At 47.2% G+C, this 287,047-nt stretch overlaps 2 protein-coding genes across 6 annotated transcripts; both read left to right on the forward strand.

Annotated features, from left to right (window-relative positions):
• The first annotated feature begins 2,054 nt into the window (after positions 1-2,054).
• On the forward strand, positions 2,055-215,456 carry SLC4A11 (solute carrier family 4 member 11). Of its 5 annotated transcripts, none has more exons than XM_059721424.1 (21): positions 2,055-2,188; positions 2,502-2,654; positions 91,154-91,204; positions 112,600-112,752; positions 126,805-126,851; positions 135,193-135,424; positions 137,371-137,452; positions 155,907-156,030; positions 160,389-160,595; positions 168,637-168,721; positions 176,816-176,941; positions 177,519-177,632; positions 178,972-179,104; positions 179,640-179,713; positions 186,436-186,688; positions 187,606-187,712; positions 188,819-188,987; positions 193,022-193,207; positions 199,397-199,592; positions 203,978-204,147; positions 207,268-215,456. In XM_059721424.1, the coding sequence occupies exons 2-21, from the start codon at positions 2,597-2,599 to the stop codon at positions 207,329-207,331; spliced, it is 2,631 nt and encodes an 876-aa protein (XP_059577407.1). In that variant the 5' UTR covers positions 2,055-2,188; positions 2,502-2,596; the 3' UTR covers positions 207,332-215,456. The 5 variants fall into 5 exon arrangements, with proteins under 5 accessions (XP_059577407.1, XP_006276137.2, XP_059577410.1 ...); XM_006276075.4 differs by having other exon boundaries at positions 193,034-193,207; XM_059721427.1 differs by lacking the exon at positions 91,154-91,204.
• A 45,676-nt stretch (positions 215,457-261,132) lies between these two features.
• LOC102577073 (5-hydroxytryptamine receptor 7) lies at positions 261,133-279,062 on the forward strand. The gene is made up of 3 exons (XM_059721429.1): positions 261,133-261,517; positions 263,330-263,901; positions 275,570-279,062. Exons 2-3 carry the CDS (start codon positions 263,393-263,395, stop codon positions 276,339-276,341), a joined length of 1,281 nt encoding a protein of 426 aa, XP_059577412.1. The 5' UTR covers positions 261,133-261,517; positions 263,330-263,392; the 3' UTR covers positions 276,342-279,062.
• The last annotated feature ends 7,985 nt before the right edge of the window (positions 279,063-287,047 follow it).

Raw genomic sequence — 287,047 nt, forward strand, 5'->3', positions numbered from 1 at the left:
TCCTGTGTTTCAGTAATTATGAGTTACTTGAAAAGTGAATGTGCTAGAGGATTTCCCCTCCAGATTCCTGATCAGTGCAGTGCACGTGGCTTGAATCAGGTCCGAATTGTGTCCTGCACGCTGCACCTTTAAAGGCAGAGGAATTTCTCTTTGCAGCAGGCAGCTCTCCTACGACGTGCATATAAGTACCCGCTGCAGAAGAGATGTAAGCACATCAGTGCCTCAAGCATTTGGGCAGTTTTTGTATTCATCTCTACGACTCAGTTCCTGAGCTGTAAAATGGGAACCCTAATTCCCCATCCGCTCATGGGGATGTTATGAAGACCTGCAAAACTCTCCATAGTTCACCCGCCCCATGCTAAACAGCCCTGCCAAAATGCTCAGGAAATGAAGAGAATTTTATTGTCGCAGCAGGGCCAAACTGATTTGCATTAAATCAGCCTGTGACCCTGAACTGATTGAGCAGATTCAAAAGGCCTACGGCAAAAATGAGCCTTGCACTGAAAGAGGCAGGGATCCAATGACAGGAACGTATCCGATCGCGTATTCAAGACTAAATCATAATGCAGTCGTAAATTAAGTTGCATAAAAATGGAGCTCCTGCAACATGCGTTCCTGCCTGATTTTGCAACTTTAACAGCCGTTTCATACAGCTCTTGGGTGCAATATATTAAACAGAGCAAGGGATAAATGATGGTCTCATGTCAAACAGGAATCAGAGAAACCTAAAAAGTCAGATAAGCAGCTTAGCATAGTGCTTTGCCACTTAGGAGGGGGAAGCTGCTTCGCAGTCATAGCTGGGGAGCAGTGGTGTGGGTATGACAGGCAGTCCAAGTCTGGGTTATGCTTCACAAAAGCATTCCCCGGGTCAAAAAGGTACCGCTTGCATTGCCCACTGAGATCTAAATGTGCCCCCTTGCGTTGCCCACTAGGATCTAAATACACCCCCTGAATTACCCACTAAGATCTAAATGTACCCGCTTTGCCTTGCCCACTGAGATCTTAGTGTAATGCAAAGGGGGTACATAGAGATCTAAGCATACCCCTCGAATTGCCCACTAGGAAATGCACCCCCTGAATTGCCCACTAAGACCTAAATGTACCCCCTTTGCATTGCCCACTAGGATCTCACCCCCTGAATTACCCACTAAGATCTAAATGTACCCGCTTTGCATTACCCACTAAGATCTAAATGCACCCCCTGAATTGCCCACTAAGATCTGAATGCACCCCTCTGCATTACCCATTAGGATCTAAATGCACCCCATGAATTGCCCACCAAGATCTAAATGTACCCCCTTTGCATTGCCCACTAGGATCTAAATACACCTCCTTTGCATTACCCACCAAGATCTAAATGCACCCCTTGAATTGCCCACTAAGATCCAAATACACCGCCTGAATTACCCACTAAGATTGAAATGTACCCCTTTGCATTGCCCATTAGGATCTAAATGCACCCCATGAATTGCCCACCAAGATCTAAATGCACCCCATGAATTGCTCACCAAGATCTAAATGCACCCCCTAAATTACCCACCAAGATCTAAATGTATCCCCTTTGCATTGCCCACTAAGATCTAAATACACCTCCTTTGCATTACCCACTAGGATCTAAATGCACCCCGTGAATTGCCCACCAAGATCTAAATGCACCCCCTAAATTACCCACCAAGATCTAAATGCACCCCTTGAATTGCCCACCAAGATCTAAATGCACCCCTTTGCATTGCCCACTAGGAATCTAAATGCACCCCTAACTTGCCCACAACAGAGGCATTTCTCAAGGCAGCCTTGGGAAACCTCCCAAACACAAACCTCAGGCTCTATTTAGGAGTTTTAATCACTTTCCACATTCCTGACCCTAGTCTAATCTCTACTTGCCTCCTCTGTGATTACCAGTGATTACCTCTGAAGGGAAACATCTGAGGGGGAAGCTCTTCCCTGACTCAGCAATGAGTCTCCTCTTCCTGCAGACAGTGGGCGCAGGTGGGCCAGGCTGTCTCATTGCAGCATCCTAATCAGGTGCAACAGGCCCACCTGAGCCTGGCTTTTCTCCCAGCTCATTGCAGCCCAGAACCAGGTCTTCAGCCATTAGCGGCCGGCTTGTTTTTCAAACTCCTGGAAGATTCCAGGGGGGAACAGTTAAACCCTCGCCGGCTGCAGCGCGTGTGCTTGGTGGTGCAAGGTGCCTTTGCCATTTCCCCCTGCTTAATTTCTTAGTTTTGCTTAGCCTGGAAGAGGTTTTGTAGCCCCAAGCCAGTGCATGCAGGCCTCAAGGAGCTGGGGCCCAAAACACATGCATGCTGCTGAGCTGTGAGCTGTAGAGGTGTGCATGCAGGACCCCCAAGAGGAGCAAAGTACCTTGGGGCAATGTCAGCAGCACCTTAAATATTGGGTGGGTGGGGTAGGTGGTTTCCTTCCCCGCCCCATCAGTTGGTGCTTCTGCCTATGCACCTTCTCTCCCAGTAGAGGTCTTGATCCTCCCTGGCACATTGCAGGCGTGTTTATGGGGAAAACCTCCCTTGCACCAGTCGAAGGGGTAGAGAAGAGAGAGAGAGAAAACCCAGTTCTAGTCCTCCTGCGCCTCTAAAAGATGAAAGCCGAGCCAAACGCAACAGAAGATAAGGGGAACGTCCCCTCCGCCGGAAAAGGTAAGGTTTGGATTCTGTGGATTATTGTTTCACTGTTTGCTGCAGCGTTTTAAAGCCCTTTCTTCTCCTGGACAGAGGTAGCAAATATTGCAATGCCACAAACAGGTCTGTTCTGCGCGCAGATCGGACTGCGGGATGGCTTTCAGGAATGGGATAGAAACAAAACTGAATAGAGGATGCTAGGCCCCAAGTTGCTTTACGCTCTGTTGAAATAGCGGGCTTAATTCCTGTTGCTACGTCCTAGTCAGGAAAGCAGTGTGCGGAGACAGGTGAGTGAAGAAATGACTATGGGTGTTGGGAGACAGAAGGAAAAACCGGGGGGTTGACAGTGCATTTGCAGATCTCTGCAAAGGGAGAAAGGGGAGCATCCTGTTTGCTTTCTCCAGGATGCAGCACTAGCAATACTTGAGAAAAGTCTGGGGTCTTAAACTGATAAGGCTCTGCTGTCTCGGTATAATCCATAACTAACCCAGGGAATTCCTGCTGCAAGAGATGTTAGGAAAAGCATTCAGGAGATGTATAACAGGATCCTGAGTACTCAGTAATGAGATGATAGCATGCCTAACCAGGCCGTTTTTCCCCTTGTAAATGGAGATGTGCATTGCTCTCATTCCTTAGGGTGGAAGCCAACTCCTAGGCGGTGGGTGCTGGGGAGAATCAGCCTCTCTTAATAAGCTGTTCTGTAACTATCTGCTACTGTACTTTTATTTGAAGTCTCTAGCAGTAGCTAGAGAGAGGGTTATAGGTGAATGGCTAATCTGATCTGCTAAGGAAAGTCCTTAAATAAGTCTCTACAAAAGAGAAGAGTGTATGGAGGGCTCTCATAAGGAGCGCAGAAGGGGACTGGTAGCCAGTCTTTCCACTGGCTCTCATTAATCCAGGCTTCAGCTGGAAAACTTGATGAGAGAAATTGCCACTTTTGGGGTTAGGAAGGAGTTTTACCCCATGGTCCGATTTGGCGGTGAGGGGGTTTTTTTTTTTGCTGGTCTCTGTAGTGCATGGTGCGGCCCTCTTCCTTGGATCTCATGACCTTTGCAGCAGCTGCCGTTATCCCTCTACTTTACCCCTAGCAGGTTTGGGTGCTGTGCCTTGTGGTTGAACGATGACGGGGTTGGTTGCCTAGTTTTAGTCATTGAGACAAGGTTTTGCTTGGGGTGGTTTGGATGGGAATGATCCTGCCTCTGGCACCAGGTTGCAGGAGATGACCTCTGGAAGTCCCTTCCAGCCCTCTGTGACCGAGTCCAAGAACAGCAGAGGCTACGAGCTGGCTTTGTGTCCGGTGTCTTCCCTTTCTCCTTGTCCGAGGTTGCCCAATATAATGTTGGCCTAACTATTGCCAGAGGGAACAGGATGGCGTGGCAGAAGTTTGCATGATGGGAAATGGGTCACAACGTGCTGGACCACTCATCGTGACCCTCAGAACGATGCCTGGTCAGACTATCAAATGTTGGGCTGCTTGTCTGAACTTGAATCCACTTTTCTAGCGGTCTCTTGTCCCCGTTGGGCGCATGAAGGCAGGGCCTCTTGCTAAGGGAGACTGTCGTCTTTCTCCATCTTTTGTCTTTGCCTCTTGCTGGCTCCAAGCCTGTGCGGAGCAAGCGGCAGCTGAGAGGAAGCCCTGCTGGTGCCCATCTCTGCCAATGCCCTTGTGGCAATGGAAGTGGAGGGGTGGGAGTGATGTGCACAAGGCTGAAGTCTGCCACAAGTAGGAAGATTGAGGGTGGAAATCCCTATCGCACAACAGGGAACAGCACCTGACAGTTTGGCTCGGTGGCTTTGAAAAGAATAGCAGAAAATACTGCAGTGTGCAAAAGTTAGGCACTGGTTGCCTCCTTCCTAGCCCCTGATGCCGTCCGACATCCTATGAGCAAATTAGTCTTGCTGATGCTTTGAGGTGCAGCTTCTCATGAAGGGATTTGGAGGAGTAGCTCTTTTTGAATGACTTGGGTTTGGGCTTTTTGAATGACGCACAGCTTAGGGGAATGGCTTTTAACGAAGAGATGGCTCCTGCTAGTGAGTCATGTGGATCTGCTCCTGCTGGTCCCCTTGTGTTTGCGCGTAGGAGAGATCAAATGCCTGGTGGCATAAAATCAGGATGACTTGCGTGTGTGTCTGCCACGCAAAAAAATAGCAGGTCTTGAATCAAGTGGCATTTCAGACATGGTGTCAGGTATGACAGCATCATTTCTGCTGCAGAACACTTCTTATTTCCAGCAAGATAATAGCCTCATTTCATTTGTTTCTGTCCCGTTGGGACCTGATTCAATGTCTGAGCACAAAGGAAAGTCTCTAGCTTGCTTCAGTGAGCTTTGGATTTGTTTCCTCCTGTCAAAGTACTCCCTTTACTATGGAGCCAATGTCCTTGGTATGTGGTATGTATTGCTGGAGATGGTTGGGGGTTTTATTTTTGTCTGAAGAACTTTGACGGGGGGGAAAAAGCAGTTTCTGTAAAAAATCTAAATTTCCCACAGGGTCTTTTGGACTTTGATGAAACTTTTCAATATTCTGCTGTGCTTGGGGGGAGAGGAATCGCTTTGTTTCTTGCAAGATTTTATCCCAAACTGAAATATCTTGGTTTTTGCAAAATAGTTGGTGCTGAGCTGATACAACACAACTGCCTTTTCGCCTGCGGTAACATGTGTTGCAGCTTGGATATGGGCATCTGCCCTCTCTTCTTCTTGGGCCAGCCATTTGGGCTAATTTGCATCTTCCATTGTACACTGCATCTTTTTCCCCCATTACTCAAGTGATAATGTGCATTATATGATATGTAGTGCAGTTGTTGAGACCATCACACGTGAAGAATGAGAGCTCGGACTCCAAGTACCTGCTCCATAAAGCAACTTGCCAGCGCAGGGAATGGGTTGTCTAATGCACAGGAGATGGGGGATTTTCTAATGAAACGCTTGCTGCAAAATGCAGATTTGCCGAAACAAAAACTTTCCACAAGAAGGACTAATTTAAACAAATTCCTGTTTCATAAATTATTGCCCTTTTTATTTCTATAATTTCAAGACAAAATGTTCTGGAATTCTTTAAACAGACCAAAAGGTCTATGTTACTTGAACGAACATTTTTTGTTGAGACATCCAAGTTTAATTGCATTTAAAAAAATCAATGTTAAAGCATTTGAGTCTTAAATAAGATTTTTGGGGGGGGGGGGGGGAGATTTAGGCATTAGTTAATCTTCACCCAAGTGAGGATGGAAAGGCTTCTTGATTATTATGATAGTAATAGTGTCTCATTTGTAATAATCAAGAAGCCTTTCCATCTTCAATTGGGTGGAGATTAAATAATGTAAAATCCCACCAAAAAACCCCAAGCATTTGGGTCTTACGTAAGATTTTGAGTTTTGGTGGGATTTTACATTATATATTCATAATAATCATTTGGGTGAGGATTAAATAATGTAAAATCCCACCAAAACTCAAAATCTTATATAAGACCCAAATGCTTAGGGTTTTTTGGTGGGATTTTACATTATTTAATCTCCACCCAATTGAGGATGGAAAGGCTTCTTGATTATTGCAAATATATAACAATAAATAAGATTTTAGGTTTTGGTGGGACTTTACATTAAGACCCAAATGCTTTAAGTGTGTGTGTGTGTGTGTGTGTGTGTGTGTGTGTGTGTGTGTGTGTGTGTGTGTGTGTGCGCGCGCGCGCGTGAGTGCGCGTGGCTGCGCATGCGAGTACACACAGACACTTATGGGCTGCGACTCCAGTTTTGTACCCAGCTGTGATTTTTAATGTCGGGCTGACTACAAACGAAACATTTCAGATCTGTTCAAAACAAAATGAAACACTTGATTTGATATTTTCAGTGTTTCCGATACTCGATGCTAGGGCATAATAAAGCAACAGTTGATGCAATCACTTTTAATTTAAAACAAAAAACCTCCAGTAGCGTCTTATACCTGCCCCTGAGTTTCCCTGCTGCTTTCTTTCCCATTTTCCTACTTTTGAACAGCCTTTTTTTTTTTTTTTCTTCTTTCCTTGTCTGAATGAAAATAGCTCTGGTTCTACCCAAGTCTGCCAAATGCAGAAATAAACAAACCAAAAATATTACTTCAAGTGACTATTATCTTGTAACAGTAGATGATTATTTTGGGCAAAAAATGTGGGATTTTTGGTTGATCTCTTAAGCTGCAAATTTGTTTTTTATTTTCTTCCTGAGTTTTGTATAGTAATAGTGTTTTGGGGGGGGGTTTTGTTGGGGGGTAGGGGGTATAAAGGGATAAATGGTGCAAGATTTAAAATATTCTCTGCTGGAAGTACACACGTGGCACGCCCATAGCACTATTATGGTAACATCTCTGCACCTTTCATCCTTGAAATCAGTGATTGAATGGAAATGCATTTCCCCTGTCGGATTGCTGCCTCTGGGGATTTAGCAGCTAGAGTCTTCTGCCGGGGGCTGCTTCTTACCATGACATCAAAAACCCCTACGGCTACAGAGCCTGGCCGAAGAGAGATGCTGTAGGCTGCTCTCCAAAGCCAGCCAAACCCTCAAATCCTGTTAATTTATTAGAACCAGAAAATAACACTGTCCACTCCAGAGGGTTTTTTTTCTCTCTCCAAGCAGAGTGCAGTGCCAAAAGTAAGTAAGGAAAAATGAACTGCATTTGAGATTTCTTCCAGTTGCATTGAGATATGACATTAGTCACAGAGGAAGGATTTCTAAATCGGATTGCACTTGACAACAGATGGGGTTGGGGGGGGGGTGTTGTTTTCTTTATGCTGCAAGAACTTGCAAATCATGGTAGAAATAGGTAAGTGCAGGAGATGGAAGGGGGAGTGTTGATCCCAACTCTTGCTACGCTGCTTCGTTTTCTTGCAGCAGGTAACCCAGCACCTGAAGTATTGTAAGCCATTTCCAGCTGGAAGGGGTCTTCGGTAGCAATTTCAGTGCAATAGGTTAAGGATGGCTTGTCACTTGTTGCATGGAGGCAAATGATTGATATTCAGTAATGCTCCCATTTGCCCATACTTCAGTCTCTAGACTGGCCAGCTCTGAGAGGTTCAAAGCTGTGCACTGGAAAAGGGACAGGACACTTTGTTCACGCCGGAGAGCGGTGGATGGTGAGGCAGCATTGAGACACTTATGGCCCTTGGGAGTAGAAGGAGCTGCGTTTCAAGGCATTGAGTTACTTTTTTGCAGAGACCTCTTGGCCAAATAGCTCCCAGACCAAGGAGCAATGCTCTCAAGTTGCAGTATGGGAAGTTTAGGTTGGATATTGGGGGAAAAAACTTTCTTTGGAGGGTGGTGAAGCACTGGAAGGGGCTGCCTAGAGGTGGAATCTCCATCCTTGGAGGTCTTGAAGACCTGGCTACACAAAGCCTTGGCTGGGATGAAGTAGTTGGGGTTGGTCCTGCTTGGAGCAGGGGTTTGGACTAGATGTGACCTCCTGAGGTCTCTTCAACACACATTTTCAATGATTGCAATACCCTGGAGGTCTGGGATGATGTAGGTGGGGCTGGTCCTGCTTGGAGCAGGGGGTTGGATTAGATGTGACCTCTTGGGGTCTCTTCCGGCCCTTGTTTCCTATGATTTTTATATCCATGGCCTCACTCATCACAAGTGTTGTATAGAGGAGATGGGACAGTTCATGACTTGATTTTTGCATGCAGCCAATCCTCAAGTGTATGCCTGTAGTTAGTGTGGCTCACATTGACTCCCACTAAGTTAGACTCATGGTCTAACTTAAGCCTTCACACACAAGCTGGTGTGTGAGGAGCAGAGCGCTCTGCACTTGTCTGTACTGTGCCTTTGGCTAGGAGACAAAAACACTCCAACTTGTGATGTTTGCTAAACAAGCTTTTTTCTCCTCTTGTTCAGAGAATATATAGGTATACCATCTGCAGGCCCTGGGCTTGGCTGAGAAATGGAGGAGGCAGAGCATGCTGAAACTCAACCCTTTGAAGGGTTTGGGAGAAGCAGAGTATAGCAGTAGGGGTGCGTATCTAATGGTGGCCTACCTGTAGGGCCTGGTTGCATTTTGCAGTTACTTCTTACTGACCAAGTTGCACCGGCACTCAAGACTATCTCTTTCCTTCCACCTCCCCCTTCATCTGTGTTGGGGTCAGGTGACTGGCCTCTTCCAGACCTACACCTGGGCACCATGATGCCTTTTGGCACCTTAAAATGGAGAACTGCGTTGATATGACACAACCTACTGGTTATGTCATGCTGGCTCTACTTTCAGCTTCCTCAAGTCATTGGAAGAGTCTCGAGTCACACGTACATAAGGCCCTTGCTCCTGGGTATCCACAGGCAGTCCTGGGCGCTGGGCTTCAGATGTCCTTTCTGACTACATGAGCCCTGGGTGGATTGGGACATTGTTACTCGAGGCATCCTGCTCCAGCAGTTGAACTCTGGGGTGCTTACTACTTTTTACATGAAATGGTCCAGTTGAAGGGGTCCATTTCCTTTGGCATGCTTGCTCTCACCCTGCCATGAAGCATTTCTGATCTGGTGACCTTCTGGGAATGTGAGAAGCTCGTCTGGGTGGACTCACAAAGCAGTTGAGGATAGTCATGTGGGTCAAGGTGAGAGTGTATTATATTGATGATCATTTGTGGGTGGGGGTGGGAAAGAAGACAACTACTTTTGAGCAACTTGATGGTACTTTAGGTCTGAGCATAAAACTTTACCCAAGCTCCTTTCTTGGTGGTGGAGTGGTGGTTTGTACTGGGCAGAAATTCAAAGGCGTTTCTTGCCATGTCTTCCACTAATCCCTGGCTGGGGTTTGAGTAATGCTTGTTTGTCTCTTGACGGTTGTGCAGCTCTCTGGAAGCCTTTTTTGGAAGACTTTTTGTGCATTTGGGACTCGCACACATGGATTCCAGAACCCAAAATTTACATCCTTTCTTTCCATACAGAGCCGTGATTAAGGCCAATATTTCCAGATGTTGCATGTTTCTCCGTCTCCTTAAGTACAAAGCTCACACTTTAATGAATAAAACCAAAATGTAGAAATCTGCACTGGATTATTTTTAAAAAATGGCATACTGAATGCTGACATGGGTGTGTTAAGACTTTGTGGCAATAGCCCATTGGACCAAGGCCTGTATTCATAGTATGTGGTGGTTATGAGAACAGGGGCTGAGACAGATCTTGAATCAGGGATGTATGTACCCCAATACGAGTCTTCCCCCTGTGCCCATATATGTTCATAAGGCTTGTTATAGGGTCCAGGATGTATTTATACTGAGGAGGTGTGAGATCTGTGCCCAGAGATCTTCTTGTGGAAGTAGCAGGGGAGATGATCAGTCTTCTTGCTAATGGTGTTTGTATGAGAACTTCTGGGTCACTAGCTTGTGTTTTAAAGAATAGGTTGCATTTGCCAGTTCCTTTTAAATAAGACGACAGGATCTGTTATGTGGCATTTGGTCAGCAAGATCAGGAGGAGACCGATGCTCATCAGTGCAGTCACAGTAACATGTTGAACCACATTATCCATACCTCTTCTGCTGTCTGCGTGGGATTCCTCTGAGTTCAGGAGTGGGCGGAAGGAACGGGGGAAAGAAATTGCTATGAAGAAGTGGTACAAGTGCCTCCCTGCCATCCTATCAAAATCCCAGAGCCACCCATGAGTACAGTTGTAGTTTACTCTCTCTTTCCTGTCTCCAGAACGGGAAGGGAGACATGACCAGGATGTGCGAGGCCCCCAAACTTTTCCTACAGGCCCTGGCCAGGCTCGACAGTCCACCGTCCCGGGGCATCCTGAGACTTCATGTTTTGTCCCTAGAACTGGGGTCTTCAGCAAGTCCCTTCTAAACACAGAGTGGTACTGATTGCACTTAAATTCACTTAAATTGGTGTAGGCTTCTTGTGTGTGGACTGTCTTAGCCAAAATTTAGCTGAAGCCGCTAAAGTTACCCGCTTGAACTAAACATATATAACTATTGAACTGGTTAAATTAAACAGGTGTGGCTCTTAACAAGCTGTGTTTTAAAACTCTGTCAATCTGGTTAGTACCTTTGCTTGCATGTCTTAAAGTGAAAAAGGGAGGATAATGCTCTTTTACCTTCATTTTATAAAGCGCTTCATAAAATCAGTGGCTGGGGCGGGATATCCACGTTCATCCAGGCTGTAGGATTTGGTGTCCCTAAACCAACCCACACAGACCCCTTATGCAGCCTCGAAAGAGGCTTCTGTAACTGCCTCGTAAAGGTAGTTCTCCAAGGGAGGATTGCTGTATCTTTCCAAATGCCCACCTTGGTTTTTAAAAGGCAGAATGAAGGTCTGTCTTTGAAAAAACTGGTAAATGGGAGTCAATAACCGAGTAGCATCTGCTGCCACGAGAGCCTGTGGTGGGGAACGTCTCCAGCCAGCGGTCAGGGAGCCCCAGGTGGAAGGTACTGTACCAAACTTCCCACCTCCCCCTGCCAGAGGCGCTAAGTAGCATTACCACGTTTTATTGCTTATAATATGCATCCCACTTCCTAATGGCTGAAATTTTTTTGTGCGTTGTAAGCAAGTAAATAAGGTGTTACAATAGGTTCTTGCTACGTAAGATGTAACATTGACTCTCTGATGAATGGAAGTTATAATTCCTCACATGGCTATCTTCATTGGATCTGATAGCCAGTTGGTTTGTGGGGGTCCCCCCCGCAGCACCCTTGACTTCTTCTGGCTTTACATTATAGCATCAAATGTTTCGAGTTCAATCGGAGTCTATACTGGTAGACAAGGTTCCTTGGGTGAATTTGATATCTTTTATTAGACCAACCCAAATAGTTGGAGAATAGTTATTAAGCAAGCTTTCAGGTTCAAAAACCCTTCGTCAGGCTAAGGAAGTTAAGGATGCCAGCTCTTGGTTTTCATTCTTTTTGCCTATGGAAAAATAGTAGAGCAATTCTGCTGCAAACAACTCGGACCGCAGCAGGGCAGGACATTTTTAACCGTGCAGACTCCACTCTTGAAATCTCTGGGTTTATCTGGTAAATCATGTACAGGCATTGGCACGCCTACCGGTGCGAACGTTGTGCACCCCATGGCACCCTCGGAAAGATCCCACAGCACCGTAGTTAAGAATCGCTGCTCCATGTGAATCTAGCTTTCTAGTTTTAAGCTCGGGTCCAGGCTGAATTGTTGGGAGCTTCTGCTGCTTTCCTGGTGGCGTAAACACTTTATGGAGTCAATATAAAGTCAATAAACACTTCCTGTTTTAAAGTCTGCTGTGCTGCCTAATGAAAGACTCGTATAAATAAGCAATGTGCTGGGTGAAATGAGATCTGAAGCCTTCCGTAAGTCTCCCGCCTAGCAGGGGACCCAGACAATTCATTAAAAATAAAAACACTCCGACTTTTAAGACTAAACGAACTCCTGTTTCATTTTAATGATATTGTTATAGATTATTCAGTAATGCATCATATTTAAATTGCATCTCGAATTGGATTTGAAGGTTCACTGACTTTGTTGAAATCAAGAGGATGGTGGGGGGTAGAAGAGGATGAAGGCAAGTGGATTACAACGCCTCATGTCCTCATCCTGCAAACTATACCATTATTCTCTTGCTGCTTTTCAGTTCAACAAATAGTACGTGAATAATTGCTCTGTAAACTGGTAACACTTGAAATGGGGGAGGAGATGTGTGCGTCTTCTCCCCTAGCTTAGTGTTTGGGTTGCTGTCATTCATATCAATTCACATTGATCGTGCATGGAATAGTAATGCGGGTGAATGCAATGCACATAGATTATTGCAGTGGCGTTCAACCTCGTGGCCGTGTGGGTCAGATAAGTGGCACGAGGCCCATCTGCATGTCGGGCTTGAGTCCTGGCAGCCTGGCACTGTCCCCACCTAGCCCTGTATGCTGGGATCGGGTACCAGATGCAGCGTGCAGGGCCTGGAGATTTGACAACAGCAGAGCAGTGCCACCACTCCCCCGCTGCCAAATTTCCAGCCTGGTGGGCCTGGTAATGGCACCGTGGACTAGGGGTTGAGCTCCCCTGATCTACTGCGATGTCAGAAATGAAGAAGCTGGCAAGTTTTGGGGGGGGGTTTTGGAGTTGGATGCTCTGGAGGACAATCCTAAAGGCTACTTGTGAGGACCTAGAATTTCTGTTTGCTGAAACGCCCTTAACCAGCAGCTCTTGTCGGTGACAGATGCCCACAATGGTCATTCTTGGCCAGTAATGTCCGTGGGCCGAAGTCCAGTGCAAATCTAAGATGGTCTAACTCCTGTCATGTCCCTCTTCACGTGCATCCGTTTGCCGGCACGAGCAAGCCTGCCTTGCACTGCTTCTGAGGCTGATTGCTCAACTGCCTCTTCCTCTTCCATTTGAGCAGTGACTGATTGATTGGCCTGCTTCTCAACGGCTTGTTAATTTTACTTTTAGCTTAAGTAAGGCTGACGTTCAATAGACCTCAGCATTTCATGTGTGAGCTTTGGACGAGTGTTTTGTCCCTTGCGTAGTTACAGCTGGAAAGCCATAGTAATTAGGATGACTTGCCTACAGGTTTGTTTTTTTTTTTGGCTCTGCTTCAAGTGGTAAAGTTTGGCTTTAAGTCAGGAGCGGCACACACTTGGGCTCCCTGGGCTGGATGCAGACTGTGGGCTGGGGAGGCCAGATCCAAATGCACCTCTGTTAGCAGGGCAAACGGCAATAGCGTTAATCCCTGCAGATGCCCGAGTCACTGTTTCAGCTTGGAGAGCCTTGAGGGTTAAGGCCAGCAGCTCTCACTCCACTACTGTCCAAAAGAGCCCTTAATGGACTCAACTCCTAGACCCTCCAGGAGCCCCGCGACATGACTTCATGAATGGGATCTGGTCTTTGGGTCATAGGTTTGACACCCCTGACCTCCACAATCGGAAGGATCAAAGGGAAGAGAAGGGCAGGTGAGAAAAATGATAGTTATCACTAAAGCTGTTGAGATGCTGCTTCTGTTCTACAAGCTAAGAAGCATCCAAGGCAGAGAGGACCAGGCCAGGAAGTTCAAAAGAGTTGTGGTTGGTCAGGATTTTTTAGGCTTGTATAACTGCTGAGGGATCTACTTCCTTCCCCCCCCATCAGAAAGATGGGATTACCTATCTTCACAAAATCCAGATACTGGCATTGGTGCAGGGCAGAAGGAAAAACAGGACAGGCCTGATGGTTGCCCCGCTGCTTCTCCTACCATCCTCTCATCCGAGCATATTCACAACAAGCGACTTCAAGCTTCGAAACTCAAACTTCTAACCAGCTTAACGTAATGGCTACAGACCCGCACGTGGGATTTCATGGCTTCCTTCTGTACTTCACTTAATTGCCCAACTGTGGTGCCATAGTACATAGAAGCCCCGGGGCATGGAGCGTATTGTGTGAGGTACTGTACAAACAGCAAAATGATGATGTCTGAGCCAAGGAGCTTACACCTGAAGTGTATGATGGGGAGAGCATTTGAGGAGATGGGTAAGGCAGTGTGGTCACTTAGTAACTTGCCCCAAACTTTAATTCTGCAATGATTTTTTTTCATAATAAGAGGCAGACACGCAACCAGCCCTCCTGAACTAGCTGTGTGCAGTGGGCACTATTGCAGTGCCCAGCCATTTGGTGCAAGGTGTGGCAGAAAGCCACCTCTGTTTCTCCTCAAACTCTGCTCTGTGACAATTTGGTTAGGATGGGCCCAGCAGAGGGTACACACCTTACTCTATCTCTTTAGGTAACCTGAGCTGGATATGTTCCTGAGAGAGGGGGGAAACCTGCTCCCTCTGCCCACGTGACTGGCATCACATACCTGGGTGAGGGGCTTGCTCCCTGGGGAGCTAGGAATTGCCAGTCTGCCCAGCAACTAGTGATGCATTTCAAATTGGTTGGCTGACAGCCAGCAGGAGCTGGCCTCCACTGGACCAGGTAAATGGGGTCATAAGGGCTATATAATTTAAGGACTGCCCAGGAGGTGGGGGCAGCAGCCATGAGACAGACTCAGAGAGAGAGAAGAGCTGAACCATCTGAAACTTGCTCTTTCTCTCAAAACTCACGATCAAGGAACTGCCTTCCTCCCGAGGAACCTCCACCTGCCTCTGGATGACACTTGTGGGTAAGCTACCTGAGATCCAACTAGATATATAGCTTGCAGTAACTCGGATGCACGATCAAAGGCTACCCAGCCATGGGAGTTTGCTCTATGGGATTTCTCTGATACTACTCAACTCTGTACCCTATTCCAGCCCTCCTACTTGTAACCAATAAAGTTCTCCTTTGTACCTAGTTTGGGTGACTTATTAGGAGTAGGTCTAGATTATGCCTTGGGGTCCCCTTGGTTCGGCTGACTAAAGGAGACCGCTACTTGTGCTTCCGACTGAGGGAAGCATCCCAAGTTCTTGAAGCGAATAAAGTACCCTCGAGGGCTACTAGGCCTGTGTTTCCCAGGGGGCGCAGAGCCAGAATCAAGCCCAGCCCTGGGTGGTGGCAGTTTTACCCCCAGGCTAGCGGGCGTGCTCCAGGAAGGGGGTCGACCAGACATGAGGCACCCCCAGGGAGGCACTCGCAGCCCGGAAGGTGGTCGGGCACAGTGAGGTGGGTGGCTCAACGCAGGAGCACCCCCATCTGGCCCGTCACAAAGGGTACTTGATTTGTATGGAGCCTCTACTGCAGGATGAACATGAGAAGGGGAGCAGTCGCACAGCAAACCTATGTTAGACTTGTTCAAGGATTAACTTCACCTGGGGCTTGAGTGATTTCCTACCCGGCAGGGCTGTGCATCGCATCGCAGGCCCCTTCCAATATTTTTGGACTTTGTTAAAGTCCATGTACTTCGTAGCAAACATGTTGTGTGCCTGCCCTTTAATAACTTCCAGCGCTGCAATTACCACCTCTGCTCCAAAATCAATCTGGACTTGGTTTCTCATCAGTAATACAGCAACTGGAACTTGACTGGCAACTTTGCCTAGAACAAAAAAACAAATCCAAGTTGTGTAGCTGCATTGATTCCCATGGAATAATGGCAACATCTTATTTTTTTTGCTAATAGAAATATTGAGAGCCAAAACTGTGGCTCGGTGTGGCTTGGGCACGGGAGGATAAACAAAGCTGCTGGCTTGTCAAAAGGGAGGAGCAGTGGCTGAAACTACAGGCTTGGCCTTGGTGGCCCTGTAGAGACTTGAGGAGATGAGGGAGACGCGTGGTTTTGAGGGAGAGTAGATCCAAAATGCAAGGAGTAAGTACAAATTATAAAATAAGAGGCATTTTAAAAACCCTTGGAAGAAGTAGTGATGATCTGAAACTCCAGAAAGCCTTCTCTCCCTCCTGATCTTCTAAGTAAAATAAGGGATTACATTGCAATTTTAAAATAGTGTGAAACTGCCAGCACAGAACAGCTGTCCTCTTTCACTTGCAGGGAAGGCAACTTTTTCACCCTAGCTCACAGGCCTGGGTTTTAAAGTACCAAACTTTTATTTCTATTTTGTAGCCCAAAAGGCACTGGGTGAGAAACAAGGACACAATGAGAACCTATAGGGAGGAGATCCTGGGCTGGAGGGGGGAGGCAGGGATACAGCTGCACCCCCTTTGAGTCCTGCACCACCCAAACTTTAAAACCATCTGTCTGGAAGTGAAGGGGCATTTCTATTCCAACAGGGCTGAGAGTGAGCCATGAAATCAGTGCACCATCATCTCCCTGATTCCTACTAATCTCTCTCCACTCTACAGGTGTTAATGACCCTTTATCCTTTGTGATGGTTTTGATGGTCAAATCTGGAACGGGCTCCCAAGGGAGGTGGTGCTCTCCCCTACCCTGGGGGTCTTCAAGAGGAGGTTAGATAGGCATCTAGCTGGGGTCATCTCACCCCAGCGCTCTTTCCTGGCCAGGGCAGGGGTCGAACTCTGACCCATTGAGGTCCCTTCTGACCCCAACATCTATGAATCTATGACGGTTAGGTTTACCATACCATATCCTTTGACTTTTTTTCCTTTGCTTAGTTTGTAGTTTTCTTAAACTTGATGTATATAATCTAGCAAATTAGTGCCCACTCCAAAAGTTATACTTGTAGTTTTCTTTGACCTTAAACTGAATGATATAATGCTAGCCAGCTTAGCCTATTAGTAAAGCTTCTACTTTTCTTTAACTGGAGGTAAAATGTGTTGTGTTATATGAAATGCCACACCACCTGCTCTCCTGTCTTCAAAAGCCTAGATCCACCCATGAGAACCTGTAAGGGTACATTGGTGCTCAGACAGCTGGTCCAATAAAGATGCCACCCACAAATTTTTGCCCCTCTCACTTTTCCTGGACTATCACAGCTATGAGATCATCCCCGAGCTACCACTGTGATGCTGTATAAATGTTCTTGCAGGAGATGCAGCAGAAATTGCATGGATTAGCTTGCTATGCCCTTTGAGAAGAGCTTAAATCGAGGAGTAGGAGCTCTGAATCTTCCAGGAACAGCAGTTGCACCTAGGGACTCCCTCTGCCTTCCCAAATGGCTCCGAGGGCAGTGAGCTTGCATAAGACAAACATCCAGGTGTCCTAAAACTTCATTAAATGTACCAGCTGCCAAGTGAGAGTCTCTTTTCTGCAGAGGAGTCTTCCTGGGGATGGCTGGATGGGCAGAAAAGCCTCTAATGAAGGTGATCAGTAATAGCTCTGTTCTTCTCTCAGGCGTGCGATGCTCACAGCCTGTTGCACCGCTATTACTTTATAACTGTCCCTGAAACGTGCTAACCTTTATGAGGATGTAAGCTTTCTTCCTGTGCTCTTTAAAACTCATTAGTAGCCTTGGGAGAAACAGCCATCACCTAGGATCACGTGTGGGACTTCGTGACAAATATGCAGGCATGTTTTTTTTGGCTGGGTTGACTTTGCTTACTTCACTTTTCTCATTGCCCGGCTTTCCATAGAAAAAGACTTGGTTTGGACTCTTTAAAAAAAAAATTGAAAAAAATTGGTGTCCCTCTTTCACGTGGGAGTAGAGTTGTCTATTCCAGCAACTTTTTTTTAAGATGTGAAAAGTTTCCCCCCCAACCCTTTAAAACCTTGATTGATCTGATGCTTAAGTGTTTCTTATTTCCCACTTGGCCTCTGAGCCTTCGGAGCTCAGCCAGATACTTTCAGCCGTTTTCTCTGCAACGTTGAGGGCTTGGCCTCGGATAAATCGCAGCTCCTTTTTTATTCGCGTAACGTGACTCCAGAATCCGAGGCTTTAGGTATCTGCCAAACCTGATGAAACCTGTGGGAGTCCCACTTGCTGAGCATGGACAAAAGGAGGACTTGCTTGGTCCTTGGCCCTTCTTGGCTGGTCATGGGTTGTAAGCTCTTCCTCCAAGTCCTGTTCCAGCGTTCGCTGCCTCCGTGTTGTCTGAAACCATCTCGGTCTGCCCTTCTAGGGGTAATCGTGATCCCTGTTACTCTAAAAGGAAGTTTCTGCCCCCAGCAGCCAGGTATCCCATTTCCTGATCCCTTCCTCTTCCATTGGGCCTCGAGCCTCAGACTTTTAGGTAGCTCACCTTCTGCCCCATGTTCCTATGGTTTATCTCTTCACCTTATCTTGCTTATCACCCAGCTTATCTTGCTGGGATCCTATGACCCCAGCTGACTTCCTGCCCTTTGGGCAGGGGGTTGGACTCGGTGATCTTCCGAGGTCCCTTCCAGCCCTAATGTCTATGAAATCTATGAAACCTGCTTATCCAGACATTTATCTTTTCCTGTTAGAGTTGACAGCGCTTCCTCTGTCCTTAGATGACTTTTGCTGGGTTACGGTGTTTGGGTCCATGTCTACGTTTCCCTCGCGTGCCTGCTAACTGCAGCAATATAAAAAAATCCAAGGGCCTGTACTTCCAGTCCAGCCTGAAGTATCTTTTGCTGTGACGTAGGTAGAAATGGCTGCTCATCTGGCCAGAGAGACTCTTTTTTAGAAGACGGCTTGAAGCTAAACCAGGGCTGTTTCTTCCCACTGGCCTGGGAGTAATGCTTAAGGATGCTATAATCAGTAGCTTAAACCGATTTGATTGTCCTTTGGCTTTGGTTCATCACCCTACTGTGGATGCAGCTGCAATGGTACAAAGGGGTCTTGCGGCTAGAAGTGTCACCCCATCCATGAAGGGAGTCGAGGCTGGCGTAGCTCACAGTGTGCTGCTCAGTTGGTAGAGGGGAGTTTCGATGCGGCACTGTTCGGCTGATAGCCTCACCAGATTGCATTGCCAGCCTTTCATTGCCTCCTCTCGTATGAGTTTCAGTCCAAAGGATATCTGATTCAACCACTTTGCAAATTGCTGGTGGGCAGCCTGTCTTCGAGACGCGAGTCAGCCGAGACGGGAATATTCAGCAGGCTGTCTGTAAGCATCCTCTTACTGGGGCACTAATGCATAGTCTTGACTCCAAAACCAGAAGATTTAAAATCTATTAAGGACTTGGTTTTGCAGCGCTCGTGCTGATATGGGAATAGTCATCTGAAGATAACAAGATGTGGCTATTGTGAAATGCTGGCAATGTCATCAACCTGCAGCCTATAGAAGCATGGCAGGGGAATGAGAGAGATCTGGAAAGGTTTCAAAGTGGTTACTTATTTGATGCGTCTAATGCTCCTTTCCCTTGCACTTATGTATTTTTGGCAGGACAAGCAATTTCCACCAAGCTTTTCAGATGATAAAATTGCTGGGCTAAGCATTCAAATATTTAAGGGGCTAGCTATCTAGCTGAACTTGCTGGCACCTATTTGCAAGCTGTAGTGCATCTGTGAACATGTAAGATCAGCAGGGGGGTTTTTTGTTTTGAAGCTGCAATCCAGTCTTAGTTAACCTTTATTCATGTTATTTTGTAGGGAGTCTGCATTCATGTCACTTCTTCAAACTGGGCTGCCATTTAACAGATTAGAGCGCTACTCGTCATCTGGAAGCTTAATGTGCCTGTACACCTCCTTTCAGGAGGTTTGCTTTCCTCTCACTTTGCAGGGGTCGTTGAAGCATCTTCCACTCCATTTTTATACCATCCCTGTGCTGTTTTGCTGTCAGCACTGAAGGTTATGGTGACCTCTTGCCTAAAGATAAGGTTTTTTTAGATGGAAACAACATAAGTGTCCTTGGCGTGGAGGAGGGAACAAAGATATGGCAGCCAGTGGAAAACCAGACAAAACAACATGGGTTTATCTGAGGAGGATTGTGTTAAGCTAATTGAGCATCCTTCTGTGACAAGATAGCAGACTTCTTGCAATGGATGTAACTTATTTAGATTTTTTTTATAGCAAAGCTTTTGGGTTTTTTGGGGTTTTTTACAAGTATGTTCATGGAGCGAGTATTGAGAAGAGCTTTTTTGAATGGAAAAACTCTGGCATAAGTTCAAATGGCTACAATCTGGCTATGGACGAATTTGAGGTTGGAAATGAGAAGATAATTGCAAGAGGGGAACGCAATTTTGGAACGGTCAGCTGGGCTTGGCCAGTGGCTGGACGCTTATTTAAATCTTCCCTAATTTAGGCGGAAGTGCGAGGCTCCAAACGTTTAGGAGAAGTGACAAAATATGAAGATGAGCTAGTACTTCCCTTGCTGCTGTTGTATTCAAGAGACGACTTGCTGGTCTCCAAGGGAAAAGACGCGTGCGAAACAATAACAGCGGTAATTTAGCAGCAGGGGAAAGATGTGTTTTTAATTTTTTTAATGAAAACTTAATTTTTTCCGTAATACACAAGTGTTGAGGGAACGATAAAGTTTTAATATTGGCAAAATCTATATACTTAGACTTGTAAGAAAGTAGGACTGGAAGGGACCTCTGGAGATAGTCTAGTCCAGGGGCAGGCAATTATTTTGGGCGGAGGGCTGCTTACTGAGTTTTGGCAAGCCATTGAGGGCCTCATAACAGGCAGCCCATGGCAGATTAATATTAATTTTCTAAAGTTTTAAGGGCCCTATGGGCCGGACAGAATGGCTTGGCGGGCTACATCTGCCCACGGGCCGCATTTTGCCCACCCCGGTCTAGTCCAGCCCCCAGCTCAAGCAGATCCTGCATGTCCCAACCATCCCATATGAGACCTTGTTTAATTTAATCCTAAAACCATAGTTGGCAACATGCCTTGTAGTTGTGTTTTAAGGTCCAGAAGCGCCCAAAAAGCACCTTCAACGTGCCGCATGTAAAGGAGGAGATGAGGGCTGGCAGTGTCCTGCTCGTGTACAGTTTGTCAAAATGCATGCCCGAAAGTGCTTACTTTCTTCTGATTTTTTTTTTTTCATGAGACAGTGCTCACTTCTTGTGTGGTCTGTTGCGAGATTGCTATAATCACCCTTGTGCTAACTGTTGTTAGCAAACCATCTTCCCACCTTGCAAGGAATTGCCTTCGTTGGGCTCTGACTGACTCACCCCCTCCACTCCCCGCACCTCCAACTCCTCAAAGACGGTCAGTCCATAGCTGTCAAATTTCCACTGTTTGAATGATCTGCATTCGGAGTGGAGAGGGAGCTGCGGGGGCTCAGGATGGTGCGGACAGTTCTCAGTATAAAAATCCACGTGTTGACTCAATGGTATAATTCAATAGTGCAGCTGGAATATTGATGCTATCGGTCTTCTTCAAATGGTTCTTGTGGGTGTTGCCTCTTTTTGGAGGGACACTGTTTTACTGATTTGGTGTTTTTAGTCCGTCCTAGTTTGCCTACAGAGTACCTGCATGTTCAGGATGTCCACCTGTCTCGGGTAATGGATGAGCTGTATTTCATAGTCGCAGAATCATAGACCATGGGAGCTGGTGGGGACCTCGGGAGGTCACATCTAGTCCAACCCCCTGCTCCAAGTACATCATCCCAGCCAAGGGTTTGTCTAGCTGGGTCTTGCACACCTCCAGGGATGGAGACTTCACAACCTCTCTGGGTGCCCTGTTCCACTGCTCTTCTGTTCTCATTCGGGTCATCTGGAGTATCTGGCACTTGCATTTACCCACCTGGGGTGAATCTTAATTCTTCCATTCTTGGAGTCGCTTGTACCTGGGGTTGGGTACGCTTTCTCTTTCTGCTGCAGATCTTTCTGGGTTTCTAATGCCAGTTTCTTCCCTCCAGGAACCTTTGATCAGTGATGTATTGCTCGAAGCAGGCTGTTGCTTGCAATTTTTGTTTTTTCTTAATTATTATTGAACAGTTGGAACAAAGCCTCAGTAAGAGGATTTAGAAGCAGTAAATTGCCTGCACTCGTCTAGTCTTCTCTAACAACGCGGCTCCATTTGCCTTCTTTCTTGCTGTTGGAGTAAAAGAATTTCTCTACGTAGTAGTTTTCCAGAAATGGAGTGGAGATCGGGCGCTTGTTGGGCATTAGGCTGGCATGATCTCCTGTCTGGAGCTGATCTTACCTATGCTGTCATAAGGCAAACACAAAGTGCTTTGTCTCCATTATGGATTTTTTTTTTTTTTTTAGAGAGAGATAACTAAGCATCCATTTTTACAACTGCCAGAAAGCTGTTAGGAAACAGCTGGAAAAGCTTCTTCCCCTCTGTCCCGGAGATGCTAATTGTCTCAGGTGAGACCCTAACTTGGAGTAGTTCATAAATGGTACAGAAATGTCATTCTCACAATAGATCTAGGTACAGGAAGGATCATTAACCACCTCCACACTGGTCACCTCGCTTCCCCATCCGTTTTGCCTTGAGCAACTGCCTTATTAGCGTCAAAAATATTTCGGATGCCAGAATATACCATGTCAACAAGCTGCTGTCGCAAACAAAAATAAGAAACCCAGGTCCCTGGTGTTACCTTCAGTCCAAACCCAAAGTGATTTGGTCATCGCTTACTCGGCCGTCCAAGAATTAATCACTTAAATCCCTTTGACTAAAGCACAGGTCTACCTGTGCCTCAGTTTCCCAGCTGTAAAATGGGGATGAGAGCAATTCTTTTCTTCAAGGGTTTATGGGGAAGTGCATTGAAGGATCCAAGATACAAATGGTGCTATAACTGCATGGGAGGAGGCAAGTGCATTAAGTAGATCAAATTGGTGCTGATCATTCTGAGAGGGACAGGATGTCTTTGGGGGTGGGAGTGCTCTAGGCATTTGTTTTAACACTGAATATGCTAATTAAGACCATTCTTAGGAAAGAATCATAGAAAATGAGGGTTAGAAGGGACCTCAGGAGATCACATCTAGTCCAACCCCCTGCTCCAAGCAGGACCAGCCCCAGCCAAGGCTTTGTTAAGCTGGGTCTTCAAATCTTTTAAGGATGGAGATGCCACCACCTCTAGGTAACCTGTTCTAGTGTTTCACCACCCTTCTAGTGGAAGCTTTTCCTAATATCCAACCTCGACTTCCCTTGCTGCAGCTTGAGCCCATTGCTCCTTGTCCTGCCATCTGCCCCCACTGAGAACAGCCCAGCTCCATCCTCTTTGCAGCCCCCCTGCAGGGAGGTGAAGGCTGCTATCAAATCCCACCTCGGTTGTCTCTTCTCCAGTCTAAATCGGCCCAGTTCCCTCGGAGCAAATGCAAGCATTCAAAGCACTTCAACTGCTCTTTAAAAACAAAACAAAACAACTCCACCATGTTTGAGGTTGGCGTGCTAATTGACTGGGGTGCAAGCTCTGTTCATAGTGTCTCCCCGTCAGCAGTGCCTGTGAGCACTGCATGCTGGGGTAAACACTTGCGCACATTCCCAACTGAATGCAGCAGCTGTGGGGCCCTCCAGCATCCCAGCATGCAGTGCTTACAAGCACCGCCCCCCCCCAAGAGATGCTAAGCAGACCCCCTCCCCCTGACAGCTGAGATGCTAGGACAGCTGTGGAGTTGAACCCACCCACCCACATGGGACTTCAGGACCCTGCATCCCCATGCATGGGACTGTGGGTGTAGGGGTCTGAAGCGACATGGTAGGGGGGTAGATTTCCCCTTTGCACAACACATTTGAAGAGTGCCCACAGCCCCATGCATGTGGCAGCAGGCAGAAGGCGTCCAAGTGTTGCATTGGGGGGGCGGGGGGGAGCTTCTACCCCTGTGGGGCACATCAAAGCCAGCACAGCCCCATGCAGGGTACAGGCTCTGGAGTGCTGTGGGGGGAATAATACATGGGGCTGTAGCACTGGGCTGTCAAGTACTGGGAAGGAGATCTCTCCTTGGCAGGACATTAAAGCCTTTACCTCCATCCCTGTGTAGCCCCCATAATGGAGCCGTGCTCGGGGAAAACCCTAATTTTGTGCAAATCACAGCTCTTCCTCTTCCCCATGTGCATGGGTCTATGCTGGGGGGGGAGGAATTCCTTTCTCTCCTTTTGCTTCATTGAGTAGGGGTCCCTCAGGCCATGCTTCATGCCACATTGAGGATTACCTAGAGGTCAGGAGACTGAGCAAATGATGGGGCCAAGATATTTGCCACCTCCCCTCCCATGGCTTGAAAACCCCAAGCTCTGATTGCAGCAGCGGGGTTTCCTGTAGCCAGAGCTCCAGTTGTGCCCAGGGTGGCAGGGGCACAGCTCCCCCACTCTGGCTGGACCCTTCACTTCAAAAACCAGAAGAAGTATTGCTGGGGTGGAGGCAGTGTGGCCCCTGGGGTCAGCCCTGACCGGTGGCTTAGACTGTTGTCACCCATTCCCAGATAGATGGGAGGGGGGGGACCCACAAAGCATGCTGGGATGCATTCTCTGGGTTCCTCAGCTGCTGCCTGGAAAGCACACAGCCAGCTCTTTTGCTCTTGGTTTCAACCAGTTGAATCTCAAATGTCTTAAACTAAATGGATGATCTTCATCCAGTTTAATCCAATGTTTGTACACACCCTAAGGAGCAAATAGCTGCCTTAAATTTGGTGTATGCAGAGCAGGAGTGAGTAGACTGGGTGTGCTACGTGGCTGTGGCCCGGATTGATTAGCGCACGGAAGTGGTAATGACCTATACTTAGGGTGACCATACATCCCCATTTGGATTTTGGAAGCTGGTCCCAGCCCGCTGGTGAAAATTAAAATGAGCATCCTGGGTGTGGGGCAGGGAGGTGGAACAGCAGGAGCTGTGAAATAGGAAGCCCTAGGAGATGGCAAAATTGCCTTCAAATAGGCTAGCTTGATTAGTGGAGTGGCCATTGAAAAAGGGGAGATGATTGTTAACACCTATGAAGTAAAGACCAATGGGTCATTAATGGGCCATTAACTCTCTTACCTGCCTGAACATCAGGGTTCCTGGTTTTCTCTGATCTCAAAAAGCCCCCAATTTTCAGTTAACAAAACCCACCCCCCAAAAAATGTAATCCCAAATCTGCATTTTTGCCTCTGTCTTTGTCTGGATTTGGGGTTACCTTTTTATATTTATTTTATCTATTTATTTTAACTGAAAATTGGCGACTTTTTTTTAAATGGAAGAAAACCAGAATCCCTACAGAACAGTAATATCAGAGGTGCACCATGCCACCCTACACCCTACTCTCCACCTTCAGCAATGTCCTACCTTGAAGTGGGGGGGGACAGTGCCCCAGATTTCACATTGTCCTATATGGTCATCCTACCTATACCTCAACCAGCTGGTAGTAGGGGACCCTTTCCACCTCTCTGCATGTGTCTGCTACGTCAGCTCTGCCCATCTCTTCATTAGCATAAAATGCTCACTACCCAATTTACCTTGGTTTTTACCTGGGCGTTTTTCCAGCCCTCCTCATAACAGGGACGTGGAAAGTGGGGGCAGAGGCCACTGAAACCTTTCCATGTACAGAGGTGCATTTTAATGTGCAGTGCTCAGTGAATGAGAATGCATGAAGTGGTAAACAAGAGGTTTCATCCTACCGCCAACAAAAGCAACATCTTTGGTATCAGTTTTCAGCTTAGTCATAGTTGAGAGGCAGAGGGAGAGAGCGCCTTCAAACCAAGCGTTTCTTCAGCACGTAAAACATTTGGATTCCATAAGCAGTTGTCCTCCTGATCGTGCATTCGAGGACTCTGCATGCCTAGCAACCACGCGTCACGTTTTCCTGAGGTTCCTTCCTAGATATTTTAAGGTAAAGTAAATCTTTTTGTTCTCTCTCGCTTTCCTTTGTTGCCTGATGCGATGACAGCGGAGTGATGATGGACTCGGACTCATAACCGAAGAATGCCTGTTGTCTCTCAAATCTCATTACGATTGAAATTGTATTATGTAAATCTTCACGAGCGTGCTCACAATGTTCGACGCACTAAGACAAAGCTCTCTTTGGTTAAGGTTTGGATACATGGAAATAATCTAATTTGTTCTTGGCTTTGAAAATTTAAGTTTGCAACTCCCAGGCTTGTTCACATCTGTATAAAAGGCACTTGATCTGGAATATCTGAACAAAGCTGCTTTCGCCTGTTGCTGGTTTTTGTTACAAAAAAACCCTGCTGCGTGTCTTGTACCATGAGGAATATGACTAGTGCGTGTGTGTGTGTGTGAACCTCTGCCTAAACCTGGCCCTGGGGTAAAGTTAAAGCAAGCTAGCTTGCGTGGTGGTAGCATTAGTTCCTTCCCTCACCCCAGAACAAGCTATTGGTGGCTATCTACCTGCCACAGAAATCCATGGTGATGGTTCATAATAGCTCAGAAGCCACTTCACAAATCTACAGCATGTGCCCTGTCCCCTGCAGAATACAGTCTTTTATGTCTCCGACTCAAATTGTCTTGAATTTAGGGGTAGCTGCATTGCAAATCAAGAATGAATGTATTGGTCCTCACTAATTGTGTGGTGGAAGAGAGCAGGAAATGGGACGTGCTTAACTTCACCCACCATGAAGAACCAGTGTTTGTGTTGGCAGACCTTGCTGCAAGGAAGGCACACCTTTGTCTGGAATGTGGCATCCTTCTTCTGGAGTTCAATTCTTGATGTAATCCCCTAACGCTACTTGTCTCTCTAAAAATGAATAAATTGATGGCCCACTAAGGGGTCTCTTGTAATAAGTAATGTTATAGTAGCTTGGAAACTAGTTTTGTAGTCTGAGACAAGGAGGTGGCTTTCAAGGTGTCTACAAATCTGGCTGTGTAAATAGCTTCAGCTCAAAACCTTGTATCCCGAAAATGCCTGTTTTGGCCAGGTCTTGGAAAAATTGTTTTCTGTTAACACGTTGGCGGAGTTCTTCATCTACCTCCCAGGGGACTTGAAAGGGAAGCTCTATCCAGGTGCTTCAGACCAGTGACAGGAAGTGAATTGGTCACTCTCTTGTTTTAAGAAATGACTCCATCCCAACCTCACTTGGACTTGTAGGGGCAGTAAAAAATAAAAACAGATTTGACTTTGACCTGAGCACATAATAGTACATATGTTGATGGGGTTTTTTGCCCAGCTTCCTGCTGTGGTGGTGATTCTCAACACTGAGCGAAAGATCATCATGATACAAATTTGCTTGTGTGACTTTAGAATCGTAGAAAACAAGGGTTGGAAGTAAGGGTGCCCAAACAACAGAAGTTTTTTTGGGCTGATACCGATGCCTGGTTTAAAAAAACAAAACAAAAAACAAAACTTTTTTGGGGCTGATACAGCTTGTTAAATGCCGATCCAATTCCAATATGCAGCCCTGCAGCATGGAGAGCAGCATCCAGCTGGTAAATCTGTTGTGGGGAAGGGGTTGGGGGGAGAGAGGGAGGGGCAGATTGAGGCCCTCATGGGGAGGGAGGGAGTGGGGCTGGTGCTAGGCAGATGCTGCCCAGCTGGGGTGGGGCAGGGCAAAGGATAGAGCCACAACTCACCCAGGGGCCTTGGGAGGTGGATGGCTCCCACTGCTGTGTGCACCCTGGTAGGGCATGGGGGGGCATGTGCCCCTGGATCTTTGCATGGGGTGGGTGGTCTGCCACTGCGGGCTGGGGCTGGGATCTGCACTGAGCTCTTCCCAGTGGGGAGCTGGGCCGGGTTGTGCTTGAGGCATGCAGGGGCTACAGTGAGTTTTGGAGTGACTGGTGCCCTCCCCATAGCCTCTCTCCCAGCACCACCACCACTCAGCCCGGCCCAGCCGTCCTGCCAGAAAGAGCTTGGCGCAGCCCACCCTGTCCCATGCAGAGATCCAGAAACATGTGCCACCCCATGCCCTCTTGGGGTGTGTGCAACGGCAGGAGCCACTCCCTGTGCCCCCATGCCCCCTGGATGAGTTGCAGCTCTGTCCCATGCCCTGTCTTGCTGCAGCTAGGCAGTGTCTGCATCTGCACCTGCCCCAGCCTTACTCCCACTCCCCCCTCACTGCGGGGGGTCTTGATCTGCCCCTTCCCTCCCCCTTCCCCCCACAACAGACTTACCAGCTGGACCTGGCTGCGCTCCCAGCTGCCTGCGTGCTGCGCTGCAGCTGCACACATGCATGCAGCTTTTATTGGCCCCGGTATTAGCTACATCAGGTGAAAAAAGCCAATAGCCGATACTCAATTTTCCTCATATCGGTGTCAATCTGATATGGGACTGATGTATCAGTGCACCTGTAGTTGGAAGGGACCTCAAGAGGTCACCTCTAGTCCAACCCCCTGCTCAAAGCAGGATCAGCCCCAACTAGATCGTCTCAACCAAGGCTTTATCTACCCAGGCCTTAAACCTCCAATGATGGAGAGTCCACAGCCTCTCTGTGATTTGTATAACTTGTTACCTGTACTGAACATTGTCTGGAAAGGCTATACACAGTCTGTCTCTTTTCCCATCCTGTGCTCCATGGACTATGTAGCATGTTTTCTTCTGCATGAGGGGCTCACGGGGCACACCTGGAACTTGAAGAGGGGCAAGTGCATGGATATCCATTTGATATTAGGCTGTTAGTACTTGACTACTTTCAACTTCTGGTGGAGTGAGCTTAATTGTACTGTCTTCAGCAAGGATATGGGGAGGGTTTTCAGGGTGCTCGGTCTGTGGATACCTTTTATTCTAAATTAGTGCCTCTCAAAATAGTGCATCAAAATTCTTGAGGGTGCTCAGGAGTAGGATGGAGAAGGTCAAGGAAGGGGGTGTGGAAGCACGAAGGAAATAAATTCTTCTCTCTTGGGTTGTTGGAGAACTTAGTGTGGTTGTATCCTAAAACTTGGTGTTCACTACCCATGATACAGAATCACGGGGTTTACAGCTTCACAACAACGTAAGGGGTATATACAACCTGACTTTCAAACCCTACATAAAAAAAAAAATATTGGGGAGTGGGGGTTCCCCCTCCACAAATTCTTTAAGCTTCATGCATTTCAAATCTGGAGGGTTTCATGCTGTGTATAGTAACCATTGCTCAAAATCTCTATTACGTTTGAGAACACAATCCTTGGAGTCAAAATTGATCCAACTAGGATACGGCAGTTTAATGGCTTAGCAGGTGACTTGACTTCTGATCACTTTACAACTCCTTCAACTAGGTCTTCTGTGAAGTCCCTCTCCTGTAAAACTGCTACCTGGTGTGATTTATTTTTTACATACAGCGTTACCGTCTCCACAGAGAGAGCGGGTGGCCAGTTGTTCTGAACAGTGGCTTTGCACACTTTCAAGTCTCTTAAATGAAATAAGGGTACATCCTCCTCCAACCCCATTTCAAGAAGAGAACCAAGCCCTGCTCTCTGAAGCACTATTTCTAAGTGCCTGCCCTCGGCAGAGAATTTGGATGAGGGATCCAGAGTAGATATAAATGTAGAGTTAGACACCCAAGAAAGGCTGGGAGTTCAGCCCCTTATAATTAACTTGTATTATTTTTCCTAGCTAGCTGCGTCTCCCCATCCAGAATACAGTCTTTGGGATGGGTGCTCTCTCCTTCTGCAGAAATATCAGCCGTAATGAGCTGACTTAGAGTAGTATTTGAAAATAGTAAAAGGTTTCTCCTTTCAGAACTGGCAGGGCTCAATGTTGTTGGGAGCTTAATTGGTTACAAAGCGAATAACGGCACTCGAGGGAAGAGATATGAGATAAAAGAACAAAAGAATGAATTGCATAAGCCTCCGTCTGCTCCCTTCCAGTGTTAGGAGGCGCGCACACATTGACTGTACTCGCTTCTCAGTTGGAAGCTCTTGGGGAAAACCTCATTGCTTTAGGACTTGACTGTTCAGGGGTCCATGAAGTGGCAAAAACTTAAGTGCGAGTTAACTTGTTGGTTTTTTTTTTAGTATTCTTAAATTACTTGATAAAACCTCTAGAAAGGGGAGGAGAGAGCCAGAAGGGCGAACAACTTTATTCTTCCACCAGTGCCAGTTTATGATGTGCTGAGGCCCTAAGCTACGCCCAGCTTAAGAGGCCCCATACGAGAAAAAGACTCCGTTAAATGCACCAAAATGAATTTTCATGAAATTAAGATGATTTATTGTTCTTTCTGCACAAATTTATGAACTCCTATATATGGCTCCACAGTTGTTATTCATATTGAGTTCATAAATTTGTGCAGAAAGAACAATAATTCTGTCTGCGTATATATATTTCTCCTTCTCTCTCTCTCTCTCTCTCTCTCTCTCTCTTTCTCACATTTGTGTGTGTGTGTGTATATATAATATATGTGTGTGTGTGAGAGGTGTGTGTATTTTTTTGTCATATTAGAATGAAAATGTCCAATTTTTTTTCTTATTTAGAGGCCCCCCCATATTGTGAGGCCCTAAACTGCAGTTTAAACCTAAATCCGGCACCGTCTTCCACTGACAGATTGGAAAAAAAACTGATTGACAATGAGGGAAATAGGGAAAAATAAGCAAGATAACGGAATTAAAGATGCTTATGAACAGCTTCATCGACCATACCAGTGTGAGGGTATTTTGCAAAGTAGCTTAGAAGCTCCTTGGATTTCTAATGGAAGTAGTTAAAGAGGGGAACAATACCAAATTACCACCAATTTAATATGGTAAAAAGAATTAGACTGTCTTTGAAGATGTTCTAATGAAGGCCTACACTTACATAAATCTAGTTGGTATTCTTCCTGTTAGGAGAAGGGCGTTTGTAAAACAGGAGAAGCTGCCTATACATGGCTTCATGAGGCTGAAATTCTTGGGAGGAGGGGATGTACCGAAGGATGGGGCACAGAAAAGCAAAGCAAAATCACGATCTAAAAATGAATACACTCGGCCGTTATTGCTCGGTACAATAACAGCTTGTTTCTGACCCAACAACGCAACAACCGGGCTTCAACCATTCATGGAGCACATAGACAACCCTTAATAGGCCACGCGCTGGACACGGCCTGTGCTGGCACCTGATTGTACAGGTGGAACCTAAAAACCTCACCTGGCCACGACTGGAAACCCTGACCAAACCATGGAGCGCATAATAACATCCCGCCCCAGATACAAGTTTGAGGGCAACATCCTGGAGTTGCACTCGCTTTCTGGCAGGGCATTGGCTTGCTTGGGGAATTGGAAATTAAAACAGTGACAATAGCTCTTGTTCCTCAAGCCACGTGGAAGGAAGGACGGGGTAGCTTGAATGTTGGCAACCAGTGGAAAACCTTTGTTGACTTCAAAGAGACTCTCTCTCTCTTTTTTCTAACTTTAAGAGGGGGAATGCATCAATTAAAAGAACCTCATCGATTTTTCTACTAGCTCTGCATTTATCACTTGAGGGATGTGGACACTGAGCAAAACATCCTCATAGTCACTGTAATCCATCTCCTCAAAGGTAACTCTCACAACTGGCTGCATCTGGCATTGGGTATACGCTCAACGTTGAAGAAATGCAGATGACCGACGTGTCACACATACAGCCTAGGGAATGACCTGGGTGGCACGGAAGTGGAAAGGGATCTTGGAGTCCTAGTGAACTCCAAGACGAACATGAGCCAGCAGTGTGACAAAGCCATCAGAAAAGCCAATGGCACTTTATCGTGCATCAGCAGATGCATGACGAATAGGTCCAAGGAGGTGATACTTCCCCTCTATCGGGCGCTGGTCAGACCGCAGTTGGAGTACTGCGTGCAATTCTGGGCGCCACACTTCAAGAGGGATGCGGATAACCTGGAGAGGGTCCAGAGAAGGGCCACTCATATGGTCAAGGGCCTGCAGACCAAGCCCTACGAGGAGAGACTGGGGCACCTGGACCTTTTCAGCCTCCGCAAGAGAAGGTTGAGAGGCGACCTTGTGGCTGCCTATAAGTTCATCACGGGGGCACAGAAGGGAATTGGTGAGTATTTATTCACCAAGGCGCCCCCGGGGGTCACAAGAAACAATGGCCACAAGCTAGCAGAGAGCAGATTTAGACTGGACATTAGGAAGAACTTCTTCACAGTTCGAGTGGCCAAGGTCTGGAACGGGCTCCCAAGGGAGGTGGTGCTCTCCCCTACCCTGGGGGTTTTCAAGAGGAGGTTAGATGAGTATCTAGCTGGGGTCATCTAGACCCAGCACTCTTTCCTGCTTATGCAGGGGGTCGGACTCGATGATCTATTGAGGTCCCTTCCGACCCTAACGTCTATGAATCTATGTTTCCTATGCATAGTAGTGAATCTAGTGTCCGAGCAAGCTATTTGAGTGATGTGCTATCTAAGCTAGTCCTAAAAGATTCAGCACCAGGAAAAAACTGACCTGTGAGCCCCCCGCGTTTATTCATGCCATGTAAATGAGGGATCTATTTATGCTCTTTTGCATCCCTCCGTACTTGCTCTTGGCTTCATCTTGATGTCCTAAATATAGTCATCTTTTTAAATGCATGTGGAGACCAGTTGATGGCTGCAAAACCGTGCGATTTGAATCCATTTTCCTGCCTGTGCCGTGGGGTGAAATAAGTATTGATGTTCATTACAGGATTTTGTCACCTCTTCTGAAATGTTGTTTGTTTTTTTTTTTTAAATTTGGGCAGGGGTGGCAAAAGGCAAATTCTTAAGGAATTACAAAAGAAAAAGCCACCAGAATTTAACATAAGGAAAACCAATGCATCTTCCCTATGATCCCCTTTCTCAGGAAAGAGTATAATGTTCTAGCACATGAAACTTTTTTGCTCTATTGGCTAAACTTATAGCAGCGTTACAGAGGTTTGTTTTCAATTGCTTGTAAAGGGAAGCATCAGGCAACCGTAATATTGGGTTTGATTTCTTTCCTTTTTTTTTAATTAAAAAGAAATAAATTTTAGCATCAGCTGTTAATCTCTTTTGGAAGAGCATGTTCCAGCAGGGTGTTGGTGAGCAGACTTTGCTGATATCGCGACCCATTGGATTATCTCCAAGAACTCGATAAAGCCAGGGAGATCAGGCACTGTCCATCAAGACCATGAGTGCAAGTGCAGTTGGCTCTGCTGAGGAGGCATCCCGTGGTGGTTGTTTTCTTTAATAACCCAGTGTTTTTTATGGTAGACAATCACTTGCATTTGTCTTGGAGTCTATGAAAAGTATGCTCGCAACTGCAGATATTCCAGGGGTCATGGGCCACGTAACCCTCCCACCGATACACAATTAGAGGCTGAAAGGACATTGTCTGCTTAAGAACTTCCTTTGACACACCACCCTGCTGAAACAGCATGACAGCATTGGTGTTTCATTTTTCAAAGAGCTATATTCGGCCAAGATTGTAATTAGGACAATGAGCAGTGCCTATCTATAAAACAGCATGTCTCTTAAGATTTGATTTATTTTGAGGAACGGATACGATTCCAAAACATTTTTATTCCTATTTTTTTTTCTTTTGCTCGCACACCCTCCTTATTGGTTGCTGAAGAATAAACATGGTGTTGACCTCATGAAATCCTCCTAAATGGAAGGCTAAAATTGGCTGGGTGACTACTTGGTATCTGTATCAGTGTGTTGTGTTTGGGGTGGGAGGGGGGAAGCGTATTTTGCTCTTTTAGCACTTCGTTACTATCTTGGATGATTTAAAATGTACATTAGCAAGTCAAACCAAAGTGAGCTGCATATTGCAAAAAGCTCTGTCTGTCTGTCATGTGCCCCTCCTTTCCAGATGTATTTCAGTTGGGGCCATAACCATCTCTAAAGCTTTGAAAGGGATGGACACTTGACTGGAGTCCAGCTGAAGTCCCAGGTCTAGGAGTATTACCCAGGGTTATAGCAGAGTGCCTAATTGGGGATGTCGGACCTTTTTTTTTTTTTTTTTGCTTGTTTGTTTTTCTTCTCTCTTCTACCGTTTTGCCCCATTTCGTGGTTTATAGCGTGGGGGTTGCACCATCTATAGTTTCACTGGGTCGATCTTGTTCTTGCATGTCAAAGGTTCCTTCTGTTCCCATGTCTTCTCCCAAAACTTTTGACATGCCATTCTCCCTCTTGAACTACTGCACCTCCTCCTATGCTGTGTGGTAGGCCTGCGCAAGGCGGCTAGTATTCGCTTTGGATTCTACTGATTCGGGGGACAGTGATTCGATTCGGTGATTTGAAGCAGCGTCCCAAATTGATTCGGCCAAATCCAATTTGGAGACGGCTGCTGCTGAATCTCCAAATCTCCCAGCCCGGCAATGGCTGCCCCGCCAGCCCCAGCTCCTGGCATTTAAAAAAAAAAAAAAGCCCCTACTTACCGGGTGGTGTTGGGTGAGGTGGCGATACCCACTGTCCCACACTGCATGGGGGCTGTGCACGGGCCTGCTTGCCCCAGCTCCGGCCCTTTAAGGAAACCCCCCCCCATACTCACTGTTCCTGCTGGCGGGGGCAATCCCCGCTGCCCCCCTGCTGCCCCACACCATGTGGGGGGCTCTGCACGAGCCCCCTGAAGCCCCAAGGCCGCAGAAGGAGTAGTGAGACCTGGGGTTTTTCTTGGTTTGTTTTCTTAAAGGGCTGGATCTGGCCCCAGTGGAGTACCCATGGCAGGGCTGGGGGAGTGAGGAGGGGGTCAGGGGGCTCATGGCAGAGCCCCAGACATGGCATGGGGAAGTGGGGGGCAGCCAGGATCACGTCCCCTGCCCGGTAACACCAGTGAGTCAGGGCTTTTTTTTTTTTTTTTATGTACCTCAGCCTGCATCTTGCCTCTTCCTTAGACCTGAGGACAGGTACCTAATGCCTCCAAACTTGTCCTCCTCTATCTCAGCTATGCATTTGGTTCAGTAAAAGATGTTCTCCATAAAAATCCTTCTCTCCCTCACTTTTTTTTCCCCCCCATGTTTTGGGTTCCCCATTCCCCTACATGCCATTGTTGTGTGCCCCCTTTTCCCTGTCAGTCATCCCTCCCCCCACCTTTTTTTCTTAGCAAATTTTATTAATCAAGAATAGTCTGGCATAGATGAGAGAGGGGTATTGTAATGCTGGAAACTTAAGTGACACCATCAATTGTCTAGAGATCAAGCCAAGTGGAGAGGTGCTAACCAGTGTCACAGCCTCACTGGACGTTGTTTCCCTTCCCTTCTCGTAGTTTCCCCAACCAGCAAGGTTTTGCCTATCGATACCTAAAACACTCCCTGCAATCTTGGCGCCATTCGGATAAAATGTGCAGAAGGACTATGCTGAACAAATGATGTGAAGTGGAGGATAATGCCTTGCAAGCTGTACCAAATATCTGCATACCTCTAAGCCTCCTCGGTGGCTTGCTGCTCGCAAAGCACTTGAAGACCTCCTTTTGGTAGAAGATGCTTCGGAAGCGCAATGTAGAAGTGATCCGTTAAAGCTCTTGGGTGGTCAGGAAAGTGTTTTTAAATACCACTTTATTAATAGTATGGTAGCAAAGACGGGACCTTAACCAAAGGAGAAGACCCAGCTGGGGTCAGTAGTGTACAAACTTGGCATGAGGCTGTCCCGCAAGAGCTTGCAATCAAGATTGGCGTGCATAAAGGCGAATGGACTCTTTCTGTCATTGGCTCCATGACTTCTCCCGCCCATTAGGGGCTTAGTGATAGGGTTGGAAGGGACCTCCAGAGGCACTACTCCAACCCCCTGCACTAATGCAAGGTGCACTTTTCCTATACCCTTCCTGACACGCTTATCCAGCCATCTACCAGCTTGAAGCCGATACGTCCTTTCTGAACCGTTACCCCAGTAGTCACAAATCGCACGTCGTTTTGCTGTGCTAATGCTTCCAGTGAAGCTGGCTAAGCAGTTTTCAGTGGTCCAAACTGAAACCGAAGGAAACCCAACCAAAAAAAGAGAGGAAACCAGAAATTAATAACTTGTGGTTTTCTGTAATGGAGAGAGAATAAGAAATCCTCCTTTTTGGAAAGATGTGAAGCCAGGTCATCGGCGGGTACAAACCTCATTTTTTGGCGTTTCAAGGGAGCTCTGCTGAGGACTTGACTTGGCTCTGCAGCTCAGTAGGACCCCGACTGTACTGTTTTATATGTGCTACTTGCAGTTCTGTGCTGTCTTGAAGCATGGCTCTAGGGCCCCATCTTCAGAGAGGCTTTCTGCCCCAGGAGCCATTTAGGATATCTGCTTACCTTCACCTGATGAACGAACAGGGCCTGTACAAAGAAGCATTTGTATTTTTATTAACTTCTCACAGTTGGGTCAGCACAAAATTAGTTCATGGGGGGAAACATTTTGTGTGTCTGAAGCCTTGTTCGGGTGAGGAAGAATCCCCCACTCATTGGGATACTGGGTTTTGGGAGATCTGGGTTCAAATATCTACTCTGCCACCAATTTTTACCTGTGTGACCTTGGGAGGGCGTCGCAAAGAATTTTTGGTGAATAATTCTTAGGGATCAATTCATGCAAGTAGGAGTTGGACCATCTTATTTATGTTGGTATGATTTAAATATAGAGATAAAAGGAAGAAAAGCTTAAAAGCAGATGTTTGTACTGAAGGAAGCTTGTCAACTGAGAAGGCTGGTACCCCCCACTTTCCCCCACTCATCCAAATGCACATTACTGGTATTTTTTGCAAGTTGATCTTATTCGCTAGTTGAAGAGAACTCATGTCTTGGTTAGCCAAGTGTTTATATGAACGCTTCCTCTGATAAAAAAAAATCGTTAAATGATGATTATTCATGCAACTGCGCCTTAAATGTTCAGAATGGCTCAATATTGTGTTTCTTTTGGGACATAAACACTTAGCAAACATTTCAGATTAATCAACACTTTCATTTCCCCCCCCCTCCTAATGCAGCAGCAAAAAGAAATAAAAAAAGAGTGGGAAGCAATAAAGCGAGCTCTTCCACCCACGCGCACAAATCTAACTTTGCAAAATTTCAAAAATGTGCGGTTGCTACAGATGCTTTTGTTGAAAACTTCCCCCCCCCCCCCCAGTGAAAAAAGCAGTGTTAGTGCATTTTCCCCCCCCTCCACACCCCTAGCACCTAACTTCTTATGTAATTTTGCCTGGCAAAGATCTAACTAATAGCAATAAAATGATTGGATGACTTTTTTTTCTTGTATGCATGATGTTCCTTATCTCAACTCCTGTTTCCTGTAAGAGTCCCACGGGGCGCTTTTTGTGGCCATCCCTTTCTTCCTGCTTATCTATGGGAGATCTCCTTTTGCAGACATGCACTGAGCTGCCATGACTGCAAATGTCTTGCAGATCTGCCCATCATCTGTCTAAATAAAAATCTCTGCTTGTCCGTCTGAGGCTTGTTGGATGTGTTTTTAGCCGTCAGCTGAAACACAGTCTCGCTAAAAGCAGAAGAGAGCTCAATCACTGTGTGAACAAATCCTGCCGGGCATAATTTTTGATTTAAACACAGTCTGGGATGGCTTCAAACAGGGATAATCCTTGCAGTTTCTACTATTATCGCTTCACCCATGTATAGGTACCTGGAAGGGAAGGGAAGGGAAGGAAGAACACTTAGCCATTAATTAGCTTTTATGGACATAAGAAGCCAAACGCTTAACCTTTTCTTGGCTTTGGGCAGTTGATATTCCTAATGAACTGTGTGTGTGTGTGCTTCTTTCATAAGGTTTTGACTGCGTGGGTATGGTGCTGGAAACGCACAGGAGACTAGGCTGGTTCTTAGCTGATTTTTGTCTTTGACATCAGGATTAATACTTTGCATTACCTAACTTTTGCATTGCCTCGCTCTCTCCTTCCACCTTTTCAAGCTGGGATCTTGCTTCACGAGTTCATCAGGTTGCAGCGGGTCAGGTACCGAACAGCATAGCTCCAAAGAACCTAGATCCCAATCGTGCAAAGATTTGAGCCCGTGCTTAATTGATGCATATGGTGAGCGCCTGGTGACGTCAAGTGAGATCTGCTTCTAAGCCATGAAGGGGGCAGTGGGGGTCTTGGCCATTTAGGTGGCCCTCTTCCCATTGAAACAATACCATAGTATAGTATTCATTGTGGATTAATAGTATAGTATTAATTTGCTCTGGGCTGCTTTGGGATAGGGTTGAAAGGGACCTCTAGAGGCACTGGAAGTTTTTTTCATTGCAGGTGAAATTTCCTTTGGTGGTAAGTGCATTTGCGGCATTAGACTTGCTAGGGATTTTGGTGGCCCCATAGAGGGACTCTAAGACGGTGAGTCTCAGAGCGCCGCAAGATCATTTTAAGGTTGCTGCACCATATTGGCTCTGTTCTGTGTGTAATGCCTAGGTGTGAGTCGCAAAATGAGTCCAGATGTTTCAAATCGGATTCCTCCGCATCTAAAGCATTCGGACCTGTTGTGGTCCGAGTTCTTTGCAACCGAGGAATTGCTCCCTTTTTTTTTCTTTGGCTTTGGAAAAGTAATAGTGGAAGCAAAGAGCTGGTATCTTTTTCTTCCTTTTTTTTTTTTTCCGCAAAGGGTGTTTTTTTTTTTTTTTAAGAGTCTGAGGTTGGCAGCCACAGCTCTAAGACTTCTTGCATTGTTTGATTTATATCAATACCTCATTGCCATTAACTGGGCCTGGGGATATTTGCCTTTCCGTTAATAATCAAAACTGGCCATTAGGTGAAAACCGGCCAAAACAACAATGGCATGCACCTATATATGCATATGTATATATATATATATATGTGTGTGTATGTATCTTTTTCTTCTTTCTGCTTCAAAGATGAGGATGGGATTGGAAACTGAGTTGGAAAGCGTTTTTTTACGGTAGACTGGTTTTGTGTTTCGATGTGCAGAGTGGTTTGGTCTATGGTAAAGGACATCCATCCACTCGCTTGGCAATGAACTGCTCGAGTCGCAGTCGTTATAGCGTGAAACATGAATTGGAAGACGTTTTGCTAATGTTGTTGGAAAACGTTGCAATAGGAGCGTTTCTAGGTTTCATCTCCCTTTTGCAAAAGTGACAGAGGTGACTTCTCCTAGGTGAAATATGGCCTTCAGTTATCCCAGAGGGGGCAAAATATGGCCCGCCAGGCCTTTCTATCCAGACCGTGGGCCCCTAAAAAATTTAGTAAATTAATATTCTGCCCTGCGCTGCCTGTCATGCGGCCCTCGATGGCTTGCCAAAACTCAGTAAGCGGCCTGTTGCCCAAAATAATTTCCCGCCCCTGGGTTATCCAGTCTTAACCCAGTTGAAGAATCGGGGTTAAACTTGAAAAATGAGGCCTTACGAAAGATATGAAGCTGACTTAATACAAGTTGTATATTTTGATGCTTCAGGCTACCCCTGAAGTCCTGTTTTGATGCTTTTCTCCAGCTCCTGGGGAGGATTTCAAGGGGGCAGGGGGTGACTGATGGGTCCGAATCTGCTGGAAGCTGCGGTCAGGCTGGCACAACCGCTCTTGGCACGGGAGAAGATGGTTAGACAGCAAAAACCTTTGCCCACCAGTGTGCTGTACAAGCCTGTGGACGATATTATAAATCCACCCACTTTGAGGTCTATAAACCAACAGGCAAGCTTTTAAAGGTCAATTCATTGTCCTTTGACTTTTAAACATCACTTTGGCTTTTGACTGCAGTGAGTGAAGGGAATAGTTCGGACGCTGAGCTAACCGAGGCGAGCTTTTAAAGAGAAGACCATTCACTTAGAGGCTTCTTGGTTTAATTTCAAATATTATTCAGCAGCCTCTGATTTATTTATTTATTTATTTATTTATTTTTTTGTCTTGGCTTAAACGCTGCAGCATAAGAGGTGGAGGAGAAAAGTCTGCTCTGCAGAGCTGCTCCTTTCCTCCCGTCTCCTCTCCCCCTTCCCCCTCCAGCTCCGAAAAGAAAAGGCCAGCTCACAAGACGTGTTATCAGGAGGAAGCAGATGAACCGCTCTGGAAGTTGAAAATAGGACACGCAAGAAATGCATCTCTGAGAGACTTCAGATAGATCTGAGACCGTGCCATAGCATGGTCACGCTGCTGGTTTTTAACCGTAAAAACTGCATAAATCTGGCCACTTATGGGTCTCTCTACAATTAGCTGTATGGCAAAAGGAATCATATATATATATATTAATAATAATAAAAAAAATTTTTTTTTTCCTCCCCAATTTTCCTTGCAATACCAAGCAACTCGAGTGACGAGATAGGGCCCCAAGGTGCTATTAAACTTCAAATGGCGTTCTTGAGAACAGCAGCGCTCTCGAGAAACCTGTGCTAAGTGACCACTCGAGAGAAACAAGTAACCTTTACCATAAGTGAGGCTGAGAGCGCTGCTAGAAAAGCTCAGGGAGCTGGTAACTAGCACAGCGGAGCTCCAGTGCTCGCTGGTGGCTCTGGAGGATTATCTCAATTCAAAAATATCATACTGCATGTCATTTAGTTGAATTTTATCTGAATTATTTAAAGCCTTTGCGTTCTTTATTTCCCCCCCTTTTTTTTTATTCCAAAACGTTTCTGAGCCGATTGTACGGCAGTTGTGCACCCAGTGCACGCAACGGTATTTCCAAGAAGCAAAGAACCCGATTTTACAAAAAAAAAAATTGGATCCCACACTTCAATTAATCAACGTGTCCCTCAAGACTATCACTGTCATCAGGACTTTAATAACTTCCTCCCCTTGAATACACAGACCCTTTCCTGCCCCTCCGCCTTCTCGCCAGCCAGAAAACAGGTTGGCCTTGCCGTCTGCCCCGACGGCGGCTGGATCGGGGCTGCACTGCATCAAGGAAGGAATCGGGTCCAGGTTTTGTGCGACCTCTTGAATTTATTTATTTTTTTTTTTCCCCATCCTGTTGCTGCCTCGCATCTCTTCTTAGGCTTCAGCTCTTACGGCTGAAGGATGCTTTCTCTGCTCTTTCCCCTATTGCCAAATGGGGCGGGGTGGGGATGTAGGCTTGTGAAGCTCCGTCGCAGAGCTATGCACGGCTTCGGCTTGGCTTTTTTTCCTATCCTCGTGGGGTTTTTTTGTGGCAGTGTCCAGGTGAGGGGCAAAAGGGGCTTTTATGGCGATTCAAGCTTTTTTACAGCTGTCTGCATTTCTCAAGGTTTTTACTTATTTTTTTTAATACTCTCTACTCTTTGGACTGGGGACTAGACAAGGAGCGAAGAGGAAGAGCATGGGCTTGTAGGGCACAGAAGTGCAGCTGCTGCCGATGGCAGGGCGGGGGGGCACGCACTATTCAAGCGAACACTCGCGGCATGTGAGTCCTCATGTGACTTTCCTGACAGAGGAGTGTAGCTCTCATCACAGATGATTGATGATGACCAGACGCGTGCAAAATCGGATCTGTGTGTCATACTCTTATGAGAGGGGCTTGGTGGCTTTTTTTTGTTGTTGGTTTTCCTGGACAGACCAAAACCCTTTTTTTTTTTTAATTTATTATTTTGGGGGTAAGCAAGATTTCTTTCTATTTCAAATCTAAAAACTTCATTTGATCTCCCATTTACTGAAGGAAAGCTTTAAAACGGGGTCGTCTGACCCCAGCGCTCTTTCCTGCCCAGGGCAGGGGGTCAGACTCTGACTTACTGAGGTCCCTTCTGACCCCCAACATCTATGAAACGTTCCTGAGCTGAAATAATGTGTTGACATTTTTGGAGCTTTTACCTTCTCAGCGAAAATAATATGAAATCGCCACATGTTTCAGTTTGACCTGAATGTACACGTTTTCTTTTGAAAAAGGTTTAGACCAATTTGGAGAATTTTTCCCAGCTCTAGTGGTGTGTATGTGCTGTACCCACAAGAATAATAGCAAAAAATTACCCTAAGTACAAAAAATAAATGAAAGAAAAGACTTGGCTAGCACTTGCACTGGGGGCCAGCTCTCTGCAGAGTGCTGTCCTCATGCTTTTGGGGAGTTATTCATGAATTCTGGCATAACCACCCAACAAGACGTTTTGCCATTGTCCGTGTCAGAGATTACTTACTAAAATCTCATGATAAGAAATCAGACCCTAAAAAAACCTGAATACTTGGAGCTTTGAAAACTATGAAACTTTGTGCCACTTGGCAGTCTGCTTTTCAAAGAAATGGGAAGCCGTTTTCTTTGGATCAGTCCATTTTGGAAGGTACCCTTAACAGCACATTTCAGTCGGTGGCCTCCAGACTATTCTTGATCTGGGTGTAGAAGGCAGGGCAGGCTGGCACTTTATGAATGAGTTGGTCTTTACGTTTTCTTAAGTTACTTTTTGTAGGCTCTGATGAAATAAGCTTTCATAGGCTACAGCTTATCTTTCTGATCAAGTTAACCTGAAGTCGGGCGGAAGGCAGGGCAGGGTGGCACCTTTAAAGACTAACATGGACAACTAACTACCTCTCTATCCATGGGCCAAACTGTAGAGATGGTACCGGTGGCTGTGACGACTACTAGGGAAGGGAAGGAAGAGGCAGAAAGACAAAATATGCAGCTGCATAGGAGAACTAGGTCTGTAATCATAACGTCAGACTTCCAAGTTACTTTATTCTTCTGCCATTTGAATGTACATTAATATTAAAATGTCATCTTGCACTCTTGCCAACCTTTACCATGTGAGCTGCGTCTGCTCACTTGTCAGTGGCCTACAACTAAATGCTTAAGAGTAGTAGAAATATTTGTTCAGAAAAACTTACTTCTTTGAAAACATTTCCTGTCCCTTGATCCTTAGTTTTTCTGGGAGGAGAATAAATTTATTTTGGCTCCACTGTCAAGAGCTCAAAAAGCTTCTGGGCTGTGTATTTAATATTTGCATTAATTTTAAATGGAGAGGTGGAGAGCTTTTTTGCCTTTTATAGTGGATGTTAAGCATTCCCATTCAACTTACTACAAGAACATTCATTACACAAATTTGTACCCTTGGAGGACTTGGGTTGCAAAGCAGAGCGTATTGTATTGTGTACGCTTCCGCTGCTTGCTTTTGCATTGTTGTATTTAAACCAATTGCTTATGAGAGCAGAATGAAAACTATACCCCACTATGTGGGTGGGGGGGGGGGGTGTGTGAAAGGGGGGTGCTTCTTTGGGAAGGTAAGTACATAGCAAAGAAAGTTGCTCATAATAATTGCATATATGCAACTGAGGTACAATCGTTTGATTTGGAAGCAATATTTTAGAATGCTTTTCATCAGTGGCATTGTAGTATGAAAACCTGCTGGTTGCTATACCCTTTTTTTTTTTTTTTGATGGAGGCAAAAGGGAATCCCTTGTTGAAGAGATCTTCATCTTTAATGTAGTTTATAGCTTGCCTTAAGGTCTTAAACTGATCAAATATACAGCTGCCTACAGAAGTGATTTTTCTCTCTCCCTCTTCTTGAGGTGAAATCCCCAGTTCGTTATCTTGTGACCGACTCACTCTTGTTTAAGCGTCTGGGTCAGTGGTGTACAGGCCGTCTCCTGCCGTGGCTGTAATACAGCAGTTAGGGAAATATGGTTGGCACAATGAAGTGTCTTTTTAGAGAAGCTACTGTTCCCCCCCACCCTCTCTGCTGGGGAAAATGCCTTTGGAAATTGGCTCTGGTTTATGCTTCTACTCCAGCCTGAAGGCTCCTAATACTGGACAGGTAAGGTACTGGCTGCTATTGCCTTCTCCTCTCCCCAATGAAAGTTGGAGGACGCCCTCCTCGGCACAGAGGTGGTGGCTACTGTCTGCAGTCTCTCCTTTTACCCTAGTTTATTGGTACGCAAAGCATGGGGAAAGGACCAGGAGCTGCTGCCGGGTAGCAGGAGAAGCACTGGAGCCTCCTATTCTACTAGCTTGTACAACGATCATTCAGGAGATCAATCCCCTTTGCTTAAAGTCCATTATCATGTGTTAGGGACGTTGTGGACCCAAAGCTAGCACGGAGTCTAATGATTTAAGTCCATACTTGGGCCCTTAACTGAGATGCTGCACATCTGTAAGAGCAGCTTGCATATTTTTACTTGCTAAAGACCTTTGGCTCATCATACAGCTCATCTTCAGACTTTTGGTTCTGGTGCCAAAGCTAGCATAGTATTTTTGGGGGGACTTAATACAGCCTGTGAACTCTTCTCTGCTGGGGATACTGACAGTCATAAATGACTCAATTTTGGAGCGGGCTGTGGGCAGGCTGGCAGGCAATAAACTACAGCTATTGCTGGTTTCATAAGAATTCCTTGTCTTCCTCATCTGTCAAGACCAGGGGCCTAGAGCTCGTGCCCCATCAGGGCAATCCCAGTGGCCTCCTGTAATTCTTTATTAAATGGGAAGAAAAAAATGAGTTGAAAAGCAAAGGAGCGAGTCTCATGTCCACTTGCAGGTGCGCAGGCAGGTTTGACGATTTCAAATGTAGTGCTAGCAGAGGCTCTTATAAAAACGATGGTAAATGCAACGTGAGGATGTGTGGTTGGTTGGATACCAGCTGGTGTTTGATCTACTGCTTCATTACACTGTAGGTGCATCTACATGTGCAATTCAAAGCGGTAAACTCCAGTGCAGATCATGCTGGAGTTTATGGCTCCCGGGTGCCACGTTTACATGTGAGCCCAGGACCACAGGATGCTGAGCTGGGTCTGAGCAGCTCCAGCTGGCAGGGGCCTCGGGCCAGCTTGCCAGCCCAGGGCGACTCTGCCTCAGCTTAACGTGCTGCAGAGGGGCTGGCTGGGGCACAAGGGTGCTTCAGTGTAGACATAACTGGCAGGCAGCCCCTCTCTATAGTCCCCTCATGCCCCAGCCATCCCCGTCGGCCTCTATACGTGCATTGCTGCACAGTAAATAACTCCACAGTAGGATAGTACTTGTAAATACAGCATTTAGGATAGTCATTAGTACTTGTGTTTAGGATAAATGCAAGTACTATCCTACGGCAGAGCCTTTAGTTTACTGTGGCTGCATGTGGAGATGCAGAGACTCTACTGTGCAGCTAATTAGGCAGCTCTACAGTTAAATGTCTCATGTAGATGTACCCTGTGTGACTTTAAATGGTGGATCTGCCGCTCTCCTCTATACCATTAACTGGTTTCACTACTTGGCTTGAGTGCCCTTTCTACCCAGGTGTATTGCCTGACGCATGCAGTTGCACTAAACTTCTACGTTTTGCTTCTGAGTCCATGTGTCAAACCTACCAAGAGCTTGTAAAAGATCTGTGTCTCAGTCTTCCAGGTCAGAGAACCATCTGCAGATTTTTGAGGAGTTAGTATACTAACCTAACACTTTCTCTAAAGCATGTGCAGGACTTGTGGATTACAGAAATGGCCTGCGAGTGGGTTGTGAGGATGTGTGCCTGTGCTTTACCCTATGGGTTGTAACGTTAAAACGGCAAAATTCCCTTTGTTCCTGGAGTACTGGCAAGAGAGAGAGGTCAGGCATCTCCTTTGTGCTGGCTTGCACGAAGAATACCATATTTAAATCAATTTCTGCTTTCTGGAGGTTGGTTAATTCATTGCCCTTCTGAACTTGTTCAGAGCACAATCAACCTTTTGACATTCTCCAAAGCTTTCTGACAAGCCAGTTCTTTGTGTCCCTTGACTTCGATTTGCAAAGCCAGGATTCTGCTTTTCCAGAAGCATTAGCACAGCATCTTGGCTGCGTCATAAATTTGGGTTTGGGAGGTGACTTAAGTCTGGCCTAACTTATCTGGTTTAAGGAGTCAGGCTTGCATTGGAACTTGCCCAAGCCCCCTGTATGGCAGGGTGTATTGGAAGAGCATGAGGTGACCAAGTCCTGAAAGACTGAGGTCTCTTTTCTCAGTAGATCCAGTAGGTCTCCCTTGGGCATACAAAGCAAGCACAGAAATAGTGGGGGGGTATGAATGCTAGGTGACAGTACTTGCATCTAGGCTAAGCCAACCCAGGTGCTCCTTGCTGAGTGCTAGACACACTGGCCAATTCTGCAGTGAAGATGTACCTGGAGAAGTATTTCATAGACATCAGGGTGGAAGGAACCGCAGAAGATCGAATCCAGCCCCCTGCCCCAGGGGCAGGATGTCAGCTGGGTTCATAGGATCCCAGCAAGATAAGCATCCAAATGTCTCTTGAAGGCGTTCAAGGTACACGCTTGAACCACTTCCAATGGCAGGCTATTCCAGACCTTGGGGGCTCGGACAGTAAAGAAGTTCTTCCTTATGTCCAGCCTGAAACGGTCTTGTAGTAGTTTGTGACCATTCGACCTCGTATTCCCTTCGGGCGCTCTGGTGAACAAACGTTCCCCCAGATCCTGACGAGCACCCCGATTAAACTTATAGGCAACCACCAGATCATCTGAGCCTGCGCTTTTCCAGGCTGAAGAGCCCCATGGCTCTCAGCCTCTCACCATAAGGTCTGTTTTCTTGACCGCTGATCATTCGCGTGGCTCTTCTCTGGACTCTCTCAAGCTTCTCCCCATCCTTCTTGAATTGTGGAGCCCAAAACTGGACGCAGTACTCCAGCTGCAGCCTCACCAAGGCCAAGTACAAGCGGAGAATGATGTCCTGGGATTTGCTTGAGAAGCATCTATGGATGCAAGCCAGCGTTTTGCTCGCTTTACTAGCCGCAGCATCACATTGCAGGCTCATGTTCATCTTGTGGTCAGTCATGACCCCCAAGTCCCTTTTGTCCATAGTGCTAGCCAGCATAGCACTGCCAAGCCTTTAAGGATGCTGCGGGTTTTTCTTCCCAAGGTGGAGAACCTTGCATTTTTCGGTGTTAAACACTATCAGGTTCTCATCCGCCCATTTCCTGAGCCTGTCAAGGTTAGCCTGGATCGCCCTCCTGTCCTCGGGTGTGGATGCTTTACTCCAAAGTTTGGTGTCATCGGCGAACTTGGCCAGTCCGCTTCTGACTCCAGTGTCCACATCGTTAATGAAGATGTTGAATAGTGTTGGCCCAAGGACAGAGCCCTGGGGGACCCCGCTGGTCACAGGGCACCACAAGGATTGACTTCCATCAGCCAGCACCCCCTGGGTCCGACCACGGAGCCAATTCCCCAGCCAGCGGACCGTGGTGAAGCAGAGGCCACAGTTGTCCAGTTTTGCCAAGAGGTGATCATGGGATATTAGATCGAAGGCTTTTTTAAAGTCAGGATATATGACATCAATCTCCTCTCCCTTGTCCAGGTGATAGGTCACCTGGTCATAAAAGGAAACGAGATTGGTCAAGCAAGACCTACCCGCAACAAACCCATGCTGGGTATCCCTCGGGATGTTGCTGTCAGCCAGTGTGTTGAGAATGGTCTCTTTAAACTTTTCCAAGACCTTCCCCAGGATAGAGGTCAGGCTGATGGGCCTGTATGAGCTGGGCACATCCCCCGAGTGCCATCTTGGGAGGGGCACCAGGATAGCAACCCCTTCCCCCCTGGAGTATGCAGCACAGCTGCAAAGGTTGCTGTAAGAGCAACACCTGTGGCATGTAGACCATACTACAGCAGCAGCAGCTGGGGGCTGGTTTTGAGGAACATATCTATTCCTGTGCAAAAAGGGAATACTTTTATAATGGGTTTTCCTACATGGGCTTCGAGTATTAAGGACAGTGTCTTTTTTTTTTTTTAAAGTTGAAGCTTCATCTCTTTCTCCAAATGCATCCAAGGAAATCCACTGATACTCTGTGGGCTGACACATCTGAAGTCCCCTCATCTTCTTCTGTGCTTCATTAAGCAATCCCTATCCGCCTCAATGTTCTTGGTGCACCGAGACATCTTTGCCATGAATGAAAACCTCTTGGTTTCCTTTTGCCCCTTCATTTTGGGTGTTGGGGGTGGGGGGAGAGGGGCACTTACCTTTATCAGCTCTTTTGATAGGACTCTTGTAATGGGTGGTGGAAAGGACTTTTCCATCAAATTGAGAAATGTAGATGGTTGTGGTATTGAACACTGTTTTGGACGGCTAATGAGCTCATTATGTCCAATTCAAGTGTTGAAATTAAGGTCTTCAGCATGGCTCAGTCAAATGGACAGATCTCTTCATTGCGCTCTGTGCCAGACTGGTGAGAAGTGGAAGGAAATGCAGAAAGCACTAGTATCTCTGGCCTGGTGTTTGCATAACAGAAAGCCTTTCTGGAGGAGGGAGGCAGGAAACAAACTACCATGCATGTATTAATGGCTCCCATTGATCACCTTGAAATACTGAGCCATGTGCGTAGAGACGGTGTTGTGTTTCTTGCTACCAAAAATGTATTTACTGAAGCATCCCATTTAATAGCATCCCTGGAAAGAAGTTGGATAACCATAGACCTATCTAAAAAGCATTCCTGGATCAGAGCTAAGATTATGCTGTGATGAAAAAACATTTTCTTTGTTTATATGGTTTAAGCACTCTGTCTCCAAGAGCTTCAGACTTCTGGGTACTTGGGTTTACAGTTCAAGTATTTTGGACTGTCACGATCGTTTTACAAGAATGAACACATTTCAGGAAAAAATAATAATAATAATAAACCCCCTTCTAAACCAGGCACAGTTAACTCTTGACATGGTGCAAAAGTTGGAACTAAACAAAAATAATGAAACGCCTAAAGCAAAGGATCCTTCCTCCAGGGTCCTTTCATAGAATCGGAGGAAAAAAGGGCTGGAAGGAACCTCAGGAGGTCACCTAGTCCAATCTAGTTTTAGACCCAGTCTCTCCTTCTGCATCCCCCTCTCTTGGTCAGCTTCTTCCTAATCCCTACAGCTTAAACGTCTGTCGGAAGTCGTTCCCCTGCGCCTAAGCCGTGCAAGGAGAATCCTGGGAACAGCAGTACACCTGATCGAAGGTGACCCTATTTGCGTAGAGGACCCTTAAGACTGATGACTCATGAGGGCTTTCCCCTTGTTGCACCTCTGTTCACTGTAAGAACCTCTCTTGACACTTCCTGGTCCGCCCAAAAAAGGTGGAGGATTTAGCACCAAGACGAAGGGCACAGAACACTATAACGGAGGCTGAAGAATGAACATACCGATTAGTCCGTCTCCTGGTGGTGCTTTTTTCTTTCCTTTGAATTTTAAGTAAGCTTTTAAATGTTTTCAAGCTAACAACTAACTTTCCACTGGAGGCTATGGATGTGCCAGGTTTGAGTCGACTCCAAACCTGAAGTTAATCCTAACAAAAGAAGTGATCATAACAGGTATTACTCGAACGTGCTATGTACAGCTTTTGTTTCTTGAGCGCTGAGCACGGTTTTCAAACCTCTTGGAGGAAAAGGAACACCGAACAGTGTCACTGGGTTTCTCTTTAAATATTGAAGTACTTAAATATTAAAGTATTTAAATATTGAAGTGCTAAGTTTTTGGACTTGCAAGTTGGATTCGGCAGTAAAGTCCATAGGTTGCAAGAAATCTACCACCCGAGGACTCATTCAGATGCATAAAGCCGTGAACTTCAGAAGAGCGTTGTTAATGCATTTAGACATACAAGCGGTCCTCGGACTTATGGCACAATTGGTTCCTGAAAACTGTGTCTTAAGTTGAAACGTTGTAAGTTGGGGTTTTTTTTGTTTGTTTGTTGGTTTTTGAAGGGCTCGTGGTTGGACTTCTTTGAAGGAGTCTTGTCTGCTTTCTTAAAGAAAGTGTCCAAGGAAGTTTGGACAGCTGTTCTCCAGGGCGACGCAGCAAACTTGTTTGCTGCAGCAGCATCACATCAGATCAAGCGTTGTAAAGTCAAAACTGACGTCAGAAAGTTGAAACATGGTGTCAACGTATAAACGTTTTAAGTGCGAAACGTTGTAAGTCGAGGGCTGCCTGTATAGGTAGTAGAGTACGTGTGAACATCAAGGGCATAAGATCTATGATTACCTCTCCTTGGGGAAGACGTCTCGGAGTACAAAAATGGACAAAAAGCGGGTGTACATATATTCAAGAGTTTCTATCCTTAGACTAGGATTGCACACATCTTCAGATCCATGTGTGTTGCGTGTCTCGTACAGATTATTTGTGCAATAATTGAATGTGGAACCTCTTGGCATAGCATGGGGATTGAGCCATTGAATTAGGAGATAAGAGACCATTCGTTTTTCCGGTATTTTTCAACAATACGTGCTTGCTACAAGAACATTGATTTTTCTGTGGGTTTTTCCAGCTCTGTTTTGAATAACGCTTATTTGTGGGGGGGAAGCTTAATTCATGACCTAATTGACTTAATCAAGGACTTTTTTCCTGCTATTCAGACGAAATTACCTTGTTCAGTTCCACTCCATTATTTCCAGTTTCCTCTGAGAATCACCCTAAACAATTCTTTCCCTTTCCGTAACGTTGGCTATCGTCTTACGCTGACGGACCTTTTGCTGTCTTCCTCCAGAAATCTCTTCTTCCAAAGCTTTAATCTTTTGAATTGTCCGTTTTCTGGATCTTCGCCAGTTAGCCAAAATTCTTCTTGACCCCAAGGCACCCAAAATTGCAAGCACTGAGATGTTTTTGATTCTACAACATTAAGTTAAGTAATGTAATTTAAAATGGTGCTAATTAACACCAATCAAGGGGCTGAGTCCTCCTATAGCCGTGTGTGCCCATGGATGTAAGAGTCCACGTACGTGATCTTTTCAAAATAAAATACACTTAGTCCAGTTGTTTTTCTGGACACGTCCCAAAGTTTCTAAAATTAGGAAAAATAGTGTGCATGGCTTTCTTATCTGAATCGTAACCTATGCAGTCTTTTAATTGCAATCTTCCCTTTCAACTTCTTTGCTTCATGGTGGATATCTTAATACTAAACGTACATAAATCATGTGAAAGACTTTGTGCTAAGCTACTCTAAGTGTATAGATGCAATGAGGATCTTTGCTGGAATATAGCTTGGCTTCTTAACATTATTAAGCATTATTCCTGCAAAAAGGCCAGGCTCTGGCCAGAATAGGAGTCAAAACCAGCCCTGGGAAATGTGGGGATATGACCTGTGAAGCTTGACTTCTGGAGGCAATGATGCCTCGATACTGCAAGTCCAAGCTCAGAATTGGTGGTTGCCCAGAGCTGTAACGATAGGAAGTGCCAGGGAACTGATGGTGTCTAGGAGATGGCTTCAGCTCTGTGCAGGCTCAGGTTGTAAGATATATGTAGGCCCGTCATAGTTGCCCAATTCTCTGTAAGTCATCTAATTTGGATGCAAGGGGCTATCCCAGAGCAGAGTCATTCAACCTCTTCCATGCTTGCTTCTTGGCAAAACTTTCTTCAAGAGACTCTGCTAATTCCCAGGATTGTCCGGTGTGGGCAGGGTGGGAAATCTCAATGATGACTTGTTGGGTTCCAGGAGTGTTTTTGGGATCCACGCGGCTTTTTAAGCAAAAGGCTCCTCAAGAAGTCATACTTGTTGTCTTTCCCCTGAAGGAGTCCTGCAGTGACTTCACAAGGACCAAGCTTCAGGCTTTGAGATCCTGGCTCTCCTCTGTCTTTGGCTTTTCTGGCAATTTAATAGCACCCCCTCCAGCCACAGAGGTCTTTCTTTTTGGCCAGCTCCCAGGAATCGTCATGTCTTCTCCATGGGAGGGAGTACCAACGTCCCAAACAGCATGGCAAACTGCTTCAAAACAAGTGGTCTTTATTGTGCCGTTACAATTCCCCCCCGTCCTCAGACTCTGCTCGGTCCCTCCCGGTCGTATCCCTTCTCTGCTCCCTCGTTCTCCGAGCCTCAGTCTTCCTCAGGCAGTCGCCCGTGCTCTCGCAGTTGCAGAACTATAGTATAAGCTGGATCGTGGGGAATAGGTCTTGTGCTTATGAAACTTTACATCAATGCCTGCTTATCCCGAGCCCCCAAAAGCATTCCCCAGCAGAGCTGTGCGCTAGACTGTGGCCCACTTCGCCTCCTTTTGTCGCCAGGAGTAATCTGGGTTATTTTTGCTGCTGTATGTCAGGGCGAGGCCCAAATACAGGAACCTCTTGACTATAGGACCTGCTCCTCCATGTTGGACTCCCTGCTCCATTGCTAGATAGTGGTGTGAATTTTTTTTCCTGATCGGAGAACGCTACAAGACCCCCATGCCTTGTGTTGGCCGTCTAGGAAGAGTTTTATGAAGGACTTAAGGAAAGAGAAACACCTTGACTTTCTCTTTGACATGGCTCTGAAGACCCATGCTACGTCTGTGTCTTGAAACTAAACACTTGCGCATATGTGGCTGCATCTTCTGATGCACCTGATGAAGAAATGTAATGAAGATCAGCCATTAACAATAAGACAAGCCAAGGACTTACCCTCTCTCTCCTCTTCTCATTACCAGGGTGAATACGCTTGACCAAATGATTTCCCCCCCCCCCCCCCCCCCAAAAAAAAAAAGCTTTTGGGATCTGCTTGAACTTTTAGTGCTTCTAGTGTTGCTGGCTAGGGGGTCTTGCCCCTCCACTCATGCTCAGACTGGCCAGGTTTGGGGTCAGGCAGGAATTTTACCCTGTGGTCAGATTTGGTATGGACTGGGGGGAGGGGGGCTTTTGCCTTCCTCCATAGGGGGGTGCAGATCCCTCTTCCTTGGATCTCTCGGGAGTATTTTTAACGACCCTTGTAGTGGCAGGATATTGGCTGCTGTTGTCTTCCAGCTTTCCTTGTGGCAGGTCCGGGTGTTACGTCTCATGATTGTCAGGGTTGTCTGACTACTTCTTACTACTAGGTTGGACGGTGAAATTGTACGGGGCGGTTTGGGTAGGGATGATCCTGCCTCTGCCGGGGGTTGGACTAGATGACTTCTGAAGGTCTTTACCAGCACCCCGTCTTATGATTTTGGAGCAGATTGACTGACTGCTTGCATGACCTCTCTGGATTACAAGGCTCATTCTAGACTGACTCTTTTTTCCAGAAACTTGCAGGTGATCTCTTTTCTGGCTCATCCTGCATCCATCATATACCAGCCAGCACAGTAGACCAGATGTCACCATCACTCAAGTATTACTGTCCTTATCCTACACTTCTTGTACAGACAGCTGCTTACGAGGGCCAAATGGAGAACTGCAGCTGCCTGCAGAAAGGGGCAAAGTCATTGCCTTCCTGTTGCTTATTAGCAGCGCTGTTTTTGCATACTGCAAATTACTGGGAAATTAAAAAGTGGTTCTACTTTGCAAAGAAAGCTTTGAGGGGGGCACCTGCCTGGCCTGTGAGGCTTTGAATCTACTGCGGCAACAGGACACCATTTCGTGGAAAATTTAAGGTCAGAAGGGACCTGGCCCAACCGCCAGCTCAAAGCAGGACCATCTCCTACTAGATCATCCCAGCCAAGGCTTTGTCGAGCCAGGTCTTAAACACCTCCAAGGAGAGATGCCACCACCTCTCTGGGGAACCTGTTCCAGTGTTTTACTGCCCTCCTAGTGAGAAAATGCTTCCTAATAACTAACCTAAATTTCCCTTGCTGCAACTTGAGACCCTTGCTCCTTGAGACACTAAACATATCACTGCTATTATATGGGAGACGAGGATCTTTCTTAAACTTAAACTTCCTGTAAACTTCAACAAGCTTTTGAATGAAATAAATTCCTGAAGAAGGATGCACTGCTTTTGCAAGCTTCAGTTTATCCCGGTCACGCAGGTGTCCACCTTAAAGATGCATCGCCTACAAGAATCCTGGTCTCCTGCATCTTTCCTGGACCATCATGACTGCAGCATCGCTCCAGCACCACTGCTACGTGTTCAGTTGCCGTAGCGCAGGCCCCCGCTGCCAACAGCAGGTGCAAGAGGAGCAGCGCGTCCAGATGTCAAGAATTTGCTCATTTTGAGAGGTGAAAAAGCACAGCAGCTCGATCTCTGCTAACTTGCAAAGTTCATCAACCCTTCGCCAAGGGCTACTGTATGAAGTGGATAGAGATAAAAGAGCATTAAGGGTTTTGTAAATGTGACTGGCGCTATTTGCGAGTCCAGTATCCCTCTTTGATGTGATTCATCTGATTTTATGTGAAATAATGACAATTTCTTCCTCTGCCATGAACCACACGCTTTTGAAGTTTAAAGGCTGTTTTGGGGGAAACGATAAATACTGACGTGGAGCAGGAATTGCAGCTGTAAGTGTTTGCGGTAGCTTGGCATGGGCCGAACAAAAAGTACATTTTGGACTAAAACAAGCGACACCCAGAGCACAGACGGCTGAAGCTGAAAAGCGGGCCCGTTAATCATTTTCTTTTTACGATGCATTTCCACGGGCGTGACCATTTTGCATTAAGCATCTGAAGCCAAGTCCAAGCGTTTGCTGAGAAGCATTGCAAATAGCCGCGCTTCCTACGCGTCCAGCCTTGTAGCTCGACCAGCATTTGCCTGGAGAACCGGGTGAGCTCACAGAAACATCAGAAGTTCACAACCTTGTTTTTATACAAAGTTCACTTGCCCTCTTACTTAACCTTCTTCTAATGTGACTTTTTTTCTTTTTAACATCCAGTGCTCCCGGCAAGAGGAACCATACTAGTCCAGAACAGCTTTGATGCACAAATGCTACTTAATAGGTTTGGTGGTGGCAGTAGTAACAGCTCACATCAAAAGCTTTTCGGTTGCCTTTAGCTCGCACAGCAAAGCGATTGTTTTCAAGGATGGGATGTGGACTACACAATAAGCAATATTGAACTTGATGTTAATAGTTCCTTTCAGTGTTTACGGTCTAGCAGCGGTTACAGCTGCACACTATAATTTACTCTAAACAGCGTGCTCGCTGATTGATGAGTCCTGTCTGGTACTTGATCTCCGAGGACTATATAAATAAAGCAAAGCAGCCTAGTCCTGTTAGGGGCCCTAACCCTTAAGCGCTTCTAATATATAAAACCACTTCTCATTAAGGAGAACTCAGCACTTTTATTGTATCCGTTTCAATGGTATGGTGCGGCCCAGAGGGAGGATCGGCGGGTAGTCACGAAGCCTCGATAACAATGAAAGCTTAAGCATCGCTATTAAGTGTTGTAGCCCAGGAATTGGAGCAAAAACCGGCCCCGTTCTTGTTGCCTTGGCTCAAGCTAGCGATGTGCTGAAGGTAAATATTCGAGGGCAGATCTTCCCCGGAGATACCATCGCTCACGCTCGCGAAGTGAATGATTTTGACAGCTCCCGTGTGCGTAGGATCTACCCTGTAAGCAATGAAAATTGCTGTCTGTATTAATCCTCTCCCTGGCCACCATTATAGAGCGATGCTACATTTTGAGCTGCGTAGGTACATCTAAGCTGTCAGGTTGAATGTCCCCTATGGCTCTGCTTAAAGGGGCCCCCATACATTTCAGTCTGGTTGCACTTCCTACACTTGTTGCGACGTTGAACTTGTTTTCCTATAAAGGCAGGAGGCAAATTTCCTCCCCACAAGGGGAAGAGTGGCTTTGATGGCACCCAATGAGCTGCCCGCTGCGTGAAATAAATGCATACAGTTACTTGGCTGTCTAATTCTTGCTATTATTGCATGTCAGCTGGATGCATTTGGGCAAAGCCAACCTTTTTTAAGCAATACCTTGGTGCATTTTGGGTGAGGTGCTGCCTTAATGGACTGCCACAGTCCTTGTAGTTGATAGGATCTGCTGGAACAGCGGGCTCCCGTGATCTTGAAGGGTGAAAATTGGGCCCTTTTTGATATGACACAGATCTGGAGTAAAATGTTAGGTTCGAAATACAGGGGTGCAAGTTGTAGCCATGTTGGTCTGAGGTTATAGGCAGACAAGGTGCTTTGGGTAAATCTGATATCTTTTTTTAGACCAACTCAAGGTGCAATAGAAATACAGAATGCAACTTCATGTTGGCTGTTCCAGCTGCTTCTTCAGGCCTGTTTTTCTATTGTCCTAATTTTTTCCGTATATTGGAGACCCCGCTATAAAAATATGCAGTACTTCATAATAGTGCATATTTAATCCAGAAATCCAATGCATCACAGCAGTGCAACCCCCATTCTCATCCTAAATGCAGCATAGAAAAAAGAAACGTTTCAAAGAACAGACTTTTTTTTTTTCAGCCCAAGTTGAGAAAATCCCAGAGCTACTAACACAACCCAACGTGGTGTATCAGTTAGTGCACCATTGTGAGGCTTCGAAGTCATGCACCAAGCACTTTCTAAGTTAATTACTTGGCGCCTCTTTTGCATTTGCTGGGAGCAGACTGTCAGCTGCTGTTCGTCTGCCAAGCGAGATGAAAGACTCCAGCCTGAAGTGTGAAGCTTCTTCCAAACCACATTGCAGCGCATGATTCCTCTTTGTGTCGGTGCATTCAGGCTATCTGGAAGCCGGGCTGGTCAGTCTCTGCTCGAGCGGCTTCGCTTCTCTGCAAGTCCGGAGTCTGTCGGCTGCTTCCAGCATCTCGGTGCAGGGGAGATGTCTTTCCTCGTTAGGCTTTTTCTCATCGCTGTCAACGCACTCTTTCTTCTCTGTTTCGAATCGTAGGGTTTCTATGGCTCTCTGCTCTCCCTGATGTTTGTGGCAGGTAAAGTTTCTTACCTCCTTTTTAATTTGATATCTGGCAGTGGTTTGAAAATATGGGCAGCTGTTCTTAAAATGTGAATAGTGGTAATATGGGGGAGGCTTTAATTTTTTTTATTTAATTTTATTTTACTTTCTTTTTTTTTTTTTTCCTAAAGCAAAATAAAATCTTGTTATGTCTTGAGACTTCAAGGCTGCTAAGTGTTCCAGTTAGCTGGTGCTTTTACCGTTGCATGGTGCTTTTAATTGCTCTTTTGCATAAAAGATACATGACATCATTTGGATGCACTCCCGCTGTATGAACGTTGTGCTTCATGACATGTTCAGCAGCGGCAAATGTTGGATAAGGACCATGGTTTATTAATCCTAAATACGTTTTAGTGTTTTAAAATAGCTAAACAAGCTCCACGCTGAAGTCCTTATCTACAGCAAGTTGCCTCCAGCAATAGTGAAAACATTCCCATAGTTTGAGTCATAGCTAACTATAGAAGAAAAGGATGGATTGCCAACTACTGATGTAGACTATTGAGGTTTTAAATTCAGTGTTTTCACCAAAAAAATAGGCAGGTAAACTTGTCCTGGGATAAGGATTTTTGCCATCCGGATTGGCCAAAATTAACATTTTAAAATTCAACCGTGCTATGTGTGATTGCACCTCTTATACGGGGTTTTGTATGGTGCATGTTGATCTGCCTTTCTGACATGAATTGGGTCGTGTTGGGTTACTTTCGTTCCCTCCCCGATCAGCAGCATACTTTAAGGGTCTTGTTTCTGGAAGAGGAAGAGTGTGACGCAATGTTTGTTATGAATACAATAACTTTTTTTTTTTCCCATCTTGTGAGCTGTAATGTCTAGCTGGTAGATGCACAGTATTTCTCAGAAATACCCCAACCCAGTTGGTACGTTATACCTTTAATGAGCAGGAGCATCCAAGCCCTCAAATATACACTGAGGATAGACAGTGGCTCCACCGGGCTATCATGCCAGTAACCCATGTATTTAATAGACCCTCTCCTGAATGACTGCTAATAAGATAGAGCAAGTGGAGACGCTGTTTTGTCGCGTCAGGTGGAGACATTGCGTTTTGTCATTGCTTGGATCGGTGAAATACAGAAGCACCTCTAAGGAGGTGTTTTTTGGTTCAAACTACCCCAAACCCCTACGCATGCCGCAGCTAAAAGAACAGTTTGCTTTAGGTTACTAGATCACGTACGAAAACTTGGTGTTGAAGCCTGTCCTCGTGCAATGTTCTGAAGTTGCTATTTCTTCTACCTCGCCTCATTTCTTGAAACTTTTTTTTTTGGCCAACTACTGCTTTTGGGTAGAGGTAAAACTGCCCAGAAGCCAGCCATGGCCATGTATTGGAGGGTAAGAATTTGGTCACAAGCTACTGACTGCAAGAGAAAGTCCCACGGGTGTGAGTTCCTCGGGTGAATGGTATGCTAAATTATTTGCCTTCAATCCATCTGTAAAATGTTGCTTTAAAAAAAACCCGAAAACATAACAAAACCACACAGGAGCCGCTCAATGGTGTTTTTGTCTCTTGTTGCAACTGAGCTGCAATTACTAGTTCTTTTTTTCCCATGGATCCACTTATTCAGTGGTGTTAGCAGAAGCTCGGCATAAAGGGCAAGATCGGGCCCGGTGAGATTGTATGCGAGACCCGCGCAAGCAAATGAGCGTGTGCATGGACTGCCTGTGGGTTAGGACTGATTTATTCGCTATGAAACCTTGATGGCCATTGCTCCTTCCTCTTCTTATTGCTCCTTTTTGGTTGCATTAGGCACTTCCAAGTAGCTTCTAGCTGGGTACCTTTAATTTACCAGTATGTGCGCATTCAAATAAAAGTGCAGTCCTTTAAGTGCCCACATTGATTGCACTCTTGACGCATGTTCTCCTGTACACGTGATATGAAGCTGTTGGCCAGCATTTTGCAGTGGAGCCATGACCATGGTTTCTACCTGGATGGCATTGGGGATGACCTCTTTAATGGCACTGTTTCTTTTATTAGTGTTGTGGAGTTATTAGGACTCATTCCAGTGGGTCCCGAGCAATCTTTCACTGCTTTCTGAGTAATATTCCTGCGTCGGAGAGATGGTGCTGAGCAGCGGTGTGAAGTCTGATCTGTGCACTTGCCCTGTACTCCCTCCTGTAGGCTTCTGGATGGGGTGCCAGTGCTTGGTGGGGCTGTCCTGTGATCGGCAGGTGTACAGGACTCCTCGTTTCCACCTCCAGCGCACAAACTTCTGCTCGCCAAGTGTGGGATTCGTGATGATCGCTCAAACAACGAAGGCTACCGTCACGGGCGCTGTTAGAGTCCATCACGCTCTCCTTCCCAGCTATGTGGATGCTTGTTTGTAAGGGGCTGTTTCTTGGCAACTTTAGAAATGGTTGGGTCAGCTCCACCTGCCACCCTTTCTAGTGGCTGTGGAGGGAGAGAGGGGAAAGATAAGGACCTTTTGGGTGCACATGCAGCCCCAGCAGACGCTGTGTGCCACCAAGAGAGTCCCGCCCTGTGCAATGGGGCAGGCAATGGGATGTGTGTGGATCATACATGCTGTAGCATCGTGCCTCGTGAGCAGCCATGGTCTTCCCTGCGTGTTGTGTGCTGTGGTGTTACTTGGTGGGGCCGGGGTTGCATTGACTGAGATTAGCTCTTCTGTGACAAGTAGTGTTGCTTGCAGGGGCAATGGGCATAGTAGGAAGGCCTCTGTGTCCCCTTTTGCAAACTCTGGCTGAAGTCCTCTATCCTCCTCCAGCATCCATAGCATCTATCTTGGAAGTGGTACCATGCCTCTTCCCAGTGATGCAAATACAAGGCCAACTAGTGCACACCTTGGGGAGGCAGGATGGTGCTTCCCTAGATGTGCTCTGTCCTGGGCCCTACTGAGAAGTGGCTTGATGCTGGGGAGGACAACCCTGCAAAAGTGACCAGCTAAATTTGCCCGTCTATTGGAACCGGCTCCTCCGTCCCGTGACTGTGCAAGTATGTGTATGTGAAGATGGGGTAAAATTCCATATAAAACTTGCCAAACTCTCACCTTGGGCCTGGTTTTTAAAGCATCAAACTGACCTCTGCACAGTTTAAAAAAGAAAAGAAAAAATGCTTTTGTTCAAATTCAGGTCCTTGCTTTGTCCCATCCTTCTCTTTCTGCTTCTCCTCTTCACAGTGTAGTATCCTGGCTTCCTCTTCCTGGACTGGACTGCCTCACCCCTGAGGATGGCCGATAAGGCTGAGGATAGCATGCTTGCCTCTTCTCTTCATACTTGCTGTCCTATTAGGGTAAATGGCATTCTCTTTGTAGAGTTACATAAGCCTGAAGAGCAAAACATCACCTACTTTGCAACTGTTATCTGATGAAGAACTTTTTCTCATGATGATGATGATTATTATTATACTCATTAATATTATGTTCTAATTATTATACACTTTATTATTATTATTACTCTTCTCCCCCCCCCCCCCATTCACATTCTTAGGATCTGATCCAGTCCTGCCTTGTATCTTGATGTACTTGCTTGCGCCTGCGAAAGGCGTGGGCAAAAATACCTTGGAACCACATGTCACTCCCTATAGACGTTACTGTGCAGAGCTGTGAATGGTTGCAGGGCAAAAAGTGTCGGAGAACTGGACCTTGATTGCTAGGTGGTTTAACATGCATCGCTCCAAAGCTGAGCCTTGTAATTGTACCATCAAAGCAGGGCATGAGCGTGAGGACAGGAGCCTGCCTTCCAGATCTTTATTAATCTGTCACTCTGAGGTCAAGCAGGGATTGCTCTTCCATCTCAACCCCAGAAGCACCTTGCATCAGGCTCTTTGCTTATGCAACCCAGTGTTGACAGCTCCAGGAAAGGGGTTGTTTCCCAATCCTCATCCAGAGGCTGCTGCCAAAAGAGATGCCTGCTCTCTGCTGGGCAGCCCGTCTTGCTGCACCTCGCCGGCTTCATTGCACAACGCGATGCTGCTAGGGTGAAACGTCCCCATTTCGTTCCGCGTTCCTTCCAAAACAGAGCTCGAGCTGGTTTCAGGCTCATTGAAAGCACCGGGAAAATGAGGGGTTGCAGTTTTGTCAGGGTTGACGGTAGTTGCACTAGTAAGTCGGACAATGGACTTCATAGGATGGTTTGGACAGCGTTGATCCTGCCTCAGGCAGGGGGTTGGACCTATGGTGGTCTCTTCTAGCTCTACTTCTCTCTCTTTTTTTATATACTACTAGAAGAGAATAAGACGGATTGATTTTTTTAAAGAACGTGTTGTGCACTTAAGAATTGCCCCTGAAGCTCCTGGCGAGATAAATAGCGGTACTGTTTTGCTGTAGCTTTGCATCCTGGCACTTCTTGAATGCAAGTGCTTCAAAAACACCTATCTGGCCTGTGGATCTAGCCTTTTTTTTCCCTTCTGGCCTCCAAACTCTGCTCTCTGATGTGAATGGCCAGTGTTCGCCCACACAAGAATCTGGAAACTTTGCATAATGGATACCAGAGTACAAGCACTTTGCGTAGTGGATAGCAGAGAAGCAGGCGTCTGAGCTCAGTCGGTTTGAGCTCGGAGGAACCCCCATAGCAAGACAAATGTAGGGACCCAAAGAGGAATGCCTTGCATTCAGAAGCTGGTCTAACTTTTATTCCAGCTATGCAGCTATTTCACTAAACAATATCCCCCTAAAAAAAAATAAAAAAAAAATAAAAAAATCTTTGCCTCCTAAATGTAGCTGATGCCATAACAATAAATAAACCTGCCTTCCAGTGCAAGCACGCAGTGAAAACCCCATTAGATCCAGCAGATGTTTGACTCTGCACCCCAGCATCGCGCCCCTTTTAAACAGACCAATGCTAGTGGTATCAATACACTAGAAGCCTCTCATCCAAGTGTGTAGAAGGGTTGCATTACGCCTGTGACTAATAAAGGGGAAACTCTAGAGTGGGAGAAATTTGTGTGATGCTTGATTTGCTTTGCTAAAGAGGTTCTCCTGGATTTTGTTTGCTACTCAAAGAACTGTAGCCTACAGGGCTGGATACTGGATTGGGAAGGAAGGAAGGGAGGGAGAAATCCTCTCTCTCTCTCTCTCTCCTCTTGGACATGGCTAAATTAATCCTATTGGAGACTTCATAAGCTCCTGAGAGCTGGAGCGGGTTTGGGGGTTTGGCAGCGGCCCATAGTGTGCTAGACGGGGACGATTTTGAAGTCTGTTGCCTGACTTCAATTAGAAGCTGAGCACTGTTGCCAGCACGCTGGGTTTTTCAGGAACAATGCATGTTTCCTGCAAAGTGAAACATGCGGTTGAGGTGGTGGCATCTTCCTTCCTGGTTCTGACACCGGGTTTGGTTTGGTTTTGTTGCTGTTGGGTTTTGGGGGTTGTATTGGAGAGTGGGGGGGAAATGAGTAGCTTGTCCAGACTTCCCCCTGTTTTCACGCACGTGCCTTCTTGTGCGTGGCCTGGGGCAGAGTTGTTACAGGAGACGTATATGAAGTGCCACCAGTGCCACTTGTGCGTCCCACCATCTCGTTCTCCTGAACTTGAGACTTCAACAAACGTTTTCCCTGGTTTTTTTACATCCCGACTCAGTACGCGGTTCCTTCTCCTGACTCTTCCTGGGTGACCTTGGTGGTCCTCCTTGATCCTGCAATCTTTCTCTCCCCTTTCCTTCAGCTCGGCACCTGTTTCTCCACTCCCCCACTCTACCACATCTTTGATCTGGCCCTGTCCGCCTGAATTGACCGACTCTTTACTTTTTGGGGGTTCCCCCCCCCCTTGGATTTTGTTCTCCTATGACCTGATGAGTGTTGTTGTAGACTACCAAACAAATGCCACCTCTGGCTCCATTGCCACCACTTATTGAGCCTGTCGGCTGTCAATGTGGGACGTCCGAATATATTCTCCGAGCAGCTCCTCCACAACCCCTCTGCCAAAAATGTGCAATGTGACGGTATATCGGCCAGCCACGGGTTACAGCAAGGCAAGAACCTTGCTACCCGTTTGGTCCAGCAAGGATGTACTGTTTTAGTCGGAGCTGGCCATTTGGTCTTCAAACACCTTGGCTTCACATGAGCATTGGTGCTGTAACCATACAACCGTCTTCTCTGTCCATGGAGGGCTTTTTTTGTGAGTTGATGATACCGTAGTAGCATAAAACTACTATTGGCACGAGCAGTGATCAAACCTTCCCGAGGCGTTCGATGCTTTTCTATAAGTTGCCTTTCTGAGGACACCTCCCTCTGGTGCTACAGAAGCATGGGTTTGGGTGCGGGCTGCACAGTCCTTCACCCCAGGACGCTGAGCTCTCCCACTGCTTTCCTCCACCTTCCCTACCCTGCAGTAGAGCTACCTGGAAGGAGAAAAAGCGTCTCTAAAAGCAAACAGTGGATAACCAGGATATTATCTAGCACTTGAAATGCATCTTTTCCTTGTTTTTACAGTGCTTTCAGATCGGCAGTGGCACAGCATCTCTCTGCCACCCATCTCACCTGATGCCAGATCCCCGCTTGGATCCATTTCCTTAAAAAATTTTCAGTGGCTGCCTTGTTAGAAAGCCATGACTTAATTTCTCTTGGAAGGATTGGGCAGTTATTTTCCCCCATTCTCTTGCTCTTCCTGCCCTGCCGTGTTGTCTCATTTTTTTGCACTTCTTTGGCTGACTGTTTGATGCTCGCACGCCTAACCAGTCAGCTTTGTTGCTCGGACCCCATTTTTTCTTTCTCTATCTCTCTCACTCAAGTCGCCTTTCATGTGCGCGTGGCGGGCATCTCCTTGTGAGAGAGTTACTCTAGTTTTTAAATGCCGATGAGGAGCACACGTATGCCTTTTTCCCCCCTCGATCCATTTGACTCGGGTGCTATAAAAGAGTTTTTAGCTTAAGTCCAGTGGGCGGTTTAAGCTGAACAGACATGAGTTGCTGCTCCAAGGGGAGAATAGCTATCCCCCCACCCTAGCTCTTTCAAAATGGATTTAAAATAAACAGACTGTTTTCTGATGGGGAGGCCTCGTGCCTCTCTCGGTTTGTTCAAGCATTGCTTCGTCTTGCTGCAACTAAAGCCGAGGTTCCTCCTTTAGCTCCACTTTCCCTTCGGTGGCTGTCGATCACCCACGATTGCACGTGAACCGCTTCTCGCTTCCCCCCCTTGAGCCACTTGTTCTTGCTTTTGTCTCTTATTCCTTTCGCCGATCTGCTTAGCAAAGCCCCGTGAATCCTCTTCACCATGGCACAGACCTTGTCAAAGCTGGAAAGGAAATCGGAGGACAAGCGTCCAGAAGCAGGCTAGAGGGGACTTGCGGTGTGTACACACGTGCCAACTTGCTGACAGTTAAGCTGACTTTAAGGTTAAGTCGCTTTAAGTGTCAGCGTACACATGTATGTGGAGCAGAGCCAACTTAAATGCAGCATAAGATAATACACCTTCCAGGTGTATTATCTCGAGTCTCATTAGTTAAGTCGACTTGGCTCGCAAGGTGGCTGCCGCCATGTCAAGGAGCTGTACATGTGTACGCTCTGATGTGCCTTTAACTTAAGTCGGTTTAGTTAAGTGGCTTTATTTTAAGTTGACTTCAGTTAAGTGTGGATGCACCCAAGATGACAGCTGCCTAAATTGAAAGGTGGGGGGAGTCCAGAGGGCTGTAGGGTTTTGAGGGAACCAACGGGCCACCCAGGTTCATGGTCCCTTGGTCACAAAAGTATCTAAAATACTTGACTACTAAAGTCAGGTACGTACAGCCGCATTTGAGCCTTAAAGGGGGTGCGTGGTGCCTTGTGGACAGCTGCCCCAGGATGCAAAATGTCTATCTAAACTTTATGAGTAAACTGCAAGGATATATAGTTTAATCTAATGACGGATGTCTGCCTGCTTTGTCCTTTCCAAGGCGTGGTTTCTGCAAGGCTGTGCCTGCCTCGAATGAGGCCGCGCTCTTGTATTTCTGGTGGTTCTTGGTATCAGGCGGCAGGGTTTGTGTGTGCAAATTTAAATCCTGACACAGACTGCCATCCCCTTCTTTAGCAGAAGAGGTTAAACTATTAAACCCACGAATCTTGAGCCATTAAACCAGCAGTCACTAACTTATGCAACATAAGCAAAATTTCAGCAGAACCACAAATAATTGCTTTCAATGCGCTCACCAGCTCAAACCAAACATGATCTGATCAAAACCAGATCACCCAAGTCTTTCCCATGTTCCCGCTTGGATGCCGGCTTGGGGTGGGGAGTGCGTCTGGCTTTTTCTCGAGGGCTGGAAGTGGTTACACAAGCCTATATTTCTTTTTTTTGAAGAAGAAGAACAAATGGACAAGCAGACACCTCAGTTGCTTCTGCCTCAGTGTTAGATTTGCAACCTTTCTTTCTTCTTCTGGTGTCCCCTTTCCCCTGAATGCAATCAGGTCTGTATTTTGGAACAGACCTTTCTTTTCCCCCTTTGTTTTAATGACACAATGTTGAGGTTTCTGAGCCTCAAGGTAGCAGGAGCCAGGTGCTAGGCTGACGGGTTTTTTGTGTCCGTCTTAGTTCAAAGGTAAGTTTGGAGCCTGGGTTATTTCTTCCTTTTCTTCTAACTATGTTGACTCCCACCGGCAACGCTTGAGTGCACAGAGCGCCGGAAAGATACCCAGTCCAAGGACGAGATTGTGCCAAGCTCTGTCCACTGCAATTGCTGGAGCTTCGTCGGCTCTATTTAGCGAGCGTTTCTTTTCCTTTGTGCATGTGTCCAGGGCTAAGATCTGGCTGGTCCTCTCGCTTTCCCCCACGGCGTGAAAACTTTGCTGGCCTTCAAAACGTACTTAAGACAACTTAATCTCTTCCTCCACCAGGCTTTAAATTGTCAACTTTAATTTTCCTTCAGAGGATGAGTGTTAAATTTCCTTCCCACATTTTTAATTTTTTTTTTATAGAGCTGTTTTTAATACCGTGCTCAAACTGTGCAAACAGATCTGCACTTCTTTTATTCTCCGCGTTCCTGAAGTTATTCATCTAGTGTCTTTGAGGGAGAGAGAGAGGCCGGTGGCAAGGCGCAAATCAAACACTGCCCCAATTTTTGCAAACAACCAGGGATCCTGGTAATCGCCAAACGAGTTCAGTGAGAAACCGGAGCTGGGACACGACAAAGGACCTGCCGAGGCGCCTCTCGGGCCTGCTTTTTAAAGCCGAAGGGGACCCAGGTTGGGGAGAGCGGGGCTGTCGGGGCAGTTTCATACCTGCTGCTGTGGCAAGCACCGCCCAAGGAAGTGGCATGATGGAGATGAATGGGAAAGTGTGTGTCTGTTCCAGTTTCCTGCGGTCCCCTCCGCACAGGCAGTTTCCCCATTTCCCTGTTCCTTAGCAAAGAGGAAAGTGTTTAATGAAGCCTGAGCAGGGAGGGAGGGAGGGGGGGGGGCACAAGACAAACCAAACCAAACCAAACCAAACCCAGCATTTAAAAATTGCAAAAGTGCAGTTTATTTCCTAAGTATGGGGACTTTTTTTTTTTTTTCCCTTTCCTTTATTATTTATTTGTTTTTAACCATCTTTAGGTTTCCCCTGAGCCTGCTGGAGGGCGTGCAAGCTTGCAGAAAAGGATCGTTTTCTTTCCTTTCCTTGCCCCTTCCCAGTCGGTGTCACGGAGGGTGTCCTCCCCGAGCCCGCCGCTGGTTTTCCGTTTGCACGATCTTTTGTGCTGGTTTCTGGGGGGAAAGGGCTGGAGCCGCAGCGGCTGCTGCGCGCCCCGCTCTCCGCTCCCCGCTCCCCGCTCCCGCCAGGCAGCAGCAGCAGGAGGAGGAGGAGGCGGCGCCCGAGCCGGAGCCGGAGCCGGAGCCGGCCCCGGGGTGTGTCGGCGCCGCCCCGCTGGGCTGGGCCGGGCCGGGCCGGGCCGGTGCCGCCGCCGGGCGCTCGGGCCGCGCGCGTTTAAAGCGCCGCGATGGGGGCGGCCGGGTGAGAGCGGCGGCGGCGGCGGCGGCGATGGCGATGGCAGCCCGGCGCGTCTTCCACCTCCAGCCATGCGGTGAGCCCGGCCGCCCCCGCCTCGCGCTGTGCGGGCGTGTGTTGCCCCGGGGGGTTGCACGTTCAGAGCCTTCGCGTGTGCAACTCGCGCGCACTGCCTCACACGCGAGTGCTGCGCGCCTGAGAGCGGGGGTGTGTGTGTGTGTGTGTGTGTGTGTGTGTGTGTGTGTGTGTACGCGCACATGCTGCTTTCATGTGCAACATGTATAGGCACTGTGTGCACGCGCGCACGTGGAGACACTGTGCACGTGCGTGTGTGCATGCATGCAGGTGCTGTGTGTGTGTGTGTGTGCGCGTGCGTGCGTGCATGGAGGTGCCGAGTGTGTGTGTGTGTGCGCGCGTGTGTGCATGCATGGAGGCGCTGAGTGTGTGTGTGTGTGTGTGTGTGTGTGTGTGTGTGTGCATGCATGGAGGCGCTGAGTGTGCATGCATGGAGGCGCTGAGTGTGTGTGTGTGTGTGTGTGTGTGTGTGTGTGTGCATGCATGGAGGCGCTGAGTGTGCATGCATGGAGGCGCTGAGTGTGTGTGTGTGTGCATGCATGGAAGCGCTGAGTGAGAGTGTGTGTGTGTGTGTGTGTGTGTGCGCGCATGCATGGAGGCACTGAGTGTGTGCATGTGTGTGCGCGCATGCATGGAGGCACTGTGTGCATGGAGGTGCTGTGTGTGTGTGTTCGCACGCGTGTGCACGCATGGAGGAGCTGTGTGTGTGTGTGTGTGTGTGCATATGCATGCATGCGGTGGCTCTGAGTGTGTGCGTGTGCATGCACACACTTGAGCTCACTTGCTGGCAGTGAACACCCTGGGTGCGGGGCGGGGGCTCGGGGCATGTCTGTGAGCGAGCGCTGGTCGCTGGCAGGATTGTGTCTGGCTCACCTGCCCCGCTGGGATGCAGCAGCACGCCTGGCTCCTGCTGTTGGTAACACCAGGAAGGGAGCTGGAGTAAAGCAGCGCGAACTACAGTACCCCCTTCCAGCTCTTCAGACCTGGTTTGCTTGTAAAATGGGAAGGGTGGAACAGCGCTCGCACAAAACGCAAGCTATCCTGAGATACAGAGATGCATATCATCTTATATTGTGTGTACACCCCCCTCCTCACCCCACACCACGCACACGCGTTACCTTTAACGTATATTGTGTGTGTGGTGGGGTGCGTGCATGTATATGTGTAAAAATCCTTCTTGTTTTTAAACGCACTTCGAAACAAGGTTCTCAATTTGGTCCAAACTTATTTGCAATCCAGCAAGCAGCAGCGGCGGCGGCCCACTTTTTAAACGTTGTGCAAGTTTGTTTCTATGTGGTTTTTTTTTTAGAGCAGAAACAAGGGGAGGGGGGGGAAGATCCCTGTTACTTCCTTAATCAGGATGGCTTTTGTGTTGCTGCTTTTATTTTACTGTTTTTTTTACGAGGCTTAGATAACAGGGGATTTGGAGGAGTTTCCCATCTTCGGAAAGTTTTTGTTCTGGAGTAGAGGGAACTGTAGGTGGCACAGCTGCGTAGTTTACAAGGCTGTCTTGGAAGCGGTACTCGGACGTACCTGTGACTTGAGTTTTGTTTCGTTGTCGGGTTTGGGGTTTTCCCCTCCGGTTGGTGTAAGAAATTTGCTGCGTCTCTTTAAAACCTGCACGATTTTCTCTCCGAATACCAGCTTTCAAAAGAAGCAGGATTGCTCACTTGGATCTACCAGCTCCCCTGCTTGGGCGTGAAGGGTTTTATGGTGTTAATTCTGGGGCGTTTTGCTGCAGTTCGATGTTTTCCAAACAGACAGTGTTGATGCCAGAAGCGTGCATGTGAATAATCTCTATCTGATGGCATTTGGATATCTTCCAAGCTTTCATCCTCATCCTTTTTAGATTACAGGAAGAGCTGCAGCGCCTGTTGTTTGGGGTTGTTTTTTCTTTTTTTTCCAAAGGGTGTTTTTTTTTTTTTTCCTGTAAAACTAGTGCCTCGTTGGCTTAAGATTTGAACTGTTTTGTCGCTTCGCTGGAACAGTTGCTATTCCTCCATAGGGAGCTGTTGACCCTGCTGGAATAAAATATTCTGGTCTGCAGCCAAAGTCCTCTGTATAATAGGCATTTATTTTGTACTTAGACTTTCTCACCTGGGCTGTTCTCGCAGCTTGCTTTCGTAGCACGGTCTTGCGCATAACTGTGTATTGGGAAGAGTTGGGCAACGGTGGAAAAGTACGCCCTTGTACACCTGTGGCGTTGGCACGCTTGGTCGCGTACAGCACGACCTCATTTTTCTTTGTGGAGGAAGGGGGAGCCTTGGCTACATTACTGCATCTCGGCCTTAACGGTCTCCGACATCTCTGACCTTCGTGTAGCTGCTACTTTTCTTTAACGATGACGTCCTGCAGGAGTAAATCCTCCCCTGCTCCAAATTCACCTGCATTTGAGGATTGGCATTGGGGATATTTTTGGTTCTTGACTAAGGTCTAAGGCTCCACGAGTTGAACACGATTAGAAACACTAGCTTGACGTATAGATGGAAAAGTGCAGTTGGGTTTTGGTTCCCCCCCCCCCCCAGTACATTTGGAAAACTGCTGTTGCACAGAAGGGTTGTGGTGCACTAACCTGCAAAGTGCCGCGGCTTATAGCAACCGATTTTGAGGGTTATGCAACTTATTCTTTGCACGGCATCCTCTATAATAACTTTAGTTTGACGCTCAGGGTGCAAAAAAAAAAAAGCAGTGCATTTTCAGAACCGCGGCATAACGAAATGGCTTGATCAAGTGTGCAATAAATAGTCTGGTGATGTTTGTTCAGGATGGCCTACATAGCTCGCTTCCCAGTCATCTGCTTAGCCCCGAGTTCGGGCACTGAAGACGATAAGTCTGTCGCTGTGTGTTTGTGCGCGTGGATTTGAATAGCCCACAAGTCCAATAATTGCAGTGCGCGCCTCCCTTGAAGTAACTCGAGGCGCTGCTGTTCATGCATTTGGAATATAGGTGATATTTAGATATGTGATGCATAGCAAATGAAGGGGAAAAGTCACTTCCTCAATGTCCTCACGGGGTGGGGGGTAGAAAAGACCTTTAGGATGTTAGCCATCGCTCTTTTTAAGGCAGCAGGTATCTGTGCCGTCCAACAAAAGCTCCCGGCGCGTCGGCTACCGCTCTGGAGACGTCCCAGACGCACGCAACAGCAACCTGCTTAGCAAGAATCCTTTCGAGAGAAGGAATGCTTCTCGACGCCTCGCTTCCTGCTCAAGGATTTCACTCGGAGTAATTATGGTCCATTCAGTAACGCAAGCTGTTGCGATATGTTAGATGACACATCCCATGAAACCAAGTCATCCGCCCTGTAAACAAATGGGTAAAGTACCGTGAACAAGTATGTCGGGCGAGGTCATCGAAATGCGTCCGCGCATTGGAAATGAGGCTCGACTCCACGACGGGGAAGCCGAGGGGCACCGTTGGAAATGAGGACGATCGTGATGCCGATCTCTCTTTAAAGAGCTCTTAGATTTAACTCTGGAAAGCAGTTCTTTTTTCTTAATTGATTTCAATGCTGATTTCAGTCAACTTTTTTTTTTTTTTTCTTTTTCCACCCGCCAAGTTGAGGACATTTCTGGTAATCAGCAAATCCAAAATATGCTGCAGTGTTCAGCACGTTGCCTAGCTCCAAATTAACCATGGCAGGGTGGGTTTTTTATGTCATCTCCATGGTGGGGTTTGTTTTTTTTTCATATTGAAAGCGCTCAACATCTGTCTCACTTCTGGCCTCGCAAAGTCCTGGATTCCAAGAGTGCAGCTGCGTGCCTTCCTCTTTGCTCATCAGTAATAAAGGTTTTGCAGAGAGTACAGGCAGGAACACCTGTGCAGTGCTGTTGCCATCAAAACGAAGCTCGCCGATTTTATATATTTTTTCCAGCGGTGTCTGTTCTGTGAAAATTAATTGGAACCTAGTAAATAAATCCTGTACAGCACCAAAAGAAATGCTTCCTCTATTGCAGCTGATGGAGTTGGCTTTTTTTTTTTATTGGGGTGGGTTAGGAGAGCAACATCAAAAGCCGATGATCTCTAAAGTAAGACGATGGTGGTAGGGGGAGGAAGATGCCCCTGTGACAGAGGGGCATTGAGGTGTTGGCATCCTTTGCAGAGCTTGACGGTGACTTGCTGTGCATCGGGGGCGTCAAACCCGCCCTGTGCTCCAGGCTGGATATGCCATTCCCCACGGCTCTGCGCCCCGTATTTCAGCAGCAGGCTCTGGCCCCTCTACTAGCCATTGGGGGTCTGGGCCCCAGGTTTGGACACCCTTGCTGTACATAAGTTTCCCGTGCACCCTTCAGTTGTGGTGCGGCTTCGTGTAGGAGAGCTTGGCTTGGTGTAAACCGGAGAGCACCTTGCCCCCCTGTTACAACGCGGGTCTCGAGACCGGACTCTAGACTCGGCCGCTGGTAGCGAGATGGGTAAGCATTGGTGTGGGGTGTTGCTGCCTTGTGATCTGATTTCTAATTCCAGTATCCCCCGTCCTTCCTTCCCCTTCTGCCCTACCCCATTGTATGCCAGCTATCTCTGGGAAAAAGAGACCGTGTCAAGTCCCCACCCCTGCCAGCTCTCGCTCCAAGCTTCAGTTCATCCCGTTTAGACTTCCGGGAGAAACTGTGGGCGAATTGGGGGGCAGTTTCAAAGCTTTGTGGCTGTAAAGACCCCCACAACTGGCTATGATCCAGGTCATAAGGTGGGATGGGGATGGAGAACGTGTGGACGTCGCCTGTGCATTGGGCAAGTATTTTTGGAGTCCCGTGTTCAGCCCTGCAGCCGGTGCGTCCAAAACGACGTTGAACCTCCATCGGCCTCTTGAAAAGGATTGGGAAAACCCTCTCTGCCTTTTTTTGAGAGCTTCAAGGAACTTCAACTGTTGAGCTTGAACAAAGGCAAGGGTAAGGGATAACTTGTCCGCCTGTAGGTCCCCATAAAGTGACGGGACTTTTAATAGGAGGCTTTTCACTTGAGGAGACCAAGCTATACCGAGATCCAACGGCTGGACGCTGGAGCTAGACCAGTTCCGATTTAGGCATGAGGCGGAAAGGTTTTAATGCTGAACAACGGGTCCTCTCCAGAAAGCCTTTTAATCCTAAATAAGAGCTTCCAACAAGCGGTGTCCCAGTCCCAAGTCCAATACGCGTGGTGGAGGGATTAGGCCAGATGACTTCCCAGGATTTTCTTACGCAGCAGGTCAAACCTACGTGACCACAGTTGTCTGATTATAAACTTGACCTTCTGAATCTCTTTTTGGGGTTTTTTTTTGGCTCCTGCAGATGGTCACATTGCCCGCCAACTCCAGACGGGCTTGTTAATGCTCCCGAGGGGAAAGGACCTCCTAGGCATGGGCTGGGCAGGAGGGACGCGACGAAGATGCGCTGGTGATGAGATGTACGTCGATCCGTTCCTGGGCTGCGCGATGAACTATTTTGGAGATTAACCAACTGGTCCAGCAAAGCGGGACCGCGAGGAGGCAGAAGGCTCGGGGGAGGGCCTGGGGGTTATGAGGAGGTGCCGTTGTCCGAACCGGGGAGTAAATAGTGAGGAGCGCAGAGGCGAAATAGCCGTGTTGCTTGCACACAAGGAGGATGCTACTGGAGAGGCGCCATACATCAAAGCCTGGGCTAGGTGATAACTGTTCCCTCCCTGCGGGAGGGTGAGAAAGTTGTTGGAGGGTTCGAGGTCAGAGGGGATGTGAAGGCAGGGAGGTACAGGGCCACGGAGATGTGGGCTGGGGTCTTGTGGGCGTTTTCTTGAAGGGCGGTGTAGAGAGGAGGTTGGGCGTCGGAGACTCAAGTACGTGTGTCCTTACCGATCGCAGCCCGGGCACCATGCCAGGAGGAGCAGAGGGCACCTGTTCATACTGGTGTCCCAGCGGCTTCTGGGAACGCAGTGCACTCCCTTAGCCCGACCAGGATCCCGGGCCGAGTTCTGCCTCCTTTTGTTCACGTTGCGGTGGTGTCGTCTGCTACAGACTGAGGGCCGTCTACATTTTTATTTACGCGTTTTTAAACGCTCGTTGCCGACAAAGCCACCGCGCTCGTGCTATTCGCAGGCAAGATGGTAATATTGCTAACATCTCTTGAAACGTAGGAACCGGGCTTATCAGTCTGCAACAGAGCTAGAAGTCGTCGGTCTCTTCCGGTGTCGTTGCATCTATTTGCAACTGTGCCGTGGCGCTTTGAATACGGGGTAGAGAGCCAGGCTAAGATGCTGCATGTGCACGGGGCAGGTTTGGGTTTAGTATTGTTTCTTCCTCCATCCCCCTCCAAACTGGATAAGGAGGTTCCTGGATTGCGTGTCCTCCTCGCGAGCCCAGAGAGACGAGGAAATGAGCAGTTGTTTGATTTTTCTCTCTTCCTCCCCCAACCCTCCACTTCACTTCTCCTCTTCTCGGTTCCTCTTTTTAACCTCAACTCGCTCCGTTCCACCCCTGCATCCTGCGTATCTCCTCCCCGCTGTCTGAACGATTAATATAGTCTTTCTTTGACCGCATTTTGGTTACGTGGCCGTGCCTTTTCAGAGAACCTGCCCAGCGTCTGGGGTAACCGCAGGGTGGGCTGGTGCGAATTGGGGGAGCTGGGGTCGGCGGGGGGTCCTAAACCAACTGGTCTGGGGGCTTTGCAGGATCGTGGCAAAGGGAAGTTCCCCTTCGTGGTGGTGTCTCTTGCTTGCCAAACTGATTGCAATCCTAAGATATCCTCAATGCATTGGATCATAGGCTTGGAAGGGGTCTTAAAGGTGGTCTGGTCCAACCCCCACCTCCAGAAGAGGTCCCAGCACTCAAACCCAACTCTTTGGACATGCCTTGGCAGCTATCCTAGCACCGTGGCTGATCATCTGGACCCGATGATCGTCCGAGATCCCTTCCAGCCCTAATGTCTGTGAAACCACGAAATCTTCGAGCAGTGCTTGCACGGCTCCCTACAGACCCAAGCCACTGGTGGCCTTGGGGTTGTGGGGGCCCCAGGCAAGGGAGTCATTTTGGGACCCTTGGAGGCATAAGTGGAAGAAAGAACAAAGTTTTTAACAAGTTGTAGAGGGGGGAATTAGATAAATAGTTGAGTGTTAAAATGCAAATAGAGCCACTTCCTTGCAAAAACTTCACCCCTGCCCCCAAAAAATTGGTTGTGAAATTTTGGGGCCCCCTAAAGCATGGGGCCATGGACGGTTGCTTGGTTTGCCCTCCCCTAAGGCCGCTACTGCCCATGCCCACCAGTCGGTTCGCGTGGAGACCCTGGGAGATGCACATCCAGCGCCTGAAGGAAGAGGCACTGAGTTCCTGCACAGCCTTGGTGCCCCGTACCACCTTCCTCCCCGCGCATCGACCTGAGCATCCCCGCTTGCCTCCTTCCTTCGTGCTGCCTTTTAACCTGGCACACGAGAGCGCGGGGAGCGAGCTGGGAATACAGCTGGCCAGAAAACCACTTCCAGAAAAACAGATTAGAAATGACAGTTTTTGCCAACTTTTACTACTTGTCACCAAAACTTCCTCTAGTTGAAATTGGGCGGGCGGGGTTCGCGGAGGGGGCAGGATGGGACAGCTGATGGATGTGGGCAGTCCTCTGGGTTTAGTTCAGTCCAGCTTTTTTCAATATGATTTAAATACTCATTTTAAAGGCTGAAAAGTGTCTGGAGGTTTGGAGTTGGGGTTGGGGGGTGTGGGGCAGAGACTGTGGCTTTAATTAAAGACATGTAAATCAAGGTGCGGGAATTGCGGCAGAACTTGCAAAAGGGAACTTTTTTTTTCGTGCACTTGTGTGATATGAGGGAAATTTTCATTTGTCCTTTTTGAGAGTGCGCCTCGAGCGGAGACTCTGTGCAATATATTGGTGCCATGGAGGCTCCTAACCCCAGTTTTACGGGCATAAGTGTGTACTGAGTTTCGCACAGGCCTTTTGATTTCATTTTTTTTAGCCAAGCAGTCTGCTTTTTCTTCCTCCAGAGACCTGAGGAAGGGTGCTTGGCATCTCTTCTCTAACTCTTCTCCCCAACCATCACTATATAGGCAGTCCAATAAAAGCTAACACTTGCAAAAATTTTAAACTTCTTTAAATTCTAGGTTTTTAAAGGTCTGTAGGTATGTATAAATATCCCCCCCCCCCCGCCCCCCTAAACTGCTCTCAAGGCCCATTATCTCCTAGTACAGTATAGGTGTGCACGTCTCTTGTCTCCACGTAAGAGTGCTCGGAGCTGAACGAGACTGTCCCTGCCCGAGGAAGCGACCCCCGCCCCTCTAATTCGTGGGCTTTGAGAAGGTGGGCTGATCTGGGGCCCTGCCGGGGAGAATAATTGAAGAATATACATCTTGAACTTTTTTGCATGTGTTTTGCTGCTTGTGGTCTAGCGCAGAGGAAGCAAGTCTCGAGGAGGAACCGAGTTGCGGGGAGTTGGTTTCGGTACTGCTGTTGCTTAGGCGAATAGCCAGCGAAAAGCAGGGCTGGAGAGCAGATCTCTAGTTGGTTGGATGCGTCTGGTGGTGGGGTTTTGGGGTTTTTGTGTTTTTTTTTTTACATGTTTTCTTCTGTTGGAGACCTGCACATCTTATGTATTGGAGGGCTGTGTGTGTGCAGTGCACACACTCCTCCTCCTCCTCCTCCTCCTCCTCATCATCATCAGTCACATTTTGAGCAACCACCAAAACACTGTAACACTTCCTGCAACAGGCTTTTTTAGGCTTCGTGATTTGTCTTCAGTTTCTAACTGTGACGCGTTCTTTTTTTTTAATTGCCGAAGCCCAGCGGGCATCCCCTGCACTCTCTCATCCATCCTTTCACCCCCTTGGTACTCTCCCTTTTATCCGGGATTTTTGGTTTATCACTTCTACCCTTGCGCATAGAACGGTTCAGTCGCCTGGGTGCGAGGCTGGGCTCCGTACGCTACTCTCGCACGACAGAGGTTACAGGACAAGATCAAAATGTGTTTGATGTTATCAGGCAGAAAACCCACGCTTTGCAGAATGCAGCGGCTACGGCTTTAAGAGAGAGCTGCTATACCTTTTTGGCAGTAGGGTTTTTTGTTATTTTAATTTTTTTTTTCCCAACCTCTCCACATCCTTTTATTGTTTTCCCTGTACTCCTTTCTGTAAGGTACAGTATCTCTTCGGTTCAGTTCGGTGCCTGGCTGCCGGAGAGGTTTCTTAAGGAGGAACCCGGAGCTCGCTCGGCGTGGGCTCCAGCACAATGCACTCGCTCCGATGTGCAGGGTCGCTTTAATTGTTCTATTTTTTTTTTTTGTCCTTTCCTTCCTACCAGAGGCAAATAGCAAAGAAAGGCAGCAAATCTCGGTGGCTGCAGCGGCGCGAGCCCAACTTGCAGGATAGCCAGCCCCACGGTGGCATGCAAATTGCTTTTGAATGATTTTTTTTTTTTTCTCTTCCCTGGATCGCCAGCATCTTCGTTCCCGCAGTCGTTTCACTTCCGCGCCGGGGTGGGGGGCTCTGTGAGAGCAGGACGGGAGCGTGCACATCTGGGATCTCGTGGGTCGTGCTCTCACTCCACCCATTTGCTGCTCACCAATTGGAAGTGCGAGCGAAAGATGCCCTGGATGGATTCATATCGGAGACGCCGAGGAGCAGCAAGCCACTGCCTCTTGCCACCTGAATGCTAGTGGCACTGGAAAGCAAGGGATGTGGCTTGATTAGGAGCTCTTTAGGGAAGACGGCAAGCCCAGGGGACCTAAAGGTGTTTGCAGCTTTTAACAGCACCAATCTTTTTCTTTTTTTTCTTTGAGAAGTAGTGCAGGTAAGTTTTATGGTCTGCAAATATTGAAGCACTACTGTTGCTGGGTGATGCATTTGAACAGGAAATGTAGAAAAGAAGCAGTCAGCTCTTTAATTATTTAATCCACTCCAATAAGGCAATGCTTGATGTATTTCCATGGGCTTTGCTGCTCTGTAATGAAATCTAGGGCTGATTTCTGATCTACTTGCCTGTGTATTTGGGGATGTTGAATGCCTTCCCCCACCAGTATAATTAAATAAGACCTAGGGTTTACTGTGCAGAGCTGGGATTCATTTTTTTTAGAAAATGCATGGGGCGTTCTTAACCCAGAGAGGTTTTTCTAGTTAAAAAAGGGCATGCTCAAACCTTGCAACAGAGGGTCAAGCTTTACATTTTGCTGGCTCACGTGGGCGAAGCATACAGCTCCATGGAAAGGAAATGCATATATTAGATATCTCGCACAATAGAGACAAATGCAGCAAGGCAGCATCCTCACTACTGTAGCCTTGAAACCCATCCAGATGAGCCGTACTAGTTTTTTATTGGAAACGGCATCCCAGGATGTACGCTGTCAGTCTGTAATTTATTTGGTGTGCGTGTCGGACCAGTTGATTTGGAGTTGCTGATGGACGGGAAGGGAAAAAACGGCATTCCAGGCGCAGGTTTCATTATCTCCCTTTCCTCTCCCCCCCCCAGTCTTTTTTGCTGCTACTTCACAGAGGTTCGTGCTTGATCGGGCTGTAGCAATGCCGCGTAGTTTTGGGGTTTTGTGTCAAGGCTTGATTGATTTATCAGCATTTAAGATTCCCATTTCTGTTCACTTTTCTCAAGTGCAGTCCTGCTGGTTTTGTGCTTCCATAGGCTGTTTGCAGGCTTGCTGGCAAGGACTACATTCCCTTTTTCTTGACATGGCATATTCGGGGCTTTTTGTGCAGAGCCGTGCCTGATTGATACCAGGGTCAGCTTGGCAGGTGATTTTGTCGGCACTCGGCAACATTGCTCTCATTCTGATCCCTTTCGTGTTTCCATTATAAAACTTGTTTTTCAGGAGTTTATAGTCTGCTAACTTAACTTGTGTGAATTTGTAGTTGGGCGTGGGTTCATACCAGATGCCTTTTTGGCTTGCAGAATTTTTTTTTTTTTTTAGAGTCACATTTTGGTCCCACTATAGCTAGAGAAGGTTGCTTTTTCTCGGTGCCTTTCCGCCTGCTTTACAAAGTCTCTTAAGATGAAAAATGAAGGTTTTGTGCCAACATACGTGAACCTAACCTCATCCTAAAAATCCTCTCCTGGTACCCGGGGCAAGCGTGTAGTTTTGATGACTCGCATGCTTTCCCCCCAGATGAGAGCTTTAGATACCCATTTCATGTAAGCATTAACTAAATCACAGCTGTCCTCAATTCTCTTCTTACAGCATTGGAAAGCAATGGTATATCACAGTGGGAACAGGGCAAAATGATTTTTTTTTTCACAGCAGTTACCTGTAGGGGGATGTTTGGAGCTGCATTAACTATTTCTGGAGCTTTTTAGCATACCGCCACTGCCCGGTTACTTCTCAAGTGCCAAAGATCAGCCTTGGGAGAGGAGGGGTGCCTTAACCATGGTCCAGAATATTGTTGGAAGCCCTGTGGCTGAGGATCCCGAATCCACAAATCCTATTTCTTTTTTTTTTTTAATGGAGTTGCAATATTTAAGCTACTGAAACTCCTTGCAAGTGAATTCAGTTGGGCAGAGGAGGGGGCCATTAATGAGGTTTTTGCTTCTAGTGCACACCTGCACGTCTGAAGGTTGCACTGGAGAGCTTTTCCTGGTAGAAGAGGGGTGGCTGGCATGTAGCACGGGTGCGACTGAGCGGCTCGGGCAGCGTCTGCGTGGCACATGGCCACCTGGGGAGGGGGCGGGCACGTCAAGTGGCGCAGAAGGCAGAGCGCCAGATCAGGCAGGGAGCACGGGGCGGAAAGCTGAGCAGCCAATCAGGGAAGGGGATTGGAGTGGCATTTGGGGAGGGTGCAGGGCTAACATATGGCACACCTGCCAAAAACATTGCAACCCCCCCACCCTGCATTAGAAGAACATGCTTGGTTGGCTCAGTTGCCTGCTTGGCTTTCTTGCTCTAATATAGGAGTCATGCTAGAGTTCATGGTAGTTATTTAAGGGGTTTGCTGGAGTAGTTCTGGATTCCCCCCCCACCTTTTTTTTTTTTTTTCCTTCATCTGAAAAAAGAAATGCTAAATAACCCAATTAAAAAAAAAAAAAAAATTGTCTGCTTTTCAACCAAACCCCAATGTATCATAGTTCCCTGGCTCCTGTCCTCTTTCCTGATGGCATCATAAGCGCTCCTATTGTGCGTAAACCCCACGCAGTCGCGCCGGACAAAACCGCCGTGATCGGCGCAGGAAACGCGGAGGTGCCGTAGTTCCTCTGCTGCGTCTGCGTGACACCTGTACGGGAACTCGGGCCAAGAGCATGAATGAAACGGGGGAGCGTATCCTGCTATTGAAGCAGCTGCACATCTCTTGGATTTCAGAGTAGCTTCCTTTTGGGGAATTGCTTCTGGGAGGCCCCCTCGCCTGCGCATCTCTCCGGTGGGCTAGGTTTGAGTCAACTTCAGAAAGGATTGGGGTAGGGCGTAGGGGGGGATGTCGACACCACCCTCTTCTTGTTTCGTGGTGGCGAGGGTTGCGGTAGCTGCGTGCCGTTTCGACTTGCAGCGACCTTTTTATGAACAGGTTTGATTGCTGCTTTGGGTGCAATATAGGAAGCCCTAAAAAAAACAAACCACCAAACAAAATTAAATACAGTTAAGACGAACGCTTTGATACCAGACATGTCTGATCCCGGAGCTGGTGTGTGGGCGTCTGTTTGCTTGCAAGCGTGCTGTTCAGAGGATGCTGCCCGCTCCGCTCTTTCAGCGTGATGCTTTTCTTCTTCGCAGCCAGCAATTGTGAAAAATGTGAGTTCTCCCACTTGCAGCCTGGGCTCTTACATTTACCATCGGGTGATCTTGATTGATAGGATTTGAGGAAAAAGGCTCTCTTTTTTTATTTTAATTAGTGGGAGTGAAGGGTGGTAAGAAATACCGAGCATTATCTCCAGTGTAATATGTTTAGTGTCTGGTAGGCTGTAAGGATGCAGCTTTTCGTTGTATGCGTGGGCGGAGGGTTTGGGTGAGGATTATGAGCAACCGGTGTTGTGGCTGGGGCATCGCCTGCCTGATGCAGAACGAGGTTACGTTGAAAACAAGCCTGCCTCGCCCGGTCTCGGGTATGCCCTGGTACTGCACAGGTCCTTTCCGGAGATGACAAGGGAAGGGAATGGGCCTTTTAAGTTGATTTGGAGCAGAGTTTTCCAAACTCTCGGGTGTGCCCCCTCGAGAGGGACGTGACGGGTTTCTACAGGGGGCACGACTGCCCGCGAGCATTAGAGTCATGTAACTGCTGCCTGTGCACAAAAGCATCCAACAGTTGGGTTGAAGTAGGGGGGCATGAGGATGAATGAGCTTATCTTGGCACGAAACCCCAGAAGTTTGGGAAACTCTTGGACCTTTGCAGGTATAGGCAATGCAGGCCTCTCCACCACATCCTAGGAAGGCAGGCATCCCATAAGGGATCCTTCTGGGTTGGCACCCTTTGCAAAGGGGTGAGGTCCCTTGAGGAACACATTAAAAACCCACCAACGAAAGGAGTAAAGAGTGTAGATAGGACTCTGTGCGTGTGTGTGTAATGTGCACGCATGCACGGACACTTTATCAATGTAATAGTCACCTTAATCCATGCATATCATAATTTGAACTGAAAGGTATATCACGTTTCGGTGACAGACTGTTTGCTGTGTATCGGCTTTCCCGACGAGCTATCCTGAACCTTTACAGAAGAGAGCAAAGTAATTTTTAAAGCAAGAGAACAAAACGGGAGAAACAAAATCATGTATAAAAGCCGATTGAGTGTTAAAATAACGTAGAGCAAAAAAAACCTAAACCCCTCCTAAACAATATCCCTGCTCAGCTTTGCCTGCTAAACAGCTTCTCGCGCAGGAGGTGTCTGAGCTCTGGCGGACTTCAGGGGGGAAGAAATTCCAGATCTAAAGGGGAAATACAGAGAACGACCTCCTGTGTGTTTTCTCCAGCCCGGCTTGGTGCGTGGATGCTCCTCGATGACCTTAGAAATCTCCATGGGGCGTAAGGGAGAGGGTGGCCCCTTGGGTAGATAGGGGCCAGGCTGTCTAGGTCAAAACTAGCACCTCTGATTGTGCCAGCAAGCTATTGTGCAAACACTGGAGCACTATTACATGTTTCGGATGACCCAGCCCCGTCCGATGGGGATGGTTGCTGTGCTTTGCACCAGCTGCAGCTTCTGGATCATCATTGCAGGCAGCCTTGAATGAAGAACAAGTCTAGCCTTGAGGTTACGAAGGCTTGGGTGACGGTGGCTAGATCTGAACCTGAAATGTAGGGTCTCGACCATCCCGCCAGGTCTTTACCAACGGGGAGCCGCTCTATGCTCTCGTGTACTCGTTGAGTATTGCTTGGTGTAAGAGTTGAGGAGCAACTCGGCTTAATGCCTCTCCTGGGGTTGGATGGGACCTCCCGTGGTCCTCGGTGCAAGTCAGGACCGCCTAGGTTGACTCTATCCTTGCTTGCTGCTCTTCAGATAGCGGAGGATAACTCTGCATGCATATCCACAAGCATTTCTAACCCATAAGGGAGCTGAACACCGTGATGACTGATCTTATTGGACTGGAATACCCCAAAACCAAAATCTCCCATTGGCCCATGTTTGGTTGTCCTTTAACTGCCAAAGTCCCAAATGGTAAATGTTGGTTCAGTCTGCCTTGCAAAGAAATGTCCAGGCCACTCTCTTTTTAAATTTATTTTTTCATGATGTGGAAACACTTCGTAGGCTTGACCAACAGGCCATTGATTGGCATCGGCAGGTGGACTGTTTGCCAAAAGCAGCCACGTCCAGAGAGCACCGAGGAAGGAATAGATGTGATGCTGGGAGCGACTCGCAAACAAAGTAATGTAGCTTTGGTCTGGGAACTACCATGCTCTTGTCTGCTTTCGAGCAAGTTAAATTTAGTTTTCTTAAAGCCTGGACAGACTCGGTGAGTTGTGCCCAGACCCTGCCGAGCCCCCCGATTCTTGATGTCTTGCAAAATATGGCAGTCATTTGACTGCAGCCCAGCTTTAATAAGCTGTATCGGTCACGAAGCGAAGGCTGGAGCGTCTAAACCTGCAGGAGGAATTGAGCAGGTGGAATGTGTTATCTCACCTGAAAGTCATGTAGGGGCTTGGAGTGAATAAAGGCATTTCTTTTACTTCTCTAAAAGACCACCTCCATCAAATTTACTTTAACACCATATCGGGGTTCGGTTTTGACTTCGACTTCGCTGTCACCGACCCAAAAAGGTATAGTTTTGTTCTTGTTTGTTTGTTTGTTTGTTTGTTTCTTTAACCAAGGGAAAACTAACGCACGCAGACTATCCTGCTGTAAAAACATGGAATACAAACTTTCATTTCTACCCAGAACTTTTACAATCTCTTCTCCTGTGCCTGAAAACAGGGTGCTGGTGCCCAAAAGCTTGCCGTTTTAAATATTTTTTTTTTTTTTTTTTTTTTGCAAAAATCCACTTGGTCTAATAAAAGAGATCACCTCTACCACGAGTTCTGGTTCCTCTTGTGAAAAATAAGGGACTTTTATTTCAAGCTGACTGGTGGAGAGAAGAGTAAGCTTTTCTTTATAGGCGATAGCCGGATGTGTCGGATGCTCTGATGCTCCCGGCCAGTTAGTCTCGAAGGCACTACTTTGCTCTACCTTCTGCCTAAGGTAGCTGAGGCCCATTGCAGGTAGGTGACAAAGGGTTAATATGATCTCCCCACTGTGATAAATTGCAGGGTCTACACTGAAGATTTAAGTGGATTATTACCACCGTTTTCTTATCTTGGTGTAGGAGATCCCTGGGGTTTCCTTTCACGGATACAAAGGCAAGAGGACTACCTTCTTGCAGCATGTGAATAATGAATTTCTGTTCAGTCTTCTCATCCAGACATTAATCAGGCTGGTTTCTTAATTGATGAGGATGTGTAATTCGAGTTGACAAGTTTTGAAACCTCACCTTGTATCGTTTTGGGTTTCTCTGTATTTAATGCTCCTTTTTAGTTGAAAGGAAACTACGTGCATACTTCCAGGGCTCCGTCTCCGCACCTTTTAGCATTTACTTACGGTTGCTTATTGATTTCCAGACGCACGTTGGGAGGGTAAAATTAGTCCTATATGGATGCTTATGTTTTCTATCACTCGCGCCGTGTTGGATGCCTAAAAGGATCCAAATCCTTTCACCAGGGGCTGATTAACCTCAATGCACAATAAAGTCAAGGAGGTAGGCTACCTCGGCTGAGAGCTGAAACCTCAATTGGTGCAGCCATGTGGAGCGTTTTGTACCATTTGAAACCTTTCTAATATCTAAGTTTCAGCTGATTTGAGCCAGGACCTGTACAAATTTTAACTTGCATTATTGCCAGTCGCTGCCCGGCGCTGGCTGTTCCTATTCATAATGTGTTATCCATATGTAGTATTGCTATGGCCGTGCCCGGGAGGCTGCTCCAGTGGTGTCCTGTCTTGGTTAGCTGATACTTTGGGGATTTGCAGGTTGTCATCTCTAGGCAGAGAAATCGGCAGTCAGGGATTTCTTCACCTTTTCCTCTTTTTACCTGCAAGAACGTATACAAGCCCTCTTCCTCTGAACAGAGAAGGAAATCAAGGAGATGTTTTTGATCCAAGTTACCACCAGGTGTTTGTTGTTGTTTTTTTTTTTTTTTAATCCAAAATAATGTCCCAGGCTCCTTTTTTTAATTTTCTCCCATCATTGGGTCATTCTGCTGCTTTTTAGCAGTCTCCTTGGCTCCCACGTGCACCTACAAATAATCATCCCATCAACCATGTCTGGATCCTAGGGAAACCTCTAAGCTGGTGCTTAGGTTGGCATTAAAGTCTAATCCAGGGGTATCGACCTGCTTTTGGATGTGGCTCATGGAGCTATGGGGGTTTTGAGGGGTGTTCACGGAGGGGATGCTGGATGGCGGGAGGCTTCGCCCATGCCGCGTTGCAGCTGGGCAGTGGGGAGCTTTGCCCATGCCCTGCTGCTGCTGGGGGTGGGAAGAAGCTGCTTGGATCTTGGCTGCATCCGTGCAGCCCATCCCTGGCCCTAGCCCATCTTGCCTTGAGTTGGAGAGGGAGTTCCCCCCTCTCCCACCCCCGTGCTTCCCATCGTTTCAGACATTGCTGAACAAAGGGGCATGCAATTGTCCCCTCACTTGAATTGAAAGGAAAACTGTTCCCGGACAGAGATGCCCTATTTGTCCATCCACCCTCCTCCGCACGCATAGATCCCTTTAACAGCGTATTCTGCAAGGTAGCAAAAATACCATTTGCTCTTCAGAAGCAGGCAGGCATCCGAAAACTAACCCGAGATGCCCTCACAAATCAACTTTTTTTTTTCAAATGGAAAAGTTTAATCATAAGCACTTTTTCTCTAACTTTTCAGGGTGTTTATGCAGGTCACTTAAGCACCCCAATTTGCTAGTCGCTTCTGAAAATGTAAGAGGGAAGGGGTCTCTGCTTGGAGCCGTTTATCTCGATGTCTCGGACGTTTCTAAAACGAACCGTTTTTGAAGTTGCTCGTGGTGATGAGCGGGGATCCTGGTTTTCTCCGATTTAAAAAAAAAATCCCCACTTTTCGGTTATAAAAAGTAACCCCAAATCCACATTTTTCCATGATTAACATAAAACTCCACTAAATGCATATGCATATGTGAATGGTGTTTCATTTAACTCTCAGAAAAATGTGGATTTGGGGTTACTTTTTATAACCGAAAAGTAGGGATTTTTTTAAATCGGAGAAAACCAGGATCCCTGGCAATGAGGTTCCGACGTCAGCAGAAATCCAGCCAGATCTTGGAAGCGGAGAACAAGTGCATGGCGATGGAAAAAATACCCATGCAAATCCATCTGAATTGACACAGTCGTGGAAAAGCACAGCTGGAAGGGACCGCGGGAGATCTGGTCCAGCCCCCTGATCAAGGCAGGATCATTCCCATCTCAACGACTGGCGTTCGTTGCTCTGAATTGCTCATAAACTTCGAAGGACGAGCAATCACGTAAATGAAACCGCTTAGCGGTGAATGGCTCTTGGATGACCTGAAAAGGAGACGCTCCCCGCATTCATTTTAATTGGAAACCCAGTATCTCTTAACGTGGGCAGACTCTCCAGCATCGTTAAAGAGGCGCCGTCACAAAGCCCTGTAAAATCAGGCTTGCAGACGACCTGTTCCAGTTGGGTGTCGCGTGTCGCTGTAAAAAGCGGCGTGCTCGTTTTTGAACAAAACGAGGAAACGCGATACGTCACGAGCAAAATTTTTTTTCTGGCGGGGAAACTATTTACTGACCAGAAATTGTTAAGTTCAGTTTAAAGGCCTGCAGTAAACTTGCCATTGTGCTTTGTTGAACGTGCAAATGTGGGAGTTGGTTAGACGGAGCCGTGTGTTGCATCCGATACGGGGTCCCTGGTTGGAGAACGTCCGTCGTCTCGGCGAGACGCTGGCAGCAGAACATTTCTTACCAAGCTTTTGAAGTATCCAGAGAATGTGTTTTATTTGTGATTCAACAATATCACAGGGCTCAGGGGAGTTTAGCAATAAAGTTTAAATAAATAAATAAATAAATAGAAGTTAAAAATGGTTGGTTTAAGGGAACTGAGGCATGTTTCCCTGAGGGATTTAATAATAGAAGATAGCAGGATGGTTTTTTTTGTCTTCCCTTTATTTAGATGCGAAGAACAGAAATGATAAAAATGCAAGAAATCGGGAAATACAAACAGTGTTTGCCATCTCCCGGCGAGGCTTGACCGATTCATCTTTTCGTTTTTTATTTTTATTTTTTTTGAGCCTAGGAATCTTAAATGGCAATATGTTACAATTTCCTACCTGAGCAGCAGTGCCAGGAATTGAACAATAGCATTTTTATTTTTATTTTATTTTATTTTATTTTACTTTATTTTTAAACCTCTCGTGTGCCAGCCCTGAGTCCTGGAAAGGTGTCTAGCCAAATGTGGGACCTTATTGCTAATTTGGCATCTTCTAAAACGAAAGCGTGCATATTTCACATTGCCAAGTAATCCATTTTTGCTCTGGAAATGATCCGTTTTTTGCACGTGTGATTTGAATGCATGGCGAGGGGCAGGAGGTGCGGTTTGGGGAGACAAATGAAGGGCTGAATAAGCAGCTGCATAGTAATACTCAACGCTGCTTTTTCAAGTGAATGTCCCTTGTCTATAGATACACTGTAAGGAGGAAGTTAAATTGGTTGCACATGTGTTTTGCTTAAAACCCTACCCTTGGTCAACAGAGTATACCCCTGCTCTAGATGGGCACATTCAGGTATGCTTCACCCAATTTCTTGCACACGTCAAACTAGAAATGCTGTTGAACAGCTGTTCCTTGGACAGGCTCTCTGTCCACCCTTGAGATGAGCCGTGGTCGGGGAATATCCCGGGAGTGGTTTCTTCCTCATGTTTGCAGGCTCAGTGCGTGTGGGGACATGAAGCATGCTTAGAAGACCGTGCCAGGGGACATAGTTATATACCTGCCCGGAAACGCTGAAAAAATAAGGAGTCAATAAGCTGTAAAAACAACATGATTTGGATGATGAATAAAGGGGAGGCAGATTGTTTGTTTTTTGTGTGTGTGTAGTGACCAAAGAAATGCAAAGTGCTACTCATCACTCCTTGACCAATTATTGATGTGAAAAAAAGGTTTCCCATTTTATATAGTGCTGGGTCGATGCGTATTTTCTTTACACGCTGAATTAGGCCACTGGATTGAAACGCCATATCGGACACACTGAGACGTGCACAGCCTTGTCTTCAGTGCATAGTTTTATTAATATTGCTTACAAACCAGCTTCCCCCCCCCAAGGACTGCTGTGCCAAAGACACAGGCATGGTGTCTGTCTTGTCCTTTTATGTCAGGTATCCAGGTTGTAACCATATTGATCTAGAGGCAAAAGGAATCAAAACCTGTGCAAGAGGTGTGATTTATTAGACCAACTAAATATTTGCAACCAAATTATTGTATTTACCTGCAGGCCTTTGGGCATGCTCGCCCTTCATTAGGTGTAGAAGAGAGCCGAGACTGTAAAAGTTCTCCTAGGTATTTCTGCTTCTATTTCTAAGCTTGCAGTGGCCTGTTTCTGCCTAGGAGAACCTGAATACCTGCCATAATGGACAAGACACAGACCCCATGCACAGCAGTCCATGGAAAGAAAGTTGGTTTCCAAGCAATATTAATACAACTATAAACTAAAGACAAGGCTGTGCACATTCTAGTTCGATTGATCTGGAGTTTCAACTCAGTGGCCTGTTTCTACCTAGGAGGACTTACAATCTCTACTCTTTCCTATGCCTGATGAAGGGTGTGTGCGCCCGCAAGCTTGAAGATAAATACAACAATTTATTTGCAAATATCTAGTTGACCTAATAAAAGATTATCACCTCTTCCTTGAGTTGTTTTTTTATTCGTTTTGTCCATTATATAACCATAAAATATTACATAGCACCTATAAGTAGGCTACTTGCTAGACAAATGCAGTTTTATAATTTTTAGTGGGGAAAACTGTGTTGGTTAGTTAGGGGTGCGAGGGGTAGATGTGTTTTAAAAGCGAGTCTGGATAACAGAAAAGTAGAAATGGGGCCTTGAAGACCACGATGGTAGAAGATGATGGTTTCATCTGGGTACGTGCATGTTTGGGTTCTGCACTCAAGAGATATTGTGGAATCGGTGGCAAAACTCCCATTTGGGGAGGGCGTGTGCACGCACCCTAGGTGAAATACGTGGCCTTATTGGCATGTCAAGACGACGGAGTATTATTTTAGCTTTTTTGGAGGGCATCGGTGATTTTGGGTGGAGACAAATCCCAGTGGAATTGGTCAAAGGCTTCTGTTGGTCATCAGACATTTGGCATGGGTCTTGGTAAAGAGAGAGTGGTGATATGGGAGATGGATACCTCATCCATGCGCCTTGTGTGCAGGAGCTTGCGAAAAAGGTTTAGAAGATGTTTTATGGGGGGAAATGAAGCCAAGAGGAGGGAAGGAGGTTTTATTAGGGTTGTGGGAAATGCTACATCTTGTATCGCACTTCTTCTTTGCCTGAGAGGGCATTGGAAAGTGGGGAGAAGGGCAACCAAATCCAAACGCCACGGCAAATTTTACAGATAAATATTTAACTGTTCATTTTGCAATAGGATGCTTAGTTTGTTTTAATTTTGAACCTCTCCCTACCTTTCTGTCTCTTGCCGGGGATGTTCAGAGAAGACGTTACAAAAAAGGATGTATCAAGTTGTGTTTTGTTTCTCTTTCTTACCGTGATAGTTTGATCCGTGAGCAGCGTATTTGCATCTAATTTACTTGTTCAGGCAGGTGGCGAGGGCGTGTGCGCATAAAAGAAGAACTGAGCTGATTGAGAAGCATCGGAAAAAAATCCTAGGGCCAGAAGGGGACCTGAAGAAATCATATAACCAAGTTCCCTTGCTCAAAGGCAGGACCCCGTATACTTGGGCCATCCCGAAAAGATGTTTGTCCAGCCTACTCTTAAAAATCTCCTGTTTTCACAACCTTCTTTGGTAGTCTGGTCCAATCCTTAATGACACGTCCCAGTGAGCATTTCGTAACACGTAGCCTAAATCTCCGTTGCCCTAAATTACTCCCTTCCTGCCTTCAGTACTCGCTGAGAGTTGATCTTAAACATACTTGAAGACTGGAACCATGTTTCCCGTCTGTCTTCTCTCTTTCTAGACTAAACAAACCCAACTATGGCAACGGTTGTGCTGAATGGTCCTTCTGGCAGCTCTTTCAATTCCACGAATACCACGCATAGGTTTGGAGGGTGGGGGAGAAAAACCGAGACCTGTACGTTGTTTAGCATCTTGAACAAAATTGGCCAAAATAGCTAGATGCAGGGTGTGCGCATTTTGGACAGCAGAACATCAAAAAATGTGTTGATCCTTTTCAGCATGGACCGAAAAGATGGGATCCTGGGTCTGCAAACATTTTGATGCTGGTTCTTAACTTTAAGCACGTGCATAGTCCCACGGGGGTGGGGGGAGTGTATGAGGGATTGGGCCCGTTTATAGAGATTTGCACAGAGTACCTCTGGGTCCATGGCCTCCGAAGTGCATGACAAATGTTGGGATATGCGATAAGAAGTTCAGCTTGGGCGGTAGATATGGAGCAATCTCTTTGAATAGCTGCTACCCCATTGAAACCACAGGACGCCTTTACATGCAGAGAATGTAATTGCCAGGATTGGAAGTTGGCCAGGATGCATCAGGGTGAACGCCCGACTTTTTTTTCAAAACGTGCCGTCAAATCTCTAATTACAAGGTTAAGACCTCTGCTTTATGACTCATCTGATGGGAGGGGGGGGAAAACCCCAGCATTGCCAACGTAATAGTGCCCCAGGCAACAAGCCCAAGCACGGGCTCGTTAATGACTTGGAGGAAGTGGTGCCACCTAACGAGAGGTTGGTGCTGACTGAAGTACCCTGGGTTTCTTCTAATCGAGGAGAAAATCTAATTTTGGGGCCATGGCCCTGCTTTTAGTCCTTTGGGGCCACGGCCCTACTTCAGTTGCGATGGACTCGGTCAAGCTGAACTGCTGCAGAGAGGGGAGGCACTTTCAGTGAGGACTGTAGTAGACTCCAAGAATCCATTTTCCAGGGTTATATTCATGTTTGTGTGCACTTGATTTAAAATGAAAGGAAATGCATCTGTTCTGGGTGCCAGGGGAGTATAACCATGTTGTTGGAGGCTGATAATGGAAGTCTAATGAGTATAAGTGGGGAGAGCAATGCGTAGGCTAAAGAGCTCGAACAAGAGAACTCCTTGGGTTAAGAAGTCTTGTGAAAATACCATGTGGCTTGTGTGTTTTGATTTAATTTTAACGAACCGAAAAACTTACAGAGCCTAAAAATCCTTTCTTCCTTAAAAGCATCAGCTTGCAAATGGTCAGGGTCCTTCATACGCTAACTTTGAGCTCGCTGCAGATTTGAGAATCCCTTTGCTATTTTGTACTCCAGGCTTTCCTAAAGGTGTATTTTTTAGGTGACCTTTGCTGAAAAGTTGATTCTGTCCATTGCTTTACTTCAGTTGTCAGCATTGTTTTCTGGCGCTGGGCTGGAATGGCCCAGCAATGGACCAAGATGGGCCAGTTCTAGGATCTCACCGCTGCCACCATTTCTTCCTGCTAGTTGGGTGTGGCAAAAGCTTCCCACCACCTAATGCCGCTCAAGGCCACTAAGCTTTGCAGGCTGGAGCTATTCCAGCCTGTAGGACATAAGTTGCAGATCCCTTCTCTAGTTGATAGAGGTTCTCAAACTGTGGTGTGCAGACCACCCCGGTCCACCAGCTCCATTCAGGTGGTCCGCGGAAAGGTGACCTAAGGCTAAAGCTGACGAACATTACACCTGACTTCCCAGAACTTTGCTTAAAAAAGCAGGCACAACCATCACATTAGAAAGGTAAGACTGCTGATATTAAAATACAAGTTGTGTGCTTTGATTGATAGAACAAAAAAAAGTGTAAGTAGTTCACCAAGACCCTCAGCAATTTGTAAGTGGTCCGTGGGGAAAAAAAAAAAGTTTGCGAACCACTGCCTTAAATCTAGATTATCCTTTGATAGTTTATTGACCTAAAGTGCAAGCTCTCGCCTTCTACTTCCCTTCCACCCTTTCCAATGAAAGAAAATAATGCATATTTGGGCAACAGGCTCCTTGCTCCTCCAGCTTGTCGTTCCTCTCTGCATATTTTAAATGAAGCAGTCCGTCGTTTTTGTTTCGTCCCAGACTAACTTCTGACTCCTGCTTTTTAGCTTAGTATCATTAAATTAGCCACAATCCAATGCACTCACTCAAGAACAAATGCAGCCTGCATTATCAGGTGCCACTGCTGAATGCATCTGAGACTTCAATGCAGGGTGCAAGTCAAAATGAGTCTGAGCAATAAAACAGTATTAACTGCACAGTTTTTGTAGGCATAACTTTCTGCCACCTGAAATCTGGCCCCAAGGGTGGCTGCAACTGATGTCAGTGCATACGCTGAATCCAAGCAAGGAGGGTCTGCTTCTGACTGTGCTAAATAATCGCTGGTGCCTGGGTCCGTGACTAAACCAGCGCTGTTTGCATTTATCTTTCATGCTTGGAAAAATTTGCTTCTCTGCTTCTTGACTTGTTTTTTGAACAGTTGATACCAAGTGCAAACTTTGGGTTTTCTCAGCAGTGTGCCGTTGTCGTGCAAAGGGTAGTTTAGGGATAAGTGTTTTCGAAGATCTCCGTTCCATTACCTTGTCAAGAGGAGGCTTCTGCTTGGGTCCGTCCCTAGCATGGAGCGACCTTGAAATGCCAAACCCAGCAACTTGCAAAATGTTTCAGTGTAGTGGATTTAAAAACTAGATCTAATCCATGTGATGGGATTTACACACAGGCAGGTAATAGTGAGGAGCTAGATGCATCCTCCCTTAATGGATGGAAGAGGTAGTTAGCTATGTTAGTCCGAAGCCAGGCACATGGCAGGGCAAGGCAGCGCCTTGCTAGGTCATAGACTTGGTGGCTACAAAACCATATACCCTACTGAGCCAGTCAAAGTTGCTGAGGTCCTGCCTTCTGCCCAAGTTGATGGGAGGTTACCAGCAGTTTAGTATTAGAGGGAAATGTCACATGGAGTGGACTCGAAGAGCAGCCGCAGTCCTGTTTTTATGTGTTGTGCAGGAGCCCACTCCTGGTGCAATGAGCCCAGAGACCGCTGCATGTAAGCACCACCTTCTTCCATTGCGTTCTTCTTCTGTGGATCCTTGTTGGAACAAATGCGGCTACGGCTAGGTTTAGGAAGCAGACCAGGAAGGATGAGTATTTTAGGTTTATGTGGGGTGGACATTTGTTTAGGTGCAACCAAGAGAGATGATGCACTCAACCTTTAAGGTTCCCGTAGACCAGGGGTTGGCAAACCCACGGCCTACGGGCCAGATCCAGATCTGTGGGCCTGTTGGATCTGGCCAATAGACCGTGGGCTCTGGCTGTGGGTGGTCTTCCCAGGCTGCCACAGGGACAAGTGGTGGCAGCAGTCGGACCCTAGCACCCGCCTGCCCATCTGCCTCTGACCCAGGGTGGGTCGCTCTGTCCCACAGCCAGAAAAGGTTGCCTGTCCTTGCCCAAGACCCGAATGACCACGAATGCACCAAAGCATGTAGTTGTGTCGCCTTGTACACCCTGGATTCCACTGTTGCCTTTCATTTTAATAGGACCATCCCTTGGTAGACTCTTGTATTAATGTTTGCACACGTGTTCCTTCAGATTTGACAAGTTGCATTGATGCATTTTGGCTTGTAGACACTTCTAGTACTGGCATCTTGGGCTGGAATCATTAAATGAACACAGAGTATTTGAAGTGCGTGCATGTGTGAATTTGCAGGGGCTGGTGACCATATTGACCTTTAACATTTCCTGGAAAGTGCAACAAGCAGAAGGTTAAATTTGTCACTAATGAAATAAATCCTTCACGTTTGTAGTAATTTTCTTGTTCTTGTTCTCTCTCTTGCATACTGCAGTTACAATGATCTTATCGAGTAAGCAAATGCAGTCAGCATCCCTGTGATCTTCTTCCACTTGAACTTAACCTTTATTCTTTCTCCTCTTTCTAGAAAGCCCACCAGCAGCGATGTCCAGAAATGGGTACTTTTTTGAAGAGACTGGCAAGTATTTTTTTTTCCCTGTTTTTCTCATAACTCGCATATTAACACATCAGTCGCATATCAGTTCACATGTCGACTTTCAGAGGGACTTCTTGTAAGAGAGATTAATGATTGAAGTGAGGCTTTATACTTAATGATTTGAGTTTAAGCAGTGGTTTTTTTGTGGGGGAAAGGAGTGCAAATTTGCACTAGTTGGTATAACTGAAAACGTGTAGATGTGATACTCAATAGAAACTTCATGTGATATATTCGGTACATTTTTGTTTTCAACTGGGGGAGCACCAACTATGTACTATAAGCTGAACTAACTATATAGAAATTATGTATGTGATGTATATAATCAGTAGTGTGAATATTATATACCCAAACAATGTTCTAGCTCAATGCATTTACATCTTTATCTTATGTTTGCAGTAGTTATTTGCTACGTTCTGGTGGTTTTTCCCATGGGATCAAGGTTTCCCCATAGGATACCCCTTAATAGGTTTCCCCATAGGATCAGGCCTTTAATAAGATGTCAATAATAGGTCAAGTTTATTATTGACCTATAATAGTAGGTCTTGACCTATTATTGACTTCTTATTACAATGTCTTCAGAGTTTAGGCCTTGACATACCTGAGTTGAATACAAGTTTCATGTTTAAAGTAAACATTAATTTTTTTTTAATGAAAAATATATTTTAAAATCTAAAAACAAAAACAAAACCAAACCACATTTTAACCTATCTTTATCAACCCTGCAGGGGTTAATTTGGAGGATCTCTTAGAAATGAAAAGAACATTTTAATCTGTATCTCTGAAGCCATATTTGACCCTAGGCTTGTATGAGCGGGCTTTTCGTCAGCCTATTACTAGAAACAGGCCCTACAATTAAATTGTGTAGATGTCACCAATACCTCAAAGTGGAAGGGCATCAATCGCACTCGCTGTCAGCGCTCATCATCGTGGGTGGTTCTTACTCGGCTTGTTTTTCAGGTTTTTTTCAAGGCAGTGTTTGGTTTTTTTTTCCCTTGTGGAGCTTGGCCACTGTATTGTGTTAGGAGCTGGAATCGGCATGGGATTAAGTTTGTATGAGGAAAGCCCTCACCCAGAGCTCCAGGCGAATGCCTAGGTAATCGGTGTTTGGGTCGCCCTTAGGTGTAGGGTGTCGTAGAGGATTGTTCTTTGCTATCAAAGTAAGTCAGGACAGATGGAAATGAGCATTTTGAGCTCTGCAGAAAAGGACCTGGGGGGACAGTGGGCAATAAGCTGGATAGGAGCCAGCAGTGTGCCCTTGGTGCCAAGAAGGCCAACGACATCCTGGGCTGCATTGGTAGGAGCGCTGCCAGCAGATGGAGGGCAGTGATTCTTCCCTCTGCAGCACTGGGGAGGCCACATCTGGAGTCCTGTGTCCAGCTGTGGGCCCCCACTACGGAAAGGATGTGGACACGTTGGAGAGAGTCCAGTGGAGGGCAGTGAAAATGGTTTGGGGGCTGGGGGACGTGACTGGTGAGGAGAGGCTGAGGGAACCAGGCTTACTTAGCTTGCTGAAGAGAAGACCGAGGGGGATTGAATAGCAGCCTTCACCTCCCTGCAGGGGGGTGCAAAGAGGACGGAGCTGGGCTGGTCTCAGTGGGGGCAGATGACAGAAGGAGCAATGGGCCCAAGCTGCAGCAAGGAAAGTTGAGGTTGCATATATTAGGAAAAGCGCTCTCACTAGGAGGGGAGTAAAGCACTGGAACAGGCTCCCCAGAGAGGTGGTGGCATCTCCATCCTTAGAGGTTTTTAAGACCTGGCTAGACAAAGCCTTGGCTGGGATGATGTAGTCGGGGCTGATCCTGCTTTGAGCAGGGGGTTGGACTAGATGTGACCTCCTGAGATCCCTTCCAACCCCTTTTTTTTCCCCGATGATTGTGTGCCCTGGTATGGAGCAGGCCGCATCATGTTCCAGCAGATAAACTCTCATTGGCACATAACAGTTGTCATGGCCAAAGCACCAGGAACATGAGCTGGTGGTGATGAGCTCTAGCATCCATTTTGTCTACTTCGTAGAAGCACTGAAAGCAGCTTGGTGCTGGGAAAAGAGCAGTCAGCCAGGGGACGACGATGACAAACCCAGCATCGCTTGGGACGTTCCATATCAACGCATCTCGATGACTTCTTTTGTCCTGGGAAGATGCAGTATTTGGAAGAGCCCTGGGGGTTTAAGTGGTTTTACTATATCCTTAAAAATGTTGTATTTTATTCAGGCTTGGTACCTGGCATGAAACACCTGGGTGCTTGAGCCTGAAGCTAAATGTATTGCAGGCCTTGATTGCAATTGTATTAGGATCCAGCTGGTATCAAAAATCTCGGCACAGTTTGACTTCCTCTTGGGGCATTTGACTCTCTTCCTATTGAAAACATTGCCTGGCTTCTTAGGAGGTATTTGATTCTCCTGTAGTTCATCTGTCCACACAGGATGTATGGTGCCTAACTTGCCCTGATCTTCTCTTGGATGTTTTCAGAAACTGGATAGGAAATAGAGCTGTCCCTTCCCCCTCGAACCCCAGGAACCCATGGCTGGAATAGATGCGTATTGGGATTATGTTTGCCCTTGTGCAGGCCGGGCCCCGCTCCCACCGCCGCGCGCGGGTCGGGAGGGGCAATCCGCGGCCCGTCTTTCGCGCACGCGGGCTGTGGCCAGCAGCCCGGGCACACGGGGTCGGAGAGAGCCGGCGGCGAACTAGAACTAGTCACAAACGCGTAGTGGTTGATTGAAAAGATTGTTTACTTACACCCAAAGATGGTATTGGTGTAGGCTGGACAGGTTTGCAGGCACAGCTCCCGCTTAGATCCTCGCTAGAGGACCACGACAAATCGATTGCTCCCACGGAGCTGTTTAGGCTCCGCAGGTCCGGTTCGGTTCCTTGCTTCGCCGGAGTTGTTTAAGCTCCGCGGGTTGGAAGTTTACAGGAAAGGGATACGTCTGGGATTGCGATCGGCGACGGGGAGAGGCTAGAAGCGAAAGCTCCGTGGGTTCGGTTATTAAGCCTCTATTGCCTGCTTAGGGGAGGCGCGTTGGGTCCGTGAGGGTCCGCAGAGCTTAGAGATCTTCACACAGACTCCTCCAGTATTTCTCTCTCCCCCTCCGACTTGGGCGGAAACTACCCAAGCCTTTTGTACGGCTAGCAAGCCAATAGCTAGCCGCCACGTGTGCCTACATTTGGAACTGGCCAATAATGTGGCGCGAATCCAAATACAAATGGCGGGAACTCCTTTGCAGCGTGCATCACTAGTATGCAAAAGAAACGCACCCTGCAAAGAAGCTGTAATCTGGTGGGAAATCCCCCGTTGCACCGGAGTTCTCTCCCGCAGCAGAGAACTCTACCGTGCAAAGAAAGCTACAAATTAGCGGGAAATAATTTAGCGGTGCCGAAGCGCGCGCACAAACAAAAACCACAACTTTGGGTTGTGATAGCCCTAAGCAGGATTCAGAATTGCTTAAGTTTAGATGAAACGATAGTAAGACGAATGCATAACTGAATGCATTGTGCTCAACCAAGTCGTCAATGGCTCAGCCTCTAATCGGGGAGCGGTATCAAGCAGGGTTCCCCCGCAGTCTGCTGTGGGTCTGGAATGATTTCATATCATTTGTTAATGATTTGGACAACGAGACTGAGCGCTCATGTTGCAAATTTCCTGATGAGACCAAACCAGGGGGAGCTGTGACCTTTTCTGGAAGGAAGGAAGGAGTCGGAGAAGTCTTGGCAGACTGGAGAAATGGTCTGAAATCAATCCAGTATCTTTCAACCAGGGCAAGTGCAATGTCCTGAGGCTCGATCTTGGGACAGAACAATTGCATGCACAAATACAGCTTGGGGAACGACTGGCTAGGCTGCCGTGCTGCATGAAGGACCTGGGTTCAAGTGTGCCACGGGCTAAACATGAGCCAACGGTATGCTCTTGTAGCAAAAAGGCCCGTAGTATACTGGGCTGTATTCATAGCAGCATTGGTCGCAAGTCGAAGGAAGCCATCCTTCCATTTTCCTTGGTGCTGGTGAAGCCTCACCTGAAACAGTTCTCAGTTTTAGGCATCGTATCTCAAGACTGAGGTGGGCGGATTGCTTTCTCTCTCTCGGGGTCGTTCCAACAAAAACGAATAGAGGTCTGGGAAGCGGGAGTTGCATGGAGGGACTGGAAAAACTAAGGGGGGATTTGATAAGTCACAGGGTTATGAAGGCGCTGTTCTCTGGGGCTGCATAGGACACGAAAAGGAGCAAGAGTCTCCAAATGCAGTGAGGGAAACGTTGTATATTAGGAAGACCCTTTTTCATTATAAGGGTGATTAAGTATTGCAGCACGCTGCCTAGAGATCTTGTGGGATCTTCATCCTTGGAGGCCTCCAAGAGTAGGTTAAACACGCGCTTGTTTGGGACGATCCTGCCTTGAGCACGGGCTGGACTGGATGACCGTCTGCTGTCCCTTCCAGCGGGACATGCCTATGACTCTTCTAGACATAATGCTGAAGATGCCAGAGAGGTGTTACCTGCTTCTCTTCCTTTTTCTAAACTGGTGACAAAAAAATGACATTTTCTTGTGGATGGTGCTGGTGTACTCAAATGGCTTCGGGCAAAGGAAAGGGTACATAGGACTCTTGCCTTTCCTGTCTGGATTTTTATACGGTCCGAGATTTTACTAACCCACTCGTACTACCTTGAGGCTATAGAGAGTTTAATTATTAGGTTGACGCAGCCAAAGCACCAGTTGAATCGTGGGGGCTGAACCGTCCTATGGGAATATCTTCCATCACAAAAGCAGTCAAATTGGGATCAGTCATTCAGGAGGACCTTGCTATCGGGTACAGTTGGCGCTTGCAGCAAAATGCAAGCGAGAGAGGGAGCCTGGAGATCTCTGCCTGTGAGTGTCTGGCTTTCAGCAGCGAGAAGAGGCTCGAGGGCTTTTATTGAGCCGTAAGGAGAGACGGGCTGCTTTCTAATGCAGGGAGAAAATTCAAGGCAACCTCGTGCTCTTTAGTAAAGCGTTTCACTTTAACCCCTTCTGTCCCCAAGGAAAAGTGCCCCTGCCCAGGTGTCAATCCTTGCTTGCGTAGCTAGGTTCAAAGATGCTGGATAAAGGATGCATCCAGAGCACCGCGGCTCCGGTGGTAGGAGCATATGCCAAGTAAAACGCAAGTGCGAGTGTTCATTTAAGCCATTTTCTCCAACAGCCCCAAACAGACTTTTTTTCAGTGTTGTTTTCGGAGGCATGTAGCCTGCCTACTCTTTTCCCAGCTGGGAGGAGACGGCAGGCGTCTCGTTTCCCCGTGGGTCCCTGGTCACCTTGGACGAAGGGGTCCCAAGTGTCTGTTTTGCACGATGCCAGTAAACAGTCTCCTCCTGAGTCCTCGGGGGATGCTCCTTAGTGCCACAACCCCAGGGCTGCTTCTCAGCAAGACTCTTGTTTCTCATACATTTTTTTTTTCTTTTTTCTTCCCCATGGTTTTGCTTGAATTGGTGCCATTACGGGCTGTCCGGGACGATTGTAACGGGAAAGGTGGTGGGTCGCGTCTTCCTTTGTTGTTAAACCTCCTGTCCTTTTCAGAGCCCAACGGTTGGCAAATCTGACCAAGTTTAATCCCTGCTGGAGGATGAGCTGCCCTTGAGCCTTTGACTTAAGTGAAGGGATTGCTGCATGCTTCCTACCTTGAGGGTAGCCCACCAAGAGCACTTGCCTAGCTCTCTACAAGCACTAACTTATATATCGCCCCATGAAGAAAGGAAGGGCCGATAGGGAAACCGGAGGTGCCCAGGAGTTCACCAGCTCTTCTGGTACCACCAAGAAATGCAACCGCAACCAAGGGACTAGTCCTGTGCTTTGAGGAAGCCTTACAGTCATTCCTGCAGGCCACTTCCTCCCATCTGCAGGTGGGATCTTTCCACTCAGGGGGTATTAAAGCACGAGCTTTTGTAAAGCAACCATTTCACAATATCACTGTTTATTGAACTGGTTTGGTTTTTTTGGAGCTGTGCCTCAATAAGCCATGCCCCAAATTAACAAGGTGGAGGCAGCCAACATTGCCCGCTGCTGCACCAGTAGTGTTTGCACCTCCTTTTTGGTGCTTTGAGTATATTGTGACTCTTCTGGAGAGCTGTACCTGAGTGTTTCTGTGGTTATATGCAGTGTTTTGGCTCTTTCTTAGCATTTTTTGGTTCCTCCACAGTTCTCCGTTCTGAAATGAGCTGCTGATGGCTTTGTTTTGGGTATAATAGAGCTCCCCTCTTTCCCCCCCCACCTATTTTCATGTCCTGCTGAATGCCCCATGCTTTCCTTACGCCTTATAATTAGGAGAGCCCTGTCTTGTTGGCCCACCGGATCTCAAAGGCATTGATAGCCTATTGCCAAGCAAAATATTTCCGGTCTTCCCTTCTTGCTGTGTTGGTATTAGCATGTTTAGCCACTTTGTAGCCGTGTAGCAAATGCTAATTAGGTTCACCTGGTAGAAAGCTTAAGTTGTGCTTGGATCTGGTAGATCTGTATTCCTTACCAATAAAAATTTTATTTTTCTAAGAGATGTTCTTCCAAGTCGAATGTCCATACGGCTCACTCAGCATGGGCCTAAATATCTTCCACCTCTTGTTCTGCTAAGCTGGAGAGAGGTTTCTCATTGCTTTCTGTAGCCATGTACTTCTGCGGTCACTTAAAAGAACCAAACAACCCCCTGCCCAAATCTTTTTGGAGGTCCTATAATACTACAATATAATTTAATGACCATTGCTGCCTCCTTTTTTCCTTTCCTTTTGCTGGGATGTGAATATTCTCTAACCCGGCAAAAAGCAACTTTGTGGGTCGACATTTGCCCACCGACGTTCTTTTAACCAGTGAGGAAAGCGTGCCTCTGGTCCTATGAAATCAGGATCCTTTCCAGAAATGTCTAGTCAAAGAATTTTGTGCAGATCAAATCCAAACCTGAAGCTTTTAATTAAAATCTTTGATTAAACTCGGCTCGGCAGTCAACGTTCAGAATAACTCATGACCCGATGCGGTCTTCCCACGGAGTATCTCCCGGTTCCTCTCGTTGCTAAAAGGTGCGCAGAAGTAAAGAAAACATTGATTGCAAGTGGATTTGCTTTAATAAGAATCGGTCTTAATAGCAAACACTTGGATTCTGTTACCCTAATTAACTTTTTAATTGACCAGGCAACTCTGCCGCTGCTTCTTTATTTTTATTAGCAGGGATGTCGGCTTTGCTCTTCTTTTGGGGGACTTTTAATCCCTCGCAATAAAAACTAACGTGCTTAAAGAGACCCGAAACATTGCATTGTTTCTGAACCTGGCTTAACTGGTACGACAGCCCGAGTTTCACTTTCCAGAGTGACTCTCTTATTACTGGGTTTCCTCTGACTACTTCCGTGGTCTTGCTGGCGCGGTGAATTCCCCTTCTGTTGGAGGGCCCTGAGGTCCCAGCCAGGCTGGGATATTTGGACATACTTTATCTATTTGTTACTGTTGGCTTTTGAGTTTGGTATGTGCGTCATGTTTTTTTTAAAATATAGTTTTATCTGTTCAGGAATTGTTTTACCGAACAATGAAGTTAATCCAAATGCCTGTCTGAAATGCATCCCTTCACAATGGGAATTGGAGTCCCCTTGGTACAATGCCCATTTTCCAGCAGGGAATGCACCATGACTGTTTGCGATGAACCACAAGCCGATCCGCGTCTCTCCTTACTGAATATCTTATTTCTAGGGCCTGCTTACCAGGAGGGCTGCAAGTTAAAATGGGATGTTTCTGCCTTGGCAATTTGTGGTGTAGAACTGAAATTTGGCACTGAATTTCAGAGAGGCTGGAAGGGACCTCGCGCGGTCATCGGGTCCAGCCCCCTGCCCAAGGGGCAGGAAGTCAGCTGGGGTCCGATGAGCCCAGCAAGGTGAGCATCCAAGCTTTTCTTGAAGGGTATCCAGAGTAGGTGCTTACACCACATTTGGGGGGAGCCTATTCCAGACTCTGGAGTCTCAGATGGTAAAGCAGCTTTTCCTTATGTCCAGGCTAAAATGGTCTTTTGCAATAGTTCCTCGAGAACTGGCTGTAAAATAGAGTGATGGGATTTATCCGAGCGATTTGGCTTTTCTTTTCTTCTTCTTTTTTTTTTGGGGGGGGGGGGTTTGTTTGTTTTTAAAGCAGATCATTTTTTTTCATTTGTTTTATATTATGACTGATGCACCTGGAAAGTTGATAATTGCATCTGGCTGCTTTTATGACAGAAGATGAACCAAAAGAAGACAAAATTATGCTTGTCCAGTAGCAAAGAAAGATGGCAACAGTAGGCTTGCAATGGTTTTCAACCTTTTTTTTCATTTGTGGCCCTCAAAAAAAAAAATTTGTAATGAGGGTGCAGACCCCTTTGACTTGCAAATGTAGGTTTTCACCTACTCTTGATTGATCATAGCCATCTTTTGGGGACCCCTTAGACAGTTTGGATCCCCAGGGGTTCTCCACTACAGGTTGGAAACCACTGTTTATAGTCCATTTTAAAGACTGACCTGCATTTTAAAATGTAGTGGACAAGATGGAAGATGATCCTTCCTCTACCCCCACACAAGCCAAGGAGAGTTGCTGGTTTAATCAACTTGTTTGGAATATTTTGGGAGCTCAGACAGTAAATTGGCTTCTTCCTTGTGGCGCACAGAGAGGGGAAGCTTGAAATAGTTGGCATACCATTTCTATGGGGTGGGTTTTTTTACTTTCTAGGCTCCAGTGGATAGATAGCTTATCAGGTAAGTACTTTATAAATGACACCCAAAACGTTCTTTCTTCTTGCTTTGGGAAGCCTGGAAGAGGTGAAGATTGGTCAGTATTAAACTCAATGTCTAGGTTGTCGATGTCCTTTTTCAGATCGCATGGTTATACCAGCCCAGCCACTGGGATTACCAGAGCAACTCGTACCGGAGGTGTAGATGGGCAAATTCGGCTGTAATTTGGGTGCTTCAGGCTGCCTCAATGCTATATTAAATAACATCACTGTAGTATATAATGAAACAATGCTTAGAAGCCATTATTGTTGCCCCGTCTAGTTTGGACCGACATAGACTTGGTCCATCCTTGCGCCTACAGGTTGCTAATCCAGCGGGTGTTTGTCCCAAAATAGCTGATCACCTTGCTCATTACTCTCCAGTTGATCCATAGATCCACTTTCTTGGTAGTTGTCTTTCTCTCCAGCAGATCCATAGATACAGTGCTATCCTTTCATTTTTCTTCCCCATCTAACTCTGAATCCTTAATATGCATCAAGTGGAGAAAGCCCTGAGCTGGGAACACTTGAACCCAGAACAGAAGCGCTCTCTCTGTCCAACCTGGCCTTTCTGACATTTAGTAGTGCCAATTTTGTTATTTTTATTTTTTTTAAGAGCTCCCAAATGGCTAAGCATATGCTTGGGACCCCTCTAGACTATCTACACTTCAGTCGCCAGGCGTAAATGGGCATAGAAAGCTGATTTCTCTGCCATGGTCCTGGGATTGTCGGGATTGCAGTCTGCTCTTGATGGATCTCCTCACCCTGGCACTTCACTTCGTAGTCTGTTGCGAGTTTTATTTCGGGTTTAGAGCAGAACTACTCTAGACGTTTCTTAACCCACGAAGCAAAACCAAAGCATAAAATTGTAACAGAGTAAAGCATTCGTGTTGGTTCCCCCAAATTAAGACCCAGCTGTAAACACAATTGCTAGCTTTGACTGGTATCACCATCTGCCCAGTGTGTTTTTAATATTTTGAATGAAGGTACCGTGGGAGGGAATCGGCCTTGCAAAGTGGCTGTAGTCAACAGGTGTCCAAGAAAATGCAATTACGTTTTAGAAATGAGCAGACGACCACGCGTTTCATTACCCTTCGATGATGACAAAGGGTGTACGTGGTCCTGCTTTGCAGCTTGGCCGACGATAAATTTATTGTGGCAGGTTTTGCAGCCTTCGAACTGGAAATGTGTCAGAGCCATAGGTGTTCTCTTGTTAAAGCAAACCGGTGCAGCTGCGCTTCTGCATGATGCAAATGCTAGTTTGGATAACTTTGTACGTGCCCTCCAAAAGAGCAGGCCTGTTGTTCCTGGGGTTGGTACCTGCACAGATGATTTTGCCTACGATTTGCAATTCTTATATTGTACTCGTGTTTGAGTAAGTGGAGGATTGCATGGAAGCGTACATATGTTGAAGTCTCCATATTAGACTTCTAAGCTGTATTTTCAGCGTGTGCATGGTTGTGTGGGAGAGACAGACTGTGCGCGTGTCTTTTTTACAGGATGCTCTGAATGCAAAGCCGAGGGCACTTGTAACAGTCATACAAAGATTAAGGGCTTTCCCAGTCTCCAACTACTTTAATTCTACCCCACCTCCTAATTATTAACTAACCACACAGTTACTAGCTCTTTTGAGGCAATACCAAGCTTGCATTTTTGTAGCCCATACTTTTAAGTATGGAGTTTTGAGGTCAGTAGGCAGATGCCTGCCTGATTTGAATAGTCTGAGTTTCATTTTTCCCTTAAAGCATGGATTCAACCTTTTTAGGTTTTAAAAAAAAATGCAGCATACCCCCAAATTTCAAACGATTCCTCTGCACTTGGAGTAGGTGTTTTACAACTTGCAAGTAAAGCAGAAGGCAGGGTAGAGTTTCACCTTTTATAGACTAACTAATTGGAGACTGCCAACTTGCAAATAAATTGTACAGCCATAGCAAAAATATAGAAGCAAGAGGGCCGTGCGAGACTGAATCCAACCCCCGTGCTCAAGGCAGCATTATCCCCACCTGAACCATCCCAGACGATGTTGTTTCTAATTTGCACTCAGATGTTTCCAGTGATGGAGATGTCTAGGAAATCTCTTCTGCTGCTTAGCCACCCCTACAGATAGTCGAGAGATTAAGGTGATCTTCCTAAATCTCCTTGTTGCAATTTAAATCCATTGCTTTTTTTTTTTTCTCTCTTTCTGACCCATGTAGACAGAGAAAGCAATTGGTCTCCATCTTCCGTTATCCCAATCTTTTTGGTTCTCCTTTTAAAGAGACCCATCATCCCTTCTCTGTGCTCCCCAGACTAAATAATCCCAATTTTCCATGACTGTTATCATTTTCTAGGCTGCTAATCACGGGTGTGCTCTTCTTGGCTCTTCCCAGCTTGTCCACTTTATGTACCGTGCCCGAATTTGGACTCTTGCTGCAGGTGAGACTTTTTTGAAAGCACTGCAGTTAACAGTGCTCCTGTTAACGTGGCCTAGTATACAGCTAGCCTTTCTTTTACAGGCCAGTGCAATGCTCCTGTAATCAGCTTGTGATCCACTATAACCCCCACGGTCCTTTTCTGCAGCGATGCAGTCTGTGGGCACGATCTGGTGTGCAGTGCTGCCTGATGGAGCTGCTTGGGGTTGGAAATTTGGCATCAGGAGGTGGTAGCAGTGTTATATGGCCACTGCTTCTCCGCTGCCACGTTTTTGGACCTACGGGGAAACCTGTGGACCTGATTTATATGGCTCCGCAGGCCAGGAGTAGAGCACCTCTGAACTAAGACATTTCGACTCTTAACTCGATCCTTTTTTTTAAGTGCTCACTACCTCACCCAGTTGGGTGTCCACCGCAGATTTATTAAGTGCACTCTTAGTTCCATCATCCCAGTCATTAATCTGTTAAACCTGAGCTAAAATTAATTAAAAACAGAGTCCATTAAGAACCTGGCATCTATTTCAATTGCTATTTTTTTTTTTTCTTCTAAATGATGTAACTGGGAAAAAGAGGGGAATGGGTGAGATGGGTGACCTCTGAAGTCCCCAGACATCAATTTAATCTGAGACCATCAGTGCCATCTATGAGTCTATGCTATTATATGATGTGAGCAGGGAGCAGAGTTGAGGCATTTTTGGATGCATCAACTCTGCATTTTGTTAAGGCTGTATTTTTTTTTTTTTTTTTTTTTAAGCTAGCTCTGAATTTTTCCTTTTTGTTTTGCAGAACTTGCTTCAAGCAGAATTAACAACCACCCTCTGTATTTTTACCTGAGGGGTGTCTATAGAGGGGTGTCTATAAATGATAGATATAAAGAAAATTCTTTCTACCTATCAGTCTTAACATCCTCTAAGAAAACCCCTTTGGGAACAATGCATGGACTCTGTCCACAATGGGCAAAGAACTGTACATTGCAACCATTGTATGGCATACAAGGGTTAAATGCTGTCAACTTTCCTGACCGTTCCCTCTTATAGAAATTGGTGTAGCTCGTCCCTCCCGCTTTTCAAGAACATGACGGCGGTAAGCGCGGAGTAGCTGAACCTGGAACGGTTATGCTTGCATGCCCCGTAGACTAACTTGTAAGAGCTTATCTGGGTATCATTCAAGAGCTGCACCATTCAATGCCCAGTGTTAAGGCTAAGGCGACTCCTTATGGTTCTCCCAGTTCTACAGAGCAAACCCATTGGCCACGTTTTTATTATTTAATGAACTACAGCCTGCAGATAAACGGTTTGAAAGTACTTATGCTGGAGAGCAGCCATCCTCATTCCCGAAGAAAAACCAGATTTGGGGTTGCTAAATTAAAACGGCAGCAGAGGGCTTGTTAATATTTCTGCGTTGGCTCGTGGTGCCAAAACACTTGTTTGCCAAACCAGCGAAGAGGGACAGCCCTGTAATTCAAGCATGTACTGCCTGCCTTGGGAAGCAGCTTTCTTAAAGAAATGTGGGACTGCTTTCCCATGGCACTATTGCAAGGTACAGATGTGCTTGCAACCTCCAGTGTTCAAAAATCATAAAGGTATTAAAGAGAACCGTGAATTGCTAGTACTTAAGGCAGTGGAGGGTCCCTGTTTTCAACCTTTTCCCAACTCCAAGAGCTAGAATCATACCTTTTTTTTACCCTTGAAGTGATGATGCTCATGCAGTTGCATAATTTTGAGAGCTGGGGCTTTAGGAAAAAAAAAACCCAGCCAATATTATGAGACATCTAATTTGATGAGGGAGCGAATTTGGCTTTGCGCCACCAAATGCCTTCTGTTAGCAGAGTTGTTATTAATTTTTACTTGCTTGGAGTGCTTGAGGGTAAAATACAGCTGGAAAGGAAATTTAAAAAAAAAAATAATTGGTCTCGGTGTTCACAGCATTAACAGTGGCATTACCCCTTCATTCAAAAACAAAGCTGGGCTTATTTTTGTTGCTGCCTTGTGGATATGGATAGCATTAGGTCTCTCCTAGCTCCCAGTTCTTGCATTTCTCATGTTACACAAATGCAGTTAATAAGGGGGAAAGTAGGAGTCTACCTACAACCAGGTGCGGGTTTCTGAGTCTATCAATGCCAAGACATCTACTCGTGGTCTTGCACCGTATGTGGCTGTCAGCACAATGTGGCATCCGTCTAAATGAGGGCTGACCTCTGGAAATGGTTGACTTCTGGGGACCGTGCTGCCTTTGTGCTACTGACTGTATTGCCCCAGTTAGCATTCAGAATTGTGCACGTGTGGCCATGGGTAATTTGGTGCCAGTTTGATTTTTGGCTTATTTAAAATTAAGTTACCCGAGCTTTTCTTCATCATGGATTAGAAAATAGAGTGAAAACAGGCTCTCAAATCCTCTACCATCCCTTCCCATTGTTCTCTTGCTATTGGTGGATGACGCATGTATAGGCCCAACGTTTAATTGATATTTCCAGAGCGGATCAGGTTTTGCTTCTTTCCTACCCCTTTTTGCATTCGGAGAGTTTATCTTATGAAAAGCGCTTTAATCGTGCATGTGTATCAAGTTGATTAGCATACAAGACGAAGCAGCTGTTGATTGGACAGAGCTTTATTACCGGGAGAACCAAAGGTGTGGACTTTCCAAGGCACGTGGGGCCGTTGCAGCACGCGGCTGTCCGTGGCCACTCTGGTTGGCTGCTTTTTCGTACCTTTTGTAAAATGTCCCACTTGACTACAGACTTTAAATGGGGACCGTGGCTTTGTCCCACAACTGTTGCTAATGGGAGAGCTGGCGGGGTGGCTTCTTTAAGGTCACCGGCTGTATCCCAGTTAAGAAGCTGTTTCCCTTTCCTCTCTACCTTTGCCAAACTTCAGGCATTTAGGTTGAGTTTTTCTGTGGTGAGCCGCTGCCTCGGGCCAACTTTTAAAATATTTGCCAAAGCTGCTGCTGTTCAGGATAATGAGATTTAGCATTGCGCATGTGAAGCGAATTCTGGTGGTCCTTTTTTGATTGGCCCTAGCCCTGCCGTAACTTGGAGCAAGGTCTCAGCATTTGCCAGCAGGATAATCTTCGTGTCAGGGATGCTTTTTTGCTGCAAGAGCAGAATTCTTCCCAGACTTGGCTAACTTTTATAATCACTTAGAAAAACCCATTCCTTTTGCTAGCAGATAAAATACCCGACGATTCAGTCTGCACTGAGCATGTTCTGTCTTTCTCATGTTCTGCTGCCGGACGGGCCATATATCTGCCATTCGAGCACGCTCCACCCAGCGTTACAGGCCGAAATCAGACTGTCCCAGTAATGAGTTGTAACTGGGACTTGCTTAAGGGGCAGCCGTGATGCCCCCTAGTGCCCATGCAACTGGTACCCAGCTCTGCCTTTAGGGTACTGTCCCCCTCTCGCCTGCTGCGTCTTGATGTACCTATTGCATTGAAAGGGGGGCTGCCTAGGGGTCCTAGCATGAGCCGCAATCTGCCGAATAGCCAGCAAGTCCCTCCTGGACACTGCTGGTCTCAATCCTGCCCTTAAACTGCATGGGCACTCCTCACTGCCCGTGTCTCAGGGCACCTGTAAGCCTTAAGGGCTGATTACATGGCTCTGACCACCCCTTTGTACCATGCCCAGGCCTGTCGGGCTCTGTCCTTGCCTCTCTCAGGCTTTTTTTATCTCTCCCCCTACTTCTGGCTTTGTTAAATGGGTGCACCAGGTCTGGATGAGTTGGGGCTGGGTATCAAACCTCTTCAGAGGGGCTCCTGTCTCTACTGCATGACCTTCTGCTAGAGCATGGGCAGCACGGAGAAGAAAGCTCTCATTTTTAAACGTGGAGGGGACCGACTAATTAGGAGACTGGACCTCGCGGATCCCAGTCTGAACCCAGAATGATTAACTTCCCCATCCGCATTACTTACACCTAGAATAGCGGAGCGCTCCACAGACATACTTTTGTTCGGTGCTGGCTGGGGCTCTGTTTCATTTAGCGTGTACTTAAATTTTTTTTATAGTTGCTCAGCAACCCCAGCACATACCTGAGTAGGTGGCTCTTAAATACCAAGTATTATAATACGGTGATCTTTGCAATACCTGTGAAGCACTTCCCATCTTCTAAAACAGTGACAAGCAAGACGAGCATATTGATTAGCACAGGTGTAGGTCACTTGAGTTTTAGCTCATGGCAGCCTCAGGTAATGCTTGAGATTTTGCACAGACAGATCCTTGCTCAAATCGAAGGTGAAATATTAGACAGGCATTGGACTAAAATCTGTCTGTTTTTATGTTCCAACTTCAGGGAGTGGGGGGGTTGTTTTTCCTTTTTTTTTTTTTTTTTTTTTTTTTTTTTTTTTGAGCAAAATGGATTCCTACTACTGAAGCCTGATAAAATATTTAATGATATGGAAACATAAGGCAGCCAAAATATGCCAACGGCAACAGAATCTCAGTCCAAATCGCCTTAAAACAGAAATCAAAACTCCAGGATAATTGAACAGTTTCTTCTGTCATCTTCGGCCTCCTCTATATTCTTTCGGTCAGGCTAGGAGTGTCTCTCGGTCTCCCTGCGGGGATGAGTGGTTGCCAGATCTTTCTTTTTTTTTTTCCCCCCCAAAAAGCGCTCTCCTTAATTGCTGAGGCAGACTCGAGAGAGGAAGCCAAGTACCTACCTGCCTGCCAGTCGGGAAATCAAAATGCTTAGTTCAGACCACGAGCAAATGGTGAATGGGCTTCAAGGATGAAAAATGAAATGACAGTGATTTTTGTGCGTGCTAATTAAGAGATCCCCACCAGTTTGGCTCTTAGAGGCAGGAAGCTCTTGGGCTTTGTCTGTTATCGGCCCGAGGACTTGAGGAAAGTTGCTGGACGTGTGAAAGCTTGCCCAGCAGCTCCCCCAACTATTTGGTCGGCCCAATAAAAGCTATTGCAAAAAAGCCTGGACTCTGACCTCTCTTTGAGCATCCCACCAATACCGCAGGGCAGAAGTTACTTGGTGCCAAGGTGGACACCGGCCCACGAGGTAGTTGGTGTTCGTACAGTCCATCTTTTGGAAAAATGTTATAGATAATCCAGTTACGTTCAGTGCCTTTTTTTTTTTGTTTTTTGAGAAGGGAAGAATTAAGTAGCTAGAAACCTCCCCATCCTCATTTAGTTTGGGGATCGCAGTGGTGCGAGCTTTGAAATGTGGGTACCTGTTTGCCATGCCATGCTGCTTCTCCATCCCTGACTCCGATGCCCAGCTCCCCTGGCACTGCAACCACCAGCTGCTTCGCGCTCAACCCTCAGCCTGGTTGACTCTTTTTGGAAGGGAAGATCAGCAAATCCTTCCATGACCTGTTCGCTCCTGCCCAGCTCTGCTAGTTTCCCGTTCGTCTCTATTGCAGATCCTGGCCAAGGCTGGTCAGGTTTTACCAGCCCTTTGTCATCCCATCTCCTTCCAGCTGTTGACCTCCCCACCCCACTTTCTTAACCTCATTCTTTCTAATGTACCTGTTTCAAGCTTTTCCCTCCCATCTCTTAAAAGGTTGGTCCTTTTCCCAGCTGCCACCTCCTGTCTACTATCTGGTCTCATTCTTTCCTTCACTTCCGAGCCTTCAAGCCGTGTTGTGCATAATGCCTGCCGTGGAGTTCCCCTTCAAATCCATGCTAAGACCTTTCCAGGCTTCTACTATTTGCTCCACTAACACTGGTTTTGCCATCGTCCTTGGTGGCGATTTTTACTTGGCCAGATCTGAAGCTGTTGATCTTCATGGCTCTGCTTCTGTTGGTCTCGTCTGGCTCTGAGCATCAGCCCACCTCAGCTCCCCACTCCCTCGGCTGCATCTAAATGCTGAGAAACTACATCACGCGTGTCCTGGGCTGGGTGCATTGGATGTAAAGCTGTATTTGTTAGCAGCATACTTTAAACCACGTTTCTGCTCGTAGCTTTTACAGGTGTGCACATTATACAAGAGGGAAGGATTGCAGTTGCTTTACACTTGCTCTCGGGTTGATTTTGAAGAACCGAGTTCGATGTGGGCAGCTCCACCGTTTCCACTGGGACTATCGTGACTCCACAGCACCTGAGTAACTGCGGCATTGAATGCAGCTGAGAGAGCTACTAATCTTATGATTACCTGGTACAATGAATTGCTTGAAGCTCATCCACCAGTGTGGAAGCTGCAGCCTGTGTGCCAGGCTAGTCTTGATTGGCAAGGGTCGAGGAAGCCAGAGGTACCAGATTACACTGGTTACATGGTAGACACAAGTTTCTGTGACCATAACCAGAAGTGGGGAAACCAGTGGTGGTGCTGAGCCACATGCAGAATTGCTTTCAAGTAACTCCCGTGTCCTTCAAAATGTCCCAACCACCGAAAGACCCAGTGCTTGTCAGCTGGTCTGCATCAGCCCAGGTCTGCTATTGGAAGTAGAGGTCATGGGGTGAAAGTCACCCAAATTGTCCAAGTGGCACTGGCTACAACTCAGGCTTTTGTCCTTTCCAGATATTGCCACACCACCCTGACCACGGGTTATCTGGTGCCAATTTGATTTTTTGGGGGTTTTTTTTGTGTTTTTAATGGAGTTACCCAAGCTTTTCTTCATCATGGATGAACTTTGATTGGAAAACAGAGTGAAAACTGTAGATTAAGTAGGTATTGTATCACTTGTAAGAAGTGATCACTATTTCCCTGTGTAATGCTAGGCTGGAGATGGAGATGCTTATTTGCTTCCTACGCAGCAGCATGAAAATTAAGTTTTGAGACAACGGTAGTGAATTTAAGCATACAATTCCAGTTGCCTACTTTTCCAGCTGTTCTTCCTTTCCTTCGATCTCCTGCAGATGAATATAGAATTGTAGACTCATAGAAAATGAGGGTTGAAGGGACCTCCAGGAGGTCGCATCTAGTCCAAGCCCCTGCTGCAAGCAGGACTAGCCCCAGCTACATCATCCCAGCCAAGGCTATGTCTAGCTGGTCTTAAAAACTGCCAAGAATGGAGACTCCACCACCTCCCTGGGGAGCCTCTTCCAGTGTCTTACTATCCTCCTAGTGAGCGAGCTTTTCCTAATATCCAACCTCAACTTGCCTTGCTGCAGCTTGAGCCCATTGCTCCTTGTCCTGTCATCTGCCCCCACTGAGAACAGCCCAGCTCCATCCTCTTTGCAGCCCCCCTGCAGGGAGGTGAAGGCTGCTATTCAATCCCCATCAGTTTTCTCTTCTCCAGACTAAATCAGCCCAGGTCCCTCTGCCTTTCCTCACCAGTCCTGTCCCCCAGCCCTCCAACCATTTCATTTGCCCTTTGCTGGACTCTCTCCAATGTGTCCACATCCTTTCTATAGTGGGGAGGCTCAAAACTGGACACCGGACTCCAGGCTGGACACAGTACTTATACATATATGGTGACTTGTAGGCATGGGTCCAGATGAAGACTTGCCTTCAGGGTCACTCTTGACCACGGAGGATACAGTCCTCGACCGTTAGTTTAGTTCTGCCAAACCATTTCTAGACCACTAATGCATCCTTCCTCGGACTCCTCTGGAAGCACTTGGGAAGGATCCTTCAGAAACGGTGGAAATGCACCTGCAACGTGCCATTTATACCAGAGGAAGCATGCTTCACTTTTCATTGTGGGGGATGCACAGTGCAAAGTAAGTCACGTGTGTGCATGCACACACGTGTGTTGGGGTGGGGAGGGAGTTACGTAGGTCACCTTTTGATTTCCTGTAAAGTACTAAAAGACCTAAGCCTGCGATGATAAATCAAATAGACCCATATGCATTTCATCGTCTGCAGATTGAGAGCCGGGATATGTTTCTGATTTCATCCCGGAAGATGCACAGTATGCATCTTCCTATTAGTCAGCACATCTTGCAAGAACAAACGCTGGAAGATAACTTGCATCAGGATGTGCCGAAGTTCAAGTGTCAGAGTTGATGGAGTTCTTGTTTGCGGTCTTGAAACTAGACAGTGTTGTTGTTGTGGTGGCAGCGTGTCAACCCCCTCTCCTTAAAAATGTATTTTACATTTGAGTTCTTGGCAGTCTTGAACTTGTACTTCGTGCACGGCTTTTAAAAGTGCCATCAGCATTTTATTTTCCATTACGTGGTATCGGTTTATGCCTCCAAACTGGTTGTGTAAGCTTGCTGTAGTGTTAAAATGCACTGCCAAAATGTATCTGCTTGCTTCAGGCAATTTTTGTATGCAATGATATATAATATCATTGCCACAAAGAGGGTAGAATCTGCCTGAATAACTTAAGTAATTCAAAACTGGACACTGCAAGGCCTGCAATAATTGGTATGTACTATATATTTAATAATTGGTATGTACTATACATTTACATGCACAAATGTATTTCGGCTGCTTTCAGGACTCGTACTAGAGATGATTTTTTTTTATTAGACCAACAAGATTTTTGCAAAAATCTTTGCAAAAAATAAAAGCTTATCATCTCTACTATGAGTCCAGATTGCTTTTCCTCCTAGACTGATCCGGCTACAACCTAGATACCTTTCAGCTGCTTTGCAACAAAAGGCCGTAGTGATATAGTTTCTCTATCTGAATGAGACTCCATCATAATTATTAATGTTGCAGAAGAGCCCAAATTTTGGCTCCTTTCAACAAATGTGGTCTTACTTTCTTGGTGTGTTGCCTTATCTGATTAGCCGTCATCCCTGCCCTGCCCCCATAATCGGGGTACGTGTGGAAAATGCGCAAGTCTCAATGGTTGCATCACCCAGTATCTTGCTTGTTAGACCCGACGGTTTTAACGTGGCTAGGTTTGAAATAATGGATCCGAGGTTGATCTCCCACAGTGCTAGTTATTGATCAAATGGTAAAGCCAACTTTCTAGTTGGAGGGCCGGCTGTCTCTATTGAAAGGTTCACGGAGCGATTTTAAGCACTTGCTTTACTGTCGCCAGTTTGGCAGATGAAATTTCTAAATCGGCCCCTTACCTTTGATAGGGGCTAAGGGTGAAGTTGCATGGTAGTTCGACCATAGTAAGGGCACTCCGAACACAAGCACCCCGTCGTTAAAGCTTGTTAACTTGTGCCAGGTGCCCTTGAGTGTCTCGGTTACACCACTTCAGATGAGGGTTAACTCTGGGCTGGGCTGCCTGGCTTGCGTTAGGATAACTTCTGTCTGCTCCACGTAGCTCGAACAAGCGATTTGCAAATCCTCCAGCATCCCAGGATGCACTGCCCCCAGCCCCTCCACCCAGAACAGGGATTGAGCTCAGCTGCCCTGGTGCCTAGCTGCTCCCTGTTTGCTAGCAATTGGAGCCATTCAGGGAAGAAATGGTATTAACCCTTAGTGGCTGATTTGTGCACGGCACGTTTTAAGTTTAGCACTGCTTAACTGGCCACGGGTTTGGTATGGCCTACGTGCAGCATGTCGCTTCACTCTAAATGCTATTGAAATGGGATGCTGAATGCAATTGCTGCCCTTCAGTGCTTTGATTTGGGGTCTGAAGACCCCTTAAACAAGTTTCATCTATCTCATATTGGAGATGTCTCGACGTCATAGCCCCCCACTTACACGCATTTAACACGGGTCAGCTTCATATGTTGGTAGCCTCTGGGTAGAGACTAAACCCTGCATGGACATGGCTAAGTCCCCGTCCTTCACATCACTAGGTCTAGTTTTAAAGAGCAGGGCAGGTGTACGCACATGAACAGAAGGCTTCATTCTCCAGGGCTGTCGCTCCAACCTTTTCAGCGGCACGGCATTAGAATCAAATAATTCTGTATAGACCTTGAGAACGATAAAACAAAACCCTTTTATTTTATGGGGGGGGGGGGGGGGGGGTTTCTATAGCTCGTACAGAATAAATTTTATTGTGTATTGTACTTTACTCGGGCTCTTTTTAAGATCTTGTTTTTAAACACAAGTTACTTGATTTCCCTGAACATGTTGCATGCTACCTCCTGGGCGAGAGGCCTCATCGATGCCAAAAGATAGGGCAGCATTCTTCTACATACCGATCTTGTAAGGTCCCTTCCAGTCCCCAACTTTTATGAACCTATCGAGTCAAAGCCGAGCTGTTTCACGCCATGCTCCCCGAATACGTACGTCTCTGACCTTTGCGGATGTCAAAGCAGAGAATCCTTCTGACCGTTTTGGGGCGGATGTTCCCCACTAAGATTAAAAGATCCATTATTTTGGCTTGTGAAAAATGTTGGAGAAGCGTGAACGTTGATGGTGTTTGGTTTGATGGCACGCAAAGCGCAAAGGATGTAACGAAGCATTGTGTTTAATCTTCTGGGCAGGTTACCTTAAGTGTGACACAGATGATGGCTGCGAGAACAAAGAAGAAGCAGGAGGAGAAGAGCTCTTTGACACTGTAAACTCTTCAATCGTGTCCGGGGACAGTATCCGGTTCTTTGTGAATGTCAATTTGGACGTACAACAGAATGTAGCTGGTAAGTGCACCGACTTTTTCATATTTGTTGTTTTTAATCAACATTTTGGAGAGTCCAGCTGCAGTGGCTACTTCTCCACCTTATATTGAAAGGTATTTACCCTTCAGATACCTGCCTGTAGCATCCAGGAGACCATTTGCAAGCTCAGGCATCTTTCCGGGGCACGTAAGTGTCTCCTAATAGGCACCAATCAAACATTTCAAAACCATCCCAAGTCCTTTCAACTTTTGATAGGAAAACACTTGGTGGAGGTAAAGAACGGGTGCTTTAAAATTGAAGCTCCCACATCATCTAGGCTTCCTCCTAACCATCCCGATTCCCACAAGCGCTGCAAACCAACCAACTCCAGTGCATCTGAATATCGGAGTATTTGTGCAGTGCCTAAAAGTGAACCTGAAACTTGAACTTTAAGTGTGTGCTTGAAAATGTGGGTGCTGTAGTGTCCACCCAGTTCTTCTGCATGCGTTCAGTCTGTGCCGCATGTGGCTACTGCTCATGAGATTAAAGAAAGCATTGCAGGGGGAGAATCCCAATTTTTGAAGGGGGTTTTGTTTCATTCAGTTATCGAGGTTGGTTGTGACCACTTGTGCTACGGTCATCAGTGGCGCACTGTTTGCCTCCTGACTTTTTTCAATGAGAACTGAATACAACCAGAAAGCTTTCTGTCCTTAAATGTTAACACTTTGGAAATGGCATCAGTTAATACAACTCTGCACTTCTGGATCGGTTTTGTTTTTGGTTTGATAATGCTTCTTTTCCTCTCGCCTCGGTTTAAAACACGCACGCATGCACATAAAAGGGGCGAAGACGACACGTGAACAAATGCATCCACCGTGAACTCGTGAATTTAGTAACCTTAGAAAAATCAAATGTGTCTGCTGACCCACGTTCTTTTAATGTCCCCTTTTCTAGTTGATGCATCTCAATGCCCCTGACAGACGGATGTAAACTTTTTTTTTTTAAGACCGTTTGTCTGTCTGGGCAGCAGTTAACCCAACTGATGCATCGTAACATTGGTGCTACAGTAAATGAAGCCAACCGATGTTGGAGGCACGGAGTCAGCAAGAGTTGCTCGTGATCCGATTATTTTGCTTGCTTTTGATAAGCTACTCGTTATCAGGGCTTAACATCTGAACTCGGTTCCTGCCTGAGGAGCTTGTATTATAAAGGCACCAGCAGGTGCCAGAGTCTGTTTGTGTTTGCAATTCAAGATGGGATGAGGTAGGAAAGGTTGCCTGTTTTTTAATGGAGTTTACCTCTCCTTCCAACTCTCCTGGCAATGGCTTTTATGCAGCTCTGGGAAAGAATGATTTTTATGAGAGGCTATATTTTGCCATCTGAATACACTGATCTGCACCAAATGAAAGGTCTTTCCAGGAAGAAGAAAAATTCCACGTGAGAATCCCTGGATTCCTCCCTAGGGTTGCTTTTGCATCTGGAAAATGTATTTGAATGTGTCTTGCTGTTCAGAAAAAACTTTGGGGCTAAACAAGGAGACGGGCTTTTTACCTTTGGCTTTGAAACTTGGGCTTCCTCCCCAAAGCTGGTAACAGTGCAAAGCCTGCTTCCATAGCTTATCAAGAAGGTTTATGGTTAATGATCTCCAATTTAACGAGTAGGATCTGAAACCCTTATATTTTAACTCTGGCTAGGCCTCTAATTTCATTGTTTCATAGTTGGTCGGGTCAGAAGGGACCTGAGCAGTTCATCAAGTCTGACCCCCTGCCATGGCAGGAAAGAGTACTGGGGTCAAACGACCCCGGCAAGGTGTCTATCCAGCCTCCTCTTAAAGACCCCCAGGGAAGGAGCCAGCACCACTGCTCTTGGAAGTAAAGTAATTTAACTTAGTAAAAGTTGCTGCACAATACACAAACCCCTATAAATCTGTAAAAAATATAGTGTGTGCTAGAAACCGTAGCAGAATGTAATACAGGCCTGTTCCAGAACCATTCTCTCCTCCTTGCCCCCCAAGTCTCTTCGTAGCCTGAAGGGGTGATTTTTTTTTTTGCCTCAAGGAAAAAGTAACCAGAAGCACTTCTTAAGCTTTGCCATTTACTGACTTTATATGAAGGTTTAATTTTGTCTGCATTTAATTTTATTTTTTAAAGCCTGGTATTGGAGCAGTGTCACTTCTTTGCAGAGTACGTCTTTGGGAGTTAGCAATGCTGCTCATGTTTTTGGAGGATCCTTTGGTATTTGAAGAATAAGCCTGCTTCTCTTTCGAGCTGCTTCCTTGTTTTTTCTCCTGCTTTTGTCCGTTTGGACTGACGTACCCTCCTCATCCCAAGTCACCACTACGTACTTGTAACAACATCAGAAGATGCCGTCGGACTTTCTTTTGTCCCCTTAAGTCACGTGGCATTGGTGAAATCCTACTCATCCTGACCACAAGATTTGCATGTCCATAATTGAACTGTAATGGTTTTTAACCCCCTGTGCAACCTTTTCCAAAAGGGCCAGGTCAGTATTTCCGCAAGGCGAAGGGCTTGGTGAGCAGCTGTTACCAGGGCACCCAAGGGGAGAACCAGGAGTAATGGCCACAAACTCCTGGAAGACCGATTCAGGCTCAGCGTTGGGGGGAAAAAGGTCTTCACAGTCGGGGTGTCCAGACTGCGCAATAAGCTCCTTCCAGAGGTGGTGCAATCGCCTACCCTGGAAATCCTGAACAGGAGACTGGATGGTTACCTTGCTGGGGACACCTGACCCAGTTGTCTTTCCTGCTTGGTGCAGGGAGCTGGACCCGATGATCTTCTGAGATCCCTTCTGGCCCCTTACAATCTCTGAATTAAAATTTTAATCCCCTTAAATTGAATGGGATTACATGCACCCAGTGGGAATTTTTTTTTGCTGAAGCATCTCTGCAAGTTAGGTACCCAACATCCTTTAATGTCAGCAAATAGACCTGTAGGCTCTGGGACCGGGTACAGACATTTCACTCTTCCCAGTGTCAGCGATCAGAAACCCGTCTATACCTGGAACGAAATTCGGTGCACACGTGGCAGAACTTGGTCTGAGATTTGTGTCGTCCCCCCCCCCCCCCAAGTGCGAACGTGCGTTCTGTTCGCTACCGATGTAAACTACACTGCTTGCAGAAAAATGCACGACTTGGGTTGATTCTGCCTCGGGCTTTTTGAATGTCTGTACCTAGCCTGGAGGGCAAAGAAGTTAGCGACTAGATCCTTTTTCAGAAAGGGGCACTTGCTCTGGAGCACAGTCTGCCATATCTGCACTGGCCAAGCCTGCATTTGTTCATTTGATTTTAATCCATAATGAAAAGCACATCTGCTTTGTTTGGTTTCTCTTGAATAGTTGCCAGACATGGAGTCTATAATCATTCTGACTGAGCAATATTTTAATCCTCTGCACTTAAAAATAAATAATTACATAAAATAAAACCCTACAAGAAGTGAATTAAGATTAGTCACAATGATGAGCTCAGAAGATGATTCAGCAGTTGCAATGTCATCTTATTCTTACCTTCCTGCCTCTTTTCTTTTGGGTCTTCATCCCAATACTGCTGTGGTTGGGTTTTTTCATATCCAAATTCTAATATTGCTTACTCCTTGGGGTGCATTGTCTTTGGCCAACTTTTCTGCAAAGTTTCTGTCTACCTTCAAATGCAGTGCAAACAATAAGCATGTGTGGAAGCGCTTTGAGCCCTTGAGGAGAGGTGCCTGAAGGCAGTATAAATACATACAGGAGAATTATGGACTTGGTGACAGCTCTGCCATCATCCCATCTAGTTAATAATCTCCATGTGATGGATGTAGAGTTTGCTACACGCATAATTAGATGCACTTTATTGTTGTTTTAAAACCTCTCTGCATGGGGATTAGACTAAGTTGGGCAACGAAGCATAGCATAAACTTAAAAAAAGATGGTGATCATAAGCTGTCGTCATTCTTCGTTGGGTGCGGGGAAGTAGCTACAAATAAGAGGTACTGGAAGAATAAAATCCAGTGTCAAGGTTAGGGTTAGCATATGCTGCTTATGCTTTTAAGACTGCAATACCCAAGTAGGCATAGATGTTGGTCACTAAAACACAGGTCTTCTTTGCAGCTTGGGTCACTCAGTGACTTTTTCCCTTGGGGTAGGAGCCAAGAAAACTTCATCCTCCATATGTTGTGGTTTATGGGATATTAGTGATGGGTAAAGGTGGGCAGGCTATACTGTTTATAGGCTGCACTTTATTTCTGGTGTGATGGGTTCATTGATGGCACACACTTGCTTATCTCTGTCTGGAGGCTACCTCTGCTCTGGAGTCTGCGAGGCTGACGGGTGTTTGAAGGCAGTGCAAAAGTAAAGGAGAATTCTGGATTCAGTGACAGCTACACTACCATCCCATCTAGTTAATAATCTCCACGTTGGCATGAGTTTAGGTTCATCCGAAATGGAAAATCCCACTCACGTCTCTGCCCTCCAAGACCCCTCTGTCTCCAGGTATTTCCAGGAGGAGAGGAAGGAAAGAGTAAGAGATGGATGGGGAAGTCTTGCAAGGAGCTCCTAATGGTGAGCATTGCACTTGGGAAGGACACTTCTTCATACCTTTCTCTGGATACCCTTTGCAATCCAGTGTCGCTTCTCTGGGGATTGAGACTTTCCTTCAAGGGAGGTGTCAACCAGGAGGTCCTTCCCAGTCTCCTGTTGCACTGTCTTCCCAACCATCATCTTGGAGCCATCCATCTTCAGTGGGCAGCAAAAACTTTCCTATTTTAATTTCCATCTTCAGCCACTTTGGACTTTGGAGATCTCCTCGTGGAGATCTTTGCTTGGCTACCATAGGACAGGCTCCAAGTGTGTTTTGTCAGCCTTGCGTTGACCGAGGTGGTGATTTTACGGTCTGGCTTCCCTGACCTTTGCATCTGCTTCCGTTTCTTTCCTTGGCCAATGAGCTAGAAGATCATCGATTCTCTTTTGGTAGGTGGGGATAGATCTTTATGCGTCTCCGCCTATATACTGCTTTTGACACCTTCCCAGAATTGCAGGGTTGGAAGGGACCTAGGGGAGTTATCTAGACTAATCCTTTACACAACTGCAAAATTAACTATCAGTTTTCTTTCCCGTGGAGCTGATTGGCATTTGGGCTTCATACTAACGTGTCTTGCAGCGAGTCCCTGCGGTGGATTAAATAACCAGCGGGGTGGGCCTGAACCCATCCCTTCCATCCACATTTGGGAAATTGCAGATCTGCCCTCGCAGGGCTCAGGCTCATCGCTAGGAAAAAAAAAATATCGATTGGCTGCAGCAGGAAGTCTGCTATCGCTGTCCAACGTGTCAATATTGCATAAGGTTGCAAACCACCTCCTGTTAGTCAGGGGGAAATGTGGTCTGTAGGCAGTCATTGAGGTAATGATGCAGTGCAAAGTAAATCCCGCTTGCTGAGCTGCTCAAAACCAGCTGCTTTCCCTTTTTATTAGGATTGGAACAAATATTTTTTTCCCATGGCTTTTTCTTGTGTCTTCCTAGGATCTTGAAATGAAGCCATGCTAGAAAACGGTCAAACTTCACCTTGTTCCCCATTTTGTTTGTGGGATAATTTTAGTGTGTGAAACCATCCTTCTTTATTTTTATATTTTTTTTTTTTTTTTCTAGATTGGGTTGCAATTGGGCCCATCTGGAATCGGAGGTGTGCAAGGCGCTGATGCTATAACTCATTTACAATCTGTGTATTTTTTATTTTTTGTGAGCCATGTATGAATAATAAGTATTTTTATTAGCAGCACCAACTTTTAATTGAGGGGGGGGGGACTGGCATGTTGGTGCTTAAAGCAAATGCAACCTTACCTTCCCGCTCCCTCTCCCCCTCCCCCAAATTGTGGGGGGTTTTTCAAGTGCAAAACCAATCAGGAGGCAGGATGTGGCTTTGTTGGAAATAACGGGACACATTTTACACTTCACAAGAAATTAAAGGTTGTTCCGCCCTCCAGACAATAGATCATTCCTAGGTACGTAGAGTCAACAGTTTCCTGTAATCTACTCCAGAGATGCACACGTGCGCACACACTCTGCTGCCGCTTTTACTAGCAAAACAGCTTTCCAGCATGCGGTCGGGGCCCTGTTAAGATAATTAAAAAAAATAAAATAAAAAGGTGGGGGGGGGGGGGGGGGGTTGAGGAGAAATGCTAGCTGGTGGCGCCAAGTAATTCCAGGGAGAGCAGTGTCCAGAGACGAGTGGTCTGGGCCTGAATGGGTATCATTCGACACACAATAGTCACATTTCCTCATATTAATACCAAAGTCCTTTTTATGTCTACAGGCACAATGCTGACCCACGAGTTACATCTGATAACTCCCAGTTTAGAAGTTTGATGTCAATGTGGGATGTCGGCCCCTCAGGGTTTCCTCCGCTAGAATGGAAAGTGGACGCAGCCGATTGTGTTGCCGTGAGGGGGTCTCCTGACCTCCCCCTCCGCCCCCCAACAGCTTCCGGATTAGGGTTTTTTGTGTTGTTTTTTTTCAAAGCAGTATTTCCAAACCAGACTTAAACCGGTGCGCCCCACCCCTGTGCGCATTGTAGATCCTTCACATCAGGCTCGCTTCAGAGGCGGCTGGTTACCTGCAATTGTTTAGGAAGAGACTTTTTATTCCCTTGCACGAGCTGGTTGCTGTTAAAAGGACTTCCTTTCCTCCCCTGACAATAGTTAGGGTCAGAACATTATCAGTCCTTTTCTTCCAGGTATTAAAAACTCTTGCATTGACTTCTGTATGTATCAGGGCAGGGTGGGGATCCCAGCTGTGCAGCTGAGCTATGTAATGAGCAGGGATCCTGGTTTTCTCAGATTTTTAAAAAAATCCCTGTTTTTGGGGGGTTTAAAAAAAGTAACCCTGAACCTGCATTTTTCTGTGATTTTTTAAAATGAAATGCCATCGAGAGAGATCAAGAGAGAGAGATCGAGAGATAGCAGGGGCAGGCAGTTATTTTGGGCAGAGGGCCACTTACCCAGTTTTGGCAAAATGTTGAGAGCCACATGGGGTGCCCCAACCCCTGGTCACCATCTTGGGACCAATGTCTCGGGGCCAACACCAGTGGGGTGCAGGTTGGCAGGGGTCTGTGGAGCAGGGCTGGGCTGCAACAGCAGGGAGAAGGGAGAGCTGGCCCAGCTCCATAGAGCCCCTGCCAGCCAGGACCCTTTGCTCCTGCTGCCCTGCTCTAGGCCCTGCTGGCGCTGGTCCTGGGACACCGGTGCAGGCCCCCTGCTCCCGCACCCACTCACTTTTTCAGTGCCCCCTCCAGCCCCGCGGTACAGGCTGGGGGCAGCATGCAGCCCTGACCCCATGCTCACCGGCAGGGAAGGAGCTGGTGCTGAGTGCAGGGGGAAAAGCAGCCCCTCGCCCACCCCGTGCTGCAGCCGCTCGTAGCCCGCGTGGGGCTGCCTGTGCCTGCTCGGGACAGCCCCGCGCAGGCGGCGAGTGGCTGCAGCACAGCACTGAGCAGGGGAAGGGCCTCTGCTAGGGCTTCTGGCTGGGGGGTGGGGCTGGGCGGGCCCTGCTGTTGTTCTCCTGGGTCCTACTGCCCCTGGTTCTTGTCATTTTTGACAGGAACCAAGGGCAAATCAATACTAATTGTCTAAATTTTTTAGGGGCCCTGCGGGCCGGATAGAATGACCTCACAGGCTGGATCCAGCCCACCGTCCGTATTTTGCCCACCCCTTTCTAATGCATGTTAAATTTAATACCTCCGCTGTGAGGTTCTAAAGAAATACACGTTGGGCTGCTTTGATGCTCAGTAACAAACGTGTAGTACTTTATGTTATGCTTAATCTGCAGTAGCCTGTGTTACTGTTCATTTGTGTAGTTATGCAGTTTATGTGCCGCTTGAATGGTCAGTAAAATAGGCTACTATTAATTAAAGTGCATTTAAAGCACCCAGTGGGTGGTGCAGTCAGTCTTCAAATTAGAAATGTACTTTAACTTGTCGAGGTCCACAGGGCCTATAACCTTATCAGCTCTTTTTACAATAATAAAATAGCTTTTTATTTCAAAAAAAAAAAAAAAAAAGTATAAGACTCAACTAGAAAACAATGAATTCTTGCTTTTGCTCTGTTTTTGACTGTTTGGAGGTAACTGTTTATTATGCCAGCACCCAGAGGAAGCAGTTGAGCTGCAGACCGTTTTGCTGTACAAATGCAGACGTTGCCTGCCCCAAAGAGCCCCCAGTCCGAGAGCTGCTCCAGGCAGCGTGGGCGCAAGCTAGAAATCTGCTGTCCTCGCCTCTCTTGGCCCTGGTTTTCATGGGCTCCAAATACCAGCTGTGGAAGATATGTTTGGGGAGAGGATCTGCAATAAAACAGGGTCTGCAAGAGAGATAAGTGATAATAAATAAGTGATAAGTGTTCAGTTTGGGTTACATCATTGTTCTGCCTTTTTCAAATGCCATTAAAAAAAAAATCCTTTTTTCTTTTTTTTTTAAATGAGATCAGAGACTTTCCATTACTTTCACCACTTCTCTCTCTCTCTCTCTCTCTCTCTCTCTCTCTCTCTCTCTCTCTCTCAAGGGAGGTGCCGGGATGAGCTTCAGCTGGCTCTGACAAAACTTTGCCTTAAGGTCCCTTGGATAATTTCATGTTGAGCTTCTGCTATTTCTATTTAGCACTGAACCAGTCCTGTCCTTGCCGCTACGAGCATCCAGGTAGAGCCCTGCCAAGGCTCTTAATGTACCAGTGCTTTGCTATTTGTCGCTGGCTTCAAAATGCGCGCGCAGCCCCCCATACACTTCTTCGAACCCATCCAAGTAACATCTGTAGATAAGTGTGCATACCGCCTAGAAAACGACAGTACATGCGTTGTCTTCGCGAAGCCCGTTGTACGTCTGGTGTGCTCTTCCTCTCCAAACCGGAGCGCAGCCTAACCCATAGAAAGGCGCTTAACGTCACTGCTGGTTATTCCTGTGCTTTCTCTGCATCCTTTCAGATGTTAAAGCTTTTTCTTGGGTAGCTAGACATCTTCCCCCCCCCCCGCCCCCTCTAAATCTTTCAAGCCGTTTTATTTTTCAACAAGGAGTAGTATATAATGTAGAAATAAATATGCAAAATGGCAGTAGTCTCCTCATTCTAGATGTCTCTTTAATCTCTCGTCATCCTTCCCCCATCTTTGGTGTGACATTTTATTTTTGGAGTATTGCTGACAGCCCATCAAACCAGGTTCATGTTGGTTGTGTCCAGCCTAGTTCTAGTTCTCTGTCCGCTCAGTCTGTCTAGGTTTTCTTGTGGTGGTAGATCAATAAAGGTATCGGCACACAACAGCCGTTAAGCCAAGCCAAAGAAGGAAAGCAAAAACCCATAAGATCTTCTTCTCCAATGTATGTCCTTCACCATGTTGGCTATGGCCAGACAGTGTCAGACCCAAGACTTTCAAGTGACCTTCAGGATGATGGAGCAGACCTGGGATGGTGTCGCCAAGAGGAAGGCGTCCATGCTAGGCTTCCTTCCCTTGGAAAGGATCCAGGTGGCATGCTCTCAGATGCTGAGATGAATGAGGCTCCGGGACTTATAACGCTTTGCCATGTTGCCAAAACTTGTTTTGAGAAGTTCTTCTTTTGTTTTTATTTTATTTCAATGGCCCTGCTCCAGAAGATGTAACCCGAGATGGCTTTTTTGCTCACTTTGGAGAAGCATGAGAGTTTACTTAAGATGATCACCTAAGAAAATCGCTGGCAGCAGTGGAGCTGGGATATGGCTGAGACAGGGATGCATGGAGAGGTGCACCATATAACAAAGTATAGTTTTGACTTAACACTGACTTCACACGCATCCTTAAGGATGGAGCTGAGGACAGATTTCAGACCGTCGCACACCCACGGATATATTTTTCTTTTATTTGTAGGCATACTTAATTCCTCAGGGGTTTCCTTTTCTGGAGCCACCTATTGCATGGTTTTCAGCTTTCTTGCCTTCCTCTATATACTTATTGCTCCCGAGCCTTTCAAGCACGTCTCCCTGTGTAATTAGACTAAATCTGAGGCTGTTGTAAATGAAAAGCATTGGGGAAGCACTGGCTGTAACAGTGGAGGAAAAATGCTCGGCATTTCTAGTTTAGCTAGAGGCCTAATTTTTTTTAATGCAAAGTACCATTTTCAAAAGATGACTTGTAAATCGCACACTCCAGGAAAATATAGTGTAATAATAGTAATCGGTGAAAAATTACACAGGGAGACTTTCATAAGCTGTAATACTTTTTAATCTACCAGTTATTACATTTTAACAGGGGAAATGGCTACTGGACCTGCCATCTACGCTGCTCTATCCCGCCAGACCTAAAACCTGTTATCCAGCCATATCTAAAATGACTAAAGGCTGAGGATGTGGGGCTGAGTCCTTTCTGCTGCGTGAATCGTAGTTGCAACTCGAGTGTTTCTCTCTAGCTCAGATCCACAACCCCAAACACTTATCTCAAGCCAGGTGTTGCTTGCAAGCGGGCTGGCTTAGAAGGGGTAGATGCTAAAGCTTGAGTGAACACAGGTAGCCAAGTGCAAAGCCACCCGTGGCCAGGAGCATGACTAGGGGCAGTGGGTGACCAGCACATGAGCTCTGGGTGCTGATGTATGAGGGGCACCAGGATAGACTCCAAGCAAGTGCTGCACTACTGTGCGGGTGAATCCATAGTTAGCCCTGGCCTCTAGGGATAGGAAGGAACTGGTGGCACCTGGGGAAGGTATGGGTGTCATGGCTGGTTCAAAGCTTTGGCCGTGGGGAGTGAGGACACGAGTTGAGGGCAGTTGAGGAGTTGCATCCTGTTGGCCTCAATCCCCTCATCTGCTACACCTTCACCCCACGTGGAGATGCTGCTGTTTAGGCAGAGGTTTCGGCACACTTGGCAGTCATGGGGTTAACATGCATCCCTCCTGCAGCTGCTGCATTTGCTGCTGAATTCAGTGATTCCTGTTGCCAGATGGTGGCAATGAGCACCCGTGGGGTGAGCAGTGGTGCCTGGACTGGGGCAGGGGCTGCAAGAGGGCCCTTGCACCTGGCAGCTGCTGAATTTAACCCCCTGGTGCTAAAGCCCATAGAGACAGGGGATGTTGGGATATGATCCTCACTGCAAAGCTGCAAAGTTTACCAGCCATGCCTCTGCTTGTTCTTTATAGCAATGTGTGCAGTTCCAGGTAGATATTCCTCGTGGCCAATCTCACTTGTCAGGCCAGCTCGAGATGAACTGATTTGAGCGCAGGCAATTTATGTGCCTCTGCCTGGAAGGGATAGCCTTTCTGGTGAGCTCATTTTTTTGGAAGCTAATTGAGCTAAACGAGCTCTACAGTGCTGGAGGAGGTGGGCCAATGATGTAGCTTGTGCCTGTGCATAACATGGATGATATTTTTAGAAGGGGGGGGGGGGACTGGATCATGTATTTTGTGCATACATTACTTCCCTTCTTTTTAAAAATGCATTAAAAATGCTGGGGGTGGAGGAGAACAGATTGGGGATTGCTAACGTCTAATAGCCATAATTGTAAGATATGTGTTTGGACCCACCCACATCTTTGCATCTATGAAGTCTTTGTGTATATGTGTGTCTGCTGCTTAACAAAAAGCTGTTCCATATTTCCATTGGATTTGGCAGAATCACATAATAGTGGCTTTCAGTGTGTGCCTTGTGCACTAAAAATAATTGCTGTATGTTCCTACTGACAATTCAACCAGGCTTTACTGCTCTCCAAATGTACCCTAGAAATTGTGCGTGACTTGCACAAGGTGACCTCATAGTAGAGGTTCACCAGTATATCACTCCATATTGGATCAGCACCAATAAATGGAAAATTGACATTATTGGCAATCGGCTTTTTTGCTCGGTGTAGCCAGTTTAATGTCGCCCATAAATGCTGTGTACATGTGCACAGCCGCAGCACGCATGTGGCCAGGAATGCAGCCCGGCAGCTTCCAGAGCAGTATCTGGCTGGTAAGTCGGGGGGGGGGGGGGGGGAGATCAAGGTCCCCATGGTGAGGGAGTGGGGCTGGAGTAGGAGCAGGGGGCAGGAGCTGCCCAGCTGGGGTGGGGCAGGGTGGAGCTGTGGGCGTCTCATCCAGAGGGTGCCGGGGCTGGGGAGGGGGGCGGCTCCCTGTGGCTACATGCGCCCCTGGGGAGGCATATGCCCCACCAATTTGTGTGCAGGGCGAGGGTGGGCAAGGGGCCAGGGGCTGTACTGGCATCTTTTTCTGGTGGAGCGGAGGGTTGTACTTGGGGCAGGTGGGGGCAGGATGGGCAGCAGCAGCAGCATTGGAAGGGATAGCTATGGTGTGGGCTTCAGCCACCCCAAAATGTAGTGTAGCCCCACCCCATAGCCACCTGTCTCAGTGCCACTGCCGCCTGCCCTGCATCTGCCCACCCCGAGCACAGCTTTGGCCCAGCCTCCCCTGCTGGGTAGAGTCCAACACAGCCCCTGGCCCTGAGCCTGCAGTGGGCAGCCCACCTTTGCCCTACCTACAAAGTTGGGGGGAACATGCAGCAGTGGGGTGCTACCCCTCCTTGCCCCCCAGAGAAGCCACCCATGGCTCCATGTCACACCGTGCCCTGGCTGGGCAGCTCCTGCCCCAGCCCCACTCCCTCCCTCATTGCGGGGCCTTGATCTGCCCCCCACCCCATACCGCCCGCTTCCCCACCATAGACTTACCGACTGGATGCTGCTCTCCAAGCTGCTAGGCTGCATATAGACTATTGGATAGTGTTGGCCAATATGGCTGGCTAATAAATGGCTATCCATATCATCCAAAAAAATCTTTATGGGTGCGCCCCTACCTTTTATAATGACTTGCACGCACAAAAATATTATAGTAAGTGCCAAGTTAACGTGTTTTGTCTGTGCGGATTTTATTCTAGTTTTTTTTTTTTTTTTTTTCTTTTAGCATGGATTCTTGCCTTAGATTTTCCCATGGCGTTTCTGCAAGGGCAGTAGGGTCCCAAGACTTTCTGTGGTTATCAACTTATTTGGGCAAATAACTCCTTTCCCAAAACTAAACCTGAAAATGTGGGTTCATCTTGTATGTAAGGTTGGTTTATAATCCGGGGTGTGTGCACACGCTCTATCGTTTTCAGTACAGCAAAGAGTGCAGTCCATCGGAGAGAGATCCGTACTTCTAGAATATAATTTAGACCTAATGTACCGTCTTCGCTGAGTGTCCACAAGTGGTTACATGCATTACCAAGTACATTAGCGATCAGCAACCTCTTCCAAATACAATCTGAACCTTATGAGAGAGGGAGGCTTCAAGAGGTGTTCCTTGGGTCATCACATAAGTTTGTTGCATTTATTTGCTTCTGCCAATTCAAGAACGCGGGCAGGAACTTTCTGTTTACTTCTCGGTAACCTGATCGCTTTACTGTAGTCGTGCCTATTTAATTGCTGGCTTGGGATGGGGAAGCAAAGAATGTATTTACAAGGTGAACACACACAATTATTTTTTTTCAATGCCCTTTTGTTTTTGGTATAACAGTATGCCTAAAAAAACTCAGTCAAAAAACCCCCGCTTATTTTGCAGTGCTTAATGTTGTCTAGATAATATGACAAATGGGGCCATTATAAGTTGATAGCAGGTGGCACAAATTGCTTACCATTTTTGTCATCAAATCATCATGCCACTCGGTCTTGTTTCAGTGTGCTCACTGCCAAGGGGGAGCGTTGATGCTGATTTTATTTATTTATTTATTTAATTTTTTTGGCAAATGGATCCAAAAAACAGGATGGAGATGAGGCGGGTGGGGGGTGTTTGCATTGATCCCCAGAAACATTGTCAGTAAAATGGAAAAAAAATAGGTTCACAGGATTTAGTTTGGTGCTACTTACTGGGTTGGGGGAGCGGAAGTGTGGCTGCTAATGGACAGCATCAGGCTTTCATAAGACCTTGACGCATCTTGCTGACTTGCTTCATTGTGTGTGCTTGCAATGCAATACAAAAAAAGATTTGCATTGCTTGTACGCAAGCAAGTCCTTGTTGGTAAAAGCTTATTACATTGCCATTAAGATGATAAGCTTCTGTTTCACATTTGAGTAGTAGCATGTGATGCCTGTTGCCTTTGAGATACCCACAGCTGTAACATCTTTTCCCTTTAAATTCTTTTCCAGCTGAAAATGAAAATGCTGGCTGTGTGTTGTTACATACGTCTCGGAAGGTAAGAAGCAGTTTTTGGTGATTAATCCTTTTTAACTTGCTCTAGTGGACTTCACATTGAGGGAATGAACTTGATCCACACTCTTTTTAAAAAAAAATTAAATTAACAGAACACGGTCACATGCTTTAATTGTCTAAGCGTGCCGTTATCAGATTCCTAAAGCCGTCTCCTGCCCTCCGTCTTCCGAACACAGCATCTTTTGCCATCAAAATGTGGTTTTTGACTGTGGTATTCTTGTCCCAGACAATTTAGGACCAAAATAATCTATCACTTCTCTGCCTGGAGGCAGGGGGAGGCGGGGTGTTACACATTCAGGTTGGTATTGCAGGCTTTTCAGCTTCTCTCAGACTTAAAAACGAAAGCACCCAATAGTCATTGTAACTGTGATTCAGTTTCCTGTTTATCCCCGCTAATCACATCTGCCTTCAGGAGGTTCAGCCCGAGTAAATTCCCTCGAAACAGTGTAGTCAGAAAGGATTACTGCACTTACTTTATGCTCAAGGGGCCCTAACACAATAATAATAATAATATGGGAATGAATAGGTTCCCTCAGAAACGGCATTACTCCAGACCCTTCATTAAATCGGTTGAACACCCGGAAAGTGGCAAGGTAATGGAGTGATGGACTTGTGCGCTGCTCGCTTAAAGATCCTGCAAGGCCCCCTCTACACATGTAGGTAAAGGCAGACCTGGGTCTAATGCATGATTTGCACCATCATGCACCCTGCCGTGCCACGTGTGCATGGCAGGACCAGTTGCATCTTATGGCCGGTGTAGGGGGAGCTCCCCTTGCATCTGCAAGAAGCAGGCACCCACAGCTGGGAGCCCCCTTTGAGGTACGGGAGTCTGGGTCCAGCTGCACGAGGCTCAGCGGGAGCCAGAGCCCCAACAGGCACGGGACTCTTATTCCCGGCTGCAGGTGAGGTGCAACCAGGACCAAGAGCCTCACATGGGTCCGGGGTTTTGCCCACCCTTGAGCCCTGCAGACCATGGCAGCCACCGGAGCTCAGGGGTTGCACCTATGTGTCTGAAAAGCCTGTCAGCTGATGGGCTTCCAGATGCAGGGGAGACCCTGCTACTTGTGCAAACTGAAGCTCGATAGCAACCAGCTATAAAGTTAGCACAAGTTTTCAAGGTCTAACTTTGTAGCTGGTTGGAGCTGTTTCTTATGTGATAGCTATTTAGCACATGCTGGTCTCAAGGTAATTGTGCAGTTAACCAGTTAATAGCATGATACCTGTAACATGTAGAGGGGGCCTAAGAGATCTGGAAATGTTAGGTGTTCCCTCCTGAAGCCGCCTACATTGAGACAGCCATCCTCTTTAGTAACCCTGGCCAGCCCCTCCTGTTGATCAGATCGATGGATTATTTTAACAGAGCTACTAATTCTATGGTGCAGATGTATCAAGTATGCGATAAACTTGCAAATATATTCAGGGGTATGAATATGGATGTGGGTTCAGACCATCAACACCTGTGCATCATTCGGCTTTTGATCCAGGTCTAAATGTTTCACTCCTGATGGAATTAGTAGGAATAGGTTCTCTGCAGCGCGGTCATGTTTGTACACTCGAATTTAGCCTCGAGGCACCTTAAATGGTAGGGCTGTGTAAAATTTGGCCGGCTGTTTCCATTCAACCCTGTTTTTTGATTCGTTTTGAGCTCGAAACAGCTAAATCGAATTGAAACAAGGGGCTTTGAAATAGCCTCGAAACAAAACGAGGCTAGTTAAAACGTTTCAAAGCAGCCAGGTGGTGGGAGACGGGGGAGATCCAGGGCTGCGCTCCCAGCGGCTCCACAGCCCCGTGTGGCTCAGCCGGGAACTCGGAGGCTGTTTCGAGTTTCCCATTTTAGCGAATGGTCAAAACAGTGACACTGTTTCGACGAAGCGAAATGGAACAGCCGTTTCAAATCGAAATGAAATTCAAAACGAAACATTGTTCCCTCGAAACTCAAGTCGAAACGGAACGGTGCCGTTTTGCACAGCCCTACTAAATGGTTATCTAAGTGCCTGTCATCAAGCCCCTATATGTGGAATCTGGGTTCTACTGTAAATTTTGCTTGCTTTTCCTTTCCCCACAAATGGGAAAGGGGAGGGGGGGCATTTCAGATGGCAAGTGAGAATGCTGTTTTCTTGTTTCCTTCCCTTCCCTTCAAAAATGGGAATTTTTCATCAGAAAATCAGGGCCTACTTTTTAAAAAGGCGATGCAAAGGATAGAAAATGACCATATTTATTCATGCCACACTTACCCTTTGCCCACCCAAAGTGGGGGCATGTGCCTTTAGCAAGGAAGCTGATTTTTCTGCCCGGCATATAAGCATGGCGATGCTGGTAGATGACTTTTGTTGCTTTTTCTTCACTTGTCTCCGTAGAGCTGCTGGAAGGAGGGGCAGAGCCCAGCAGGGATAGATCTGGTGTGGAGGGGAGGTGGAAAACAGTGTGGTTGCACTCAGCTTTGAACAACCCTCTTTTCTCTTTTAATGGTCTTAATCTTCCACTAATCGAGCTCTCCTTGCCTCAGCAGGTTTGCTGTTAGCGGCTCCTGGTCTCCCTTCTCCTATTTCACAGCCCTGCACACTTCTTTTTTAGCCCTTTACATGATCCTAGATATTTCCCATGGAGTCTAGTGTTCAGCAGCAGCAGCCGGTCATTCAGCCAAAAGCTGAAACTACCAAGACCTGGTAACTATTCAGCTGCGAGGGGGTTAAAACTACCTTTTGCCTGAGTGAAAAAGGAAGGCCAAGTGAGCAGAGGATTCGTCTCTGCTTCTGCACTATGCAGCCATTATTTTGGAAAAATCTTTTTTTATTTTCCCCCTTTGTTTTGGGGAAGGCAGACCGAAGTGCCATGTCTGCCTTGGGGGCATGTGGTGTGTGAGAAATTAGGGTATGTGGCAGCTGGTGTGTTCTGCTTTTTGCCTAGCTTGGCTTCACACCTCTGCTCACTGGTAGGGTTGAGAGCGTTTCAGCATGCTGTTGTATCATAAATGCCAAACTGTCGGATACTTTTGCAGGGTTAGATAAGGATTCTGTTGCCAATTTGTTTGCCTCCAGGGGAGGACCGGTGCAAAGTGCTTGCGAGGCTGCGTTCAGAGGCGATGAAGAAAAGGGATTAGAATTGCCTGGAGAGAGCAGATGTCGTCTTTTATTAAAGTGGATTTTTGCTTCCACTGCAAAGCTGCTGCGTGATGCTGCGTCCTTCAGCCGAGGAGTGTGGATTAGCCCAAACTCGAAGCGTGTTGTGCGTGAGCCAGCATGCGATTTCGGGCAAATCCAGCTGGGAGGAAGGCAGAATGCATTTCCCCACCTCCGAAGCTGTCCCACACCCGCTGCCCCATAGACCCGCGAGCATCTTATCAGGACACTGTCTTCCAGGGTGTCCGTTTCTTGTCGGCCGTCTCCAGGGCTGGCTGAACAAGCGGCTCCTTCCCTTTGCTGCTCAGGGGCACGGGATTTGTTTAATTCTCTCTTCTTCAGCTAGGCTGTCCTTCAGTATTGCCTCTAGGACTGCCTGTTGGGCCAATTTTGCAGGTGAAAAGACAGCACTAACAGGGCAGGCAGGAGTGAGGACCTACATGTTTCGCAGCGAGCACCATTTTTGAGGTGCAAGTAGCATCCCCGGCTGTGACTCATAGATTTCTAGGGTCGGAAGAGACCTAGTAGATCGAGTCCAACCCCCTGGCCCGGGCAGGGAAGAGCACTGGGGTTAAGTAACCCCAGCCAGGTGTCTTGTCTTGAACACCTTGACTCAGTTGAGCGGGGGGGGGGGGTTCACTGCCCTTTTTCTGGGTTCAGTCTATGTAATGCAAGAGTTGGGTGACTTGGTCATGGTTCTTGCTGGTGCTCTCCAGAGTGCTATGGCAGTGATGTAGACCTAGAATTGGAGACCAGTTAAAGACTATGACCACATTTTTTTTTCTTTTCTTTTTTTAATCCATTCTGGTAAACTCGGGTGCATCCGTTGTCAGATAATGCATCTCTGAGCGCCCTATAGCAGAGTAGCCTTCCCGGTGCTTTTTGTATGGTCTCTCCATCACCTGCTGCCTAGGAAGAACAGGTTCCCAAATACCCTGTCCCAGCAAGTATGTTGAAAGAGCTGATCTGTTGTTCTTCAAAAACCAGTTTGGAAAGGCTTCAGCTCAAGTTGCATATGCAGCGCTAATCTCGCTCGTCACATTCACATCCGTGTGCATGTCAGAGTGAGTTTTTGGACCCGATGTCAAAGGAGAGCTAACTTCTGGGGCTAGCATTTGAGTTCCACTGACTGCAGGTGTCCAGTGTAAAGCTTTACTCATCCTCTTAGTGTTCATTTTCCAATTTAATTCTCCGGGACGGAGGAGTATGCCTGACGCTGCTTGTTCTTAGCATACCAACACTCTTAATTTAGTATCTTGCCTCGGGCAGTAGCTGGTGGAGATGCACGGGCCATGCGTGAACTCCCTTTATGCCACTTCCTTGCATAGTCTTATTTCAAAGAAAGAAAGTTCTTGCCCCCAGCTGGTGCTGAGCTTATGTGCCCCGTAAGCGTGAAAAGAATGGTAGCCAAAGGTCGTTGGAAGGATATGAACCTGTTTACAGAGATCTCAGTGGATTTCTAGTGAACTGCCTTGAGCAACTGTGACAATGGGGAAAGCTTAGGGAGTAGCACTCATGAGAACAAATTTTTGGCACACCTTTGCGAAACGTTCTTTCGGCATTTGTGCGATGGATCTCATTGCCAAAACAGCAGCAGCCCAGCAGCTATGCAACATTGGATCATCTTGGATAAGCAATCAGAGCTTTGTTGTAGGCAGATCATATATGGAAACCCATGTGTCTTGTTGTTGGCCAAGGAACCATTGCTGTGGCTGATGAAGGGCGAAGGAGTTTTAAGTCCCTTTCTTCTATTCCTGTAAATACTTCAACCTCTTGAAAGACCCTTTCTCTCTCCTCAAAGACAGCTTGGGATGCATCATGCTGCAGTTAACTTTTAGACATGTAAGGGAGTTCAGTTATTTCCGTTCTTTCTGCAAGCTGCCATTTTGAAAGAGCCTTGTTTGGGTTGTCATTAAGTAGACTTTAGCGTGAAGCATCCCATTGAGATGGGCTTTATTGAGAGAGATTAATGTCCGCTTCTTCACAGATGGTCTGTGCTTGAACGAACATGAACGTTGTGTCCATGCGTTAAGTTCAGAATATCCATGTCCTGGCACTTCCAACTACCATATTATTCTAGCTATGTTGACTTCTTTTCCTCCAAAAAAACCCAACCAAACAAAAAACTTAAAAATTGAGGGTTATCTCTAATTGGCACCAGTAATCTGGGTGTAACTTGCTGTAACACCTACTTTTTTGATTGACCATCTCACAAACACAGATGTGTGTTCGGAGGGTGGAGGGAGATGTTTCTCTTAAAAATGAACCTGAAAGTTGAGCGTTTTCTATATGTAGGGTTGACTTATAATCAAGGCAATCCAGTACAGCACTTTCTATGCATGTCTCATATACCAAAGAGGTCTCCTTTTTAATGTTAAGTGTTTATTCTTCCAATCAGAGGGTCTTTCAGTCTGTTTTTGTCCATTTACCCTGCAGGGGTATTGGTAAGGGGCTGTTACCCCCATGTCCTGGATATAGACTTGAAGAACCAAACGACTTGACTTGCCCATGGTAGGGAGGGATCCGTGACAATGCACGGACTTGTATGCTGCTCTCCTGATTTCTAGGCTCATCCCCTAAACTCGGGACTTGCCTTGAGACCTCTGGCATTTTCTTCTGCCGGGAGCTCCTTCGGGTCAAGCCCGCAGGGATGGGCTCTTTGTCCGGTTTCTCTGCTTGGTGACACGCAGCTGAGCCTGCTCTTCAAACCCACCAGCGATGGGAGCGGATAGCACTACCCTTGGGTCAAGACACTAGAGCCTGCACTTGAGCAGGATGCTCTCTGCATCTCCATAAAGTCTTTTCGAGTAATATGTGGAAACAGCGGCAGTCCTTGCAAACGCAGGACTCTGAGGACGAAATCCTTTTTTTCACGTTGAACCTGTCTCTCGCTCTGCCAACCCACGGGTTTCATTGTAGTCGCTTTTATTGCTCATCGGTCTGGCTTTCCTGGAGATGCTTCCCATCCTATCCTTCCGCAGAGAAGGGAATCTGCATTTGGCAGCATTACTTCAGACTTCATCTGCACAGAGCTGCCTGCAAATAACCCCCATCACGCATTGATCAAGTAATTAGGATTCCTGTTAAACCATTGCTTTACCCTCACACACCACCTCTGCTTTGTCCACCTTCGAGACCTCTCTGATACACGAGCCGGTGCCTGCACCAGATAGCTCTCAACCTTTGTGTTGTTTCATACGTGCGGCACCTAGGACGCAGACCCCTTCCTTAACGGGACCGCCCCAATGTGAAAAAGAAGTAGCGATTCAGACCGACCCTTCTGAACAGATGGCAAGTGGAGGCTTTGAGCCGAGGAGAGCCTTCTTGGTTACAAATTTTAGATCCTCCTCCATGCAAATGAGTGCGTGTAAGAAATTGATTGATGCAAAGTAAAACAGTGTTAATTGCAATGGATGCGGCGCTTGTATTGACAAGTCGATGGCTGCCTTGGTAATTACAGTCATTAGGAAAATGCTAGAGAATTCTGCACTGTGTGCTAGGCTTTGACATGGAAAAGAGGTAGTAGCGTTTTGCTGTATCGGCGTCAAAAGGTGGACCCTCCCAATCAGGGTCATAGGGAAACTTTTCCCTCAAGTCTCCTTCTTCCAAAGTGACGCTGGGCTAGATTTTTTTTAAAGGTACATTTTGATTTTTGTGGTCACTAGATGCCTAAATAGCCTTTAAAAACATCTAGCTTTTAGGGATTTGGAGCCTATTTTCCATTGACGTGGGCTTCAAAGTACCTAAATCCATTTTGAAAACAGCGTGTGGGGTCCTAATTCCTCTTGCATGGCAAAAAAACTTTACTCTGAGTACATGGAAACTTTTTGTCCCTTTGGCCCAAAACTCCTCTAAGTGCATTATTTTTTTTTTAAAGTCGGCGTCTGTGGGTGCTCAGGGCCTCTTAAAACTGTCGTGGGCTTTGCAGCTCAGTAAGCAAGGCTGGTTTTAGGATAACTCAACTTGCAGAGAAACGGCTCGGAAGGTAAGGAAAGGTCGTGTAACCTAGCCTGGTTGCGTTCTCAGTTAGTTTGTGGAGTCGTTTCATTCAGGCTGAGAGCTGTCCCTGGGAGTCGACAGGGAGCGTGGCACTCGGTGGTGTCCAGTACTGTTTGGGAGCTTGTTGCGTGAAACCCAACTTCGATAGGCAGTGGTCTCCTTTGAGACGAGCAGGTTGGTTTGGGTTTTGGAGGGGTTCGGGGTTTTTGGGGGGTTTTCTTCTTCTGTCTTGTTTGTCCGCATCCTACGTTGTTTCCCAGTGCAAGCCTTGCACTTTTCAGACACGTACAAGTAGGTCTTGGCTGTCTGATCTATAAGGAGAGCGTTGTTGAGCTCAAGATACTTCTAGCCAAACAGCCTTAGCCTGTTGCTATAAATTATTTGAAGCTTTTTTTAAAAAAAATGTGCTGCCTTTTTATACATTTAGGCTTTTAGCCTAATCTTTGCACTTTGCTCCTCTTGGGCAGTAACACTAAACGTTAGACTTCTTACGTCAGGGCTTAAGTGCTACCCAGACATGGTGCTGACCTTCCACGCAGAGATGAATGAACCTTGGCCATTTGGATCTCCAATTCATTTATAAAAATGTATCAGGACTCATGGTAGAGGTGATGTCTTTTATTAAACCAACTAGATTTTTGCAACAACAACAAAAAATTCTAGATGGCAAAAGTCTAGTTTTTTCTAATAGGATATCACCTCTACCACGAGTCCCGGTTTCCTTTTGCCACTAGACCAATATGGCTACAACCTGGATACCTCTTATAAGAATGAAACGCTTCGCTCTTAACGATTCGGAGCTTGGTAAGGAACTTAAAATCTTCAGACCAAGGCAGGGTAGGATGGCTCCTTGGAGACCAGTTGGTGTAGGGGGCATGAGCTTTCATAGGTGGCAGCCTACATTGTCAGATGCTATGCTTGGTCCAGGGCATCTCATCTTCACCTGCCTCACTCAGGCCTTGCTGTCCCTACCAGGGGAGATGTTGCCTGATTAAAGAATTGCACATGTTGTTCAGCTTGTCCACTTACCATGCGATCGATAACTTATTAGCAGCAGCAGAACAACTTATTGCCTAAATGAGACCAATATAACCTTCAACTGTGGCTTTGTAGCTAACTCTGCATGGGGGAGGCAGGTGATCTAGCCGTCAGCTATCGCACGGGAGAAGCACGTGGGGTGTCTAACGAGGTGCCGTTTTCACGCAGTACCTGAAATTAAAGAACTTCGAGGAGGAAGTCCGAGCCCACCGGGACCTGGACGGGTTCCTGGCCCGAGCTAGCATCATCCTGGATGAAACGGCTACTTCCTTGGATGACGTGCTGCGGGAAATGCTGAAACACTTTGCGGAAGATCCTGACAACATGGAGCCAAGCTGCAACTTTGAAAAAATCATGAGCACTTTATTTACCGATTCAGGAACCCCTCGGGAAGGGAATGGTAACTACCTTTTTTACTTTTTTTTTTTTATTTGAACAAAAAAATGTATTCCCCTTAGCTGTCTCCCTGTGGTTCCCTTATTGCCTTCCCCCGGGAACAGGTTTGGACTGCTTATGAAGAGTGAATTGCTTTTTCTGCCATGTTCTTCATCATTTGGGTTCTTCAGTCTCTTCCTTTCTGGCCCACACAGACGATTAATTTAGATTTGTTAAATCATGATGTCTTGATATCTGGCATCTGGGAAGTGGTGCCTTTGTGACTTTTTGGAAGATATGCTTTATGCTTAGAAACTAGACCCTTGACTAATGTTTTACGGAGGTTAACCAGATGGCCGAGGAATAGTCCTTGGGTGCTGGAGTGCTCTTCATATCTCCTCTAGTCTTTGGTTTTGAATGTTTCTCTCAAAATTGGACCACTTTTATGGAAACAGTGGTGCTTGTGGGTGTCCTTCTAATTTTCAAGGGTTGTCACCAAGTCCCAAAGAGCCTCAGCTTAGAGTCTCTGGGCCCCAAATGGGCTATTTTGATAGCATATTAGTTTCTACTGCCTCCATTTATAGCTGTAACCAAGTAATTGAGGAGTCCTTGATTCAGTCTCCTGTTTGTTTGAAGACTTAACATTGCTTCTCTTACACGGGAAGGGACTGTTGGTTGTTTAGTCTTCTCCAGAAATGTAGAGAGCAACCCTAGGTGCCTACAGCGTTAGATGAAGGAGTCAGTGATTGCATCTAATTTATCTGTATTGACAGTGCATGGCACCACTGGCAAGCCCTGTAGCCTGTTAGCCATATAATAACAGTGGCTTACCCAAGAAATATTGGCGTTGCATACTTTATCACCTTCAAACTGAGAATCAATTGTTAGCACTAGTATAAAGTGCATATCTCCTATTTAAACCCTTGCTATTGCAATCGTTAGTAAACTTGATGAACAAACCTGCCAGATTCTCCAAGTATGGTATGTACATTCATGCTTTGATTCTTCTGTGCTTTTTTTTTTTTTTAATATCTCCGTACATTTTCTGCCTTTTTTAAATGGCAATTAAACATATAATCTAAGTATAGACTGTCAACAACCCTGAGGCTGTATTGATTCAATCTTCACAGGTTAGTCCAAGCTGCTTAGATTGAATCGATAAGCAAGTGAAGACATTCACTTTTGATTCGGGAAATGCAGCCGCAGGCCTGCAGTGGCCCAAGCCAGAAGTTGAGGCAAAAGATGCCTCCCTGCTTGGCTGGAGCTACCCTGTCCACCCTGTCCGTGGGATGTCTGCGAGGAAGGTGCAAAGCATCCTGGGATGCTGGGGGACCGTGAGTGAGTTTGAATCTGGAGGGGATCTGGCACAGAAGTTCAATAAACTGATTTAACCTAAATCAGTGAAGTCTGGTACTACATCCATCCAGGTTCATCTTAAATCAGTTTGAGTCATTTTGAAAGCAATTTATGTGCCCTGAACTTCTGTTGCGGTACAGAACTGAACCCATTTCCGATCACTTATGCCAGTTTTTAAATGTAGTTTCTGTCCCTAGCAATAAGCACAAACTATTCCACAGAGCAAGCTATGGGATTAACAGTCCAGTGATTTTAAAAAAAAAAAAAAAAAAATTAAAAATTTTCCATCATCAAGTTCAACCTCTTTTTGCATAATGTGGTGTTCTTACAACCTGGCTAGGTCTGCCTTGTAACAAAGAAGAATGCTGTACTCCAGGGCTGTAAAATATTTGAAAGAGCAGTGTTTGGAAACATTAGGCTGAGTGCTTTTCCTCTTCTATCCTCTTTTTCCTGTGCATCAGTCCAATCGACCGATAAGCGAATACAAGTTTGGTATCTGAGCCAGGGCTTAGACAATGGTTTTCTATCAGGACTCTGAAGTCTGTTTTGAAGCCTGCACTCTGGACTGCAATTCAAATTGGTTTTTATGTTCTTTTTTTTTTTTTTTCTTTCTAGTTCATCTCCTATCAGATACAATTCAGGGGGTCACAGCAACGGTCACGGGAGTGCAGTATCAACAGTCCTGGCTCTGTATCATGTAAGTACATCAGACTGTTAGACGCTGTCTTGGGAATGATCAGAACCTGAATGTTTTTAGTCTCTGCAAAACAATGCCCACGTCACATAAGAGATTTTATTCACCGCTTATGGACATGGAAGAGTACTTCACTTCCATCCAAGGTTTTTGAATTGCTTTACAGTCTCCTGGCATTTTGTGCCGTGCTTTAGGCAAATATTATCTGCCGTTTTGGAAACTGAGACCTTAGACAAGTTTGCACGACGGACGAGGATTGCACAAGGTGTTTACTTTGGCATGCGATAGTAAAGAATCTACTGCTAAAATGCAATGTTCGGTTCTGGCGTTGACATTTTTTGAAAAAACATTTTGAAAAATTGGAGGGGTTTGTGGTCAGGAAAGCCCGTATTCCAGTGAGAAACTTCAGAAGCTGTCTCTCTTCCTCCCGCCCCCTCCCCACCAAGAAAAGGTTTGATCACCGTCTCCCTTGTACCTGCCCAGAGGGAAGAGTTCTGGTATTTAAAGGCTCTTTAATCTCTTTGGCAAAGGTCTAATAAGATTCAGCCACTGGTGGAAGCTGAAACTGGAGAAGTTCAAAGTTGAAATAAGGCGTGTGCTTTTAACAATGAACCATTAGGTCCTTAAGGTGTGTGGTCCACAAGGTGTGTGGTCTCCTTATATAGCACTTGCACCTCTTTTTCTCCAAAACTGAGCCCTCCAAAATTGGGTGGCATATTTTCACCAAAGAAAAAATAAATCAACTTCTCCACTTGAACAGAAGCAGGGTGTAATAGAGCAAGCAGACACTGTGACTCCTGGATGCCAGGTTAGCTTCGAGGCTGCAAAGAGCAGGGTTAGAGCCCAGCGTTAACCCTTTTGCAGCCCGAGGACTTTGTGCTGGCTCAGAAGTGAGCTGCTGCATGCGGTGTGTAATGTCTTGATGAGGTTCGTGGTGCAGAAAGCCCACTTTGCTTAAACAGACTTACAAACATGAGAGAGGTTGACAGAAACTTTATATAAAGAGCTATTCCCAGTAAAGGAATATGTTGCGTGGGGGACCTCGGAAGGGTTTGAGGCCCAGCCTTGTTATGGTCCTGCACATCATGGATTTCCTGCTGCCTAAGCCAGACCGTCTCTTGGGATGCCACGCTTCCTGGACGCTGTTTCCAGGAGGACTTCATCTGTCACCGCATTGACCATGATGCTGGAACAAACTTTTCTACCTCCCGTCTTGCAACAACAGGTGCTTGTTTTATTTTGGCGGGGTGTGGTATGCATGAAAATACAGTATTTAGAAGCTTTATTGCTTGGTAGATTTTTTTTCTCTTTAGACAGTTGTACTCTGGCTTGGTGACGGATTTGCTAAATTATATGGTCCATCTTATTTAGAAAGTCAAAGTCAGATGGGCAAGGTAATTTCTAGCCTTAAAGATCCATGAATTTAAAAGTCACTGGCTCACCTGGGGAGTTGAGTGCACATCTTTTTAATTTCTAGTTCTCTGCTTTTAACGGCATGATCATGACTTTTTCAGACTTTCAGTTCTTTGGGAATTAAATTTGCCTACTGAGGTGACAGATATGTCCCTCATTAAATTAATAGCTACTTTTTTAACAAGCTAGCCAAATAGTCACCATTTGGGGCTTATTTCAAATTGAAGAGTGGGTTGTCACGCTAGTGAGAATTTCCATTCATCAGGTAATTTTTGTTCCCTTCTGGATGCCGTTAAAATATCCGTGCAATGGATTTTTGTTCTTTGTTAATGAATATCCAAGTTCAATTGTTGGCTTTTTTTTGGCGTAAAAGATACTACTGCAGAGCACAGATTTTTTTTTGGAGGTGGTGATGATACATATGGCATATAGCACTAGTTTCAGATGCGAGCCTCTTCAAAATAGAGTAAGTTGACCTGGATTCATGCATGCCGTATGTGCTATTGCTATACACCTACAAATAGATACAGGGTTTTTTCATTTGATTTTTTTTTTTCCCCTTGTACAGGTAGGGAGATGGGAATAAAGTGCATGCATCATTTTGTCAGATGGTAAGGCACGCTGTTGCACGGCACAGCTCATGCAGGCCCCAAGCAGCAAGCATAATCAGTGTGGAAGTGGCAGTCGGTTGCTATATTTTCAAGTCATGTATTTTTAGCCTCTGGGAGTGCCTGTAGGCTAGAATAGTGCTCACAGCCCGCTTGATGCCTTTGTGCAAAAGTTTTGAGCTGCTGGATCTGCGTATGTGTTGTAGGGGTGGCACTGAGAACTGATGAGAAGCAAGAGGTTTGGTTTTTTTGGTTTGGGGAGGGGGGAGGCAGTTTTGATGATCTCATTCAATCAACTCTGTCTCTCCCAATTATACAGTTGGTCAAATAAATGCTATTACCAAAAAAAAAAGCTTCTTGCCTACTTCCAGGACCCCCGTGGCTACAGCGCTGTAGCCCTGCTGCAGTTGAGAAGCAGCGATGTCTTGTTAGGATAGGGGGGAATTATTCATTTGTTAATTGGGCAGACGTAATTTTGCAAATTTGACTTTATGCATTTTAATGAAAAACATTCCCCTCCTCTTGGAAGCCACAGTTGGGTAACAAATCCCCCCGCTGCTATTAAAACTAGGGGCCGGGGTGTGGAGAGAGGGAAGTCTGGAGGACTTTGTAAGTGCTCGCTTCTCATCCCAGCCTACGTCAAAGCCTTTCCGTGTATGCGACCGCAATATTTGGATCCCTTTCAGAAAGGGGTGCGGTGACTTGTTCTCCCACATCGTTTTCAGCAAAGGTTAACAATGGGATTCGTTTCCTTTAGATGTCTCTCCATAACGGTGTGCGCCCACTTCGGAGGAGGTGCAGCCAGAAACGGTCCCTTTTTTTCTTTTCTTTTTTTTAATGCAACCCAAAGTCCTCGCAAGTCCCAAGAATCTCCTTCTTCATTAGTCAGAGCCTTAATCTGTTTCCTGTGTTGAAAGCTGCCTGCCTTTACTGTGTTTGCTATAGAAGTACTCACTTAAGTGAACTCCATGCCCTTTGCCTCTACTGTACATAGACAAAATAGATCAAAAATTAGATTACGAGGTCTTCCTGGCTTCTTTAGCTTGCATGGCAAAATGACACGCACCTCTATAGGACTGTATTTAGCAATATAGTTAGTGATCTGCTCGCAGAGAGAGACCTCGGAGACAGTGTGCCAGTCCTTCTGAGGTTGTGTAATTCATGTTCAAGCAGGGCATATCTGCTCCTTCTTTTTTGAGTCTGATAGATGGAGGAATCGGAGAGGCTGCAGTATAGATGAGACGGTGTTAGGGACTTTGATTTATACAGTACCTCGGAAGGAAATTGATTTTCTTTTTTTCAGCGACAAAATTGGAAGCGTTGTTCCTCCCTCCCTCTCTCTGTGTGAATCCTGGCCGCGCCGGATGTATAGTGCTAGGTCTCCATCCCATTAGCGATTTCTTTTTGGGATGAAATTGGCTCCTCGGTAAAGCCTAGGAGAGCTCAAACCCATTTTTTTTAATGCTATCCTGTGGGAGACTGAGCTGAACTCTGGTTTTGTGCTGCTTCCAATTGAGTCTCGAAACAAGCTTCCAGATGCATGGCTTTGAAGCATCGGGAGCAAATGCAGGGATGGGAATCCTAGGCGGGGGGGAGGAAAATCCATCTGAACATGAGTTGTGAAGGGGAAATGCAATAAGTTATTCTGTTTGAGACAAGCGTTTCTTAGGGGGATATCATTTGTTGGAACAGCTGTGTAGTTGTGATGGACAAGCTTTTGAATGCTGACAGTGGGGGCAGATGGCAGGACAAGGAGCAATGGGCTCATGTTGCAGCAAGGGAAGTTGAGGTTGGATATCAGGAAAAACTCTCATGAGGAGGGTAGTAAAACACTGGAACAAGCTACCCAAAGAGGCGGTGCAGTCTCCATCCTTGGAGGTGTTGAAGACCCAGGTAGACAAAGCCTTGGCTGGGATGATGTAGTTGGGGCTGGTCCTGCTTGGAGCAGGGGTTGGACTAGATGCAACCTCCTGAGCTCCCTTCCACCCTCATTTTCTATGATTTTTACTACGGAAAGTATTTGGTGCAGAAAACCTGTATAGCGTAGATATTTTTGCTACCAGCTTTCTGTTCGGGTACCTCCATGCATTAACCAGAGCCTTTGTATACAAAGCAAGTAATCATTGAATATCACAGCTTGTTTTTTTTGGGGGGGGGGGGGGGGTTTGCTGAGAGAGTCTTCAGGAAGTAGGAGAAATATTTTTCCAGTGTTTAAATTGAGCCATAGTTTAGGGGCGAGAGCAGAAAAAGCCAGTTAATATCACGTGCTTGGAAAGATGGTTTCCGCACCCCTGCACTCCACCTTGGCAGGACTAAAATCGCCCAAAGATTTTTTTGCTGAAGTCTCTCAAATTCATAGATTTCATAGACATTAGGGCTGGAAGGGACCTCGGAAGATCATCGAGTCCAACCCCCCGCCCAAAGGGCAGGACGTCAGCTGGGGTCATAGGATCCCAGCAAGATAAGCATCCAGTTTCATCTTGAAGGTGTTCAATGAAGGCGCTTGAACAACCTCCGGTGGCAGGCTGTTCCAGACCTCGGGGGCTCGGACAGTAAAGAAATTCTTCCTTATGTCCAGCCTGAAACGGTCTTGTAGTAGTTTGTGACCATTCGACCTCGTCATCCCTTGGGGCGCTCTGGTGAACAAACGTTCCCCCAGATACTGGTGGTCACCCCTGATAAACTTGTAGGTGGCCATCAGATCACCCCTGAGCCTGCGCTTTTCCAGGCTAAAGAGCCCCAGGGCTCTCAGCCTGTCATCGTAGGGTCTGCTTCCCTGACCCCTGATCATGCGCGTGGCTCTTCTCTGCACTCTCTCAAGCTTCTCCACATCCTTTTTGAATTGTGGAGCCCAAAACTGGACGCGGTACTCCAGCTGCGGCCTCGCTAAGGCCGAGTTCAGGGGGAGAACGACGTCCCGGGATTTGCTTGAGAAGCATCTATGGATGCAAGCCAGCGTTTTGGTCGCTTTACTAGCCGCAGCATCGCATTGCAGGCTCATGTTCATCTTGTGGTCAATGATGACCCCCAAGTCTCTTTCTTCCATAGTGCTAGCCAACATAGCACTGCCGAGCTTATAAGGATGCTGCAGGTTTTTTTTCCCCAAGGTGGAGAACCATGCGTTTATCGGCGTTGAACACCATCAGATTCTCATCCGCCCACTTGCTGAGCCTGTCCAGGTCAGCCTGGATCATCCGCCTGTCTTCTGGCGTGGATGCTTTGCCCCAAAGTTTGGTGTCATCGGCGAACTTGGCCAGTCCGCTTCTGACTCCAGTGTCCACATCATTAATGAAGATGTTGAACAGTATGGGTCCAAGGACAGAGCCCTGGGGGACCCCACTGGTCACAGGACACCACGATGAGTGACTTCCATCAATTACTACCCTCTGGGTCCGACCCCGGAGCCAATTTTCCAGCCAATGGATTGTGGAGGACCCAAGGCGACAATTGGCCAGTTTCTCCAAGAGACGATCATGGGACACCAGATCGAAGGCTTTTTTGAAGTCAAGATATATGACATCAATCTCATCTCCCTTGTCCAGGTGATAGGTCACCTGGTCGTAGAAGGAAATGAGATTGGTCAAGCAAGACCTACCCTCAACAAACCCGTGCTGGCTATCCCTTAAGATGTTGGCGTCGGCCAGTCCATTAAGGATGGCCTCCTTAATAAACTTTTCTAAGATCTTCCCCGGGATAGAAGTCAGGCTGATGGGCCTATAGTTAGCCGGATCCACTTTCCTCCCTTTCTTGAAGATAGGCACCACGTTGGCCTTCTTCCAGTCTTCGGGCACTACACCAGAGCGCCAAGAGTTTTCAAAGATCCGCGCTAGAGGCTGGGCTATGATGCTCGCCAGCTCCTTGAGTACCCTGGGGTGAAGATTGTCAGGGCCGGCTGACTTGAAGGTATCCAGCTTCTCAAGATGTTCCTTCACGAAGTCAGCATTAATGGAGGGCAGGGGATCACCCTCACCCGGACTTCCCGGCCCTGTAGCGGGCACGGGCGTCCCGTGGGGCTGATGAAATACCGACGCAAAGTACCTGTTTAATAGGTTGGCTTTTTCCTGGGCGTCAGTTGTCAGTTGCCCCATCCGGTTCAGCAGGGGTCCAACGTTGCCCCTGCTTTTCCTCCGGCTCCCCACGTATCTGAAAAAGGACTTTTTATTGTCCTTGATGCTCAAAGCTAGCTGGAGTTCAGTTGCAGCCTTGGCTTTCCTGGTTTGCTCCCTACAGGACCGGACCAGTGCAGAATAATCCTCCTTGGAGGTGACTCCCATCCTCCATCCTTTGTAGGCCTTTCTTTTTAGCCTCAGGAGGTCTGCTAGGTCCCTGGAGAGCCAGGGGGGCTGCTGTGCCCTCTTGCTGCCTTTCCTCCGAGATGGAATAGACTTAGTTTGTGCATTGAGGATCGCTCCCTTGAGGAGCGACCACTCTTCTTGAACTCCCCTCTCCCTGCGGTCACAGTCCCTTAGGGCCTCACTGACAAGCCTCCTGAGCTTGTCAAAGTCGGCTTTCCTGAAGTCAAGGACTTAATTAATTCACTTCCAGATTGTGGGAAACTATGAAGAACATATCAGGAAGCAGTGAGCTGCTGAAAATTGTTATAATGGAAAAAGCATAACTGTCTCTAGCTGACCTTAACTTCAGCAGGTGTGAGCACAAGTCCACCGCAGTCATGGAGAGCACGAGCGTTCGAACACACTCAGAAGGCAATTCACTTCCTAGTGAAATGCTTGTGTAGTCAAAAATGACAGTGAGGCTGTCCAGATTTAATTGAAATCCTGTGGTTTGATGGCACACTTTCATACTTTCGCTTCCCTATGAGACAACCCTGAGGCTTGAAATCCTGTGCGTGCGAGTGAGTAATGCTTCTTTCCGTGGCAAAGAAGGAATTGAAAAATAAGCTTATAACCCAAAGGTGTCTAGTGCTATTATGCACAATTTTCCTTATTTCCTCCTTTTGTTCCTCCGATTAAAAAAAACCAAGGGAGGTGTTAAGGGAGAAAAGTAGATGAGTTATTCCCTATAATTATATCTAGTTATTTGACTGCGTTCTTGCTCTGGCTGGTGGGCACAAGACTTTAATGGAGCTGTATTTTTAGACCCTACTTTCTGCCTAAAGCAAAATTTATGAAATACGTAACCAGCAGCAAAATAAAAATGGGTAGAAGGTTTGTCAGGAAAAAGAACTTGTTTTCCATATTAATGCGAAGAACTCCTTAAAAATAATTTTTCTCTGTTTTTTCTCTAGTGTATTATTATTATTCATTCTTACCCTGAGCTAAGACTTTCAAACGGATGCTGCCGTCTTTGTTTAAAAAAACCCTAAATTAACTCGCTCTCATAAGAAGGGAGGTTCGGATGAGGCTGGTATTATGCACTGTGGTAGGATTATCCTAAGTGAGGAAAACTAATGAGGGGATAGTGATAACGCAGCCTTTGCGCTGAAGACCTAAAGCGATCTTTAAAGATCTAACTTAAATTCCTCCAAATGAGAAGGGTCAAATTTGGCTGACCCCTCGTCTTGCTGCACCCTGCCACCGCTTTATATAGAAATCATTCACTGTGGGAGATGATATTCAGTTAATTTGGGGTGTCCATCCTCCTAGACCAGGAAAGAAGACTACTTCTCCGTGCCCACCTTCTGCGTTTACGCTCCTCTGTATTTTGAGAGGTGTGGGAAAGGTGACACGACCCCGGCGGTGGTGGCTGTGTTGACCATGGTCCAGGCAAAGCAGTTTCCAGTTCTTGGAGCTGTCTTTCTCCCCCCAGGTTCAGACTTATTGGCTTAGCTGAGAGGTCGGCTTCCCCGTCTGGATCCATACTCTGCTTAAAAGCATGGGCAGGGGACCTTCGGATCCAGACCGGCCTGTTTGGAAAAGTTGCAAATGATCTTGCTGAATTTCCAACAGCAGTCCCCATCCTTTGTCACTCATTCAGTGAAAAGGGGTGTTTTCTCGTGAATAGCTGGCCATAAAATAAGCCCCATCCGATTCATTTCAGGATGCATACTTGATTTGAAACCTTTGGGCCCCGTGATGTCCTTCCCATTGCTCGGCTCCTTGAAGCTTTCATCTGCTAAAGAACTGTTCAGGCATGATGCAGGAAAGACTTTTTTGAAGGGATTACTGAATGTGCTCTCACTGTTTAGGTAGCCCATGCCTGTGTGAGACTTGCTGTAAGACTTGCTCAGGTTATGAAACTTTTGTTCAGAGGTCTGGGAGATGGAGTCCTATTGGGGATCCCAGTTGGAAAGCCTTTTATTGCGGCTCTTGCATCTTTGGCCTGCTCGCTGGTCTTGCAAAGCTGCTGGAGAGTAGCCTTTCTGCTCTCGTTTTTGCTAGAACGGTCTGACAGCAGAATAGACTGCCCAGGGAAATCACCACGTTTCCTTTATTGGCGGGTTTTCAAGCGGGGTCTGGATAGGCTTTGGACAGGGGTATCTTGAGGACAGTTAAGGACATTCATGCAGGGGGAAGGACTGGACCAGAGGGGAGGACCTTTCTGACCCTATTATTCTGAAAGTGGTCCTTTTTGGTGCACCAAATTTTCTTCCTGGCATGGTAAGAGGATTCCAACATCACCAGTCCAGGGCGCTGTCCTAGGTCTCATTGACTTGGGCAGCTAAGTCGCCTTTCTCCACGTGCTCGAGAGTACTTGCTGTCCATTTGAGGAATGCAGACACCGGTGGCGTGTCTCTTGCTGGGGTGTGTGAAGATATACTTGGCCCCCTGTTCTTTAAATCATGTGAACAGTGTATTGCCAGGTGTGAATCTCCTCGTTTAACACTCGGATCTCAGACTCTAAAAGCACAGAGAAACTCTCGCCTGGCCAAGGTCACAAAGGAGTTCGTTGGCAAAGCTGGAAATAGACTGTTGTCCCCACGTTAAACTTAAAAACAGGGCTGTCCTTTTTATTTATTATTCCCTGAGCCATTTTGCTGCTGGTCTATATATCAAGCCCTCTGTGCTACAGCATAGCAGAATAGCACTCAAGCAAACGCGTGCCACTTTTATGATGCTCCAGCTTCGTGGGTACGTCCGGGCTGGTACTTTGCAGTTATACGTGCATCTCTTGACACAGTTTCAAATTACTGCACGAGACATTCACTGTGGAGCTGCCTAATTAACTATACAGTAAATGTTTCCTGTCCACATGTGTGCCCCTGTTGGGCTGGAGTAAACGAAAGTATTCTGCAGCAGGATAGCACTTGTAAATGCAAGTCCTACAAGTTTAAAAAAAACACTGCAGCAGTGCATGTGTAGATGCTGACAGGGTCTGGCTGGGGCATGAGGGTGCTCCAGTACCACCTAGCTCTTTGCTGAAGCACCCTTGTGCCCCAGCCAGCCCCTCCGCAGCATGTTGAGCTGGCGGGAGCAGCCTGGGGCCCCCATAGCTCAACATGCTGCAGTCCCAGGTGAAGACGCATGCCCAGGAGCAATAAACTCCTGGAGTTTATTCATGCGCATTAATATGTACATGTAGATGTGCCCAGAGTTCCTTAAAAGTACGCGTGGCACTCAGTGATATATCGTTCAGATGATAGTGCTTAGCTGTCTTGAGCCTTTGTTGGAAAAGATAGGTATACAATTCTAATACATTAATATCTCAGTTAAAAAGACCCCGAAGCCTATTCCTTCTGCAGGTCAGACGACCTAATGGGCTGCTCCGAGCTGTAGCTCTTGAAGAAAATATAATGAACAAGGTTTGATCCCCTTTCGGAGCTTTTTGCCTTCACATTAGTGCTGCTAGGTAAGTCCTCGATTTGGTTCTACGTGCCGATTAAACTCATAAAAATACTGCGATGGGATGTACTTCGTGTGTCCGCTACTTGGTTTAAAGTGGCTTGCATTGCTGGTTTCTTTTTGGTCTTTAGAATAAAAGGACACGTGGTCAGAGTATGTCTGAAATGTAGCCTGCTACTTTTTCCAAGTTCGGGAGTAGAGTATCCAATAGATTTGTTGAGATCTGTGGTGACTCACTTCAGTGTTTACTCTTGCAAGCTCAGTATTTCGGTGGGACATTTTTACTGCCGTCTTGGAGGACTCTCTCCGACTGCCTCCAACTGACAGAAGCTGGCTGCAATAGTCATCTTTTTCCATGCAAGTAGAAATCAACACCAAGGGCTTTATCCTGTGCTTTACTGAGCTCAAGGTGATTAATTTTTTGGAACGGCGCTTATATTAACAGCACGCTGATCACAGATGCCGCCTCCAAATACCATCCACATTATTCTGCCAAGTGCCTAAAATATAAGAGACTCAAGGCCAATCTTCTAAAATGTGCCACCGCTGTAAATGAGCTTGCACTCCACTTTGCTTGAGTGCAAGTGGTTTGGTTGGGTTTTTTTCCTCCCCCCCCCAGTCTGTTATGCTGAGCTGGTCAACTTGGAGGCTGAACCGGAGGGGGGCAGGTATCTTGTCCCAGAGCTGGCGCTTGGGCCGTGTTGGGTTATAATGCCAAGGTCTGACACATTGCTGGAGCAGAGCATCTTTCACAAGCCAACACGAGGCATCTGCTCTTTAAGGCTGCCCTGGCACATGGTGCGAGAGCACCTGCTGTATCTTCCTTTGAGGTCATCATGTGTTCCTCTGCCGCTAGTGGCTTTTCCACTACCCGGAGATTATGGGATAAACTGTACTCTCGGCACGGGTAGGCTCATGATGGGGTGAAGCGAGTGGTGGGTCTCATTGTCCTCTTCGAAGTGAGCAGTTGTGCTGGTTGCATGCACTGGGTAAGCACCAGGACTGTTGTTCTGTTCACCCCCACGGGAGTCTTGTTGGGCACTAGGGGTGCATGCACACGTACCAAGTCGACTTAGTTAAGTTGCCTTATTTTAAATTAAGCCACGTCCAAGCATACAGCTCCTTGACATGGTGGCAGCCCTCTCATGAGCTAAGTCAAGTTGACTAACGGGCCTGCTCTGGGAGGCAGGGACACTTTTTAATTAGCGCAGCTCCAAGAGCCATGCTGATTAAGATCCCAGAGCGTCACGTGCATCGGCATCCCCACGCTGAAAAATGGTGTGGGGTGCTTTGAACTAAAGCTCGCTAAAGCACCCCGATGCCACTTTTTTTCAGCACAGGGATGCTGATACACATGACGCTGGAGTCCACTGGAGCGCAGTCATTTCCACACTCAGCAGACTTGATTAATTGAGTCTGCTCCGCACTATCATCACAGCGCAGCATAGCTGCCTTCCTGCACGTGTATATATAGGAGTCCAATGTGACTCAAGATAATACACCTTAGAGGTGTATTATCTTGTGCCGCATTTGTCAGCTCTGTTCCATGCATGTGTAAATCGACTTAATTTTAAGTCGGCTTAGCTGCAGTAAGTTAGGGTGTGTACATACGTACTATGTGTGCCCCTTCTCTTCAAGGGAAGAGATTTCTTGAATACGGGCAGAACGCAGTTCAGTCCCAAGGTTTCATCTCCCTTTCTCCATCTGTTAAAAGGAGAGACTAATGCTTGCGTACCTCTGGAGACTTCATAAGCATTAGATAAACCTCACAGGGGGAACAGTCTGTGTTGAAGTGGCATTGGCACCCCGCGGGTCTGTTCGCTGCCAGCGCGTCTGTCCTTGATGTGTTCTTCCCTTATGTCTGTGGTTAATGTGGGTTACTCCACATTAGGACAGTGTTGATACCAAGATTGCTGCCCCTTGCCAGGCTGTATCAATGTTTTTATTTCATTTATTTTATTTTTTTTAAACAGATGAATTTTGGAAGTTTTGCATGCCCACTTATAGCCCGTGGCAAGCTGTTGAAAAGCCTCTTTGAACGCGTTGGTTAAAGTACATGGATGGGAGGGTGGGTTGGTTTTTCATTTGTTAGTCTGATTTGATCAAGCCCCGTGACTTGGCAAACCGGAGGAAGTAGAGACGCAGTGCGGCGATCTGTGTGTTTCTTGTATTCTGCGCTGCTGTGTATTTACTGATATCTAATTTACCGTCATCCAGCCCGTTCTGGAGGTGCTGCATTCACAGCACCCAAATAATATTGCAGACACGCTGCATGAGACTGCCTTGAACCCCGAGCAAAAACGCTATAGAAATAGTGTTACATTGAAGAGACCCGCAACCAACTTTGTGTTCATGTGTATAATCGATGACAACACGGGACATCTTGCTGTTTTCCTGCTTTTTATCCCTAAACCTAGCCAAAGAGCATGGCTTGGGGGGTTTTGTGCAAGCGTTTTAAAAGCAATTATCAGTATGGACTCTAAGGACCATGTTATGGCCTGTTTCTATGGTCTCTGCTAAGATGGAAAAACAATGTCATTACAATTTTAGTTTTTAAATAGCAGCTTTTCAAATCTCTGATGTTTAAAACACAGTAATTGGTGCAAAAGCGTGCCTAGGAATAATACAGCGCATCTCTCTCTGCCCGTGAATAATAAAATATAGTCTTCTGCCATGCTTATTCCCTGACAACTCTGTATTTTTCTGTAGAAAAGCCTGGCTCTTTTTAGAGGAATGATTACAGGACGTTATTCCATTAATGCAATCCTGTATGCAAGTGCCTTAGCTCCCGTGCTTATAACAATCATCTCTCCACAATCATTCAACACCTCTTCCTCTCTGTGTTTTTATTTTTGAAGTCTACATCCAGCCTAATCAGACTTAATTGTGTAATACCGGCCATTTGAAGCGTACTCTCTTGCTAATGGGTATGTTGGGGAAGCTGTCTGACCGTTCAGGGTGCTTTCCGATTTCAAGCTGTCAAGTCAAAACTTTTTTTTAACTTTTTAAGAGTTTAAAAGGGACTTATCAGAGATGGAGAAGATGGTGCACTCTGCTCTAGCTGGAAATCCCTCTCTTAGACGGTAATGGGTGCGGTTGGGATTTTTTCCCCTTGAGTCACTCATTGCAGGCATTCGTGAGCTGAGCTGCTGATACCCAAGAGAAGCACCAAGACCCAGCAGGATAACTAGGGCCAACTTAAGGGGAGGTAGAAGAATAGCATCTGCTGCTGCAGCCATCCCCCCCCCCCATGGGTCCTGTTGCCCTGCCTGCCTTGTAGTGCCTCTGTCAAGACCGAACTTGTGCCAGACAAAGGGCGACTAAAGCTGTCAATATATATCCTAGGCCAGGGGACCGTCCAGGTTGTCACAGGTTGCTCCATCATATGTGGTTCTGGTCTCAGAAGGCTTACCCTTGAATTGGCTTACTTGGGGCTTTCCCCTCTTAGATTTATCTGCGGTGGAGAAGAGCCAGAAACGTTCTCCTCCAAGACAGGAAAAGGCTGGCTAGCCGATTGCCTCCACTCGGCATTTCTCTTATTGGGGCAGATAACTTTTATACTGCACGGACTTCCTTTCTTACCCCGTAGGGGAGGCTTTCTGTTTCTTATGGGTCTCCGTAGCTTGCCTCTTCTTATAATCGGCGTGAGAAATTTGCTATTGCTTAAATAACATCTTGGGCGTAGTTCGTATAGTTAGCTCATATGAACCGGTGCATCTCCACTGATTTTGGTGGAGCTCTGCCAGTTCCTGCCACCTGAGGATCTGCCCTGCTGTGCTGAATGCTGGTCTAAATTCAGCCTTTTTTTTAAGTCACGGCTTAGCGATGCAGAAATGAATACTCTCCTTTTATGAATAGTCTAGTAACAATGAACATAGTTGTACAGCGTCTCACAAATAACATGTGATACCTATATCAAGACTTCTGCAATCGCAGCCCAGCCTTTCATCTCTTATTTTGTTGTGATGAGAGTTGCAAATAATGGGTTTCTCAGGTCCATTGCCTAACTTAAAAAAAAAAAAAAAAGGAAAAGTACTGATTTGAGTTGTACAGAAATAATTTGCGGGGATGGGGAGTAGAAGAGGAAGCTTGACAAAATTCAATATTGCAGTTTAGGTCAAGTTTGTTTTTTAATTGGATTTTTTAATTTTTTTTATTTTGGGGTTTGTTTATACCCGAAAGCTTACAAAAAAGAAATTTTTCCAACTAATTTGAGTTGGTCAAATAAAAGATATCAGATTTACCCAAAGCACCTTGCCTGCCTGTGTCCTTAGATCAACACGGCTACAACCTATATCCCTGTGTTTTCTGAGTCATTTCACCCTTTAAAAGGAATAGGTTGATTGCAGGGTGGCATCTTTCAATTAAAGTAAAACAGATTTTAAAATGCTGAGCAGGCTGGACAGTTAGGGTTAGGGTTGTGGTATTTGAGAGGGGCTCTGGGGTGGTTAGAGTTGTGGAGAGCATGCCTGTCCCGACTCGGGATCACCTCCTAATAGGTGTCCCTAACTCTGCAATTCCCAAGCAGGTGCCATGGCACCATGAGGTGCCTTGAGATCCTTTTGAGTTTGCCATGGGGCACCATGCAGTGTTAGCACGGTTAGGTGTGCAAACATGGTTCACAAGATCAACCTAGTAACATCAAATAGGAATCCATAGTATTAAAAGTTGGGCCTGTTGTAGGCTTTCTGATCTTCTTCTCAACAGCAGAATTGCTCTGTTTTTTCTGTGGTCAAAAAAGGGAGTGAAAACCTCGAGAGCCGGCATTTTTGGAGGGGTCCTTTGAGTCTGCAAGAGGTGAAGGACCACTGCCATAACCCAGTCATTGCATTGCCGTCATTTCACTACCTTCTGTGGCCAAATTATGGTTTGGTATCCATACAGAACAAAGTCTGAATAGCCCGCGAGCTATCCTAATAACGCAAACTTGGTTTCTGATGCCACCAGTCACATGTAAATAGTAGGAATGTAACTCTAACTAGGTGCCAGCTATTCTGCTCACAAATGGAGACCCCACCCTAAATCTTCCCTTATCTGCTTGTTCCTAGAAATGTTTCTTGCAATGGTTATCCATCCACCTGGAAGGCTCTTACAACATGAGTGACCCGCCTAAATTTATTATGTTTGGTCTCCCACGTTATCTGCATTTATTTTCTTGAAAGGGTGCTAGGCAAGGTTTAAAAAGGGTAAACCTGAAAGGAATTTCTTTAATGCACCCACACCCACCTCTTTTAAAGAAGCTTAATTCCAGACTAATCACATAGCAACCCCATGTAAATGAGTTTATTTAAGAGTCCCTCCTATCAATATCTATTCTTGCTCCAGACACCCGACTCCCTAAAACGTTAACTTGTGTTTAACCCTTGCTTTGTTCAGCCCCAGAGGGCTTAACTTAGAGCATTGTCTAGTTGTAGGCGCTGCACTTCAAGAACGATCTACGGTGGAGAGCAACACAACTTAGAGGAAAGGTTGGAACAACTGAGATGACTTGAATCTGGAGGGGAAAAAAGACTAAAGGGAGATTTAACATCTCTTCAAATACTTAAAGGATGGTTATAGATGACTCACGGTGGTCACAGAGGGCAGGACAAGGAGTTAATGGTCTTAAATTTCAGCAAGGGAAATCTTAGGTTGGACCTTAGGAAGAACTTTCTCGTTACGCAGGTCATTAAGCATGGGAGCAGATTTAACTAGAGACATTGTGGGATCTCTAGCCCTGGAAGTTTTTAAAGGTAGGTTAGACAAACATTTGTTTAAGATTAGCTTAGATGGGAATGATGCTGGCCTGAGCCAGGAGGCTGGACTGGATGAAGTCCCTTCCAGACCTACTTTCCTATTCTGTCGCCGTTTATAAAATCAATATCTGGCATGTCATAATTCCCTATTCCAGGCATACTCCAATGTGTTTATTATTGATGAATCTCAGCTTTTTTGATGGTGCCCTCAAAAATATTATTTTTGTACTTCCAACTTTTCAACTCTGGATGAAGCCCGCGACAGCTATGTGATGTTTAACCTCTTTTCCCCACATACGTGCAAATAATGCCTATGAGAACCGGGGAGCTAATGTTTGGGTTGACTGGCAATGCAAGTTTTGTTGGGCGGCAAGGGAAAAAATACTTTTAAATGTGTTAGAACTGGTCTGCTCTGCGTATTGTCTTTGAAAATGCATAAGCACGTGACTTTCTAAACCCAGTGCCAGTTTGTGCTCACGTGTGCTATCGTGTTTCCGATTTAAATCCCGATTGTGCATTGGTTCACACCACACCCAGTCATGCACGTCACTCGAAGTAGGATCCCATGGTTTAGAGCGTAGCTAACAATGGAGCAAGGGCATCGTCTTACGGTAGCGCACTGGTCTTGGCACAGTGGTACCCTGACTGCCCGGGGCCACAATACCAATATCTTTCTGACCGTTTTAAAGGAACTGATTTAATCAGCGAGCTTCAAGGCTGGGACAGAAGTGGTGACTCGGTGAGCGGACAAAGCAGAAAACAAGAGTGTGGGTTGTGCTAACAATGCACGAACTGTTCTCTGCTCCCTTTATGCACTAAGCTTCTCCCCCAAAATTAATATGGATGAGAGTAAATTGACCTCGGAGGTTGGATTTGACGGGCATCTTACCAGTCCCAAAGCTGTATCCATGAAACTTAGCCCGGTTTCCTTGTTAAGTTGGAGTGCCCATTTGGTGGTAGTACATGGCCCATGGTCAGCCATATTGATGACCCCAATAAAGACTTTTTTCCAGTTTTCTGCTAGCTGTTGGGGGGAAAAAAAAACTGAATTATTTTGCTCCCTAGAGTAGATTTCCATGAAGTGTATTGTTTAATAACTCCAGCTTCCAAATAATTGCTGGTCGTGACCTTAAAACACATTGAGGTGTAACGAATGCTTCGGATGATGCGTAGGTTCACTCCCAGCTGTAGGAGACGTCTAGATTGTCGTGTTAGGAGGTGGATTTAAATATAAAGAGGACGTTACAGAAGGGGCCATTGCAGTCACAAAAATGTGAGATGCTGTTCTCTCCCATATTGTGCAGATAAGGAGAGCTCTGCTTTGCATCAAATTAAGGCTTTCTAACAGGCAGCCCTCGGTTTGTCAGGTAGTTAAGTTACTTTATTCATGTAAGTTAACAGCCTGTCCATCAGAAAGCCATCCACCTGGTAAATGGGCCAATACTGCATATACTTACAAGTGAATTATGCAGAGCTATATGGAGGAATTTAATTCTTCCCCTCCTACCTGCATGACATACTCCTCTGTCCTGGCCTTTAAGGGCCTATTAGCGAAATGTCATTTGGGAGGCTTATTAAGGTTATAAATCATGCTAGAAAAGCGGAGGGCAGACGAAAGCAGCGTCCGACTCCTTTTAATTGCTGGTCATTTATTTGGCCAAATGCTCGCTGAAACAAAAAAAAAAATAGCCTTGGAAATAACAGCTTTCCTTGGATTTATATTACATTTTAAAAAAAACGACATTGAACGCCATTAAGACTGGGAGGACGAAAGCTCAGGAGTTAGGATAGAGGGTCATTTATCACTCGTTGCTCAAATCCGTTGATACCTGTTGCCAGTTGCTCTCCAAAGGACAGTCGGGAGTATTCAGACAGCGAACGGATGTTTTTGGTAGCTGGAAAATTTGGTCCTGTTTTCTGTTTCATTTTCATATTTCTGCTGTGGACTTCGGGTCTGGCTTTGAACAAGTCACTGCTGCTTTCCACCCCCCGCGTCTCCTCCTTTCCGCTTGTAAGATGATGGTGATTTTTCTACTTCACCACTGTTGTATTGTGATTGTAAACTGTCAAATGTGGTACTTGCTCCTTTATGGAAGCTAACGATGGCACAACCCCCGTACCGAAAACCGCTGCGGGTAAGGGGGGAAACTAGACGTTGAAAATGTTAGGTCATGACTCTTGCTGGAAGTCACGGCAGTCTTCGAAAGAGCAAAATGATGGCTTAATTAAACCACCTTCCCCTCTCTAATGGGGCTGGAAGAGATCCCACTTCTGCTTCCCCAGGGAGCTGTAACGACACCGTTTTCATCATTGGAGACTGCCCGTATTGTCTAGAAAAAAAGGCGGAGGATCAGGACCTGATACTTGCCATGCATTGTCTTAATTTCAACCTAGCGGCGGGGGGAAAACCCTTTTCGAACAAAATTTAAAGATCGAGGCATCCATTAAAGGAGCAATATGAAATAAAAGCATCTTTTCCCCTTCCCCTTTCTTCCCCCCTCCATTTCACTTTAAAAGTGCCTTTGCAAACAGTTTAGAGTCCTGGATGAATGGATGTGTGTGGAAACGCGAGGCATTACCTGTGCATTTATTCTCTCAACGATAAAAGGAAGCCCTGTAGCTAGAGCAATTGATCTGCAGCACGGCAAGTTTAGGGCGAGCTTTTCTGGGCTCTTAAGAGCCAGAAAGGAAAGATGAGGAGAAGTAGTCCCGTAAGCTTGAAATCGGCTCCAGGAATGGAGCCCAGATGGTCCAGCCTCAGAGAGCCGGATCGACAGCTAAAAGGGAGAGAAATGGCTGTCGTTAAAATGCCATTTTTTGTTTCCATCAGCAGCAGTAGTGAAGCCACCTGTTCTTTCGTACGTTGTCGTAGCTAGGATGTATTGAGCATTATCCAGGAGGAAAAATGATCTGCTTTTGCACGTTGCGTGGGCCCTAACGATTCCTCCTTCCCCGACAGTTGCACTATAAAGTCCCTTCAGCGACGTCACGTTTGCATCAGCCGCCTGGAGAGGCCTCAGAACTGGGGAGAAAACTCCTGCGAAGTGAGATTTGTGATACTGGTGCTCGCTCCTCCGAAGATGGTGAGTCTTGCCAATCAATGCCTTGGAAGATTTCCAATGTGGTTGTTTCGTTGTCTTTTTCGTCCGGGGTCCTGTTAGCTTACACGACGACAACCCGTCGTCTAGACATAACGAGACACAGCGGGAAGCGAACGGGACAGATGACCACCACGGGTCTACTTCTGACTAAGGCATCGAGTTATGACACATGGGTTTTCTCTCTCTCTATCTTCCCCCACCCCCAGGCTCTTCCAGCCTCATTAGAGAAAGGAATGACCTCCGTTCTAGCACTGGAAGGGGGAGATCTGCAGAAAAGCTGCCCTTAATTTTGACCCTTGTGATATCAGTCAGGGCTGAGGATGCCTCTCTCCTTCTCATCCTGACACCTGATTGACAGCTATGCCAGCAAAAGCCCCCCTTGTGTAGGCACAGTTATTCTGGCACACCTTTGATGGTTTAGGACGGCATTTCTCACGACTTAAGTGGGTCTCAAGAATGTATGAAAGGATCACGGACAAACTTTAAAAATGGATTATCCTTTAAACCTGGAAGAGTTCCAGCCTGCAAGAGGCTTGTTAGGGCTCTCCCATGCCCCAACACACAGGGAGACTGGAGCCCGGGGGTAGGGGGCAGTGGGTCGGGACTGGCCATCGATGTTTGCAAATGGGTCCTGGTACAAAAAAAAGGTTGAGAACCACCGGTGAAAGGTATTCTGGCAAAAGGGCTTTGTCTGTAAAAGCGATATCTTCACTAAGAGGTACGTTCACCCTGGAATTGAGGGCATCATTGTATCATCTGTAGATATACTGCAACCAAGCCTCAGTCTAGCTTGGGTACCATCATGGCTAACAGCATGACTTGGCTAGCAGCATCTCTCTATTAGTATCTGAACCACCGAGGTTAAATGCGGCTTGGGCATGTCTTCGCGTGCTGCGCCTATACCTCCATTCGCAGTGTAGATGAAGCCAGTGGACAGACTATTTTTTTTTATACCACTACAAAGCGTAGGGAGGCAGGCCTCTGGTAAGCTTGCATCCACTGATCTCCCGTTACTATTTTTGTCCGCAGATTTCCCACAGAAAACGAAAGCTAAACCAGGGTTATTTATTTCTGAATGAAAAATGCAGTGTTTTGTGGTTTGTTTTTTTTCACTGACCACAAGGATCTTCCCCCCCCCCCCAATGTCTCTAATAGATGGACTTGTTTTCTCTGTCTCTATATGGCGTCATAATTCAGCACACTATCATGACTTTCAATCTCCTGCAGAGCTGAGATTTGGTCCTGCTTTCTGGACCAAATTTTTCCAGACTGATTGAGCAGTTTGTACTTTCCAATACAAAGATTTAAAAAAAAAAAAATTGGATCTCAGTCTGCTCAGCAAAATCTACAGGCTGAAAAGAGCTTTTTCACATGAAGAGCCAGCAACAAACTGCACCAATTCATTGTGGTATCTTTTTTTTTAACATCATAAACTTATTATTTGTTCAGAGCCAGCAAAATGCTGAGCTTTTGGCAGTAGGTAGGAGGAAGACACTGGAGCTAAGAAAGCTGAGTGGTGATGGCCAGTGTCCAACTAAAGGGAAACGAGTGGAGCCTCTGAAGCAGTAGTAGTGAGATGGATTGAAGAAAAGTCGCAGTTGTCTTGATTGACTGACTCTTTGCATTGGCCTTGCTACCAAGCCCAAACTTATACACGTGATTCAGTTGGCACTCTCAACCCAAATGTCTTGGAAATGTCACCTATCCTGGTTTAAAAGCCACTCCCCAACCTTTCACTCTCACTGTCATCTTTTCCTCATATCCCCACATCTATTTTCTTTTTAGAAAGGGTTGAGGCCCATCTTGCTGGGGGGTCATTTTGAGGCTCATCTTGGGGTCATCCGATCCCAGCAGACTTTCCTGCCCAAGTGCAGGGGGCTGGACCCGATGATGTGAAAGGTCCCTTCCAGCCCCTACCAACTATGAACTTATATTTGTCCACTAATGTAGTCTCCATCCACGCAGGGAAAAACTTAGGGGTGGGAGGTCTTATAGGTGTGGAGAAGGTGGGTGTAATTGCATTTGCTACAGAAGCTGCTAGAAATACTCTCAGAGCGCCTCAGGCTAGGTGCGGCGCAGGTAGGAGGTAAGAGTCCTCTTGCCAGGAAGCTGGCAAATGGGTCTTCCTTCATCCGTTTACACCAGAATGTAGCATATTTGCAAGCTAATAGAGCGAACCAGCTTCATAAGGGAGGGCACTCCACGAAAGACATGCCACAAACACCTGGGGCTGGGAGTTGAGTCCAAGGGGTGGTGGAAAGAACATGCTGGGAAACCTCAGCTACAGCGGGAGATGTATAGGGCCTTTCTGATCATTGGGGCCTTATGCTTTATGTTAAAATGGAGGCCATGTGTGCGCGACTCATCTCTGCCTGCAAGTTGGGCCTTGGAATGGAGGGGGGTTTTTTTGGGCAAGGCTAATTAAGAAATCACTCTGTCTTATGGAAATAATTCTAAAAATACCACGAATGGACACTCTCTCAGTGCAGGAAGGGTGCATTCGCATTGTAGTTGAAGGATGCCTTTGCTCTGAGGCTTAAGACATCTTGCAGAATAGGGGAGCAACATGTTTTTTGGACTAGAGTCGTACCAGGGAATGTGACTGGTAAGTGCAGATAAATTTTATGGATTCAAGTTTTGAATCCCATCTTTGGAAGGGGGAGGGAGGGTGTCAAGATCTCCAGGATCAATGCCCGATTCTTGAAGGGCTTTTGAAATTCTGCTTGGGCAGGTATCTTTACAGCTGAGAAGAGGATAGGAAAGTCTGGCTGGAAGAGACCTCCATGAGGTCTTCTAGTGCAGTCCCCTGCTCAAGGCAGGATCATCCCTAACCAAACCATCCCAGCCAAGTGTCTGTCCAATCTGGTCTAGAAAATCTCTTATGGGGAGGGAGGGGTGGAAATTCCCCGGCTTCTTTAGGCAGCCTAAATTTCCCCTGCTGCAGCTCGGGACCATTGCTCTTAGTTAGTCCTCTGTGGCCACAGAGAGAAAAGCCCACTTCCACCCTCTCTATAATTGCCTTTCAGGTATTTGAAGACTGTTAGGAAATCCCCCTTCAGCCTTCCTTTTTCTGGACTATAACCCTAGGTTTTACAGCCTTTCCCTGCAAGTCCATGCATCCCAGGCCTCTACCCCTTTCCGTTGCGCTCTGCTGGCTTCTTTCCAATCTGTCCACATCCTTGAAGTATGCGGCCCAAAGGTGGGCACAGGAGTCCAGGTGAGGTCTCGCCAGATGCAGGCTCCTCTGCAGCTCCCGATGTGTACGTACCGTTGCTACCCTGTGCAGATACGGAGCAGATCTGCCATTTCCTTTGCACTGTGCTCTGGCATTCATTCTTGGAGTACTTGGCTCTACCTGATTAAAGGCCCCTTTCTCACTGTACCAAAGCCGAACACTAGAAGAACATATCAGTAGCTCATGGACATTTTAAAATAATCTGTTGAAGAAGCTGCCCCCATTTTTCCTGTCTTAATCCTTTTTTGCTTTAATCTTTTTCTAGCAAGTACCTTGGAAGGAAATGGGAATTGCTGCTTTTTAAGAGTTTTAGCTTCTTGCTTTCTCCAGTCTCCCACGTACCCCTAGCCACTTCCCCCTTGCATGCGTGACACCCGTCACCTCGCGGATCCCCACTGTGTTGTGACAAACAGGATTTTAAGTTTGGCGATGAATAAGTGCAAGGAGCTGGGGAGCTTCTGAACACCGCCAGTCTGGCTTCTGTTAAATGTCTGTGGAATATAAATTCAGATATGACCTTAACAAAATGTTTTCTGCGAGAATTGGCCGCAGTCTCTTTCTGCCCGTATTTGCAATAAGATAAGGGCGTAAACCTTCTTGGGGAAAGGAAACCTCTTGGCTACATCTCACAGCCCTTAACCTTCTGGATGTCATTAGCTGCTAAAACCAGACTTCGCTTTGAAAACGTTGCACAGTAGAAGGATGCCTGTCAAATAGCTCCACCTCCACTAATGTTGCAACGGTCTTGGGCCAGGTCCTTCAAAAATGATTCTTGGACTTGAACGGCATTTGGCTCAGGCCCCCGTTGCACACATTACAACACGGTGGTTGAGATTTCAACGTAGGTAGACGGGGCTGCCTTCTGCACTTGCCTGTGAGAAATCTCCCATGCACCTGAAGTCCGGTCAAGAGTCTTAAAATGTTAATTTGGAGGCTTGCACTGCCTCTGGTTGCAGAGGAAACGTGAAAACCTGTGTTCTGGTCTTAGTTGGAAGAGGAACAACTTGAACTTTTTTCTGTTAGGTTTTTCAGAGCGTGAATGCATTTACGATGAATAATCAATGCAATATTTATTTTTTATTTTTTTCCCCTCCCCTCCCTCCAGAAAAGTACAAAAACTGCCACGGAAGTGGGTAGGACGTTTGCCACCATGTTTTCAGATATAACTTTCCGGCAGAAGCTTCTGGAAACAAAAACGGAAGAAGAGTTTAAAGAAGCTTTAGTTCATCAACGCCACCTCTTGACTGTGGTGAACCAGAGACCCTCGGCAGTGAACGACGGGCACAAAACGCACAGCCACAAGCCGCTCAAGGTAGGGTGGGGACAGGTCTGGTCCGTCTACCGGTTGTTTCTGTATAAAGGACCCTCTGGGATAGTTGTTTTCTTTGCCCTGCACTGGCCCTGCTTATTCATGCCAGTGGTTTACGCTTCCGCATCCTCAAACCGGGTGGTTTGTATCATTTTGTAGTCTAGCTAAACCGTTTTTGTTGTTGGAAATAAATAAATCTCCTTTGCAGCGCTGCAAATGGGTTTGAAAACTTTAGAGCGTGTCCAGCCTGTCCCGTGTGAGCCTGGGGACACGACTGAGCCACGAGCTGCGATGAATCGTTCTTGCTTCACGCAAGCCCGGACCCATAAATAAAGCAGAGAAGGCAACTTGAGAGCAGGTCCGAGTGCAGGCCCGTAGTCCTGTGCTTGGGGTCCCCCAAGATGGACCATCTGGGCACGGTGCTAGGATGCTCGTACTTGGAGCTGCTCCGAGCTGTCTGCTCCGCCTAATGCGTGAGCCCGAGCGGCAATAAATGGATGCGACTTTTCTCACATGCAGGCGTGTTGAGAAAGCAGGGTAGATGCATCCCAAGAGGCTCTTTATGAAATATGAAAGGGGACAGAATAAAAGTTCATAAGAATCACTCTGTGTTTATACCTTTTTAAATTTTCGTTCAGGATGAAGTTGTAATGAAGCAACCCCCTTTACATGGTAGGGTTGCAAAGGGGTAAGGGACGGTAGGACGGACTGAAATCGTTTAGTTCAGGATGCTAAGCAAGGCTAAAGATTGATGGAGACTCATCTACTCTACCTGCTGCCCAAAGGCAGGATAAACTATACTTAAACTGCCCCCAACAGATGTTAGTCTCCCTGCTGTTCAGCATCCTCCTGTGATGGAGATCCTACAACTTCCACCCCCAGGTAATCGGATCCGAGGGCTGCAGTTCGAAAGCTTTTCACAACGTCCATCCAGTATCTCCGTTGGTTTTAAATTGCACCATTAGCACTTGTCCTGTCCCCAGTGGATGCAGAGAACAGCTTAAACCTTCCTCTTGGCAGCAGCGCTTTTCTCTTTTATCTGTCCTTAACCCTCCGCTGCCTATATCCCTGAAACCATTCCTGCAGATACCAGTGCAATGGTACGCCAGTGGCTATGGTTCCCTTCTTGGAAAATATTTATGATACCTGTACTTGAGGATTTTTCAAGCTTTCTAATGGGTTTTTCAACATGGGCAGACATAGTTTCTAGGGTCAGAAGGGACCTGAACAGATCATCAAGTCCGACCCCCTGCCCTGGGCAGGAACGAGTGCTGGGATCATGATACCCCACCCAGATATCTATCCAGCCTCCTCTTGAAGACCTCCAAAGTATGGGAGAGCACCACCTCCCTTGGGAGCCCGTACCAGAGCCCGGCAGCCCTAACCGTAAGCAAGCCTGTCCCTCCAGAAACCACATTGCTGATGAGGAACGAGGTGGTCCAACATGTTCCCATTTTAAATATAGCCACACTTCAACGTACAGCTGAAGTCCATTTTATTTTTGTCCTATGCCTCCTAACAGGTGCTGGCTTCATAGTACTAACTGTGGTGTCCCCGTGCTTTCATAGACCCTGACCCCTTTAGGAGCAAGGCCATGTCTATGTCCGAAAGGTCTTTTCTGGTAGAGCTCTACTGAGATGCACAAAGTCTTGGGCCAGGTACAGAGGTTCGAAAAGCCCGAGGTGGATGCAACTTCCACAGCTTTTTCTAAGCACCTTTAGATTAGATTAATTTGGGAGCAAAGAGACCTTGCATTCACCCTTCGGGGGAGGAAGGGGTACGAAGGCGGCCTGTACTGGCCGCCCCCCCCCCCCCGCCCCCCCAACACCTGGCTATGCACCCCCCAGCTGTTCTGGAGAGGGCCAGGCCTTCCCCACCCCTGCCCTGCCTGGCTGACTGGTGCAAGCAGGATGCAGGACTGGGGAGCAGAGGCTTTACTACTCAGCTTTGTGACAGCTGGAGGGGGGTGGCCCTGAGCTCGCTTGGCTGGAGCAGATCAGCGCTGGTAGGGGCTAGCCTGCCTGCCTGGAGGGGCAGGGGGTGCAGTTAGTGGGGGTCTGCAAAGGAACCTGGGATGCTGGAGGACAGTGACCCAAGTTGAGTCGGGAGGGATTCGGTACAGAAGTTCGATAGACAGGTCTAAGTTAAACTGATTTAAATCTGCCACTACATCCATTGAGGATTTTTTTCAGACTGGGTTCTGCCCTGTTTAAACCAGTCTATGTGCACTGAATTTCTGTTTTGTTACAGGCTTAGACTGGTTTTCAATCATTTATACTGGTTTATGTATAATGTCTTTTCCTAGCCTTGGTGGGGATACTGGTGCAGCTTAACTAGTTCCCTGAACAAGCATGCCAGCAGTAGGACTTTTGTTCTAGGGTAATTTATACCGATGCTGCGCTTGCACCTAGTGTAGCCTGGAAGGTCATTTCTTTGGTCATTCCACACAGAGCTCTTCTCACAGCACTTTTTAAATGGGGATTAAGCCTTTATCTTTCTTCTGGGGTTTTCCCTTTGCCCGAAGAAGGAGAATAGCATGGTGTTGGACAGTAAAGGGTGAATAGCTCATCAAAACTGGGCAGTGTAGTTATTTGCATAAGGACATCTCCAGTGCCTCTAACTTTTTAGTCTGTGCAACAGCTTTTAAAAAAAACCCAAAAAACCAGGAAAATACAATATCATCACCTGGGAGCAAACAGATGTCTAAGCTGAAGTGTAATTACTGCTTCTGAACCACCCTGAATGTAATCAAATGCCACCATGTACTGAAAACAGCTATGGTATTAACCCTAAGTGAGCTGCTTGGTGTGGGGTGGAACCATGATTGTAGGCGGCATACAAATTGGTCCTTTGCTGCCTTCCCCCTGGACCTCTCCTGCAGCAGCTGCAGGGAGTAGGTACTTCATTTTGCATAAATGAAAGAGTTGATCTTTCCCACGTCCCCCATCCTACCTCTGCTAACACATTACAAGGATTTGCAGTGTTGCAGAGTTATTAGCTCCACACTGTCTACGGGACCGCGCTGCTCCCTTTTCTCTCCAGGGCCTGTTTAGGAAACATGACACACTTTCAGCCCTTGCTGGATACTGTCTTAATTACATCCCCTTGAAATCCCTGCTCTTTACTGAGCACTGAGATATTTAATCATGACCTTATTAGAGCAAGGGTGGTCACAGCATCTATAAAGTATTGTAAGAGTCTATTTGTGTGTCATTAATATTGAGGGAGCTCCTGCAGACCCCAACCACGTTGGACCCTACTGTGTTAGGCAGCATGTAAGCAGGAAGCAAATAGCTCTCCTGGCTTACAGCCTGGATGACCATGTGTAATAGATAGGCAGGTGTGAGCAAGGAAGAAACCGGGGGAATAAATGGTGGTGATTTGGCACAGGCTGGTTATACATGCAATGCTGCAGCCCTCCCACGCACCGAATGGTTGGCGTTTTCTGCAAGCAGCATGGCAGAGGTGAGGTTTTAAAGAAGGAGATTGAGGAAGGGTCAGACAGTGGGTTTATGAAGATTGCTAGGAAGGTGTAGGTGTGCGCGTGTGCTGTCCCCAGCCACCTCTGTCCAGATGGCAGGGGTGGGAAGGTGCCAGAAGACTTGAGAGAAGTGGAAAATGGGGAGACCGGATCCGACTTCAGCATCAGAGGGAAGGTGGTGTCGCACCGTGAGGATGTAGCAGGGGCAGGTAGGGCAGGGTTGGGCATGTTAAAGGGTTCTCCAGAGTAGAAGAAGGCCGATCACTTGCGATGGAGGAGAGAGGCTGCCGTTGGGACGTGCTGGTGGAATTGGATGCGAGACCCGCAGATGGTCTTGGATGGGCCGGAGGCAGTGGTGGGGGTTGCAGGCATGAAGGAGCAGAGGTGGACGTGGCAACAGCTGATACCAGAGACGATCTGAGTTTCCATAAGCACATTCACAGGGAAAGCTTGGGATGGTGGAGCTGCTGCACAGGAAGAAACTTCTCGCATTCAAGCCGTGCCTACGGGCAAAAGAGGGAGAGGCAAATTGCACACGGGATTTTTTGGGGTGCCGGGGTTGATGGGGATCACGTCTATTATACCAGAGAAGAGGGGAGAAAGGAGAGCAGGGCTGCCTACTCAGTGCACCTGCTCACTTAGTCCCATTTTCCCTTAATTCAGCATTCACACTCTTCCGTGCGTTGTTCTCTCTTCCTTTCCCGCAGCCCTCGCCTCCCCGCAGAGCAACGCCGTCCACGTGGCTCAGCACAGCACAGAGTTGCCAAACAAGCACATGGTTGTTCTCATTATCTTTCTCCCCAAAGGCCAGGCGCGGTGTCCCCATGCTTCCCACGGCAAGACGAGTAAACACACACCGCTCGTTAAAGCTGTCGTGAGTCTGTCTGGCTCGTGCCTCTGGGAAATTCGCCCTTCTAAAAATACTAACCGTCTCAATTACAAATGGCTTCAGCTCTCCACTGTTCCCATAATTTAAACTCCTGTGTCTCCATGTTTTATCGTTGCTGTCTAGCCACTGTGCAATTCAAAATGTTTAGCGCAGGTGATCAAGAGGGAGAAGGGCGCGCCTTTGAAGGAAGGCTCAGCGGGCCCACGGACAAAGCAATAATGCAAACGGGCCAGCGGTATAGCAAGAGAAACGCCTTTAATTACTTGGCCAATGGCGCGTGTCTCTTGCTATAATAATAAAAGTGATAGAATAAATGCCCAGAAATGGATTTGTGTGTGCAGAAGATTTCAACATTGACCAACTAAAATAGCTTTGATTTAGCTAATTTTGCCAATCAAGGGAACAGGGCAAGCGGCAGCAGATTGCTAGGTTGGAGATTAGGAGGAACTTTCTGGCTCTGAGGGTGGTCGGGCCTTGGCACAGGCACGTAGAGAAAATGTAGGATCTCCATCCCTGCAAAGCATCAAGAGCAGGTTGGACGCGCGCTTGGCTGGGGTGGCTTAGTCAGGGATGATCTTGCCGGGGGCTGGACTGGATCCCTTCCAGCCCTACTTGCCTTGGATCATATAGCTTGTGGTAAGAAGCATATCTTCAATATTTAGTCCTGCAACAAGCCCACCAGGCCTTCATGTATGGGCATTTATACACGTGCTCCAGAAGCAGCCAAGGGGTGCTGTAATTAAAGCATTGGGAGCATCTTGTGTATCGGCATCCCCACACTTAAATAGCGGCAGGGGTGTTTTAACTGAAGCTCATCAAATGAGTTCAAGTGCCCATCATTTTTAAGCGCGGGAATGCTGATGCGCGAGATGTCGCAGTCTGCTGAAGTGCAGTAACTGCCAGACTTGATTAATCCTGCTCGTGTATAGATGCCCCAAGAGCCTTGCAGCTTTGTCTTGTGAAGGAGTTACAAGTGGTGTTAAGCATTTTACATCTGCATTCTTGCGTGCAATTTATTCTTTCTGTCAACAAGGATACCAAAGAAAATGAAGCACTCTTAATTGTTGGGAGAATTAAATTTTCGGAAGGAACTTAAGTTTCCCATTTCACGGTTCAAGGAGCCAAATCCATTATGTTGTGCTGCGTTTTTGGAAGGATGTAGAACTAGGGAGGCTTTGATAAAAAGCAGCAGAGACTATTACACTGTTGGCAGTTGCTTACTGTGGCAGCTTTGCTAACTATTGCAGTTTTATTGTGAATCTTGCAATTTTGAGCATGCTTCCTGAAGCCCCGGAAGCTGGAATGGGGGCATCTGAAGGGAACATAAGCTTTTGTTCTTTTAAAGATATGAAGTGCCAATTTAGATGTGGCATTAGGTGGCTTTTAATCATCTCAGGAAGCAAACATGATCCTATTCCACTCCTACACAGCAGACTCAAAGGCGCTCGGTTGTCTAGATTTCTTACGCATCTCATTTTGGCCTAGGAAGATCCCGTGGCTCAGAAGCCATCCGAAATGGTTTCCTACACATCTGTCTATAATCTGAGCTCTGCTATGATCTCCTTCTGTCTGGGAAGCGCATCAATTCTGCAGGAGTCCCCAGTCCCTTAAATGGGGGGGCAAAAAAAATCATTGAGCGAGTCTGGCATTGAAAATGGGTGCAGGGGGTGGAGGGCCTCCTCTTGCCCTATAGCCCAGGGCATTTGCACACACTATGGGGAGACCTCGGCTGCAGGCCACCTTCAGCAGTCAATGGTATTGGGACAGGGTCCAGAATCGAGGGGTTCTCCTTCACCGGAGAGTTTCCTCCTCACTGGGCTCCAACTTGCATTCACTGCTGGACCCAGCGACTTGCATTCCTCTCTCTCCAGGTGCCCACGTGAAGGGTGCCATCAGCTCTGCCCCCCCTATTGCCTGTTGGTTAAGTTGCTTCCTCAGAAAGCAGGAGATGCAGGTTCAGAGGAGGACTTTGTAGGCATTGAGGCTTTGGGGAGGAGGAGTTTTTGGGTGGAGACAGCTGCCTCTGGTTGAAAAGGACCTAAAACCCAGGTCTCGAGACTTTCTAGGCAAATGCTCTCACTGCTAGGCTTCTCTTCCCCACTTCTGCTTTCAAAGTCAGTGCTGTGAGCGGTCAGTTAGCTCTACTACTTCAGGTAGACTTTTTTTTTTTCCTTGGATTGAGCTGGGTCCTATCGTGACAGAAGCTCTGAGAACGGGAAACTTTCCTTCTCCGGCGCATCAGCCTCTGGCGTCACCTTCGGCTCCCCATTGCTAGAAGATGGGAGAGCTGCGCGACTTCTCGGGGGTGAAGAGGATCTGTCCTTGGCGGTCAGCTGGGCTGCTCATTGAGAGAAAGGGAGAGCTGTGGGATAGAAACACAGTCCTAAGGCAAGATGCATGCTTTTTGGGCCAGTAAAAGCCAAGACCTAGGCTGTCTTAGGGACAGAAGTGGAACCGTGCCTTCATTTCTACCCCCAACCATTGCAGCTGAAAGTTTAGGGTGTATGGTTTTTCACACTTTCAGAAACTCACAAACTAAAAGCAAATAGTCCAAACGTATAAATGAAGAAGACTTCATTTTTGAGCCAATCGAGTGATTTGGGAGGGCTCAACTCCTCAAGCTGTACCGTTTTAGGGTTGTAGGTACTGCCATAGCCGGGCACTTCTAGGGAACGTTTACTCTGCTGTGAATTTTTGCTTCCAGACCTGCGACAATTTAATGCTGCCATCTCTGCCTCCAAATTTCTAGACCTGTGGGGAACCCCACAGGCCGATGACACAGCCCCCCGTGCCAGATCGTGCCAGCACACAAGAATGGGCCGCAGCTGGAGCCAGTGCGTGGGGCCAAGCTTGTGCATGCGTCTGCTCCGTGGCCGGATCTGACATCTGGGGTCAGACCCACGCACCAGGTTGCACGTACTGATTGACTTTGTGGGCTGGATCAAGTGCGAGATCAGTGCACAGACTGATCTTGCTCACTTGTGGCATGGGGCTGGCATCTGAGCACCCCTATTTTAGACTATCTGGTACCAGCCTCATCAACTCACTTTGCGATGAATAAGTACAACCTCATTATGCATGCATATTCCAGCTTAATTGGTGTGAATTGCTCGTGGATCAGTCCTGATTTTACTGAGAAAAAACCCTTCCTTGATCAATGTATGCACTGATCAGTGCCCCAGCAAAGCCTACATACCTGATGGGTTCAGATGCCATTTCTGGAGTGTGAATGGTTATCTGCAGACATAGTTTTGACTATCATGGCATATGGATTTCAAGGTAGTTGTTTTGGGGGGTCGGGAGAGACTTTACTTTTAAGTTTCTGTTCTCAGGGCTCGGAGAACAGAAGTTTCTGAGGTCTAATCGTGGCTTAGCCATTACTTTGCTGGCTTTGGCAAGTCAAGCCCCTGCCTTGTTATCAGTTTGCTCTTCTGCGTAGCAGGTACCACAATGCCTGCATTAATGCACATAGAGGTTTGGCTTTTTACAGTACTTCTGAGAGTATGTATTATTACCCATGTGTTAGGCACCTCGTTCTGTAAGATGTGATCCACACGCAGCATTCAAGCTGATTTAATTTTTTTTTTTCTGCCTACCAGCGCTGGAATAAGGTTAATCTTTTTAACAATGCCTGAGCCTTTTAAACTGACATAACATTTCCTTCCTCTCTTTAGTTGCATGACTTTTTCAATGTTGGCAAGGGGATTTTTGATGACATTGCACGAAGATTTCCAGTGTACGCTCTGGACTTCACTGACGGTAGGTTGCTCATGTTTATGGAAGACTCTCCCTGACTTTCCTTAATTCCTGTGATACCGTGTCCTGTTGACAATGTGGATTGATATGTTCTTTTGATATCTGCCCCTTTTTTTTCATTTAAAAAGAGAATCCCAATAAAACCTATGACTAGCTTCTGAGCCGGCACAACACTTGTGAATGGGGGAAGTTTGCAACGTGCTTTTAATGGAAATTTTGGTTTTGCCAAAGCCAGGTCTTTAATTACAGTGATTTTAAGCTCCTTGATTATTAGCATGCACGAGGAAGACATCAGAACGGATCAGAAACAAATTAGTTTTCATCAGCACGGTACGCTCCACTTCTGCTGTCGTCTTTGTTGTGCGGCAGCCGTCGATAGCTATTGTGGAAACGGCGTGGGAATTGTGCAGCGTCACAAATGGGAATTGCAGGAACTTCAGTGGAGTCTGGTTATAATCTCCAAGTGTTGTTGCTAATTTACCAAAGCAGCATGGAGAATCATAGGGCATGAGAATCAACCCAGATGCAATACTAGGGCTTAAATATCTAGTCTTATGCACCTGTTAGAGGTGTCCATCAGTTTTGGAACAAGCACCATTTTCCAGTGCAGCCTTTCATTCTCAAGGAGCGCTGAACACTGCTTAAAAAAAAACACCACAAAAACCCTCATCTTTATGGAGAAAAGTTGCATGCAAAACCTCAACCCAGCATCAGTTTGGTCTTGAATTATACCTGGCTTTTGAGGTTTGAAGCAAATGGAGCTTTAATTAGCGTAAAGCTATTTTGGGATTCATTGATCTTAAATGGTTGCATAAACTACAAAATATTGCAAGCGACCATGCCATGTTAGCACGGAGACCTTCTTAGTCTCTTGTCTCGGGCTACCAGAGAAGCCACTACGTTGTTTCCGAGATGACCTGGCTTTCTAGCAGCCGAAGTCTCCCAAATGCTTGCCTGGAAATTGTGTTGTGTTTTAAATATATCTTTTTTTTGTGACTGCCTACCTTCTGAGCTTTTATTCTTCTGGACTGAGCAAACCTTGGGGAAAGCGTCCTGCTTTACCATCCAAGCTTTACACTGTTCTTGCTCAACTCTGAGCCCTTCTCCATCCAGGCAGTTGATAATTACCATAACTACTCTGCTGTCATTAAGTTTGATTGTTACAGGTAAGAAATAAGTAATTGTATCTGCTGGAACCACTCCATCAATTAAGTGAGTCTCTGGAGTTGCTAGACCCGTCCGTCCTTTTCTCCATTCATACGTCCCCTTTTTCGCCTCTCCTTCCTCCCATCCTCTAACATGCCCTGTAAAGGGTTGCCACAGACTCCCTTTTGAGAAATGCTCTGCTAAACAACTGCATCACCAGAAAGCTTCAAGCTACCAGGGAGTCCTCTTGGGAGAATTAAACACTTTGCTCGGAGCAGCACGTTCCTGCTCGCCGGCAGGGAGGAACGGGTCGAGGACCTGGCGCTCCCACTTCCACTGGCCTTGTCTGGAGAGATGCAATTGTAGTGTGTCATGGTGCAATCCCCTCTTGGCCGCTGAAGCTGGGTATTGTACTTGTCTGTGGAAGGTCGTGTGTGAGAGAGAGAAAGAGGGAAGTAACTTTGTCAATCTAGTGGCTTTACTCCTACACATAAGGGATCTGACAAAAGACTTTCCTTGGTTGGTAGAAGTCTGATGTAAGTGCATCTGAAAGGCACCATAAAGTTGCCACAAAACTTCTGGCTTCTGTGAACCCAGATCGTCACCCCAGGTTTCTAGGGGATGAGTTGCAGCGTTAGGCGGATGCTGCAAGTTCATCTGATCCACCCCTTCGTAGACGCAGGATTTGCTCTTTGCAAACGCTCCAGGACGTCTGTGCAGCCTCTCCGTGAAAATCTCCGGTAAAGGCTGTTTCAAAACTGGCTGCGTTGTCTTGCTGTTCTTGTGATGTTAAGAAGCTAGTCTTGAGATTTGATCTAAACCTGCTTTGCTGCAGTTTAAACCTATTGACATATGTCCTGCCCTTTGTCAGGCGAAAACGATTTTTTTTTTAATGTAAAAACCTCTCTCACCCCCATCTTTTTTTCCAGACTAAACATACCTACTTCTTTCAGTCCAACCTCAGACAGAGAATTTACTTTCCATCCCTGCTATCATCTGTCACTGGTTTTTCTGCCATTTCTCTAAGTCCTCCTTAAAATACGGTGCCCAAAACTGGGCATAGTGCTCCAGCTGAAGTTTAACTAGCATCAAGTCAAGTGGCGCCATTTCCAACGCCTTGCGTATGACGCTTCTGTAAGAGCAAGACCATTGCACGCGCTTTTCTTGGGACAGTATCGTAGTGCTGATTTGCATTGAGTTTGTAACCCCGGATCCATCTCAGCAGTGCCACTGCCCGCTCGGTGCAGGTGCAATTGTTCGTTCTTCCACAGGACACGACGGGTTTTATATTGGTCTTTGGACTACATTTTGTTATCTAAAGCCCAGTTCTCCACTCGATCGACACAGTTTTGAGTTGTATTCCAGTCATCCAAAATGTTTGCAGCCCTCTATGTTGTGTCATCTGCAAGCTGGATCAGTTTTGCTCTTCCCCCATATTCAAGTCCTCGATGATGATAATAATAAAACAGTTGACTTAAGATGATTCCTCCCCTCCCTCCCCATTTTATATTGTGTTTCTCATCTGTTGCACGTGGGTTGGATGGATTTAGATTGTGCAAGTCACTGGGATGCTTGAAATTTATCCTTTAATTGATTTGCTTAGCATAGTCTGCTGGTAACTTTTGTGTTCCAGCAGTAAGGCTTTGGGGATTTTGTTCTGTTGGTCCAGCAGCTGCAGTCCTCCCCGCTGGTATTTTTGAATCATTGTCCTTGTGATCTGAAATATCTGGTTACAAGAAATGCCTGCGCGGAGCAACACACCGAGCTGGCTTTACTCATAGGAGCAGCAACCAAATATTACGTGACTTGCATTTCTGCTCTCCGTGTGGCACACCTACCACAGCTCCCTCACTTTAGGCCTTGCTACTCCAGTTCTTCACCTCTAAAAGCCAACCCACTCACAGGGCCCAGTTTACCAGTAGTCAAGTCAGTCCCGAGGCCACTGGGACCCTTGGGGCACCTTAGATGCTGTGAGCACCCTCCTCCACACCTGTGTCTCAACCGACCTGATGTGAGGTTAGCTGAGTTGCTTTGCACCATTGGTGGTTCTTCAGGCAGAGCGACTTGGTGGTGCCCATCTCCTCTCCAGGTATGGATGGCCTTTGGCTCGCAGGGAGCTCATCCGCCCTTTGACAGGTCTTGTTTAGTCCTGCTGGGTGTCCACACACCCTCCTCACCCAGGCTAGCCCAGGTGCTGGTGCCAACTTAGCCACTGACAACCCAACCACGGAGCAGGCTGGATAGCAGACCAAGAGAGGCCTGTCCTGACACCATTACCAATAGGAAACGCCACGGAAAAAAAATCTGTAGACTTCTGTTCAGATCCCAGTACAATCCCTTAGATTTGAACCGGGGGTTTTCCTCCAAGCTTAGCCACAGATCTGCTGACCTCTTAAATACATGCTATTTCCTTATCTTCACCTTCTTAAATAGCATGTGATCTTTTAAGTCCATTTTTAATATGGACTATCTTGACAGTGTTGGCTGGGGGGCTTTTGCGTGGCTAGCCTCTTGCTTCTGGAATAGAAAGAACTTGAAAACAATTTAATGATGGTTAATTATACCAAGGTTGTGAGGGGACTGGTGGCAGAAGGGGTCTCTTGCTATGTCTGCGGAGGTGCTAGTTCAAGCCCCAAGGTAACCCAGCTATGAATAAGTACCTGGTTAATCTGGCTGGGGAATCGAAAGTAGCCAGCAGTGATAGCGGCCAGATGACTCCTTGTGGCCGCAGGACCTGGCATGCCTTGGTCATAGTAGCCCTGTGGGCTGCTAGGCCTTTGACTTGCATGCAGACGTTGAAGCATTGGGCTTTCGTTCCAACTTGTAACACCGTCAGGGATATGATCCCTTACCTTCCCTCTGCTCCGGTTCCCTTATTTGAGAGAGTGGTTTAGTCGGGGATGATCTTGCCCCGAGCCAGATGACCTAGCAAGGTCACTTCCAGCCTGACTTTCCTTTGCTCTTATAGCTCGTGATAAGGAGCATAGCATTTGGCTCTTGTTCTGCCTCCCTCGCTCCCATTAAGTAGGATCTTGCCATGCAAGCAGCGTTCTTGAAACTACTAACGGGGTTACTCATAAACCCTGTTCCTCCATAGCATGTGCAGCTGTGCTCAAGCAAATTGCTGGGACTAAGCTCCGGAGGTGCAAAATGATGCATAGAGCTCGAGGAGTTTTGCAGGATCAGGCGCGTAGCTATGCCTGGTAATACTCAAAGCAAATAGGTTGCTTAGAAAGAACTTAGAAGATTAAAAGCGCAATGAAATGCTCTTAATGTGATATATAGGCAGCAAAGCATCTTTGCAGTCTTCTCTCGCGTCACTTAAATTTGCACTTTGTCTGCAGCTCTACTTAGCGGCTTCCTTTGTACACTTATTTAACTCGGCGCCTCTTCCCTTCTTTTGTTCCTTGCCGTCTCGCTTCGACTGCAAAGCTCAGAAGTACCTCAAGCGCCATTTCTCCCAGACGATGCTCAAGTGCTAAATGGCGCTGCCACTTGCTAAGCGCACGCGGGGCATATGTTGTTTGAGAAAAGCGGCCCTTAAAAAATGTGCGTGTGTGTGTGACTATACAGTCCCACAAATGGCTAGAGTTCTGCAGGAAATAATAATAAAAAAAAAAACTGAAAGAAATGAGAGATGAAGCCTTGTAAAGCCCCCCCCCGAGCAACCCTGCTTTATATTCCCAAGTTGGGTTTCCTGGATCTGAGTACGTTTCCTTTTGTCCAAGAAAGAACGAGTTAAAAAGCACTCTTCAATCTTTTTTTTCCCCTTCCAAACAGGAGGAAATATTTCATTTTTCCCTCTGACCTCTTAGAGAAAGCAAAGAGTGCTTATGCTTGGTTCTCGTCTCTTAATCTTTCCCCAAGTACTATGAATGCTGTTACCTTTTAATTAAGACGTGCCCAAGGGGTGGGTTGGAAAACAAAGCCCAGTCGAGCAATTATGCACGTTTCGGAAACAGCTTTAACATTGGGTTGTAGCGCAGAAGTGTGTACATCTTGCTGCTCTTTCACATGCGACCTCCTGTGAGCAATCACCTCTAATGTATTTTGCACAGTTGAAACGGTGCGTATCTTGGAGGTTCGAGAGATATGGTTTTTGTCTGCACGAAGGCAACCGATATCATTTGGCCCTTCTCTTCCTGCCTCTCTTCTTGTCTTGAATATTGCATACAATAGAGAAAGGAGCACATGCTTTTTTAATAGCTATACCCACGCATCTTGCTGAGCGTCTCGAGTGCGATTCAGTAAATGTAAGATTAATGGATTAAAGTGGGTTTGGTGTCTGTCTCTCTCTCTTAATTATTTTTTAAACATGAATATTAAGTTAAATGAAGCTGTTGGTATTCTAGCCTGTGTTTTCCTGAAGTCTCTGTGCCTTATAAAGCAAGGCTTTTTTAGCAATTTTTTTTTTTTTTAAGTACATGAAATGGAGCTGTCAAAGTGATGAGCATCGCTGCAGTTTGGAATTTGTCAATGTACCTTGAATTTTTTTTTTTAAGGGACCGTTCCTGTAATAGTCGAGCAGTCAGATTTCACAGCTGGGCTGCAAGCTGATGCGTGCCGCAAATGCAGAACGCACAATCAGAGGGTCAGGCTTTTCACGAGCCGGTAAACGGCTGCAAATGAAGTAGTGTCGTGCTAGATCCCACGTGCCCCCTCCTCCCCCTTTCCCGATGAAGTGGCCTGAGCCAGTTTCTGATCCGCACGTATATGTTTCTCAACCTTTACCCATGCATAGATGTTGACTTAAAAGGAAAATGTAAATGATGAACAGCATTTCAAGCGTGAAATGCTAATTCTTCTGGGCACGCTTTGATGTACAGGAAGTAGCAGCTCATTAACCCTTCAAAACGATGTTGGCTCACGAAGCACCGCTCGCTCCACCCGGGTCAGCCTCTGTTTGCGAAGGTGACTTTGGCGTTGCTGACAAGCGTCTGCGCACGTCGGGTCTCACACTTGCGAAGCTGGGACCACAGAATTTCTTGGCAGCCGACACGAGACAAGCAGCGTCTTCAGGTTTTGTCGGCAGTGTTTTTTTGCAAGGTTGATCCTGTTTCTGCACGGACCCCTGTGGCGGGAAGCTCTTGGAAAATCACGTGCTCTGGGGGCTGCATACTATTGTGTTTCTGTATCCCACAGGGAGTCTTGCTTGCAAATCACTCCCTTCCTACCTGTCATTGCTTTCATAGGTTGTCATAGACATCAGGGCTGGAAGGGACCTCACACGATCATCCTTGTGAGATCACCTCTGTTCCACTACGCTGGAAAAATGCAGCTTAATGACCTTCCAGGGCGTCTTCGTGAAGCTTACCATTTATGAGAACATGGTTTTTACAAGATGCATTAAACGTCCTTGACCCTGGGCCTTAATCATCTCTGTGGTCCTGGTCTTGAGCATGTGTGGAGGCTTTCAAGCGTTGTCTTTGGCCATCCTCTTGAAAGTTTTCCCCGATGCATGCATACGAGTCCAGAGCAACGCACTGTGAGGCTCAGTGGTTTTAGGACAAGGACTTTGCTTGCTCTACCAGCAAAGTCACTATCTTATCTTGCCTGTTTTCAGTGTTGCTGTCCACTCACGACTTCCTCATAGACTCGTAGATGTTCGGGGCTGGAAGGGACCTTACAAAATCATCAGGTCCAGCCCCCTGCACTTGGACAGGAAAGACCGCTGGGGTCAGATGACCCCATGGCTCCTCGTTCTCTTTGGTGCGCTCTGGACTTGGGTGGGGAAGACGGGGCATCGTCCCCTGGTTTCTTTGTGCTGCTGCTTTTCCAAATGGCTGCGTTCTCCTCTTCCGGTGCTGGACTTCACAGCTTTCGGCTTCCACCCGGGCCAGGAGGTTTGAACCTACTGGGTAGCATCTCTCCCAGAGAAGGGGAAGAGCAGCAATGTGGGGGGCTCTTACAGCGACCTTTTTATTCCCATTTTGGTCACCCAGGCCCCCTGACCCTCATTGGGAACAATGATCGAGGCAGGGGGGGATGAGAGTAGTTGGGAAATGGGTGAAACTGTAACCTCAAGGTCAAAATTCTTTGCTTCATGCTGTTTCTAAAACTGCTATCCTCTAATGAGCTCAGTTTCTCTCCTTTTTGCATTATTGTTTCAAGCGTATAACCACAAAAGTCTCTATCCAGGAGAATAAAGTACCTTTAAGCACGTCAGAAGCCACAGAGACTGTTAGCTTACCATACTGAAGGTAACTCTGTGACTACAGATGCATCATAAAATGTTCATCAGCTTGATCTTTTTTTAATTTTTTTTTTTTTAGTTTTAAGAACCCTAAAATAGAGGCGTTGCTTTGGTCCTCATCCAAGCCATTCAAAGCTCTGGCCCTGCAAAATGGAACAAAAGATGCATTCAGGGCTTCCCGTGTCTGCCAAAAGCCAGAGTGTTTGCTAAAACAGGCTTGTCTGATGGCATTTTGGTACTTCTCCATCTGGTCCCAGTTGGAGCAAGGAAGCACAGAGGTGCACTATAGCAGATCTTAAGTAAAAGTCTGTCTGTCTGTCTGTCTGTCTGTCTGTCTGTCTGTCTGTCTGTCTGTCTGTCTGTCTGTCTGTCTGTCTGTCTGTCTGTCTGTCTGTCTGTCTGTCTGTCTGTCTACGCACGCACACTTTTTCTAAAACCTCCAAAAAGCATCTTTGCACGAAGATTGGGTCTACGAACCAGAAAACGCGCCTGCCTCGAGGACCGTTCCTGGTTGAAACTTCGGGACGGTCGCCGTATCCGCCTGCGCGCCATTCGAGCGGCGGTGCTGTCGCTTGCCTCGGTGCTTTGTAGCATCAGGAATGGTTTATTTTTCGAGGTGCTTGCCACCTTTCCGCTGCCGTGTTCGGCACGGAAATAGTTGCAAGCAGCTGACGGTAGGGCTGGCCGTCATTTGAGCATTATTTGACTCGTCGAATTCCAAGTTGTAAAGCTGTCATTCATGGTTTTTGTTTCATCAGGTATCATTGGTAACAACAAGGCCATAGGAAAGTACATCACGACAATGATCTTTCTGTATTTTGCCTGCCTCCTACCATCTATTGCCTTTGGCTCCCTGAATGATGAGAACACAGGAGGAGCTATTGGTGAGTTTGTCAGCTGTTGTTTTTTTGGTTGTGTGTTTTGTTTTTTTTTTAAATCAGCTTAAATTCCCCATCTGCATGAGTCAGAGTTTGCTTTGTGTCTGCTCGGTTTGGGAGAATAACAAAATAAGCAGCGTCCTGAGTTGTTTTGCAAGTTCTTGCCAGTGAAAGAGTTGGCAATATGGACCTTATTATTAATAACGCGGACAGCTTGTTTTTCCCCGACCTCTCTCTCTCTCTCTCTCTCAGCAAAATGGGCTGGCTGGAAACCCACACAGTCTGTTGTAACAGCTTTGGGGGCAAAGAGCTCTCCGCAGGCACGTGCCTTCTTTGTAAGCCGTGCTATAGGAGCAGACAGGAGCGTGCCCCCGTTTTGCACCGTGCCTTAGCAGAAAGCCCTGCTCCTGATTTGAGGCTTCTGCTTGCTGCCGCGATACAAATAACACGCCTGGTAATAGGTGCTCGGTTTACCAGCATCAATGACTTGCAAGTCATGTGCGCCTAGCAGTCATTCAGTCGGCAGGGCATTCTCCAACTTCTGAGTTTTTAAAAAAACCCCAAAAATACTCTCTCTTTTTAGATGTGCAGAAGACGATCGTGGGGCAGTGTATCGGAGGACTGCTCTACGCTCTGTTCTCGGGGCAGCCTCTAGTTGTGCTCTTAACCACGGCTCCTCTAGCGTTGTACATTAACGGTGAGTTTTCCCGGGCAGGGTGTGGATGGAGGGGGGCCATGCCCTATAGAGTCCAATACGGTGACAGCTTTGAGAGCTGCAAAATAAAAATTGTGGGGCTACAGCTAAACAAGGCTGAATTTTACAGACTTGTTTTCCATGCTTGCACAGAGAATGAGAAAGTTTTGCCCGTATAACTTACTTGTGGCTGCCGACCACCGCTAGCCTCCTTGCTGATGCACATCCATTCTCATCTGTCACGAGCTAGCTCCTCCTGATCCTCTTCAGCATTAAGTACCTTCGGGTCCCGTCTTACGTTGTCCGTCAAATGTTGTCGAGACCTACCTCAAGGCTGTTGTCTTATCGGTTCCCAGTTATGGTTAATTTTTCAAGGGTTTTTTTTTTTTCCCTCTCCTCTCAGCACATGGTTAATCCGTGCTGGACACTGCACTATTATATAAATGTTAAACTCCTAATTTATATAAATGATAATACATGTACGCGTGAAAAATGTAATTGAACTTCTTTGACATGTCTATTAGGATAATTTTAAATGAGAGAGCATGGTTTTGCAACCAAAGGTGGGTCCTCCCCCATGGGGAATTTTTTTCCCTATGCATTGGGTAAAGGCCCAAGGCAAGAATCCTTTATTGGCCTTGCAGGGCACCAAGAGACACTTTCCAGAAGTTGCTAAGCGGTGACTGCTTGCTGTCAACTGAACAGGAAAAGGATGTTAATCCATCAGTATTTGTAGTCCAGCTATTTCTTGGGGCCCCATATGAGCAGATCGGGTCCATTAAACCAAATTATGGCAGAGCAGTCAGTGACTCCTCTCCAGAAGAGAAACTAGGCTATCTTCAGAAAATACTTTTCAACAATAGGGGGAAGGTAGTGTGTATGGGTTTTTTTCCCCCACAAGACAACACTTTTTGCTGGGTTTGCTGCACCTCTGCTCATAATGAGCCTTGAGAATCAGTAAGATGTTAGGATGTTGTAACGGGCCATCGAGTACAGTGAAAATTCAGCAGTGGTCAAGGTACATACTGCCAGCCCTCCCTTTCCTGCCTACTTCAAATTTGCTTGTCTAAATTTTGGGGCACCCCTTTATGTTGATTTGGGGGGAGAGGGTCAAAACTGTTGCCCACGTATTATTGCTTTTAAATCCATTAGCGCTTGGCTTTGGCTTCGGCTGCAAAAGTTAGTGAGCTCGGTACCAAAGTAACTGGGTAAATGTTAACGGCCTTGGTTATGCAGGAGGTGACGCACACGATTGAACGGTCCCTTCTGGCCCGAGTTCTCTGAAGCTGAGCGACGCACTTATTAAGCGTGAATCCATTATTGGCTGGGTTTGCTTTTGCAGTGATCCGAGGAATCTGCGACGACTACAATTTGGATTTCAGTGCTTTCTATGCCTGGATTGGACTGTGGAACAGTTTCTTCCTTGTGCTGTATTCCCTCTTTAATTTCAGCCTTGTAATGAAGCTCTTTAAAAGGTAACACTTGCTCTTTTTTCACGGGAGCTGTACTTCGTTCTGCTTACTCAGTGAATAGGAAATGTATACAGCCTGGGCGTTCCCAACGGCAAACCTTCTGTAAAACCTATATTAGAGCATTAAAGTGGTGTATTATCTAGGGGATAAGACCATCGGGTGGGTTTTTTTTCTCAAAAAGGTGGGCTAAAACTAAGATGCATCTCTTGCACATCAAAAAAAAAGTCACTGTATTAAAAGGTCAATCAGAATTTAATCAAACGTGTTAAACTTATCCCCACCGTTTTTTTTTTTTAATTCTTTTTGAGATTTGCATCTTATTCCTGGGTAAATCTAGTATGCAAGAGATGTGAAGGCAGTATGGTAGGATCACTATGAATACCTAGCTTTGTGCTTAGATACTTAAGCTCATCTCCACTCTTAGTGGAGGAAAGGAGGTTTCAGGATTTGCTAGCTCTGACTTGAATCCAATTTAAAATCTATTTACCCCATAAGCTAATGAGTGTATATGAATACTGTGAATTTTTTTTTTTTGTAGGTCAACAGAGGAAATCATTGCGCTTTTTATATCCATCACATTTGTGTTTGATGCCATCAAAGGCATCATTAAAGGTAAGCAGTGAAATGAGGAAATGTTAGGGTTTTTTTTCCAGTTCTGCTCTGTGCCTAATTTAGCTGTTGGGGGAATGGGTGGGGGGTGAAAAGACTGCATTCGTACACTTCTTTGTAAAGCAAGCCATATTTTTTTTTTTTTTTTTTTTTTTTTAAACGTCTGCAGGATGCAACTAGGTTTCTCCCTGCCGCCCCTGGGGAAGCACTTCACCTCCCCCACAACCCTGTTTCAAAGTCACGGAGATTTTGCATTTAAGATTCAGGGCTTTGGTTTCACATCTCTTCCCTCTCCCCCAGCAGACGGCTATGTCATGTAGCCCCGTGGAGGCAGACTTGTCTAGATGACGTACCGCATGTGGGCTTTCTAGGGGCTGATATTCTTCACTAGTCAAGTGAAGCAAAAGCAGGGCTGGAAGTGCTCGTCAAGGTGTTTGAAAGCTAACCTGCGGGACTTTCTCTGCAGCGGGTCCCAGATCGCAACGTAGATATTGCACACTGCTGCACTGCCCGACTTTGGGTGGGGGTTCGGTAATCCCCCGCAGCATCTTCTCTCCATCCAGTGCAGGCAACACACCAGGATGTCAACCAGGGTTAAGCTGCTCTGCAGAATCTGCACGTGGAAATCAGCCTTCCCTCCAGCTTGGCTCGAATGTGGGCTCCGCTGAGCTGACGCCGTTTTTCTTTCCCCTGTTAATTATAGTGCAACAGGTGCTTTGAGTTGTGCCATCTCAAAGCCTTTATAACCAGCGTGTTCCCATTGTGCATGTCCTTTTATTTCCCGAGCCCGCAAGCTCTGCTCTTCATTACATCGCACAGAAAAGTTGGCAGTAAATGAAAATCATTAACATGGCAAAGCGAAGCACTTGAAAGTCAGGAAATGCCAAAAATGAAAGTTTCCTGTGCCACCTCAGTGCAACCTCCTACATTGCGATGGCTCCAAGTGTGCGGTCGTGTGCTATTTTTGCACAAGACGCCCGCTGAACTCGATGCACCAAACGGTCACGACTTGTTGAAGGAGCAGCCGCTTTTAATACGTGTAGCTTTCTCGTTGCTTGCTCTCTGTAGCCCCCTGCGTTATTTGCTATACACGATTCAGATGCGGGACCCACATTTGAATCGTGTATAGCAAATAAAGAGAATGATCGGTTCTCCGACACTTTGTCAGTGGCTTTCGTCACCGTGGCATCTGAGTTTATCACCAGTCGCAACACTCCCGAGACACGGAGGTGGTGCTTTCCCTTTGCAGCTGAGGCACAGGTCAGGGCTCCAAATGCACGCTCATTTTGGGCTGCCCAATTTGAGATACCTAGGGCGTTGTTTTTGCAGAGCCCATAGCACAAGGTAACCATTCCTTGTTCAAAGCTGACCTCCCATGGCTTTCAACTGCAGCTGTGAGCATTACGCAGCACTGTAAATCGAGCCCTGGGGTATCTAGTTGGGCAACTGGAAAATGAGGAACATGTGGTGAGTGACTGCTGGTTCAAAGTCTGGTTAAGTGATTTGCTCTGTATAATACAGGGAATCGGGTAGAGGCAGGGGTAGAATCCAGTTGTCCAGGACAGCAGCTAACTCCTAACCCATACAGCATATAAAGGATAGACGCACACTATTAGGAACACGTTTCTCACAGAACAACCACTCCCCCTCTGACTTCACTGTCCTCGTGCTCAAGGGAAATCTACCCAACAACTTTTAAAAGGAAAATTTGTGAACAAAAATCCATAAGTTGACCGGACACCAAGATCCAAGGACTAAACATTGCTATCAGGTTTATGGCGCGTTATATTTTATCTGATTCCTGGATGCTTCTCACACAGGAAAGGGGGAGACTAACCCTCCTTGCTTTTAATAGTCCTTGATCTCCCAGTATCAGCTTCTTTCTTCTGCTAACTGGGTGTCTGCAACTTCTAGGACTTTCTCTGCCCCTCTCACTGCTGTGTTTTTACTGTGTCCGAGGAAGAAGGTCTTGCATTCAAAAGCTTGTCTAGCTTTTTACCCCAAGTACATAGTTGGTCCAATAAAAGATATCACCCAAAGAAATGCTCAACCCATAACACCATTTGTGCTCTTCCTGTAATACATGCAGGGAGGTAGAATGAAGGTAGTTCAGGTTGGCACCTCCTGTGGGCATAGTTTTATAGTTACTCTACCTCCAGGTCCTAGCAACTGTACACTGAGTATGCGTGAACTGCACATTTTTTCTCTGTAAGGTCATAACCATCATTTTGGGTAGGTTTCTGCAGAGTTGGCAAATGGTACATTCCTGGTGCACATTGCCCTTCATCCAAAGTTCAAGTCCCTGCTCTACCATATGGGGCAATAGAGCCACAAAAAGGCACCACATCTTCGAATGCAAATGACTTTTTTTTTTCTTTTCCCCTCCAATATCCTTCTCGGCAGCATGACCAGTTTGCCTTTAATTTTGTTTTCCAAAGGGGAGAAAAAATCAGCCTCAGGCAGACATCTTGCTTAGCAAATTTTAACTTAAACCTAGAAACAATGGGGAAAAAACAGGGTCTTATAATGAAAAGTATCAAGCAACATTGGTCGGTGAGGCAGGTAGCAGTGCCTGTAGCAGGTGTAGGTGTCAGTTTAGTCCATGGGAGTCAAAATACACAGAGCTTTCACAGGAGTACAGTATGCTTTTAAAAATGCCATGGCACCCTCCTGCAAGTCCGTGTGTATCAACAGCTTCTCAAAACTTGGGTTTTGATATTTCGCATGTTACTTCTCTTCCTTGGTATTCTTTTGCTTTCTTTAATACCGGTGCTTCCCTTGTTCTGGAGTAAGCTATTTTTTACCTACCACAAGAAACGTGCATATAGTGTGGACAGAGTATATACCACTTGAAAGCCTTGTGCAAGTCTTTCGCGCATCTCGCCGTTGCACCAGAGAGTGATACTCGTGGGCAATAAAAGGCTGAGTAATTATACTAATGAGTTCTGGGACACTACATGGCCTACACGTTGTAGGACCATTGTACGTGGCTTTGCAAGGTAGGACTAGGAGCCAGGAGCTGTGAAATTCTGTTCCTTACTTTGGCCACCAACATGTTTTGCTCAAGGCTACAAAACACGTGTGCTGAATTTACGCCTTATGCTTAGGCCATACTAAGGGCACTTAAAACATGAACGTCCTCATGTTAAAGTTCATTGGCTCATGCTAAGCAACTCAGCTATGCCACTTCAGGCAAGGACCAACTCTGAGCCATGCTACCCAGCTGGCGTTGGGGTAACTTCAGTCCTCTCCACAAAAATAAAGTGGGCAATTTGCAGTCCTCCAGCATCCTAGGATGCACTGCTTCCAGCTGCCTCCCGCAACCTGCCTGCGCCCTCCTCCAAGCAGGGATGGAGCCCAGGTGTCCTGGCTCCTAGCCATGCCCCTAGTCTCCAGCCCTTTAGCGGTCAGTCAAAGCGGTGCAGGCAAAAAATAGTATTAACCCTTAACATGTGACTGGTCGCCGTTTGTTCTTACTTTAACCCAGTTTAATATATTCCACGGATATAATCTGGTTTCAGTGTAACACAACTTCACACTTGGACTTCCCTCCTCTGTAAAAATGAGGCTACAGCTGCTGGTATTAAACTACCAGCAAGGAGCTTTGTGTTGGTTGGTGTTTGTGCAACCCTTTTTAAATCTTTAGCGGAGGTGAAACGGGTAAGATGAGGCCTCTGTGCATGTCGTAAAACTGTGCATGCAAACAAACCGTGTAAGTTGTCAGCTGGCAGATTGCAAAGCCCCATTTAACCTTCCTGCTCATTTAAAAGGCCTCTGTCAGGGTGAGCACCCAGGGAAACGTTCCTCTTGGGGAAGATCAGGCGTTGATTTGGCAAGCAGCGTTGCTTTTTCCACGTGCTTTGCAAGGTAGTCTTCCAACGCGTGGGAAAGAAACGGGTGAGATCGTCTCAAAGCAGCCGACGCGCAGGCATTCTTGCTCTTATCCCAGCGGCGCTTGTTTTCGACGCGCAGCCCAGCCACCTAAGCCCAGCTGGTGTTTGATCTTGACATTTGCACTCCATAGGAAACGGCCATGCGACAGCTGAAGCAAACGCAAAAAGGAAAGCAGATCCGAGGAAACTCAAAATAGACTGCGTGCTCAGACGGCCTTGTGTCTAAACCGCGTGCTTTTAAAGTGCTTTCTGTAATGAACTTATGCAGAGGGATTCGCTTAGCTGTTTTGTAGCTGCTCGGGTTGCTAAGTGCTCAGCAGCTGAATATTAAATGCTAAGTCCGTGTTACATGGGACTCTCATCTCTGACTGCCAATCATTCCAGCACAGATCCTCATTGCAATGAGTCTAAAATGCAGGTGCAATTTCAAATGAGTTTTGGTTTGTTTTTTTTTCCTTCCACCAACACTTTATCCAAAGGAAACAGAGATAACCCACCTAATCTTCAACTCTGACACACACAGGTAGTCGTTAAGTTGGATATTTTAAGATTCATGCTCAACGTTCAATCCGTTCTGTTCTGCTGAATTTGGCAATGCTGAACGTTCCCAGAGCATTCAGGATAATGAAGCAAAAGACTACTTCAATAAGGGTCAGCCTTAATTAGCAATGTCTTTGCCTCTTTTCCTTTTTGGATCCGAACTCAAATGCTTCGTAACAGCAAGAGGTAGTGGGTATGTTAACAATAGTCAGAAAAGAGGATGCATTTCCGTAGGGTTGACAATTATTTGGGAACCGTTTGAGACTGTTTAATGATCTGTGTACCCAGCTAACCGTTAATCCCCAGGAAGTGCCCTTCATTACTACTGTTGCTATTGCAGGAGAGCGTGCTGTAATGGTCAGAGCAGGAAGCTGTAGGTCAGACCTTCTCGGTTCTGTTCACGACTCCATCTGTGACTTGCTGGGAAGGTCACTTCAGTATCCTATACCTCGCTTTTAATGCCTGGAAAATGAGTGTGAGATCGTCGGAGCATCCTTTCTGTGAAAAAAGGTGGTCAGCATGGTGGTGCGAGCTGCAAGAAACGTGTCCGGCTGTAAAATAAGAATCTGGGAGAAACCTTGTAATAAAAAAAATATTCTCCCGCGGTGTTGGTAGCATTGCAGGGGTGCCTTAAAACCTCCCCGAAGCAGGCAGATGCAGTAGCAAAAATGAATGTAGCATTTCATTTCATTCTATTTTTCGTGTCTCATCAGAGAAATTTTAAGATTAAAGCATGCATCAGGAGAATTTGGGGGAGCTTCTGTTTTGTTAGTTGTAACTGAAGTCAAGAAGCTTGCTTTAAAATGGCTATACCCGTCTTACCGGCACCTAGCCAGAATATAATGGGGGCGGGGGTGGTGCTAGTCCTTTGGTTTGCCTTAATATTGGTGCATGGGTTGCACTTGTCAGCTTTAAGAAGAAGACTACACAGTGGAGGCTGGCAGCACCAGTAGCATGCTGGTTCCTCATCTCGGCGTCCTCGGGCACAACTTGCACTAGGCATACTGAAGAATAGGAAGCTGTCCGTCGCCCTTAAAATGCTGGTGTAGCTAAACTGAAGGCAACTCTACGCTCCCATGCAGAATTTAACCTGAGCCACTTGCTTCTGCACAATTAGAAAGTAGGTGGGAAAAGCACCAGCTTTGGTTCACAGGAATGTGGCATTTTTTTTAAATTATAATTATCATTTCCACAGACATGTTGCAAAACTGAGAATTCTCGGGTTGGGCAATGGGGAGGAGGGTCCTTCAGAAAATCATTTTCAAGTAAAAAGAGGTTTGGTGGCTAAGAACCAAGTATTTCAACCCGGAAGGCTTAGCTCATGGGTTTTTTGGTCTAAAAGTGTTTTTGACTGAATAGAATAGTTTCACTGAAACGCATTTCTGCTGGTTGATTGAAAAGCAAACAGACAATGATAATACTGTGAGATGATTTTCAGAACGCAGTATTTTCCACCAGAAGTTCAGAGCACCCCCGCTGCTACCGAAACCGTTTTCAGGGGGTGTGATTAGGTCTAGAATGAAATGATGCTTTTGCAACAGCTGCTGGCACTACACATGTTTTTAGCTGCCACCTCCTACCTTTCAAAGAATTGATATGGAGTTTTTAAAACCTTAGAAGCCATTTAATGGTTGGTTGTTTTCAGGAGGTATTTTGAAACCTTTCCTTTATGGAGGATAATTTAACATGGTTATAACAGGCATGATAAACCATAGTGCCTTAGTGCCATTTGCTAATGCAGAATTAAATGTGCGTTATCTGTTGGGTAATTTTTCTGCTATAAAATTATATTAGGTATATTTAAAGACATGCATGGGTTTATGTCAAAAAACACCAACTGCAATTTCACAGTGTAATTAAAATTTGGGAAATCGATTATCTTGAGCATCCACACTTTTTTTTTTCCAAGGTGCCGAGTGCAGTTTATTCGGCATGCTAGCATAAGAAATATACTGTACTGCCTTTTGCTTTTCAATAGAGAAGCCATGATTCGGTCCTAGGAACAAGACCAGGTAAAGATGCAAGTCGGGCTGGAGAATCTCTCCTACACGAACTCAAATTTGTCCTATCCAAAAAAAAAAAAAGCAGCTGCTTTAAATTCACAACAGAATAACAAATTCGTAGAGACCTGGCTGCTTAAGAGAACAGGTTTATCTCAACTCGAAAGGTGTGAACGGTGTAAGTAGAACTGATAAAGGACGGTGAAAGCTAACGAAGTTTCATGCTCTAGCAAGGAAGGGCCGCATTACTTGAGCTCCGATCCTAACAGTTGCATGTTGGTTGTTTGTGCAGTTTTTAAGAAATATTACTACCAGGAGCCCGGTGGAGAGAGTTACTTGAAAAGCACACGGATGGAAGCCCTTCCAAGCCTTGACGTCAATACTACCTTCTTGATGAACTCCTCTGCGAGCAGGTCCATGTCCCTAGGGAATCAGACGGGCGTGAATGACGTTGTCCATTATGGGCGCGAGACTGCTGTCCTGAGTCTCATGTTGATGTTGGGCACTCTTTGGCTTGGCCACACGCTGTATCAGTTTAAGAAGAGGTGAGTTGGATTGGCCTCGAAGTAGCCTGTAGATCACGTTTTGTATAACCTGTTGGAAAGCCTTAACCATGCCAGACTCCCATCTTGCACCCAGAAGAGTTAGTGGGGGGGTTTGATTTCAATAGAAGAAGAACGCGTCATGTAGTTGACTGCCCAAAAAGCAAGTTTTTTAAGCCTTGGAGACTAGCTTCTATATCTGACAGGGCACTGGGGTGTGAGCTGAATTGGGGAGGTATTTTGTGGATCGTACCAGCTCCCCTTGATGGGTCTGACAAGAACCTGATCTCTACATGCTTTCAGTGTAAATGGGCAGTCTTCTGGGAAGGTACTTTGCCCTTCTGGAAACGGCTAGACAATGGGCAGTACAATGACCGGCTTCCTTGACCGTTAGAGAGGACCAAAGTCTTAACCTCAGTCTTCGCTTTTGAAATAACTCCTGCTTCAATGTGTAATGAATGGGTAATCCCTAGAGCTGAAAATGAGAGAGATGAACCACATTATTAGTAATAATAATGGGCGTCATAGCTGCCTGTTGGCTTTTGAGGAATGGATTCACAGATGTTGAGGGCTGGAAGGTACCTTACAAAATCATCAGGTCCAGCCTGTCTGCACTTGGGTAGAAAAGACTGTTGGGATCTGTGTGGGGCATTTTTTTGGGGGGCGTTTTTTTCTCAGCGTTTGAATCCTGCTTTTATTCCCTTTTGGGTTTCCCTGATGCTTTCCCTGACCCTCAAAGCCTAGATTTCAGAAGACTAGTCTGTACGGTTAAATACTAAAATCAAGGACTTGTAAGTGAAGAATCAAGTTTGACGACGGCAGGCGCGGAGTAGAGTTGAACATCTCTGGTTTGAATGACACGATGCTGATGGGTCGGGAAAAAGTGCGGAGTACTAACCAAGCGGTTTTGATCTCTTTAGTCCCTACTTGCACGCCAGAGTCCGCGAAATCCTGTCCGACTGTGCCTTACCCATTTCTGTTCTAACCTTCTCCATCGTGGGATCCTATATCTTCAAGGAAATAGAAAGTAAGTCTGCTTGTTTACTCCCTGAATTACCAGGAGAAAGACATTTAAAACAGATGAAACTGGAAAGGAAAACAAGATTATTGGGAAGAACATTTTAAAAAAACAAAATTAAACCAAAGCTTTGCAGTATATTATTTCCTAAGTATTGTGTTTTCTCTCCTGACTAATTACGTCCCCAATTTCCTCAATTTAAGAGCGAATTCATGCAAAAACCTAATCAAGCAGAATTGCATTAAGTTTCTCCCAGTGAATATACTGAAGTCTGCCGTTTCATTTGAATGCAGTGTATAACCTGCATCAGTTTAGAAAGAGTTGATCTTTTCTGTTCTGCCAAAGAACAAAAGGACAGAGTAATTAGCAGGCAGGAAGGGTTGCCGCCAGCCGGACAGATGTGGTGTTGATGATCTCGGCCTGTCCTCTTTTCAGTGTGTACTCTCTATTTTCCCAATTAAAAACATAACGGTCCCGAGCATCTGGATGACTCCAAGACATGCAAGGAAATCTAAAAATGATAGGCCGTGCATTGGCCAAACAGATCAGCTTTTCCATATCAGGAAGATATAATGGACACAGGAACTGCTTTGTCCCATGTTGACGCACGTTGGGGGGTGGGGATGAGGAAACGTATGGAAACGGCTTTCTTGACGCGACGCTTGTTCCTTCCAGTTGGATTGTGGAACGGCAAATTGGACCGTGCAGTCTTTCCTCTAGTGACGATGGATTTCTTGCCGCTGGCTCAAGCCAGGCATGTCTTTATGCTCAACCCATTATTAGGCCTCTTGTTTGGTGAGCGAAAGTTATAAAAATCTTTATATTAGCAAATTGCTTACGGCAGAAGACCACACGGTGATGAGACAAATTGTAAGTCGCCTCCATTTCGGATCCAAAAATAGCCTCAAAAAGCAAGTTCCCTTACTTGTATTATCTTCCGGTTAAATAGGCACCATTATCTAAAAATTATGGGGGAGCAAGCCATTATTTGTCAAAGCTAGGGTGATTTTAATAAAACACCTTTTTATAGAGCTGTGATCTTGAGGGCCAGGAGGGGTCATTTAAAATCACCTGGTCTGATATCCAGCATAACACCTCTTTTCCTGTGTTCGCAGTGTCCAAATTTAACTACAACCCCTCTGAGAGCTTGTTTGTTCTGGCTCCGGTCCGTTCCCTCTCGATCGGCTCCGTGATGAGTGCAATGGGCTTGGGGTTCCTGCTTTCAATGCTGTTCTTCATAGAGCAGAACATCGTGGCGTCGCTCACAAACGCTCCAGAGAACAGGTAATGTTGTTAATCCCTTTCTTTTACAAACCAGGGTCATTTTTATAAACTAATCTAGCTTCGGGGCTGTGTTACCACATCGTTACAGGTAGCTTGGAATGGATTACAACCCCCACCCCAATTAGTCTTTGTGTGTGTGTGTGCACGCATGCACCCCTATAATCCAAATTCTTGATGCTTCAACGGATAGTTTACTTAAGTCCCACAAATTGCTGCTTTGGGCCATGTGTGCTTTTGGAAGGGATTTTTATAATGGGAAAGAATCTGCACAGGCCAGTATTGTGGTGTTTACTTCCAGAAATATCACTTTCACATAGGAGAAATGCAAAGTTCAAGAGGAGTGGTTGCTGCCCAATTGGTTGGTTCAGCCAACTGAGGATCTGAATAACTTGGAAACCTCTCAAGAAAAAAAAGATTCAGCTGAGCAGGACCCAAATTACCTTGGCATGTCTCAGATTAATCTTTGTTGGGCCAGAAAGGATAAATTATTTCAAATCGCCATTCGGGAAACAGACAATCGGGAAGCTCTTCATTTTTTTTGGAAGGCATCTTCCTGACCTGTTTGTCATATGATTGCAAATATGGATCGTCTAGTTGAAAACGGGAGGTGGGGTGGAGGAAGAGAGAGGAAGATGAAAGACACGGGTATTGCATTAACAGGACTACAATAAGGTGATTGGCTCAACTGCTTTCCTGTTAGCCTGAGAATATAGCACCCGCTACACTGGGTCGGACCAAAGGTCCGTCTAAGGCCAGTGTCCCTCCAGCACTAGCGTAAGGTGCTACAGCTAGGGAAGAGTGATGAAAAGCACAAATCCAGAGCGGTGTGGGTGGTAGCATCGCTGAGAGATCTAGGGGGTTTGGTGGGTCACAACCTCAAGGCAAATCGGGTGCAAAAATAGCAAGTGCAGTTTTGAGCCAAAGCAACAGGAGTCTTGGGCACGAGGAGGTGATTGTGCCACTCTACCTGATGGTGTTGAAGCCTCATTTGGAGTATTTTGCACAATTCTGGGTTCCACATTTTAGGAAGGATGCGGAGAAATTCGAGAGGGTCCAGAGGTAGGAAACAAAAACAAGAGGTTGGAAAGCAAGCTGGTTGAGAGGACGCGCTATGTTCAGGTTGGAGAAAAGGCTGGGCCAGCAGGCCCTGGAGGTCCCGTTTCAATGCATGCTTAGAGTCGTAGAGGTGAGAGCAGGGAGGGGGCACGTGTAGAGTCATCCATCCCCTCCCACTTACCAGCAGCCAGGTTCAGCACTGACGGTGGGTGCCTGTACACGTTCATTAACGTGCCGTACTTACGGCGTGTTAAGTTTTTTAGTACTCGGCTAACCAAGGACTCGACCAGTGCGCAGCAATTCGTGCTACTGCGCACGGGTTTTCTCAGACTCTAACTGCGCGGTAACCTAACGCTACTGTGCGGTAGTGTACCAGCTCCGGTTTTGCCCGGCACGCTACTGCACAGTTACCGTCTTGTGTAGACGCCCCCTGCGCTGACTTAATAGCGCGTGATGGAGCCGTCCTCCGTATATTTGTGTAAATCAGTGGTTTTCCCACGCTGGGAGTCCACAGACTGTCTAAGGGGTCTGCAAAAGATGATTATCATCAATCAGAAGTATGTGAAGACCCTCACTTACAGTTCACAGGGGTCCTCACCTTCTTTGGAGTCCCCTGTGGTGCAGCGGTGGACTCCTGGTCTGCTGCACAGGAGACCTGGGTTCAATTCCCAGATACTTATACACATACAGCCAGGGGGGCCCCACGTGCCTGGACCCAGTCTGGCCTTTGGATTCTGTCTCAGCGGCCAAAAGCAGGGTTGGAAAGGTCTGGGCAGCCTCCGCTCCTCCATACTTCTGCCTAGGCACATGCATGAAAGGTCTGGGTGACCTCTCATGCATACACCGTGATCCAGAAGGATTGACGGTTGCCGGAACATACGTCACCGTCATCTGAAATGTTTTAGGGGTCCGCAAATGATAAAAGGTTGAAAAACGCTGGTCTAAACTCTTCCCCCACCCCCCCTGCCCCCTTTCCCCTTTAAGCCTGTGGATTTAATGATCTCGCTTATTGTTGAAGTGCTATGGATGCACCTGTGCTACGACTGGCATTTGTGCAGCTCATGTCCTGTTTCAGTGTTTGGGCACGTTTAGATATTTCTCTTTAAACTAAGAGTGGTTTATCCAAGAAAAGAAAGGGGGCTACTGCAAGGTGCACCGCAGCTATGGTAATTTCAAAAGAAGTTTGAAATGGAAATGGAGCATTTGGAGCTGCGCTATCTTGCTGCTCTCTAATTCGGGATATGGAGGCAGACAAGGTCAGGCTGAGAGCAGAAGTGTTTAATGTATCCCTTATCTTACACAACTGATTTATGCACAGAATTGGAAATGAGACTTTGCAGTATTCAAATATCCCCTTTGATCTTTCCATACCGACTAGCATCAGATGGTGAGGGTGACTCGATGGGATTTTTTAAAATTATTATTATGGGGACACCGCAGGTTTTCTCAGTGAATGCCTTTATTACCCAAAGGAGGGAAGGGTGGCTCTTCTTGCATAACTATTGACGAAAAAAGCACTGAAAATAAAGTAATATTAGCACAGGGAAGGGCAGAGAAACTACTAGTCTGTGGCTGATCTAGGATTTATTTTCCACGGCCATTTGAATTTTCCTGTTCCCTCAGTTATACACCTATTTCAGGGGAGAGAGGTTGGCATAAATCTGGAATATAAATGGCTCATGAGTTGGCTTTTTTTCTTCCAAAATGGGGTTTTTTTTCCCATTGTTTGACTTAGAAAAATGTCACATGAAATTTATCTTTGTGACTTGAGATGGATGTGAGATGGGGTGTGTGAAAGTGGATCCCCTATGTATTTAAAAAAGGATTGAGAAGGGGTGTATCAAAGCGGATCTCCTAGCCTCATTGAAAAGTCGGTTTGGGGTTGTTCTGGTATGCTGGGGTGGGACGGCGGGGGTCGGGGAGAGGAGAAAACGTGCTTCCCACCCAAAAGCAGGTTGAGGTGCTTCGTTCTAAAACTAGCATTTGCGGTTCTGCATCATTGCAGCAAATGAGACGTGCCAACCTGTCTGTGTTGAACCGATCCTTGTGGTCTCTTATATTTCTGAGCTGAATCTCAGCATAATTAAGCTGATGTTTTATTGTCCATTACTTGCAAGTAGGATGGGCTGTCAACTGGATACTTTAAAAAAAAAAAAACCACATAAGGGAGTGTCCTATGGGACTGAATGGCCATGCAGGGCCATGTGGTGCTGGGCATCCAAGGACAGCCCAGAACAGCCCAGGCAATGCATTACTTTCTCCCTAGGACACTTGTTAGCCAAGAGAAAAACCTGTAAAAGGGCCAAGAGGGAAAAATAAAACCAGGGAAGCCTCAGGGGTGCTGGTGAAGCTTTAGCTGTGTGAGAGCGCCTGACCCCCCTTTTTTAGCATATGCCTGTAGGGGATGGCTAGACCCAGAGGAGACGGTTGACAAGCGCTATAGAGGCCTATTTTCTCAACAGATCTTCAGCAAGGATTTAACTGCACAGCTAATTCACTATTCCCATACGCACAGTGTAGTGAAAAAGCAAGGCTGGAAAACGTCAACTTGCTGGGTGAAGGTCTGAGCCACTCAAGGGGGGGTGGGAAGGAAAATGAAAATGCCGCAGCAGCCCTTGCTACAGCTGAGTGCAAGTACCAGCAATAAAAAAAAAAACAAAAAACCTAAAAAAATTAATCCTTCTGGCAGTTATTTTTAATGGCTTGCAAGACATTGCCATTAATATTACGGTAAAATGCTGATGAAGTTGATGACCAGACTTTTTTTTTTTTTTAACGGGCCCTGTTTTATTTGGGGTGACGCCATCGAAGACTGCTGTGAAATCTTGTTTTCCCACTTTGCAGTCTGTAAACCGGCCGGCACGTTCAACGCCGCGCGCACGGAGAACCGCCGTGTCCATGCAATCCTCGCTCAGCTGTAGCAAGTGCAGCCTCGTTACTACCTGAAGTGCACTTAAACAAACCACTTTATTAACAAGAGTTTATTTCAGGTTAGTGAAAGGCACAGCCTATCACTGGGACCTCCTCCTTGTAGCTCTGATCAACACGGGGCTGTCCGTCTTCGGGCTGCCCTGGATCCACGCGGCGTTCCCTCACTCCCCGATGCACGTCCGAGCGCTGGCCTACGTGGAAGAGAGGGTGGAAAACGGGCACATCTACGAGACGTAAGTAGCAGGGCAGCCGCCACGCCACGGATCTGAGGTCGGGTTAAAGAAGCCTGTTGAGCTAAGAAATGCAGAGGGGTTTTTCCCAGTGGCTTCCTTCGATCTTCTGGCTCGTAGACTCCAGTCTCTTCCTTTTTCATACGTTTCTTAGATTTTGGGGTCGAAAGGAACCTATTAGATCATCGAGTCCGACCCCCTGCATAGGCAGGAAAGACACCAAGTCATGTCACGAACTGATCAAGTGCTGCCTTAACTGCAGCAGTGATTTGTCTCCATTTCCCCTCGCTCTCCCCATCCCTACCGCAAAGCCACTCCAGGACCTCACTGCTCTGCTTAGGAGCCTCCGTCTAATTTCCAGCCTCAAATTAGTCACGGACGGTTTATACTCGTGTGTTCTTGTGCAAAGGTTGTCCTGTAGCTTAAATAGCTCATCTCCCTACCTCGCTTCCGATATGCTTGTACCAAGAGCAATCCAATCTAAGATGATTATTGGGTACCTTCAACTCTTACTTCGTTTCCACCTCAGATGTGCCAATTTGCACGTCTGCACCTTCTCCTCCCTTTTTTTCATTCTGCCTTTGCCTCGCTTTCTCATGGAAAGAAAGGAGGTTGAATGCAGCGGCAAGGTATTTTAGTTAGTCCGGGGACTACATTTAGATTATCTTTTTGCTCTTTACCCTCCCCTCCCTGCATAGCGGCTCAACATTGCCTTTGCTTGTTCTCTCTGTTTTATGTGGTTGAACATTTTGCTACCTTTGGTTTCCTTTTGCCGGTTTTACCTCGGCATGACTGCTGCTATTGATTCACCCAAGACGGCTTTCTTTTGCTTTTTCTCTCTCTCCTATAGGCTCTCCACTTATTCTACTAATAGCCCTCTTGAGATGGCTATTCAGACAGTTGTAAGGAAGAGGTCCAGCTCCAAACTTTTTCCTCTTTCCTTACAGTCTGGCCTTTAGACCCCGTAACTCCTCCGCATTCGGGTTCTTGAGCTCTTCAGCCCCGTTGTCTTTGCCAGCTCCTTGAATTTCTCAACTCCTTTCCATTTAACTAAAGCAGTGGTTCCCAACCCCGGGTCACAACCAACACGAGGGCCATGGGGGCAATGCCAGCGACACTGCATACAAAAGACGAGCCGCACCGCGTGCCGGGAGCTCCTTCCCCCCAGGGCCGACGCGCTCTGCTCCCAGCTGCAGGTCACGGGGGTGGAAAAAAGGTTGGGAACTGCTGAACGATAGCATCAGGCCTATTTGGTCGTCCTTGCTTTTGGTTGACACTGAATCGGCTCGTGCTCAGTAAGTACCCAGCATATTTTCTGTGACCAGCTCTTCTGCCGTATCATTGCAGCCTTCCAAAGTCGAATCCAAATAGCTTTAGCTGCTGTTGGTTCAGCCGACGTCTAGCAAAGGTGGCTGCTGTCACGTGTGCATATATCCGGGCAATTTTTTTTTTTCTTCGATCTTTTTAGTCCCCCGGATTAACACAATTCCCAATAGTGCTGCTCTGTATTATCGTAGACATCAATCCCTATTTGCACCCAACTCTTTAGGTCTATAAGACACCCTAAACTGCTCGAGTTGAGTCTCTCTTAATCCTTCCTCGAGTGATTTTTAAGCCACGCCAGTTCTCTTTTCACCCGTGCAACTTTTTCAATCTACGGCATCCTTGACCGTTGCTTCCCATCGCCTTTTTGTGGTCATGTTTCTGCCTCTTCCCTGAATATAGAGGGCACTTCCCTGAATATAGATACCCTCTCAGTGTCTATATTTCAGGAAGGATTGGTATTCTGCTGTGCTTCTACCCGTACCTGATTTCAGGTGCTGCACTAATAGTTCCCGTCTCTCTCTTTCTCTGCTTTTGTCCAGCCTCATGTTATTTTAACTTGTGTGTCTCTGACCTTTCTCAATTCCCTTGCCAGGCGGGCGCAGCCCTTTTGCTAACTGGATCACCGACCCGAGTGCTGCATCAATCAGTATTAGCGCCGTCTTCTCCTTCCTGTCCTTCCTCTCCCCCTCTGGTGAGCCTCTGGCCCTTATTAGAGCCGTCTCGCTGGCTCTTCTATTGACAGGCATCTCTCAACCCTTCGGCAGGACTGGGACCAGCGAGGGCTGATGTTCATAAGCTTACCTGGTGCATTTTCCTTTTGGGCTTCTGAGTTCACTCTGTTCAAAGGGGATCAGGAACATAAATGGCTACTTTTAAACTGGATTCTGAGCTAAAATTGAAGTGTTTTCTGCCTGTGTGAACTCCCATAGGGATCTTAAACCTCTTGTTTCTATTTTACTGTTCTGCAGAGCATCTCTATCATCTTCTCTCGTCTTCCAGCCTCACCGATGGGAAATGTGACTCTGAATTGGAAAATCAAAAAAAGTTTTTGTGGTGTTTTTTTTTTTAGTCTCTGGGTCCCAAAGCTCCCCTCTCTGCTCTCAGAAAAGAACTAAGCGGGGAAGGGCAGAGGAAGGAGGAGTCACAAAAAGGAAGCATAGTTTTATTTTGGTGCAGAATAATCTGGCATCAGTCTTATAGATGGTCCAAAACTTGGAGCCTGGACGTGGCAGAAAAACTAATTCAAGGCAGTGGGTCTGCGCCGTAAAGCCAGGAGGGGGTCATCTCTAATTCTGGGAGCTCCCTTGCCTGCCAAACTCCCTACAGATCTCTTTTAAGCATGCATGAACTTCAGTGGTATTTTTATTTTCCTGGGAATTACTAATGTGGCCGAATTGAGCGGTTCCCCCCACACCCCCCCACTCCAAACCAGCAAGCAAGGAAAATGGTGTTCCTGCCGTCTCTTTTCAAAAACTTACTCCCAAGCACGGTCTCGAGCTGCTTAAGGGAATGGGTCTTGGAAGTTTGTTTTAACATGGCCAAAATAGTGCATTTTTTTTTCCCCCTTTTATCTTGTTCTTAGAAACAGTTCGAACCATTTCATTTAAGCGTGCCAAAATAGTTCAGTCAGGAGCAGAAACCCAGAATGGGAACTTTTTGATTCAGATCTGGCAAAGTTAAGAGCAACTGCGAGTGTGTTTGGATGAGGACAGGTATCGGGCACCTTATAACTAATAGGCTTTTCCCGCAAGCCTCCTGGAGCAGAGAGCCGTGTCCGCAGCACTCTGCATCAAGACCGTTTATCATGCCTGGACCACTAATGAGATCAGAACAAGCCTCAGTGCTGCCGTTCCTAAATCTGTCAGCAAAGGAGACCAGAATTTCTTTGCCACGTTGGATTTTCTAATTGCTTTGGTGGGAAGAACGAAATCTCTTGGCTTTTTCCTTTCCTAAATCTTCCAGCCCCTGCTTCTGCTTGGCCTCATTTGCGTTGCTCCGCTCGTCTCTGAGGATGCCGACCTCGAGCCCTCTTTCATCTTTCTCACGGGTTGTGTTATTCGTGCAGCCCCTACCTGCTGGAATAATCCTTCCAAACCTTTATTTGCCAAGCCATCTTCCTTTCCATCTTCAAAGCCCTTCTTAAAACCTCCTCGCTGCCACCAAAAAGGGGAGATGGGGAATGAAATCCAGCAGAAGATGAATAGGAGCTTTAAGGTCCCTGCAGCCCCGAACAGCCTTTCCCATCACCCTTTTTTCCCCCCTTGCCTCCGAACAACCCCTCTGGTTGTTGCACGTCCAGTCCGGGCAGCCAGCCTTGCTGTTTATTTGTTGCACTTGGCTTGCAAAGAACCCAGCACATTTTCTGAATTCTCAAACGAAGAGATAATATTCAGATAGGTTTGCAAGCCAGGAGGTTGCCCAGAGCTTGACCTGTTTCCATGAAACAATGTTAATCTCCCATTGTATTCTGCTCAACAATGCAGAGGGGCGAGGGAGTGCTTCCTAGACACACTCGCTGTTTCCTGGACCAGGCGAGCCAAAAAATGTATTTCTTCTCTCCTTTTTTTTTTTTTCTATTGACTGGGCTCGTGTGCAACAGGTACATGTTCCTGGTCCAAATAGCTCCTGAATGGCCACCATCATTTGGGTTGAAAAGCCATCCAATTCTAGCAAAGAGATGCAGAGCCTTCTAGTTTGTCTGAAGGCTGCTAATCTACAGCAAGCCAGGCCTGGTGTAGATTGGGAGATAACTCATTCTGTCTCCCTTGCTGCTGTCTGATTCCTCCAAACATGCTTACAGATTTGGGGTTATTTTTTTGCTAGCTAGTACGATGGGGAAAACCTCTCTTCTCTCCCTTTGGATGCTCTGGGCAGTGATTTTTATATGTTTGCAAGAGTCTGGACAATGGAATATAAGGCTCCAGTTTCTGCTGTTTGGAGGAATAGCTAGTAATAAGGCTCCAGTTTCCACTATTTGGATGCACCTGGGGCTTTTGGAGGGCAATTCCTTTAATGTTCCCTCTACTTATCTCTCATTTTAAGTCTTAATCCTGGATATTGTGACAGGTCTGTTCCCTTGTTCGCCCGTGGACTTGAACTGTTTGTGCCTCCTCCCCTTTGACACTTAGCCCTTCGCCTTTAGATTTGGTAGCTGCCTGTCCCAATTCTGCTGCAACCGGGGTGCACGCATACCACATTTTTTTTCCACCCCCCAGTTGGGCGCAAAACTTAACCCAGCCACTCCTTCCGGTTAAGGGCTCAGCTGTCCAAATAGAAAGCAGGTGGAAGGCTGCTTCACTTGAACGACCTTCAGTTTTCTGAGTTCAAATCCTCATCTCCCCACAACCTAAACGCTGCATTCCTGCATGTAATATAGGGAAGTGAGTCATGGGGGCTTATAGTTCATCTTGGCTTATGGCATGGAAGTAGTCCCGATTTTTTTTTTTTGTGCAAGAATTTATCACTGAAAGAATTCACCCTGCAGGGCAGGAAATCTCTTCTAGGACCAAAGGAATTGTGAAGCCCCAGAAATGCATATGTATTAACCAGAAAAATGTGTCCTATTAGTTTTCCACCCCTGTGTTGCTTAAACACTTTAGCAGGAACGGGTAGAGGTCATCTGGAGTACAAGGTTTCAGCCTTGTTGGCCACAAGAAGGTGCTAAACGGTCTTCAGTCCAGTTGCCTCCATGCTGAAATAAGCAGGACTTGCCCAGTTGTTACCTGCTGAATTGGTGGATGTTTTCTCATAAGGAAACCAAATAAATAAAACCGTTCACTTCTTTTAATAGTCCTAGGAAATGAGAATTTCCTTTTTATGCTATTTTTGGTAGGTGCAGGGGACCCACGGGTGGAAACGTTCACGTTCAGAGCAGCCGCATTTCTTCGCCTTATCTTCTTTTCCAGCTTGTCACGAGAGGGGTTACTCCGTTTCAGCTGTGACGGCCGTATATCAGCCAGCGTGTTTCTAAGCGCCCGGGTGCTGCTTCTGTCATTTATTTTCCTTTTCAGTGAAAAGTCAGCCTATGTCATCTGCCAACATCTGGAACTTTTGCATCGACTGCATTTTTAGCATAGCAGCAAGCAGTTTGCAAAGAGGCCGCTGCAAGTCCACAGCAGGATTTAGGTTGGCAATTCCCTACGCCATATTCTGAACGTTTTCCCTGACAAAGGGGATCCTCGTGTTTATCAAAAACACTGCCTTACTTAGTCACAACTGGGGTTTTTTTAGGTTTTTTGTTTATTTTTTTTTTTCCATGTGGTTCACTTACTAGTTGATGCAACAGCCAGAGAACTGATTCCTCTTGGATTAAAAAAAAGTGCTGTGTATATACAGCAGTTCAGCCTGGAGTCGGGTAACGCCAGGACGGATTACCCTGCACAAAGACGGCTTGAGCCTGTTTACAGCACTTCTGCTTCACTCCTGGCAGAAGCCTAATGTAGTTCAAACTCAGGTAGGACCTGTGGAGCTCGGGAGAAAACGAGCGCAGAGGGAAAACAGTATCAACCTACTGGTGCTGGGCCCTGGCTCTTGTCCAGCAGCTGTGTTGTTCTGAGTTGCGGGCTAAATGCTTGGCCCGAGTCCAAGAGGATTGCATCTTCTAAAGCATTTGCCTTTTGGCTGGAGATAACTCAACGCAAGCGGGATGTGTAATCCTCGAGTCTCACGTGTCCTGGGAGACTCCCCACGTGAGTAAGTCTCAACAATAGGCAGGCACAGTTCTTTGGGTAAATGTGATACATTTAATTAAACCAGCTAAATAGTTGGAAAAGTTTGTTCTTTGCAAGCTTTTGAGTCTCGGCAATAAGCACGCACGCTAAGTTGTTCCCTTTCTGTCTCTTGCTCTCGCGTCGCTGCCGCCTCCAGCATCGTGAGCGTGAAGGAAACCCGACTGACCAGCCTCGTGGCCAACTTCTTGGTGGGGCTTTCGCTCTTGCTGCTGCCTTTCCCTCTGCAGTGGATCCCGAAGCCAGTCCTCTATGGCCTCTTCCTGTACATCGCCCTGACCTCCATTGACGGGAATCAGCTCTTCGAGCGAGTGGCCCTCTTGCTGAAAGAGCAGGTACGTGTTCGCTTCGGTGCGCTAGAGCTTGGGTACGAAGCTCTTCTCCGACACGGCTCCTCCTGTTTGGAAACCTCGCCATTACATAGCCCTCGATTGCAGGTTTTAGACACCTTCTCATGCGCACATCAGGGACGCTGCTTAGTATGTGCAACCACAACAATATTTGCAGGATAGTATGCCTCCATGGGATTCCCACTCTCCCTCTGCTAAATCTGACAGGCTTATATGCTATATATGTTATGTGCTATATGCTGCTTGCTTTCGAGGAACTTCTCTTGTGTGCCCTGCTCTTTTTTTTTTTTTTGTATTTCTCATAGTTTTTCTTGTAATATTGTTGATCATGGGCAAACAAGGCAAGAAGCCTTTCCCAGCTTGAATCCCTTCTCACAATACAGGCTTCATGTTTGATTCCCTCTGCCTTGCTCTGAACCTCTAGGGATAAATTAATAGGCTTATATGCCTAAAGCATTATGCCCCTAAATCACTTTGAGCCTTTGGGCTGCAGTGTGTTTGACAGTCAGTCAAGTCTGATTCTCCAACGTGAGCATGCAACTCCTGGTAAAGAAATTAGAAAGCCGCATTTGGCCTAGCAGCTTGACATCCTTTAAAAAAAAACCCAATAAAAAAATGGGCAAAATGGCCCAGTGTAAAACCACATCTCTGTGCTGTGTGGTATTAAGCGCTTGTAAGCCTTCGGGACAGGCTGAGGACTTTGAGCACAAATGCAAAATGAAGAACGACTATAGTGATGGGCATTCAGTTAAGCAGGCTTCCCTCGATGTTGGAAGTCCATCAGGCCAGAAATGGGCTTGCCCGTAAATTTTTTTTTGTTCTCCGAACGACTTGGGAAACCTAACCTAGTCTTTACAGTTCTTGCCCCTTTCTCCACAGACACAATTGTTTCTCTCCAAAAACATGCCAGCTGCTAATGAGATGCATAGGCCACGTCCAGACACACGTGGATGTTTCACTTCCCAAGGAAAATTAGAGGTGGCACAGCTTGCCCTGGGGAACTCCCATGCCACATATGCTCTGTGTGCCAAGTTGCCCCAGGTGGGGTAGGGGAGGCTGGGGCTAGCACTGGTCTGACCCCAGCAGCCTTACCTGGGGTCCTGGGGCTGCAGCAGCGGTGAGCCTGGCCAGGAGCTGAGCGTAGCTCTCGCTGGCCAGGCTCTGGGCAGCTCGTGGTGCTGCCGCGTGCGCCACTCTTCTTTTTTTCATGGGTTTTTTTGAGCCCTGTGGCATCCACAGAGGTAAAAAAAAGTCCCTGCCCAAAGGGATCTTAACAAAAACAGATGCACAGGAATGGAAAAAATAAAGACAGCAGTTTAAATGGTGGCCAAAGAGTGATGGTCAGGTCATTGCTTGGGACTTGTTTAGTATTATTTTGACTTTTTCTTTGTTTTTACCTTTACAATGCAACTGGCTTAAATTTTGCCATTAACTGCTTTTAAAATAAGGCCTTCGGAAACTCCATATGCTGCTCCTCAAGCAAATTTCCCCTTCCCAGAGCGTGCATAGAAGTGACGAGCTTTGAAACGCATTTCTCCAGAGCGCAAAGCGTGGTGGATTATGCTTGTTTCTTGTATCGAAGACCAACTATAGTGCCTGCTGAGTAGAAAACTATAAAGAAGCTCTTCTCTTTATTGAGAGAGAAGCCAGGCCGGAGATACGGTGCAAACTATTCAGCTGCCGCGATGGCGGAGTTGGGTTAACCCTCTCATAGCTGTAGCTGTTGGCTGAGCCCTGCAGCTTGTGCCTGAAGCAGCAAGGGAGCCGCTGGTGGTATTTTGATGAGGCTTGTGATACAGAAACAGCACTTTATTCTCAGGAAGTTGTATAAAGAACTAACAGGCTTGCTACTGCCCTTGCACGGGTCTGGGCTGTCACCTTCTGTGATGTAGAAGTACTTCTCCTGGAAACAGTGTCCAGGAGCTGTGGCATCCCAGGAGATTAGCTGCCTTGCCCACACTGTCTTAGAAACTTCCTGGTGCCACGCTTTCTGGATCCTGTTCCCAGGAGAATTTACTGTCACAAATTCAGCCATGAGTGTTTTAAAAAAAAAAAAAAATCTTTTTTTTTTTCCTACATCCTACCTTCCAGACGTAGAGTGCATGTTTTATCTGGGGATGTGTTGTATGCGGGAATGTATGGCATCATAGCAATACCAGATGCAGGTCAGTGAACTTGAAGAATAAATGAAACTAATGGCAGAGCAGAACATTGTTTAAACATAAGTTTTAATGATTGAATTGTGAATATAAATATGCTGGATGTGTATATGTGAAACAAATTAAATGCAGGTTTTAAGCGAGCAGGTCAAAAATAAGTTGCTGTTTCAGTTGCTTGTTAAGGCTTTGTCTGTGCTATGGGTCATGCAGACTTATCAGGGCCAGCTTTAAACTAGGGAGCTTGGGAGCTGATACCATTTACAGCATCAGTTTGCTCTGGGGCTGCATAATCTGACTGGGAAGCTGATTAAATGCAGTTAATGAAGAGCTCAGCGTAGGCTCGTGTCACTGCACTTCTATGGGACTTGAGCTGACCGATTTTACTAGCTTGAGTCTTCCTAGATGAGCTGCAGCCCAGATGTACCTTAAGTCTTGATTTTGGTATTACGTTCCTTTAGCAGTAGATGAGGTATTCCTGCCCCGATTTAGGTGATAGTGAAGTCATCTATCTTTGCAAGCAAAAACCTGCACCGCCTTCCTCAAAACTTGACATCTTGACGTGTCAAAATTCTTCAATTCACCTTTTTTGTGGAGCGCTTTCAGAAACCATTTATGCTTCGCAGGTAATAAGTAGGTAGCTGACTTCCATGGTCCAGCGCTGTTCCAGATTGCTCCTGGGGAGAGCCGATTTTGAAATTCTTGGAGCAGCTTTGCTTTGGAAAAATGGAGCTTTATTGAAATGGAAACCATTTCTTAAGACCGCACCGATTTTCACTGGAACTTTTAACCGAGTGAAAGTCTATAAACAGTTTGCTTCTACGTTCCCGCTCCAGTATCAAAACCGTTTTCACGTTGCCTTGTTAGATCAAAATGTTTTTAGGTATTTTTACGTAGATGAATGAAACGCCAGCAGAGTTAAACGGCTTTTGTTGCACCGTTCCAGGATGGAAACATTGGTTTTGATGTGGATCGAGAATGGATTTTGGCATCCCACGTTTCTAACCAGTTCAACCGACAAGCCGAGCTGGTCACTAACTGCTTCTTGTTATTGCCCTTCCAGCTTGTCTACCCTTGACGTGATAACCAGGGGCAAATCTTGGGCTCCCTGGCAAATACTCCTATAGTCTTCCAGAAGCCCCGAAATTGGGCCTCGAGGGGAAGAGCGCCCTAATTGTATTTGATGTCTCTTATCAAAACCTATGGTTACCTGGGATTTCCAGGTATTATGGATGTCATTAAGTATATTGATTTTTTTTTTTTTTAATTATTATATATATTTTTACTAAAAGCTGGAAACCTGCTATATTTATAGAGCATGGTTTCAGTGCGGCTTGCACCACGCTTAGGAAATCCTGGGTATTTTCAAATAGGAATGGCAATCCCAACGCTCCAAGATCTGTTCAGCCCTGTGCCTACACTAGCAGGCATCTCGAGCCTCATTTGGGGTCTAGAGTCAATCCAGTGGTTTCCCCGTGTGCGGCTCGCCATGCTTTATTTCGGTCTTAGGGGAGAAGGTGGGAAGCTCGAGGCATAGCCGTCCTGCATTCATGACGGGGTTGGGCTAGAGGACACGAGATCCCTTCCAGCCCTCTGAATCCTTTTGAAAATGGCAAGGAGCCCGTTCCGACATAGAAAACAAGCTGCATAGCTGGAGCAACACCCAAACACATCTGCCGAACATCACTGCGTGAGACAAATCCTCCCCCACCCCCCGAGTATTTGCTGTTAGTGCAGCGGCTGATCAGCATACCCAAGGACAACTCTTTACTGTATTTATATCAGTATAACTTCTTGCACTCCAGATGTTCCCCAAGGCAATCCGAGCTGTGCGTTTTCCCCGTGTCTTTTCTTTCTGCTGAACCTTCTTCTGTTTTTTCAGCGGTGTTGCCAGAGGCATTAGCTTTAACCCCCAAAGCCCTGAATTATGCCCCCACCTTTTTTTTTTTTTAAAGCTCATATTTGGCTTTTTAATTTTTCATTGGGATTTTGCCACGGTTTGCTGTGTAGCTGCAGCATAGCCCTTGCCGATGTGTGAAATGAGTCATCGCAGTTGTGCGTGTTAATGGTTTCTTAAAAAAAAAAATGATTTTCTCTACAGCACATGCCATGCCCTTGAGCCCAGAATGAACCGACTTGTTGCTGACACCTCGCTTTGTGTGTGTGTGTGTGTGTGTGTGTGTGTGTGTTTTGTTTTTTTTTCTTTTTCTCCAGACTGCTTATCCACCGACCCATTACATTCGCCGAGTCCCTCAGCGGAAAATCCACTATTTCACAGGCTTGCAGGTCCTCCAGCTCTTCATCCTCTGTGGATTTGGGATGTCGCCGTTACCCTACATGAAAATGATTTTCCCTCTCATTATGATAGGAATGATCCCAATCAGGTAAGATGCTCTCTGAGCGGGCGATATTTCACTGCGAGGCCTCCCCGGGCTGCTTTTGACTTCGGGCTGGGCAGCCCCTTGCTCTTCTGAGACTTGGTTGTCATCCTTGACTCTGTTCTGGGTGCTGGGTTGGGTCCTAGGGTGAGGCTCCTGCTCTGCCTCTTCTCCCCCCCCCCCCCCCCCCCCCAGTGGCCTTTGGCCAATAAGGTGGTCCAGAGGAACCCAAATTAAGTGTTCCCTTCATGATAATGCAGCATCGGCTTCCCACCCGACTCGAAGGCATAAGATTGGTTGCTAAGAACATTTGGAAAATGTCTTTGAGGAAGATGGAAAAAATTAGGGCCCAATCCTGACTTATTGATACAGCTCTCAGGATTGCTGGGATCTCCAGTTAGATCCAGATAAGGCTCCAACAGGCAGCCTTTTATTTATTTTCATTTTTTTTTTTAAAGGGCTAAAGCTCACCAAAATCAGTGGAAGTTCAACCTTGGAGTCCCTTTTAACCATCTGGCCCTAAGTAACCCTCCCTTCTCTTTTGCTGCTGCCCTTATTTGCTGGTTTTCCAGAAAAACTGAGACTTACTTGCCCCAGCTGGGTACAAAAAAAAAAAAAGAAAGTGTTTCCTAATACCGACGAGTGTGTCTGCGATGCTCCACATGGTGCAGCATTGTAGTGTAGTGTATAGGTGTATCCTGCATTTCAGAGCTAGACTAGTGTCAGCCTTACTGACCTAGCACTTGTCTCTGTCCACCTGAAGAGTTCCCTTGGGCTGGTTGATGAGTCTAGCTCCCATATGCCTCGGATGCAGTGTTGTGCCAAGCAGGGGTCTGTAGCCCTATTAGGTGTGGCTAATACAGGGTAAGTCCCGAGAGAGGGCCACATTTGTATGGTCACCCTGCCTTATTGCCCAGCATAACTCTGGCATTTCTTACACACACCTGGTCTTCACTGTCCACTGATCACGTGCATTATAAGAACGTCTCCAGTCCCCAACCAAGTCTGCGACTCCGCTTCGTCGTAGCAATGGCCCCGGCCCCAGAGAGACTAACACGGGGGCAGGAAAAAGGAGAGAAAATCACTCTCCCTTTCTCAAACTTGGGGAAAGTGAGATGCGCGACAAGTCAAGCGACTTGCCAGGGGCCCCACACGTCCTTTTGTATCGGAGCTGGGGACTGCCGCTAAAAACAGCGAGTCCCAGCCTAATGGCTTAGCTGAGAGACCCACCACGATCCTCTTTCCTTTTCTGGAGGCAAAACACAATCTTCACCTATTGTGTTGGACCCACCCACTGCAATCCCCTTGCTTAGGAGGATTTCCAAGTTTCTCTCTGAACAGTATCTTCTTTTTTTGGGAGATTCTCTCCATGGTGTCTAATTTAGAGAAAAGCAAGCTTGCATTTCCGAGGCATACCCCCCCCTCCCCTCCCTTTAAAGCCCTTGTATCTTGAACCAGATCAATTTGTGGAATTCAGGGCATTTTTCTGCAGAGCCTAACCTTCCAAATTCCTTTCCTGGCTTTCTGTTGAGAAAGTATTTCCATATTCAAAGTGAAGTTGTTACTGCTGCTGCGTTTTGTTTATTTAAATAGCTAAAGTAACTTCCTGTGCTGTTCTGGAGGCAGAGGCATTCGTGCACAAGTGGCTAGTTGAATTTATTAAGGGGAGAGACTTTTCAGATGGCCTGGAGCAATGCTTAGTGTTTGCTTTGCTTAAATGGGTTTCTCTGAATGGGCCAGATCGGGACCAGAGCCCTTCTGTGCCGTGTACTGTACACCCTATTTACTGACGTACCACATGCGTCTTCCCCCGCCTCCTTAAAAAAAAAAAAACCCCAAAAAATCATCCCTCCAATATTGCAGTGCATGTCTTAAGCAAGAAAGCTCATCCCTTTTTTTTTATGGTGTATAGCAGGGTAGAGTAGAACAAGCAGATGGTGTGACTCTCCTTCCACTTCTCCTTGGGGTGGCAAACAGCAGGGGCAGAGGCCTGTGTTAACCCTTCCTTAGCCACTGAGTAGATTTTGGCTGAGGAGCCAGTGAGCTGCTGCATGCAGTCTGCTGCATCGTGAAAAGACTGGTGGAGTGGAAACAGCCTTTGTTATTTACAGGAACTTTTATATACAAAAGCTGTTTATAGTTGGGGGGGAATGATAATTCTTGCTCCAGCCCTTGCAAGGGTCTGGGGCCCAGCTCTGAGCACCAGGGAGTTCCCACTGCCTCACCCAGGCTGTCTCCTGGGATGCCGCACTTCCTGGACACAGTTTCCAGGAGGACTTGCTCTTTCCGAGTTGGCCTGGAAAACATCACGTTTTATCTGGGGGCATGTGGGGAACTATGGGGAGACCCTCCATGCCTCAAAGACCCTTTGGAGACGTGACGCAATGGATAGGTGCAGAATACCATGGAGCTGGCCAAAGAGGTAGATGCCTGGATGCAATAGCTGCACTGCCGTCTTTGGCAATTATACCAGGGTGTGTGAAATGTGGTGCCTCTGCAGCCTGAGCACCTTCAGGTTTGTGGCCTCAGCTTTCTCATTTAAAGAAATTTTCTAGGCCGAACACCTAGAAGCCAAAAAACCCCCCTCAAATTATATATCCATCCATCCATCCATCTCATCCCCATCTATCTATTCCCAGAGTGTCAGATCTATCTATCTCATCCCCATCTATCTATCTATCACAGTACACTGATTATGGGCCCAAGACTCGGGTTTTGGTTTGCATTTTCTGAATGCAGGGGTGGGGAGGAGGGTGTATCAGCACTGAATTAGGAACAGAGAGCTGTGTTGGTTTGCTAAGTGCACAGTAGGGACAAAAGTTAAAAATGGAGAGGGTCTGCTGGGCACGCATGTGTGGTCCACCTTCCTCTCCCTCTGAACACTGCTTTGACAGCTGATCCTGGGTGTTTGTTCCCGGAGTTTCTTCCCAACTGTGCTGTTTACAGACCTCAGCAATTATGAGCAGAAACACCTGAGCATGGGTTGGTTGTTTTCTTGACCTTCAATTTGCTCATAATATACGTATTGCCCCAGATGCATCCAGCTCTGAAGATCCTGACAAAGGGATGAACCAAACCCTTAATGCAATGAGAACGAGGAACTAATCCTCTTTCGTTTCCTCTTAGGTATAACCTGCTTCCTAGGATCATCGAAGCAAAATATTTAGATGCTATGGACGCAGAGCACTGAAAACGAACCTCGGCTCTCGGGACGGTTAGCTGCGTTTCAGACGGAAAGGACCCGGCAGCCTCGCTGAGATGTAGAAAGACTTACCTGAAGTTCTCTTGGCTACAACTCTCCTGACTCCTCTTTCTGCTCTAGTACGGCACTCAGTGACAGACTATCAAAGACCAAACGAGCTTTCAAGTGTCAAACCCAAACCGTATTGGATTGGCAGGCCAGTGCTCTTCAGAGATTTGAGGCAAGCAAGCTTTATGGAAATGTCACCTTCTACATCCCCCTCCAAACCGGAAGTCCCAAAGATCGACCTTCCTATCTGGATTGCACTTTGCTAGGGTTGCTACGTTCCCTTGTTTAAAGGGGCAATCCCTCCTTTTTTTTTTTTAAATACACAGGGTCCCACTTCCCAGAACACTCTTGGTGTGTAAGGATGGCAACTGACCCTTATTTTACAGCATTGCAGTATAATTTGGGGCTAGGATGCAGCGTCCCAAATATCTACTCTTCTTAAGGTGACCTTCCAAGTGGGGTAGCTGATGCCAGAAGGGATGTCCAGCCAGCGCTTCACACTGATTGATTAGGGGAAAGGGTTGGAATTGGAAGCATCTGGGGGTGGGTTTGTACCAGTTCATCTAAGGCTGTAAAGTGTGTTGTATTTAATTTCCTCAAATGTACCCGAAATGCTCAGAAGCCGGATTGGTGTTGTGATGCTGACGGAGAACTCGCAGCTGGGTCTCAGCCGCTCGGGAGTTGTTGGGATCTGCTTTATACCCTTCCTTCTCGGCATTCAAACGTGGGACTGTAGGTTTGCACAGCAGCCAGTGCCTCGGCTGTGCCCAGATTCACCTGGATGCTGCCAGCTGGCAAAATCTAGTCATGTATTAATGTTCACCTATACATATGTACAGTAGTGCCTATGTGTACATATATACATACAGATCTGTGTATATATTTTGCATATAATATACATATACTGGATATATATATAGGCGCGTTCTTTCGAGATCCGGAAAGTGTTCATGTGCAATCAGTGTTATCCGTTGCTATCTTGCCATATACTTGTTCCTTGCTTCAGGGCTTATTTTTTTCTCTCTTACAAGACACGACTGTCACTTTTTTCAAACTCCCCAGTTACTACTATTTTTTTGTTAATGTACTCCTAGATTCAAAACATCTCTTGCATTTTTTTTCTTAGCCCTTGGCCTCAGTAACCTGCATCACGCTGTCTGAATGCTTTCTGACATGTGAATTTTCCATTTAATTTTAATGTACAGCGTTGACCGAAATTTTTTGTTTTGTTTCTGCCTAATCGATACTTGTCTGCCACTTCAGTACTTCCATTTTGTAGCTAAACTCTCCATTTCCCAGACGTTGCATTATATTTCTGGATGAAGTCTGACTCTCCTGCTGTCTGTTTTTAGATTTCTGGGTTAATTTTGCCTGTACTATGGTCAGTTTTTTTGGTTTTTTTTAATTCAAAGTACTGTGAAGCAAGCTTTGGTTCTGTGTTTACCTGCGTTGATCCGCAGCGCAGTTTGGTTTTGTTTTTTCCTTGAAAAGAGTGGCATATCAGAGATGATCTTTTTTTTTTTTTTAAGGGGCAGAAATTAGGACAACTTTGTAAAATGCAGACTTACAGCAGATTATTACAGGAAAGAGTTTGGAGGAGAGTGTTTGCATAATAATTGGCAGTTGGGTTTATCAGGCTGCATTGGCAATCAGGCATTTTTACTTCATTAAAGCATTGAATGCTACCTGAGAGAGTAGATGCTGGAGCCAAACTCTCCTGCTAAAACTAAACATGTATGCCTAAACAACCCACTGAATAACTCGTGGGGTTGCCTTCGGCTTTTAACTAAAAAGCAGAGTTTTCTATTTTTTTTCAAAGTTCTCAAGTTTCCCGTTGACATCTGATGGAGCATCGGCCTGTTTTAAAGGCTGTATCCTGCTGCCTTAGGATAAAGGTTTAACCCAGGAATGGCAGAGACTGGAGACACTGTTTCGTTAGCAACCGAACCTGCCTTGCAAGACCTCAAAAATGTGATCTGCATGTGGGTGCCACTCAATTCTTATAGAACTGCTTTAAAGGGACACCCCCAATAAATGACATTTAGGCATTGCTATGGATTTGTTTCTCTAAGACATTCCTAGGTAAACAGTATTTTTTTAAAAAATTGCTGTGGAAACAAATGTGGCAATACAGAGAAGTTCAACTGCGTGATCAAGAACAAGACAAATGACAGGAAATTGTGAACACCTTAACTAATACCGAGTCAGGCCCGTAATAAATCCACGAGCAATCGCTACAAAGCTCCCAAATGAACGTACGGCTCTGCCAGATGAGTTGGCTATTTAGCAAACAAAGCCACGGGTGGTTTAGAGGGGAGGATGCATTGGGTGGCGATAAGGACCCCAATGTGGTCTAATCCGCAGAGAAAGGCCAAGCGACACGGTGAGAGCGCAGTATTGATGTTCGCTGTCAGATGTGAAGTGTAACAGGGCAGCAGTGCTCTGCAATCCTTAAACTCATGCTTTCTTCTCCAAGTGTCAAATGCAGTGGACAGATTCCCCTGAGAGCAGATGGGCATCTCCCCTTTTTTCCTCTCTTTAATACTTTGGGGTGACCCGTGTAGGGTGAATATGGGCACTCCTTATTAACAGCTTTCTGGTGTCATCTCTTTTTGGTCACTGATACCTGGGTTCTCAGCGCTTGTGTTTCGTTAACAGTTCACCTTGCAATGAAGAAACTTAGATTGCAGGTGTGAAAAGGGGACCCTGCCACAGGATTTAGTCTGACTATGCGGGAGAGGGGTGGAGTCGGTGTCCTGCAACAGCTGTTTTTTGAGGGCAGTTCACTCCTGGGTGGAATCTCCTGAAAGGTTAAGTGGTATACAGGTCCTGGGTTAGCCTCTTGTCTTGACTTTGGAGAAATGTAACCCTGTATCTTATTGCAGAGAAACCTTCTGCCTAGCCTACAAGCTGCGCTAAATATTTCATGTCTAACAGTGAACCGTAGAAGTAGCACGGGAGCAAGTTAGCACAGCATTCGTCGCTCATCTTGTTCACATCCCATGAGCCACACCCTGTCATTTCTGCGACCGAATGTCACGTTCAGTAGGCTGCATTGCAGCGAACAGGAGGTCTTGCAGGAGCTGAATTTTTAAAATGAGACCCGTCTCTGCTTTGAGGAGAGGTTGCCCTTTATCTTGGGTTTGCCCGTCTCTGAAAACAGCCCGTTCAGATACACTGACAAGCATTGCTAAATGAAGTTGTATAAAATGCAAATAGCTGCTGCTTAATGCGCTTGGAGGTGCATTTAACCTTCGTTGCTAAAGTAGGCGTGCAGAGTACTTGTTGTTGCTTTATAAATAGTTGTTGTGTGATTTCAGTCATCTTTGTATTTTTCTTTGTAGCATGAACATGACTTTATTTTCCAGGGTAATTCACAGTATAAATCATGGGCCACAGGATCAACAGATGTACATCAGTATGGTCTAGTACAATACGTGGAGCTGTGCTGATTTATGCTTGTTGAAATATTTAACCCCATGTTTTAATATACGGGTGGCGGATTAACACCAGATGCTCTCAAAATGCTACTCGAGATCATAGAAGGTTCAAAAGATGGAACGATTTGTCCTATTCCTGATCAAAAATGAGGCTTTTCATCCACAGACCCTCTATTCCCTTCCTTCCTGTAATAAGAGAAAGCTTTCTGGATGCTTTGGGATCTGCTGACCTAAGCAGGTATTTCCAGGAAACAGGCTAACTAAGGAAAGAGAGTTTGCTCCACAGAAATAGTTCAGCACTTTAATACCTCTATGAAGGTAAAGACAATTAGAATGTAAAAACCAGAAGTTTTTTTTTTTTCTTTTATTATAAGCTCTTTAGATACGCACAATTTTATGTACAAATATTGCCAAAGAATTGGATCTGAAAAGATGTTGATTGCTATTAAGCGGGCCTTGTGTTGTGTGTTTTTTTTTTTTTTCTTCTCGAATCAAAAAGTGGTAAATGCTTCAGAAATGAGTGGGATTTTGTAACTTGAATTTGTCGTCAACAGCTGCCAAAAGTCTGAGAAGGCTGGGAGTATACAACACTTTTCTTTTTTACTTGTAAAGGCTACAGTGTTTGATCCCAGTGCGGAAGGGTAGGGCTGGAAGTCATCCTGATGAGGTAGGAATATCATTTCAATTGCTAAATAGGCTTGTTAGTCTGAAAGTCCTTTTTTAAGCCAATGGGATGCGTTTGATTATGTTACACGTTGAAGTGGATACATTGATACTTCATTGTGCATCAAGGAATCGTGGATTGCTGAACAGGCTTAAAAAGCCTTTTTTTTTTTGTCCACCACCCCCCCAGATTGCTTCGAGTACAAACCTGACACTCCAGATAACAAATAAATACATTCCAGCAGCAGAGTTTTGAAATGGTTACCATATGGATGTCAACTGCCGGCTGTCACATGCTAGCAGATCCCTATTTGCTTGGTGGATTAGAATAAAAGAAACGCCACTGAATTCTGCGTAGCGTATCACCTGGCGAACTACCTATAAACTAGGGGGGTGACTGACACCATATCGAACAAATATAACACACTTGCATGCAGATATGTGGCCTACGTATGTTCAGAGGCGCTTTCGTTGAGAACAAATATCACACGAGGGCCAAAAAAAACCCTCTCACCATTTCCATCTCTTGCAACACTAAATTAAAATGTATTTTTTGTAGTCATATGCACCATCTGTCTGATTCTGTTGAAAAACTAGCATAGGGAAAACTTTGTTCAACATCACTGCCTTGGGAGAAGCTTGGTTTTGGTTCAAGCCCCTTTAAATCACCAAGCTTACGCTGGTCTGAACAACTCTCATCTTGGAGAGGAAAAGGTACAAAGGGAAATGAGACCTGTGTCGTTTCCCTGATGCTTGCCTTCGTCTTCCAGATTTCTGTTAAGCATTTGCTTAGGGTCCATCTTGACTGCGGACATATTTGCAGTTTATCATCCAGAAGCTTGCTGCTTCCTTTTGAATTGGACTGTATTTTTTTTCTTAGCCTGCAGATGTTCTGTGTCTGACTTGAATGGCAGACATAAATGCTTATTTTAAAGCTAATAGGCAGCATCAGAGAGGGCTTAAGTTCATGATTTTTTTGGCCTGTCCATTTCCCAGGTCTTGATTTGGGTTTCTTCTGAACCACTCCTCCACTCTTCATACTAACCATGGCATGCTCCTCTGCCTCCTCCGCCCGGAGGCCAGCCCCGGGCTTCACTCTAGAGACATGGCCAACATGTCATTGCAGCAGGACTCACATCCCTCGGAGGCCTTCAGAAATACCAAGGCCAGCACAAGAGCCCAACAATACTGTTGCCCACTGTAGCTGCTTTATGAAGTAGGAATTGCTCATAATGTGATGCACAGCTTCTGTTATGTCTCTGTAGATAGCTCCTTCGCTGGGGCGGTTCATGCATAGGGATGTCCTTTCATCTGCTGACTTTTCAGAAGCACTTAAAGGGGCACAATTTTGTGTAGACTTCTAGCACACCTGTGCACACTGTCAGGCTACTGAGTTTTCAAGGTGAATTTAAGGCCACGTCCCTTAAGCTTGCAATCCCATCCCCTTGGCTATCGACTTAGGTAGCTTGACTGTAAAGACCTGGCAAACGGGGTATAGAAGAGAGGGAGAAATGAGCAAATCTGGGCATTTTCCTGTTTGTCCCATTGCAGTGCTGTAAGACTCGTGGCTGCTAGCATTGTTGCATCTACCCCCATTGCTGTCCTTCAAGCTAAGAAAATGCCTTGGGTGGTTTCTGCCCTATGGGGCTGTGGCTCGCTCGGTGTGATCTTGGTGCTGTGTTTGGTACAACTGCCAAGCCCACTTTGGTCCTAAGGAACGTTACTGTGTGCGCTCCTCCCCAGCTGTCATTGGCAGTAAGAGAGTTCATTTTCCAATGCAGCATGCTCCCTAAGTAGAGGTGGCCCTACTGTGTCAGCTCGTGCAAGGTGGTACTAGCCACATGCATCTCTTGCAGAGAAGGCAAACCAGTTCTCGTCACCAAAGCTTGAACTGTGCAGCTAGACGTGGCAGGCAAGCGATCGTGCTTGTGACCCTCAACCTCCATGCCTTATATGCACACCTCCATTTCGGCCACTCCTTGACGGGCAGCTTGAAACGCATTCATCCAGGCGACTCCCTGCCTGCTGTGAATATTGCACAGCTTTCTGGCAAAGGCACTGCCAGTTCTGGTGGAGGAAATCAGTAGGAGAGAGGAAAGATCCAGTTGAATGCAAAATGAACTTTCCTAAGTTGTCTACTTTCTTCCCTTCATGTGCCCAGGGCAGAGGGCTGGGAAGAGCTGCTTGGCAGTTATTTCACCTTAGCCCACGTGATCATGGATTTGAGGAAAACGTGCATCGGAATCAAAGAGCCGATTATGTCTATTTGAGCGCATGACCTGTTGGGTTTGGGGGGGGCAATGAGTTCAGTTCTTGCTGTGCATATATCAGAAAGTATTCTTATTTAGGCTGTTTTTTATACCTCTGTGTCGGGTATTTCACATGACTGCTGCAGTGTAAACTGATAGGGGTTGCACAGGTGTTTGGGCAGGGAATATTTGCATTCAGGCTCTCCATGTGTTACCTTGCTTTGCTGGGTGCAGCTGGCTTACTGGTGCAGTGGCTGCTATGTAGGTGATTTAGGTATCCTGTTGTGCTGCTGATTTTTCTTTTCAGGAAGCGACTGTTTCGCTTCAGTGAGCACCACAGCCCCCTCGCTCCAAACTGAGCTGATCAGGAGGCGTATTTATTTCACAGAGATGCACGGCATCGCAGTAATGTTATGCACCTTTCAATTATTAACATATCCAGTTCATTGTGTAACATATCTGCATTCCCAAGGCTTCTGACTGGGGGGGCTTTGAAGTGATTCTGGTGGACAGTAACCAAAGCTTTTAAACCTGGGGCATATAGCATGAGGCTTAAAAATGAAGTGTCCTTGTTGGTTTTTTTCCCCAGAGGTGTTGAGCACTCTGAGTATAAAGATGTGTGGATGCTCAGTACATATGAAAGCAGGTCACTTTGCATCTAGATGCCCAAATAGAGACTTAGGAGCCCAAAGGTAAAAACCCAGGTGCAAAAATTGCAGCTGAGCTTCACAGCTGCAGTCCAAAGAGACCCAGACTCCAAATGCAGCTGTCCCCAAGGAGGCAAACCCATCGTTTTGGGTATGAAGCATGGCAGCTGAATGGAAAGCTGGAATGGTGTCCATCTACCTGTCGGCTGACTCAGGTGGTTGGATTAATTGTGGCATTCAATTAACAGAGCAATTCCACAGCCACCTCTGGAAGGATTTCGCAGTTACAGACAGCGTACCTGTATTTCCTTCTAGAGAAGATGTTGGGCCAAGCTGTGCCTGACCTTCCTTCCCTGCATGCCACAGTACCTTTGTATTCCTCCAGCCTTCTCCCGTGAAGACGGGAACGGAGTAATTAGGGTCAGGCAGTACCAACCATTTAATTCTTATTTCCCTAAAGCATTTCTCTCTCACGTTCAGGCAAGTCCCTTTGTCTGCATACGACCCATATAGAGATTGCATCAAACCAGCTCATTTACATTACTTTTTCCTTCGCTTCCCCTGGGAGATCCCAGGTAATGGCATCCCAGGCGAAGCCCTAGCGGGAACACCCCGTGTAACGACGGAGGAGTTCATCTTCTCCATTTCCCGAGAGACCTCCAAAATCCTACATCCCGCTTGCATACAAGCTAACGAGGTTTGCTGCTGAGCACAGACAATCTGTAACGCGCCGGGAGATGACTAGCGGTGGTTTTATTTTTCTACACGTCACTTGGAATGTAGTTTTAATATATTTCTGTACTTTGATGACCTTTACCAGATTGGCTGGGAACTATTCGATAAATGTTTGGGGCAACGCACATGTTCTTATTTATAGAGATACAGCCTATAGAGATTGCATTTGCTAAATATGATCTTAAACGCATGCCTCTTAACTAGTGTTGATTTACAGTGAATGATTTTCTTTTGATAAAAGAGTTGCTTCTTGGGGAAGGGGGAGGGGGTGAGATTCCTTTATTGTATAAGGAACTCTGTATTTAAAAAAATAAATGATTGAAAAGAGAAATATGCTGTTTATATATTTCTATTTTGCGTGTCTAGCATGTGTCCTCTTTTCATTGAATGCTTCTGGAGGGACAAGCCACAACGGGAAGGGAGACAACTTTGTCTTTTTAGCAAATGAGTGCTGATTTTGTGTGTTAATGCGGACTCTTGAGGATCTAGCCACCTTGGGTACCTCTGTGGCCTATGTTACTCTATGCAACATCATCTTACATGACCTTAAGTTGCTGTCTCCAGCGTTAAAAGGCTCTGGCTTGCTCAGAGTCATCCAGAAAATCTGTGTTAGTTTAGGGAGTTGCACTGGGGCTCCTGAGTCGCTGGGTAGCACCGTACTGCCCAGGCCCGCTTCGCGGTGGTGCTAGACTACCATACACAGCACATGGAAGAGGGGACGTTCCCCACTCGTATGCACGCTCTCACTTATTGCCTGGCTCCTCTACAGCGGTGGCAGCAGCATATGAAGGCTGTAAAAGCCCTTTCCAATCTAGGCAGCGCTTTATTTATCTTTCCCTCCCAGTGCATCCTTCAGCGGCCCCTTTTTTCCAACTCGTATGCAGCGGACAGGCTCGCAGCACGTGGCTCGACAGCGATGGGATCTGGGTGGTTGCATCGTTTCAGAGCAGCCTCGTCTGCTTTACTTGCAGCAGCTGCTTGACCTTCTGACGTGATTGTGAAACCTGCTGACCTCTTGGCACGCTGGAAGGCCTGGGATGCAAAGGTGAGGCTGTAAAGCCATCTTCCTCCCAGATGCAGCCTGTAATCTTGCCTCTTCCAGGCAATGGCTGGGGGTGCATTGGAAACGGCTGAGATTGAATGTTCACGCTGGGAAACTTTCCGATGCTGCGGCCCATGGTTTGATGCCCCTGCTCCTGCACTTTCCTTCAAAGCCAATTCATTTTTTTCATAAGCGGATGCTATGCATTTGCTTCGGGAACATACCCCTTCCCTGGTCCGGTTCCCTGTAGCCTGCTAGCATGCTAATCCATACCTTTCTGTCCTGTTCTCAGCCTAAAAGTAATGTTGCGATGCACAGCTCTGGTCCGTCATTGCCCGTAACCCTTGTTTTTGCTTGGGCCCATCCCCAAGTATAATCTTTCTGGACTTCTTAAGAGAATCTCCATTAATCGACCTTGCAGCAAAACAGTGTCCGCTGGAGTCATCTCACCCTCCATTTTTTTTTTTTTTTTTTTTCTTTCTTTCACAGGTCTTCCTGGACTCTCTACCAAGCCTTGCAAAAGCCATTAATGTGTATTAATTCCTATGGGCAAATCCCATGCGTGTAAGCCTCAGTCATTTCAAGGAGGCTTATTGTTCTGTTAGAGCTTGCTTTGGAACAGCAGGAAGGTTAGATTTTAGGGTGGTGGCGGCGGTTTGGGGGTTTTTTAATGAGCACAGACATTGGGTGATGTGGAGCAAGCCTTAAGTGAGCCCGTATTAGAGGATCTCCTAGTCGTGCCCTTGGTCTGGGCGGCTTAACGTCTTGGAGCTAACTATGGTCAAGGTCTTTCTAGTGGGTGGTTTGCATGGTGTCCCTGGACTGCCCTGTACTTGGAAATGGGAGGCTGAAGACTTTTTGTTTTGTTTTAAAAATCTTCTGGTTTGATTCCTTGCTGAAGTACAAAGTTCCCAACAAAATCTTCCTTCATGGAAGCGGTGAATGCAGCGCTTGGCAGGAGTTGCAACCACAGCACTGCCCTTTGCTCCCAGCCAGCAACTATGGCCGTCATGCGGCTGTCCGGTGCCGTCGCCTCCCCGTCCAAGAGACTGGTAATATCCTTAGAAGCATCAGACAAAAGAAGTGACTCGCAGGTGGATTATGCACCTCTGCATCTAGGCAGGCTCTGGAGCAAGTGATCAGGGAAAGCAATTTTTGGTTGCTGCTGTTTTTACCAAAGCACAAAAGACGGCGCGATGTGTAAATCCCAGTGGGACCAGACGTCTTCCCAAGATGTCACAGCGAGCTGCTTCCCGGTTGGAAATGGCCTTGGCACCTAGGACATTCAAGTCAAAGGCATTGTTGCTTTTTTGCCGTGTGGCCCCACGGCATTTAGCGATGCTCCTTCCCTTCATCTCATTTCACTTCTAACCAGGAACGTCCCCTCGGCCCAAGCCTGGGATGCGGTTTGATAGGGGACGGGTCATGCCACACTCATTCTGTATCTAAAGCTCTTCTGAAGCATCCACCGCTTGAGACGGTGCACCAAGCTACATGGAGTCTTGATCTGCCCCAAGTAGGGCAGATCTGCTCTTGTATAGATACCTGTTGTCCCCAGCACGCTGGATCTAATCTGTGTGCAGGCTCTACATGCTCCTGCAATACATTTTCCTCCCCCGTGTCTGTATATGCTCTACTCGAACTGCTAGGAATACTTTGCCATGGGACTTCTCTGTGGCAAACACTTATCAGGAAAGGGCTGGCCAGTTCCAGGCATATCTAAGGTGACTGGAGTTCAAATGGGTCCATGATTAAGAGGACCTCTGTGCTACATGCACTGAAGGCGTAAGCGCTCTGCTACTGACAGTGCTTGCTGGGAAGAAAGGTCTGGGGGTTAGAGGCTGAGCTGGGATCCAGGAGGGGTAAGGCCAGCGCTTCCTTGGGCAGGTCACTTAACTATAAATGTATTTAGATCCTGAGATTCGACCCACGCGAGTGAAAGAAAGCGTTTGAAAATCCTATTAGGCATTCCCTGTACCAGTTAAATATTTGTGCCTTCTCTGGGCCTCGATTCTCCATGAATAAAAGAGAGTTAACACTAGCAGTGTTGTCCTATAGCACAGGGGAATCCTGAGGATACACTGGGTTTGACAGGCGGCATGGAAAATAGGGGCATGCATTAAAATTAATATTGTTCTTCTCATTTATTTCTAATGAATGCCATTCTTTTAGAGAGTTGGAAGTGATCTTGCAGGCCAAACCCCTGCACGGATGCAGGAACATCCCAGATCACCACCTCCCCAGCTGCTCCTGGGCTCTCTCCGCAGCAGGAGAGTCCCACAACTTCCTCCGCCAGGTCCAAACTGCACTTGTCCTGACCAGCAGATTTTATTTTATTTTATTTTTTTTTTTTCAAATGCAGCCTGATAAACCTCCAACCCGGGGGCACTCAATGCTGAGCCAGCCGCGTGGAAGTAAGCGGCCCCGTGGCCACGTCCTGATGGTACAAAGTGCCCCCCTGCTTCGGAGGCTCTCCGAGGAAGCCTGCAGTTCCTTCCTTTCCCTTGCATGTCGCTGCAATTCCTGTCCCTCCGCCTGCCCGTGCCAGCATGTCATAACAGCGGCGCTGTTGCTTCGAGCGGACGTCCACGGTTCAAACCGAGTTCCTCTTTCAGGCCTTGATCGTGGCACAGGGCCACCCTCTTATGGGCTGTGGCTTGCATTCGTGCTAAGACGCCTGCCTCGCTCGGGGTCTCCGAACATCGTCCTGGCTGACAGCTGGGAAAACAGCCTCGTCGTGTGCCTTGGGCTGCAGCTCGAGCCCTGTGACGACAGCACCATGTCTTGGGAAGCGGCGTGTCCCTGCTGGACCCCAGCCCGCGCGCTTGCACACCGAGCGGTTCCTGTGCACTTAGGAGATTTGGCAGCGCAAAGCAGGGTGGAAAGCAAACATCACCTCTTCCAAGTGGTTAAGCCCCAAACCGTTTGCCATAGAAGAAAGCCAGGATGTGCTGAAGCTTTTTATCCCTCTACCTGAGCTCCTTGCACAGCCTGCTTCTGCTAAGTCTGATTTTTTTTTTTCATGCACAGCATTGTCGACACGCAGCCCCGGGACACGGCTGTCAGGGCCTGGAGGTGGACGCCTGGCCGCGGCCCCTGCTCTAGGAGATGCGTGGGCAGGAGAAAGCTGACTACAACCAAATTGTATCAGGGAAGCAGGCAATACTCATCCATCTGCTCCTGGCGCCTTCCCACGTGAACGAGACGCTGCCTAGGAAAATGTCACTGTGCTCCGGCTCCCCCGCCCACGAGCCCAGACTCTCTCTAGGCTGCTGCAGCTTTATGGAGCAGAAAGCAAAGCACTCCAGGTCCAACACTCGTTTCTCTCGAGTGTATCCCTCCCATCCGTGCTACAGCGTGGATGCCATGGTGTCAGCCTGTCTGATACGCATGGAATAGCACATGTGTGGGGGAGCAGGTGATTTTCCAGCCAAGTTGGGTGGATTCTCATGCTAGCCTGTGTTATTCCCCCCGTCCCCCCCGTGACGCCCATCTTTCTCTCTAGAGTCCCATAGAGTTAAAGAAATATTTTGTTTTGCAACCTATTAAAAAATATGCCTCGGATGCACTGGAAGAGAAGAAATGGTGCACCGTCTCATTTTACAACTGTTTCTCCTACGTGTAAAATAGAGGGGGTGGGATTTCTGAGCCCTTGCAGCTCAGTTGTGTTGTAGCATATGTAATTGAGACTTAATCTGTGTGAGAGATGCTTGAAGCGGAGTGAATAACTCATGGCAAATTATCTACCCAGTGGATTTAACCTTGCTTATTTTTCCTGCGTACATTAATGCCTATGGGCAGATCAGGACTTCAAGTGTATTCATTAGTTCCTCTCACCAGCTTTTGACACTGAGTAATGTTGAAGATCCTGCGACGGCGTCCAGTCTTCAAGTTCAGTATGCATCCTGAAGTGCTTTGCTGCATCGGAGCCATAATTAGGAGGAAAGTTGGAAAAGTTGTTGGACTTGAGTCTCTCTTGGGGAGCCGACAGCAACCAAAGCAAGCTTTTGGCATGCTCCCAGGCGCTCTGCTCCGCAATCCAGCTTGTCATTTAAAAATAATTAGGTTTTTAGCCCTTATCGTTACCGATGGTGCTGCGGCATCCACTCGGGCTCCAGACTGCTTGCAACACTTGTCCTGGGATGGTGCAAAATCTCTCTATTTGAAGCACGCTTTGACACCAAATCCTTGCTTAAACATCCGCATTGCTTGTTGATCTCATCTTAAAGGAGGGAGGAGGAGGTCATGTATGCACACAAACCCTAAAAATGAATATAGGAGGAACTACATAGGCTAATGAATCATAGATAATGAGGGTGGGAAGGGACCTCAGGAGGTCACATCTACTCCAGCCCCCTGCTCCAAGCAGGATCATTCCCAACTGCATCTCCCCAGCCAAAGCTTTATCTACCTAGTCTTAAAAACCTTCAAAGAAGGAGATCCCACCACCTCTCTGGGTAGCTTGGTCCAGTGTTTTACTACCCTCCTAGTGAGAGTTTTTTCTAATATCACCTCGTTTTGTCTTTATTAGAGCCATGTAGAGTGACCAGCACGGATTTGGGTTTTTTTCCTCGAGGTTGTTCAAGCATTTAGTTCAGGCGTATGCCCCATCTCACGGCTTCAGAATAGACAGGAGAGAGTTCCTGGCATTTGATTTTGGTCCTCTCCAGTTGGTGGGACTTGCTCTGCGGAGAAAACCCTGCAAGGATAAGTTCTTTCCTACCAAACTCTGTCCTCTGAGAAACGACCGCAGAGGAGTCCAGAAGCTCCAGAGAGAGTTATGTATTACTTTCTGTCCTGTCCCTGCCCAAGGCATCGCTTAGATTAAGGTCTTTTTCTTTGGAATTGGCTTCTTTGTGAACACAACAGCAGTGATATTTATTTTATTGGAGTTTTGTCGACTGATTATTCTGATCACCCGTGGCACATCCGCGACCTGGCTGACGGGTGATGCATTGCATCTTGTAGCCTAGCAGTGGTCAACCTGAGGTATGGGTACCGCAAGTGGCATGGGCGTAGCACGTGGCAGATCACGCAAGGGCGCAGGAAGATGGGACAGGAGGCAGAAAGCAGAGCCACAGGTTGGACGGGGAGCAGAAGGCAGAGCAGCAGGTTGTGCAGGTGAAGGGGATTGGGGTGGCACAGGGGGAGAGCAGAAGGCTAATTTGTGATGGCCTGACAAACATTTGCCCCCGCCCAATGTTGTGGTCAACGACATCAAGAAAAAGGCAGACCGAATACATTGTTTTTGAGGGGTTTAAAAACAAAAGAACCCTGCAATCGGCTTATTATCCAAGATGACATCGCTTTCAGTAATAAAGATGAAGAGCTAATATTGATCTTGTCTTTGTGGGGAGGAGTCGTTTCGCTCCGTCTCGGGTGCAGTAAACATGCTGCTATCTGAACAGCAAGCTTCATCTGCTGAGAGCAGATGCCACCTAGAGCCCACGTGGAAAAACGCTATACATTCGTGTTTCGAAACCACAATATTTCCAAGAACTGCCCAGGCCGAGCTTGTGACAACATTCAGAGCTCTGTTTTTCTGGGCTGCATCAACGCAGCTCTGTGGAAATGTAACCTAGCCCGAACGTCTGATCTGCGTTTCAATCTGGACGATAGAAAATGCCCGCGATGAGTGTGGATGCAAGGGAAAGCATCTGAAAGATGTTCTTTGTTACGCAGAACCTGATTTCCAGGACTTTTGCTTTTGTTTTAGAAGTGTGTTACAACAGTGGTGCTCAAACTTTTTCCTTGCCAGGCCGGATGGGCAGTGGCGGGTCCATCCACGGGCTGGATGTGACCACGGTGGCACCTCTGTCTGGCTGCGGGAGGTGGCGATGGAGCCCAGCAGGTGCAAGGTGGCATGGTCCAGCGCAGGGAGGGGGCATGGGGCATGTCCCAGCCCTGGTTTGACTGAGCTGAGAGAGGGGGCGTGGGAATTTGGCGGGGCAGGGTGGCCACTGCTCCTCCGCTGCCAAATTTCGCAACCCATCGGGACCCTGGGCCAGATGCAATGGCTTGGCAGGCTTCATTTGGCCGGTGGGGCAGAGGTTGAGCACCCCTGCTTTGGGTCATGGCTGAATAACATGTCTCCTTGTGTAAGCAAGGACCCTGGCTCACATGCGTGCATTTAATAGCACTATATCACACCTTCTGCTGCACCAGGTGCACAATTTTGGGACATGGGATCAGGTCCCAATCACACCATTACTTGCCAGTGCAGCAGGGAACCTGGGATCATCATCCGGGGCTTTCTGTGCACCGGAAAACTGGGCCAGCAATCGGCTTTGTCCCTGGCGCTGCACCGGGGACTCAGCCTGGGTCCTGGAGCGCTCTGGACCCCAGGACTAGCAATCACCTGACTGTCAGCTTGGGCCACATGTTAAATTTATGGTGCCATACAAACCAGCCATAACAACATTTTACGTTACGTGGAGAATATTTCATCACTCGTTTCCCATTTTATGGCACCATAAATTGGGAAACGCAGGCACTTCTTGGGTGCAGGTGTAGCCCCCTGCCCATTACTTGCGCCATAAATGTCAGGTGCAGAAGGGGCCGGAGAGCTATAGCAGCAGACCTGAGGTTGAAATTTTCAGATCTACTGCACCCTGGCTTCAGTAAATCAGACGGCTATGTAGGATTGTTAATACAAGTTTGCCAAAGAGAGATTGTTTCCTCTTCGCTGTTTGTGCTGGGAGTGCAAAGCCACCGGATTTGAGCTGGGAGGCCTGTCGACGACGTTATTTTTGGGGGATAATTGGGGTTTTTGTTGCATTTTGGGGGTTTTATTTCGTATTTGTTTCACTATCAGGAAAGCACCTGTTCTCCCTCTTCTTCATGGAAGCTTTTCCTGCATTTAAGAGTTATTATCATGCCTTTGCTTAATCTCCTTTTCTTCAAGCTAAACATACGTACTTCTTCCAACCCTTCCTTGCACTGCTGTAGTCCGCCCCTCTCTGATTTTTTTGGTACTCACCTCTGAACCCTTTCCAACTTTTCCATGTCCCCTTTTAAATGTGAGGGACAGAGCTGTCCTTTTTCTTCTGTATGTGGAGGGATACAAGCGTCTCCTGGAGAGGGAACGCGTGCTTGAGGGTCTGCAGCTTGTTTAAACCAATGCCAGGTTCACTGCATCCCTCGACCCTTGTTCGTGTTGCCATCCCTTGCTCTCCACCCTCGTGCTTTTGCAATTGAGGCGCTCAAAGAAATGTATAATCTGCTAGATGATCCTCACGTGATTGCCATGAAATGCTTTCGCCCCATTTATTTTTTTTCTGCCCTGACATGGAAAAGCGAGGCGCCTTGCACGAGGTCAAGCAGCGAGTCAGTAGGGCTCGAATCCAGCAGCAGCGAAGCAATTGAGGGCAATTTGAGCTGCCTGCCGTGCGCCTGGTAACTTATGAGATGTTTCTTCTCGTGCATCCTGCCACGAGCATGGCGAATGATGGTTGGGATCGAGGATCAAATCCTGTCGTGCCGTGAAACGGGCATCTGTCAGCGGCCGGGGGGTCTAGCTATGCAGCTGCTGCTCTAGCAGGGAACTTGTACCGGTCCGACCCACCCCGCCACATGTTCGGTTTTATGGCACAATGGAAACCAGCCACAACATTAGTACAAGTAAAATGTGTAGTCATGTCGTAGCTAATTTCCAGTTTTAATTGCCCCCGTTAATTGCCTGCATGCGCGGCCAGCTTACGCTGGTTAATCACAGCTTCAGCGTAACATCTGCCAGGAACTTCTAACGGCTTCAATCAATGCAGATTTCCAACGCCGGGCTGACATCTCAAGGCTGCGTTTCTGCCGCGACTCCAGGAGAGGGACCCTGACTTGCAGGTTTTGATGCTATTTTCTTTCAGCAAAGGTTGGACTCGGAGTTTTTCCTCCCTTTTTGTACTCCGTCTTGTCGTGAGGTTTCTGAATTCTGCTTTCCAACTCCAAGGCCTCGATCTCAGGAGCTGAGCAAATAACAGGCGACATAAATATGGTGATTTATTGCTTTTTGACACGTTTCTTAATGGTGCGTTGGTGCTTTTTCTGAGTATTATTTGACTGTATTGGTAATTTAGATTACAATTTTTTACTCATATTTGACCAGTCGACTGACTGAACTATATTTGACCGGTCAAATACCCAACCCTAGTACCAAATACTTTCTCAGGTACCTAAGGTGCTTGGCCCTGGTACCTGAGATACTGGCACCAATGTATACTGTTGGTCTAATAAAAGACATCACTTCCGCTAATCCATACATGAAACACTTCATTTGTCCTGAAACAAATGAAATATGTCCTGAACATGACTCCTTTTTTTTTTTTTTAAGGTGTTGACATGAAATGTTTTAATTAACCTATTAAATCAAAGGAAACTTTGAGTGAAAGAGAGGTCAATTTGATTGGGAGGTGTGGGGTGGATGAATCTAAGCATTTTAAAAACTATTGAATGTTTGATATTTTTTAGCTGTTTTTCTCAAAAATGCTGTTGAAAAGAATTGAGGCAAGTTGAGGGGATGATTGGGGATCATTTGAATGCATCATGTTTTTGCCAAAAAACAAAGTTTTTGCTCCAAACCAATTTCACCTTGGTCATCTTCACTCGGGCAGAGGTGTCAAATATAGGCTACACTGGGCATCTCACAGGGCTGGAAATTTGGTGGCAGGGCAAGCAGTGGTGGCTGTTGGTGGGGCCAGCAACTGAAGGGTTAACGGCTGCATTAACCCCCTCGGTGCTGGCCTGATGAACACAGGGCGGTGGGGAAAACCATTGCTTTTTCTGCTGCTGAATTTCCAGATCGAGATCCCCGTTGGAGATGCATTCCCTATGCGGTGAGGATGGCAGCAGTGGCAGCGGCATTAACCGTCACGGCTCCCAGAGTCGCTGTGCCGGCAGGACCAGCACCCAGGGAATTAATGCTGCTGCTTTGCACCTTGGAAGTGGTAGCCCATAGTCTGGCTTCTGCCTGCAAGGCTAAATGAGCTTGACCCCCATTGAATTTACCTAGAATTAAGTGCAGAAATGAGTTATGCTCAACCAACCCAACTATTATTTAGTGGCCTAAAACGTTTAGACCATCCTCATCAGATGGCTGATTCTCCGGTCCAGGTTAACAGGACAGCGGTGGGAGCTTTGCTCTGCCTGCAAAGCAACTGCTTGGATGGGATAAATGCCTATGAACATGTGCATGGGCAGCTTATTACAAGGGCTGTTGATAAAACATGAGAGAGTTTTGGGAAAAGGGAGGGCATCAGCATCATTTTAGGTATCGGGGAGAAAAATCTGCCAGCGAGAAATCCTGATGTGCGCAAAGTGATTTCTATTGCCTTCCAGTGTGAATAGCCAAGCAACTCATCTGGTAACTGCTGTTTACATCTGTTTTTTCTCCCTCCATGAACAGCCCTATGGGACTACCTAGAGCTTGGCCGCTGCCTGTGAAGCAAATGCTCTGGCACCTGCTTGGGTTTCAGTTGCACATGTCCTGGCTCTTGCACCTGGCCTGCCCGTGTCCCCAACAGGTGATGCTGGGGATCAGCAGAGACCCTGCAGGGCTCTGGCAGGATGAGCATGGAGATGATGTATCCTGGCTTTGAGCAGGCCCTTAGTGTTTTAGGGCTGCCATGCAATAGTAAGAAGAGCCTGGTCAGGATTCATGGAGTGGGGTATTGGAGGGGGGGATATTTGGTGCAGTTATACATGAGACGAGCTGCCTAATAGCACCCAAATGCTGATTCTCAGCCAGCATTATTAAGAGCCTTGATCAAAAGTTTGTTTGAACTCAGCAGAGGTTTCCGTAGACCCCAGCAGGCTTTGCTACCCCAAAAAGGGAAGAGAGAGAACGGGTGTTTTTGGGTACTGCCTCTGTCTTCAGAGATACCGAACTGACTGCTGAGCTTCTGGCAACCAGAGGAATTTTAGACTTCGGGGCTCAAATTTAGTGTCTGCCACTGGGCATCTAATTCGCATGCACGTACAACTGCATATGCAAATTGGGTGATGGCACGTGTGTGTTGGTAGCTGTAGATGTGTGCAGTGAGTCGTGTGTGCAGTTCTGGCACTCGGGATGCTGAGACTTGCACCATCATAGGAGAGAGAGGCTGGAAGGGGTCTCCAGAAGTCATCTAGTCCAACGCCCTGCCTGAGGCAGAATCAGCCCCATCCAAGCCATCATATATAATCCTTCTGTAATGTATTGGTAAGACTGCACCGTCAACCCCAACACCACCATAAGGCATAACACTTGAACGTACCATAGGTAAAGCAGGGGGAATATGGGAGTCAGTGCACTGCTGCTGCAATGGTTGTTAAAATGTGCTTGAAGGGTGGAGGGCCATGTGCACTGCTGCTGAGGAAGGCAACATCCCCATAGTCCATACCAGCCTGACCATGGGGTGCAATTCCTTCCTGACCCCAAATATTGCATCAGTCTGACCCTGAGTGGAGGGGTAAGACCTTCAGGTTTTAGTCCCTGCACAAGCACTAGCATAGCTCAGTCGCAATCCTCAGCTTGGCTATAGCCAGCACCCAATGGCTCAGAGGAAGGTGAAAAAAAGAAAATAGGGAAAAAAAAAACCTGATTTAGATATTGACTCATAGAAAATGAGGGTGGGAGGGATCTCAGGAGGTCACATCTAGTCCAACCCCTGCTCCAAGCAGGACCAGCCCCAACTACATCATCCCAGACAAGGCTTTGTCTAGCCGGGTCTCAAAAACTTCCAAAGATGAAGATTAAAAATGAATTTCTTCTCAGTCCCACGTGACAACCAGCAAAGCCCAGTAGCCTGGGAAACCCCCATGAGGTGCACCGATATCTGGTGTGTTGAACTAAGGCGGCTGATGCAGGTTTCAGTGTGGCGCACGGACACACATGCTTGGTGTTTCGTACATCTCTCTTGCACGGCCGTTTTCCACTGTTGACCTTTTGTCAAAGGGCTCCAGATCCTCTCCTGCCGTGCAAGGGCAGTTATGAGTGCATCGCACTGAGTGCATGGTGCAGGGGACTTGTATGCCAATGCACATTGTTTCAGGCTGGGCTGATGCTTTCAGTGCTAGAGGTCTCTACTTCCAACCCTAGAGCGTTGGCCAAGAGAGTGGCCGTTCCATAAGGATGGACTAATTATTACGGTCCACACTTTGCTGTCATCTTGGAAAAGGAATGAATCTCTCAAGTAGCTTGCTGATCTAGGAAGGACAAGTATTTTCTTAGCTCCCATGTTGGTGGGGCAGTAGGAAATGGCTGCATTAGCCAGTCTCTCTCACAGTGACCTGGGAAAGTGTGTTCATCCCTTGAATGAGACTCCACAACCATTTGGGATGCCACAGAGAATATGTTGTGGACACCCGGCTTTCTTTTCCTTCCAATACGACTCCTAAGTATTGTGGTAGTATCTTGTGGAGCCCCAGTTGGAGGCCAGCATGCTACTGCGCTCGGTGCTGCATGCAAGCAAAACGGACCGTCTTTTCTGCACCAAAGCCGTTGTGCTCGAAGTACTTGTAAAATGTCATGACTGATGTTTGGCTCATGTCAGTGCTCTAATTTTTCATCTCTTAATTGTTAATTGCTTTTAGGATGGGAGAAGTGGTCAGGTGGCAGCCCTAAAACTGAGTGGGACTGGTAGGAAATAGTGTCTCAGTCCTGTGAAAATGTTTTGCCTTTTCTGCTCTCTGTTGGGACAAGGTGCGTGTGTGCGTGCGTGCCCACCCTAGCTTGATGGCAAGGCAACTCGCTGGGGACCTGGGATATCCAGGGTTTCTGGAGTTTTTGGAGCAGGATCTTGTGTGCTACAAAGGGGAATAATTCCCCTTGGGGAGAAAGAGAAACCAAGTCCAAAGAGGCCAGTAGCCTAGAGTTCAGGGTGTTTATCTGCAATGTGGGAGATGAGGGTTTCAAAGCCCTATTCAGTATAGGGCAGAGCCAGGGACTTGTACCCGTCTCCTACCTGGCAGGCGAGTGCCCTGACTATCAAGGTGTTGTATTTTCTTGCATATCACAGAATCCTAGAAAACGAGGGTGGGAATGGACATCAGGAAGTCACATCTAGTCCAACCCCCTGCTCCAAGCAGGACCGTTCCCAATTAGATCATTCCCATGGACCAAAGTTCATCTTGGACTGGAAAAACCTCACCGCTTGCGGTGTCACACTTCTGCAGAGACTTCCAGTGCATCGTTTTGCCCCAATGAAAAGACATCTGATTGGAAACTCCTGGGGTGGCTCTACAAGGGCCCCCCTCCCCCGGGAAAGTCTGGTGTGGTTAGGTATGGAAATCCCGTGCCAGTGTTGCCCTGGAGGAATGGCCACTTGTGTGTTCGGCCTTTCTAAGCTCTATGAAAATAGGGCATTTGGCTCCAGATAGGATGCATGCTTTGGGGATGTGGACACCTCTTACCCCAGGCATGATTGAGCTTATCGGACTTATTCCACAGGGCTACTGAACAGCCTGTTTTGACCGAATCCGTCGGGATTCAATTGTTATCCCAGCAGTGGCCTCTGCAGCCCTCCTTTTCCCCAGCGCTATGGAAATTTTACTCGAGCTCTGCCTTCTCTGAGCGTTGCACAATATGCCCCCCCCCCTTCACAAACATATGCAAAGCAGGTGTGGGTAGGCAGAGCAGCTAATTGGCACCCTACAGGAATTTACACTCCCTCCTCCATGTTTAATAAATACCACGTAACCTTTCAAATGCAAAGGCAGATTTTTCCAGGGACGAGCCAGAAGCTGGAAATCATCATCGATCCATATTCAAGTTTACATGAATCGAATCGGAGGCTGAAATGCTGGTCTGGGCCGTGCGTGCAGCGATCTGAAATGTTGCTCACATGTTCTGAGTGGTCGCATGGTAATGCTTGCTTTGACCTTCATAATGTGCATAACTTGTGCACAAAATGAGGTGTGCACGGCTTTCAGTTACTGTGCTGCACTAGAGCTGGTTGAAGACTGCAGTGCAGTCCCTAGACTGGGACTGATAATAGGCTGGTTTTTTTGGTTTTGGCCCTGACCCCCCACCAGACCTTGTTCCAGACTTCTGTATGGTCCTGGGGCTGGGCATCGCAATGGATGGCTGTTAATACACGATCAACAGGTCCCAGGTACATTTAATACAAGTACATGAGTAATGCAGAGGTGTGTGTACAAGAGGCTCAGATTTGTAAGCGCCTCCACGGCTCCAATTTGGGTGCAGAGGACCATGTACGTATGCTTGTGATGGGATAGGTTTCCAGTTCCACCATCTCCCTTTGCCACCAAGTGGTTGGAAACGGGTGTTCGATGCGTACCTGGTGGGTTTGAATCTCAACCTCCCTGATTATTGCACTGCTCAGCCACTTTGCGCCGGCGTGGCTTGCAGAAGGCAGTCGTGAGGCTGCTATCGAACACACAAGTTCCTTTCCTTATTGTCTCTAAGGTTGGAACAAAAAATGTTTTGCTCTTCCTTTGGAGAGGTAAAGTTTGCTAATGTAGCTGGGATTATTTTCAGGTGCTCAGGCTGCCATTTCACCCCAATAAAAGCACTTTCACTGCCAGAGCCTGTGAATCCCCCTTTCCCGAAGCATGCTTTTCTTCCCCCTGAAGCGTGCTTTTTCGTCTAGATCAATACAGCTACAACCTGGTACCTTCCCCAAAGTGCATTTCTCTTACCTGCCCCTAGTATTTTGCTCTGTCCCTTCCAGGTCTGCAGGCGGGTTGGCCCGTATGTTCACTTCGGCAAGAGATGATGCCTTTTTTTCCCTTTTTTAAATGCGACTCTGGGATGTCGGTGAATGCCCCCTCGTGGACAACTCTGCATGTGAAGAATGTAATATTATACCAGGATCATTAAGGGTGTTTTTAGGTAAAGCAGTCAAGCATCTTTCTCAGTCAGTGACTTGTCTGCTTAAATTCCCAGGGACGGGAGCACGGCATGGGGAGAAACCATGCTGAGGATGTCGACCCTATTTTGAATCCAAGCCACACAATGACGGGGCAGGAACCAAACAAACCCTACCTTCCTTGGCTGTATTATTTCTATTGCCGTAGAGCTGAAGTGTTTCCCCCACCAGTATGTCCAGCTCATCTCCACTTTCTTGAGGCCATCTCCTTCTCCTGTGCCTCCAATCTCAGTAGGTGTTTTTAAAAAACCCAAGTTTCTGCCCATATCGAATCGATTGCAAAGAAGTCCCAATGCTTTAATGCTTAAGAGCAATGTTTTCTTGGTCCCTCTTCTTTCATAGGAGAAGAATAAGGGGGAGAATAGCCCTGGTTTCTCCCAGCTGCTGCCTTAACTAAAATGAATAGCAGAGCTGCTCAATTGTGCTAGGCGCTGTACCTGATTCGTGAAAGGTCAGTTCGCTGGACATGGACACAACCATGTCACATGGTGGTCACTTCCCTCCCCGTGATTATATGAGGCTACTACAGTTACCAGTGAGAGGATTTGGCCCTCCTTGACCCAGGCTCAAGCTTTGCCTCTGGAGGGCCCTGGAGATGCTGGGTACAGGAGTACGGAGATGCTGAGATGAGTTCAAGGGCTGCAGCTAGCAGGCCAGAGGGAGCAATTAACCCCTAGGATCCCATGGCGTTCTGCAAAATGGTCTGATGAGGATGTCACCTCTGGCTCTTTGCATAGGGTAGAAGAAAACTGGGCCTTCACAGACCACATTAGTGTCTATGACTAGTTTCTTGGAGGAAAAAAAATCCTCGTGGTCCATGCATATGCAGAGCCAGAAGTGGCTACCTCCTAGCTACCTGCACCACTACCTACCTCCTAACCTAGAAGTGCCGCACAGCACCAGGCAACAAAGTGGTGCAACCTCACTGAAAAACCCTGGAGCCACGACCGAAAGAGACTTGGAGGTCTCAATTGACTGCAAGATGAACGTGAGCCCCCAGTGCAATGCCGTGGCCGGCAGAGCAAACCCTGAAATAGTGCCTGATTCTGGAGGAATAGGATTTTTGGGGGGGGGTTGGCCAATTCTGAGACCAGTTTTTTCAAGATAAGGACACTAGGATACAACAATGTCCTGGAAAATCCCATACTTGGGGAGGGTCGATTGCTTTGGTCTTTGTGGCTGCGTCCACGTGAGCATGGGGGTTTTGTCCCTCGGGGACACATTGTGCTGCTGCTAGTTATCCCTGGGGAACGCTTGTGTCACGCACCTTCTGGCCTGCATCTGGCAGGTTACCCCAGGTGGGGTAGGAGAGGCTGGGGCCAGCATTATATTGGCCCCAGCAGCCTTACCTGGGGGTCTGGGGGATCTCCTGGGGCTGCAGCAGTGGCTATCCTGCCGTGTGGAGCCTGGCTGACAGCTGCCCGTTACAAAGCCACATGCAGCTGCTCCTTGACTACTTCTGGAGGGCTCATAGGGCTCAAGTGAATTATTCTGGGCTTAGGTAGTATGGGATAGTATAGTCGCATAGCCATGTCTATAGCAGATTCATTGCAAGTACCTAGCAGTAATCACTAAACACTACAGGCTACCAGGAGTGAAAAGGATGTTAGGAAACTAGCCTGAGCAGAAGAATGAAGCAATTAAAAGCTCTACTGGAGCTGAAACTCTCTGGAGAGGTGGTAGACGACCAGAAGGAGCTGAAGCAGTATCTGCAAGCAATGGATGCCGTTAAAAGGAAGATGCTCGGAGAGGAGCCTTATTTGTGACAGTGGCTTGTTCTGTGATGCATTTTTAGCAATTTTCAGTGAGCTCGGACAAGGAAGGCAAAGGATGGGAGTGAAGTGCTGAACGTGGAAGACTTTACACCCCAATGAAACAAGTTGCTCGTGTTAGACCCACCTGCCTGAGTTGCCTCATCCCAGTGTTTGTCTCGCCAGCAAAGACGGAGGTCCCACCAGGCAATCTGTTCCGGTGATGAGTTTCCCTTGTAGCTATAGAAAGTTCTCCTTCGTATCCAACCTCCAGTTCCCTTGCTGTAATTTAAGGCCGTTATTCCTTGTCCCGGCTGCTGCCTTAACAGAGATAAATAGCAGAACTGCTCGGTTGTGCTAGATGCTAATGAAAGATCATCTCCCTTGACGTGGACACAACGAGGTCATGGGTGGAGGCTGCCCTGTGTCCTCTCTGGCCACGTAGAGTAGTCCATCTCCTTCCTCTTAATAATAACCTTAGAGAGAGATGAATGCTATTATCAAATCCCTTGCTAACCAACTTAAAACCAAGTCTGTGAGTATAATTCTTGGTCTTTGTAGGGAGGGGAACGGGTGCCTTTATTTACGTCTAGACCCCCAAAATATTAACAGTGCAAAGAGTGGTTTTTTCACTACCTACCTGGGGAGTGATGGGGGATATGGCTGATCCTAAACATTTTTTCCTCGCTGGCTGTGTCAGCAGGGCTGTTGCAACTACCCTTAGGTAAGCAATGAACAACTCTTGGGTATGTGTGTGTCCGTTTTTTAAGAAGCTGGAAATGCAAAAGTGAAGGTTGGATGCAGAAAGGCTTTTAGGGGTTTTGCCTTCCTCTGTCACATGATGCATGGCCATTTCTCTGAGCATGTATAATCCCTAACTCAAAAACCAGCTCCCCGTGTTAAAAAGCAGGGGGAAGAATGATCCAGGCAATTGCAAGCTGGTTTGTTCAGCCTCAATATTCGATCCAGTCTTGGAACAGACCCTGAGGTCAAAGACATGGAAAGAAAATGGTGCAAAGCACAACACTGGATTTATCAGAGGACAGTCCTGTTGGATTAATTCAATATCCTTTTATAGTAAAAATAAATAAATAAATAAATGGATTTACTTGATGAGGGTAATGTGATAGGCTTAATTCATCTAGATCTAATGAAGCTTTTGACACCAGGACTTGGGAAGATAAACTGGGTTATGGACTTGCGGGTCCGGAGGAGCAAGATGCTCTCGTTCTGGACCAAGAGGCCCACTTCTGGTGTTGCTCAGGAGCAGGTCATTTGGGGTAACACTATGTGCACAAGCCCATGGTTCACGTCGGAGCGCTTCGAGATCCTCCTTCGAAAAATGCCAGGAGCAGACCAAAAGAAATGATTGCCTTGTTTTAATTTAATCAGCACAATGTGTGGATGGACTCTTCCAATTTGAGCAAATGCCAATAAATGGGGATACAGAGGAGATTGCTTTCGAAGATTTATCCGAAAACCATCAAGAGATTAAAGACCTTGGAGCTAATGAGATTTCTCAGAATTTGCATACTAATAACTATGCATCTTACTTTGCTATTAAAATGGCTAAGCCCTATTAACTCTAATGTATTTATCTACTCAAAAAAGTGTAACAAGGGAATGGCACGAAGGAAAAAGTAACAATGGTGGAAGAATTTGCCTCCTAGAGAGTACCCTGCTGTTGTGGCAAGAGTGCTTTTTTGCACTCTGCTTGACAGTCCAAAAATGAGCAAAGAAGCCCGTCAGACTCGACTGTGGGCTGGAGTTCTGCACCCCTGAGTCCATCTACGTGGCTCCATTAGCCAGGCTCCTCCGACTCATTTATGGCCTCGTCTTTGCAGCACCCCACAGAGGTAGGAGCATATTACTTCTATTTTCCGGTGCAGGAGTTTGCATACGGAGAGACCAAGGTCAAAGTTTTCCAAACTGAGTAATCATTTTGAATATCACATTTTGAGAGAGTCTAGTGGAGGGCCATGACAATGGTTCAGGGGGTGGGATACATGACTGGTGAGGAGAGGCTGAGGGAACTGGACTTGCTTAGTTTGCAGAAGAGAAGACCGAGGTGGGGATTGAATAGCAGCCTTCAACTCCCTGCAGAGTGTTTCCAAAGAGGATGAAGCTGGGCTGTTCTCAGCGGTGGCAGACGACAGAACAAGGAGCAATGGGCTCAAATTGCAGGAAGAGAAGCTGAGCTTGGATATTAGGAAAAAACTTTCTCACTAGGAGGATATTAAAGTACTAGAACAGGTTCCCCAGAGAGGTGGTGGTAACTCCATCCTTGGAGGTGTTTAAGACCTGGCTCGACAAAGCCTTGCCTGGGATGATGTAGCTGGGGCTGGTCCTGCTTGGAGCAGGGGTCGGACTAGTTGTGACCTCCTGAGGTCCCTTCAACCCTTCTTGTCTATAATTCAGTGATCTCCATGTTTTAAGTATCCAGTGTGAGATCCTGTCTTAGGTTGGCCCAATTCATAGATTTCATAGACATTAAGGGCTGGAAGGGACCTCACAAGATCATCGGGTCCAGCCCCCATCCCATAGGCAGGAAGTCTGCTGGGGTCAAATGATCCCAGCAAGATGAGTATCCAAACACCTTTTGAATGAGTCCAGAATAGGTGCTTGCACCACCTCTGGGGCGAGTCTGGTCCAGACCTTGGACACTCGGACGGTAAAGAAGGTTTTTCCTTATGTCCAGTCTAAATCAGCCTTCCAGAAACTCGTGGCCATTACATCTTGTTATCCCTTGGGGTGCCCGGGTGAACAGCTGTTCTGCCAGACCCTGGTGCACCCCCCCACCCCTTGTATACTTATAGGCTGCTACCAAGCCCCTCCTGAGCCTTCTCTTCTCCAGGCTGACGAGTCCCATGTCCTTCAGCCTCTTCTTGTATGGCTTGCTCTCTTGGTCTTTGATCACGTGGGTGGCTCTCCTCTGGACTCTCTCAGGCTTATCCACATCCCTCCTGAACTGGGAGGTCCAAAACTGGATGCGGTACTCCAGCTGTGGCCTCACTAAGGCTGAGTGGAGCAGGAATATGATGTCCCTGGCTTTGCTTGAGATGCATCGGAGGATGCATGCCAGAGTTTGATTTGCTTTGCCATCCACAGCATCTCATTGGTGGCTCATGTTCATCTTGTGGTCAATCAAGACCAAGTCTCTTTTGGTCGTGGTGCTAGTGAGTGTAGCACTGCTGAGCCTGTAAGTATATGATGCTGGTTCTTCCTCCCAAGGTGGAGCACCCTGCACTTCTCTACATTGAATGCCATCAGGTTTTGGTCCGCCCACCTTACTAGTGTGTCCAAGTTGGCCTATATTCCCAGCCTGTCCTCCAGTGTGTCCACCTTCCCCCACAGTTTATTGCCATCCACGAACTTTCCCAGCCCACATCTGATGCCCCAATTCAGGTCGTTAATGAAGATGTTGAAGAGCACTGGCCTGAGTAATGAGCCCTGAGGGACTCCACTGGTCACCTTGCGCCATGTGGGTTTGCTCCCATCAATTAATACTCTTTGGGTCCGACCCTGGAGCCAGTTCCCCATCCAGATTCTGTTATTTTGAAAGTGTCTTAAACTAACCAAGAACTTAAACTGCATCTTAAAGTCCAGATTAAGTTAAGACATTATCTGGGCTGGCTTTTAGCCAGCAGGGTTAAGAATTTCTTTTTTATTTGTTTTCATCTGTTTTTATGACTTATCTGGTTTTTATTATAAGTCGCCTGAACTTTTTGGGGGAAGCTATCCAGAAATCAAATCAATAAACAAGAACAAGTTTTCCTCATTCTAACGTAAGACTATCCACATATGGAATCACTCGGGAAGCTGGGCTTGAATACTACTGCTTGTAGATAAACCCGTTGAGGGGATTATTGAGCTTGATTATCAGAACTCACTGAAGGTTTTGCTGAATTTTGAACTGTTTAACCCTTTGGATCCATTTTCATAAGGTCAGTTTTTTAATGAAGTAAATGCCCTTTTAAAAGGGGTGTTGGTTGTAGCTGTGTTGGTCTAAGGACATAGGCAGGCAAGGTTCTTTGGGTAAATGTGATTATCTTTTATTAGACCAAGCAAGTAGTTGGAACACAGTTCTTTGCCAGCTTTTGGGCACAAACACCCTTCTTGAGGCATAAATATACAATCAATATAGACAAAAATATCCAGTTACTTGTGGGTGCAAACTTCTCACAAGACAGTCACTCCCTTGCTGACCTCTGAGCTTGAATCCTGAAAGGGGACTTACAAAACACCTTTTGTAGACAAGCTGACAAACTTCACTTCATAAATCTACTACATACGAAAAATCATGGACTCAATATAAATGTTGGAGTTATGACACGTTACAACCTGCCTGACATCTGATTCACCAGGTACCTGCCTGGATTTACCATTTACATATCCCCTCCCTCCTTCTCTACCCTTTTTTCCTAATTTCCAGCTATTTACTTTTTCACAGACTGCCTCTTTTTTACTTTGGTTTACTACAACAGAGTCTCCCTTGCTTACCTTTGGCATTCCTTCACCCATTTCCCCCCCTTGTTTCCCTCTCTCCCCTCCCTTCTCTACCCATTGTTTCCCTAATTTCCACCTATTTACCTTCTCTCTGACCTCCTGTCACATCTTTAGCTTCTTTCATTCCATGGAGATCTCAGAACAGCAGTCTCCCTAGGCCTGAAGAAAGGCGACTACACCAAAAAGCTTGCAAATAACTTTTCCCAACTACTCAGTTAGTCTAATACAAGATACCCCGTCTACCCTTTTAAAATAAACTCAAAGGGTTGTTTTTGAGACGACATATGGAAATGTTTGGATGTGTTCTGTTCCTTCCCCTCTTTTTGTTGCTAAGTGGAAGTACTTTCCAAGTTGGCAAATTGTTTAAGTTCTACAAATTTGGGCAAATTTACAGTTTGCCGGATTTCCCTCAGCTTGATTGTGCTTGTTTGTCCCTTTACTTTTGGTTGCGACTGATTTAGCATTCATTATCATTAATTTAGACTGTTGTTAAAATTAGTTGTGCCGATCTAGTGCTTCACCCTACCATCTGTCTGAGGTCAGCAGCCTTATTGTTGCCTTATTCCTCTAGCAGCCTGGCAAGGGACTTGGTGGCAGGGAAATGAAGCGATAAAGCATTTTAAGTGAAAGTGGTGTTTCAACTGAAAAGGCAAATATCATTTTGCTTGAGCTTTTTCTTTCCTTTTAAATGAGAAACCAGAAATGGAATATTCTTTTAATAAACAAAATGGGATTGAGTGACATATTCAGGTTTTAATTCTTTTTACAGTCTCCCCTTTTCCCAACCCTCAAAAATAATTGGCATTTTTTTTTTTTACAAGCTCTACCTGCATACAACTTGCGTCCCAAGCTCCCTGCTGTTATAACCCCTGCATCCCCTTGTGTCCCAGTATAATCATGTTGACTTTCATTTGGCAGAGTGGAGCCCAGAGCTTGTTTTGCCCTATTGCAACCTCCTCTGGCCATGGGAAGGACTTAGCCACTCTTCTGAGCCTGCTTTTCCACCTACTGTGCTCCTTATAGTATGGATTGTTTGCAGGAGGAGTGAAATGTCTCCTATTCCCACTCTCCCTTGCACAACCACACCAGCTAGCCCATGAGAAGGTAAAAAGTGCCATACTGGATCAGATCAATGGCTCCATTGAGCCAACTATCCTCCCAGTAGCCACTAATGACTTCAGAAGATGCTTTAGAGGGGAAGATAAACGTCCAGGGCATGTCCATCCCCTGACATCAAGCATCCTTTGTTTAGGGATGTCAGAAGCTACACCCCTGACTCTTCTGTTTAATGGCTCTCAGGTTAGGAACTAACGATGTATTTGTCCTGGGACAAGTTGTGCCCGGGTTTGTCCCAGAACAAAGAAACCCTAGAATTGGTGCTTACAGACATCCCATTTCCAATTTCCTACCACCAAAATTCCCACTTCAACCCACCACACGAGTGGTTTAGCGGGTGGCAGAATACACTACTGCTTTTCCCCACCGAGTCAGTGATGCGGTCTGCAGACAGCCATTCAGATGGACTTTGTGATGTCCCAGCACAAACTATTAGCACATCTTATCCTGTGGACCTTTTTATCCTGGGACAGTGGACACGGATGTCTGAATGCCTGCATTTTGTCCCCAGAAACTTTTTTTTTTTTTGAGGACAACTGCAATGTCTGTTTGCAGCCTCAGTGGACCTGTCCTCCGTGAGTTTATCTGATCCCTTTTCGGACATGGTTATAGTAATGATTTAGCCATGTGGGGGCCAACCTTTTTTCGGCAAGCGTGCTACAAATTAGCCCTGCACCTGGCCTGAGTGACTCTCTGGTCCCCTGCTGCTCTGCTTCCTGCTCCCTTCCCTTTGCTTCCTATCTGATCTGCTGCTCTTCCTTCTGCTCCCTCCTTATCTGCTACTATGCTACTTGTCCCCTCCCTGATCTTCCCCATGACACACACAGAGGCTGCCCATGTACTTCCAGTACCCGTGCCGCAGGTTGGCCATTCCCGGTGTATACTATGATTTTGCCCCATGCCGTTTTCGTTAATGAGAGAATAGTCCTGCAGTGAAAGCAAAGGGAATAGAGTTGGGAAAGCCGGCTTCTCCTGACTCGGCTGTGTGAGCTATGGCTATTTTGCAGCTTGTTGCCCCACCTGTGTTATGAGGGTAATAACACTTACCTGCCTCCCAGAGCTTTTATGTGGATCAGCTCATAGTAAAAGAGGGTGGAAGGGGCCCTCGGGAGGTCATCTGAGCCCTACCCTTTGTTCGAGGCAAGATCATCTGTGTCTAGTCCATCGCGCACAAACGTCTGCCGAGCCTGCGCTTGATAAATGCAAGCAAAGGACTATGAGATCCCTGGCTAGAGACTGTGCTGCAGTACAGCAGGCTCTGAATAAGATTCTCCTTTTATCTGTGTATTTATTCGCTGGCATACCCTAACAAGATTGTCTCGAAGATGAAGCATGCCAAGCCATTTCGCATGGAGCGCTTCCTCTGCCATTTGTTAGCATTTGTTTCTCTTCTTAGCTCCTGTAATGGAGAGGCATCAAGGCGAGGAAGAGAGAGCTCTTTTAGATGCTGTTTGAAACCAGATGTGGAGGCAGTAGATCGAATCTGTGCAGCTTCAGAGAAGCCAGCTGCTCTATGCCAAGGCATTGCTTTCCAAAGGCTCTGTGAAGGATGAAATTTAGCCAGGTGGGAGGGTCTCTAAATACCCATATCTGCAATTCCCAAAACCTTCCCAGTGTCACTATTAGATAAGATGGCCCTAGCATTCATCCTCTCCACTGACAGAGTAAAGAAATCAACCCCCTGCCCTATATAGTGGCCACATATTTTTGCTCCATTGCTCCCTGTTCTGAATCTGCTTTACAGGCTAAATGCAGGACTTTCAGCAGCCTGGACTGTCAATCTGACTCCATTAATGATGAATGAAATATGCTCTAAGTACCCACCTCTTCCGTCCTTTATGTGCGGTTGGGAAAATTAGCCATCGCACTGATTGCAGCCCCTTTCAACCCCTTGCCTCGGCTTCCTAAAAGCTCCTTTGCATACGATTACATGGAGCTCGGGAGCAGACAGCACGGCTTCTTGCAAGAGTTTTCATTGCTGAAAGGCAACAGCAGACAAGTATTTGCCTGCTTTAAAAGTGATGGAGGGCCCTATTATGAAAATCGGGGCTACCTTTTGCAAAAGGCCCTTAGCACCTGGCTTAAAACTGACCTTGTTTACATTGTCCTAGGTGAAAAGAGGGTGAAATATGTCTGGTCTGTCCAATTGACATCTGAGAGCAGTCCACCCCCACAACGTGTGTCGTTAGTATGTACGTTTGTGGCTTCAACAAGGGTACAAAGAATATCCAAAGTTGTGATAGTCCAGGGAAGCAGAGGCAGGATGTGTTTAGTCGTATCTTTTGTAGGACCGGCTATCTAGTTGGGAGAGACATCAAACAAGGTTTCAGGCACAAAACAGTGCCCTTCCTGAGGTCTGGCAAAGAAGTAGTTGGAGACTAAGCTTAATAGCAGGAAGAATAATGACTTTTGTTTAATGCCATTATGTGAATGCAAGTGGTCACTTAAGGGAGGATGTGGGCAGGAAACTTGTGGAACAAAGGGATTGGCAGCGGGGGCAGATAATTTTATGTAATGGCATTAAATAGAAGTCATTGTTTTTCCTGGCATTTAGCTTAAGTTTTATATCTCTTTCTTTGTCGGGCAGCAGTAGAGCTGAAGCATTGCTGTAGTCGTGATGGCCCAGGAAATACTGAGAGGCAAGGCTTTTATTCAACCACCTGTACAGGGGGGAGAGCCATGGACACCCTTTTGGGCATCAGATGCTCTTTCTTGGAGCCTGAAAGCCAGTCTAATCTCTCTCCCAACTAATACGGTGGGTTCAGTAAAGAGCATCACCAGACAATCTTCAAAAGCCTCCGCTATTTATGTTTCTGTCTTTTTTTGGAAGGCGATTAAGACTTGAAGTGTTATCTGCAGCTTTAGAAGACAATATACAGTATGGGTAACTTTCATGATAAAAGATGGCTAAATATCCAAGTTAGGCAAGACGGTTGACCCAGGGCGGTAGCCCACTCTGACAGTTTTTTGGTCTTAATGCATTTGATACTCTTAAGTATCAAGCTTAAGATTGATAATCTTAAGCGCCAGCTTCTGGAGTCAGGTTGATTATCAAGGGATATCTACTGTCATTGAAAAATGGGGTGACAGAGTAAGCTTGTAGCTCTTCTTGCTGCAAAGGGGAGCTAGCCAGCATGATCTGAATGAGCCCTACAGGTTTAAAACCGGAAACCCTCTACAGGAAACAGAGCAGCATTACATTTGCAATCTTTTTTTGAGGTGCAACGATGCCTTTAGGACAAGCGTGGTGTCGCAGGGCACCTCGGTACCCCTGCTCCTATAGAAGAGAAACTGCCAGGGAGTGAGTGAGCGCGCCCTGGCCTGACATGACGAGCCCAGCTGAGGCTGGCTCAGGTAATGAGCACAGCTGCGGGTTGCGGGAGCAACCAAGCGGAGCCAGCTGCCTGTAGGGGGCGGGGCCTGGCCCTTATAAAGCCCAGGGCTGAGGCCAGGCTGGCAGTTCTCTGCCAGCAGCCGGAGAGGCAGGAGCTCCCTCGGCCGAGAGATGGGAAGGAGCCTAAGTAGCAAGTACAGCTCATGATAGCCCTGGAGGCTTGAGCTATGATGAGGAGTTATGGCCATGCGGCTTGCATTTGTGTTACAGCCTAGGGGCTTGTGGTTTTGCGTTGTATTATTACACCCGGAGGCTTGGGTGAGGCTGTAGGGGTTGGAGGAGGCCTCAACTATAGGGACCCCAGAGAGTGTGGGGTGCCCTAGCGCCAAGAGGGCGCATTATTTACACAGCGCCAGGGAAGGCGCAGCTCGCACGCCAGTGTATGAGCAACTGGCGGCGAGGAGCGCGGCCAGTAGGTCGCGGGCGCAACCTGTAGGTTGCAGACGGGGACCGAGACCCCGCATTGCGTGTGGGGGAACATAGCCCCTGTATAGCGCCAGCGAAGGCGCAGCTCGCACGCCACTGCACGAGCAGCTGGCGGCGAGGAGCGCGGCCAGTGGGTCACGGGCACAACCCGTAGGTTGCGGACGGGGACCGAGACCCCGGATTGCGTGTGGGGGGGGGGGGGGGGACATAGCCCCCGGCCCCAGGGAAGGGGCGGTATTACTGAGTAGCCCAGTGTGGGTGCGGCGAGCCCCCAGAGAGGGGGGCGCCCTTGTACGTTACTGAGTAGCCCAGTGTGGGCGCGGCGAGCCCCCAGAAAGGGGGAACGCCATTGGGTTTTATTGAGTAGCCCAGTGTGGACGCGGCGAGCCCCCAGAGAGGGGGAACGCCCTTGTATGTTACTGAGTAGCCCAGTGTGGGCGCGGCGAGCCCCAGAAAGGGGGAACGCCATGGTGCTTGGTTGAGAAGCCCAGTGTGGGCGCACGGGCATAGCGAGCCCGGCCGCAGGCCAGTGCGGCAATCCCCCCCTCAGACCAAGGCGGGGCGCTGCGGTTGCCCCTGAGAAGACAGGGAGTAGCAGCGCGGGGAGCCAGAGTCAGGGAGGGTGTCCGTGCGGTTGGCCCATAGGACCGGAGGCCCGCTGGAGAGTCCCGGAGCGGAACCACACCGGCAGGGGAGGCCCAGAGTGGGCTAGACGGGAGTCCCAGCTAGAGGCTGGGCACGAGACAGGGAGCCCAGAGTGGGCCATATTAGAGAGGAGGCCCGGGAAGCGGGCATATAGACTGAACAACGTCCTTTACATCTGCGAGGCTTGGGGCGTGGTATCAGGGGAGGTAGGAGCCACCCATAGCCCATAAGGCTAGGGCGCTTGGGTAGCGCCCATTATACGGGGAGTCCCACGAGGGGTCCAGGAGCTGACAGGCCCGAGGTAACACAAGGCAGCCTCCCTATTATATATTCCATCAAGACGTGGCGGGCGAGAATGGAGGGTGCCCTCGGGCCGGAGTAGCGCGGTGAGAAGGGCCTCAAGGAGATCACGGCCCTCCGCGAGGACCCCGCCGTGACACGTGGGCACAGCGCAGGCCATGGGGCTCCTCCACTTGTGTTGTTCGTGCTGCATTGAGGCCTTGTGATCCTGTGCCGAAGGCAGGGTAGGGTAGCACCTTGGACTAACTAACTTGCTCAGACAGGCAAGAGCTCTCATAGACGACGGGCTGCTTTGTCGGAGACTATGAATGGATGCGTTCAGCGGTGATGAATGAATGAGTCCGTTCATAGCATCTCGAGAAGTAGCCCATCGCTTACAAAAGTTCTTGCCTCTCTGAACGAGTTAGTCTCCAAGGTGCCACCCTGCCTTCTGCCAAACTTTAGGCTAACATGGCTTGTTACTTCCCGCTTGCGAGTCGCCGGTCTACAAGGGGCTTGCATAGAGGCTGGGGCCTGACCCCAAATAGTTCGACTCCTGTGCTTTAATCACAAAAAACCCTCCCTCCTTTCATCCCTTCAGGAGCAGCCAGCACCTCCTCTGGCTCCTTTCCTCCCACCCTGATCTGGCTGCTTAGGAGGGTTTAAATATTTTCTCCGCATCACTTGAAGCTGCTGACACTGCTTCCCTTAAATGCTATGAATCAGTAGCCCAGCTTGCCAGCATTAAACCTCCCTTCCTCTCCTCCAAACAGAGGTCACATTTTGCAGCCATCTCACTGTTTAAGCAGCTGCTGAGCGAGGATGTGGACTGACCACAGCTGTATCCCATGGCTTTCTTGCCTGTTGGCATGCTACAGTTGCCTTTGCAAGCTCATTTGTCTCCTGGAGCATGTGTGTTGCCAAAAAATCTTCCTTCTCTGCACACTTGATAGTTTTGTGAGGGTTTTTCGCTCGGGAAGTTAGTGCAGCACCTGCATACTTTTCCCCGATCTGTTCGTGAAAAGCCTTCTTCATTTCTCTGTTTGTCCTTCTGACTGGCATGAACCTGGTGACGTCTGCAATGAGTCAAATGATGCAAACACCATTTCTCCACGTCGTTCCCTGCTCCGAACTCCACACATCGAGTCAGAAGAGCTCGAGGAGCCTTTGGTGTGGTTTCCAGCTCCTGTGTGATCCTGAGAGCGGTTAGTCTGGCATCAATGAACCATGGAATCTGCATCCTGGTGTTTCCGGGCAGACATCTCCTTGGGGCCTTTATTATGTCCTGTATTTTGCACCGTTAAGCACACAAGCATTCCCGTGCACCATCATCATCGGCTGGGCATCCATCCAGAGTACCAGGTAACGTTCCCAAACTCTAAGGCAGTAAAAAGGAGGGTCTTAAGCTACGACTGGTCCTGCAAACTGATGCACATCTCCCTTCTTTTATCCCCCCACACTTGCTCTGAAGCAAGAGTAATGCAATTGGCTGCCCTGTATGCTTCTTTTCCCACCATGCTGCCAAAAGGTGTTGCTTTTGTTGAATCCATCAGCACGACATCCTCTGTATTCACACCAGTGTCACAGCCTTAAACTCTAATGCAAAACCAGCTATAGTTTTTAATGATGCAAGCATCTTCCCATTATGAATGAGGAGGGCACCAGTTCAATGAAGGCTATATATAGGATGCCTAAGTGCAGACCTCTTGCACTCTGCTGAAATCCCCCAAGAACTGTTCTTGCAAAAGGTGAATGGTTCCTCCTCCTCCTCCTCGCTAATTTTTGTGGCCTAGTCACAGTGCCACAACAGCTCAAACACTGTTGAGCTGCCAGTGTTACAGATGTAGGCAGGCCAGCCTTTTCTAGAGGGACTTCAGCTGGGTGCAGTGGGATGGCACTTGGGTACCAAAGTCAATTTAGAGATGGAATAACATGTGGCCCTTAGTGCTTAAGTTCACAGAACTTGCCATCACAATCCATGTGGATAGGGCTTGATCTGTAACTCAGAGGCAGAAGTCACTAACTCCCATTTCCAGCCACTTGAACGAGTGGTGCTCACCCAGCGAGCCACTGAAGAGATGGGGGAAGATCCTGCATGGTGCAATTGCAGGGGCCAACCCGACCCTACAGGAACAGTGCTCGTGGTGCTGAGATGTTGCATTGCTTTGCACACACTACCTCACAAGGAGGAAACAGCAGAGCTGCCTTAGCCAAAAGCTTATTAGTTCAGGCTTTGCATGGCCGTGGCTATGATGCCACAACGCAGCACAAGCAGAGCTGGCTTGGGTGTCCTGGCAGTGTGCCTGTCAGGATTGTGCTGTGGGGTTGTACATGGGGGTGTGGAGTAGGTTGGCTACAGGCCTAGATGTAGGGGTGTGCAGTGGGTGGGGTGCCGTGGGTAGGGGAAGAGAAGTGGAGGGGCTGTCGGAGTTGGCTCAAAGAGGCTGAGAACCAGTGCCCTGGATTTTCCAGCCTCCCGATACTCTACCAGCTCCTCTTCCATCCTATTGGTACCTACCAGGCATGTGAATTCTCCCTGGTGTATTCTGGCAGGGATATTTGAATGAAGACTTCAAGGCAGCCTCCTTTATTTGCATTATAAAAGGATGCTTCGTTGTGAAATCCTCAGTGCTCTATCAGGAGAAGGCACCTCCAGTTGAAGATAAGGCCCGGCATCTTCCTCTGCCCATGGAAAACAGGCAATGGGATGACGGAGAGGGTGCCTGCATATTCCTGAGAAACGGGAGCAGAAACACTTTGCAGGTCTTCCTGTTGCTCCCCTTGGCGACTGCAGAGAGAGTTAGCTGTGGGACAGAGGTGCGGAGCATCATCTCCTGCACTGCTGATTATGGTGCTGTAGATCCAAGAGGGTTTCCACGAAGACTGCAAGGTTACTTGTCCACCCCTTTGGCATCGTCATACGTATAAATTTATCTCCAATGCATCCTCTAGCCATGAAGATCTCTAGACGTGGTGGTTCAACACCCCCTGGGAGGCTTGTTCTGTTATCTAACTGCTTTTGGATGTCCACATGCACACAACAATACGTCCCATTCTCAGGTCAGCCCTGCCTTTGGGATGTGGGCGTGTGAAATAAGTGCAGTGTATCCCATTCCACCTTTCCTCTGGTGTGATTTCCAGTTTGTTCTGCCCTTCCTGTGCCGAGAAGACCTGTACGGCATCCCTGAATGTGCCTCTGGATACGGTTGTACCTTGCCCCCGGCTCGCTCTCTGCAAAGAGTGCCTGCTCTGTTCTCGCTCCCCTCTCCTGCAGGTCCAGACCCCTGAGGATTTGTCTCCATCTCCGTCTCTCACCCCCGCCTGCCTCCCCCACCCTTCTGCACTGTGCGGTTTCTCCATCTCGTGCAGAGCCCAGTGCCCGCAGCTGAGCGCCACGCTCTAATTGCTTCTTTGCTAGTGCTCACTAGAGCAAAATAATCACCGCGCTTGTTCGACACACACTTACAGCCCCATGTAACATTTGCCTTTTGCATGGCAGCTGCTCACACAATGCATCATCCATTACATGGACCATTTCTTCAATGGCTTTTTTCCCTGCCCAACACTTCTTAGCGACCGTGAGTACCACGCTGCTCCTCCCCTCCCAGACTGGCCAGAAGGCGGGCAGCGATATTACCTCCCTCCGTTGTCTGACCAGATCATCCCTTTCCTTGAAGCATGCCACCTACTTCTCCCCATAAGCACTACTTCCAGTTTCAACGTCGTGTCTCTTCCTTCGCCGTTCTGCTACTCCGGCTTGATGTCTCACGTTCCCACACTCCACTGCTGATGCTGATCAATAGGACCCCCTTGTTTCCTCCTTCATCTCTCCCCATTTGTATTGGGAAGCCACCAATTGAAGTCAGGGCGCAATGGCATCAGATGCTCTACGAACGCATAGAAACCTCCACCAACCTTTCTCCTTCTCTCGGTGCCTCTCCTACCATGGGACCCAAGCAGCTCGTAGGCTCTGCTGTGTTTGTCTGTGTTCAGCGTGAGATTTTACAAGTGGGAAACTGAGGCACAAAGAAATGCCATGGTGAATCAAAGGCTTGCATTTAGTTCTCCCATGTTCTGCGCTAGCTGGCAAACCCCCAAACTGCCTTGCTTTCCCACATCTAATCTTTAAGACCCCTATTTTGGGCCGAGTTGAAAGCTCGCTCTTGATCATGTGAGCCGTCTCTCCCCGTTGACATGACCTTAGGGCAGCAGCACATGAGGGCAAGAGAAATAGTGAGTGGACAGGCATGGAGAAGAACAGAAACCTCAGGCCAAGCCTCTTCCAGGCATTCACATTCCCTTTTTGTCTCTCCTGTGCCTGCCTCTGTCTGGGAAACTGAGAAAGAAAGCAGGGCTCAGAGGCAGATGGGGCGGGGGGTTGGCTCCCTGTGATATGTCCTTCAGAGATCAGATGAATGATGAACCCACGGGAGGAGGAGGAGGAGGGAGGGTGTAAGGAGATGCTTGTACTCAGGAGGAGAGCTTCTCAAACCCGGATGGGCTGCATCTGGTAAAGTTGGTTATGAGACGTTTGAAGGGTTTTGGCTAAAGGGTGAGCCTTGGGATGGCCCGAGATGGCCCTTTAGACACAGAGGGTGGAGACCACCCTTTATTCCCATCTCTCAGCATGTTGTCTGCAGCAAGCACCGGGTGGGAAATGCACTCGCGACACCCGTCTGCTACCCTGGGGCAGTCTCCGTGGCTTTGCTCAGCACCTGCTTCCATTCATTTCTAGTTGGCAATGCATTTAAGCAACGGCTTGCTTTTCAGTCCTGTTGAAGTAATGGGCATCCCGGCATGTCCCTGGCTGTTCTGTAAAGTCGGGACCTTTTAAGACCGAGGAAGCATCTCTGGTCTCTGGCCAGGTTTAGAAACCCAAGCAATCGCACATCGCTCCCCAGAGCTGCAGCCACAGCATTGCTAAGCTGTTACTTGTCCTGCCCTGGGGACATCCTCTGACAATCAGTTTGCTTCAATGAGAGAAGCCGTCCTACAAGCACCTCGTGTGAGCGAGGTGTAAATGCCGAGGGGGAGATTATTCTCTAACTTGCTGGATGCTTAAATAGGACTTTGCATGTTTGGCTAATGCCGCAGAAATACTCACGCAGTGCAGACATGATCAGGATAACTCAACCAGATGCATTTATCTAGTCCTTTAGGGACGTATGACCTGAAACTGCATCCGTCCGGAGGGTTTGGTGACAATATGGTGGGGCTACTCATGGCAAGGTTGCTCCTATAAAATACCACAATGCAACCTCCAGAGTAAGGTGAGGATAGGGTGCTTCAAAACCTCAGCCCCACTGTCTTTTGGGTGCTCCTTGGTGGGAGAAAGGCTAAGGGACATCGCTCTGACAGAAATGCATCCTCGCCGAGGCATCGGGCAGTCAGCAGCATCTCTACTCTCTGCCAGAAGCTACGTCCATCGAGGCACCAAATATCTGGACGCGGTCTGGCCTTTGGACTCTGTCTCAATGGTCTAAAGCAGGGGGGTAGATCTTGAGCAGCCTCCATCGTCTTGCCTAGGTGTACACATCGAAGGTCTGGGCATGATGGTTGCAGGACTCGGTTCAAGTGGATCATCAGGCACCTGACTTAGACCCCTTATACATACACCATGATCCAGAGAACTGTCTACTTTATTTAGGGAGCTCCCTGCATTCTCCTTTGCTTTCTTTCCTAAACTTCTGGTGTGGTTTTGCGTGGACCTGATTCTGCTTTTCGCCCTGGCAATGGCAGCCTTTCCGTGGCCGGTGGAGCGGTGAGGCACCTGTTCTACGCAGAGAGAGGTTACATCTGGGTGCTTGTAGCTGGGTCTCTTTAATGTGCTTTCTGTCCATGGGCACTGTACCTTAAACTGGATTATTTGGCTTTGTAGGGTGCAGTAAGCTCTCCCACGCTGCATTGTTTCACACCTGGGTGTTGGTGCATTTCTGTTGCTCTGAGATCATCTTGGCCCAGAGTCATTCCTCTGGTTAAATACCAAGGGATGTTTCCCCTATTTTGGATCATAGAAATCATAGAAAATCAGGGCTGGGAGGAACCTCAGGAGGTCGCATTTAGTCCAGCCCCCTGCTCAGAGCAAGACCATCCTCACCTAGATCATCCCAGCCAAAGCTTTGTGCAGCCAGATCTTGAAAACCTTCAAGATTTGGAGATTCCCCAACCTCTGGGTAACCTGTTCCAGTGTTTACTATCCTCGTATTAAAAAAAAATTCTTCTTAATATCTAACCTCAACTGCCCTTGCTGCAACTTGAGCCCATTGCTCCTTGTTCTGTCATCTGCTCCCATGAAGAACAGTCCAGTGCCATCCTCTTTCGAACCCCACTTTGGGGAGTTGAAGGCTGTTATTAAATCCCATCTTGGTCTCCTCTTCTCCAGACTTAATAAACCCAGTTTCTTCAGCCTCTCCTCAAGTTCCTAGCCCCCAAACCATTTTCATTGCCCTCCGCTGGACTCTCTCCAACTTGTCCGCATCCTTTCTGTAGTGGGGGCCCACAGCTGGACACAGGACTCCAGATGTGGCCTCCCCAGTGCTGAACAGAGGGGAAGAATCACTTCCTTTAATCTGCTGGCAACACACCTACCAATGCAGCCCAGTATGGCATTAGTTTTCTTGGCAACATGGGCACACTGCTGGTTCATATCCAGCTTATTGCCCACTGTCACCCCCGAGTCCTTTTCTGCAGAGCTGCTGCCCAGCCAGTCACCCCCTGCCTGTCCCGGTCCATGGGATTTTCAGTCCTAAATGCAGGACTTTGCACTTGTCCTTGTTGAACTTCATGAAATTTCTTTTGGCCCAATCCTCCAATTTGCTGCAGTCACTCTGAATCCTAGCCTGACCCTCCAGCATATTTACTACTCCCCCCAGCTTGGTGTCACCTGTACATTGGATGGCAGCTAGCCATGAGTTTATGTGCACATGGTAACAGCCACGTCCCGTTCCTGTCACTACATGCTGTTTTGTGGACCAGGCAGAAACCCTAGCCTGGATGGTCCTTCTGTGCCAAGTTTGTGGGGTCTGGCTGGAGGAGATTCATTGCAGTGCAGACCTCTCTAAGACATTGTCAGAGATGGGGTCGCAGAGCTCTGTCAACACTGTAGGTTGCTGACAAGAAAACCTGAGGGTCAGAGACCAGAGCAAAACCTCTGGTACTGCCCATACCATGGGGAATGGGACTGTATTTTTGCAAGCAATACAAGCCTTGAACTCACGAACGATGTTGTTTATGCTCCACAAGCCTCCCAGAAAACACAGCAGGTGCCTCCAAAAAGCCATGAGAAGTTCTCTTGACCCCTGATGGTCCAGGAAGGAGGCGGTGGATCATGTCGGAGGCAGCTAGGACTTGACCGATCTGGGCACACCACCATGATCCTGTACAGACAGCAATTGCTGTGGAGGAGAGGTCTGCGAGCAGCCACGCTGACCATGCTGCAGAGGAAACCTCTATCAGTAAGTCCTGTGTGCTGTATTGCAGCACAACCACATAGGGGAATTCAAATTGCTCTTTTTTTTTGTTGGGGAAGGACCAGCTATTTGCTGTCATGCTGGAAAGAGCTCTTTTGGTTCACTTGGGCACTTGACTCTCCCCTCCCTCCAGAAAACAGCCCCTATGCCATAAGATTAAGCATGCAGCAATGCACTTTCCCACTTCATCAGCACCACTTGTTCCCTCCACCCTCCACAGTCTCTTTCCAAAGTGCTTCCTCCTTACTTTCTGTCTCCCTGACCCTCCCACAGCAGCCCTTCTCACCCGTAACCACAGGGGTTAAAAATGCATAGAGAGACAAGCAGCTTTATTGCAGTTACAGAGAAAACTAGCTTGAAAGGTCCATTGGCTCGTGGCTTCATTACTGATTTTAGTAACGTTGAGATGTCATTGTGTAAATGGCCCAGATTGGGCTACAGAAACTTTTCAAAATGCATAAAGATGAGTTGGAGAATAACTGTCCCTGAACCCTGTTATGTTTGCAGCATACTTGATGCTGGTCCGTGGGTCTCAGCAAACTGAACTGAAGGCAGAGAGATGGGTCCACTGTGGCATGGCCTTTGTGGCCCTGTCTAGACCGGGAAATGACTCGCATCAAAAGAGATGCAGCACAGTCATTTATGCACAACCCTTACGTGGTAATTCATTTGAAGGAGCCAGGACTGGTAAAGTGGTATTTTGAATCATTTGGAAGAGCTTTAATGTGGGACCGTGGGCTCATCCATCTGTAAGTTCTGCAAGGGAAAATACTCAAATTTGAAACAAGTGGCTTCTCTGTTTTTAGCCAAAGAGCCTGTCCCATCAGTTCTTCTGCCAGCATCCTCAGCTTTGCATAGCATTCAAGCTTGCCCATTGCCTTTTTGACTGAGCTCCTTCTGCATCTCCTGAAAAGTCACCTCCAAGCAACCTCCTGGAAGGTTTGCCCAACAGGTAGCTACATGAGTCCTACGTCTAGCTTGCTGACTTCAGCCCCATATCCACAGAAATCAGCAGTGTCATTCAAGGAGCCAGCCTTGGCTACAAAGGGGGTCTACCTGTTGAGGAGGGGATATTTTGGAAGAGCCATACCATTTCAAAGGTAATTCCAGAGTGGGAAGAGAGACAGGATTGGCTTTCTGAACTTGCAGGAAAAGATTCATAGATTCATAGATGTTAGGGTTGGAAGGGACCTCAATAGATCATCGAGTCCGACCCCCTGCATAAGCAGGAAAGAGTGCTGGGTCTAGATGACCCCAGCTAGATACTCGTCTAACCTCCTCTTGAAGACCCCCAAGGTAGGGGAGAGCACCACCTCCCTTGGGAGCCCGTTCCAGACCTTGGCCACTCGAACTGTGAAGAAGTTCTTCCTAATGTCCAGTCTAAATCTGCTCTCTGCTAGCTTGTGGCCATTGTTTCTTGTAACCCCCGGGGGCGCCTTGGTGAATAAATACTCACCAATTCCCTTCTGTGCCCCCATGATGAACTTATAGGAGGCCACAAGGTCGCCTCTCAACCTTCTCTTGTGGAGGCTGAAAAGGTCCAGTTTCTCTAGTCTCTCCTCGTGGGGCTTGGTCTGCAGGCCCTTGACCATACGAGTGGCCCTTCTCTGCACCCTCTCCAGGTTATCCGCATCCTTCTTGAAGTGTGGCGCCCAGAATTGCACGCAGTACTCCAACTGCGGTCTGACCAGCGCCCGATAGAGGGGAAGTATCACCTCCCTGGATCTATTCGTCATGCATCTGCTGATGCACGATAAAGTGCCATTGGCTTTTCTGATGGCTTCGTCACACTGCCGGCTCATGTTCATCTTGGAGTCCACTAGGACTCCAAGATCCCTTTCCACCTCTGTGCCACCCAGCAGGTCATTCCCTAGGCTGTAGGTGTGCTGGACATTTTTCCTCCCTAGGTGCAGCACTTTGCATTTCTCCTTGTTGAACTGCATCCTGTTGTTTTCTGCCCACTTGTCCAACCTGTCCAGGTCTGCCTGCAGCTGTTCCCTGCCCTCCGGTGTGTCCACTTCTCCCCATAGCTTTGTGTCATCTGCAAACTTGGACAGAGTACATTTGAATCCCTCGTCCAAGTCGCTGATGAAGACATTAAAGAGTATCGGTCCAAGGAGCGAGCCCTGTGGGACCCCACTGCCCACACCCTTCCAGGTCGAGACCGACCCATCCACCACGACTCTCTGGGTGCGACCCTCCAGCCAATTCGCCACCCACCGGACTGTGCAGTCATCCACATCACAGCCTCTTAACTTGTTCACCAGTATGGGGTGGGATACCGTATCGAAGGCCTTCCTGAAGTCTAAGTATACGACATCCACCCCTCCTCCTGTGTCCAGGCGTTTCGTAACCTGGTCATAGAAAGAGACTAGATTGGTCAGGCACGATCTGCCCGCCACAAACCCGTGCTGGTTTCCCCTCAGCATAATTTGCCCTGCCGGGCTCTCGCAAATGTGAGCCTTGATAATTTTTTCAAAGACTTTACCAAGGATGGAGGTGAGACTGACTGGCCTATAGTTGCCCGGGTCCTCCTTCCTCCCCCTTTTGAAAATGGGGACCACGTTAGCCCTTTTCCAGTCTTCTGGGACTTGGCCCGTGCGCCACGAGCGTTCGAATATTCCCGCCAGTGGCTCTGCAATGACGTCGGCCAGTGCCTTCAGCACCCTCGGATGGAGCCCATCCGGGCCTGCCGACTTAAAGGCATCCGGTTCCTCCAAGTGACTCTGCACCATCTCAGGGTCTACGCATGGCAGTCTGGCACCTTGCTGCTGCCTCTCTACAACCCCAGTGAGAGACTTGTCGTGCCCCTCACTTAGGGACACTGAGGCAAAGAACTCGTTGAGGAGTTCAGCCTTGTCCCCCCTGTCTGTCACCAATTGTTTCTGCCCATTTAGCAGGGGTCCTATTCCTCCCTGGGCCTTCCTTTTACTCCCTATATATCTAAAAAACAATTTCTTGTTGTCCTTTACTTGGGTTGCCATCCTCAGCTCCATGGTAGCTTTGGCCCGTCTAACTGCCTCCCTACAAGCACGAGCAGAGGAGGTATATTCATCTTTAGTGATCTCACCCTGTTTCCACTTTTTATGTGCTCCCCTTTTGGCCCTTAGGCTGCCCTGGATTTCTCTGGTCAGCCAGGGAAGCCTCCTGGCCCCTTTCCCTCTTTTGCCTCGCTCGGGGATCGTCTTGCTTTGTGCCCGAAGGATCGTTTCCTTTAGGCACAGCCACCCTTCTTGGGCTCCCATCCCTTCAAAACTCCTACTCTGCAGTGCGTCCTTGACTAATCGCCTGAGTGCATTGAGATCAGCTTTCCTAAAGTCTAGCACTTTCACCCTACTAGTTACCTTACCCACTCGCCGTCTTATGTTGAATTCTATTATTAGGTGATCACTGTCTCCCAAATGGCTACCCATCTGGAGGATTGGGAAAAGGAATCCTTCATCATGTTTTCGCTTGGAAACTAGGACAGTAAGTCCTTGTGATTTCTGCTTTTCCTTAACCCCTGCAAACCTTGGCCTGGGGAGAAGAAGGGAAGTCATCCCCTCAAGCAGGCAGATTGAGTGGGGAAGAGGGCACGCAAGACCGTCTCTTCTAGGAACACGTGCCATCCTCCCAACCAAAGGGCTGTGAAGGCAGAGGTGCAGGATGGGTTCCCAGACTATCCTGAATGCACGTGGATATCAAAAAAAGATGCCAGGTAGACCAGGAAGAGGTCAGTAGCCGACATCCTTTAGCACACAGGTCAGGCACCATGCCCCCACCTCCCTATGCCCTGCAAATTGTAGTAAGTGAGCCCTGCTTGGGTAGCCTCACTAGCTAACCTTCCTGAAGCATTCAAGAGATGGATCCCTCCCTAAGAGGACTGAGTTTGACCATGCCTGTCTTCAGTGTGTACCATATTCTGATTTGGGCTGGTTTTTTGCTGTGCATCCCCCTGGGGCTTTGTTACCTCCTTCAATTTATCGCGGTGCATCTCAACCGAACCATTTCCCAAGGTACAGCTCTGCTCATAGATGACATACGATGCCCTTAGACTACCAGCTCCTTCATATAACCAAAAAGAGACCCATTTCCTTGGTTACGGGACATGGATTACACAACTGCCCCCTCGTTGTAACGTGGGAGCACAATACATCCAGGCTCTGTTTCCATGACCACTTGGGGCATCTTCCTCCCTTCCAGTTCTCCTTAGCGTTCAGCGGGTTTCACCACCTCCCGGCTTCCCACTCTTCCTCTGAGATCTCGCCCTTGCTTTCACAAATGCCGTTGTGCAAAATACACAAGGCCGTGCTAGCTCAAGTCCATGCCATGATAAGAAGGCATTGCCCCTTGGTCCTCCTGCCGTTGGCCTTTCATGGGACTTCTGCATCCGCTCAGGAGGAAGTTAAACCGCTCCTTTCACTTTTTCTTGACCATCCAGTGCAAGGTTTCATGAGAGAAGGAGGTAAAATGACAATGGAGCCTCCCCAGAATGAAAGGAGGCATTGCTACTCTATTAATCTCTCCATCCTGGCTGGAAGCAAAATTCACAGAGCTTAATTCTTTTAAGTTGCAAGGCCCAGATGCTCTATCCCAGGGTTGAGAGACCTGCAAAGGTGGTAACAAGGAGTTTTAATTGTGCAACCATGTCAGGACAGGGTCTTGTGCAACTGGTCAACAGCAAATGTGTAGGACCTGTTTTTCAGAAGAAAAAAATGCAATTGGGTAACTGTAAGCCTGTTATGGCTTCATGAAGCAGCACTACCTAGACTCCTGGCGGCCCTGGGTGAACTTTTAGTATCAGGCCCTCCTTCGCCAGAGATAATGATAATAATAATTTAAAAATTACCATTATTAGGCCCCCTTTCTGTCCAGGCCCCAGGTGGCCACCTGGTTTGCCCATGCCTGTGCATCTGGTCCTATTAATAAGCAAGGTTAGCTCATCTCTCTGGATTTTGAGACTGCCGCATGGGGAATTATTAGGTAAACTGCAGGAGAAAATACAAGTAATGTAAAGCAGAGGCAGGAAAGAAGCTGGTTTGAAGAGAGATGGCAGCGGTTTGTGTTAAAAAAGGGATTGTCAGGCTGGAGGCAGGTTACTAATAGAGTTCTCCCTGGATTGGTCTTGGGGCCAATATTCATTAATATTCTCATTAATGACTGGCACAAGAAGGAAGTGTGAGCTAACGAAATTTGCTGACCCCACACGAGTGCAGGGGAGGCCCAGAATATCCTACAGGAAGGATTGGATGACCTTCAGCAGTAGAGTGCTAGAAGCAGTATTAAATTTAATAGCACAAAGTGCAAGGGTCGTGCATTCAGGAAATAATACCCAGACATTCTGGTAGAGGCTGGAAATAAGATGAAGAGGAAGACACTGGTGTAACAGGTAATCACAGGTTGCATGTGATCCACCAGTCATGAATGCAATCCTATATATATAGAGAGAGAGAGATAAGATTGCATTCGTGACTGCAACACATGGTGGTTCACATGCACCCTGTATAAGTGTGTGTGTGTGTGTGTGTGTATGTGTATATATGTATTCATGCTGTGATGCAATCCTAATATACATCTCAGCTGCTCCTTCAACCAATATATATTCATGCTGTGATGCAAAGTACTGGTGAAACCTCTTCTGGGATACTGTGTTCAGTCCTGGTTCCTCATGTTTCTTGAACTGGTACAGAGAAGGCCTACTGGGATGACCAAGGGAATGGGGATCCCAACTTGGCCTCTAAGGTGCTACCCTGCCTTACCTTCCAGCTCACCAGAGAAGACTAAATCAGACTGGATTGTTTCCAGAATTAAAGCTGAGAGTTTAGTAGGATTCCTCTTTCTGCATGCAGCAAGGGGTAAGCAGCTATTTAAGTTAAGGGAGAATTTTTGGCACAAGAACAAATGGACGTTGTCTGGTTGCTTATAAATTTTGCCTGGAAACTGGAAGGCAGTTTCTTACCAGCAAAGATGTGTGAGGGTCCAGGTTAGCTGCCTGCAGAAGGAGCAATAGGGACAAGACATGTGGCCGAGTCCAAGATGAAGCTGGATAAGATTATGAGCAGGATTACGAAGTGTGCCTCTACCTGTGGTGTAGATGGATAATGCATTTGGCTGTTAACCGAAAGGTTGGTGGTTGTCATGCCAGGTCTGGGGCCACTCGGGGATCAAGGTGTTGATGACGATCAAGAAGGACACGCTGGGTCCAAGGTAGGCATGCCTCGGTATCCTCATTTTTTGACCCTACCATGTGGTCTTGTTGCAACCCCCCCCCCCCCCCCCAATAGCACACCGGTTGGTATGAATAGGAGTGTCCCTTGTGAATCGAGGGAAGTGGTTCTTCCCCTCTATTCAGCACTGGTGAGGGCTCAGCTGGAGTCCTGTGCACAGTGTTGGGCCCCGCACTTCAAGAAAGATGTGTACAGATTGGAAAGAGTCCACCATAGAGCAACAAAAATAATCAGAGGCCTGGAAAGCCTGACTTGTGAGGAAAGGTTGAAAGAAATAGGGTTATTTTGTCCAGAGAATAAAAGACCGGGGCAGGGAAGCAAGGTTGATAAGTCTTCAAATACTTAAAGGGAAATTGCAAAGAGGATGGAGATGGGTTTTTCTATGTAGCTGTAGGGGACAAGACTAGGTGCAAAGTCTCAAGCTTCAGGAAGGGAAACTTAGGTTGAAGATCAGGAGGATCTACGATCGTGGTCAAGCACTGGAATAGGTGCCTAGAGAGGCTGTGCAATATCCATCCTTGGAAGTTTTCAAGAGCAGGTTGGACAGTCACTTGGCTAGGATGGTTTAGTTGAGGATGATCCTGCCTTGAGCAGGGAGCTGGATTAGATGACCTTGTGAGGTCCCTTCCATTTCTACTTTGCTATGATCCTATGCAGTGGGTAAGTGATAGTAGAGGTCTGGGTTCAACTCATGAGGTCCCTTCCAGGTTTGTGTTCCTGGTATGGCAATGAAGCCTTCCTCTTCTCAGATGAGGAAAGAGGCACAGACCTGTGTTGTTGATGCCTTGGCCTCCCAGACCTTCCCTGGCTACCCTACAATGAAGCTGGCAAGTCTTTGCTGGTGAGGGTGATCACAGAGGAGCCCTTCCCCACACCAGTCCAAAGACAAAAAATTGGCCTGTGTCTCATTGGTATCCCTTATACAACTGCATGTCCCCCACTGTGGAAAGCTGCTGCTTGCCATCTATACATTACCAATCCTTATGAGTCCAGGACCACTTGCTTTGCAGCTTCACACGTCTCCATGGCTGCATCCTCAACAGATGACCAGCCACCAGCCAACTGACCAGGAACGGCTGGGTGGAAGACTTCCACTGGTGCCGGCAATACACTTCACTTGATGGAGAGGCCGTGTTTGCTGACTGTTCTGCCATTGCAGCTACCATGGGCAGTTTTCTAGGGAAATGACCTTTTTCTTCTTGGGTTTCTGCTTCTACTGCTGGTTTTTCCAGTTCTGAGTTGCTACAGCCTCTCCCCACCTAGAAGGGTGCCAGGGGCCGTAAGAGGCAGCCCAGTCTGGGTTTAATTGCCTAGTGGGCCACACCTGCCTGGGACTTTGGCAGCCCTACCCCAATGAATGATGCTACCTGGCACTGTCTGGACCTCCTGTTTGGCTACTGGGAGACCTGCTCCCCGTTTACCTCCAGCTGTGGAAACAGACTCCAGGCCAGCCAACAGTTCCTGCTGAAGGTCTGCCCTGGCGAGCCCCTGTGATTAGGGACTGCCAGTGTCCTGGTTTGGTCCTGGTCCTGGACTCCAACTTTTGGATCTTCCTCTCGATCTGGTCATTCAGGGTCTCCCTCCTGAATCTTGACATGGTTCATCGCTCAGATCCTGCCCCTGTATCCTCCCTTGGATTTGGGGAAGTCGACATCTGCCTCCTGAGCCTCGACTTGGGCTGTGTTTTGGACTCTGCCGCTGGATTTCCTTCTGGCTTTAGTAACTTGGTCCCTGACTCCTTCCTCCTGATGGGCCTATGATTTGCCTTCTGTTCTCTTCCAACAGCTAAGTCAAACCATGCACGACCCGGTTCATTACAAAGGGGTATTCTGTCCCAAGAGCCACTTCAGATGCTTGCTTCAGATGCTCATCTTCATCTTCCTCTCCCCCCTCCATTACAGGCACTGACCACAGTATCAGAAGCACCATAAGAAACCACCTGCAGGTCTCCAAATGCATGGGCCTGATCCTGTCTTTTAAACTGTCATGGTGCTAGGTGGCACATCCTCCAAACTGCCTGGCAACCATTGGAAAAAGCTAAATGGACACCATAAAAAGGATTCTGGGAGGTTGATTTTCTCACCAGCCCCAGAGATCCTGTAGTTCCCCATGGACATCCTATAATTCATTGTGTGAAAAAGCACACAGCATAATGTTGAGAGGTGGAGCGCTGCAGCGTGGGATGTATGCCCTCAACACCCAGCAGCTCATTAGGAAAAAGGTGGAGCTGCATGAACATGATGACGATTAACCTTAGTGGCGTGACCAAAGTCCTTTGGACTTGATTTGGTCCAATACGGTCCAACTGTAGAGTGAGCCAAGCTGGCTGATAGTAAATCCTCCTGTAGACACGGCTGTGGGGTGGAGCTGGCTGTAACGACTCCTAAACAGCCTGACTGACCTTGAACCAATGTTGGTCGTTTCCGTAGACCTGCGTGACGTGTGACCCAAATGCTGTTTCAGCATCTCAGAGATGCAGGGCACGAATCCTGCTGGAGCTGATGGGGACGTGATCTTGGGATAGGCTTCAGCACTGAGCCAGAGCAGCTTAAGACTGTGATCGTATCATTGGAGAGAGGCACCAGCTCTCCCACGTGCCTTGCATAGCTCACGCTAGCAACAGCTAAACTATGCACCTTTGCAATGTGGTTGCCTTCCAGTAGAAAGCGTCTTAAGCCGCGCTGGATTCCCAATGCACTGTCTTTGTGGGTGTGAGGGAGGGAGCAGTAGCAGAAGCCACCCAAGTACAGTGTAACCCAGTCAGCAAAAAGGAAGGTGAACAAAAGTTCTCTCCCTCTGCTCTCTGCTGGTTGATTTGATTCATTTGATGACATCTGACATTTATACCTACTGCAGAGAGTGGGTCCCCAGCCCCTTCTCTCCACATGTCCTTGCAAACCAGGCAGCAAAGCAGATGAAACTTCCCCTCCATCTAGTTCTTCTCAAAGGCCCTATGTCTAACCTCCTCGGGCTTCCTGCTTAGGTCCAGGGACTCCGTACTAGCATCCCATGGAGACGAATAGCACTGCAATATCTCCAAATGGGCTACAGTACACAGCAAATTGCCTTGGGGACTGGCTCTCAGTGCCCCTGTCTCTTCCAGGCTGAGACTCCCAGCTGCACAGCCTTAGCTGGGCCGGTAGATGGCATCTCTCCGATAGGACGCTGCCCAGAAGTCTTTAGGAATTAACAGGTCAAAACCTTTTATTCCTCCTGGAAACCGGTGAAGCTCCAGAGCAGTACGAGGGTCTCTTCACATGGGTCTCATTACCAGAGCTAGGTCTAGACTGGGCATAAGGAAGAATTGGATGCGCTGGGAGGGTGGCCAGTGCCAGGGTTGCACACAGTTAGCAGGGCAAAGGGAAGAATGATTTGATGAAGAGGAGCTATTCCAGCCAGCAATAAACCCTCCTCCCTGTCTGCTTTGGCAGCGGGATATGAGAGCCAGGGTACTGGACTGGGACTCAGGAAAGCTGCATGCTCTCTGCACCTTGGCTTCCCTCCCTATCCTTTGCCTGCCTGGACCATGCAGACCTGCAAGTCCTTTGAGCCAAAGGACATCTCGTATAAGGCCCCTGTACCATCCCTGGCCCAAGGGGTCCCCCAATGCCAGTCATTGCTAGAGCTTTGGGCACAGACACAGTCCAGCACAGCTATGACGGCAGCAGCAGAGGTTTTAACCGGTGCATGCCTTAAGAGGGGCAGGATGGGGACAGACGGGCATGAAGAGCTAGAAGGAATGAGGAAGTATAAAGCATTGCGCTGTGAAATTTATTTTCATTTGCATTTCTTGGCGCCGGCTTGCTGTGTGCTGGGTTTCGGGCTCTCCTGCAGCCCAGCTCTTCCTGTCAGCGTCCTCAATGAGGCTACTGTCTGCCCAGATCTATATGTATATGGGAGGAGCAGTCAGCCGAATCCAACCGTTCATGTAGGTCCTTAACCTGCGTTATAGGACCATCACCTGACGCAGGAGGGATACGGTCCCACTAGGGGGAATGCCTTACTGGACCTGGTGTTGGCTACGGGGGAGGACCTGCTAGGGGAGCTGCAGATTCGTGGTCACCTTGGGGACAGTGACCACCAATCAATCAAATTCACCATACGGCGTAGGGTGGGTAAGATAACGAGTAGGGTGGAAGTGCTCGACTTTAGGAAGGCTAACTGCAGCGTGCTCAGGAGTTTAGGCAATGCCGCACTGCAGGATAAGAGTCTTGGCGAAAGGGGAGTCCAGGAAGGGTGGCCGTTTCTAAAGGAAGCAATCCTTCAGGCACGAAGGGAGACAATCCCAGTATGAGGGAAAAGGGGGAAAGGAGAAGGCCGAGAGGTGATCTTGTGCCTGCCTACAAATTCATTAGTGGGGCGCAGCCAGGGATCAGAGATGCTCTGTTCAGCAGGGCACCTCTTGGGGTAACAAGGAGCAATGGTCACAAACTGACAGAGAGCAGATTTCGGCTAGACCTCAGGAAAAACTTCTTCGCAGCAAGGGTGACCAAATCTTGGAATGGCCTTCCAAGGGAGATAGTGCTCTCCCCTACCCCGGGGGTCTTCAAGGAGAAGGCTGGATAGGCATCTGGCTGGGGTCATCTCACCCCAGCGCCCTTTCCTGCCCAGGCAGGGGGTCGGACTCGATCATCTGCTGAGGTCCCTTCTGACCCTAACACCTATGAATCTATGTATATGTATATGAATACTTGTGTGTATACATCCAAATTACAATAAACAAATAGATCTGGGCAACCAGCCTCGTAGGGTGTGTGTATAGGGTTATATATGTGTGTGCATGTATGTAACCCAAGGATGGATGGTGTATAGGGTGTGTGGGTGTGTGTGATCATCCATCCATCCTTGGATTACACACACACACACTATATGCAAACAGTAGCCTCATAGGGGGTCCCATCTATATTGTATCTGGCTACCCCCTATGAGGCTACTGTTTGCCCAGATCTATTTATTGTGATTTGTATGTGTGTACATGCACATGCGCACACACACGTTTATATCAAGTTGTGTGTGTGTGTGTGTGTGTGTGTGAATATAAACAACTCAGCCACTTCTATAGCTATAGCTGTAGGTGGGTGAGTCCCAGAACCAGGCACAGGGGAGTTTGGGTGTAACTGCTGTGGGATACACGAGCTACATGTGACATGGGTGGGTGAGTCCCAAGGAACAGCCCCCACACCGAGGAGGGTTTGGGTTTCATAGACAGACACATCTACACGAAATAATGATATCTGCATTCCATTGCATCGATAGTGAATGTGTGTGTATCTATGTAAAACCCAAACCCTTCTGTGTCTGGCTTGCCACCCCGCCTCCCCTCCACCGCACCTCCGGGCTTCCTTGTCTCGAGCAGCAGAAAGAGGCAAAAGCCTCATCTCTCCTCTCCTCTCCTCCGCCCCACCCCGGGCAGGAGCTTGCTCCTTGGGGCCCCAGGAGCTTCCCTGCCCGCTCCGCTGCCTGCAGGACCGCGGGCAGCCGGCTCGGAGCCTGCAGCCGCGCCTGGCTGGGGAGCGCGGCGCTGCGCCCTGCCCGCGCCCGGGAGCGGAGGAGCGCGCGGGGCGGGGGCGGGGGCGCTGCGCATCCCGCACGTGTGTCTGCTCCGCCCGCGCCCGCTCCGCCGACATGCCCCCGGGCGGGTGGCGAGCGGCGGAGTCGCGGGGCGCCGGGCTGGAGGATGCCCCTGCCCGGGGGGCGAGGTGAGTGCCGGGCGGCTGCGGTGCGCGGGCTCTTGGGAGGTGTGTGTGCAATTGCATGTCATGCACATGTGCGTGTGCAGTTGCGTGTCATCTGTGTGTTGCATATCGTTTAAGTGTGTGTATGTGTGCATGTGCAGTTGTATGTCATTCAAGTGTGTGTGTGTGTGTGTGCAATTTCAAGTCATTTGCGTGCGTGTGCAGTTGCATGTTATTGAAGTGCATGTGTCATTTCTGTGTGTGCACTTGCATGTCATAAGTCTGTGCGTGTGCAGTTGCATGTCACTCGTGGGTCATTCAAGTGTGTGTGTGTGTGTGTGTGTGTGCAATTTCAAGTCATTTGTGTGCGTGCGCAGTTGCATGTTATTGAAGTGCATGTGTCATTTCTGTGTGTGCACTTGCATGTCATAAGTCTGTGCGTGTGCAGTTGCATGTCACTCGTGGGTCATTCAAGTGTGTGTGTGTGTGTGTGTGTGCAATTTCAAGTCATTTGTGTGCGTGCGCAGTTGCATGTTATTGAAGTGCATGTGTCATTTCTGTGTGTGCACTTGCATGTCATAAGTCTGTGCGTGTGCAGTTGCATGTCACTCGTGGGTCATTCAAGTGTGTGTGTGTGTGCAATTTCAAGTCATTTGTGTGCGTGTGCAGTTGCATGTTATTGAAGTGCATGTGTCATTTCTGTGTGTGCACTTGCATGTCATAAGTCTGTGCGTGTGCAGTTGCATGTCACTCGTGTGTCATTCAAGTGTGTGTGTGTGCAGTTGTCATTCAAATGAGTGTGTGTGCAGTTGTGTCATTTGAATGTGTGTGTGCAGTTGCATGTCATTTGTGTGTGCTGTGTCATTTGTGTGTGTGTGCGTGCGCAGTTGCAAGTCATTCAAGTGTGTGTGTGTGCACGTGCACACAGACACACTTGAATGACATGCAGCTGCACCTGCACCCTCTCTCGCACAAAAGTCACTGTGCGCTGCAAACGTGTGTATGCGTATGTGTGGGGAGCGTGTGCCAAACACTGCATCTCGGTACTAAGAGAAATTAGTCTTAAAAATATTGTCCACTGCCAGCCTAGATTGCCCTCTGGCAACCACACACAAGTGCATGTGTGTCTCTGTATGCAGTTGCATGTTATTCACAAGTGTGAGCGTGTGTGTGTGCATGCAAGTGTGTGTGTGTGCATGTGCACACACTTGCACTCTCTCTCTCTCTCGTATAAAAGTTGCTATGCACTACAAACACCTATACATGCACCTGCAGGGAGAGCATGCCAAACACTGCATCTTAGTAGTACTAAAAAGTAGTAGGGCAGTGGACAGTATTTTTAAGCCTAAACTGGCCTCTAACAAATGCATGCAGGGGGGAGGGGGGGTTAGGGTGTGCATGCATGCAGACACACCCATATACACTCGAATGACATGCAACTACACACACACACACACGCACTCCTATTTAGGAGTTGCTATGCGTATGTGCAGGGAGAGCATGCCAAACACTGTATCTTTGGCAGTATTATAAATTGGTCTTAAAAATACTGCCCACTGCCAGCCTAGGTTGCCCTCTGGCCAGCCGGGTCACCGTGATTTCGTAGCCTTGGCATAGCGCAGGGTGAGGTTTCTGTTTGTTTTAAAATAATAGCCTAAGACATTCCCCTGCAGAGACTGTGTGTATGGTAACCTTTCCGAAAGATGTGTGCGCTCAAGTCTCGTGACAAGCCAGTGTTAACGAATGAGATCAGGCTGCTGTTTTTGAAAGCAAAGGAGAGATTTCATTTCTTGTAGATAATGGGTAAGAGAGTGTTTTGCTTTGTGCTGGCTATAGGTGCCACCCCCAGGAGCAGTGGGAGAAAATCTGTGCTGTCCCACATCGCGGTGAGCCAGCAGCATGCTGCTAAGGGTCAACCCCAGTCAGTCCATGGAGCATCAACCTCTCTTTGTGGAGAACACGGAGCACGAGTATCCTGCCCCGAACTCGCTTCCAGATCCATTCATGACTGAGGGACCCTCTGCCTCAGCTGAGCCAGACCCGCTGTCCTTCAACCTCACCAACTCCACGGACTGCGGAGAGGAAATCCTGCTCTATGGGGACACGGAGAAGATTGTCATCGGGACGGTGCTCTCCATCATCACCTTGCTGACAATTGCTGGCAACAGCTTGGTCATCATCTCTGTCTGCATTGTCAAGAAGCTCCGCCAACCCTCCAACTACCTGGTGGTGTCCTTGGCAGCTGCCGACCTGTCCGTTGCCTTCGCAGTCATGCCCTTCGTGATCATCACGGACCTGGTGGGAGGGGAGTGGCTGTTCGGGAAGGTGTTTTGCAATGTGTTCATTGCCATGGACGTGATGTGCTGCACAGCTTCCATCATGACCTTGTGCGTCATCAGTGTGGACAGGTAAGGACCACTTTCATCTAGTAACGCTGACGTGACGGATGCTTTGTAAACACTGGAAATCATAAATCCTTTGACTTGGGTGGCTAAGGTTGTCGCTGGAATAGATCATCTTGCCCTCTTCCTTCCGCAGAAGGGGAAACCGAGGCAGAGAAAGGGGCTGAGTGACTTGCTCAAGCGCTGTGGGGGGGAGGAAGGGACTCAGCTCCTTTTGCTATCTGATAAGCACGTGACTTATTTTAGGCTGCAGAACTGAGTGCACGGCCCAGATCTGATGTCTGCGGAAGTGCCTCTTTATAAATGGAGGTCGCTCTCGGGTTAAAAATGCAAAACTGGCCTCTTCAGGGCTCACAGTTGCAGATGGTGACTGATCCAGTACAATGCAGGGTGTATGTGGTTAAAACGAGAGGTGGGAGCACGCTTGAGGCACATATTTAAGTGTTCTTCTGGACAGAGCCGCAAGGCTCCGATGGCTTCCCGAGCTCTAATGCCGGTCAAGCCGATTCCTTTCCTCTTGGGTGAGTCAGTTTCCCAGGATCTGTTTCCCCATCTGCAAATTTTGCAGCTAATTATATTGTCTGCGTCACAGGAATATTGCCAGGATGAGGGGTTGGGGCAGATTCAGATCTCGAGAACCCTGCTTATTTCTCGGGGAGGGGAGGGTTCATCTAAATTTAGTGGTGTAGCTGAGCTCTCCGTCCCGTCCCTTGGAAATAAGGCACTTGAAACTGCAAAAGAATAAAAAAGCCTGATGTATTTCTCATGGGCCTGTGCAATCAGAGCACTTTTTGCTGTGGAGTTTGATTCATTCACCTGCATACTGTGGTGAGGCTGGGATACGGAGCTAAGATGCAAGATCGTGGTTTCAGCAAGATGAGCTCTCTGTTCAGTGAGTAACTTTAGGAAAAGGCAATCGGACTCGTTGTAGAGATGAGATATCTTTTATTAGAGCAACAAGATCTTTGCAAAAAAAAAAAAATTCTTTAATTGCAAAAATCTTGTTGGTTTAATAAAAGATACCGTCTCTGCTTTTCCTCTAGACCAATACGGCTACAACCTGGATACCTAACTGTAGGAAAATCGTCTTATCGGTTTCCAAGCTGAGGCCGGCCAGGTGTGGAATTGGGTAAAAAAAAGTGGAAAGTTCACTGAACATCGAAACACTGCATTGAAGCGGGGTGTTTCCCTGGGCAACTCCATAACAACACATGTTCAAACATCCGTGGGCTAACACTAACCAATCCTACCTGACTAATCGACTCGAGTCTCACTCCTAACTTAACAAACTGGGGTTATTAAAAGCCAATTTTTTGAATGAATAAATTTGAGTCTTTTCCGGGTCTAGATGTATTGTTTGAGCTGTGTGTGGGGGGAGAGGGAGGGGGACTTTTGTTCTATGGTGGGAAAACCAATTAATTAAAAGGGAATGTATTAAAACGTGGAAGTCCATATACACAGGAGGAAATCCATATCAGGTAGGAGAAAAATGAAAGTCAATAGTAGAATATATTGCTTTGTTTGGCTTTTCAGGGATGATGGATAAGTGTGATACTAAAGTAGAGCTAAAATGAAACGCATGCACGCATGAAATAAAGCAGAGAGACTTGAATCGGAGACATTTGCTGCTTTTTTTTCTCCCTAAGTTCCTACGCCAAGTAGACATAGACATCAAGATGCAGAAGTGCAGAGGACAGAGCTCTTACTAAAATTAAATGCAATTGATTCTGTTCATTAATTATGATTGCCTGGGTGAAATTCCCTCTGGCTCAAGCAGGCAAAGATCCAGAGGAAGCAGTGGAGCTGTGTTGAATTTGGCCGGCTGTCTTTCATCACCAAAATGTGAGCAAACGCAGGATTTCGGGGAAATGTGCATTGCGCTAGCCAGAAAGCAGTCAAACCCAGCTAATGCATCAGGGCCAAATCCTGAAAGGTGCAGAGCACGTTGCCACTGAAGTCAACAGGGGAGGGATTATTCAGGAGGTGGGTTTCTGCCATTACAGACCAGATCCAGAGTTGCCTCTGAATGCATAGCACAGCTCAGATGTGCAGAATAGAGGTGTCAGTTCAGTCTCCTGTGTAAAATAGAGCAGCCTCGAGGCTGCTCTGATTTATGTTGGCTATTCAGAGGCATTGTTGGAGGCAGGCACCAACCCCAGGCACCCGTTTTGAGGGCACAAGGATGGTGGCCAGTGCCAACTTAGCCACAGTCACTGCCACTACCCTGGCTACAGCTGCCTGCCAGGGCTTGGAAGCTGCTTGTTACTCCTCTGTGGCTATTCTTGTCCCTTAGCGGACCGCTTTGGCAGCTGGGGATTGATGGTGTCTAAAGGCAACCTGACTACTATCCCTTTCACCCACTGCAGAGGCTAGGGCAGGTGCATTAGCTGCCGGTACTTTCCCTTCCACAAGCATGCAGCCATCATCCCTCCCCATAACCCACGCACGCATTATCAACACATCTCACCTGTCCCTAATCCCTGCAAAACTCCTCATCATCTCAGCGTCCTAGTGAAATGCATCATGCTAACGCACCCCCTTGACCGTGCTTCCCTGCATGTCCAAAGAGGAAGTGTGGCTTACCAGTAACAAAAGAGGAGAGAAGCAAGAGGTAGCAGGAGGTGGAGGGGCCGGGCGGCGTTATGCAATGCCTTGACCTCTTTGTGCATGAGTGAACTCAGCTGGATGAGTGACTAAAGAGCAGTGGCAATCAGATGGCTGCAGTTGAGCAAAGCTTTCCTGGATCTGTCTCGTTGAATGCTTAAATCAGACCTACTGTACTCTGTGGTGAACCCAGCTGGCCCATTCAGTCACTGTCAGCTCTGGATCCTTCTTTCCAGCCCGTAATTGCTCATTTGGAAATGTGGAGCGGAGTGCAGGCAGATAAACTAGCCGAGACACGATATGAGGGGGGGAAAATCGACACCAGGGGTTTAAATCGGAGCTGGAATGAGCCACTCATCAGAGAAGCACGTTCCTGTGAATAAGCCCCATGGATTTGCATAATAATAGCGGTGGGTCTAACTATGCGTGTGCCTGAGGTTTGTGATGGAGAGCTTATTTCGCTGTGTCCGTTTGATACCGTTTCAATGCAGTTCAGGATTCAGTAGCTGCTGGCGGGGCTATGAATGGCTCCCCATATGGCTTGCAATCTCGATAGCCCTGTGGCTTGCAGCCTGGGGTCATCCGTCCCCTTGGGAAGGGTCACATTGCAGTCACGGAGCAAGGGCTGTGTTACTCGTCCAGGTTCTTCCCATACGAGCCTGTGCAAATGTTCACAATCTGACCCTGTGTCTTTCTGGGCTCTGCAACGCTCCTTGGTGGGGTTTGAACTGAGCTGCTTCCAAGCTCCTTGAGCCATTGCATCTTTTGGGTGGTAGGTGGAAGAAAGCGAGTGGTGGGGATTATTGGCACTGGGGAGATGCCATGTCAAGGGTAGAGGGTGGCACCTGTGCTTTCTTCCTGCACTCACTGAAGAATAAAATAGGCAACGATGTCATTGCCTTAATTGTTCTCCGTGGGCATCTGGGGGGTTTCTCCATACCACGGAAGTAGCACGTCCTGGCACCTGGAGCTCAAGTAGGCCCTGTCCAGCCTAATCCTCCAGCAAATTCACCCGTGAGACTGCTCTGGACTTGTCCCCAGCACCCGTTTGCAGGACCTCGGTCTTGAAACTTGCCGGGGGTGGGGCATTAGGGGGTCTCCGAGGGCTGGAGCCCACCACTGCAGCGGTGTAGACAAGGCCGCCCTGCTAACCCATTTCTGAGATAAAGGAAAGCGAAGAGCTGGGGACTTCCTCTAATAAATTCTTCTGCACTCCCAATCCTAAATGCTGCATGGACGTGCTCTGTTGGACCAGCTTGCCTTATTCCATTTGGTTGCATTTCTGAAGAGGCTGAAGTTTACATGTACTCTGACAGGCTTCGGGAGGCCTGTCAAGATGGAAAGTGCAATAAAAATGTAGCGTATTATTAAAATCTCTCTCTCTTTTATTTTTTTTTTTTAAGCCTCTTGAGTACAGCTAGTGAAACATTTTGATCCAAAAAGGGACTTTTTCAGCAAAACAAATTTTTACTGAAAAATACCTGTTTTCAATGGCTATATGTTGACAAAACCTGCACATGTTTCAATTGAAGGGAAAGAAAAGAGGAGTCTGGTGCCTCTTTGGGCTACTTTGCAGAACATGGTGAAGCAAGGTGGATCCTTGGCCAGTCAGTCAGTGATGTCCGTGTTCAAGTACGCCTACCGCAGCGTGTCCTAGTGGAGATGAAACACTGGTTTGGAGACCTATGGTGTATTCCTGGCTCTGCTACAGACCGGATGGGTGACTTCAGATGAGTCCCGTTCACCTCTCTGGGCCTCTGCTTCCCCATCTCTGCAGGGGAGATGATTCACTGCAAACTGATTTGAGATTTAGGGATGAAAAGTGCTACATGCAAAGAGCCAAGAATCACTATGACCCTGTTGTTGGCAAGAGCAGGGCTAGAATAGGCCTAATATGGAAAATTTCATGAGGCTGGTGGTAGAGTCACTGGAAAAAGCAAGCATGTGAACGTGGTGGACCATCAGGCTCAGAGAGTAGTAATCAATGGCTTGATGTCTAGTTGGCAGCTGGTATCCAGTGGAGCACCCCAGGGGTCGGTCCTGGGGACAGTTTTGTTCAGTATCTTCATCAGCGACCTGGAAGATGGCCAAGTTTGCAGATGACACCAAGTTGCAGGGAGTAGTAGATATGCTGGAGGGTCAGGCTAGGATTTGGAGAGACTGCAGCAAATTGGAGGATTGGGCCAAAAGAAATCCCATGAGGTTCAACAAGGACAAGTGCAAAGTCCCGCACTTAGGACAGAACAATCCCATGCACCAGTCTATGCATCTGGTGGGGGAAGTTCATTAAAAACCCAACTCTCTCTCAAAACTAGTTGACAGAAATGATTTGTTTGCTGAAATATTTCACGGCGAGGATTTAAAAAAAAAAAAAATCCCGTTTTGCAGCCAGCTGTATTCTTGAGACGTCCCGTTCTTTCAGATGAGAAATATTCTCTTGGACCTTGGGCTGAGCTATGTTGTAGTTGGCATTGGTCTTCTGTAGAAAGACAATCCCAGAAAGAGAGATTCATTCAGAAACAGGTTTTTGGGGTTTTTACTTGCCCTCTCCCTTCTTTATCCAGACAGGTCTCTGGTTATTAGGTGTGCTGGGTCGAATCACTCTCCAGGTTACTCCTGCCTTTCAATAGCTCAGACAGCCTGGCTGATTTCAACACGTAGCTATGCTTTCTGCCCCGCTGAATCGGGAACGTGGCCTGCCCTGAAAGCATTTCTTGAGGTACAAACAAGGCTGTATGATCCCAACTTGGTCAACATAACCACAAGTGAAAGCACCCACCAGCATAGCTCTTTGAGCTCTTCTTTCGTATGACAAAAGCAGCGTTCGTACCTTTATCTTTGTGCTTTTTGCTGTTGGTGAAACAGCTGGCCAAGTGTTCAAGAGATCTGGGCCCACATACCAATCTGACACAGCTCAGGCAACCTTGGGCACGTTTCTTCAACTCTCCACATGGGAACTGAAGTACCAGAAACCAGGGCTAATAGTGTAGCTGGTTGAACTCGTATATATAACATATATATAGTTCAACCAGCTCCACTCTTCGCCCTAGTTTCCAGATGGGAAATGAAGTAACAGAGTTGAAGAGATATATATCTATATATGTATGTGTGTGTATGTGTATGTGTGCTTGTATATATGTATACGTGTGTGTGTGTGTGTATGTATATGTATCTATATATCTATATATATACACACACATTGTGTGTGTGTATATGTGTGCATATGTATCAGAATTTCAGTCTCTAAATATTTCAACTTTTTGAAAATTGCCATATATACATATAAATGCGTGTGCACGCACACATGCACACACACTATATATAGATAGATAGATAATTGTATCTATCTATCTATCTATCTTACTTCATTACCTATCTGGAAACTAGGGTTAATAGTGGAGCTGGCTGAACTATATATATGTTATATATACCATCCTTCCACCCCGGAAAGAAGGTTTGCTCAACGGAGCAAGACAATGGCCTTTGAGGAAAAGTGCCCATGAAGATAATGGGTTTTGCCTTAGTATCATGGCCATAGCAAACATATAGCTTCTGTGACTAATATTACTACCCTGCTCTTTCTTCATGGTCTTATATAATATAGTATGTGTGTGTGCATGTATAGGTATATACAGCAATTTTCAAAATGTTGGAATATTTAGAGAGACTGAAATTCTGATACATGCACACACATCCATAAGCTACATATATACATGCATAAGACATGCATACACCTATATATGAAATAGATTATTTGTCATATATATACAAACATATGAGGTTTATATAATCTCCTCTCTCTCTCTCTCGTCCACACTGATAATTTTGTGTCTGCATGAGGTTTTTACACACACACATGCATATGCATATCAACATGTGTGTGCGCAGATAGACAGATCTATATAAAAATCCCTCAAACAGCTTTGAAAAAGGTCTGGGTTTCCCCCTGCATATGTACGCTAAGTATATATTTTTAGATGGATCTCGTTGGCGTGCCCATAGCACAGGTTGCCTGATGCTTACATCAGAAGATGCTATTTTCAGTTACTTAAAACTTTGCCAAAGTAACCATTTGGGCTACAATTCTTCACATTTGGCATTTGATTCAGGCAGATTTTTGTTCATTTGAGATGTTCCAATTCATGGCTTCTCATTAGGGATCTGGTTAGGGTCAGGCAGCTAAATTCTCCACCAATTCCTACCTCACTGAGTATGTTCCCAGCCTTCACAGCCCCCGCGCTGGCCAGGCACCCTAAAGACTATGGGAACTTCTCTTCACACACACACACGCATCTATAAAGTGCAAATCTACACTGCCTCCCATGCAGAGGATAATACCCTACAGTTGTTCCCAGTCACTGTCTTAGCTCAGATGGTAGAGGCTTGGGCTGTAGATATAAAGGTCCTAGCCCTACTGATGGCTGGCCCTGTGGGAATCGATATGATCCCATATAAGAGAACGGTCTTTGAATACATGGTCACATGCTGTTTGTTCCACAGCGCCGTCCTTTGTTCAGCAAATGGGTATTTAATATTCCTTTTTGTCTTTATTCAGGGTACAGCATGTTCTACTAGTTAACTAGCAGGTTGGGAGCTGGGATGCCTGGTTTTGTGACTAAATTACTGTGCAACCTTGTTTAGGTCCCCTGGTTCAGCGAGACATCCAAATACAGGACAGCATGGAGGCATCGATTGAAATGTTTTTTTGAGCCGAGACCTGGTTCTCAGCCTTCGTTGAGCATTGAATTGTGGGAACTATCATGCTTTCCCAATTTTAGCAAAGCCCTTTGAGATCCCCTGAGCGGTTCGTTCCCCAGGGCTTCCTCACCCAGGTCAGTCGGCTTTGAATTGAGGTTTCCAGTCGGTTCATATTTTATGTGGGGCGAGCGTGCCCCCGCGGTCAGCAAAGCAAATGAGAAATGAACCTGGGTAACCTGGTGCAGTGTTTTATTACCCTCCTGGTGAGAAAATTCTGCCTAATATCCAACCTCAACTTCCCTTGCTGCAGCTTGAGCCCATTGCTCCTTGTTCGGTTATCTGCCACCACTGAGGACAGTCCAGCTCCGTCCTCTTTCGAACCCCGCTTCAGGTAGTTGAAGACTGCTATTAAGTCTCCTCTTCTCTAGACTAAATAAACCCAGTTCCCTCAGTCTTTCCTCACAAGTCATGTCCCCCAGCCACCCAACCATTTTTGTCACCCTCCACTGGACTCTCTCCAACTTGTCCGCATCCTTTCTGTAGTGGGGGCCCACAACTGGACACAGGACTCCAGATGTGGCCTCTCCAGTGCAGAATAGAGGGGAAGAAACACTGCCCTTGACCTACTGGCAATGCTCCTACCAATGCAGCCCAGGATGCCATTAGCCTTCTTGGCACCAAGGGCACACTGCTGGCTCATATCCAGCTTCTTGTCCACTGTCCCCCCAGGTCCTTTTCTGCAGAGCTGCTGCTCAGCCCGTCACCCCCAGCCTGTCCCGGTGCAGGGGATTGCTCCCTTCTAAGCGCAGGACTTTGCACTTGTCCTTGTTGAACCTCATGAGGTTTCTTTTGGCCCAGTCCTCCAATGTGTCTAGGTCACTCTGAATCCTAGCCTTCCCCACCGGTGTATCTAGTGCTCCCCCCTAGCTTGGCATCATCTGCATACTTGCTGAGGGTGTGCTGTATGCCATCTTCCAGGTCATTGATGAAGACATTGAACAAAACCAACCCCTGGGGCACTCCACTTGATACCAGCTGCCAGTTAGACATCGAGCCGCTGAGGCCGATGGTCTGCCATGTTCACATGCTTGCTCTTTCCAGTGAGTCTAACACCAGCCTCATGAAATTTCTCCTTCCTTTCCATATTATCCCTATTCTAACCCTATCTGTGACAATAACAGGGTCATAGTGATTCTTGGCTCTTTGCATGTAGCACTTTTCATCCCTAGATCTCAAATGAGTTTGCATTAATCATCTCCCCTGCAGAGATGGGGAAGCAGAGGCCCAGAGAGGTGAACGGGACTCATCTGAGGTCACCCATCAGGTCTGTAGCAGAGCCAGGAATATAACATATGATACTCAAGTATCCATCTCCTCCAGCTGAGACAGCAATGAGGCATGCCACTAGTCTAGACACCAGTTTCCAAGACCTAGCAAATAAAATGCATTTTTCTGCTGGTTTTCTTCCCCTGCTTATAGGCATTTGTAGCGTGATTAATGAGCAACTTCTCCTTTTCTGCAGGCTCTAAGTGAATCCCTGATGTGTCTGCTTCTAAATACAACTCAATGAATGTATTATAACCCCAGTAGGTTTAAGAAGATATTGGATAGGTTTTTAGCAGTGACCGGTAGTGAAGGATGCCTTGCTTGAGATTCCTTAAATGGGCCTGATTTTCATAAAGTGGTTGATTTGGATCTTTTTGTACCGTCTCAGATTTGACCCAGAAATGGAAGGGGTTATTAGTAGATGTTGGCAAGACAGTCCTGAAGTATGATGAAATAAATAATCCTGCACAAGATTCAGGGCTCCTATATCGCCCAAGTAGATCCTGAGTGGTCTGATATCTTTGTGTGTAAACTAAGGGCCATCAGGTCTCAGGCCTGTCGGGGTGTAGAGCCAAGTCCTTCATCATGGCATTACGTGGTATCAGGCTTGTGTTTGTTATAGGCTTAGAGATGAGATGTCAAACTGAGGAACTGTAGCCGCTGAAGATCCTGAGACAAATCCTTTTCCATGAAGCCTGCCTTCCATCCAGTGCAGGGGGTCGCAGAGGTCTAGAAACCCCCTTACCTGCCCTCCCAACTTGCCCAAGTCCCCAGCAAGCACTGAACCAGCTCCTAGGCCTCCCTCTTCCCAGCTGTAATGCCAGGATAACATACAGGAGCACTGGGGAAGAACAGGACCAGCGAGAGGAACAGCTGGACTAAACCTCCAAGATTACTGCACCAGCACATCGCCAAGGGCAGGCCTCGCGTCCCCGTGTGATGTCACATACCAAGGTATAGGCAGCCTGGTTGGTGGTTTGTGCAAGCTATTGGTCAAGGTCTGAGCGGTAGCCGGGGTCGAAGCCAGAGGGTCAGAGTCCAAACCAGAGACAAAATAAGAGCAAGGCTAGGGAGCAAGCCGGGGCAGTTATCCATGAGAGCCCAGTTCCAACAAGCCAAGATGCAAGGTCCAAGTCGGAGCAGGTCCACAACAGGCGGTCAGATCTTGAGTTGGGGCGCAAAGGCAGGGAAACCACAGAGCAGTCCGAGGACAGAGAAAGCCTTGGTGTCCAGATGGCTTCCCCATGAACAGGAAGCCAGGAGGACCCAGTCGGGCTGGAAGCCCCGGGCTGATCAAGGGCAGTAGCAGAAGCCCTTTCCCAAACCCTTTTCCTTGCCGCTTTTCCTTCCTGAGCTGGTCCCCGATGGAGGGCTGAGCTGGTGCTTGGTCCCTGAGCCTAGGGTCAAGGGTTTGGGACTGGGTCCTAACATGTGATCCCCTTGAATCCCAGGGGAGGGCCCTGTTTATTCTGCCCCCATCCACCTCCCTCCCTTCCTTGCAGCCTGCTGTGATGTTTCCCCTTTTGTCTTGTAATTGGCCTCTCACCATTTGCAAAGGCCATGGCGTGCTTTGGGGTGCTGGGAGCATGGCGCCCATGCCCGGAAATGTAACTGGGGGGTGGAGGGTGACTAGGTGCCAACTAGGAGAGAAGCTGCAGAAATAACCACTGCAGCTGATGGCTGCCCAGCCATGCCGGCACCACCCTCCATCCAAAGCAATGCCAGCTCCTCTCTCCATTCACAGGTAGCTCCGTGGGGGATGGAGAGGAAAGGAGAAAATGATACAGGGAGAAAACAGGCACAGGCTTGTGCTTTGCCTGAGAGTGTGGGTAATTCCACCGCATTGTTATGCAGATTGCCACCAACCTGACTAATGCAGCCTAAATGGTAACTTAGATAATGCCGGTGTCTCCGGAGAAGCCCGCTGCTTCCCTGATACCTGAGAGATGGAGGAGCTGGCTCTGGTCCTTCCTCTCCATGCAATGCCAAAAGGAAAGCCCTCTGCCTATGGCCAGCTCCTCTTTCTGCCCTCCACCGTGTGCAGGGGAGAGGGCAAGCTACGCTTGAGTGAGATTGCCTCCACCCCCGTGCACGGTCTTGGAAAGCTGAAAGCAGCTGGGGCCGTTTCTGCTGCCATCTCTTAACCGAATGCTAGGGGCATAAAGGAGCCTCTCTTCCAAACCCAGGAGCCGATCCTTGTCTCCATTGCGTGTTGGTTTAGTTGCACTGACTTCAACTGCGGTTACTTCTCGTTTACAGCGGTGTCATGGAGAGCAGATTTTGGCCTTCGGTCAATCGCCCATGGAGTCATGATGCAGGGTCCACCCTTGAGCATTCACATCTGGAGGTGGCGGGGTGGCAGGAGTTGGAGCTGGGACAGAAATGTTCTGCGAAAATTAGGCTTTTAAGTTTCCTGATAGAAAATGAATTACGGCTCGTGGTAGAGGTGATTATCTTTTATTAAAGCAACTAGATATCACCACGACCACAAGTCCTGATTCATCGTTTCACAGTAGCTAGGGTCTGGAGGGACCTGAATGGATCATCTAGCCTGACCCCCATTCCTTGTGCCTCTAGACCAATAAGCCTACAACCTGCATACCTGACTGATGGAAAATTAGGCTTTTAAGTCACTGATGGTTTTTAAGGAAATATACCTGGATTGTAGCAGAGCCCTCCAAGTAGACCACATCTTGCAAAATGCACTGGGTGGTGATTGTGAGAGGAAAGACTGGGGCACCGTAGGAAGTGAAGTCCAATCAGGGACTCAGGCCTATGCAGGAGAATGGGTGCAAACTGCAACAAACGGAGGCACAGGAACAGCATTTTGAAAAGGCCATTTGTTCTGGTTTTTAGCTCTTTTGAGGAAAAAGCCTCAATGCTCCTCAGGGAGAAGGAAAATCTCCAGTTAGCTCCAGCTGTGACTAAGATGACACCATCTGTTTGCATACACGGTGGTACTTGTTGTAGACATTTGATGGTTCGCACCTTCTAAGCACCAAAGCAGCCCCATGCCAAGCTAATAAGCTCTTAAACTGTTTTGCAGGTACCTAGGGATCACGCGGCCCCTGACGTACCCCGTGAGGCAAAACGGGAAGCTGATGGCCAAGATGGTGTTCATCGTGTGGCTCCTCTCTGCCTCCATAACGCTTCCTCCGCTCTTCGGCTGGGCCAAGAATGTCACCGTGGAAAGGGTCTGCCTTATCAGCCAGGACTTTGGATACACTGTCTACTCCACCGGCGTTGCCTTCTACATCCCCATGACCGTCATGCTCGTCATGTACAACCGGATCTACAAAGCCGCCAAGGTCAGCGCAGAGAAGCACCGGTTCATGAACTTCCCCAAACAGTACGACCAGGACGGGGTGTATTGCATGGAGGCCGGCGTCCGGGGCCATCACAGCTCCAAGCGCAGCAAGGCGGTGGAAGAGTGTGCCACGCTGTCCAAGCTGCTGAGGCAGGATCGAAAGAACATTTCCATCTTCAAAAGGGAGCAGAAAGCAGCCAGGACCCTTGGCATTATCGTGGGGGCCTTCACGTTCTGCTGGTTCCCCTTCTTCCTCATGTCTACGGCCCGGCCTTTCATATGTGGCATCCAGTGCAGCTGCATGCCTCTGAGGTTGGAGAGGACCCTGCTCTGGCTGGGTTACACCAACTCCCTCATCAACCCCCTCATCTATGCTTTCTTCAACCGAGATTTAAGGACTACTTTCTGGAACCTCTTGTGGTGCAGGTACAGGAACATCAACCGGAGGCTGTCGGCAGCCAGCATGCACGAGGCACTGAAAGTCGCAGAGAGACACGAGTGTATTCTGTAAACCCCCGAAGAGGGCCTGTGTCCTCTCGTCTAATGCTAGTGCTCAGTGCCTAAGTCCAGACCTCCCACGTCTCCATCCAGCCCTTCAGGAACAGCAGCTGTGTGCATTGCCGTTCTCCAGCCTGAGCTCACCATCGCAAATTGGGTACAAGAGGTGCTCCAGCCCGGAGTACCTGAGCGGTGCCCGTCCATCACGACCAATTGCAGCCCCTTCCCTTCTCTTTAGCCCATAGCTGTGGCTGTGCTTTCTAAACTGTGAGTCGAGCAGCAGCCCATAGGACCCAGGATGGAGCCAGGATGGTTCTTGGACCTTGCCCCGAGTTGCGCCACAGCCTGACGGTGACCTTGGGCAAGTTGCATCACTTCTCTGTGCCTCGATTTCCCCCCGTGTAAAAAATTAGACGCTCGGTTTTTGCAGGGGGCTGTGAGGTCTGTGGAGGGCCGATGCTGTGTGCAATGAGATTATCTCACAAGCCCCGTAGGACAGCAGCTATGGGCTGCACTGAAGTGGACGATGGACCTCACGTTCTCCCCCTGTGCTTATAAACTATTGCAACCCAGTTGTTTCCATTCTACATCCCGCGGCCCGTTCCAAGTTTGCATGTCAGGGAGATGATACCAATGACCCTCTTTCCCCGAGTCCTCGCATTTCAGCACTTGAACCTGGCATGCTTAGGAAAAGGAACAAAAAACCCTTTGTTTATAGTAGGGTAGGCGAAGTTTCAACAGCCTACTTAAATCGGAGAAGCGAACAGCAAGCAAAGACTGATATATTTACTGGGATGTATTGTACTTCATTCACAGCTGAGTGATGTGTTTGCATAATGTGTGGCTAATTGATTGACTGAGGCACTCCATAAAAGCACGCTTTGGTTGATGAGAGACATAAATATGCGATTCCACCAGTAGCTTTACGGTGCTGCAGTATGATGTACAGCGAGCTGGAAAAAAAAATAAAGCAAGCGATATATCTTTTTCTTTCTTTTTTTTTAAACAAAGAAAAAGAAAAATCTATTTATTTTTTTTAATTTTAGTTGAGATTCTTTGTGTGTTTAGACCTTTGATGCCTCGTTTTTCCCCGTCAGCATAGCTCAGAGCCAACCCCCCCTGGAGTCATTAAATAATCTTCCACTGATTGCATTTGGCTTTGGGTGCTGGCCCTTTGGTGAATTTAAACTTTTTTCCAGTTGAGGTTGGAGAAGAGATTAGTTACGGGCTCTTCTTTCACAGAGATTTCCTTGAAAGCTTATAAAAAGGCAAGGGGGGTGTAGGAAATAAGGCAACAGCTAGTACATTGAGGGAGGGGGCATATCACTTTTCTTCAAATATAAGGCGCAGTTGAATTTAAGATGCATCCTATTTTTTTATTCTCTATTGATGGTGAGGAAAAAAGTCAAATAAAGGCACAATTTACAAAGGTGCGGCCTATGGTGCCTATCAGACCTTTCTAGCTTTTCTTGGAAACTGCAGTTGAAGATGCATGCCGTTTTTAGAAGAAATATTTCATTTTAAAAGTGCCTTGTATTTGGAGGAACCTGGTGCCTTGGAGTTCTCACAAGCCAAGGTGAGCCTCATTTAGTTTCCTAACAATTCAGGGGGCTCTGATCAGACCCCTCCAGTACTCTTCTCGGGATCTCTGTCTAGGAAAAGCATGTCTCTTTTTTGGGAGAATGGCACTGAAGCGTGGGCTCAGGACCGCTCCGAGCCATCTCTTTTAATGGCTGGACAGAGTGAGACCGAGTGGATGGAGGTAGTTTCTCAGCAAGGGTCCCAGGCTCAGCAGAGAGGCAATACTTGCTTGGCCCAAAAGTCCCCGTAAAATCCACAGGGTCAATTCCTGGGCAGATGGAAATCAAGAACTTAGCCATTGCCTTGAAGATAAGTCAGGATTTCACTTAGTATCATTGAAGGAGAGTGAGGAGATGATGGCGGTCATTCAGATTTTTATTTACCATACCAGGTCAACCATTGCCCCACCACATTCAGTGTCTGGTCTCCAGCCTTGGCCTTTAATTACTTACCTTCTCCTAGAAATATAGTCGGCACTTTCCAAACACGGGAGAAGATGTAATCCCTGCCTAAGGAGCAGAGCGTCAAAACCAGAGCAGGTCAATGAAGAGCAGATGGGACATGGTGCACGAGAAGCCACAAAGTGGTTGATGGGCACGTGGCTGGTTATGATCAGCAGTGGGTTTTGTAAAATGTCCAACATCCCACGTTCCTTTCCCAGCAGCATCCTGCTGCAACGTGGCCTCTTTTCTTTTTTGCCAGACTGATTCTCAGCTTTGGTTCCCGTCTCCTTAGTGTTCCCCCAGCAGTTTGCACTCGAGAGATATAAAGGAACCAGTTGCTTCAAAGTTGCTTTAGGTGCCTCCCTCCTGGACACTAAGGTAAGGCTTCGTGTTCTGGAGCCTAGGTGAGACCAGAGAGATCTCTTCCTTTCTTTACCCCCATGCAGGCCACTGCGTACACTTCTGCACCTTGCAATGGCCATGTTGTCTGCCGTGGTCCTCAATAGAGAAGTCCAGTAGTGGAGTATGGCCAGGAGGCCAACTGTGTGTGTGCATGTGAGACCGCCAGGATGGATAAATCCAAAGCCTTCCCACGGGAACTTTGCAGCCTCATCCAAACCCAGATATTACATTCCAGACACACGTGCACATGATGCTATCATTGGCAGCAAAGTCTGAGTAGAAAAATAAATGTGATGTATGTGAAAGATGCTTCTTGTTTCCGTTCCTTTTTTGCTGTTCTCTCCCTCCAGAATCTTTTTCATTCATTGTTTTCCTCTCATTCAAAACCCTCCTGGGATGTGGTCCTTTACCTGCTTCAGATAAATGCTCCTTCCAGAGATGTCCCAGACAAAGAGTTCATTAAATGGGAGACTGTACAGTAGGACTCCAAAATAACCACATGGGGTGGAGTTTCTTCATGTCTCTGCTCGGCACTACACATTTAGTCTGCAGAAGAGAAGACCGAGGGGGGATTGAATAGCAGCCTTCACCTCCCTGCAGGGGGGCTGCAAAGAGGATGGAGCTGGGCTGGTCTCAGTGGGGGCAGATGGCAGGACAAGGAGCAATGGGCTCGAGCTGCAGCCATGGACAATGAGGTTGGATATTAGGGAAAAACTTTCTCACTAGGAGGGTGGTGAAGCACTGGAACAGGTCACCTAGAGAGGCGGTGGACTCTCCGTCCTTGGAGGTTTTGAAGACGCAGGTAGATAAAGGCTTGGCTGGGATGATGGAGTTGGGGCTGGTCCTGCTGTGACCAGGGGATTGGACTAGACGTGACCTCCTGAGGTCCCTTCCCACCCTCATTTTCTATGATTCTTTGGTTTCTCCCTAATTATTCTTAGAGGAGAGGGATTTTAGGGAGATAGGGGCATTTACAGTCTACTGCAACTGAATCGACCATGCACGCACACCAACTTTTGGTCAAAAAATACAGGGGTATTTTCCATGGCCATAGCTTTGCAGGGCTCAGTATTGCCTAGTCCATGACACCTCCAACTGAGTGATATGATGCAACACTTTTAAATATAGATCTCATTACAAATGATGCCTAGGTCACAATCCGTGTGGCACAGTCATTCACTCCTTTGGATGTTCATCAACTCCAGACTCTTCTGACTTCCCAGTCTATATAGCCTTCTACTCTTATCCCCTCTCACTCCTTCATGTTTCCCCCATCCTAGCACCTCGCTGAAGATCCTGTATGTGACAACCCTATCTGGTGGGAATGGCCTTTGAGTAAAGGGGGCTGCATCATGTATGAGTCCCATACCTACTGGAGGTGAGCTAGAAGACTGGATGGGATTTCCCTTGGTTCCCGAGGTGAATGTCTTTACTAAATGTCTCTTCTAGATGGTATGGAGCAGCGGGTCTACATGGGTGGAAGAAAAGGGATGGTGGAGTAGCAACTGTGGGGCTAGGGGAAATTTGCTTATCGCTGCACAGCTGCGGCCAGTGCTGCAAACACAAGTAAAGCTGATGATAACGTCCATGGTGGTGTGGCCAGCAGGCATTGCTCAAAGGCTGGGGAAAAAAGAGAGCAAGTCAGAGAGGAATAAGCAGCATTAGCACAAGGCCAGGCTGAAAGGGTCCCCCACCAGAGGTGGATCGGTGGGGGGAGATGCGATTCTGCAGTTGCACCCTCCTTTTGATTCCTGCTCCACCCAGACTTTAAAAGCAACTGCCTGGATGGGATATCAGCATTTCTATTCAAACAGCACTTAGGGAGTCAATTGACTTCATGGCTTATTATCAGCTAACTGATTTCTGCTTTCTCTCTCGACTCCACAGGTGTTAACATAGGCACTGACTTTTATTTTTGTGGGGAAGGGCTGGTGGCTAAGATGATGGACATGTGGAAAGCGTTACACATTTCAAGCCCTCTTCCCCGGAGGAGCCAGGGCCCTCAGGCCCCCACGTACTCGGCACCCGTGGGTATTAATGACCTTCACTTCTTTTTTTTTTTAATAGTCTTGATGGTCCACTATTCAAGCTATCCTATCTCCTGTCATTTTGCTATCTGTTCACCCTTCCTAGTAATGTCTCTCATCTAGTCTACAGCCCTTTAGGTGGTTTTTAGCTCTAGCTTAAAACCTTAACTCAGGTGTGGTAATATTCACTTGGGTAAATGTCTTTGTTGCCATCCTTGTCGAATGTCACTGCTGTGTTGCCAGCATTGAAATCGCAGCCAGCAGAGCCCAACACTAGTCTCGTCTTAACGAACTACACAGGCTCAGGTCAGTAGCAAAGACTCAGCCAGGTTTATTGTCTACAAGGCACAGCCCGAACATGCTTGTGATCTGATAGATGAGGGATCAACACGTGGATGTCCATGACAAGGTATTGGCACAACACCATGTAGGCTCCCTTTGGCCAATACAAAATTCCCGTCATTTCTAATTCTTCTTTTATACAATGATCAAAACAGATCACAATGCACCAATATCTTGACTATCCTGAGCCGTCCTTGTACCATGGGCTTGTTCCACATCCCGATGTAGGCCGTTCGACATTTTATACAGCCAGTTCCTCTTCCCATCTCCTAGCGGGAAGAGCACATCTGGCCCACGTTCCAAATTTTGCTTCCGTAAGGAGCTTGTGCATCCATCAGGTTTGCTGATCAGCCCTACTCTGGCCAATGCTTTAGCCAAGCCTTTGTGTGATCAGCATATATATTGATTGATGTTCCAGCGGGGCCTACAGTAAGCATTAAGTTGCATGTGGAAATAACAGGCAGGAAGTATTGGATGTGCTGTCAAGATGCTCAAGGAGGCTAGATTTTATTTGCCAAATCTGAATAAGAGATGAACTTATAACTATAATGACTACAGGCCGAATGAAATGATATGTTTTTATTACGTCTGCCCTAATTTGTTGTGTTTTTTAAAGTGAATATACCATTTAGCTGCAAATGAGTGCACATTCCAATCAAGTTGTTTTTTTGATTTGATCTTAAAGTGAATCGCAGAGCATTAGGCCCCTGGCATATTAGTAATGCTAGTTTCTAGCATTCTAGTTTCTAGTTTCTCTTTAACTGGAGAAAAATGTGGTGATGTGCCATCTGCTCCCCCTCCCCCCATTTTAAAAAATGTCTGTGTCCTAAAATCATAGAAAATGAGGGTGGAAGGGATCTCAGGAGGTCGCATCTAGTCCAACCCCCTGCTCAAAGCAGGACCAGCCCCAACTACATCATCTCAGCCAAGGCATTTGCTGGGATGATGGAGTTGGTGCTGGTCCTGCTTTGAGCAGGGGGTTGGATTAGCTGTGACCTCCTGGGTCTTAAAAGCCTACCAGGATGGAGATGTGACCTCCCAGGATGGAGATGCACACACACACACACATGCACCTATTCTACATATCAACCATCATCAATGAATTTCTTAAACCAGTGGAAATCTTCATATGGAAATTTAAACCAGTTGAAAAATGGCTTGTATTGAATTGAGCTTAAGTCAAGAAAGAATTGGATGAAGCTAAATTAATATAAATCATTTTACCACTGATTTTTTTTTTTATAAGTGTTCACACAGCAGTTTAACTCAATTGGATTAAAATGTGATTGCTGTTAAGTTGTTGTGGCCTGTACATAGAGAAGGCTGAGCTATCAGAGGAAAAGCTCTAGCCGGGAGGTGAGTTTTCCTAGGCAGTGGTCCCTGAGAGAGCAGGGGGCAACACGGAGAGAAAGGATCAAGCAGATAGTGAAATGAGGGGAAAAAAAGTGTGTAGGTCTCAAGCATTTATGGCACAAGAAATGCAGAGATAGCACACTTAGTGATGAGCACAACACAGGGCTAGGTGTGCATTGCAACCTCCCCCCACCAGTCCCTGGCCTTACGCTAAGCTTAACCTGGGTGGGAGAGGAGGGAGAGAAGTTGGAGGTGTCTGATTGTTGCTTGTTGGTTTGCTAATTACTGACGAGCTACGTTGCTGCTTCTCCATTCCTCGAGGAGGAAACGAGTGCAGAGAACGTGGGGGCATTTCAAGGGCTGCTGCTCCTTGTGCTCCTTACAAGCTGCTGATGGGCTCCTGCCATCTCTGCTTTCTGGAGAACCTTTGCCCATCGGGAAAGGATGGGACTGACACCAATGACCTAGTTTGGACCATAGACTGGCACTGAACCTCCATGAGAAACCCACTTCACTGAAGGGATTTCCACATGACATGGTCTGAATCCAAGGATTCAAAACTGGATTACGACTTCCCTGCTCCCCCAAATTAACCCATAAGGAGTTTGAAGTCTTCCCCTTCCAAAAAGCAGAGCGCTGTTTGGTAAAACAGGAAGCCCGGGCATTAGAGCACATCTTTGGTACCAAAAAATTTGCTTTGATGTTGTTTTTTTCCTACTTTAGGGGAGGGGGAAAGGTCCAGAACACAGCGTCTAGAACAGTGTCACCCAACCTCCTCACCCATGAGCCGCCTGAGAGGCGTGGGGTTGGCGTGCGGGCCGGATTCTGCATGGGGTCGCAGCACGTGGGCCTCGCCCCCGTGCCTGGACTCCGCTATATGCTGGCCCCCTGCAGCCATGCACTGGTCTGATCCCGTATTGGCCAGATGCAGCATGCAGGGACATATTATCTGACCCACAGAGTTCCCTCGGGGTCCAGAAATTTGAGATTGGGGAAGCAGCAATTAACCCTGCCACCCCTCAACCCACCTCCCTTCACCGTCCACTTTCCAGACCCTTGGGGATCTCTGCAGGCTAGACGACACGACTCCATTGGCTGGATCTGGCTCGTGGGCCAGGGGTGAAGCACCCTGGTCTAAAATATAAATTCAGACACAGGTTATTTGGGAGGGGAGGAGAGGTGGCGTATTGATAAAGATGCCAGCCTGGAATAAGTGAAGCATTGCATGCATAGGCTATAAGAGGGCAAGTCTCACAACCCCACTCTGTGCCAACTCATCTCTATCGAGATGTCCTCCTTTACTTGTCTCTTGGCCAGGTTCATACACCTGCAGCTCATTCCTTGCCGACCACAACTCTCCCCCGTCCAAGTTCGGGCATCTAGAGCTTGCTCTTTGCTGAGTTTGGGCTTTCCTAGCTCACTCCCTACTGAACTGGAGTATCTTCAGCTTCGTACAGCTCGCCTCTCGTTATCTCTGCTTGAGCGCGTTCTAACTTTTCACTCTCCAACCTGTTCAGCTGTTGTTTCTTTCTCTGAATTAGTGGTTTTGCTCGCTGAGTCTTTTGTCAGCTCATCCAGATGTCAGCGAAGCCTATATTACTCTGAAGGTCCTTTGCCGTGTCGTAGCTTAGCATAACTGCAGCTTAGCATACCTGAAATTCCTACGCGGGTTCCTGGAATCGGAGGAAAACGGCACACCTGGTCAGGCTACGAGCACAAGAGCGGTGAGGTTTTATACTGAACAGCGTAAGAAAGAGTGAAGCCAAATTTAAAGCGAAGGCCAAGGTGCCTGGCCTACAAGCGGTTCATCTTGGCACTTCCATTTCCCATCCAAAGGAAGCGCTTTGATTTTGGGTGCCGTCGTGGAGCAGCTCCGAGACTTTCCGACTCTCCATTTAAGCAAAAATAAAACATTGGTTAAAAGCCCTTTTATAAAGGTACATCTTCTACAGCACATAGAGCGGCTTCTTTTTCTCGTTTTCGGGCCATTTTTGGAGTGACGTGGTTTTAAAATGTGTGTCTTTTTGGACAGGGGGTTTACAAAGAAGTGAGATTAGGGATTTGTATAAGATGGTGTATATAGGGCTGATCTTGCCACAGGCAGGGGATTGTGCTAGATGACCTCTGAAGGTCCCTTCTTCTCTATAATTGTATGACCATTGCAACCCGAGGATTTTATGGTTCTTGTATGCAGAAAACACGCTTGATTGTCAACTCTTTGGGTCAGGAGCCTCTTTTTGCACTGTGCAAGTAAAGCGCCTAGCACAAATGGGTCTTGGGTCATGATGAGGCCTCCTGGTTGCTACAGCAACAGCAATTATTATTTGGTAAATGCTGGAAGCAGAGTTAGGCAGACTGTATCCTGCCCCTGTGACATTGTGCAGTTTTCCCTTCTTTTCCTCCATTACCGCCATGGGAATCCAGTTAATTGTATTTATTCCCCGTTCAGTGCCTTTGATTCGCTAGTTCAAACTGTGTTAGTTGTGTGTTGCCCTGTAAAGCATCCTAGGATGGAGTTGGTGTCAAAGATGCTAATGTCAAGTAAACAGTGAAGATATCTATACGCATTTGTAAGGCACACAATTAACTTAATGAGACGGTATTTCCTGTGCTACTCAGCACTGACGCAAAAGAAAGGAAGTAGATGGGACTCTGAGGTCCTTGTATTCAATGGCAGCAATTTATTTTATTTTTTTTAATGCAGAAGTAACATTTCCACAAAGTGTCAAAAAAGATAGTGCAAGGGCCTGATCCTGAGACACGCAGAGCTGCTTTTTGCAGAAGGGGCAATTTTCCTCAGTTCTCCGTGCAGTCACGAGAGCACAACAGTCTTCATGAAATACTGGGGTTTAAAGAGTTTGGTGTTGTTTGATTTTTGCATTGCTAATCCCAATGCAATCACATGCATCGTCCCTAGCTGCATGTTGCTTCGGAAAGAGCGTGTTTTGTCTGGATGATCCCCTTTATACGGTGGGGAAAGCATGTCTATGGGCACACACTCACAAAATGATCCTAGTGTTTGAAAGAGGAAAGGAAGACATCATATGGCTGAGCTGGATCTGCTCTGAATGATCTGTCCATCCTCTCCATCTCGGAGTAAATGGAAGCTCAGGAACAGCTATTTACCACCGGAAGGGCTAATCACTCCTTGTTAGCCTCATTTACTGCAGATAGATGAAACAGTTGCAACAATTCAGCTGGCATGTGTTTGTGAGCATTATTTCCCCTTCTCCCCACTTTGATGCAGAATAATTGCTAATCTGTCCACCCCAATTTAGTGGAAGTGCATCCCAGCAGAAGGTCAGCAGGATGCAGAGAAGGAAATGATACAGGATGGCTTGGTTAATGGTAAATGGTGGGGGGAGGCGCTAATCTCTGGATGACAAACAGTTGAATGGATGGATAGATGACACGTGCGCACAACCTAATTGGAGTAATTCTAGGAGACCTCTGGATTGATGGGCCTGCCTCAGTTTTGCCAATATATAGTAATTATCCAAATCCTATGCTCTGCATAAAGCCATGACTGTCTCTCATTAGCTCTGTACCAAACTTGCTGAAGCTAACTAACCTTGAGCTGGTTTTTCTTTCATTGTACCTAGATGGGGTATTCATGCAGACCTGCTGGAGCTAGACACTGCCATCCTGGTGAAAAGCAACTTCATTTTCATGGATTTTCCATCCTGCTGTAATTGGAGATAAAACATGGCACTCCCAAACTGCCTAGCACCTAGGATCCAGTGCCCTGACAAATGTTCCCACTGCAACTTCAGTGGATGGAGGTCTTTCTACTTCTCCTTTTAAGAGACCCCGTCTTGTTGTTGCAGTGGGCTGTTAAACAGCTGCAGGGCTCCACACCAGAGGTGACCGCACTTGAGATGATGCGATGTGCCCATATATCACATAGAGGAGGTTGAGGGACCATAGCAGCTGGAAGAAGCAGGTCCAGAGTTTGCCAAGCTCGTGGTAAGATCCCCTGGGGGTGAAGTGCAGACAAAGGATGAGGGCAGTGCAGCTTTTTTTCCTCCTTGAGTTGAGCAAGCAGCATCCACCTTCATGAGAACATAAAAGAAGTCACACTGGGTCAGACCGCAGGCTATCCCAGTCTAGGAAGTCCTGGCTTAGAGGTTTGAGCCCTAGGTATTATTATTATGTTTAACACCCACTGATGGCCCACCCTTCCTGAGTGTGCCTGATCCCCTTCTGAATCTCAGATCAGCCTGGACAACATCCTGTGGAGATGAGTTTCCTGAGTTAAGCACATGCCTCACACACTGGATGGGATGCCAAAAGGTTGAGCACCACTGGCCTAGTCAAAAGCTGTTTTCGGCGCTGCATCTGAGTGTGAAATCAGCTAGGATTCCTGCTCTCTGCCGCGCTCAGGCTGCACCAGCGCACCGGGAACCTTGCTAGGGACAACTGTATTTCATACAGGAGTGCTACCTTGTAGAGGCATTGCAGGGCAGGTGATAACCGATGGTTCATCCCCTTTGTGCAGGCTCTGCCCGTTGTCTCTCCTGTTGGGGTGCAACAGCTCATGCCTTCCCCTGGTCCAGGTGCACTGCTACCTG

Source organism: Alligator mississippiensis, chromosome 2 (assembly GCF_030867095.1).
Source record: "Alligator mississippiensis isolate rAllMis1 chromosome 2, rAllMis1, whole genome shotgun sequence".
Classification (NCBI taxonomy): domain Eukaryota; kingdom Metazoa; phylum Chordata; order Crocodylia; family Alligatoridae; genus Alligator; species Alligator mississippiensis.

What these genes read in the sequence shown, in the direction of transcription:
- SLC4A11 (XM_059721424.1), top strand. Translation starts at nt 2,597, where the DNA reads ATGAAAGCCGAGCCAAACGCAACAGAAGATAAGGGGAACGTCCCCTCC. An exon ending in CGCTCTGGACTTCACTGACG is followed by an intron (nt 168,722 to 176,815) that starts GTAGGTTGCTCA and finishes TTGTTTCATCAG; the next exon opens with GTATCATTGGTAACAACAAG. An exon ending in AACGGGCACATCTACGAGAC is followed by an intron (nt 193,208 to 199,396) that starts GTAAGTAGCAGG and finishes TGCCGCCTCCAG; the next exon opens with CATCGTGAGCGTGAAGGAAA.
- LOC102577073 (XM_059721429.1), top strand. Translation starts at nt 263,393, where the DNA reads ATGCTGCTAAGGGTCAACCCCAGTCAGTCCATGGAGCATCAACCTCTC. An exon ending in TGCGTCATCAGTGTGGACAG is followed by an intron (nt 263,902 to 275,569) that starts GTAAGGACCACT and finishes ACTGTTTTGCAG; the next exon opens with GTACCTAGGGATCACGCGGC.